At 41.1% G+C, this 288,358-nt stretch overlaps 3 protein-coding genes across 7 annotated transcripts; all 3 read right to left on the bottom strand.

Moving 5' to 3' along the window:
- Positions 1-32,604: 32,604 nt before the first annotated feature.
- Positions 32,605-54,863, bottom strand: traf3ip2a (TRAF3 interacting protein 2a). Of its 3 annotated transcripts, none has more exons than XM_073492647.1 (10): positions 54,803-54,863; positions 54,255-54,300; positions 53,639-54,142; positions 40,965-41,112; positions 40,693-40,877; positions 40,495-40,583; positions 40,344-40,412; positions 40,148-40,252; positions 39,044-39,118; positions 32,605-33,605 (listed from the first exon to the last, which is right to left on the bottom strand). In XM_073492647.1, exons 2-10 carry the CDS (start codon positions 54,268-54,270, stop codon positions 33,459-33,461), a joined length of 1,338 nt encoding a protein of 445 aa, XP_073348748.1. In that variant the 5' UTR covers positions 54,271-54,300; positions 54,803-54,863; the 3' UTR covers positions 32,605-33,458. The 3 variants fall into 3 exon arrangements, with proteins under 3 accessions (XP_073348748.1, XP_073348749.1, XP_073348751.1); XM_073492648.1 differs by lacking the exon at positions 54,803-54,863 and adding an exon at positions 54,723-54,782; XM_073492650.1 differs by lacking the exon at positions 54,803-54,863 and adding an exon at positions 54,532-54,607.
- A 1,695-nt stretch (positions 54,864-56,558) lies between these two features.
- Positions 56,559-60,553, bottom strand: LOC141018391 (probable G-protein coupled receptor 139). Its single transcript, XM_073493350.1, has 2 exons — positions 60,475-60,553; positions 56,559-57,583 (listed from the first exon to the last, which is right to left on the bottom strand). The coding sequence occupies exons 1-2, from the start codon at positions 60,551-60,553 to the stop codon at positions 56,559-56,561; spliced, it is 1,104 nt and encodes a 367-aa protein (XP_073349451.1).
- Positions 60,554-83,562: 23,009 nt separating this feature from the next.
- On the bottom strand, positions 83,563-244,644 carry fynb (FYN proto-oncogene, Src family tyrosine kinase b). Of its 3 annotated transcripts, none has more exons than XM_073492829.1 (13): positions 244,501-244,644; positions 213,606-213,673; positions 146,469-146,725; positions 126,535-126,631; positions 106,189-106,287; positions 103,664-103,767; positions 102,805-102,954; positions 97,230-97,385; positions 95,399-95,578; positions 93,429-93,505; positions 91,991-92,144; positions 91,666-91,797; positions 83,563-85,141 (listed from the first exon to the last, which is right to left on the bottom strand). In XM_073492829.1, exons 3-13 carry the CDS (start codon positions 146,713-146,715, stop codon positions 84,933-84,935), a joined length of 1,605 nt encoding a protein of 534 aa, XP_073348930.1. In that variant the 5' UTR covers positions 146,716-146,725; positions 213,606-213,673; positions 244,501-244,644; the 3' UTR covers positions 83,563-84,932. The 3 variants fall into 3 exon arrangements, with proteins under 3 accessions (XP_073348930.1, XP_073348932.1, XP_073348931.1); XM_073492831.1 differs by lacking the exon at positions 97,230-97,385 and adding an exon at positions 97,724-97,888 and having other exon boundaries at positions 244,501-244,584; XM_073492830.1 differs by lacking the exon at positions 97,230-97,385 and having other exon boundaries at positions 244,501-244,584.
- Between the last annotated feature and the right edge of the window lie 43,714 nt (positions 244,645-288,358).

The following is a 288,358-nucleotide window of genomic DNA, read 5'->3' as shown; positions in this document are numbered from 1 at the left end:
TTCAAAGTTAAAAAATATAAGTGTGCTGTGTGTTTAATGTTTGAATATTAGACCAATCCAATCCAATCCAACTTTATTTGTTAAGCACTTTAACACAACCAAAGTTGACCAAAGTGTTGTACAGAAGAATACAATATAAATACAAAAATAAATTAAAAGACAACAAAAACATGAGTAAAAAATAATAAAATAATAAAAGCCACGCAATACAAAGCAATAAAAACAAGGAGATAAAATCGACGTCTTACTGGGTGTCAAAGGCCAAGGAGAAGAGATGGGTTTTAAGAAGAGATTTAAAAACAGACAGGGAAGAGGCCTGTTTAATGTAGTGAGGCAGATCGTTCCATAGTTTAGGAGCCGACACAGCAAAGGCACGGTCCCCTCTGAGCTTCCGCTTGGTGTTAGGCACACTCAGGAGCAGCTGATCAGTTGACCTGAGAGAGCGGGCGGGGGTATAAGGGTGTAGAAGCTCAGAGAGGTAGGGCGGGGCAAGACCATTTAAAGATTTAAAAGCAAATAAAAGAATTTTAAAATGGATCCTAAATTGAATGGGCAGCCAGTGGAGTGAGGCTAAAATGGGGGAAATGTGCTTGTGTTTACTTGTGCCAGTTAAAAGACGTGCAGCTGCATTTTGTACCAACTGGAGACGGGCAATGGAGGACCCACCAACCCCCACATAAAGTGCATTGCAGTAATCCAGCTGAGTGGTAACAAAGGCATGGATTACTGTCTCAAAGTGCTGCCTTGTCAGAATTGGCTTTATTTTGGCCAGCTGCCTCAAATGGAAAAAGCTAGATTTTACAACAGCCTTAATCTGACTGTTGAGTTTAAGCTCAGGGTCCACTTTAACCCCTAGGTTTTTGATGCAAGGCTTAATGTACTGGGCCAATGAACCCAGGTCTACAGGGGGGGGGGGGGGTCCCAGTGGTGCCACCAAAAACCATCACTTCAGTCTTTTTATCGTTGAATTTTAAAAAGTTATTTGCCATCCAGGCCTTTATGTCGTCGAGACACTTAAGTAAGACCCTGACATCGAAATCATCTTTCTTTTTAAGAGGCACATAAATCTGGCTGTCATCCGCATAACAATGAAATGAAATGCCGTGCTTCCTAAGTATGGAACCAAGCGGGAGCAAATAGAGAGAGAAGAGGAGAGGGCCAAGAACTGAGCCCTGTGGGACTCCACACAAGAGAGGAGCAGAGGAGGATACAGAGTCACCAAGGCTGACACAGAAAGTTCGATCAGTCAAGTACGACCTGAACCACTCCAGTGCTATGCCCCTGATGCCCACCCACTGCTCCAATCGTGAGATCAATATGTCATGGTCCACTGTGTCAAATGCAGCAGTTAAATCTAAAAGCACAAGGATAACACAGTCACCAGAGTCAGTAGCTAAAAAGATATCATTAAAAACTCTTAAAAGAGCTGATTCAGTGCTGTGCAGGGTTTTAAAACCAGATTGGAAAACCTCTAGAATATTATGCTCTTCTAGGAAGGCCATTACTTGACTGTGCACGATCTTCTCCAGGGTTTTTGAAAGAAAAGGCAGTTTGGAGATAGGCCTGAAATTAGCAAGAACGGCAGAATCTAGACCAGGTTTTTTAATCAGAGGTTGTACTACTGCATGTTTAAAATTTTCAGGGACCACACCTGAGGACAGACTGCTATTAATGACTGAAATAACAGATGGCCCAACAGTGGGAAAAACCTCTTTAAATAGTCGAGGAGGGACAGCATCATTTGGGGAACCTGAGGGCTTCAAGTGACCAACAATCTCCTGTAAAAAGGACAGAGTCACAGGCTCAAACTGGTCGAAGACAGCAGAGCAGGGGACAGAGATTGAGGGGTCATAAGCCGTAGGTGAGACAATGGCTCTAATAGAGGTAACCTTATCAATAAAAAAGTTAAGGAAATTTTCACACACAGCAGGGGAGGCCTCTATACAGACAGTCTGCGGGGCATTAAGAACAGAATCAATAGTGTTAAACAAAACACGAGGCTTGTGACATTTTGACAGGATAATATCAGAAAAATGTTTTCTTTTGGCGTCTTTCACAGTTTCCTGATAATGACGCCAGCAGTCCCGTAATATTTGAAAAGACACCTGTAGTTTGTCCTTCTTCCACTTGCGCTCAGCTCTACGGCACTCACGTCTGACAGCATGAGTCGTGTCATTTAGCCAGGGCTCAGATTTAGTTTTAGGCTGCCTGTTTTTTAATGGAGCCACAGTGTCTAAAACAGTTTGGCAGGTGGAGTGAAACCAAGAGCTAAGCTCCTCCGTGTTGCACACAGACTCAGGAATGATGGAGTTCTGATTGAAAGCGGCCGAGAACTGAACAGCAGTGGAAGGGTTAATAATGCGACAGCTCCGAGCAGCAGCGCGAGGTTTAAATGTATCACAGGCAAGCACAGCCTCAAATAATACAGGCATATGGTCAGAAAACACTGCGTCACATATCTCTAGGTCAGTGGTTCTCAAACTTTTTTCGTCATTCCCCACTTTGAACAAGTGGGGATTTTCAAGCCCCACTTCCCCCCGTCGCCCCAACAAAGATCTTGACAAATTACTTCAAATTATTTCAAATTTATTGAAATTACTAGCACCAAGTATATCAGTCATATTTGATACTGAATCAAAATCAAAAACAACAAATAACACGTTCAAAAAGAGAAAATAAAATGCAGTTGTGCTATCATAACTTCATTTGCAATCTGTGCAAAAAACAAGAGAACTTTCCCTGCATTAGTGGCTGCAGTGTGCCTGTTTTACACTGCACAAAGTTCAAAAAGAGAAAATAAAAGTGCAGTTGTGCCATTATAACTTCATTTGCAATCTGTGCAAAAAACAAAAACATAAACAAGGTGCTCTGGCACAACTCAAGTGAACTTTCCCTGCATTAGTGGCTGCAGTGTGCCTGTTTTGCACTGCACATCCTTTCAAAACGGGGTTGCAGGCTGGAAACTGCCACTCTCAAGTCATGCTCAATGTTGAGCTGAGATCTGTACTTCGTTTTCAGAGAAGCAACAGCTGAAAAGCCTATCTCACAGAGATATGATGTGGCAAAGGGAAGAAGGATGTACAAAGCTCTCTGCCCGATGAGGGGATATTCCCTCTCCACTCCAATCCAGAAGTCACTAAGAGTGTGAGCTGTACATGCGCTCCTCCTCCAAAAAAAGCCGAATCTCCACTCTCAGCTCAAAGACGCGCGACAACACTTTGCCCCTGGAGAGCCACCTTGCTTCGCTGTGAAACAGCACAGATGTGTGATCAGCTCCCATCTCCTCACAAAGTGCAGCGAGCAGTCGCGCTTTCAGGGGTCGAGTTTTGATTAAGTTTACAATGCCCACAACCTCTGTTAAAACTTCGTTTAGTTCGGGGCTGAGCTGTCTTGACGCGAGCGCTTCCCTATGAATGACACAGTGCGTCCAGTGCGCATCTGGAGCAACCTTCTTGATAAGTGCCTGCAGCCCGTTTCTTTTCCCTGCCATGGTCTGTGCGCCATCAGAGCAAAAGCCCACACAATTTTCCCATTTAAGATCATGTTCTTTTAAGTAACTGTCCATGATCTTAAATAGTTCATCAGCCGTGGCTCTCTTTTTTATGTATTTGCAAAACAGCAAATCCTCACACATTGACTCGCTGTTCACAAAGCGGACATATGAAATAAACAAGCTGTCTTTATTGCTGTCGGTAGCCTCATCCACTTGCAATGCAAAACGTGTTTCTTTTATTTTTTGAATGAGTTGATCTTCAAGATCATTTGAAATGTCACATATGCGCCTCGCAATTGTGTCATTTGAAAGAGGGATAGTTTTCAATTTGGCTGCGCTTTTCTCATCCATCATAGCTGTCACCATGTCAAGAGCAGCGGGCAAAATCAGCTGCTCAGCAATTGTATGTGGCTTTTTGCATTGCGCGATTCTGTATGCAACTTTGTATGAGGCAATTTGTGCTTGACAGTTAACTGATGCAGCCTTTACCATGCGTTGCTCCTGCTGTCGATATTCTGCCAATTTTCTTTTAAAGAAATCCAGTGGCTTCGTAGCGTGACTGGGGTGTGTTGTCTCCAGGTGCCTCCGTAATTTGTTTGGTCTCATGCTGTCCGCTGCTAACGGCTTCAGACACAGAACACACATTGGTCTCTCCTCTGCACCGACCACTGAAACCGTAAATCCGAGACCAATATAGCTTTCGTCATATTTTCTTTTTGGTTGGATTTTTGGTTGACTTGGCCCCTCTGTCTGGTCTTGTGTGTGTGATGGTGGCGCTGGCTCTTTTGTGGTCCGTGTCACAAATTTATCCATGTTTCTCACAGTTACCGGCTACTTTGTTGTCCCGCTCATGGATGTATTATATTAACGGTCCCGCTGCAAATATTGGCCCGCTGCAATTAACATTCCGACGTCAATCATTGTTTTTGCACTTTAGTTCCAGGTTACATTTTTCTCCGGTCTCCTAATGTTTTTTAATAATTGTAGCTATTAATTATTAGGCTATTACTTTGTTTGTGTGTGTGTGTGTGTGTGTGTGTGTGTGTGTTTTGTTTAGAGTGAATTATCTTTATTGTCAATAGCATTTACAGTAAGATAGGCGTGAAATTGAAAATTTCCTCCCGTTTGTCACGCCCCACCTGTCATGTCTCCGTTCCCCACCAGTGGGGCGCGCCCCACACTTTGAGAAGCACTGCTCTAGGTTAAGAATGGGCAAACCATAAGATAAGACAAGATCAAGTGTGTGTCCCCGTTCTTGTGTGGGACCAGACACAGATTGGACAAGATTAAAAGAATCAATGAGGTTTAAAAAGTCCTTAGCCATTGTCTTATCAGGACAACACACATGAACATTAAAATCCCCAACAATAAGAACACGGTCATATTTGGGCATGATTTCAGCCAGGAAATCAGAAAAGTCATTTAAAAAGTCCTTATTGTACTTGGGAGGCCGATAAACCACAGCACACAACACTGTGTGAGAGCGACCCAGCTCAAATAAGCTCAGTTCAAAGCTGGTGAAAGAGGACGATAGCAATAGCTGCTTACATTTATAATGACTCTTATAAACAGTAGCTATTCCTCCTCCTCGGCCCGACGTCCGCGGGGAGTTGAAATAGCAGCAATCATGAGGTACAAGTTCGGCGAAAGCGCTGGACTCACCAACATTTAGCCATGTCTCAGTCACACAGAGGAAATCCAATCCTTGTGAAGTGAAGAAATCCTTCAAGACAAAAGTTTTGTTCGCTAGCGATCTAGCATTTACCAGGCCAATCCTGGCAGGAACCGGCGGGTCCGCGGCGTTGGCTGTCCGGGGGGCCCGACACAGAGACCGCAAGTTGCGGTGATTCATCCCACGACAGCGGGGACGGGGAAAGCAGGGTCCGCGGGGCTGGAACACCTCTTCAGGGCCGATGACAGGTACCAGCCAGGCGTCGACAGGTTCCAGCGAGCGTCGGGGAATAACGAGGCCAGGCACGGCTCCAACCTCGGACCAAAAAGGCGTAGAAAAGTACGCGAGACGGGCCTTCAGCTTCACCAGCCGGCCGCTGCGTTTTCCCCGGCGGCGGGGGCGCTTACGCCGAGGAGGTGGAGCCAGGACGCGGAAAAGGTGAGCCGGGACCCTCGCCAGGAGCGGAGGCAAGCTTTCATGTCCACCATCATCCAATTTTACTAGATCTTCGGCAGAAAGTCGAAGATCCAGGAGTGTTAGGCGATCATACACCAGTAGAGAGTCGACATCCAGAGCAAGAAGTAAAACGAACAGCATAAACACACACAGCATTGGCAGTGACAGACGGCAGGCCACACACACTGGCGCCATCTTTACACTATCTTTACCTGACATTCAGCCTCCAACTAATGTTATAAAAATAATAATTGTAGTTTGAGGCAATAAAGTGTAAAAAGAATATAATAGAACAATAATAACAAGCTAATAATTATAAACTAAATAGAATAAAATTTCTAATAGTACAATAAGTTGATGATGATAAAATAAGTGGATGATAAAACACCAATAAGAATATATACACATATGGATGAAGGAGATAGCAGTGAAGATGAAATTATAACTGATGGTTATTTTACTGCAAAAGGAGACAGGGAAACACAGGGTGTCAGAACAAATTTTTGGCTTGACTTATATTGATGAGGAGGGAATTAAACATTGACAAACTGAACAACAAATTAGCCAAAAGTTGTGGCATTTAACTAAAGTTGTCAATTTAGAGCAAACTGAAAAAGACTTTCCTGTAGTAGTGTGGAGAGAGGTGTTAAGGGGATTGTGGACTCCTCGAATATTATCATCAATATTGGAGCATCTGTGCAAAAATCCACTAACTAAAACGACTATTCATTTAAACATAATTTTAGGAATCCCAGAAGGCCTAACTATAGAAGGGGTAAATAGGGAAGCAGTAGATCCATGGTTGGATACCACTGTGGTCCCCAGGAAAGTAGAGTTAAAATATAATCCCACACAGCAAAAAGACTTAAAGTGTAACTCTTGCCAAAATGCAACCTAGGCTTTTTTTGTGAATGTACCCGAGTTTTCAATGGCGTGCTACAGGCAACTTTATGGTAGCATCAAAATTGCTATTTTTAAACACTAAGAAGACTTGATACAACATGAAACTTTGCTCGTAGTATCACCAGGTTCTCTACATATGAACACGAGCATTGAGAACATTGTTTGTGTACACAGTTTACTAAAAAGAAGGTTTTTGAACAACTCACGCTAGCAGTAGCTTGCTCCGCTCATCGCCGTCCTGCCAGTCGAGATGCGTCGATCCCCGAGTGCAGCATAACATGGAGGAGAAAGCTCCAACGTTAAACTACGGTAAATCTTAAAAGTGGCTTTTTCGTCGTAATTATGCTTTTACACTAAGGTTTGACTCAGGTACATTCACAAAAAAAGCCTAGGTTGCATTTTGGCGAGAGTTACACTTTAAAGCAGGTGTGACCATTAGTAAAATAATGGTGTTGATAAAAACAAAAGAAGAAAGATGCCCAGAGATTACTAGAGCAGAGGGAGAAGCAAATCAGGGATATATGGGGGCTAAAATGACAAAGATGAAAGTGGTGTTAACTCCATTGGCATTGGTAGTAAGAATGCAGCCAGACCATGAAAAGCAGATCAGACTCTGCATGAAAAAAAATGGCACAGATGCACGTCAGGAAGGTTACAGTGGCCTCTGGAAGGAACATTTGAAGCAGCTTGTTGTAAAGAGCTAGAAGCTAACATCAGACACTACAAAGCTAAAGACACAAGCAGCATAAGAGAGGGCAAATGAGCCAGCAAAAGGGAGGTGCTGAGATGGTTTAGACAGGCTGCACAAAGACGTGTTGAATATCAGACAAATGCCAGCACTACCCAAGACCCAAGAGGCTAACGAAAGCCCACAAGCCACACCTACTGCCCCACAGTGGCCAGCTCCACCCCCATATACACGAAACACAACTGGAAGGAGATCAAAACTGATACCGACGCCTAGGGACATGGTCGAAGAACGATTCAGAGGGAGAAGAAAGCGAAGAAGAAACCAACACCAAAGCAATGTACCAGAAGAAACACAGCACCCCAAAAGGCTATCAACCCCGAGAGATAGAAGAACGATTCCTTGCGCAGCTTCGAACAAAGGAGAAAGTGGAGAAGTGGTGCAGCAGATCACAGCTACTTGAAGAACAGTTTGAGCAGTTGGAAAAACTACATAATGAAGAGAGACAGCTTGAAGCTGGACTGGCAAAACTGCGAGAGGAAGCAGACAAAATAAAAGCATGTCTTCCAACAATGAAACTGAAGCTAACAGGAACAATGGAGCCAAAAAATGGTGAGGACAAGGCTATGTAGACAGCCCCTCCATTTTTAACAAAGTGCTGGCCATTGACTTGCAACACCTAAATGTAGCAAGTACAGTAATTCAGTACGTAGATGACCTCCTGATCTGTAGTCCCACCAAAGAGCAGTGTGAAAAAGACTCATCTGCAGCCTTGACTGCATTACCAAAGGGGGGACACAAAGTAAGTAAAACTAAACTACAGTTCTGCCAAACTGAGGTTGAATACTTAGGCAGACTCTTGAAGGGAAATAAAAGAAGCATAGCTCCCTCCCAGGTTGAAGCTATAATCAAAGCTCCTAAAGTACATACAGTTGGACAAATGTTGTCTTTCCTGGGGATGGCGGGGTACAGCCAGCTGTGGTTTGCGATTATGCTATCAAAGCAGCTCCTTTACGAGGTTGAATCCACGCAGCAGGTCAAACAAAATCCTCCACTGAATTACAGTGGACAGCAGAAGCAGAAGGTGCTTTTCAGGCTCTGAAATCAGATATGCAGTCAGCTCCTGCACTTGGTAACCCTGACTATGCTAAACCTTTTCATTTGTATGTTGCAGAGAGGGCTGGGTTTGCATGTGGAGTTTTGATGCAGGACACTCCAACTGGTAAGCAACCATTAGCATATTACAGCACCAAATTGGACAACATTGAGGCTGGTCTGCCTCCCTGTTATCAGGGACTTGCAGCCTCAACAGTAACTATGGGACACTCAACCATCCTGCACACGTCTCATCAAATACATGCCCTCCTCACTAGTCCCAGGTTTGTACTTACACGGGCTAGGAAAACAGGTTATGAAGTTGTGCTTTCAGCACCAGAACTAAGAGTTCAACGTTGCACTACAGTTAACCCTGCAACAAGGATGGTGATACCGCTAGATGGGTCACCACATGACTGCCTTCAAGCCACAGATGTGTTTCTGAAACCTTGTGAAGATATGCATAACCAACCAATAACAGCAGATATTACTTTGTTTGTAGACGGATCCTGCTTCAGAGACGCGACAGGTAACCATACAGGTTATGCCAACGTACAGTTAATGCCAGATGACACGTTCACCACAGTCCAAACAACCAAACTTGCTCAGCCGTGCTCAGCACAGCTTGCAGAAGTTAAAGCATTAACTGCAGCATGTAGATTAGCACAAAATAAATGCCTAAATGTGTACACAGACTCACAGTATGCATATGCAGTTTGTCACGTGCATGGTAATATTTGGAAACAAAGAGGTTTTCTTAGAGCAAATGGCACACCCGTAACACATGAGAAGGCCATCTCAGCAGTATTAGAAGCTTTTCATCTACCAAGTGCAGTAGCCATAATCAATTGTGCAGCACGCCAAAAAACAAATTCCCTAATAGCCAAAGGCAACAATCGGGCAGATGAAGCCGCTAAACAAGCTGCAACTAGCACATGTGTAGGACCACTGTTGGTAGCTGAAGACTGTGAACCACTCACCACCTCAGCATCTTTAATAACAGCTCCAGATTGCAGATCAGCAGCAAAATTCCTATGCAAAGAGGTGTTTCCGCGTTTTGGCTTCCAAGATTGTATAAGTTCTGATAACGGACCAGCATTTGTTGCAAATATGATGAAAGTAGCAATGAAAATGTTAGGGATCAAACAGAAGTTTGGGTGTGTGTATCATCCACAATCACAGGAACGCGCTAATGGAACATTGAAAGCAAAACTGGCCAAAATCATGGCAAACAGTGTGTACAAGGTTAATTGGGTGGATGCACTGCCACTGGCACTTATGTCTATGTGAACACAAGCTAACAGACTTACCCACCTAACACCGCATGAGATGATGACAGGGAGACCAATGCCAGTTCCCTACCTAAGAGGTCCTTATAATAGACCATCACTTGAACAATGTGAAAAAGAACTAACAAACTATCTGTGACATCTAATGCAAATACACAAAGTTATATTCCAACAGGTAAAAGGTGCAACTGAGAACAGAGACACAGCTATCCCAGACGCACAGCTGAGAATCGAACCAGGTGACTGGGTCTACGTAAAGGTGTTCCAACGAAAGTGGGACCAACGCAGACAACAAGGTCCTTTTAAGGTCACCCTAGCCACCCCAACCGCGCTCAAAGTCGAAGGTAAGAGCGTTTGTTTCCATTTAATGTCTGATCAACTTAGGTATAGAATCAGTGCCAAAAACAAAACAGGAAAAATGGACAGAATGTGCACTAGCAATAGGGGTGTTAGCTGCAGAACAGAAGAAAGTACCAACTGACAAAATAATAGAGTTCACGTATGTCAAATCAGCAACACATGACCAAGCATTAATCACAGACCTTACAACATTAAAGCTGTAGGCAAACCAATCCATGAACAGTGTGATATAGAGGGAATGACAGCAGTGGTAATGATGTGTACTACTCAACTATGCACTGACCTAAAACAAAACAAAATCATGACAAAAACAGAAAACTGATCAAAATCCAAACAACACCAAGCGAACGCACAAAACACCAAATCGAACAACATAAAGTAATAGGGTGGGAGAATAATGTGTTTTATCGGTGGATGATATTCTCAGTCAGACAAGTGAGTGAACAATCCTGTGTTGCATGCTTTAACCCAAAAAGATTACCTAAAATCTTACCAATCCCAGGGATAAAGCAGAGGCTTGCAAAAATGAGGCAACTTGCTTTGCATATTGTGTAATAGCAATGGCCAGCCAGGAAAAAGAGCCAAACAACACCAGCCTGCAACCACTAACAGTCTGCCCTAAACGATTAGACAATAGATTCGAGTCATGGGTACCACCACTGACCGAGAAAGCAGATGATCTGGTACATCCCTTCTGTATAGCAAGAGGAGCAAGAGTGGCTTGAGAAATGACAAAAGCTCTAAAAGCAGCTCTCGCAATACTTGACAATCGATATAAATTTAACAATCAGAATTCATCCATCAACCAAAACATATCTGACAAACAATAACTAACATTTTACAAGCAGGAACCAATTATGGGTTTTACGGCACCAAACGGAACTCAATATGAGTGGAACACCCTATCGACGACCCACCAGATATAATGCACTAGGGACAATGATAGCTAGAGGTACCAGAAGAAGTGGAGTACGAGCAGAATATAGGCTATTAGAGAATCCCCCATATAACCATCAGCTGTTGTCGTCCCGATCCCAAATCCAGCCTAAGATGTTATTCAGTACTACTGAGAAGGCTATAATGCAATGTAAAGTCTTGGAACATAAGGGAAATCCACTTAAAATATGGTGCAATAATTCACTTATCACACAACATGCTTTACCAAGATTGGCAAATGGCACACAACCACTGGCAGATGTATTCTGGCTGTGTAATGATAGTGTTCAGATAAAGGTAGCCTTACCAGTGAATTGGACAGGGATATGTGCCCCTGTCATGGTAACAGAACACATAACTGTGTTGAGTCCATCACCACCTAACAGCGCTAACAGAAACAGCACAAATAGAATAAAAAGAAGTCTAATGGGCAGACAATGGAGCAGGGGTTATGTAATCTACATAGCTTGGAATCAGGAACCTATAGGAGTGCCAGCTGGATCAAGTCTGGACAGGGAACAGGCTGGTTACCATGGGCAGGGGTGGTTATTAATGCACAACGTATTGCACGTAACAGCAAATGGGTGAATTACTTGTGGTACAACCAAATACGATTCATGGATTGGACAATAAAAGTAATGCACGGGATAAATGAGCAATTGTATGCAACCTCTCAAATGACATTACAAAACAGATTTGTAATAGACAGACTGATGGCTGAGGAACAGAAAAAACAAGAAGACACTGAATCAAGACAGTGGGCATAATATCAAAATAAAAGAAAACAAGAACAAGACACTGGAGCATGACAGTTTTAGGGTGTGTGTGTTTTTCTTTTTAGAAATATTATGTCTGTGTTGTGTAAACCTGGTAAGTATTGTATTACCTGTTTCACCCACATATTGCATTCCACACTGTTTACACTTCATCAGGTAAACACAGTTTTTTAAATGGACATTACCATATTTGTGTGTTAGGGTTAGGGGGTTAGGGTTAGTTGTAAATAAGAATGAGCTTACAGGAATGTGAATTTGTTTAACTTTTTCTACAAAATCATATGCATTTTTGATATAACTGGCATGCTTTGTCGAGAGAGGATTAAGATGAAAATCAATGAACTCAGCTGTATAGTAGGTTTCACTGCTGCAATCAGACACAATGGGCCTCCCTGGAGGGATTTCCCCTGGTTTGCTCCACTTAGAGGGGTCCTTGTGGATTTTAGGCAGCATATAAAAAACTCTGGGTCTCGGCTCAGTATCTCCCAGAATATATGTTTTTTGTTTGTTATTGTTGATGTGCAGGTGTTGTGGTGGTTCCTCTCACCCAGCCCGTGGGTGACAGGTCCTCATCCGTGAAGAGGTCGACTCCTGCTGAAAGCATGTGACACCGCCTTCAGATCAGGCAATGCTCAGGCCTATAGCTCATCCAGGGCTAACTTGAAGAAGGGCATCAAAAAGGCCAAGCACAGCCACAAACTAAGGATCGAGGAGCTCTTCAAGTACAACTCTGACCCCCGACGCATGTGGCAAGGCATCCAGGCCATCACAGGCTACAATCCCACCAACATCTCCACTCCATCCAGCGACACCTCCTTACCTGATGAGCTTAACCACTACTATGGCCGCTTTGAGGTGGCCATCAAGGCTGTACTCCCTGCAGACCACCAGCCCCTCACACTCTCTTCCACCGACATGTGTGCGGCACTGAGCAGGGTTAATGCACGGAAGGCTGCTGGTCCTCATGGTGTCCCCTGACGCGTCCTCGGGGCTGTGCTGTGCAGCTGACTGAGGTCTGGACTGACATATTCAACCTGTCACTAGCCCAAGCAGCTGTGCTTCAAAACCACCTCCATCATGCCAGTGCCAAAACACTCCACTGCAGCGAGCCTTAATGACTTCCACCCCCATCATCACAAAGTTCTTCAAGAGGCTGGTCCTGGCTCACCTCAAAACCAGTTTACCACCCACACTGGACCCCTTCAAATTTGCCTACCGCCAGAACAGGAGTACGGAAGATGCCATTGCCACGGCGCTTCACTCCGCTCTCTCCCACCTAGATAACTGTAACACCTATGTGAGAATGCTGTTCATCGTCTTCAGTTCAGCATTCAACACCATCGTCCCCTCCAAACTGATCACCAAACTCAGTGACCTGGGCATCAATACCTCCCTCTGCAACTTCTAACCAACAGACCATAGTCTGTTAGGTTAGATAACCACACCTCCTCAACCCTCACCCTGAGCACTGGCGTTCCACAAGGATATGTGCTGAGCCCCCTCCTTTACTCCCTCCACCTACGACTGCACACCTGCACATGGTTCAAACACCATTGTTAAGTTTGCAGACAACACAATGGTGATTGGTCTCATCAGCAACAAAGATGAGTCGGCCTACAGGGAGGAGGTCCAGCACCTAACAGTGTGGTGCACCAACAACAACTTGGCTCTCAACACCAAGAAGACCAAAGAGCTCATTGTGGACTACAGAAAGTCAAATGATGGCACACACACCCCCCCATCCATACCAACGGGAGGTTGGCTGTCACCAGCTTCAAGTTTCTGGGTGTCCACATCTCCGAGGACCTCTCTTGGACCCTCAACACCTCCACCCTGATCAAGAAGGCTCACCAGCATCTCTTCTGCCTGAGGAGACTAAAGAAGGTCCATCTGTCTCCTCAGATTCTGGTGAACTTCTACCGCTGCACCATCGAGAGCATCCTTACCAATTGTGTCTATGTGTATGGCAACTGCTCTGTCTCTGACCGGAAAGCACTGCATAGGGTGGTGAAAACTGCCCAACATATCACCGGTTCCTCACTCCCCTCAATCAAGGCTCTCCAGAGCAAGTGATGTCTGCGAAAGGCGCGCAGCATCATCAAGGACTGTTCCCACCCCAATCACAGACTGTTCACCCTCCTCCCCTCCGGGAGGCGCGACAGGTCTCTCCGCACCCGGACCAGTAGGTTCAGGGGAAGCTTTTTCCCTGCGTCTGTCACCTGTCACCGTACTGAACTCCACACCCCCAAGACGACCAACTGCACCCCAACCACCCCACACTCCTTCCCCCAGTGACTGATCCCTATACTGTACATAACACTTATATACTGTAATAACTATCTTACTTTAGTACTGCCAGTAATATTAATACACTGTACATACTGTGCCTGGTCCTACTATACTCTCTCTTATTTATATACTGTACATATTGTAATATCTGTCTTTGCTGCACTATTTATACTGTACATACTTTGCACTTTACTGCTTTTTGCACTTCTGGTTTAACGCTAACTACATTTTGTTGTCTCTGTACCTGTACTGTGCACAATGACAATAAAGTTGAATCTAATCTAATCTAATTCCTCCTCTGTTTCCTGCGCTGCTTCAGGATGCAGACTTGGGGGAGGAGGGGATTGGTGGGGAGGTAGGATGTTGGCCTCAGGGTCCGTGCAGTTCTCTTTTCCTTAGGTGGAGTCTATGGAGAGTAGCAGATGGGAAAAAGAGCAGGGTGGAGGGAGAAAGAGGAAAAAGGAGAAGGAGAGTGAAAGGGGGAGGAGAAAGAAGGGGGAGGAGGAGAGGAAAAAGGCAGGAGAAGTAGATGAGAGAAGAGGGAGGGTGGGGGACCAGTTCCCCTCTGCGCCCCGCTGTGGGTCCAGTGGCAGGTCCCCTCTCTGCTCCGTCATGGTGGCTGTGGAGGTTGTAGTCTGCGCAAATGGTGCTGCTGTGGTTGTCCTACGTTGGTCGGAGCCTCGGTGGAGCATGCACCTCTGCCGTCACGGTTAGTCGATGTCCCGCCAGTGGGCCCGTCTGTGATGCAGTGGGTTGCATTGTTGTCCGTGCTGCGGTGGGCTGGTTGACTGTCAGCCCTGTCGGTGGATCATCTGATGTCTGGCTGCTGGTGTGTCACAGTCACAGGCTGCCTGTTCGTCGGCGCGGGGGGCCCAGCTGTTGTTGGTTGGGTGGTGGTGTGTACCACTGACCGTGCTGGTGGTTACTGGACCCTATTGATGTCAATGGGCTGGTCTGAGGGTCTGTCTGTGGGGAGTCTCTGCGGTAGTATGCTATGTGTACTGTCAAGTGTCTCTTGTTTTAATCTGTGGCCAAAGTGTCGCCTGGCCCAAGCCGAAGCTATGTCAAACTTCTGATGCCATTCACTCACCAACAGCTGGATTAAAATCTGAATGTCATTCTACATACAATCCTCGTAATGGTCACGAAGCATAATTGTGGTGGTGTGTGCCCAATACCTGGCCGTCGATTAATGACAGCGTTGTGGGATTTGGAGCTGCTGGTTTGATAGCAGTAGCCAAATTATGAGTAACATTAGCTATTGTGACAGGGGTTCAGGTGCACTCATATTGTTAAGGTGATGTGCAGCCTTTATGATTCTGTAGACAATGCGGGTTTTCAGGCTGAAATCAGGGTCAGTGGAGGGTGGGACGCTGGCCACCGGGTCCTGTCGGGGTCCTCTGGGTGTCCCCACGTACCTGTTTTGTCCTCTGCTGTAGGCCCAGGCTTGGGTGGCTGCTGTCTGGGTGAGGCTGTGGTTCCCCGATCTGCGATGACGACTCCCACCGGCGTGGGGGGACCAGCAAACTTAAAATCAAACTTATAGTTACCAAAACGAGACGTGATGGTCCGTAACAAAAGAACAAGCTGTATTGTAAGCTGCAAACTGCAACATTATGGTCGTTTTTCTCTCTCCATACAATGGCGGCCGAGCACGTGAATATGCGGAAGCAGTTTGGCTTCCGGTTTTGCTACCCATAAGCCCCTAGATAATCCAGTCTGTGGTTTCAGGAAGTGCTATTATTGTGCTTGTGAGCATTTTAAATCACGATTTAAATCATTTTTCGATCATTTTTTAGGGTGAGGGTAGGGGAACTGAACCCGCGGCCCAAAAGGCACGGGAGGTGCACGGTCCTTCGCCCTGGAAGCCTCAATCACTCAGTCCCAAGAGGGTTAGGGGTTAGGGTTTAATTTGGGTTAAAACACAGCACTCTTAAAAACGCTCCGGGGGGCTCTGGCTCAAGGTATCCATAGTTGTTAAAAAACGTTTTGGGTGTCTTTATAAAAACCATCCGTGGTTGGTTAAAAATGGTCCCGTTAAAAATAACAGTAAAACAAAGGTAAAAGAATAAAAATAATTAATAAAACAAATTAAAACATGAAAGGAGTTAAAAATTAAAAGCCTATATATGTAGGAAATTAATGGATACAAGTTTTAAAAGAAAATAAAAAGATTAAAAAGAGTAAAATGACGAGAGAGGTTCAAGGACACAGGAAGGCAGCGGGAGTTCAATTTGTTTAAAAAGGCTCCCTGCTGACATGGACTCTCCCCCAACAGTTTAAGAGGGTAAAGGCATGCTGACATGACAGTCTCTTCCAAAACCTAAAAATCTAAAATAATAAAGTAGAATTATACTTTTAAAAAAAGGGGGAAGGAAATTTTTATATATATACAGAGAGAGAGAAAGGATTAATGAAATATTTTTAATGAGAGATTTCATTAAAAAGCATGTGGTGCAGCACTAATTTTTGTAGACCCAATCTTAATTAAAAGGTATTGAGTTAAAAATGATTGCAGACCTATAAAAACCTCTCTGTGTGGATTCTAACTCACTTAAAAAGTGATTTTGCGGTCAAAAAAAATTTGCGGTCCCATTATTTAGTTCATCCATGAGGCCTTGTAATTAATAAATAAATAAGCAAATAAATACATAAACACACAGGCAAAAGAGAAATATTTGTAGGGTAGATAAAAAGATGTTAATAAAAACGAATTATACCATATAAAATTAAGATAGATAAAAATCCACAGGAGAGGGGTATATAAGGTCTGTAGATAGAATAAAAGACAAGTAAAACCAGTCAACACATTTTAGAATAAATAAATAAATGAATAAATAAAATAATTAAATTAACAAGGTATGCCGTGCTGCAGGAGGATAAACACTGTGGGGGGAGACCATGAAGCAGAAGAGGTTGGTTTCAAAATGAGTATAAAAAAAGTGGAGAGGATTCCTTGCTAGTATTTTTCTTTAGTCCTGTGGGGTCTATTGTTTTCAACAAGTGGATCCACTTTCTCTCCGCCGCTTGTCACTGTGCCATCAGAAACAGCCTCAACCTTACTCAAACCGAACATATAAAAAAACTCCTATTCTTTACTAAACAGCAATATCATGAGTATGGAAATAAACCCAGCAGGCTTTTAGTTTACCAGCTTAAAAAAGAATGTGCTGACAGTACAATAAAATGCATACGCAATGCAAAGGGTCAGCTAAAATATGAAATGCAGTCAATACAATCTTCTTTTACAGATTTTTATAAGCAATTATTCTCATCTGAAAACCCCTCTATGATTGACATTAACATGTTTTTAGAAAATGTATCTCTCCCCTCCATCTCTGAAGAAGATAAACAATACCTGAACTCTCCATTCACCTCAAACGAAGTTCTACAGACAATTATGTCTCTGCTTTCTGGGAAAACTCCAGAATTAGATGGATACTGTGCAGAGTTCTATAAGACCTTTATGCCTATGGTTACAGATTGTTTTTCAAGTGGGACCCTTCCCGAATCAATGAAGACAACTGTCATATCACTGATACATAAAAAAGATAAAGAAATTGCAGAATGTACATCATTTCATCCAATTTCGTTACTACCAGTTGATTTTAAGATTATTTCTAAATTAATTGCACATAGACTAGAAGACCTTCTTCCTCAGCTAATTAACCCTGACCAGGCAGGTTTTGTAAAGGCAGGATATGCAACAGATAATATTTGAAGGCTGTTAGACATAGTGGACCACTCTACCCTTCACAACCAACCAGCTAAGATAATATCCCTTGATGCAGAAAAAGCGTTTGATAGGATCGAGTGGTCATACTTACTTCGGGTTTTGGAGAGGTTTAATTTTGGTGATAGATGTATCAGTTGGATCAAAGCAATGTACAGTAATTCACAAGCTCAAATATGTGTTAATGGCGCTCTCTCAGAAAGATTTAACTTAAACAGAGGTTGTCGACAGGGATGTCCCCTATCCCCGTTTTTATTTAATGTGTAGAAAGTGAAAACATTTCCGGTATTCAGATTGGGACAAAAGATAATAGAATATCATTGTACGCCGATGATATCATTCTGTACCTTACCAATCCAGAGAGATCAGTCCCAGTAGTATTAGATCTTATTGACAAGTTTGGGGGAGGGATATCTGGTTACAAAAATAATTTAACAAAATCCAATGCTTTCCTCTTAGGACGACAAATATCTGATGAACTCACTTAAACTCAAAGACTTATTTAATCAAAATTATGTCCCATTACTCCAAAAAGTTAAAGAAGAATTGAAATATTGGAATCTACTCCCTATTTTATTCCTCGGAAGAATTAATTTTATAAAAATGAATGTACTGCCACAGTTCAGTTATCTGTTTCAGTCACTCCCATGTTACCTACATGCATCCTTTTTTAAATCTATAAACAAACTCTCAAGTTCCTTTATTTGGAAAAACAACCCACCCAGAATATCCCTGAAAACTCTAACTAAATCCAAAGATAAAGGGTGGACTTGGACTTCCAGATTTTCAATTATATTACTGGGCAGCCCAGACAAAGGTTATGATAAGTTGGTTGCATAAACGTAGATCTGCCCTTTGGACAAACATCGAAGAAAAAATGAGCCAACCCATCTGTCTGACCTCCCTACCATTTGTTAGTAACATAAATTCCCTTCATTCAATACTCAAAACTCAGAGCATTTTCTATAGCCGTCTCCTCCCTCTGTCTGCACCAATCTGTCCACATTTACATCACTAATCAAAACTCACCTGTTTACAACTGCTTTTAATCTGTGATTGATGTTGTTCTTCATATATGTTTTAGTGTGTTGTTTTCCTTGTGTATAACTGCTTCTCGTTTCTCAAAATGGAAAAAAAAATGGACATTTGAAGCATTTCCTGCAGCAGTTTGCAAATAAACCAAAGAAAAGGATAATGCTTTTGTACCAGAGAACAAGAACAGGATATTTTGTGACCTTTTCTGTAAAAAGCAGAGTGAAATGATTATGAAAAGGCAGTATGGCTATTCACAACATGCTTCAATTCAAGTCTTAATGTGATATGAGTAATGAGTATAAAATCGAATTATTCCAACAATCAAAGAAAAAGTCAACGGAACCCATTGATGTCTTTCACACCAGAATAGGACAGCTATGTGTACAAGTCCAATATCAACTGACCAGAACACTGACAGACACAGACATGACTCTCAAAGACCTTTTGGATGTCACCTGAGGGTTTGAAACTTAAGATGTTCATTTCTCTGACATGGAGAACCATCATGAAATGCGACAGGCTGTGGTTATGTCCAGAACAAGACACACAAACCGCCACCGTGTCCATGAGGACAAACGCCCAGCAAGAGGAGTTCCATGTCGAGCATGTGGCAAATGCAATCATTTTCTCACTCAGTTCAACAGGAAAGGGAAATAAAGCCAAAACGACCAGAAAATGAAACTAACAGTTTAAAGATGAAGAAGCCCATCTGCAGCTGCCTCTGTCACGTGTTCTCTGCTGACACAAGCATCAGTAAGGAATGTCACTGTTATTAAAGACTCGGAGGACACAGAACAAGTCACAGCCAACATGGCAGCCAGTGAAAGCACTGATGTTCTCATTGATTGAGTAGCTTCAGCTGACCTCTTGGATGAGAAATGCTACAGCATTAGCATAATGAAATCTAAATTCAAACTTGAGCATTTCAGCAGAGGGACTTTTTCCTCATTGTGAAAAGACTCAGCAAAGTAATTACAACAGTCTCTGCTAATGGAAGAGCAACTCAGGCAACATTTCATGTTGCTGAAGGACACTTTGGTTCATTACTGGGCCACAAGACTGCATCTGCACTGTAGGGCTCAACATATAGGCAGTAATTGAGGCTGAGGATATGGAGACCAATATTTGACCAACAGTCTTATTTGTCTTAACAACAACAGACACCCATGGTAGATGATGGTCACCAACTTGAAATCACACCTAAATCCAGATAAATCTCAACACGGTGACACATGTTGGACTGCAACTGTATTCAGGCAACATGATCATAGTATTGACATTTTTCTCCCTTAATTTAGGCTATGTTGAGGCCTAAAGGCATCTCGGTCTTCAATTTATTGATCCACAAACCCTCCTGTCTTCTGCGCTGGCCCACCATCCATGTCGCACAGGTCTGGAGACCTGTGATAGAGAGGTGCTGAATGGAGTGGGTTTGGAAATGTTGTACCAGGGGGGTGGACAGTATGCCTTACCTAATATTATATAGGTGCTGTTTTAGCCTTGTTAGCAAAGTTTTGCTTGTTTCACCTACGTACAGGAGATTACAGGATTGGTATATTATGCAATAAACTATGTTTTTGCTTTCCAAGGTGAATGTGGTGTTTATTGGTGCCCCCATGCCCCCGAGTGGATTGAATAGAAACGTCCTCGATTTGAAGGCCCAATGATTAATTAGCTCCCTGCATGCCACCTGTCTGTTAAACGAGGCTGTAACAAGTGCATTTTGAGGGTTTTTGTTTTTCCTGAATGCTGAGATTACTCTGTATTCGCCCAGTCGGTGGTGGTTATTCAGGTGAGTTTCAAATCTGTTTTTTAACTCTCTTTGTAGGTATATATATTGTTTGGAGTAGGTGCTGACTAATGGGATACATAATTCTTTATTGGTGCTTCTGTCTACCTTGTGATCCTGCTGCTGGGCAACTTCAAAGGAGATGATTCTATGGAAACTGATAATTTAAAGATTTGATGATACCTTTGATGGCATGCTTGGGGTGATAACTGTCCTTGTGTAAGAGCGTGTGGGTGTCTGTGGGTTTAAAGTAAACGCGGGTGAGTAGTTTCTTGCTGTTTGTGTCCTGATTGGCTTTATCAAAGAAGACTGTGGTGTCTAGGAAGTCAACAGAGTGTGGGTCTAGGAGGTGTTTTATCTTAATGGATGGGTGATATTTATTTAATGTCAACAAATTCTATGAAATTTTCCTCACCATGTTCCCATCCTCCAATAATGTCATCTAGGAATCTATAATAGAAAGTGGGATTCAGCGGGCATTTCTCTAGGACCTCTCTCTCCCACTCACTCATATATAGGTTTGCATAGGACGGTGCGTACCTGTGGCCCATCGCCATGCACTGTACCTGTAATATTGATCGTCAAATACAAAATCATTATATTTCAAACAGATTTCTAAAGACCTCTAAGTCCGGTCTAGATTTGTCCGGATACCTGTTGAATATGTTTTTGACAGTTTGGAGGCCCTTGTCCATGTCTATGTTTGTATACAGGCTGTCTACCCCGAGGGCGAAGAGGCAGGTGTTAAGAGGCAGATTCAGCGAGCAGATTATTTCTAGGAAATGGTAAGTATCTTTGAGATAGCTGAGGTGTCTGCTGAAGAGGGGGCCTAAAAAGAAATCTTTATACAGAGAGACGTTATATGTGGCGCTGTTGCAGTCAGAAACAATGGGTCTGCCGGGAGGGACTGTGCCAGGGACCGTCCAAGTATTCGGATCTTTATGTATTTTAGGAAGCAGGTAAAATAATTGTCGTGGGGGTCATCTGGATCGAAGAGAAAATCGCGCTGTTCTGCATTAATGGCTTTTCTGAATAATGGATCTTATTTTAGTTTGAGTTTGTGATAAGATGTCATTTCCAATTGGTTTGTATTATTTATGATTGTTTAATTGCCTGTTGGCTTCCATGGCATATTGTTGTTTGTCCAGGATGACAATTTTAGAGGCCTTGTCTGCAGGTTTTATGATTATGATTGTTTTTTGTTCTATCGTCTTAACTGTATGTCGGTCTATTTGCAGAGTTTGGTTATTTGTCACCTGAGGGGGGATGAAGGAGTTGAGGCTATGCAAGTCGAAGAGAATGAGGCCTTTCACCCTGTCATCCACCTGATCCCAGGTGGGCTCCCAGCTGGATGGGAGGGTAAAAGGAATTATGTTGTGGTTGGAATTATTAAAGTAGTCTTAATTTAATTCTCCTGTGATACTGACCGCCTGCACTGTGGAGTAGGTCAGCCTAGCCCAGTTGGCTGCTATGGAGAAGGCCACATCATCATAAGGTGAGTTATTTTGGGAAAAGAATGATGTTTAAATAATAATCCTGGGGGATGTTTAAATTGTTGAGTTTGGATATGTGTTTGGCCATGTCTGTGGGTGGAGTGTGGGTAGAAATAGCTGCATCAATGATATTCTTGTGATGGACAGTCTGGAGGAGCTTGAAGTAGCTCTTAGCTAGATGTCTAGTGTGTTCATCGGGGGGGTGTTGGAGGAGGAAAGGTGTAAGCCCGGTCTGTATAAAAGCTGTATCTCTGTTTCTAAATTCCCTGTTTCTCCTATTTGTTGGTGGATTGTTGGATTCCCTAGGTCTAAGTCTATTCTGTGTTAAGGCTTCACCCCTTGCTGCAAGGCAGAAGTGGGCCACCTTGGACCTGTGAGAAAAAGACATGGTTAGTGAGTAAGGCCTACCTATAGCAAAAGCCTGGAGGTGCTGCAGGCCGCAATCCTAGGCTTCAGTTGGTGTTGCTGTGGCCTGCTGTCCGGATCCTGGACCTGGATGAGTGAAGCTGAAGTACTTCCAGTGTAAAAGGTTAGTGTCCTCGGGAAGGTGCAGTTCAGATAAAAAAAACACTAATCCATTTTTCTCTCTAAATGTTCTCCAGGCTCTGGTGGTGGTGGTGGCTAGCTGGCCTGAGGTGGTCGGTGCCTCACACTGACATACTACAATTAGAATTTATACTTTTTTAAAAAAAAGGTTGCAAGGTTGGGCCCAATTCAGCCAGTTGTCCCTTACGTTTCGCAGCAAGGCTGCTTCATCAGGGGGTAAGGGGTTAGGGCGCGTAAGGCTGTAATCTTAAGCTTATGAATCCGTTCCCAAAAAAATAGTTTCTGGCCTCCCCATTCATCTTTTCAAGTGCGACATTTTGCGAGTCCATCGCAATCCTTGGATTTAGGGACTAAATTTCCACGATCTTGCAGATATGGCCTGAGTTAGACACCAGGAATGGGTGAAGTTCACTAAGTGGCCACCGGGTGGTGCCATAGAGCCAAAAGGGAGTCCATAGATACAAGTTTCGAAGCTGGAATTACAAGGACAGTTATGTCCTTCTTGAGTAGCGGGTCTGAGTGAAGTGTACATGGAGTTACCCAGGAATGGAGCACTCTCTGTGGGATAAATGGCTCCACATCCACCGCCTCAATCCCTGGAACTTTACACAGGAATGGAGCACTCTCTGTGGGATAAATGGCTCCACATCCACCCCCTCAATCCCTGGAACTTCACACAGGAATGGAGCACTCTCTGTGGGATAAATGGCTCCACATTCACCCCCTCAATCCCTGGAACTTTACCCCAGGAATGGAGCACTCTCTGTGGGATAAATGGCTCCACATTTACCCCCTCAATCCCTGGAACTTTACCCCAGGAATGGTGCACTCTCTGTGGTATAAATGGCTCCACATCCATCCCCTCAATCCCTGGATCTTTACCCAGGAATGGAGCACTCTCTGTGGGATAAATGGCTCCACATCCACCGCCTCAATCCCTGGAACTTTACACAGGAATGGAGCACTCTCTGTGGGATAAATGGCTCCACATCCACCCCCTCAATCCCTGGAACTTTACACAGGAATGGTCTTACGTAATCATTTACTAATGCTGTGCTGTGTATGTCACCAGGTAGCCCTTACCTAACCTTAAGTAAGGTATTACTTAACATTAGTAACCTGACATAAACCTTAATAAATGTATAGGAGTGCCTCATAAGCATTACTTAACCATAGTTAACCATTAGTGAATGCTTTCTGGACCCTTATTGTAGAGTGCAACACATGTATCCCATAGGTAACACATTAATCAGAATCAGAATCAGAATTCCTTTATTTGTCCCGCAAATGGGGAAATTTCTTTGTCACAGCAGCCAAAGGACAGTAATTACAATAAACAATAATAAAAAGTGAAAAAATAAACAATAAAATAAGAAGATAAGAAATAGAATTGACTCGTATATACATAATATTTACAATATGAACACTGTAGTAATAGTCTATATAAATGCTGAACTGCATCATAAGCATTACTTAACCATAGTTAACCATTAGTGAATGCTTTTTGGACCCTTATTGTAAAGTGTAACACATGTATCCCTTAGGTAACACATAAGCATTACTTAACCACTATTAGTTGAAATGTAGTTGAAGCAATCACATATAAAGAATTTTACACATTACATAGACGCCTAAAGAGCCGCCATTTTTGAACAGGCCCAGCAGAGCCATCAGTGCATGTACAGGTATGGGTAAGAGGCACTAAGCAATTTCAAGAAAACAATTATTCGCTTAATCTTCGACCGATTTCCAATCGGTTTGATGTGTTAAAAACTTCACACATGTAGCTATGATACAGGAGGCTTGGATACATTAAAAATGCCGGTTTTACTACCCAAATACTTTATGTTAACAGCAGTTTCTGCATTCTGCTTGTTTGCATGTTCTGTTCAATCAAATGCAATATGTTATAATAATAATAATAATAATAATAATAATAATAATAATAATACTGATATAATACTGAATAATAACACTGACCAAAAAAGTTATCCCACAATGTTAGCTAAAGTTACCTACCATTCAAATCGGTCCACGGAGGCTATCTTTTTCTTCAGTTTCATTTTATGGTGACACCCCTGGTAATCCATTCAAACACTTTGAAAACACTTAGGAAAACTTTGGACGATGGACTACCAGGGGCACGAAACTTTGGTTGGTGCAACTATTGGTGTGTAGCCCAGGGAGGGGTGCTTAAGAGTGGGTTAGAGAGTGGAGAGGGAGAGTCAGTGGACCCAGAGCATAGCCCAGGACTGTGGAGGCTTGCTGGAGGCTGCTTGGGGGGCTGTGGTACAGAAGCCAAAGTCCCTAAATACAAGTTTCAAAGCCGTAATTATAAGGAAATATGTATATATATATCTCCTACAGAACCCGGACGTGAGCCAGGTATCCCTTTCCAGCATGTGGAGCCTGTTCAAAGCCGTAATTATAAGGAGATATGTATATATCTTCTACAGAACCCGGACGTGAGCCATAACTTGTAGGTATCCCTTTCCAGCAACCTTGCAATCATGTGCTGTGGCTCTTGACTCCCCCTGCTGGTCAAACCGTAGAATGCAGCTTTTTGGAAAAGCCGTAATTAAAACTAGTAAAGGCATGCCGAATCCTGACAGAGTCTAATTAGGGGAAGGAGGAGAGGAGGTAGAGAAAAATCAAAGTTGCTTACAAAACAGGCCTTGAAGAAGGTGGATGGATCATCGCCGAGAATGACAAGAAGCCCCCTGAGGACAAGGCATCTGACTTTTGTTACATCCGAAGCCTGGAGGATTGAGCGAGCAGAGAGGACATCACACACTTAAAATAGGGTCCATATGTTACCCTGAACACTATGTGCACACACATAATCAATAATACACAGCAGAGCCATTTACGTACTGGACACCACCTGTTAACTCACACAGTGTTCTCGACATTATGCATACAGGTAGTTATTTGCATACCTCATTTACAGATCAACTAGCAAAACCTGGCAAACTAATGTTATGGGTGGTAATTACTCTGAGGAGTTTTAGCCAATTCAACTCCATTACACATAGGCTACTCAAACTTAAGGAGAAGAAAGCGTCTACAAACAGGATAGCTCACATTACCAGTACATTTATTTACACCACGTGTGTTCTTTCAAGCTCAATCAAGTATCAGACTGTTTTTTAAGACGTAAATATAGAATTGAAAATCAACTAACCTTTGTTTGTTGCATCAGGTCAGCCAAGACCTGCCCTGTGACGCCCCTCTTTGCCTTGAAGATTTCCATGAGCCTGGGACTGTGATGGTCAAGGGCCTCGTAGAACTCCTGTCTCAGGCTCTTACCAACCACCCTGCTGAACTCCAGCCACATCTGAAACATGTAAAAACAAAACATGTTCATGTTCAAATGAGTTGACACCATGATGTGATCTTTTTATGCAACAACCCAGACTGCAATATTACTCTTTAATACAATTTTGATGAGTACTACGGAGCCCCTCTGGTGACAGCAGAGGGGCTCTGTAGAAAAATCCACAAGCCACAATGGTCTCGAGGGCTCCACAACGGGAGCCCACAGCGAAGAAGTAGAGTTGTTATGATGCATACAGGGGGTCCAACAGGGAGACGGGACTTACCGGCAAAGGCCCAAAGACTGGGCCTGCTGAGGTGGGTCAGCCTTCGGTAAGCAGGGTTGGTCACTTCCCGGATTGTAGTAGTGGTAGTGTAGGTGGAGACAGCGTGAGGTAGCGGTGGTGTTAGCTGTCTCCATTGGCTAGTTAGTTAGCTACCAGGCTAAAAACAAGCTGGTTACTCAGCTTCTCTCTGATGCTGATGCTGATCCCGATGTCCGATGGCTAAAATCCTTCATCCGGTTAAAATGTAAGGTTAAGAACCACCAAGATCTAAAAAGTGTGTCTCAAAAAAGTGGCTTAAAGTGGATAAAAGGTCAATTTTAAGGCAGCTTCTGGCGGACAGCCTGTGTCAGCAGCCTCGCTCCTGTGTCAGCAGCCTCGCAGCCTCGCTGTGTCAGCAGCCTCGCTCCATATAAGAGCAAGTTGGATAGAGTTGAGTGATGCTCTATATTTTGCTGGCATATTGGTAATTACCCAGTACACAGCACACATCTTATGCTTCTTCTTTGATGTTCCTAACGGATTGGCGACTTCAAAGTCATCGATGTACAGCCCAATGGCAATTGTGAATTCATCACTAGTAAGAAGGCCATTTTCTCTGAAGTATACACCATCTACATGAGTTTTGTATTTATTTGGAACATGTATTTCTTCAGACATTGCTTTATCTAACACATCTGTCCTGCTCAGCAACTTCTGCAGCATTTGCTGTATGGGAACATATACAACCAATTTCTTATCTTTGTCAACTAAATTCTCTACAGGCATTACCAGTGGAAAATCTTTAGACACATACGCTGCTCTCTTTTTTGTGGTTGCTAAGGAACCATCTTTGCCGCAAAATGTTGTCATTACGTTGGTCTCTGAAACAGCACTGCTCACCTGTTTCACAATGGACTCATCTATCTCGGAATCATACTCCTTAAGAATCATCTTCACCTTATGATGCAGAAGTGGCTCTGACAAATAATGTATATCACAAAGCTGTTTGATAACTTCCTGTACAGAGCACTCAGGTATGTAGAGGAAAGTCTGCATCTGCAAAAAGTGCAGCCAAGTTGTGCTCTAACTGCTTTTCCAAATCATGAAGATCTATCTCACAAGCTTCTTCACTGACATCATCTATCTCCCCCGTGTCTTCAGTTGGCATTTGCTCATCTGCAACATCACTGTCTTTGTTTTCATCACTTATGTCAACATTAACTATTTCTTTCTTGAACATCTTCCAGTTGTCTTCTCTATGTACTTTTGTACTTTTATGTGCATTGAAAGTTGAATACACACTGCTCTCAAATCTACAGCCTGCATATGGACACTGAACCTTTTGGTTAACTTTCAGGTGTCTGCTTCGGAGGTGGGTGAAAAAATTCAGTTTCAGAGCAGGGCTCAATGAATTCACACAACTGACAGCAGAATTTGACAGCTTCATTTTCTCTTGGTTGTTCCTCATGAGTTTTAGAGTGAACACGAGATATGTGTGCTTTAAGGCTGTTTAAGGACTTGAATGTGCACAAACAGTCCTGGTGCAAACAAGGAAATGGTACTGTCCTTGTGTAACTTCCATGTTTTAACCGGTAGTGTTTAAATAGCTGCTCCCTCTTCCCACTAATAAAACCACAATATTTACACTTCCACTCCATCTTCAGCTAGCTAAAGTTACATGAACTAAGGAAAAATTACAGTTAGCTAACAGTGTAAAGCTTCTGAAAAGAACTATTTGAAATTGGCTTTCCAAATGAACACAATAGTCAACAAGCTAACGTTAGCTAAATAACAAAACCTTGAAGAGGCATGACAGCTAAGAGTGGGACAAATAGCCAACTAACAAAAAATAAATCCAAATAAATCAAGAAATTAAAGCTAATTAGCTAACTAATAATGTGAGCTAGTGTGCACCAACTTACCAGGATGTTTGCAGGTCTGTGGCTAGCTGCTTCACCATCTCAGCTCAACTTTAGCTGTCTGGAAGCAACAGAGTAAAGAAGTTTCAGAGTCGAGTGGAAGTATCAGCTCGGTGTCACATTAAAAGCATGTAGACATGAAGACTTCCTGCCGAGCAGTCTATTGTGTGACACCGAGTATGCGTACGCGGAGTCCGTGGCGGACTCGAAGTGTACCCAAAGTGGACGGTCGCCGGACACGTCGGTGAAAAGCTCAATTTTTATGACCGGGCGGACTCTTGTTCTCGGTGTCACACAATAGAATCCGCTTTAGCAAGGCAGCTGGGATTTGCGCCAACTTACCGGGACGTTCGCTGGTCCGTGGTCCGTGGTTGAGCTCATGATAGGTAGCTGCTTCAGGTGTCTGGCTCAGCTAAACTTGCATTAGCTGTCTGGGAGCAACATACAATTTCTGCTACTGGCGCTAGCTAACGTTACCAGTGAACACATAGCTAACGCTAGCTAAGAGAGTGTGGGGCAGAGTTAGCTGGTTAGCTACCTTGCTAGCTTGTTAATAACTAGCAAAGTTTTTTTTTAATAACTACAGTATATCACGAAAGTGAGTACACCCCTCACATTTTTGCAAATATTTTACTAATCTTTTCAGAGGACAACACTATAGAAGTGAAACTTTGATATACAGATTTCATGAGATACTGTAGCTAAGTTACCTCAGCTAGCAGTCGGGACTGCAACTGCATGCAACCAGTGCAAGGTTCCAACTTACCGTTTTGTGGCTGGACTCAGGTCATTCACCGAAGGCTTCAAACGTGGGTCGAACAACTTGCTTGCTATGACGTCACTTGTCGAAAATTTAAATACAGCTGAATTATTTGTCTTTGTTCTGTTCCGTCTCTCTTCTGTCTCAAAAAGTTCAGAGCTCATCAATGCCACTCTGTCACTTTTGGCGGGTGCATGGGTGACGTCAATGCATTGCTATTAGTAACAGGCAACACTTGATGATATTGATATGATATTGTTGTTTGAGCTCAAACACCTAATTACAACAAGATAGGCCATTAAAAAGTAGTTTACAGTTTACTTAACAAGTAATGTCAATAAATTAGACACATTTAAGTAATATGAACTCCATCTCTTTGAGTTGAATCAAAATCTGGGTTTACAGTGTAGTTTCAAGCCCTGTAAGTTTCTATATCTCTCATATATAATCTCCTCAGTCACCATCATATTTTCTTAATATTTACACATTTCTCCCATCATTACCGGGGCCAGGGCAAAGTTAAACCTCCTACTGTATGAACTACACTAACATTGTTTGTTTATGCATTATTTACAAATTTTGGTGCTCTCTCAGAAACGAAGAGATGCGGTTATCTGCTGATAAAGTCTGCTGTTGCACTGAAGTGCGCTAAAACTTTTTATTTATTGTTTATTCATAAAAGTTTTCTTTTTATACAGTATAGTTTTTTGATTACTTGTGGACTTTTTTTAAATAAATAGAATGCAGACCTATTTAAGCAAACAGAGACAATGTGCATTTTTTATTTTCAAATATTTTTCTGTATTCAGTGAATAATATTGGTCGACCGCTATTGAAATAAAACAGAAAAAGACTGTACTTTTGTTTTTGTTTTGCTTTAACTTAAGATACTAAGTGGAGTAAATGTGCAAAGCAATTAATGTTACTAAAGATTTTAAGTTTAATCAACTTGGCATTCAGTGTATTGAACTTCAAGCATTTAAGTTAAATCCACTCAAGTTTTAATTACACATTACTTAAAGGGGACATATTATGCAAAACTCACTTTTTCCTTGCTTTAGTATGTATATTTGCGTATCTGGAGTGCCTCCCCACCCCTTAAGCATGATTTTTCGACAACTAAGTCAATATTTCGTAAACTACTGGAGTCAGGGATTGGGTCTCTAAACGAGCCGTTTGGATTTCGACTGGATTGTGACATCACAATCCGGTCTGTTGCATATTCCAGTCCTCGCGCTGGCTATCTCCTCCCACACTACGCCAGCTACCTGGATGAGGATCCGCCATTTTCTCGTTCTCGCTTAACTTGTACGCGACAGCCTGACCGCTACCATGTACAACCCGAAAGCCGAGCACTGCTGCTCTGTCGTCGGATGCACGGATCCTCCTGTTTCACTACATGGCCTCCCTACCAAAGAGGATATCAGAGCGAAGTGGCTACATTTTATTTATCAGGGAAACGTCCCAGCTTCAGTGAGTAAAAGCGTTACGTCTGTGCCAGTCACTTCACGCCGGACTGCTTCAGCAACCAGGTCAGGTCTGGAAGCTGGACTGGCAACAAGATTGTCCCTTAAAAGATGGATCCATACCCACTGTCAATGATGGAGCTGTAAGTATTTAAAAAACAGTGTAGTTTGTGTTACTTTGGCCGTTTAGCACATGAGCTAACACTAACCGTCGATGTAAATATGAGGCTGAACTAACGTGAAGTTATCAACGTTGGGCTTACTGGCCGTAGTATTCACGATAATGTTAATGTTACCAAACGTTAATTTGTCATATCAGCACTCTTTTAAAACATGACAGTGAATTGAGAAAATGAATTAGGATATTGAGATTTTATCGCTTCTAACCGGCCGGTGAATCACTGCTCGGCCGTGAACAAGCAGTGGAGAGGGGTGAAATGTCTCGGTTGTTAGCGGACGGTGAGCTGCTGTTCCTCCGTGAACACGCAGAGGAGATGGGGTGAAATGTCTCGGTTGTTAGCGGACGGTGAGCTACTGTTCCACCGTGAACACGCAGAGGAGACGGGGTGAAATGTCTTGGTTGTTCGCAGACGGTGAGCTACTGTTCCGCCGTGAACACGCAGAGGAGACGGGGTGAAATGTCTCGGTTGTTCACGGACGGTGAGCTACGTTAATTCATTAGCATGTTGTGCTAAAGGACAGTGACCTGCACGTTACCTGCAGTAAAGCAATCACTACTTTGTTTTGGAGCCGGAGACAGGGGTTACCTGCTACATGTCTGCTGTGCTACTATCGGTTATATGCAGGCATGGACACAGAAAAGTTGCTTCGCAAATGTGTATAGCTTGTTGCCATGGTCACGCGATGCCGTCCTCACATCTTCCGCCCGGCAGGAAGAGGTGGGCGGCGCACGCAGTAGCTCATTAGCATTAAAGGGAAAGGCACTCAAACCAGCCGCTTAAAACAGGGCTGTGAAACTGGCGTGTAAACACCCCTGCTTTGCTCAATCCTTCGGTTTTTTTGACCAAAGCATGTTACTATCATTCCATTTAGACATCAAGGAACCATGTCAACAAGCAGAAATGAGCATAATATGTCACCTTTAATAATTTTAAGGCAACCGGTTTCCTCAAATTTTTCAAGTAAACTCAACTTATCCGGGCTTACAGTGCCAGCCACTGGAGGAGATGAACGTGATCTCAGGCGGCATATCGGTGCAGGAATCCAGATCCCCCAGAGGAGGATCCTGATCGGAGTCGGACATCAGCTGTGAGGTTAGCAACAAGATGCAACAGGGGGTATTTTGTCTTCTACATAAAAACCATGTTTGCCATCATATTTATCTAATTTAACATATTTCGATATCAGCAGCATCATTCATAACCAGATCTCCTCTCACATACACTGATGTGAGCAAATCATTTTTGTCAGGTTTGTTTAAAAGGCTTACAGAGTTGACCTAGTCTGTGCACACTGATGAGGCACAAGTAATGATGTTCAGTTACACAGCACAGGCTTATCAAGGAGCTGGTGTTCAACATATGGACAGACTTCCTGTGCCCCATCTACAGATTCTTTATCAAAATGTTGCTCTCATGAAACCTGAACCACAGTCATAATGAAAATCATATAACCTCACCAGTTAGTCAAAACAATGGCATTTATTCCCAAGTAATGTCAAAACATAATATTAATAATATGAAACTGGTGCTGAATGAAAATTAAAGCCGCTTCCAAGAAGTAACCATGGCCGACGGTGTTATCATTATCTCAACATCTCCTTCTATTATTATTTATTATTAAGCGATCAAGGTCACTTTAGCAGGACTAATGCTGGTTGTCTTGGATATACTGTAGATGTAGGAACAGAGTCATAAAATGAGCCAATGTGGGAGTGCATTTTATAGGTGGTCAATGGATAAGGGATCTAGGTCCTGTAGGGGAATTATCTTGTGTGTTGTTGCTTTGGACTCGCCATTAAAAGCAGTCACACGTCCTGAACAATAGCACACACTGGATTTATTGCTTCTGGCAGCACTCATGTTTACAGACAGCAGCATTATTCATAACCAGAGCTCCTCTCACACACACTGATGTGAGCAAATCATTTTTTGTCAGGTTTGTTTAAAAGGCTTACAGAGTTGACCTCGTCTGTGCACACTGATAGGGCACAAATGATGATGTTCAGTTCCACACAGCACAGGCTTATCAAGTAGCTGGTGTTCAACATATGGACAGACTTCCTGTGCCCCATCTACAGATTCTTTATCAAAATGTTACTCTCATGAAACCACAGTCATAATGGAAATCAGATAACCTCACCAGTTAGTCAAAACAATGGCATTTATTCCCAAGTAATGTCAAAACATGATATCAATAATATGAAACTTGTGCCGAATGAGAATTAAAGCCATTTCCAAGGAGTAATTAATTGTTATGGACGCTTTTGTGGGCCTTAAATAAGGTATGAATTGAACTGAAATAGCTAGTTAGCAACCGAGACATCAGCACACTATTGTCTTATGCTTGTTATAAAGAAAAGGAACATAATATATTGAGGGCCCATGAGGGTCAATGCGGCTAAAGAAAAAGCATATAATACAGCTTAAATTGTAATAAAGTGTAAGAAATGTACTGCCTCAAATGCCCTAAATGCAGACCAACCTACAGAGCAGCAGCAGAGCCTTTGATTGGCCAGACTCTAAACAACTCCTGCCAATATATAACAGCTATCCCATCAACACTATCAGGGCAAAATAAAACAATCAATGTAAAATAGCTTTTTAAAATGTATCAACATATTAAAGTAGTCTAATTAAACACTGTAAAAGGCTATAAATATTTGAGTTGCAAACTCCAGGCTTTATAGTGTGCATGATGTCTTTTTAATGCCAATGTTCTGTGTTGGTTTTCATTTTAAATGCTATCATCAAGTAAGAGGACTGATCAGTATTTTAGAGTATGTCGTGAGATTAGAAACAGTGTTTACTAAATTAACTATAAATCAACAGAACAAACAGCAAATCTGTATCTGAAAAACAGGCAGCAGAGGAAAACACTTTACAACATTTATGCTGCATCAAGGCATATATGAATAGTGAAAATATGTGAGGTTTTGACAAAACAAAACATTTTCTTTAAACTGATAATTTCCAAGTGTCTGTCCTTTTCAGTTTTCCTCAGAGGGGACGGACAGTAAGGGTGAGGTCAGCCGCTCGCTGTGGGATGATGTAGCGCTCCTCCCTTAACAGACGCAGCAGCAGGTCCTGGGTGTCCTGGGGCCAGCGGTAGATCCTGGTGCTATGGAGCCAGGTTGGGACATGTCTCTATAGTACAGAGGGTCAGAGCAGTGGACAGTTAGACATTATGTAACGATATAGCTCCTCTGGATTGGAATTACTCTGGCCTCCAGCCCCACAGTAAGAAATCTGGGAGTTATCTTTGATCAGGTTTTTTTGCGTTACTCCCACAATTTCAAGGACTGCCTTCTTCCACCTTCAGAATATTAAAAAAATCAGGAATTTCCTGTCTCAAAAAGATGCAGGGAAATTAGTCCATGCTTTTGTTGCCTCAAGGCTGGATTATTGTAATTCCCTTTTATTAGGCCCCAATAAGTCTGTAGAGACTCTCCAGTGGATCCAGAATGCTGCTGCGCGTGTACTGACAAGAACTCGTATTAGAGAACATTTTTCTCCCATATTAGCCTCTCTGCACTGGCTTCCTGTACAGTCCAGATCCTCACATACAGATGTTTCTCCTTTCATATGATCTGTTTGCTGCCGCATTACCGTGGTGACGCTGTGGTGGTAAAAAGGTGAGTTGCACTTGTAGACGCTAGGTGGCAGCAAAGTGCTTGAATCCTGATGATGGCAGTAAAATCCTGATGACAGGATTTTACTTTATACCCCGTTTGACCACAATGTGATCAGAAATGGCAGAGTGGCGCTGTTCGTATTTCGGCTGGTTGACTCCACAGGAAGCAGATGTATCTAATGTTATGTTAATATGACTGCTTCGGCTGATATTTAACTTTAACAGCTCTTCTGTGAACTAAGTTAAATAAACTACCAATGTTTAACTTTAAGTACTGTTTGTTCTTGCATAAACTTATAAATGAAACATATAGTCTGAGGTATATGTTTACGCTTAGATCGAAGGCAGTGTGGATATCCCTGTTAATTAGCTGTGGCAGAGTGTGGTACACCTAGATTAACTTGTGATATAACCTTAACCAGTGGTGCAGCTATATGGCATATAACTACATATTTTTCAGTTGACATTGTGTGTACCCACTTCTAAATCCCCTCTGATGCGCGTCTTCGTTACATTGTTTGAGGGAACTATAGGTAACTGCATACTTGTGGACACAATAGTCACTAATGCTAATGTAGCTCCTCAGGGATTTAAGATGTTATTTTTCTAATTTTGACAATCTAACCCATGACAACACATTAGTTAAGGTTATAAGGATTATGGTTGTTGGTAGCTGTTGTTGATTTTGTTCAAATATGCCAAATTGTAATTTTATGCATTACTGTTCTATAGACGATGGGGCTAAACTAGCTAATATGTACTAACGGCAGTTGCTACTTGTTGCCATAGCAACGGTAAACCTCACGTAATGTGAATACTGTAGGGTGCAGATTCAGGCTACATTGTAAATACAGATAAGAACCCTTGTATTCAGCACAGTATGCAAGGCTCTTGCTCTCAGTGGGACAATGCACCTTGTGGGACCTGGAAAACCTGTTGGACGATGGCCCATTAACTGAACAAAAAGGTCCACTGTAATGCTAATTAGATATGCAGTCACAGTAGCCTTGCTGGCCCGGCCCTGCTGTTGCTGTCTGCTACACACATACAGAATGTGAAGAAATAAAACATGTAATTTTATTTGACCGTGTCCCTGTCCCAGGAAAGGATTGAGGGGAAAACCCAGAATTCACAGACATGCAATATCTATTGCATGTCTGTCCGTCCTGGGAGAGGGATCCCTCCTCCGTGGCTCTTCCCGAGGTTTCTTCTATCGTCTTTTTTTTCCCTGTTAAAAGGGTCTTTTTTTTCTCTATCAACATGGCAAGTTTTTCCTCACTCGAATCGAGGGTCTAAGGACAGAGGATGTCGTTCACTGTACAGACTGTAAAGCCCATTGAGGCAATGTGATTGTGATTTTGGGCTATATAAATAAAATTTGATTTGATTCTATTTTACATGTTGTTGAGCAATAAAGGACATTGAAAACTTGAAAGAGTTTACATTGTAAGAAATGCTCTATTTAACTGGAGCAGGAGGAGTGCTGTGGTGCGTCTCTGAGTGTGTAATGTTGTGCTTGGATCTCAGTCCTCTGATCGGACAGGACAGGTCAGGTCATAAGAACTATCATTCTGATTCTGAGGGTTGTGGGTGGGTGAAATAATTAGTCTTTGATGAGGAACGTATTAATGACACTACCTGCAATGAACTCCAGCAGCAGAAACATTGAGTGCGTGTCCCCCTTAAGAGACGATGTGCGCGTTTACGCATGAGACAGTTTAACTTCGTTGATTACTGAAATCTCCCGACTCTTGAGCTCCATCACTGCTGTTTCCACTGTACTGTTTATGACTACAGATTTGAGTTTTACTGCTTAAAGTGGCAATCTCGAAGATTTCTGGAAGTGGCAATTGCAGGTGTATTTTTGGACCTCAGTGCCTCCCAGAGATCCAGTGTCGCCTGTCAGTCAGTTGGCAGTTGGCAGCTTTGCCACACCTCAATAACAACACCACATAAGAGCGATTTGCACCTTTTTTTAAAAGTTTCATGGTCCGCTGTTATTGGTCTTTTCTTTGTTTGTTCAAATAAAACACTGCGACACTGACTTTAGATCAAGGGCCCACTAACATTTATTACTGCAAACGCTTTCTGCTACTCCTGGATGCGCCAGCAAAGCACCTGATCACACCTCATTTAAAATGAGGTCTTCAAGACCATTGGTCTAAAACTAGCAACTACACTTGCACTGTGCTGTGCGCCACTTCAGCCAGCAAAAAGATGGGCCCTGATGCTGGAGGATGCTGCAGGTTATGCTATTAATATGTTCCTCATGAAAGATGAATTATTTCAGAAACTCAGGGCCCTGATGTGTTCACTATAGTCTGGACTGCTCACATGTGCCACCTTATGATTGTTGGTGCACACTGCAGCTAATGCAAAATCAACTGGATAAAATAAAAGTCCCCCCTCCTTTTCTACTGTATCACGCCACCTTTAACGCAATGGCATCCTCTGAAACGAGAAATATCTGTACAAAGCCCTTAATGGCCAGGCACCGGCATATCTTAAAGGCCAAATAGTATCCTATTACCCCACTCAGAAGCTGCAGTCAAAGGAGGCAGGGTTACATGTGGTTCCTAGAGTCCTAAAAAGTAGAACTGGAGGTAAGAATATTTAGCCATCAAGCTCCTCTCCTGTGGAACCATCTTCCAATGTTGGTTCGGGAGGCAGAAACCCTCTGTATGTTTAAGAGTAGACTTAAAACTTTCCTTTTTGATAAAGCCTATAGTTAGAGCCTGCACAGGCTCTTAGCTATGCTGCCATAAGTTTAGACTGCCGGGGGATTTCCTATGATGCACTGAGCTCCTCTCTCTTTCACTATCTGTACACATTCATGTCTCATTAATACATGTTACTGACTTGGCTTCTTCCCCAGACTCTCTGTGCTCTCTTATCTTGCAGGTTCCCATGGATGCTCTTGTCCCTGCTGCTCTGGTCCTGCTTGATTTTTACTATAATCATTATTATTATTATTATTATTATTATTATTATTATTATTATTATCGTCATCAATATTTATATCTCAATTAGTCAGCCTCCCTCTCCCTCTCCCTACCTCTCCTTCCCTCTCTTCTCTCTCTCCCCCCTCTCTCACTCCCTTTCCTTCTTCATCTCACCCTCTCCCTCTCTCTCCTTCTGTATCTCCCTCTCCCTCTCTCTCTCTCTCAACCCAACCAGTCAAGCAGATGGCCGCCCACCATTGAGTCTGGTTCTGCTCGAGGTTTCTGCCTGTTAAAAGGCGGGGTTTTTTTCACCACTGTCGCCAAGTGCTTGCTCATGGGGAAAATGTTGGGTAAATGCTGGATAAATTAATCAGGGACTATGGTCTAGACCTGCTCAATTTGAAAAGTGTCATGAGATGACTTTTGTTGTGAATTGGCACTATGCAAATAGGACTAATCAACAGTTACTGGAAAAATTCAGTTGCAGTTATTGCTGTACAAGGGGGTCACACCAGATCCTAAAAGCAAAGGTTCACATACTTTTGCCACTCCCAGATATGTCTGGGAGTGGCAAAAGTAAGACTGCCATCAAATGGACCTGTCAGTCACTGTCGAGGACGTCACAGTATTGCCTTCATTGACTGCGAGGAACCTGGGCATAATCCTTGACGACAGACTATCCTGCACCCCCAACATCACTGCTGTGGCCTGATCCTGCAGATTAGCAGGATCCGGTCTTTCCTCACAAAGCAATGCAACTCCTGGTCCAAGCGCTGGTCATCTCCCGCCTGGACTACTGCAACTCACTCTTGGCTGGACTCCCAGCCTCTGTGACCAAACCATTGCAGCATATCCAGAATGCTGCAGCGCGCCTTGTTTTCAATCTACTCAAATTCTCCCATGTGACCCCCCTCCTCCATGACCTCCAATGGCTTCCTGTTGCAGCCCGCATCCAATTCAAGACGATGGAACTGGCCTTCAAGACAAGTCAACGGAACTGCACCCATCTACCTCCAAACACTGGTCAGTCCACACGCCCCAGCGCGAGCACTTCGCTCCACTACATCAGCTGGCCGGCTGGTACCGCCATCGCTGAGAGCAAACAAAGGACACTCTGCGAAGTCACGACTCTTCTCTTTTATGGTGCCTCAGTGGTGGAACGAACTCCTGACCAATGTCAGGATAGCAGAATCACTCACCATCTTCCACAAAAGACTCAAGACTCACTGTTCAGACTTCACCTTGACCCCACATAGCATTGGGTTCTCTTTATCTACTTTTAATATATGTATTTATATATATGTATATATATATATATATATATATATATATTGATATTACTTTTTATGACCCGTCCCGCCTGATCCACAGACTGAGATCCGAGCAGGGACTCACAACAGGGCTCCTCCTCCTCCGTTTAATATCAGTGTACAGTATTTGTTTCATATGTAGTCAAACAGAGTCGTTGATGGGACAGATGATTGACAAATGGCGGGGCAGAGGTTCCAGCAGCCGAGGACCACATACTGTACATGTCCCTCACTGAAGATGAGCGCTACTGTTGATATGTGCTAGGCCGTGGCTCACCTGGCTCTTTAAGGGAATGGGAGACAACACTTGGATTGGTTTAATTGATGTTCTGCCCAAAACAGACCCATGACTAATTCATAGTCTAAATACAACCCCTTTGCGCTGTGCGCCGCACTTTGCACCCAGATAAGCGACTGGTGTTTTCTAAAACAGAAAATTTGTCATACAATCTTGTGTTGTATAATGACAATAATATTAATCTGAATCTTGAATCTGCCTCACAAGGTAATCAGAAACCTCATGTGGTCATCATTCTGAAAAGCGAGCTTAAAGAAGACTATAAGGCGTCGATGAAAGCTTTGAGAGCTGGTAAGTGTACTTTTAAGCTCTGATTTTTGTTTTGTAAAATAGGCTGTTTCCAGAGTCAAAAATGAATTTCCATGAATGGACCCTTTACTGTGTTCATTGATTGTACTTACCTTGGTTGCGTTAGGAAACAGCACAGGTACCAGTCTGAAGTTCAGGCAGCCTTGTTGGATGAACTCATTTTGGATCTAGCAACAGGATAAGAGGTTAATTAAAAAAACATAAGCTTACACAAGTGCTTTACCTAATAATAGAGGCAAAAAAGCAATGTACTGTCTTCTATCTTTGGTCAAAATTATTACATTTGTTATGTGCCATTTTTTCTTTGAGTTCAATTCGAGCTACTGATACACTGAAGCCTATATTGCCCTTTAAAGCATTACAGTTTGAAAAGTCTAATGGATACTAGATAGACACAGGGGTGAAACAGACGTTATTTTCTCTTTGGATGACAACAAAATCACCAAGTAGCTTTTTGAGTTTCCCATTGGATGCCTCCTTTAACACCAAACAACAGCTTTAACAAAGAGAAGTGATTGCACTAAGCATCAGTGAGCTGTGACGGCCTTCAAGGCCGACAACTGAGTTGCTTCAGTACATGTGACACACTACCATTGTGGGACTGAGTGTGGGGATACTGAGTAGAGCTGGCAACCCAGATAGCAAAATTGTTGCTGCCCAGATCTGGCCCACACCAGATCTGCTCACCTGGCCGTGGAAAAATGGCACTTGGGCAGTCAGCTCCTGGCCATGCCATTGTCCGCCACAAGCAGGCCAAAGCATGGCCAGATGTCAGCCAAGAGCAAACCAATTAAACCAGAGCTGGCCCAAGTCTGGACCACAGTTTAGAGGATAGAATATCCTTGTGGGACTAGGATAGAATATCCCAGTGGGCTGGATCTGGTTTATTTGGTTCGCTCTTGGCTGACCTCTGGCCATGCTTTGGCCAGCTTGTGGGGGGCCATAGCATGGCCAGGAATGGACCGCCCAGGTGCCATCATTCCACGTGGTATATGGGCTAGATGAACATTTCTGGTAAATTTTGTTATCTGGGAAATGATTTGCAGTGTTTTCAAGTCCCAGGACCCATTTCGTCATTCTTCTGTTCCTATTGGCACATGGGAGGAGGGAGATTAATGACATAAGCATGCCACAAGAGGGTGGTATTTCACACAGACATACCTGCCTCAATTGCTGACAGTAATGTAAGTTCCCACCTGATTGTGAATGTACTTGGTGTGCAGGCCATGTTCATCATCTCCATCTCCCTCCACATCCTCCTTGTACTTTGGGCTGATGACCACGATGATGAGCACTGATTTCTGTAGAATGACATATCATTGTCAGCTGCTCCAGAAGACCAAAGATTGCAATTTAAATCAAATTCTGCTCGGATTCAATAGTCAGACTTACATCATTAAGATATCTGTCCATCCATTTGGTGATGTCCATTCTTCGGAGTGGGTTATCAAATATGTCAATCTGTAAGGAGAAAGACAGACCATGAGTGGTTGTCTGGAGAGTCACTGAGAATCAAAGGTGATGGAGACATGAAGGAACTCACTGCTGGTTCAAATCCCTGATCAGTCAGAAATTTGGCAAAAGGAAGCATTTCTTTGGCTATGTCCACAGAATATGTGATGAAAACATTTCCTGTCAAAAAAAAGTCAGTATAACATCTTTAACCAAATCTATTACATTCTATAAGAGTATGAAAAGATCATTACATACACATTTTCATGAGGGACACTATGAGACTTACGACACTCCTCAGGTAGACTGATAGTCTTCCTGATCTCCCTTGTTGCTGGTCCTGGATCAGCCTGGAAGGAGCAATCCACGCTGACCTCGTGTATCACATCACTAAGAGGGGCCACACACTGAGGGACAGATCCATGGGGGGCATTTTGACCATCCTTAATTTGCGACCTATTACGGGGAGGATTCCTGTGAAGGGAAATAATCAGTAACAATCTGAGGTTTACATATCATATGAATCACTGTCAATCAACAGGACAGGAATCGTTCTCATACCTTGACTGCTGATAGTGTCGAGGCTCCTGGTGTGGATCCATGGGGTTATCATTTCTATAATGACGATAATTATTATTGAGAAGGGGCAGATTTGCTGGAGGGCAGCATGCACACCGTCCAGGAAAACTCCCCTGCATGGGACTGGGGCCTGCAGAGAGATGTGTAGGAACAACATTAAAATTCCTAGTTTGGACAGTGTCCAATTAAGCAGTAATGACCTCATTCAGATTCATCAACACAATGAACAGCAGCCAAATGATACCTAACAGATTTGGAGAGGCATCTTTTAAAACTAAATTAATCACATTTGTTGCAATTACTGGTCTGTGAAAAATCAAATAACATGTTTCAATTATGGAGATTTAGGTTTCTGAAGGGCAGTACTAATGTTTATAGAGTGATGTTGCCTGCAGCCAACTATTATAAATATTGTTCATTATCTGTAAAATACATCAAAGCAATATCCCAAAACAATTAATTATAACCTACTACAAATGACACTATCTATTAGGCTACATAAGTGCCATGGGACACTAAAAGTCTCTATTGAGACCCACACAAATGAAATAATTTTACGGTGAACAGCTCATTAGATGTAACAAATGAAGACCCACCTATTCAACAGCAAGGAAAATTAGGGGCAGATTAGAATATAATTTATAAAACTAAAAGAGTCTTGCTAGAACAATCTTAGTTTAGTGAACATGTTAAGATTTACTAATTACCACTAAAGTCCAAGCAAGTTCTTACAGTTTCTTTTGTGTGGACAATGAATGAAAATGTCATGGCAGTCCATCCAAATTTAGTCTAATTATTTCATAATTAATAAAAGGCTCACTAAAGCAATTTGTAACTGTAATTTAACGGTGTTATTTGTAAGAATTGTCCAGAATTCAAAGGTATCTCCAAAACTATATCCAAACCTGCTGCTCATTATACTCTATGCTGTACTTATCTTTGGCCGTAGCAACTATAGATAACATGGGGAGTAACACGGGTCAACGGGGCTCAGTTCATCCTGCTTAGCCGCCTTTCATTGAACATGACTGGAAACCAGACTGGGACTGAACACAGACTACGAGACCAACAGAGGCCAGTTTGAAGCCAGGGGATGTAGTCCGGAGATGATTTACAGCGGCTCTGACTACGAAAAAGATGCCGGGGACAAGAAGACGGAGCAGGTAGGAACAAGAGAGGCATGAAGCAGTGGGAGCAAGAGAGGGTCAGGCATCAACAGTAGTGCAAGTGCAGACTAATGAAGTAATGAACGTAATGAAGTCAACTAAGTGACTCAGTAATACATCAATATCCTTGTTAGTATCTTAGTCTGACAACATTAGCTAACATTAGCCACCACAGGCTGGTCAGACCAGTCCAACCTAGGCTGTAGTAGATGTGTGCTGCATTGAGCGAGGGTGAGTTTATTGCTCATGAATTCACTCTTTAATTTTTTAAGAGGGAGAGTATTTTTCTTCTTTCAAAAGTTATATAGCAGACCAAACACAAGAATATATGATGAAATGTAATTCTGGCATTAATATTTTTGATGGTTAGACCCACTGACCTCTGACCTCAATTGGAAGGATGTCAAGAAAGACAAGGAACTGAACTAGGAAATCATGCCTTGTTCCACCTATCAAGCAACCTATCAAGAGTGTTAAATATACTGCATTCCTCACTAAGTTGGTTCCTCTCTATTTCGTCTCCTTCACCCTAAGTGTCTGAAATGGTCACAACTATCTACTTGAATGTGTAAATATATATATCTTGTGTTTCAGAACATGTAATCATTTTTATATTGTGAAACTCTAACTGCTTAAAATCTGCTAATTTACAGAATACCACTGTGCTAGCTGATGAGATTTAGTAATAACTTTTAACACAAATAATATAAGGAAATGCCAGTACCACATGAGTGTATTTGATGTTAACCAGTATGATTTACTTATGATTTAACTTCTATTGTAATTAAGTTTTTTAGATGTGCTTTACTTTTATACAATCCTAAACTACAGATGGGAACATGTTTATTGGTTGGTGGCTCCATTATGATATGTTGCATATATTGACGACAGAACGAGTAGGTTTCCAATTTGCCAGCACATATAATTCAAATATTATTTAGTCAAATTAAATTAGAGTCCAGTTCTCTTTTCACACAAAGAAATTGATTAGTAATCAGTAAAAGCGTGCCAAGGACCCGCTTTCTTCCAAAACATGCCCTTAGACTACAAAACTTTACAACACATGCTGGCTGTCTCTCTTACTGCCTCTTGTCCTGACTCTTTGCTTTTGCTCATCACTCTTAATCAATTGATTAACTAATCAATGGAGGCAGTGTTTCCCCTTCTAACAAGTGCTCAATAACATCACATATATGTCGGGAGAACACTACAGTTACATAATTTGGTTTTAAAGGCCAGTCGTCAAAAAAGACACATTTTCACACTTCCTCCCCTGATTTCTCACCATGTAGATACTTTTTTAAATACATTTCTCAGGTTTTGAGATATGTCTCTGATTTCTGACTCCATAGCAACACAATGGAAATGAATAAAATTAAATATGGCAGTGGCAGTGGCTCAGGGGTAGAGCCAGTGTCTTGCTATCGGAATGTCGCTGGTTCGATTCCCCTGTCGAAGCATCCTTGGGCAAGATACTGAACCCCAAAACTGCTCCTGATGTGCTGGTCGGCACCTTGCATGGCATCAGTGTATGAATGTATGTATGAATTACTGTAAGTCGCTTTGGACAAAATCATCTGCTAAATGCCGTAAATGCAAATATGTGGTCAATACAGCATTGAAAGATTAAGCAGTAGTGTCTGTCCAAAAAATGTGTCTGATTTATATACTATTTCTGTTGGAATTTGAACAGTGTTCACCAGAGCTACATCTAGAAAAATGGCAACAGACACTGCTGTTGAATTTTTAAATATTACAGTGCAAAGATGTAAACACCTCCAACAAAATTCCTATCACCTGTATTGCAGTGGAGCATAGATGGATACTACTAGAGTTGAGAGAGAAAATGTGTCTTAATGTTATTAGGAAGTACATCTTTGGATTACATATGAATTATTTGCACACGTAATCTATTTTTTGTACATTGATTATATTTGTAAATTAATTCCTGTATGCCTGAGTAATTTGTGTGGGTCTTAAGGGAGGGTGTTTTTGTCAATTGTGTAATAATTAGTATCATTATATATTATATTATGTATATGTCAAACATACAGTATATTTTTCTAATTTGGGGGAAGGGTTAGGGTTATTGTTTAAACATTATTATCATCTACAGATAAATAAACAAGTCTTATGGTCCAACAATTCATTTATCTGCTAATGTATCTCAGAATGACAATAAAAATCTATAAAAAATATGTAGTCTTCCAGTAACTGAAATGTAAGAACATATACTGTATATAGTACTCTAACAGCACCAGACACACACTCCGATATTGCTGTGCTGGTGTTGTTCTGGGAATATCATAATTAGGGCCCGAGCAGGAAACCTGCGAAGGCCCTATTGTATCTGTAAGGATTCTTTTGAGGGCCCGAGCACGGACCAGTGTGAGGCCCTATTGTATCTGTAAGGATTATTTTTTATTCTTCTTTTTCCTTCCATTTGACTGCATATTTGGAGGCTTTAACATATCCCAAAACTCACCAAAGTTGGAACATATGTCACATTGGTGTGCCGCCATCTGAATTCAAAATGATTGGGGGTGGGTGTGGGCAGGGGACTCCATAACTCCACCTAACGTTGTTTTTCCCCGCGACAATTTTCTCAGAATGTCATGAAATTCACAGGACTCGTGGGTCTCAAGGATTTAGCCAGGAATTTTTGTCGGAATTTTTTTCCGACGCTGTTTTCAGGACTTTAAGATGGTCGCAAACTCACCAAATTTGGCCCATAGCGTCTTACCCATGAGTATGTTATACCATACCACAACTGCCCTCATGCGTAGCACGACAGCTCAGTAGTGCCCCCTAAGGCCCCCCTTATGGCTTTTCCCATTAAATTTTTTTCATTTTTATGCCTTGTACTTTATCTAACTTGTCCTACAGATTTAACACCACAGACTTCACACTCACTAAATATCATCTTCAGACCTTGATGATGACACCTTGTTAAAAGGTTTTGCCCACGATATATCTGGTGGGTGTGGTGGTGCGGTCAATTTCGAGACCCCCTTATGGCTTTTCCCATTTTGTTGTTTTCATTTCTATGCCTCGTACATTATTTAATTCGGCCTACAGATTTAACGCCACAGACTTCCCAGTCACTTAGCCTCATCCTCATGCCTTGATGATGATATGTTGTGAAAAGCTTTCGCCTACGTTGTACCTGGTGGGCGTAGCAGTGCGGTCAATTTCGATCCTTTCGCCATAAGCAGGAAGTCCTTATAACTTCAACATACCATTTCCCATCTTCACCAAATTGGTCACACATGTAGAGGGGATGGCACGGAATACGTCTATGCATCAATACTGTGTTAAGTGAAAAGATGGCTCCATAGCGCCCCCTGGAATATTTCAAACTTGAAGCCCTGCCTCCTACATGCACATACATGAACGAAAATCTGTAAGCTTATGTATCATGACCAGCCGCACAAAAAACCCTCTTGGACCCATACCCTCAGTCCTACAGGAATTCGGTGATTTTAGTTCAAAGTACAAATTTCGCTCAAATTTTCACCCATTTCTATACCTCATACATTATTTAACTTGGCCTACAGATTTCACACCACAGACTTCCCAGTCACTAAGTACCATCCTCATGCCTTGATGATGAAAAGTTGTAAAAAGCTTTCGCCTACATGATTCCTGGTGGAATCAAAACCCTCAGTCCAACAGGAAGATGGCCATTTTGGTTCACAGCGGCCATTTTGTTAAACTTGAAGCCCCGCCTCCTACATGCACATACACTAACGAAATTCGGTATGCATAAGTATCATGACCAGCCGCACACTGGACCCATACACTCAGTCCAACGGGAAGTCTGCCATTTTGGGTCAAAGTTGAGATTTCACCGCCATTTTTACCCATTTAGACCACAGCGCTAGCACCGCAGCCGACTTCAAAGCAACATTTGCTGCTTTGGAATTGAGACTCGACAAAATGCAGACAACGATAACAGAACATGGTCAGCAAATGGACTCATTGGAATCCCACGCTGAGCTGCAAGCCCAACGAATTCAAGCACTGGAGGAGAGGTGTGTGGCATTAGCAGATAGCAACACTAAGCTAACAACGAAGACTATCAATCTTGAGAGCCGCAGCCGTAGAAACAATATCAGGATAATCGGCCTCCCAGAATCAATCGAAGAACCCAGGCCCACAAGCTTTTTCGCCGAACTCCTGGCTGACGTACTCGGCGACCAGATTCTTCAGTCTCCTCCTGAATTTGACCGAGCGCATAGAGCGCTCACCGCTAAACCACAACCCCGCTCACGGCCCAGACCGGTAATACTTCGCCTTCATTGCTATCATACCAAGGAGCTGATCATTCGGGAGGCTCGTAAGAGACATGGGAAACTTCAGTACCAAGGGTCACCAATCCAGATCTTTGAGGACTACACACCAGAAGTCGCCGGGGAATGAGCTAAATATCAGACAGTGATGGCCAATCTCTACAACCTCGCTCTTCGGCCAGCGCTTCTCTTCCCGGCCCGCTTGCAGGTTACTCTGGAGAGCAGAGCAAAGAGGAGATTTTCATCTCCCGAGGAAGCCACCACCTTCGCGGCCAAGTATCAACAGGCCCCGAAGCCCCATTAGCTTGGCGGCTATCTTACCCACGGCTAATGTGGACAATGCTAACCTAGCTTCCTTACAGGAGGAGCTGTTTTCGTATTGGTAAGTCTTAAGATTAAGACGGGAACCTGCTGAGCCTTAGCACTCATCATTTTTACGAGGACGATATGCTAAGTGAGTTATTGTGTTTATTTTAAAGGGACTTAAGGACTGGTTGGACGCTGTAGGGCCCCGGCTTGATGTTTACCATTTAACTGCTGTGCTGTGCTAGCCTTGGGGCTGGCTCAGCTGGTTCAGGAGCTGGGGTTGTGTGTTACACTCCACTCAATTCTAATTTGAAGTTAACGTTAATTAAAGAAAATAATAGCTTGTATTATTTTATTTTATTTTATTTCATATTATTTAAGTTAAAAGGTTGTCAAGCTAATACACGGTTGAAACTATTATTATGAGGAAAGGGGGACTAACTCTGCAGTTCACTCAATGTTTAATTCTAAGTGATTAATACCCTGTATTTTATTTTTACTCTGCATTTACTTTTTCTTATTTTTTCAACTTTTTATTTAATCACTTTGTTACTTCTGAATCACTTTTAGAATTCAAACTATCTTGATATCTACTCATACTACACAAGCGTTATGAAAAATATGTTCAAGGTTCATGTTCATTACTATAGGGGTCCCAACTGGCTTTTTAAAAGCTGCAGGAGCTGGGACAAGTAAAGGAAAAGAGAAAAGACAACGCAGAAAGGGAAGTATGACCACTTGGGTTTAGTTTTGATGAATGGGACTGGGGAGAGGGGACGGGGAAGGCTGTATTCACCTGATTTTGTTTATTTTGAGTTCTGTGCTATGTGTGTATTCATTTTGCATTGTGCTGTTTCTGTACAGAGGATTCCATTGCTTTTCGCTGCTTACTCCTTGAGACTGACCTGACAATCTTACTGTTTGACGCTGAACCATGGCTAGTGTAACCAAGGGGGGTGCCACGGGCAGACGGGCTGTGAGGATTGTTTCACTAAACACTGGTTGGCTAAACGCTGCAATCAAACGTACAAAAGTTATGAAACACATCAAAAATCTAAATGCGGACATAATGTTTCTTCAGGAGACGCATTTATGCAACTCTGACCATAGAAAATTAAATAGACCTTGGATTGACCAAACTTTCCACTCTCAATGCAATGTAAAAACAAGGGGCACGGCCATACTAATTCGGAAAAATGTTCATTTCACCTTAGATAAAGTAATGACAGACTCAAACGGTCGCTATGTTATTGTTACCGGTACGTTGTACGAAAAGCAGGTAATCCTGGTATCTGTCTATGCTCCCAATTGGGACGACCATAACTTTGTGAGCTCACTATTTACTACGATTCCAGATTTAGATTCTCATCTTATCTCATCTCATTTTCTTGACCGCTTTATCCGTGAGGGTCGCGGGGATGTTACCGCTTTATCCCCCCCTTTCAGGGGATTGCGGGGGTTACTGGTGCCAATCCCAGTTTTCATATGGGCGGAGGCCAGGGTATATCCCTGGACAAGTCGCCAGCTCATTGCAGGGCCGTTTCTGATTTAGATTCTCACCTTCTGATAATGGGAGGAGACATGAACTGTGTGATCGACTCAGCACTGGACAGGTCTAGCCTACGGTCAACTACGTCCATGAAAATGTCCCAGGCTCTTTCCACGTTTATGAGTCAATATGGATTGGTGGACCCATGGCGATTTTCACACCCTTCTGTAAGACAATACTCTTTTTTCTCCCATGCACATCGTTCATTCTCACGCATAGACTACTTCTTGATAGATAAAACAAGGTACCCTGCCACCCACTCTTATGCAAGCTTCCATCTCCCTAATTTATAAGAAGGGTAAAGACTTATAGGGGGAAGACACTCATACTCCAACATAAGAAGGCTTCTCGACGTCATCCTCTCTCCATCTTCCTCTAACGTCCCAGAGGTAATAATATCTCTTGACGCCGAGAAGGCCTTCGATAGGGTGGAATGGGCCTATCTCCTCTTCTCCCTGAGACAGTTTGGTTTTAATTCTAACTTAATATCATGGGTCAGATTACTCTACTCCTCTCCCTGTGCCTCAGTGTGCACAAACAACCAACGCTCTACTCCGTTCCCACTTTTTCTGAGAACACGACAGGGGTGTCCACTATCCCCATTATTATTTGCACTAGCGATTGAACCACTATCAGCTGCTCTAAAAATGGGGGAGGGATTTGGGGGCATTGAAAGATGGGGCATAAAACACCAGGTTTCGTTATATGCAGATGATCTGCTTCTCTATGTAAGTGATCCTGTGTCAAGCATCCCATGTATTCTGACATTATTAAACTCTTTCGGTGGTCTATCTGGATATAAGCTAAACATCTCTAAAAGCGAATACTTCCCAATCAACCAATTGGCTGTAGACATATCGCCATCAATTATACCCTTTAAAATAGCCAACACAGGATTTAAATACCTTGGCATTACAATTACACGATCCTTGCGAACAATGCGAGAGCGAAATCTTACTTCATTAACAACAATGGTCAAGACCGATTTACAAAGATGGAATTACCTGCCATTGTCCCTAGCCGGTAGGATACAAATTATAAAATGAATGTGCTACCAAGATACTTGTATGTTTGTCAATGTCTGCCTATCTTCCTTCCCAAATCCTTTTTCACAGCTATAAATGACATTATTTTATCATTCATCTGGGCTGGTAAACCAAGGGCAAGTCGTACACTGCTTTGTAGGGATAGATCGGCTGGGGGACTGGGTCTACCCAATCTAATCGGCTACTATTGGGCAGCCAACGTGCATAAGATAATATCTTGGTTTACTTCCCCTCAATCTAGTTGGTGCCAGAGTCAGTCAGCCTCCTGATCCTCGTCGCTGCTAGCTTTAACATGTAGTACCTTGCCCCTCTCCCCGTCAAGTTTTACCTCTAATCCGGTTGTTGTTGGAACACTAAAAATTTGGACACAAATAAGACGCCACTTCAGATGGCTCACCCTTCCCCTAGCAACTCCTATTTGCAATAATCACCTGTTCATTCCAGCAAAGATTGACCCACGATTCTCCGTCTTAGAAAACAAAGGGCTACGTAGTTTGGGAGACATTAATGGTATATTTGTGAGCTTCAACCAATTACTCTCTACCTTTAATCTACATAAATCAGACTTTTTCCAGTACTTCCAGCTGCGGGGCTTTGCAAAAACACACGCTACGTCATTCCCACAGACACCAACACCCAGTGGGATGGACCTGGCTCTCAAGGCTAAAACCCTGTCAAAGGGCCATATCTCCTATTTTTATAATTTACTGTCCTCAGCCAGTGAATCTATTTTACATAAGATCAAGATGAACTGGGAGTCAGAACTCCAATTGAATTTCTCTGAGATCTTCTGGGAGAGGGCTATGGGGGCTGTTAACTCATCATCCAGCTGTGCTAGACTGTCATTAATACAATTTAAAGTCTTCCACAGGTTACACTATAGTAAGGAAAAACTATCAAAGCTCTATCCAGACAAATTTGATGAGAAATGTAATAGATGCTCGCAGACTCCATGTAATCTTACCCACATGTTTTGGGCATGCCCCAAGCCGTCTGAATTCTGGCATTTATTCTTTAAAACAATTTCAGATATATTAAACATAACTCTAATTCCAACCCCACATATCGTTATTTTCAGCAAGCCCCCATACGGCTCCCGTACTACAGCCATTCAAAATAACGTTATTGCCTTCGCCTCTCTTATATATCAATCAAAGTCTGGCTACATGACATTTTAAGTCTTCTGAAACTGGAGAAGATCAAATTCTCACTTCTCTAACAGGTTCTATACTCATTGGAGACCACTACTTAACTATCTAGATGGGCTGCCAGCTCGGGAAGTCTCTTTGTTAAGTTCCACTGTGTGGGTATACATGTACTCTCCCCTCTGTTCCGGTCTGCCAGCAGCAGATAGCCGTCCCCCCATGATCTGTTCACCCTAAGACACTCTAACATAGCAAACTTGCTTTGATGACTGAGGAGTAAGCAGCCGTTGATACTTTCTTTGTACATTTAATGATCAGCACTAGCACCTTACATTTGTATTTTATTTTTTTTTGTATGTTGTTCATTCAAAAAAAAGAAAAGACATTGTATTCCTGTATGCACTTTATGTCCGTGTCTTGCACTTGATAAATAAAAGTTATAAAAAAAAAAAGAAAAAAAAAAAAGCTTTTGCCTACGTTGTTCCGATGACCCCCTTATGGCTTTTTCCATTCTGTTCAAACCCAATTTCTAAGCCTTGTACTTTTCTAACTTGTCCTACAGATTTAACGCCACAGACTTCACATTCACTCAGTAGCATTCTCATACCTTCAACAGCCTGTGTTGTGCCTGGTGGGCATGGTGGTGCGGTCAATTTCGATCCTTCGCCATCACGCAGGAAGTCCTGATAACTTCAACATACAACTTCCCATCTACACCAAAGTGGTCACACATGAGGAGGGTTTAACCCTCAATCCTTCTATGCATCAATACTGCGTCATATCCATAGCGCCACCCACTGGACACAGGAAGTCACTGAAGATGTCACTGTTGTGTTTTCAGTGACACGGATCCCATTTAGGTAGGAACCTTTCCACAGACAACGGGCGAGCACACATTTGGGCGCACAGCCTCCGACGGCCAGAGGTGCGGAGCAGTCTGACAGCTAAACAGATCCTTCACTAATCAAATCAGAGAGAAATGACCCGCAAAGCAACATTACAGGACCAAACAACATTAATGTGGTAACTGGTGTCTTTGGCAACTTAGGAAGGAAAAAAATACCGGAAAAGCCTCTGTCAACCTGTCTGTCCTACCGACTCTTTGTCACATTTCTGCACATCTGTCCCCAGCAAATTAACTCACCATGTGTTTGTCTCCTTCCACTATTGTCTTGTTGTAGTTACTGTCTTGAAAAAAATCACTGCGACGGTCAGCCCTCTCGACCAAGACTTCAGTGAACTTTCCCCCAGAAAACAGCATCCCTCCCCACGAGTGAGAGAGTCAGACAGCATCCTGTTTACTGATGGCAATCATGTAATAATGTAATTTAGAGCAAGAAACGTAACTTTGACACTTTCCAGGATGCATGGTGGGTCAGGATCTCAATCACAACACATTATAACTACATCCATATGATTATAAACAGTCAGCGGGTACATGTTTAGATTAACAGGTGGTCTATGTGAAAAGGGCTATTGACTCGCTGGATCATACCTCGACATCGCTGCCATATTGGATGTGGCAGGCTGTTGTGTTTAGTAATAATTACAAGGAAATCCCTTCACCTGTTTAACTGGTCAACATTTCTCAAGCACTTAGTCCTGATATGAAATTGATCAAACGAAATATGGACATTTGACTTGCATAATATATTGTACATATATATAATAGAAGCCTACTGCAAGTTATTTTATTTTAATTTTTTTTTACAACGAAATGTTATTGTATACTACAGAAGTAGTAGATGTAGTTAACAACGACATCAGGCTTGCTTAGATTGCGCCGCTGATATAGCTGAAGCCTTGCTAACCGTCTTTTTAGATTACGCACACTAATGTGTATATTATCTGTAATAGCAAGGCATAATGCTATTTCAGCCTGTGTCAGGCCTTGATTGAGAAGATATGTGACGCGGTGATCGATATGCTCCTGCTCCTCTGACATTGCTACACTGAATGATGTTTCTTGCAATGATGTAATATACTACACTATCGTTTTGTTTTCTCAATATCTCGAATTAATTATATCGTTATCTCGGGAAAACAAAGTTTCGTTATCTCGAGATAATAACTCGATATCTCGAGAAAACAAATGAAATTAACTCGTTATCACGGGAAAATGGAGGAAATAAAATGTATGAATGCATGGCCCTTTAGGGCTTCCACAGTATACAACAAAATAAGTGTATCATTTTCTGCCATGGACTATATCACTTCACTGCTAAAAGAAAAGAAAGCGGACTGTCTTATTTTAATTTATAGACTTTGTTCATTTTTTGTCTCAATGATTGTCCTTATTAGCACTTAAATGAATATAAATCATTGAATATAAAAATGATTAATCAAAACCAATTAAATGTAAACATTAGTGCTTTTTATTCAGAAAAAACACAGTTTTCGTGTCTATTTGTATTTGTTTACAGGGCAGACCTGCCACATCCAATAGGACGCGCTGATGATCGCGGCAACAGGCCAACAAAGTCAATGTGGCGTCTACGTATATAATTATGTCAATGTCCCCACCCATCACACACAGATCACTCCTTGGCCCTTGATCCTCGCTCCTCAGATCACAAATAAGAGCTTTGGGACAGCCTGCAAGAGCATGGACAGGACAAACTTCTGGTTAAAGCAAGGATCGAGAGGATCAATGAAAAGGATTTACAAGTCGGAATTCCAAGTCGGAAACTTGGCACAATCCGCTTAGCCTGAATTCGCCAACATATACACAGATGACATCACAGCAGTATGGCAGCGAGTGAACAATTACTATTTATCTCACTTTTAGATTGGAAGTTGTAAATACTGACTCGGAAATTCCGACTTCTGACTTGCAATGGAACACACCATATCTCTCAGACTTTGTGAAACCTCACTGTTGCAAATATTTCTGCACAAGTTTTAATTAAACTAACACAAAGTATTTCTTCAGCTACAAGATCTTTTTACATATGTGTAAATTATGTGCTCACAAAAAATGTTCACAGATGCACAAATTCAGATACATGCATGTACATTTTCTTTACATGCACAAAAAAGGTGATATATAACTGTAGGCTGCGTAATTATTATTCTTTTTTTTAAATCATTTTACATACAACACTGCCTCTAATGTTTTTTGTTTTGAATGCTAATGCAATACCAACACTGACCTGTCATACGTCCTGCAGGATATCTTGATGGGACATAGTGGGTGTAGTTACTGTCAGACACAAGTGGAAGAGGAGGTTCCAAGCTTTCTGCCTCCTCCAGAGAATGATGTTTGGGATACTTTGAAGGACTTGCAAAGTCTTTACCGTGGTTGGCCTTGAAGTCCCGTTCATATAGCAGCACCTGCTCACTTAGACCATTAGGACAAAAGCCTGCAGGGTGGGGGTGTCTCATCTGTCCTGAGTGTGTAGGGGGGATCAAGAAAGGTTGGGGAGCAGCATTAAAGGCTTCTTTGGGTTCATGGTGGTACTGGCTCTCTGGGATTCTCCACCGGCCAACATTGTGTGCTTCGCCCCTATCTTGCTCATCGCCATGTTCTTGCAGCCTTTTGCTGGTCTCTGTATGTCCACAACACTGTAGGCAAGGGGGAGGCCAGGCCAAGTCCAGGCTGGAGGATGTCATGCTCTCATCCATCTCAACAGGAACACTCTGATGACGGCAAGGTCCTGAGAACAGAAGTCAACATATGAACCAGTTTGCACAATACTTTGAAAGACATTTAGATATTAGAGGCTGGAAATTAATATCTGCAGCAAGTCTGACTAAGTTGTTTCATACCTTTAAAAGAATCCATTTTGTCATTGAGGTTAAGTGTCTGTCACCTCTGTTGAAGTGAGAATGAAAATAATGTGAAAGGAATTTAATGGAGTATGACAACTTGAAGAGGCACACAGTGTACTACATTACATAAGCACAACTGGCAAGAAAACTGGTTTCAACTAAGAGAGTCAAAGTTCACTTTTGACAACAAAGCCACTACCAACAAGTAAAAGCTACTCAAGAAAATGCTAATTTTACAACAAAAAAGCAGATATCAGTATGAGAATGAACTTACGTATACACTGTCATCAAGAGTAGAATTTACTCAACTCTTATTTCTCCTTCACTGGGTAGGTAGCAAACTGCATGTATCTTTAGAAGTGAGTTGACCGTAACATATCAACACGAATGCCTCAAACTAGTACAAAGGTCAAAATCACTGAAGGTATGTCAGGTATGCCCTCTAAAACAACAATTAAAACTTACTCTCAAAAGTTTTCAGTATGTTTTTTCCTCTAAATCCACATGGAGAATAAAGCAGAACTTCAGTGTAATCCCACACCTACCTTTTCTTAGGTGTGTTTATCCGTCACCCACAGCACAAACCTGTTCTGAGGCAAACAGGAAATATTCCCACTATGCAAAGCAGGGAAGACTCGTGACCCATTTATGCAAATAATGCGGGGCTTAAGACTGCAGCTGCCAGGTTATAGGTAGACACTCTGTGGCCAGTTGGGTTTAACTGTTTCTTTGATTTGAAAGTTGGCAGCTCTTATTTTCATCCAAAGAAGAAAAAAAGACATGTACATCCTCAAGCAGTACAGTAATATCAGTCACCAAGTAGACAATTGTCTTACATGAATATCATCCAAAGCACTGGTTATTCAAATTTTATTTTTTAGGGCGGATCCACTTTAGTATTGAATGCCATGTAGAGAATAACTTCTAATGGCATTTTAAGCATTTTCTTGATAACATCTATTGTAACAATAGTCCATATACAGGCTTGGGGAGTAACAGAAAACATGAAATTGGATTACATAATTGTGATACAAGAAAACGTAACTGTATTCTGTTAAAGTTATGAAAAAAAAATATATAATTAGATTACGCATACATTTAACATTTAAGAAGAAAGGGGATCACTAACAGGATTACATTGGTAAAATAAAGAGTGATGTACTAGTCTGTAACCATACACATGAACACATGACAACACTAAGATATGATATGAGATATACCAAAAAGTCCCGGAAAGTAATCAAGTTACAATTCTTTAATATTGTGATACTAAGTTACATTTTTTAACAGGTAATTAGTAACTGTATCAGAATACACTTTTAAAGTAACCTTCCCAACTTGGTCCATCCACATATACTTCATATATATTATCTGTATGTAGACTATAATCAACAAAACGAGTGGAGAACCAAGTTAGTAGCACTGGAAGGTTGTAGTAGTTTTTTAGTATCAGGCTAAATGCTAACATTATAATGCTAACATGGTTATAATGATAATGCTAACATGCTTATGTTTACCATATTCACCAACACTAAACACAACGCACAGCTGACACTGATGACGAATATGATTAGTTTTGCAGTCATTTGATCATGAACCTAAGTATTGGATTGATTAAATTTTCAACCTGATGGTGGCGCTAGAAGAAGAGGAAAGGGATCACTCAAGTTAATACATTTCATCCTCAGTGGAACATAAATGTCTGAACCATGTATCTTATCCATCCATCCCCTGATATTTCACTCAAAACCATGTGTCAACCTCATTGTGGCACTAGAGAATAAAGTCAGAGGATCGTTAAGGTACATCGTCTGGGAACCATGAATGTCAGCACCAAAACTTGTGCCAATCCATCTAGTTCATGTTAAGACATTTTGCTGGATAAGTGAAAATTTTGACATTGGACACCACATCATTCGCTGGACACCATCTGGAGCATCAAAGTCATTGGGATTCATCCTCTGGGGACCATGAATGCCTGTTCAAAATTTCATGGAAATACATCAGAAGTGTTTGAGATATTTCAGTCTGGACCAACATGATGCACCGACCAGAGTTGTGATTCCTAGAGCTATGAAGCTGGGTGGCTATAAACAAAAACACATACACACAAAAAAGAATTTTTGTTATTTAAAAAATTGCTTTTTTTTCTCAATATGGAGATGGCTATGTGTCAATAGCCCTTTAAAAAAGCTAGTTATTGGGACTCAAGTTAACATTACTTTGTCAAAATAAAAGTTCCAAGGCCAGGAAGGTTTCTTACGGTTAAAGTATAATTATATATAAAGTTGTGATCTTTATCTATTCTTCCAGATCCTTTCTACACTGTTTGAGATTGGTTAGGACTACTGTCACAGGGTCACTGGATGGTGAAGCTTTATGATCCACAACTGAGAATACCTTCATGGTGGTGTGGGTGAGGACAGAGCCTAGCTCACATGCCTTCACCTTACAAGTCACCACCTGGACAAGCTCCCGCCGGAAGCGCCGGCTGACCATGCAGTAGAGCAGGAAGTTGGTAGTGGAGTTGAGGTTTTGCAGCATGTTGGCCAAGTCTCCAGCCACATTGATGGGAATGCTGTAGTTGTTCCTGTCGAAGTTCTCCTTATTGTACTTGGTCCTCAGGATGCAGTATGTGACAAAGCGGGGCAGGCTGAGCACAACAAAAGCCACAGAGACGGTGCCCAGTAGCAGGATGGTCCTCCTCAACATGCCCCTGGTGCTCCTCCCATGCATGACGCGACGCTCCTCCTTGGTAAAGAGGTTGCTGGCGCGACACAGATAGTACCCAATGAGGTAGTTAAAGATGATGACCAACACAATGGGTATTCCCCCTGAAAGGAATGTGGTTATCCACACTGTAATAGTAGAGTAGGCTGCATTGCGGTAAAGACACCTGGGCAGCGTAACATTCTGCCCGTCCAGCGTAAAGTTGATCGATGTGACGATGTTAATCCAGCCCAGTGGCACAGAGACAAGATGTGACACTAGGACGATAGCCACACATGTCAGCTTAGTGACCCAGGCTTGGGATAAGTGCTGCTTAACCACCGTGCTACGGAGGACGAGGTAGCGCTCAATGGTGAACACTACCACTATCCAGGAAGAGCTGTAGAGCGATCCATACTGCAGGAAACCCAAGATGCCACACCAAGGGTGGGAGTGCCAGAAGGGCTGCTGTAGCCAGAAGGTGAGGGTCAGATCAATAAGGATCACCCACACCAGGTAGAATGTGTCCACAATGGCCAGACAGCTCAGGTACATGATGGCCGTTTTGGACATCCCGCATTTACGGAAGCAGATCATGTATAATGTAAAGATGTTGGCTGGAAGACAGGAACACAAAAGCCCAGATGGCTACATTAAATTTGACTGTCAGATCCTACTTTAAAGGTCCCATATTAAACTGTTTTTCATCAATTTCACACAGCTGTCAGAAGTCCAACAACACTGTATTCGAAATGTATTGCCCCAAACCCATCCGTGGTCTTGAATTTCAGCTGTCTAAAAGTCGCTCAAGTGAGCTCTACTGAGAACAGGCTGTTTCTGTGCTTGCACCTTTAAATGCTAATGTGCTCCGTCTGTCAACGCCTGCCTTGCCTGCTACACGCGCCTCTCAGGGAGAGGATGCCGCTTACGCTAGCGGTAGCATGCGCTAATGTTTACGGTGGATGTATCGTTATGGCTCGCCAAGATGCTGTCGTTCAACTGGTTGTATAAGCTTAATAAGCCAACACTCATGAATTTGTGTGTTGTCCACCATTACATGAGAGACTCCCCACTCCCTAACACAACCACACGGCTCCCATTCCCCACTGACCTGCAACAGGTAACATCTAAAAACAGCTAATGAAAGCTGTGTTTGTCTCCAACACAGTCTCCAAACTCTTGGACACTGTTCGCATAGTCTCTGTCTCCAGTCTGCACGTTTCCAGACTTTTTACTGTGACAGCCAAGCTCCCTCGTAATATTATTAACATTAAACTCGCTTCAAACGCCATTGCATAGCAGACCAAAGCGGAGCTAACTAGTTAGCCAATTTCAAGCTGACTTCACCATACTCATAGGCAACTGTAAATACTATCAAAACGTGGCGACACTTACCTGTGGCTCAGGTGCAGTTGCTGGGTCCCGTATGGTTGGGACTGATCCTTTTACGAGGGTCAGTGTCAAGGCAAAGCCAGCTTTGTACTGACCCTCGTAACTGAAGCAGTCTGATGTGAAGTGGTTAGCACACACAAACAAACTTACAGGAACCGTAGCCGGCACGTTGTCGCTAAAAATGAAACGCAACCACTGTCTCTTCTGTTCTTCTGTAGCTGGGACAGAATATAGGCACTTATATTGAGCAACAACATTGCGAAATACTGCTATCTTACCGCTGGACACATCGAACTTCACCTCGGGGATGAACACACCCCTCTCGGATATCTCCGGGGAGAGGGGGGAGTGTTTTTGTGCAGAGGAGCCCGGCCTATGCAAATCACTCCTGTTGTTAGGTAACAACAGGAGCTGAATCTGAACAGCCTGTAGGAGCCCCGTTTTACCAGTGGGTGGGCTGCAGAGACCATGCAGGACTCGTTTGCTTTCCTCATTCTGGAGTTGGTAGGCTCAGGGAGGACCAGTTTATATATGTAGAGACCAGAGAAAACGTGTTTTTCATAATATGGGACCTTTAAATGATTACCAATGACTTTATAAATACATGTGTTGGTTTTGTTTTGGCCACTTTGGGGCAGCAAGAGAAGAAGCCGAAAACACAACATTCAACATCACTTTACATTAACGTATAAGCAATCGTTTAATTAAACAATCACACAGACATAGAGCAACATTAGCACTCATTTTGTTTTTTGGCCACCTGAAAAAGTCCAATCTCCTGTTTTTGGTTTGGTCTGAAAGAAATTGCTTTCCAAGAAGTGATTTTTTTGTTTGTTTTGTTTGTTTGAATTTTCCAGCTTGTCACCAATGAAAAAAACATTTATAAGAGCAGTGATTATTGGCCTGAAAATCGAAACGAGTTAGAATATGCTTAAACGAAATGTAGAGCTGACGACATCTACAGTTCTAACTCTCTGTTCTCACTGTTATTGACCACTTTCAAATTACCATAGATATATACATTAGATTAATTGATAGCATATTGATTAGCGCAAATAAAGTATTATAATGTTTAATAAATCAGTTCTAATGTTTTGGTGTGTAAAAAGAAGGACATTTTAGGGTTAGGGTTAGGATAGAGAAGTTATCCTTTCAAACATATGGTTAACAATTGTTTGTTAACAACAATTTTTATGTTAACAAAGTTGTTAAAATTGTTTGTTAACAACTATTTTAATCTAAACCATCTTTCCTAAACCTAAATCTATTTTTGTTGCCTAAACATAACCAGTGACAGAACACTGACAAGAAAAACAAGGTTAAAAGAAAACTTGTTGTAACTGGTTTATTAAGTTTGCTGGTTGCTGACATGTGGCCATGCTATGGCCTGCTTGTGGCTCAGTTGTGGCAAACAGGAGCTGACCTCCCAAGTGCCTAATTCTATGCGCTATATGGGCCAGATGAACGTATCTGGTGTGGGCCAGATCTGGGCAACAATTTTGCTATCTGGGTTAACTCTGTCATCTTTGCAGCACCTAGATTAGTTCAAAGGCTGGAACAACACCAACATGAGCTGCAAAGCTATGACATCACAACAACGTGATTGATCAGTCTCAGTGATGGTTCTGGAACAATATTAATATGATGTTCTAGGAACAGCACCAGCAACATTAGGAACTATTTCAGATACACCCAGATAACAGATACATTTTCTAATTTTATTTGAATGTGGGTTTGACTGCCTGTATATCCAAAATTGCAGGACAATTCCTTTAACAGCAGACTAACTGTAGACTTGCAGTAATGTTAGTAATTCAATAATAAATGGTTATTGACCTGGATATCTGAGGGCAGCAGTGGGTCATAGTGTGCAGGGAAGATACAAGATGAGCTACAAGTGATTGATTAACAATAATAAAGTCATTAGTATAAACATTAGCCTGATCATGACTTGTTTTAACATGCTGAATTGTTTTGTGTCTGTGTACGACTACTCCACGTGCCTTAAATTGCCCCCTGGGGACATTGAATTGAATTGAATTGAATGGCTAGGTACCTGATAAAGCCTATTCAAGCATGGACACCCAAAGACCAAACAAGATGACAAGATACATACCTGGAATACCTATGATGCAAAGGAGCGGGTAGTAGATCTTCTGAACAGTGACAAGGATGGTGACGCTAGCTCCCCCCATGGTTCACTGATCACCTGGAAGTAGCTCACATGCTAATACCTGCAATAAAGCCATTAAGGAGGCGGAGGGAAAGAGGAGTACAAGAAACAGATACTGGGGCTACTTTGCACATTTTGTGCTATAATTTGGAAAATTAGTACAATTATCAACTAAATTACTGAAATGTACACATGAGGACAATTAATCATAAAGCTTATTTAATTGACTTTGAAATGATTTCAGAGAGGTCACTCTTTGGTCAATCTTTCTCAGAATAATTATTATTTTGATCAGCTTTGTTGACATTAGACAGCTCCGTATATGTTGTAGAAGACATATTAATCAGCTCCAATGTTAAACTGAGCCATACAGCTGATTACTCACAATCAGTGCAGGATGGAAGCTGGTCTGTCTTCTTGCTTTTGTTGGTTATTATCTTTTAAATGTAATTTTTAAATTGTCTTAATGTCTTATTTTTTATTTAATTGATTTTTATTGTATTTGAACACCCCTGTAAAGCAGCTTGTTTTGTCTTGTGTCTGAATGGTGCAATATAAACTTTTATCAGTCTCTAACTGCCTGGAAAACTGCTGCCCGATGTTATATAATAACAGTACATAAAGATCCACTATTATCTTGATCACACACATGTGATCCCCATAGCTTTCTGTCTAATGGTTGTTTTATTCAGACTTACTTTAACATATCATAAAAAACCTTTTCATAGAAAGCTTTTTTACATCTTTTCTTCATCATTTTGTTTAATCATTGATCTAATATCTGGACTGATCCAGGTTAAATATCTTTATCTGTGTTAAAATGTCAGCTGTGAATATCAAAATGGATCAGACGTACCTGGTGTCTATAGGACCTCTGTGCTGTGTTCTATAGCTATGAAGGTGTCAAACAGAGGAGGCTTCTTTGACAGCGTTGCTACCAGCTGTTTGTCTCTACAAGGACAAGAGCATCAATGATATGAGGACGGATAGGTGGGATGGCTCCAGCTGCTTCCTATGAAACTTCAGCAGGAGGGAGTCACATCACCTGACCAGCTGATGTGAAGGCTCAGTTGTTCCTGAATAATAGTGATGGGCAGATCGATCCAAATATCGATAATATCGATACCAACGTTGGTATATATGTATATATATATATATATATATATATATATATATATATATATATGTATATATATATATATATATATATATATATACCAGTGTAATGACATTGATACTTTAGTTTCAGTCTCTCTCCTGTATGCACTGCTGCAGTTTCATCAAAGAGGCGCCCTGGCTGTCTGTGTCTGTGTAAGTGCCGCTGCTTTCAAGTGCTGCTCCTGTCACAGCACGGAGCAGGCACACTCTGCTCCTCCTCCCCCCTCTTGTGATTTGACGTTGTACCATCACGTGACTCAGGCAAACAAGCACGCAAGCAGGCTCAGCAAACAGCACACACACACAAGCAGCACAGAGACAGAGCAGAAGAATGTCAGAGAGGAAGAGGAAGCGTCGTGTGGCTGTATTTTCAGGTCGAAATGAACGGCAGGCTGTATAATTTGTAAAAAGGCTGTAAGATACAGTGGTAACACAACAAATGTATACAAGCATATGAAAAATCATGCGAAAGAAAACAAAAAATAAAAGAATTTAAATTTAAATTTAAAACATATGTTGTGGAGTGATAATTGTGTACACTTTGTTTATTTAAGAAAAAAATCCAGAAAAGAAGTGCAATGAAGGGAGAAATTTTAATTTAATTATTGTGTTATAGTTTCTGAACACTATAAAATAATTTGTTTTAATTTGTTCTCGAGTGATAATTTTGTGCAGACATGACATGACAGTGTATGAGGAAACATTGTCTTGTTACTGTTCTATTGTTTCTGAACAAAAACTTTTATTATGATAATAAAGTATTTTCTATTTACCTATAAACTTTACCCAAATTCTGTCCTGGGTTATAACTAATTAATAATAACCATAAAAACACTTAAAAGTCATGAAAATTCATTCAGATTTAGCAATTTTTTGTTATATTGTGAAGACAGTCTAGACACGGGTCTCTTCAATTAAAAAAAGGTTTTGTTGGAGCCCAGACCCAGACAGAAGTCACACCACAAGCCTCAGTCGCTCTTCCTCTTACATTTAGCCTTTCCACAGTACAATAGTAATCTAACTAACACTAAAGTGTGATGTTTTACCCAAGAGGCCCAGTGTACAATTAGCCTTTTGCTTGTCGACAGTTGTGTATTGTGCCTATGCAAATCAACCCATACTTTAGATCAGGGTCTGCCAGACGCCCTCCCCACTGTTGCTGAGCGCAAACTTTTTTTTTTCTAAACTTTGCAGCCCTGTTGTGAACTTCTGTCTTCACTGATCAGTGAATAAAACTCACCTGAACCAGCCACAGAGTTAAACCTGAGTGATTATTTTTTGTTGTAAAAAGTTGCCGGCAACTCGCTAAGCCTGGGCTTTTGGACATCAGACGTCTGGGTGAAGTGATTTGGAATATAACTGCCTCTTTTCCCTTCTTCCCTGTCCTTATCTGAACAGGTCCTGTTTTTCACTGAATAGAGTCCAGTGGTTAGGGGATCAGCACGGAACTGGTGGTTTGAGTCCACTGCTTTGTTTTATGTTTTCCTTACTAGAGAGTATTAGCATCTGGCTGTATGTGTGTGTGTGTTGGAATTGGAAATAAGTACAGATATACATACAGGTATCTCTGCTATGACTACCAATTTGCAATACAATTTTTGTTTGTCAGTTTTGTTCTTTGGTTTGTTTGGAGTTTTTTTTTTTAACATTAGCTTGGTTAAAATTCGCAGTGACTGGTAGTTCAGGTTCCCAGTGAAAATTCATGTGTTCACACTTTGTACAGACCTATTGTTATACTGTAGGGGCTTATGTTACCCATTGTCCTTCTTTCTTTCTGATATGGCTGGATTTTGTTTCAATATCCATTGCTGGTAGTTGTTCAAGTTATATAGATGTTGTATCTCAAATTTTCTAGAAATTTCTGTTGTTTTTGTTTGACTTGATTTAATTTTGCCAAAGTGTGAAGCCACATGGTTGAGCATATGCTTCAGTGTTTCCCACACATTAATTTATTTGTGGCGGTCTGCCACAATATCAACATTGCCCGCCACATATTGATTTTCTATTTTTGGAGCCATGCATCCCGTTCTCACTAACTCACTCAAGACAGCACACCCAACATTGAATAGCATGATGTTATATACTCTGATACAGTGGATGGCGGTGTGGTTTTTAGTCCACTGGTAAAACCAACGAAAAAGAGGAGGAGGACTATTTAACGCAGTTGGCTTGAGCGTAACTTCCTCTGCAAAGAAGACGACTGGCCTCATCGTCGAGATCAAGCCCCTACAAAGAGCCCCAGACCTTGAAGACAGTTTTTGTCGTGGCCAAGCCTTGTAATTACATCGTCATGTGATGCACTGGGGACTTTTTCCCATAAGCTAACATTGTGAAAGACTTGTATGTAAAATGGTAATAAAAGCCGCACAACCCCTGCAAAATGACTCGTTTTACCATCAGAATTTGGGCAATTCAGTCCAATACAATTTGGAGAGTCTAGAGGAGCCGCCCAATTACATTTTATCCCCATCCAAGTTAGCTCGGCGCTAAACCAGAAGTAAGCTGACTTGGTCGGCGGAAGTCTCGAGTGCGCATGCTCTATGGCACCCCAGCTGGACAGCCACCACCACAATTAAAGTCTGATTCTGTTGGAAACACTGTGCTTATTTTGTTATCTTTAAATGTGTGAATCCTAATGCTTACAAAATTATCGATTCCTCCTCATCATAAAGCAAACTACCTCAAAGCCAAAATCGTGTGTTTGAGGTTTCTTGGAAACTTCTATTTGAATTCCTTTAAGTTTCAATTTTGACTTTATCCTTTTCATTTTTCATCCGTAATATTTTTTGTATTCTTCTTTTATTTCACATCTTTATTTTCTCACAATTTTATTGCTGTTTATTTTCATTTGTTTTTTTCTCAAAAAAAGGTTTAGGGTTTTTGTTCATTCTTTTTCTTGAGCTTTTGTTTGTTTTGTTCTTCTTAGTTGTTTATTTTTTATTTTAGTTTTCTTTTGTTTTTAGTAGTTGAGATGAGTTAAAACCAAAGCAGAAAGTGGGTTCCTGATAGAGGAACCCTGACCTGGTATATGTACGTGTTGTAATGTTGGAAGCAATTGTATTGGGGATGTACCAGAGTGTACCACATGGACAAAAAAGATGAATGTTTTCCATTAGAGGGTTCACTTGACAAGAGTGTGCAAGAGGGGTTAAAGAAGGTTTTACAAGAAAAATAAAAGACTGGAAAGTTGAAAAAGCAGATTAATGGGGTATAATATATGGCCTAGTTGGAGGAGTTTGGCTAACTTGCTGGCATTGTTTTGTCTTTCAGTCTAAAGGACACTGTTACATTCGGGCACTTTCTGTGGCAGATACTGGTGGTGTTGGTGTTTTCTGTTGTGCTCGCAGAGGTGCATGGAGAAGCTTGGCGGAGCCGGCCATTCCCCAGAGCAGCTGAGACCCACACACCTGCAGCAGGTTGGAGAATCAGCGCCTGCTTATAAGCCCTGCTCTTGGCGTTACCTGCTGCCAGATCATTTTATCTCCCGACGTGGTATATGGCTCCGACTAGATCTGTACACGTTAAATCGACTAGTGTGTTTATTTGTTCTCCTGTGGAAATTGAACTTGTCTTTTGTGTTTCTCTCTTGTTCAGTATTGACCGGCATCCCGGCCACCAGTGATCCTGCTCCAGCCACCCAGCTCTCTGTACCTCTCCAGCCAACTCCACTACCCTGTGTCTCTCGGAGGTCTCAGCCTCGCCACGCTTCACCAGCGCCACCATGGTCTCCCTCACCCTTGCCTACACAGTTCCCCGACGGGGATTCATCCCTGGACCCCTCATCATCTGCATCTGCTCTTATCTCGACAATAAAGCACCCTGTACTCTATTCCCTGCCCCCGTCTCCGCTTCTGGGTTCACTCACCTGAAACTCAGTGTAACAGACACAGTTGAAAAACAGCAACAAAGGGACAATAATACTTGAATGATTGCAAAGACTGATAAGAAAGTTGATAAAAAGAACTAAAAAGACCCACATGAGAACACATTTATCAACACCACACAGCAAGAGTGAAGTACAGTTGAAGGTTTATTACAAAGTTTTAGCAAGGGCTCAATTACTATCAATCATTATCAAGAATATGGACTGATAAGAGATCACAATTCAGTATATAATAGAGATGAATCTAAAAGAGCTGAGGCTGGTTAAAATACTTAGATGTAGTAGAGATTGAGAGGGTCAAGCCTTCCAGTAAGCCTTTCCCTTCTTGCTTTAAGTCCAATCCCTTGCGGCAATACACGACCCAGCCCAAGGTCCCCAGATTTCCTCAAAGTCCAAACTCCTTGCCAGCAGAGTGAACAAAAGAACTCCAATGTCCAAATAATAATCCACAGTTGTTTGGTAAAAATGGTTAATCCTCCTTGTGCTCTGTTATCCTTGGATCCAACTGCGAATCTCTTGAAGTCCATTCTGCAATGACGGGCTGCTCACATACATCGTCTTGTAGGTTAATCCAAGGTAGTGGAGTGCATTTTTACACTCTGTCAGCTGGCCATCTATTGCTTAAGAGGGAGATTTTGCTTACTTCCTTATAAGGCCATGCAGCCGCTTACGGTAGCAGGATGACTTAATGGTCAACTGTTTCGGTCAACTTTTTCTCGCAAACTCATTGTGATATCTCGACTTTTATCCCACTTCGGCTTGTATATTACTTTTGTCTGATTAATCCCCTCATTCAATTCTGTACCTGTTTGTCATTTTTATAACTTCATTATAACTTCATTGTAACTTCATTGTAATCATGACAACAATCATTACACATTTGATTATTAATACAATACGCTAATAGCAGAGCTCATATATTTCTTAATCACTTGTTATAACTAGGTATAATGTCCTTTTACTTGCCAATGGCATATGGCCAGTGTGTAGAGATCTCAACTCTTTTGACAACAGCCAAGTCAAGGACTATTGAAAAACATGTCCAGAATGCCAGTTGACAGCAGGAAAAGCCACTGCCCCTGTACCTGTAGTTCCACTTCCCATCATCAGCACTTTGTGTGAGCACATAGGAGTAGATATAGTAGGCTTAGTGGAGAGGAGCCAGGCAGGGAATAAGTTTATCCTGGTGATTAGTGACTATGCCACCAGACACCCTGAGGCTTTCTCTTTGAGCGACGTGACAGCTAAGCAGATAAGTTCAGCCTTGCTTAAGTTTTTCTCTCAGGTAGGAATCCCCAAGGAAGTGTTGACAGATCGGGGCCCCAACTTCATGATGGGGCCCCGATCTGGTTGCCATTTTTTTTGTTTGCATACCGAAAAGTTGCCCAGGCCTCAACAGGCTTTTACCTTTCGAGCTGTGTTATGCCCACCAGGTCAGAGGTCCCTTGGATGTGCTCCGTGAAACCTGGGAGGGGCCTGGAAAGTCTGCAGGAGCAGCTCATGAAGTCCTGCAACTGCCAGAGAGAACCTCCTCCAGGCACAGGCAAAGCAGAAGCAATGGTACCACCGGTCAGCCAGACAGCACAGTTTTGAACCTGGTGAGGAAGTCCTGTTGCTTTTTGCTCTGCAGCTCAGAGCAAAAATTGTTGGCAAAGTGGCAGGGCCCCTACCAAGTCAAACAGAAAATGGGTCTTATGACATACCAAATCTACATGCCTGACCAGAAACAGCCGTTGCAGACTTTCCATATAAACATGCTGAAAAAATGGCACCCTAATCCCACAATTCCACCACCAGCAATTCACTCTCTATTCATCAAGGCTGTGAGGGAGGAAGAGGAGCCAGTGGAGCAGTACCTACCAGGATCAGAGAGGGAGCCACAGTTGGATTTGGACCACTTGGAGGAGGAGAAGAGGAAGGAGCTATTTCAAATCTAGCCCCTGCACCTGGTCCGGGAAACTCCTGGCTGCACAGAGGTCAAACACCACCACATAAGGGTCCCGGAGCGCCTGCTGCCAGTGCTAAAGAGAAGGCTAGAGGTGATGAGGGAACATGGGGTTATTGAGCCATCTTTCAGTGTGTGGAGCAGCCCAATCATCTTGGTGCCCAAGAAATACTGAACCACTGATATAAGCTGATGGTTAGTTAATTGATTGGCTAATTGTCATCTCCTGCAGTAGGAGGAGTTTCTGCCTATATAAGCAGGAGGTTGGAGTGGCTTGCGAGAGTCAATGAATGCAGGTGAACAGGCTGCAGAGGCTAAAAGCTGCAAGGGCCCCAACTTAAAGGGGGCATAGCCTGGTAAAGTGTTTTTCCTCAGTTTACCTTAAGTTTTCCTTTTTTTCCATTGGAAAGTTTCCAAATTACTGTTTCTTTAGTTTTTGTTTTTTTGGTTTCATTGGTTTGGGCCAAGCTGATCAACATTGTAAATATGCTGCACACTTCTCCTGCTGAAAAGGAAAATAAAAGAAACTGCTGAACAGTTAAAGAGCCTCATTGTTGCCTCCAACCTTAAACTGACAAATTCATTCAAAAACTTAAACAAATTGTGATTTGTTGAAGTCATCTGCTCTCTGCTGTACTAGATAATCAGTGCCCCCTCATCAAGACCAAGATTAACTGGCCACAGACTCTCCAACTGACCAAACTGAGGCTGATGCTGTATTTGATTGTCTGTATGAAACACTACGTGAGTTTGCCCCTTTGATAGCCAACTGGGAAAAAAATGAATTAGTGTAAACAAAATGAGAATGAACTGCCTCAAGAATACCAGTTAAGGTTGACTAATGAGTTCAAGAGACACTCAAGTTTGAAACCAGATCAGTGGAGTACACTTTTTGTAAGTTACTATGTGTATGGAATGTTGCAGAGCATATCTGAGTCTTTGAAACAGTTGTGTGTCTCATGGCAAATAAAAGATACATTTTTAGATGAAAGAGAAAGAAACCAAAACAGCCCAAAAGTTGTTAGATGTTCAGACCAAAGTATATGAAAAAATGCGAGAAAAAACAAAAAACAATCTAGATAGACCGATGCACAATAGAAGAGATAGACAGGAAGATAGACAGGACAAACAACCATTTAAATGGTATTTAAATCCTGGCGAAAACAGACCATGCCAAGGGTGTGGACAATGTGGACATTGGATTAGAAGCTGTCCTAATCGACAACAGACTACTCCACCTCCTGAGGTTGCCCCCTGGACAGTTGCTAGGCCTTTTCTTAACGACTCTGAAACTCGGAGCTCACACGTGTCCTTAACGACTCTGTAAGGACACTCCTACGCAGAGTTTAAAAGCCTGCAGACTCCCCTCCAGTTAGTTAGAACTGAAGAAGTCTCTTGGATGAGAGGTGAAACATCTTCAAGAAACTGAAACACGTCCAGTTGCCCATGATGCAGCACTTAGAAGCTTTATTATACTTTATATGCAAGCTTAATTTATGCTTTTGCGTGTGTAGATGCATGTCCTATGCCAATAATAATAATAATTGAGAACTTAAAAGATGCAATATGTAAGAATTGGCCACCTGTCAAATTCATACTCAAAGCAAATAGTGGGCAGCATATCACTAGTGTAATTGTTAACTGCTATTAATTGTGGCTGCCGTTAGCTTGTTAGCTCCGCTGACCATGCAGCTAGTAGTCTGGACTCGGAGTCTGGAGCACCATGGAAGTATCAGTGTTTACACAGGAGCTTTACGGGAGCTTTGGTACGGGACAAGCCTGGGTTAGCTGGTTAGCATGCTAACTTCAGTGGATATCTCAGCAACACAATATATAGATATCATAAACTCAAAACTGTTATTTTGTCACATTCTGTTGATAACTTTAGTTCACTTAACAGTAAAATCTAACATATTTGCACCTTCAATGAAGACATACGTGTGTGAAAAATGAAACATGAGTTTTTGGGCTAATATACTGTACGTGCAAACTGATGAGTCTGGTCCTAATGGTTATTATTTTCATCATTATAAACAAAAATGACATTTATGACACTGGTGAACAGAGTATATTCTCACAAATATGCCTACATAGGAAGTGTGGGACCCCATGATTTTAGAGCTTGCCTTATATTAGAGACTAAGAGGGAATTCAGAACTGGTATTATAATCCACCCTGAGTGACCCAGTCATAAGTGGATACACTCAAAAAAAAAGATATGTTGGATTTACTTAAAAATGTTATGTGAAGTGGTTCCACATAACTTTGTTAAGTAGATGTTAATAAACCAGTTTTCATACAATTTACTCAATAGATTGAAGTATATTGTACTTAAGTGACTTAAACTTAATTGTATTACTCTCTTTTTATGTATGAAGCCTACATTAAACTTATGTGATATGGTTAAGTTCAGCGAATGAACTGGATATACATTAAAGCAATACAGGGTTATTGAGTAAGAGTAACTTGATGTGGTAAAGTTAGTCTTAATTGAGTTTAGTTTGTCCAATTAAAATGATGTTAAAAACAGAAAAAAACTGTAAACAGATGGGGAAAAAATCACAACTTTTCTCAAAACAGCACTTTTATTAAGTGTCAATAACCATTCAAAACAGCCTGTTATACAAAAACACTGGAAAGCATAAAAATGCTTCACATGTATGAACATTACATGTTTAATTAACATTAGTTTGTGTATTGTCATTAGCTTCCCATGAAATTGCTTTGTTCTTCAAATTAACTCAAAAAGTACAAGAGAAAAATCTAAATGCTTGTACTGTAGTGCCACTGAGATTTAAAGAGCACCCTTAAGTACATTTTAACATAACATTATAAAGTAAAGTGCCACAAGATATTTTTTATTTTCAATAAACACATGCCAATAAATTCAAACATTTTTTTGAGCTCTTAGCTCCAGCCATGGCAAGGGCTATGCCTCTTGGGCAGGGGTCACAAGCTTTAACACCATGAGGTTGCCAGAATCTTTTACCCAGTAGGGCTGACAGTGGCTACAATGAGAGGCAGCTTATAGCAACTGAAACTGCTGTACACACAATTTGACACCTAATGAGAAAAAACATGACAAGAAGAAAACTCAAACAATTTTATGTCTGTGGGCCAAATTAACAAAATCTTAACAGAGAACTTTACAAAAGCGTCAACAGGCCGCATTTGGTCCCAGGTCAGTAGTTTGATACCACTGCTTTAAAGTTCAATTTGAAACTTCTACCTTTCAGGTAAAACTAACAGTAAGAAATTACAAAAAAGGTTAATGGACAGTCAAAACTACAGCTCAAGTAAACAGGTAAACAAAAACATTTCAGCACACTAAATAGCCTTCAGGTCACAACACTGTAACGGCTTCATGCATTCATTCCAGCAGTTTGTTTTTGAGTACCTGGATTTTGGTCAAAAGCCTGTGTCTATCAAGTTCCATCAGGATCTTTTGAATGAATTCAAAAGTGTACCTGAGGTCAGTTGGATAGCTCAGGTTCAGGTCGTAGATGATCCCAAACAGTAAGGCACAAGCAGTGGCGACATCTGAGTCCACGAAGCACCTGCACACCTTCAACTATGATGCCAACATCTTCTGGAAGCTGATCAGCACCTGCACCTTGATGTTTAATCACATAGATGCCGATGACCATCTGATCCAAATCTGCCTGGGTTTCATCAGGGTTCTCACTCTAAAAACAGACAAAAGGGGACAAGATAATTTAATAAAAACTCTCCCACTGAAAACACATAACTCACATGAAACTTGCACCATTGTGATATTCATCTTGATAACTGACTCCACTAGTAAGTGAAGTCAGTTAAATAAAAATAAATAAAAAAAAAAAAAAACTTTTTGGGAGAAAATGTAAAGACCCTATCAAGGGATGGTATTGGACTGGTATTGGATAGGTTCGTCAAAGTGTACAAATTATATATTCTGCGATATTTGTAGGCACAATGAAAGTGAATGTGGAGGTAAAACTCAACACCTCTCCTTCACAGACGCATTGAATCTTGGTGAGTCAATTTCAAAATTTGACACATTGATGAGAGCATATTTAGCTCTATTCAATGCTGAATGAAAATATCACTTTAAAACAACTGATGACACTTACTCTGTACTCCTTCACTAGCTTTTCAGGGTCTTCACTGAGATACAAAGCTAGTGCTTGGAGGCTGCAAGCTCTCCTTGTTGTGATGGAGTCGTTCTGCAAAACACAACAGGAAATATACTGTATAAACAAGTCATTGACATTTAGAAGATGGAAGAATACCAGAAAGTGATCCCTGACACAGATATTAGTTGGCCAGCCAGCCTTCATGCAGAGGTCACTCACACATTCATAAAATCACAGTTAGCTACAGCTGCACTTGCCAATTAGCAACAAGGGCAGTGCAAATAAGTGTGAAAGGCAACAGTTGGCTACTGAGTGTTATGTGAATTGTGTTACTGTAAGGGTGGGGGTGGGGCAGATTTATTATGCAAAGTATCCACAGCAACTGAGGTATCTATCAGTATGCAAGTAATTATACACAAACCTGGTCAATGACAGCCATAATGTTTTTGATTTTGTGTCCTGCTGCCCCTCCTTTCTTACGGAACACTCTAGCCAACTTGTCAGAGTAGTGGTCCAGCTGCGACATAAACTTCAGGATGAGCGGGATGGTGGTAATGCGCGTGAACTCTGCCCTTACCTAGGTACATGTTTCAACAAGACAAAAACACCAAGTACAGAAGAAGGTTAACACACAGCTTAAAATTTATAATACGTAATTTCTTACTTAAGAGCAAATTATTTTTGCCTGACGACAAACACTTAGTAGTTAGTACTAGTTGATTTCAGTAAATAATGATGTGGATAATATGAAATTAATATTTTCAATGGTTTAGGAGGAAAAGTGAATTGGATAAATATCAAATATTGCAGTTTGTTCCAAAATAGTGATGTCAGTTTTAAGCTATACCGCATAGGCCTATTCAGTACATGAAGCAAAGACAATTTACTTATGACCTGCAAATTCAAGACTTGCCTCATGTTCCATAAAAAGAGCCGGCCATCTACTTTTGAATTCTGCGATGAAGGGCATGTCTAACTAAATCAACCAAGGGCCAAAAACTTTCACTAAACAATCTGATCAGGTAGATCTTTTTCAACCAGTTAAGCCCTTGATTGAATCAGGTGTGCAGGAGTAGAGCTGGAAGAAAACCTTGCATGACAAAGGTACTTAGACTGCCTTGAAAACCACTGAATGGGGAAGAGATGATTCTTGATACCATTTTTCTCCTCTGTATGTCCACTGGTTCGGTTGGTATTGGTTAGTATGTTGCATAGCTTAGTGTTAAGACTTGAAGTCTGTGGTTGGAAGTAGCCTACTTCTGTCAAAGTCAAAATAAAGCTTGCAGCAAGTCAGACTATAGTTCCTACAAGCCATCTAACTTCTAAAACGATTGTCCTTGTATTTTCTAAATTAAAATGTATTTCAAATACACACAATACACTGTAAATAAGAACTTTTAAACTGTGAGATTTATTTTTTCACTTTGACAGAGGTATGCTACTGCCACCCACAGATTTAATGCCTTTATGCCAAGCTACACGAAATGCTAACCAGTACCAAACGAACCAGTTGATGTACAGAGGAGAAAATGGTATCTAAACATCTTGTGTAAGTTTGGGTTAGTCAGAAAAACTGCATTTTGCCCAAAACACCCAAGGATTCCTTTAATATTACCTGAAGAATGTATGTATCTTTTCAAAGTAACCATCCGTCGAGTGCCAACTTTATAATCACAGAGGGGGTAACGATCCACAAGTTGACTCAGTTCAATCACAGAAACATCCCTTGGAGAAGGATCCAACTCAAAGGATCTGTAGTGTTCTCTGTACCATGAGCCTAATTTTTTCACTATGAAGGTAAGTCCATCTTTCAAAACGCACATCTGCACAATTTCGGCAAAGTCTGGCAGTCCAACAACAAATCCATGCACTATTATCATGCCACTTCTGAAGTTGATGCCATCAGCAGATACATTCTGTGCTAGATTAACAACAGTAAGATCAGGGTACTTTTGAAGGAGGCTAACTGCTACCTCCTCTTTAAGGACATCAAGAGGGACTATTGAGACTCGTGCAACCTCGAGAGAGTTTTTTTCACAGCTCGATGAAAACATACTATGGCCAATCATGAGCTGATATTTAGTGGCCAAAGAAAGTGTTATGTTTTTAAAACAGTTTGTATGCCTCACAACTTGTTTAAAATAACTGTGCTTGGATACAAACCTCAGAGTCCAGAAAGACACAATTGGACCAAAGAGGAGGATCAGTGCTGGATAATGTTCCAGGTAGTGGTGCTTTGGTCGCAGTTTTCTTTCTGGGAACAGTGTGCAATACCTGTATCTGTGCTCTGATATTTTAGTCTCCAAGTATGCAATTGACTCATTGGTATGTACAGGGCTAACAACCAGATCAACAATATCCTTCAAATCTAATATTAGCTGCCAAGCTGGTTCGTCCTCTGGAATTAGTTTTCCAACAATCAGTGGTATTAGTCTTAACAAACACCAATTCTCATGTGAGTTACCACCAATATTTTTTTTACTTTGGAAAGCACGTGGCAATAAATGAGGGCGATTTGTTTTATCCCCCCACTTGTGTGGGAAAGCCTGAATTAGTTCATTTAAAGGTGACATATTATGCTCATTTCTGCTTGTTGACATGGTTCCTTGATGTCTAAATGGAATGATAGTAACATGCTTTGGTCGAAAAAACCGAAGGATTGAGCACAGCAGGGGTGTTTACACACCAGTTTCACAGCCCTGTTTTAAGCGGCTGGTTTGAGTGCCTTTCCCTTTTATGCTAATGAGCTACTGCGTGCGCCGCCCACCTCTTCCTGCCGGGCGGAAGACGTGAGGACGGCATTGCGTGACCATGGCAACGAGCTATACACATTTGCGAAGCAACTTTTCTGTGTCCATGCCTGCATATAACTGATAGTAGCACAACAGACATGTAGCAGGTAACCCCTGTCTCCGGCTCCAAAACAAAGTAGTGATTGCTTTACTGCAGGTAACGTGCAGGTCACTGTCCTTTAGCACAACATGCTAATGAATTAACGTAGCTCACCATCCGCGAACAACTGAGACATTTCACCCCGTCTCCTCTGCGTGTTCACGGAGGAACAGTACCTCACCGTCCACTAACAACCGAGACATTTCACCCCGTCTCCTCTGCTTGTTCACGGAGGAACAGTACCTCACCGTCCGCTAACAACCGAGACATTTCACCCCGTCTCCTCTGCTTGTTCACGGAGGAACAGCAGCCCACCGTCCGCTAACAACCGAGACGATTTCATACAATCTCCTCTGCTTGTTTACGGCCGAGCAATGGTTCACCGGCCGGTTAGAAGCGATAAAATCTCAATATCCTAATTCATTTTCTCAATTCACTGTCATGTTTTAAAAGAGTGCTGATATGACAAATCGTGAATCCTAGTAAGCCCAACGTTGATAACTTCACGTTAGCCTCATATTTACATCGATGGTTAGCGTTAGCGTTAGCATTTGCGTTAGCTCATGTGCTAAACGGCCAAAGTAACACAAACTACACTGTTTTTTAAATACTTACAGCTCCATCATTGACAGTGGGTATGGATCCATCTTTTAAGGGACAATCTTGTTGCCAGTCCAGCGTCCAGTCCTGACCCTGGTTGCTGAAGCAGTCCGACGTGAAGTGACTGGCACAGACGTAACGCTTTGCTCACTGAAGCTGGGACGTTTCCCTGATAAATAAAATGTAGCCGCTTCGCTCTGATATCCTCTTTGATAGGGAGGCCATGTAGCGAAACAGGAGGATCCGTGCATCCGACGACAGAGCAGCAGTGCTCGGCTTTCGGGTTGTACATGGCAGCAGTCAGGCTGTCGCGTAGAAGTTAAGCGAGAACGAGAAAAATGGCGGATCCTCGCCCAGGTAGCTGGCCAAGTGTGGGAGGAGATAGCCAGCGCCAGGACTGGAGTATGCAAAAGACCGGATTGTGACGTCACAATCCGGTCGAAATCCAAACGGCTCGTTTAGAGACCCAATCCCTGACTCCAGTAGTTTACGAAATATTGACTTAGTTGTCGAAAAATCATGCTTAAGGGGTGGGGAGGCACTCCGGATACGCAAATATACATACTAAAGCAAGGAAAAAGTGAGTTTTGCATAATATGTCCCCTTTAAACCATCAAAAGTGAAGTACTTCTTGGCTAACAGCAATCCAAAGCATTCAGCAAGTTCAATGGGTACTATCCCCTCAAAAAGGTCATGAGCAAGATCTGGGGGGAAACCTGCCGTGACCTCAAAGAATGAAAGGCTTTCAGCAATAGCACAATTAGTTTTGACTCCACAACAGGGTTTACCTTGTTCACATGCACCTGCTACATGTGCATGATGTAGCTCTTTAGTTCTGAGACTGAAGCCACCCTCTTTGACCTCCTATGACTGAATTTCACTGCGTGTAGTAGTACAAAACCGACAGACAAAATCTCCAGAGAAACTCTCCACGAACCCAGCTAATCCATGAGCTCCAAGGTTATCGGCCACTACACACTGAACAGTACCTCTGATGAATGTTCCTAGATGATCAATGAAAACCCCCTGTTGCTCTAATGTGATAAGATCACGCAGAAAAGGCTCAAATATTTTTTTATAGCCAAATGTTTTCACATCTTCACTTTTACAAAGCAATGCAAGATAAATTGAGTTCAGTGATGACTGACAAACTGGCGGCAAGTTGATATGGGCTGTGACGGTTTCAGGGGTAACGGTTTTATTTTGTTTTTTTATTTTATTATCTGGGGTGCCAGTCAGGGCACAGCCTGACAATTTTTAAAACCAGATCCCTCTCAAGAAAACCACACAAAGGGTGCATAAATTCAAAACAAAATTCATGCAACCTTAAAACAAAGGTGAACAAACCAAAAAACACCACTTTTTTTTCTTTTAAACAATGTATTTCACACAACAAGAAAAACAACAAACAATGTCCGCTTCTTCAGCTCAGTTCAGTTCACTTTAGTTCAATTACCAACAGAAAAAAACCCAACACAAAAAAACTGGCTTTTCTTTCAGTTTATACCCAGCGAAAAAAATAGTTCTTCTTTCAACCAAAAAAAAACCTTTTTTATTCCATGGGCTAGGCCAACCCAAAAAGAAAATAAAACATATATATTCCAAAGATTAGGTCTCACTAGCCTGTAACCTGGGACTCCTCCTCTGATGTGGGGGAAACGACAGCGTCCTTAATCCCGTGCTCCAGACATGGTGGTTTTAGACCCCTACGGCAGGCGATCACGGTCGAAAATCAAGGAAATAAACTACCTGATACTTTGCCCTGCTCTGCCGCAGTTTGCGGGCTAAAAACGCTGAACTGTATTTGTATTTGTTATGTCCTGTACTGTTCTCTGTGCCGATCCGTCCATACGAGAATGCCGGTAGCGCGCCGCCATGTTGGTGTTTTACGTCACATTTAATGGACGGTCGCGTACCTGTCTCCAGGCAACTGGTGACGTCAGATGAGGGAGGCGGTTTTTCAAAAAGCTCATCTCACTCAGCTCGTTACAGGGCAAAGACGCAGATCCTATCAAATAATGCAATTCAGCAAGCAGTTCATCTATTGCTGTGCGTGGAACATGGAAATAGTTTTCAAGTTTTAGTAAAAGAGATCCTAATTTCCGTTCTATAGTCTTAGATAAATCCTGTTCTTTTGTTTCAGTTTCTATATCACTATCAGAATCAACATTACACTCACGACTATAAGCAGAATTATCAATGTCGCCATCTGCTGAATTTTCTGCTTTACTAGTGTTTACGATACCTATTTTAAAATCTTGAAGAGAATATGGAGTGTGTTTTCTATTTCTGTGGGACTTGAAAGTACCATAAACATTTGTCTGGAAAGAGCAGCCCTGAAACATACAATTTACTGTTTCATGGCTCTTGAGATGGTTATTGATGTGACAAAAATACTCTTGAGCTGATGCTATGTAGGTGCCTGTACACAATTGACAGTTAAATGTAGCTGAAGTAACACATTTTTCAACACTTTGATTAGTATGTGACTGGCTTAAATGACTATGAAGAGCATTCCAAGTTTTGAATACACACGGACAATAGAGGTGGGGAAAATTTCCGATTCTTAGATTAATCGCGATTCGGCCGTGGGAGAATCGAGAACGATTCAGAAACATCCAAATTCCGATTATTTAAATATGCCAAGTAAAGCGGAACTAAAATACAGTAAGCGCGGTCTTCGAGACGCTATGGGGAACGGACCGAGAACACACATCCACAGCACACTCCTCCAGAAAAAAAACAAAACAACAACAAGCATGGCTGAGCTAACCAACCCACCTGAGATCCGACCTGCTCCTAAACATTTAAAAGCAGACGTGTGGAATCATTTTGGATTCTACAACGTTGATGGAGGAAATGAATTGGACAAAAGCTACGTTGTATGCAAGGTTTGTCGCGCTAAAATAAAATACTTTGGCAACACAACGAACATGAGAAGTCACACAGCACGATTCCACCCGACGGAGGAGGTGGGAAAGCCGGCTGCTGTTGCAGCCAGAGAACAATCGAGGACGCTCTGGGTAAGCTGCCACCCACATCGCAAAAGGCCAAGCGAATTACGAAAGGCATCGCGGAATTCATTGCCATGGGTTTGCAACCTTACTCGGTTGTAGAAAATCGGGGATTTCGGAGAATGATGGAAGCAACGGAGCCGAGGTACGTCATCCAATCCCGACGCTATTTCACCGACACAGCCGTCCCGGCACTCTACAAGCAGACTAAAGCAGAAATCACGTCATCGCTGTTGAATGCAGACCGAGTCGCCGTTACATGTGATGCGTGGACGTCTGTAGCCACCGAATCATTTGTTACTGTAACTGCGCATTTCATAACTGATGAGTGGGAGCTGAAAGCACACGTGCTCCAAACAAGAGCAATGCATGAAAGCCACACGGGTGCTAATATGGCTGAGCTGCTAAGCAGTGCTGTAAATGAATGGGACATCGCAAAGAAAGAAGTTGTTGTAGTTACAGACAACGCAGCTAATATGGTTGTCGCTGCCCAGCTGGGTAACTTCAGCCATCTGAAATGCTACGCCCACACGCTGAACCTTGCGGCTCAACGTGCCCTGAAGGTGCCTAGTGTGGCCAGACTGCTAGGGAGAGTGAGACGCATCAGCACTTTTTTCCACCGCAGCACCGTCGGTGCACATCAGCTTGAAGAGAACCAGAAGCTGCTTAACATCCCCAAGCACAAACTGAAGGTGGACTGCTGTACAAGATGGAACAGTGCCTTTGAGATGGTGAACAGGTTTTTGGAGCAACAGCCTGCCATCACCGCCACACTCCTCTCCCCTCAGGTGAGAAGATCAGAGAAAGACCTATGCACACTCAGTGAGGCTGATGTCACAAATGCTGAGGATGTCATGGCAGCCCTCAAGCCCCTGAAGGATGCAACAACCGTCATGTCAGCAGAGAGAAGCCCCACCATTTCTCTAATTGCTCCTCTGCAAGCTAAACTCCTCAATGAGACAAAGGACAGTCCTGGGGTGTCTCCACTGGTCAGGGAGATAAAGAGAGCCATACACGAGGACCTCAGCAAGAGACACAGCAGCGAGCAGGAGAAGCAAACTCTTCAGAGAGCTGCTGCTCTCGACCCTCGCTTTAAAAGCCTGCCCTTCCTGTCGGAGGAGGACAGAGAGGAGACCTATGACAGACTGACTGTTGAGGCTGCTGCACAACTACAGGTAATTCTGCAATATTTATTATATATTATTATATAATATTCCCTGTAAAGTGTTACTCTGTGCATAATATAACATTTATTTATTTTGTACATAATTCAATTTGTAATCCAATATTTCAAATTCAATCATTTGTATCAAATGTCAAGTAACGATGAAGTTGTGATAAACATTTGAGCCTTTTTGTTTACCCGTTTTCCTCATTATGTGTTTACCTACAGCAAGATGAGCGAGAGGATGAGCAAGAGGACGAGGAACAAACACCTGCTGCAGGGGAAGAGGACCCACCAAACATAGAGATGGAAGAGGAACACAGAGCTTTGTCATCTTCCCTGTTGGAGGATCTGCTGGGGAAGCACTTCACTCAAGCCGAAAGGCAGCCACAGCCCCGGTCTGCCTACGCCAGGGCTCAGGAAGAAGTTAACAAGTACTGTAGTACTCCAGTTCTCCGTCTCTCTGAGGACCCTCTTGACTGGTGGGGTAGGAATGCGGTACATTTTCCTCTTATTTCCAGGCTTGCCAAGAGGTACCTATGTATTCCAGGGACCAGTGTTGCTGCAGAACGAGTTTTTTCGACTGCAGGAGACATAGTCACCGCACAGCGCAGCACACTCTCATCTGAGCATGTGGATCAACTCCTGTTCTTATACAAGAACATGGAATTTTCTCACTAGCTAAGCACACTTGACCTGTCCTGCATATTGTTGAGATTCGGATGCAAAAGGACTTGAGTTTTTTTTATTTGTACCTCAGGGAAACCCGTTCATGTTTACATGTTCATGTTTACACAACTTAAAAGGCAGAAAAGGCCGTTTGTACTGAAGTAGTAGTACACATTGTCTTTCATTTAAACCTGAGCGCACTTTTGAGGGGTTAAAAACAATAATATTTTTCTACAAAATGCTACCATTTGTTTTATTGAAGATTGAATGTACTGTTAAGCTGCTGATACAAAATGAGAGACTTGAGTATTTTATTTACTGTTTTGAGCTGTTGGTACTGAAGTAGTAGTTCATTTAAGCCTGAGAGCACTTTTGTTTTATTTGTAACTAACATATGAAACACTAAAAGCAGCAAAAAGCACCTTGAGCTGTACACTAAAGTTCAAATGTTCATGCATTTCCATTCCAATGGATATTTCCATAAAGGTTAATAAAATATAATGGAAATGAATTCAACTCTTTGTTTCTTATTGCAAATGCACTGTTTTTTGAACTGCAAATGATGAATACTCATTCAGTGAGACAAAAAGAAATGTGGAAAAAGTGCATCAATATACATAAATTAAAAATGCATCAATAATCGTTTTATAATCGAATCGTAGCCTCTGAATCGTAATCGTAATCGAATCGTGAGGTGCCCCAAGATTCCCACCCCTAACGGGCAATCAGAATAAGTGCATGGGTATGGGTTTCTGTGGCCAAAATTGCCATGAGCTAACCTGTAGTGTTTCAGTAGATTAACTCTTGTTGATACAGTTGTCCCACAGTCTTTACAAGATCACATTCATATCTGTTGAAAAAAGAAAGTGAGATTAGAGTCAAAACATTAAAGATGATCCTATGCAACAGATCCTTCAACTGCCTTGCCAGGCCTCCCCTACTTTGGCAACCCACTGCCCCTTCAGTAAAAATATAATTTGTAATTCATTTATTCATTGATTTTGTTCAATTACACATTAACCTCTTAACAACATATCATATTTTCTTTGTCTTTTGTGTATTTTATATATAAAAAAAACTATTTTAAATTAAAATACAGACACACAAAAGTCAGGTAACAGCAGTATTGCATTTTTTCATTCAAGTTATTGTACATATTTAAATTTGAAAACGGTCAAAACGACCATCTTGGCCGCTATAGTGACGCAGCTGAGGATGGGGGGGGGCGGCTTCGCGAGACTTTGTATTACAGCTCCGTTTAAAAACATCAGCTTTCAGCTTTCTTGAAGTGAACAAAGCCCTCGGTGTATGTTTGAATAACCATCTGACATTGTCTATGAACAAAAAAATGCGGTTTTGTGGGATGTAAATAGCCTGAACAGCCTAAGATCCGTCCGCTCCCCTTACACGCTGCTGTGGCGATGCGGGACAGACAGAACTACTGCTCTTCAGATTCATTCTTTTAGACCTAAAATATTAGGAAACTATAGCCCCTGATTGAATTTGCCTGGAACTGTCTTTACTTTATGAATTAATGGCAATAAAAAGATATTTACCTCTATTTCGAGGATGGCTGCGGATTTCTCCATATGCAACGAAAAGGATAATGGCGGACGTAACGTAATCTCGCGCGATTGTGAACGAGATTAGAGGGGATGTACGGTGTCCTCAAAGGGACAAACTACTCTATCAATGAAGTGCTTTCCGTTTTACATTACAGAGTTGAGTTGGGGAAACTAACACAGCCAAATAAACCTGACATTGCATATTTTTACTTTCAAACACCACAACTAACTCAAGTTGATATAAAAAACTCATGGTTTTTGAGTAATTAAAATATAATACTATGTTTTATAGCCAACAGTAGTGACATTTCATTTTTTTGAGTGTATTATTATGCCTCTCAATATGCATCTTAAGTGACCACCACAGATGTCACTTCCCAGTTAATAAACACTTACATAACTGGAACAAATTGACACAATGTTTTTTACACAAAGAAGTAAATATTTTCATGTAAAAGTGTTGTCACATTTACAAGAAGGTCTAAATAGTTAAGAATTTTTCAGTGTTGTCACAAATTATATACATTTTCTTCCAACTCAACATCTCACTATTGTCACAGTGTGTGCTGTGGCAGCTTGTTTTGTCTCTACCCATTTCCCCCCCTCCTTTTCCCTCACCTGCTCCTTCCCCGTGTGTGTGTCTGTGTTCATGGGCGTGGCGACTGGTTCCTGCTACAGCAGAGAGACACACATGCTTTTCATCAGCTCATCACCTCTGGTTACACTACCCTGGTCACTTCACCACTCCAGTGCCAGATTGTTCCATAAAGTTTGGTGAATATACCTGCCCTCACTTCAGTTTCAGTAAATGGACTGCACTTATATAGCGCTATTCTAGTCTTAGCGACAACACAAGTGAGCATTCATCCATTCACACACACATTCATACACTGGTGACAGAAGCTACCATGCGAGGTGCCACCTGCTCATCAGGAGCGATACCCATTCATACACATGCATACACTGATGGGAGAGCCACTGGGAGCAATTTGGGGTTTAGTATCTTGCCCAAGGATACTTCGACATGTAGACTGCAGGGGCCACGAATCGAAACACAGACCTTCCAAGTGGTGGGCGACTGTTCTACCTCCTAAGCCACAGCCAGCTCAGTATTTTTCTCAATGTTATTCTAGTGACTACCAGCTACGTTTTTGCTCTAGGGATTTGCTAGCGTTTTTCATACCTGGACTTTTTCACCTGCACCTTTGGAACCTCACCTTGCTGCCACCAAGCCACTCCATCCTCCCTGCCTCTGAGTTTTTTGGTGGTATATAAACTCTTTTGGATTGCTCATCTTTCGCTGTTCTCTGCATTTGGGTCCGACAAAAACTCAACCAGACAACTAAAGCGATTTTTAAGGGAGTTTGGGGACTTTCTCCACAGGCAACAAAGAAGAAGCCTATTTGGGGTACTGTATTTGTAAATTTTGACATCCAGTTTACTGTCAACAAAATGTTTTCTTTCGTAAATTTTAGTGTACATTATAAAATCAGTTGAAACAGTGTGTTCAAATAGCTGCTAAATGTTGGCAGTTTAGATGCACTTAAAAACACAGAAGATGACAGGCTGGTACAGTGATGCTGCTACAAACTGACACTGAAAACGAAAGAAACAACTATCAAATTTGCGCAAATTATTAAGGATATTGCTGTTACTAGTCTAAAAACAGTGTGTTTACAAGCATCTGCTGCATTGGCAGGCTAAGAAAGCACAAACATGTTATGACAGTGACGGTGTGTAATCCATTCTGCCTGTTTCTGTGGCTTCTTGTTTCGCTGAGGACATCAGTTGAGTGGGCGGTCCTTCAGTGTGTCACAGAAATGCATCCTTCGGGGCATTCACATCTGTACTTGGAGCTGTCCAACCTGGGATCGGATTACCCAGGATGGGTGGGGATTCCAGGCCTGAACAGGGCCTTAATACAAAATCACTTTATAATGCTGGATTTTACTACAAACGTAGAAACACTGCATGCATACACCCAAAAGCATGTTTAAGCAAAGTTGAAGCATACAAACACTGTCATATGGAAAGGAAGTGTCTTGGAAAGAGTGTAAAATGTTTATTGTTCTTTTCTGAATTGAATGCCAAATCACCAAGATAACAAACAAGTTATGTTAAAAAATGAAAATGAAACCATATAAAGGAGGAAAGTTAGCGACACTTAAAACCTTTAGCTGTACAACTGAAAAAAGAGGACTCCATTGGCCATGAAACCATCTGCATTAGGACGAGTGGTGATTTCAAAGCTTCAGATCTCTATTTCTATCCTGAATTGCAACATGAATTGGCTCTGAGCCTCCCCTGAACATACAGTACAACTGACTCTTAAAAAGGCTAAATAAAAACATACTCTGTAAAAAGCAAATACTCAAATACTGATAGAATATAACCTTGTCAGTAAAACATAGAAGATGAAATAACTCAGGAGTTGAGGTGGTCCAGGTTCAGATGCAGGCTCAAGTGGAGGATGGGCAGGAGACAAGGAAAACGCCATTGTCCACTTCCCCAAAAACAACCGAGGAGCGGCCTCGGAATCTGCTCAAATTAGACATACATACTCTCATCTTAAATTTACTCAATATTTCTTTTTGCAGGCTAAACAAAACACTCATGGTAGAAAGACACATATCCACCCACATTTTCTCAAAATTAGAAGCATGGAAGGATATAATCTTTACCCCGATATATCATTTGTAAAGGAACCTTGTTCCATACAACAGTAGGCTAACAACTAGTGCTCTGACGAAGCTTTAGGGGGTGCAGTAAAAGAAAAGGAAGCTGATGGAAGACTGCGTCCTGCTCATCTCCAGAAGCCTCTGCAATACTACCAACTAAAAAGTAATCAAGCAATAATCTGGGGGTCTATCTTTTTACATGTTATGGAAACCAGAAAAAAATATATATTGAGGCTTTGAGTTCAATCTCTAGAAAAGAACAGAGGAGCTACAGTATAATACACTTCCATATTAACTGTGCTGACATGGTTCTCTTCCTTTGCCTTTAGCAGTTATTATTATTATTATAATGATTTTGTTCAGGAGAAAATAAAATCTGAAACAGAAGCAAACAAGTCAACCAAAACAAGCATTTCTTATTTACATTGAATACAGGTATTTAATTTCCTTATCACAACCCCAGTTAGGTCTGTCCATCCTCCATCCCACCTCCTCAACTTCCCTAATTATCGCATTTACAGAGTTCAGACACTAGGGGCGTGTCATAGACTGAGGTTTGTGGTTTAGGGGTTGGTGGTGGAACTGAAAAGCTCGGTTTGAGCTAAGGAAGCTGTAGACATCCCTAAAATGAAGTCCTGGCAGGGAGAGCTCCAGAGTTTTGTAACAGCACTGTTTTTCCCCAGCTCTGGGTCGACCCCAAGCGTGCAGGAGAGTGGTTTAGAGGTTGTCCCCAGGCTGGTACTGAGGCTCAGTGGCTGTAAAGTAGTCCTCCAAAAAGGCCTGCAGGTACTCGAAGGTGGGCCGCTCCTCCGCGTCTTTCTTCCAGCACTGCAACATCAGCTCGTGCAGTGAGATGGGGCAGTCCTGGGGGCACGGCATCCTGTAGCCACGCTCCACCTGCTCCAGCACCTCGCGGTTGTTCATGCCTGAAAAACACATGCTGAAGATGAGTAAGTACACCAAGGGCTCCTTACTGCTTTGATTCAGCCTTGGTGACCTTCAACACAAACAGACAGTCATCTCATAACTCCAATGGTGCCAAATTTTTTCTTAAAGGAACAGTTTAACCAAAACTGGAAATACAGTCATTAGCGACTCACCTCCATGTTGACATAAAGTCGGGTGAAGTTTTGCTGTCCACAAAACATTTCTGGAGCTTCACAGCAAAACAGTGTTGCACCATTCTCCTAAACAACTGAAGTAGCTGGGGACCACCCCAACAAACCTAAAAGGTCTCCATACAGCTCGTACAGTGAATCCAAATCCAACCTACGAGATCCAAATTAATTTGAAAAGACATTATTTACACCCTTGACAAGCGGTCGGGCTTGTACACCCACTTCAGACAAGGTGCGTAGTTATGCTTTTAGCTTAGCAGCTACAGTTAAGATTTTGGCTTAATAAGTGTGAGAATAAAAACTTTGTGGACTGTTAAACTGTTCCTTTAACAAGTTGAATCTGAGTTTCAGTGTCTCTCTAGTCTGGAGCCAAAGCTCTACACTGAAAACCAGAGGTAGGTACAAATTATTTACATTTACTCCATTCGTACTTGTTGGAGTAGTAGTACATTGCCTATAAAGAGTATACACCCCCTTCGATACTGTACCCTTTTATTGTTTTTATAAATGGAATCATGATCAATATAATTTGGCTTTTTGACTAGAATTTACAAAAAATAAATGTCAAAAATGTTTAATGTGAAAGTGAAAACAGATTTCTGCAAGCTAATGTCAATTAATTAAAAATATATAATGTAAAATAAGTGATTGCATATTGTATTCACCCCCTTCAAGTCAGTATTTAGTAGATGCACCTTTGGCCGCAATCACAGCACTGAGTCTGTGTGGATAGGTCTCAATCAGGATTGCACATCTGGACACTGCAATTTTACTCCATTCTTCTTTGCAAAACTGCTCAAGCTCTGTCAGGTTGCACAGGGATCGGGCATGAACAGCCCTTTTCAAGTCCAGCCACAAATTCTCTATTGGATTGAAGTCTGGGCTTTGACTCGGCCACTCCAGAACATTTTCCTCATTGTCTGCCTCGTTGGCATTGTTTGTGTGCTGAGCTGTTGACCTGCACTGAGAAGGCAGGCTGTCTGTGACACACTCGCTCTTGCGAAAGATATTGCAGTATGCCACAGCCTTTATAGCACTTCTCCTGACCCTTCGGTGCTTGGTGAGTCACCAATATAACAAACTGGTGCAGGAGAGGAAATAACCAATTATGTCTATTATCACATAGAGATGTTCCGATACCATTTTTTCCTTCCCGATACAGATTTTGATACCTGGGCTCTGGGTATCGGCTGATACAGAATACCGATCCGATAAAGAGTACCGATCCGATACCAGTGCGGGTTTAAAAAAAAGTTTTTTTTTCTTTTAACAGCTGTAAATACTACTAACCCTGTATGGATCTGATATGATTGCTATCACGGCTCACTATCACTTACTAGTCGTTTTTATATTGGACAGCAACCCGCCAATTTGGCTGTCCTTTTTGCGGCTAGGTCCGCGAATTTAGACAGGCCGCGGCATATTGGGGGTCTGTTTTGGTCCGCCAATATGACGCGTCAGAGGGTACACTTTTTGCCACCTCCATTGCTATGTAAATCCAAGGCGTTGATGTGCTGGCAATTGCGTGACATGGGCGGAGGTTTCGATGACATGCATTGTTGTGCGACCCACAGCCGGGAGTTTTAAAAGCAGGAAACAGCTCATCACAGCAGTCAGTTCATCACTTCATCCACGGACGTCAAGATGAGCAACTGGAAAGCCGCTGAGATCCGGGAGATGCTAACCATCACAGCCGAGAGAATCGTCAATAACCAGATAACTCGTCACTGTTCACGCCCAACTTCGTGCTTCACGTCACGTGACATGTTTATGGCTACCCCAGTGGCGGGTTTTTGCAAAGGAGGAATATTACACCTCCGTTTCACATTGACAAAGCAGCAGATTGCATTCTTTACCTGGCTGCAAATGTGGCGCATTTTCTAACTAAAAGGGACTACTGACGGAACTCGTTTGCTTGCAGCAGACTCAGCAAAGACGTGGGGCACACGTAAGAGGTCCAAATGTCAGTAGTAAAGCTGATTGCACGTCTTTCAGCCTACATGGAATGTGTTCCCTCGCTGTCTCCACGTTTGGGCAGAGCAGTTTCATGCGTCTTCAAATGTTTTATAAGGATGCTGTTGTTGAAATTGCCAAGACTCGTGCAACCCTTTGAAATTACAGCTGTGGCTACTGAACATGTTGCCGTTTTACTGGTAGGGTTATCCAGAGGAAAATATTGCCAACTAGCTGATATGTTGCTTGCACTGTCTGACTCACGTGAAATCAACTTCCTCTTCACTGCTCTAAAAACAGTAGTTGCCAGGGGCAGCACAGCTTAACTTCCTGTGTTGGCTTTTAGAGCAGTTAAGAAGAATTGATTTTCGGTGTGTAACGTTAAGCAGAGTGCGTTAAGCAAAATCGGTGCAAAGACTCACATAATCGCCAATACCGACACCTGCATTTTTGGCAGTATCGGCGGTTTTTTCGATACTGCCAAGACTCGTGCAACCCTTTGAAATTACAGCTGTGGCTACTGAACATGTTGCCGTTTTACTGGTAGGGTTATCCAGAGGAAAATATTGCCAACTAGCTGATATGTTGCTTGCACTGTCTGACTCACGTGAAATCAACTTCCTCTTCACTGCTCTAAAAACAGTAGTTGCCAGGGGCAGCACAGCTTAACTTCCTGTGTTGGCTTTTAGAGCAGTTAAGAAGAATTGATTTTCGGTGTGTAACGTTAAGCAGAGTGCGTTAAGCAAAATCGGTGCAAAGACTCACATAATCGCCAATACCGACACCTGCATTTTTGGCAGTATCGGCGGTTTTTTCGATACTGGTATTGGAATCAGAACAACCCTATAATCACTGTACTAAGATTATGTACACTAAATTTGTACCTCTTATAATTATTGTTAAGTCAATGTTGTAAGACTCTCTCTTAGTGATCTCACCAGTCTAACTGAGAAACCGTGTTTGTTAACTGATGAACTAATACAGTGTATCTTGGTCTGTTCTTGTTCCTAGAACATCATAATGTTGTTCCATATTGTTCTTCTGGAATTTATTAAAGTTATTATTATTCCTGCTTCCGTACGTTTTTCAGCGCTTTTCAACTCCTACAAATTATGAGCTACTTGTATTTTTGGCATTTCTATCTTTTTATTCTTTTGGTAATTTCCAGCTTTTTCTGGAAAATTTTTCCCATTCATCCTTATGGGGATTTTTTCAAATTTCATTCTGCTACTACTTCAGCATACGTTCAGCTATAGAAACCAATCAACTATCAAAATGTTCAGCATTTTAAGCTCTTTCAGTCTTGTACTTTTCAGCCTTTTAGCCTTTCAACTTTTTCAAATATTCAGCTTTTTCAAAAAAAAATTAATATGGAAGCAAATGGGAAAATCTTCAAATCCTCTTCAAAACTCATCCACTTTCAACCTCTTCTTGCCCCTCATACTTAGAGCTAGAGACACCATTCCAACTTTAAAATAGTCACAAGAACTTGAACTGTTGGGCATGTATTTCAGTTTTTGAAAATCTTTTACGGTTTTGAAATCATCACAGTTTTAGTTTTAAGGATTTTTAGCTCGTCTTCTGGTTTTATAATAGGTGTGTATTGCGTGAGCTAGAGTGTGTGACATCATCACTAGAGTGGAGAGCAGCTGCAAAAACTTTAGAAAAAATTCTATTCAGCTTGATTTGGGTCCCACATCTTTTACTTCACATAGACAATAAATACATAGTAGGAAATCTTGTTGGCTTTCAGATGATGGTCTTATTTCAGATGTAGGACTTAAACTTTTGGCTGTAGAAGCCCTTGAGCGACAAGCACTCCAGCAACTCCCCCATAAGCCGCAGTGTTAACTTTGAGCATAAATTTCTGGAGTGGAGCAGACGGTACCGGTTTTGTCTTTCGCTCTGGCTCCCTCATTTTTCACTCTACAGAAATAAAAAATACATTACATGGTTCAGCAATGTCTCCTGTTATTCACTGTATACATATTTTGGCCATAATCATTACACCTTTTTCTAGACCTGCAGGTGTTTGGGAGGTGTTTTCCCATTCATCCTTATGGGGAAATTTTTCAAATTTCATTCTGCTACTACTTCAGCATACGTTCAGCTATAGAAACCGTTCAACTATCAAAATGTTCAGCTTTTTAAGCTCTTTCAGCCTATTACTTTTCAGCTTTTCAACCTTTTCAAATATTCAGCTTTCTGCCTTTTCAGCTTTTTCAAATATTCAGCATTATGTTCAGCTAGCTTTATGTTCAGCTTGAGAAACTATTCAACCTTCAAAATATTCAGCTTTATATTCAGCTAGAGAAACTATTCAACCTTCAAAATATTCATCTTTATGTTCAGGTAGAGAAACTATTCAACCTTCAAAATATTCATCTTTATGTTCAGGTAGAGAAACTGTTCAACTATCAAAATATTCAGCTTTATGTTCAGCTTGAGAAACTATTCAACCTTCAAAATATTCAGCTTTATGTTCAGCTTGAGAAACTATTCAACCTTCAAAATATTCATCTTCATGTTCAGCTAGAGAAACTATTCAACCTTCAAAATATTCATCTTTATGTTCAACTAGAGAAACTATTCAACCTTCAAAATATTCATCTTTATGTTCAGCTAGAGAAACTATTCAACCTTCAAAATATTCATCTTTATGTTCAGCTAGAGAAACTATTCAACCTTCAAAATATTCATCTTTATGTTCAGCTAGAGAAACTATTCAACCTTCAAAATATTCAGCTTTATGTTCAGCTAGAGAAACTATTCAACCTTCAAAATATTCAGCTTTATGTTCAGCTAGAGAAACTATTCAACCTTAAAAATATTCATCTTTATGTTCAGGTAGAGAAACTGTTCAACTATCAAAATATTCAGCTTTATGTTCAGGAAGAGAAACTGTTCAACTATCAAAATATTCAGCTTTATGTTCAGCTAGAGAAACTGTTCAACCTTCAAAATATTCAGCTGTATGTGCAGCTAAAGAAACTGTTCAACCTTCAAAATATTCAGCTTTATGTTCAGCTAGAGAAACTGTTCAACTATCAAAATATTCAGCTTTATGTTCAGCTAGAGAAACTGTTCAAACATCAAAATATTCAGCTTTTACAGCCTATTCAGCCTTATACATTTTAGCCTTTTCTGTCTTTTCAGTTTTTGAAAAATTCAGCTTTTTCTGCAAATTCTTGACCATTCATTCTTATAGTTTTATGCATTTCCAACAGTACATTCAGCAGATTTCTGAAATCACTTCAGCCATCAGCATTCACACTGTATTTTCGCAGGAAATGCAATTTTTCTAGTTACACCTGACAAGTTACATTTTACTATCATTTTACTATTATCTTTGTGTTTTGTGATAGCATTTATGAAATAAAGACTGAGTGTCTTGAATGTTCTTTGACAAATTTAATTAATTATCTAACCAGAAGATGATGATTATGTGATATTACATCTAATGAACATCATCTGTCATGTCCACATCAGATGAAAGAAGTGGCAAAAGCAGTGTACAGGTCTCTGTGGATGTAGTTCATCCTCTTGATGTAGGCCATGCCTGCTGCCACCTGGAGCACAGCACATTGAGAGCAGCTGCAGCTCACTGAAACATCATCTTTAATATTATTTCTGCTGGATACTGCAACTGTGATATGCTTGAGGATACATGTGGATAGAGCTTTTCCTACATAGTTATGGTACCGTGTATGTATTTTTCAGTGCATCAAAATGTGAATAGTTATTGCCTAACACTGTAAGTTAGAATACCATTATTCTTTACTCAGTGAGTAGTTTTTACAGTATATACTTTTTTACTTGGTCTAAAGTAAGTAAAGTAATGTTACTATAATTCAGTACACTATTTGGCCACTACCAAGCTGTGTTAAGGTCCCACAGACTGCAGTTCTTGCTAAGCTGCTAACACATCTGTTAGCATGATGCTGCCCCTTCAGCTCATTGCGTGTTAACCTTACTCACCTGCTCCCTGAAGCACAAACAGCCCACCAACCCCATCTGGACAAACATGTGTTCCTCCTTGCTTGGAGCTGCACTCTCATTCCACTCTGACTCCCCCTTACTTTCTCTTTTAGTTTCTGTCTCAAATTCAACTACCACAGATGAACAGTGGTAATTAAGGGTTATGTCACACTCTCGCATTCCATGGAAGGTTAGCCAAGCATTAAAGAACCTTTTACTCCCATAAACAGCAGGAGGGGCTGCCAGTTGTCTTAGACAGAGCTGTGTGTGCTTTTGTAACAACACTGTATTTCATACAGGAGAGCTTTCTTCTTATCAGGCTCTTTATCGACGTCTCCCAAGTAGCTCAAGGTGAAGGCTACATCACACAGAGCCTCTGCTGTCTGTTTCACTCTCCTCACCTGGGTATGGCACCCGACCCTTGGTGACCAGCTCTGTCAGTAAAATGCCAAATGACCACACATCTGATTTGATGGTGAACTTTCCGTACAGCGCAGCCTCTGGGGCGGTCCACTTGATAGGGAACTTTGCACCTGGAGGAGGGCAGATGACATGCGCATGAATGAACCTGCTTATCTGCAGGTGAAGTTACATTTTACAATTCAAGATCAGTTGACTTTGTCACATGGAGAACAGCTTAGCCTGTGATGCATCTTATATGTGGGAGTACTAGGTATGTGCATTTAACATCATGTGTGTTAGTGGGGGAGGAGTCGGAAGACCCACCTTGCCGAGCGGTGTATTCATTGTCTTCAATGAGCCTGGCCAGGCCAAAGTCAGCGATTTTGCACACCAGGTTGTCTCCCACCAGGATGTTGGCGGAGCGCAGGTCTCTGTGGATGTAGTTCATCCTCTCGATGTAGGCCATGCCTGCTGCCACCTGGAGCACAGCACATTGAGAGCAGCTGCAGCTCACTGAAACATCATCTTAGTATTATTTCTGCTGGATACTGCAACTGTGATATGCTTGAGGATACATGTGGGTAGAGCTTTTCCTACATAGTTATGGTACCATGTATGTATTTTTCAGTGCATCAAAATGTGAATAGTTATTGCCTAACACTGTAAGTTAGAGCTTATATTTAGATTTTATTTTTTATTAAACATGCAGTCCTAACAAATACCGCTGATCTGCAGAAAACAGAAAATCAGGTTAAGGGAAGTTTCATTCAAAAGGTTTATTAATTGTAATTTTTTACAGACATTACCTGCTGAAAGTTTGGGCTGAAATAGGAAGCAGGACTGAATATATTAGTAAAATTATAGTTTTATAGTTTATAGACATTATAGAAATATGTGAACTATTACTGACACACAGTAAATGATCAGATAAATGCTGGTATTAAGATTATATCCACATCTGGAATTATCTGTACTATAATGGCAACCATGATCAATTCAGCATTATGTACTTTTCTACGGTACATTATTTTATTTATTTTATTATTTATTATACTATTTTAATCCCACCAGGGGAATTTTTTTTTATCACACACACACACACACACACACACAGTGTATAGAGGAGAATGAGTGAAACATGCAACGGCGCCCAACGAGCAGTGTTAGGGGTCAGTGCCTTGCTCAAGGGGCACCTCGGCAATGCCCAGGATGTGAACTAGTATTCTCCATTACTAGTCCACATCATACTTTTTTGGTCTTGAACCGGCCACCTTTGAGTCCCCAAGCCAAGTCCCTATGGACTGAGCTATTGCCGCCCCAAGTTGTGTTGTACTCACCACTTTGCTGCTCACAGTTCTGTCTTTTTAACAGAAATACCTATTTTCATTCACTTATTTTTATGAAAGAGGATTGGAGCCACTGTAAAAAAAATATTTGAATTCAAAGAATTCTGGTCGGAATTCTGAGTTTAAACTGACTTTGCACAACTTCTTGCAAATTACCCTGCAGTACGGAAGTCCAAAATGGCCGATACAGATATACCAGCAAATAAATAAAAAAAATATTCATAAATTATAAAACTCTTACTTTGTAGTCAAAAACCATAAGTGTGAAAGTCTTTGGAGATACATGAGAAATCCTTTAGCCTGCAAGCTTCCAGTTGGGCCAGTGTATGTGCTTTATGAGGGGTGTCACAGTCATACTTCTTCTGTACAGTCCAGTGTCAGCAGATAAAACATGAATTTTGTTGATCCAGGTGTACCTGTGCTGCCATGTCCACCAGGTTAGGCAGCTTCAACCCTCGTCCCTCTCCATCCTTCAAGAAGTCCAGCAGGCTTCCTACAGCAGACAGAAACACATATCCGATGTCAGTCCAATTTCACATACGGACACTGAAGACACAAGCTGATACATCAGCCAGTCAGTGGTGCCCGTTTCCCCTTGCCCTTTACAGGAACTGTCTATAATTCAGTAATTACCAACCACAAGCATCAATGTGACAGCTGAATGTTTTAGAGACATGAGCTTTGATGATCACCACAGAGGCTTAAGACATTCCTAAAATTTCACACTTGATCTGCTGTTTGAAAACACTTTTTCCTCTCCAACTCAATGGGCTGACCTAGCCGTGGCAGCGGATGCATGCAGCAGACAGATTGATGCAAATCAGTGTTTCCATTCATGTGTTCTCTGGTGTTTAGTGTGCATCCACAGCACGCTCTTGCTGGGTTCTAAATTCCAGTTTTATGGAAGATTGTTTTGAAGGCCTTAATCATGTCTCATTACTTAATCAGTCTCTTTGAAAGAAAGGCTTTCCATTATGTTACTATAACTCTGACTAGAATGGAAAAAAACACTTAAATTAAATACATTCTGCAAAGTCTACATGTATGCCTGTGCACAGCGCAAGATGCTTCAATACACACTAGCACATCAACAGTAGCCTTACCATTTTCTACATTTTACTGTGCATCAGATTTTGCTATTGTAGCAGCTCAGGTCAAACAGGTCAAGTATTAAACACTGTGGCCCAAAATACATAAAAATATAAAGCACATTTACTGTGGCCATTCATAGTCTCCAGTGGATCATTCCAAGTAGGTTGTCTTCTTGTACCAAAATCAGGCGCAAATTTCCATTGGCTCAAACATTAACATCTAATGTGCGGATTGCGGTTTTATAATAAATTTGCTTAGCAGATTCCTGTTTCATCAGTTTTACCGTTGTTTTACTTCCCAGGGAGATCTGCATGTTGTAAACCTAGTCCAACACTGTCAGACTGCATTCAGACCAAATTGGTTGTTGTGGGAAAAATTCCAGTCCTCCTATTCATTTCAGTGTGGGTAGGGTGACCAAAAATGTGTAAAAAAAATGTAACGTGATGTTTTTTGTGTAGTCAATCAGATTGACCTTTCACACCAGTTTAAAACACAGCGTGTATTTATTTAAATTAGCAGCAGCAGATCAGAAGTAGAATATAACGGATCAGTCATGGGCATAGTAGCATGGCTAAATGCTACTGGGGGAATACAATTGATATTCCTATACCATTATAATATACCTTACATCCTGGGTGGTTATTTAAGTGGACAAACAAACAATCACTCCTCTGTTGCTTAATAGTGGTTGGCAAACTCCTTTGAGGTGCATCGTCGCCACTTTCTGGATTGGGGTACTTAAAGTTTACATTATGTCACACAAATAGGCCATGGAATGACATTCCCACACCAACGCATGATTTGGTCTGAATAAGATCTAAGAGTAGCTTCCCAATTCAAACCCAATGGGTACCTACAAATACTGTGATGGGATTGCGCCATTTTGTTGTCAGATTACTATTTTGTCACTTTAAAATGTCATTTGGATAGAAATGCCTTTCTTTCTCTTTGACTGCCATTTTTCTGTGTCCATGTGTGTCCTGTGTTGCAAACAGATTCACAATGGGCTAAAGAGTTAGTTTAGCCAGCAAGCCAACGTTGACAATGGATGACATGAACCCACACCTAGCCAGACCAAAGCCAGCTGCGTCAATGCTGAAAAAAGCTCTTGTCTTGTTTAGTACATTGATTTGATGTTACAGTTTTGTTAAAATAGAAGAACATTTTTACAGAATTTATGAAACAGCATAAAACATTGGCAAAAACTCATTCAGACCAAATGCTTTTACAAAGAAATGTGTGAATGTCTGTTAGTGAGAAGTGTGGACATATGCATGTGTTTGTGCTCATATACCTTTGCCCATGTACTCTGTGACGATGTAAATGGGCTCCTCAGAAACCACAGCATAAAGCTGCACCAGCTTGTCATGGCGGAGTTTCTTCATGATCTGAGCCTCCTCCAGGAAGGACTCAGGGGACATGGTGCCAGGCTTCAGAGTCTTCACTGCCACTTTAGTGGTGCCATTCCATGTTCCTGGCATATGCACACACATGCTGCCATCAGTACAGCAGGAACATCAATTCATATTCCAATTGACACTGACTTGACAAGCCTGCTGTCTAACCTGAAGAGATGATTTACAGCTGAGAGTCAACTGAAGTCAAAAACGGGGAGGAGGTAAACAAGGTACCAATGAGGTAAACAAGCAACACAGAATGAGATCAGGATGCACTATCAGGACTAGATCACCTGTAATTCTCATGTTGTGCTAAAGGATAATTAAATGGATATAAGATTCAGGGTGAACCTTGATTTGAAATAGCTTTCACAAACCAGGAGAGCAATCCAGCAAGGCTTTGAGAGCCACAATACACCAACATTGGAGCCGACAATCCTTTGTAGGATGATTAACAAAAGAAAGTCAGTAAGCTCCCCAGTGGTTGGATGCCAGTTACTGTAACACAGCATGGCTATGCCACCAATGTGTACTGCCTCCAGCCACTATGTCAGAGCATCACCTAAATAAAGTAGTAGTCCATTTATCTCAATCTGTGAAGATAATGGATGCAGGAATATTAGTAGTGAACCAAAGGGAGAACAGAGCCATCAGCTAACATTTGGTCAGCATGTGTTTGCTGGGTTTGGGGGTTTAATTTGAGACTAAGCACATAAATCAGAGTAGGCTTCTTTGGCAATGTAGCTGTCCACATTTTGGGAGTCGGTACTGAGCGAGTGATGATCACCTGCTGAGTTGTGAGGTAACAGGATATCAGAGGCTGGGTTTCATCTGTGAGAAGCCCTATTCTCAGTATTTCAAGCTGGAATATAATAAGAATGCACAACCTCATTCTGCAGAACGAAGTCCAAAACGACCAACACTTAACATAAGTAAATGTATTATCATATGAATGAAGAGCGTAAAACATATGTAAATGAGCAAATACATTCTAAATAATTTAATAAATTATTAAAAAAGGTGTCATTTGTAAGAAATTGACAACATTTGAAGGTAGCTTTAAAATTATAGGGGGCAGGGTAACCGCTTACTACATACTCTTTGATGTATCTATTTTTGGCTGTCACAACTAGCTGCTGTTAGCAAGTAGCTCAGTTAGCCGTGGAGCTAAGTGGTCCTGTTAGCTGATAGGACTCTGCCTCGGATTATGGAGTATTTCCCATTCTACTCGGTGAGTAAAGAATTAAGAAGAGAATTTATTAGGACCAAATCAGATTAAGTTTTATTTCGTCTATGTGGACTTTGAATGAAGTGAGCTAATGAGGCAATTGAGCTCATCTTTGTTCAGTAAAAGAGAAACTTGAAATCGGTAGGTGGGGGGTTGTATATTTTTCTCTGCAACACAATACATAGATATATCTGACTAAGACCAACACTATTGTTTCTTTGTGCTCTGGTATTAATGTTCATTTTTGTAATGTCTTAACCTAGAATTCTGGCCATATCTTACAAATTGCACCTTCAAAACTACATTTTTGTAGTAAAAAAAAAATCTTTACTGTAATAGTCCTTGACGATACTTGAGAAATATCCTTTAGCCTGCAAGCCTCTAACTGGACCAGTATTTTTGAACTATTACAGAGCAGCTAGATACAATGTCAGCAAACTTGCGCTGGTATCTTTAGCTTGCAAGCTAATGACAGTGTTTTATTTGCAGTAGGTCCTTACCGTAAAACACATCAGCAAAACATCCTGTCCCAAGCTTTACTTCCAACTCAAGTTCTTCTCTGCTGATCTCCCAGGCATCATGACTCAAGCCCACAGTGTCAGGGATGTAGTTCACACACACGCCCGTTAAATTAAAGCACAAACCATCCGCACTCTCTACAGGGGGAGGGAAGGCAAGGCACACAGGGTTAACTACCGGGGAGAGGAACATGCAGTGAGGAACACAGAAGGGAGCCATCTTTAGACTGTCAGAGCAGGGTTAGGGTTAGGGTAGTCTTCTGAGGCATTGGATGTTTTTCCAGATGAAATTGGGAAGGAGGGCTCAGAAAACACAAGTATTTACCTGGCAAAAACCCCTACTGAGAATTATTAAAATTTTCTTTCCCATCTCATTTGATCCCTTCCCCTCCCAGGCCAGATTATCTGATGTCTCTGCTGACTCAGTGTGGTCCCTTCCATGTGGCCTCTTTTTCTGGAGGCAACTGGACCCGTACCCATCCAAACCTCCCCAAACTGCCCGTTCCCAAGACGCTTGATGAGTTGCAGTGACTCCCGCGGGATCTCCCACACATCTTTGGTTTTGACAGACAGGTCAGCGAGGCGGGGCATTCCTTTGTGGCAGGGAACCACCAAGCGACAGCAGAGCCCGGCGGCTCGGTCTACAGATGCCACACAGCAATGCACAAATAAGAACAGGAAAGAGAGGGATGTACAAAGAATTAGCAGAGCATTCTGCAAGAGAGGGAAAGGATTAAAGCAACTCAACTACTAGAAACAAGGACGACAAAGAGCAGAGTAAACAAGAAAGCTGAAAATCATGTCCTTTCCTTCTACCTCCTTGATTGCACACAAACTACTTCCACATCAGGGGATCCTGAACAGGTGTCTGTTTACTTCTTTACCCTGATGAAGACCCCCCATAGTTAAAATAATTCAAGTCAGATGCACAATAAATAAGCCTTGGGGAAAAGAGCGACGTGTGCCAATGTTTTTCTTCTTTTTTACTTTTTAAAGTTACTCACAACTCAAGTAACTTTTTAGTTAATGCTTTTGTACTCAAGTTGTTATTTTGATGACTATTTTTACTCTACTCAAGTAACTGTGAATGAAAAGTAATAGTACTTTTACTTAAGAACAGTTTTTGACTAGTCTACCCACCTCTGGCTGCCGTATCGCTACTATAGAGCAGCTCCTTTCCTCAGGCTGGGAGACTCTTGAAAAGCTTAAGTACCAAAGTAGCAAGTATAGGTCATAGGAAAAGTATAGGCTCTATATTATGGCTCACTTTGGCTAATGGCATTTACAACTCACGTACACTTTATACTAATGACAGTAAATTATGGAAAGAGATAGCTTTGGGTGTCAGTGACTTATCTGGGAAACGTACATCTACAGTTGTGGTTAAACATAAAGATGAAGCACAGGGACTTTATGCACCATAAGATGCATTAACAACCATGCTTGTTTAGGTGACAGAGTGGTGCCCCAGCTGCTTCCATTTTGACTATTGGCTTTTTTTATTGTCTGGCTGTCACTTTAGCTGATGATATCGTAATCAGCGTTATGAAATCAAACATCTCTTGCTTTTATTCTGGAGGAAGCTCTCATGTTTACCTTTATTGATTAAGCCACTGGATTAGGGCAGAGTTTCCATTGGTACTTTAGACTGATATCTAGTGAGACCCCCACACCCAATAATGTGGGGACAAAGTGACTCTCCTTCCTCACCACTAACAGTGATAAGGCCCCAGGTTGTTTGCACAGGGCAGTAAAGACGAGATAAAGGCCTGCATCTCACCCGTGGGAGGGTTCAACCTGCAATTTGGCCACCCAATCCCATCTGGGCCTCCTGCCTGCTGCCTCAGATACTCCACTCACATATCAATACAGCACTATGTTCACTCTACTGGCTGTCATAAAACCTGTCAATATGTGGACTGTATCCTTGTACCATGCATCAAAACAGGCAGTGTTTTCTAAAAAGCTGTGGCTGCTTCAGAATATGAATTTTGTGCTTGATCAGATTTAAGTTCAATTCATGACTCACAGATGAAAGCTTGTTATATTTTAAAGGAAGAATAAGCCAGTACTCAATTTCTGTGTTGCTGCAGTCAGAGCAATACATTCAACTTGCTAAATTGTGCAATTAATTAAGCAATAACCTGAACAGTGCTCATTTCTAACTTTGGTGCCACTAACAAAAACAACAACCTGGGAACAATGGATGAATGGGCTGGAAGCAACACATTGACTCCAGTAGTTTTCGCCAAGATTGTCTCATCATCCTGCAAAAAAGCTATTGCTATAATCATCATTTGAAAGGTGCTATGATCACAATACATTCAGTACTTCAGGGCTTTAAAGCTCCACTATTTAACTCTTGCTGAACAGTGGCCACAAGTAGAAATTACAGGATTTAACCAATTCAAAATTAGTATTTTGTGCGATTTAGCGCCCCTCACAGTTTCTGAGCTCAACACCACTGATGTAAATACAAATCCCCGGTTGACAGACATAATGTAAGTTGTGACTACAAAAAAATAACATTGTTATGATGAGTTTTGTCTTGAAAACTTAAAGCAGACATGTATGTAACACTGTGATCCTACCTTCTCACTGAAGTGACAGTGCAGAAACAAATGGTTATGCACTTAATTTGCATTTACCATCTGAAATTTGACTTAAAATCTCATAATTCTGACTTAAGATATTGACTAAGATATGAGATACTGATTTCAAAATCATAAGATGGTAAGTTTGACTAACTCAGTATCTTAATCTTTTTTTATTATTTATTTGTTATACTTGCAGAAATGGGGTTTCAAGCACATTCAATGAAGAGTCATAAAGTCAGCAAGCTCTCAAGTTTGCTCACATTAACTTTAGCCACATTAGCCACCACTATCTGCTGGCAATACCAGACCAAGTGGCTGTAGCAATGAAGTGTGTTGTGATTTTAACAAGAATGTTTTATTACATTCAGATTTGCAGCCTAGTATAGCAGATTCTCAAGGTGCTGTGTCTTGTTCCATTCTCATCCTTTTACTTTCATCTGAGGAATAGTTACATTATACGATGCCAGATATGCTTTTTAGCTCTTTAAAGACATGAAAAATGGAGGAAAGCAGAAAGCAATAAAAGCACCAGCCTCGGAAAGAGTCAAGGTTATTTAAGGCTTGTTGTCAGCTCCATGCGTCATCCAGTACGGTGATAAAATCTAGAGTGATGGTTAATGTACCATGACACAAATACATACAGAAAATCCATAGTGTTGATTTAAGGGCTTAAACATCAATATGTCAATGTGCTAATTAGAGCATGACAGGGAAAATATCCTTTTCTCAGTGGGAGGATACGGGATGAGAGCGATAAAACAGAACAAATGTAAGAATGAGATCACAGACTCAGATATACGTCATCATCACTCCTGGAAACAGAGTAATAGAAACAAATGAGAAGAAACTTAATGAAAAGGTCATGTTTCTTGTTCACTGTTCAACAGATCTATATTAAGAATGAATGTGAATCTAAATACATAAAAGGTGCCTGTAACTAATTTGACTTCATAGTAGTTTTACATTTCTTCATGGTATGTGTAACCTTTTAGTCTTGTATTTAAAAATGTGCTGGCAGACCATATTCAATGATAGTGTAACATTGTCTGCTTAGTGTATCTAGATCATTTTAAGGAAATGGACACCAGACAGAGAAGAAGACTGTAACACGGCTATGGGCTCATGTAAATGGGGCCACAGCATCAGTGCTCTGCCTCAATCATAACAAATCCCTCAGTGGCAGCATCTGTCTATTTCCCTTTTAAATAGAGAGTGGGCAGTGCAATTGTTCATATATTTTTTACCTGGTCCATAGTGCAGCCTTGGTGGTTTTCAGGCTGATTGACAAACCATATTCTTTCAGTGCTCTAGGTCTACAGTCATAGTCAAAAGTTTACATACACTTGTAAAGAAAAAGTATATCGTGGCAGTTTTCAGTGCCAATGATTTCTACAGCTCTCATTTCATATAATGGAATGAAACATTCATGAATTTTGGTTCAGTAATGAATTTATTATAGGTCTTCTGAGAATATGACCAAATTAAAAAAAGAATACATACAGTAATTCCAATATTTGGTTTAATGTTCCTTGGCCATTTTCACCTCAATTAGGTGCTTTTGATAGCCATCCACAAGCTTCTGGCTGACCTCTAGCTGAATATTTAACCACTCCACTTGACAGAATTGGCGAAGTTCAACCAAATTTGTTGGCTTCCTGGCATGGACTTTCTTCTGACTTGAACCCCATCATGAACGGTGGACTGTACTGGACTTGGGAAGGCCATTCCAAAACCTCAATTCTAGCTTGATTTAGCCATTCCTTAAATACCTGACATGTGTTTGGGATTATTGCCCTGTTAGAACACCCGACTGTACCCAAGACCCAATCTTCTGGCTGATGATTTTAGGTCTTTCTGAAGTATTTGGAGATAATCCTCCTTCTTCATTATTCCATTTTGTTCCTTTAGAGCACCAGATCCACTGGCAGCAAAACAGCCCCACAGCATAATACTACAACCACCATGCTTGGTAGAAGATATGGTGTTCTTTGAGTTAAAGGCCTCAACCCTCACCTTCAAACATATTGCTGGTCATTGTGGCCAAACAACTAATTTTTTGTTTCATCTGACCTCAGAGTTTTCCTCCAGAAGGCTTTTTCTTTGTCCATGATCAGATACAAACATCCATCTATGAGCTCAAGGGATTCTTTCTTGCATGGCAGCCTCTCTGCCCATGGCGATGCAAATCCCGCTTGTGGACACTGTCACCCGTCTTCCAGCAGCTTCTAATTCATTGCAGACTTCCTTTTTGGTGGTTTTTGGTTGACTCTTGACCATCCTGACTAATTTTCTCTCAGCAGCAGGTGATGGTTTGCATTTTCTGCCTGATTGTGGCAGTGACAAAACTGTGCCATGCATATTTTACTAACAAACAGATGTTTGTACAGTTGATCTTGGGACCTGTAACTGCTTTAAAATGGCTCCAGGTGACTTTCCTGACTTGTTCAAATCAGTAATGCACTCTTTCAGATCAATGCTGAACTCTTTAGACTTTCCCATTGTAGTGTTTGTGGCTGAGTCTAGTGGGTGTATCAAACAAGCCCTATTAAAATGGGCCCAGAAAAGTCACCAGCTGTTATCAATCACTCAGAAGAAGAAAAGGAAGAAACTTTCTACATCACCAAACTTCAAACTTCGTCATTCAATTTGTTGTATGTATATTTTTGACCTTGCAAATTTGGTCACAGTTTCAGAAGAACCATAAGAAATTCAGATTTGCAAACATTTAACTGGCATGTTGCCTAATTTTGGGGTAATTAAGTTCTTCAGACGTTCAAGGCTTCTAATGTGTACATTTTCCAAATGCAGCTTTCAGTTACAAACAAATGGTAGTATGTAGTATAGTTAGTGAGAAGCTCTAAAATAAACCAAAACATTTGCTATAAATAACCAGAAAACCTCATATAATTCACATCTAAATACTGAAGCATTATAAATGTCATTAAAAAGCGTAGTTGTACCCGAGTAGTGCTGAACCAGCTGCTGCAGCGTGTCAAACTGAGCCCTGGTGGTGATGTAGTAGCCACCGCTGTCCAGCTTGCGTATCTTATAATGCTTGACATGGTCACCTTTCACATCATCCCAGTCTCGTATGGACAAGGAGAAGGCCCCTGGGGGGGACACAGATCAGGAGTTGAGTCTCTGAACATCAAGAACTTGTGTCAATAAAACTAACAGTATGGTGATTTAAATCAGAAAAAACATCCATTCAAAAAAAACTGTAAAAATCTGACCAAGCATTCAGCACTCACTTTGAGTACTTGACATCTTACAACTTGCTGCTACATAAACAATTCAGTAGCTCACACACAGCTGGAGTTTATGCAGGAAATAACAGGTTCTACTTCTATCAGACTGCTGTAGTCAGGTTGATAAACAGGAGTGAAGGTAAATCAACATTTTAAGCTAAAAAGTACTCTCTGAGCTGAGATCAGTAAAGAGCTCTGGATCAGAGCAGAATCTGATGTGACTGCGGGTCTTTATCACTCCAGAAGGTCTGGCTCTCAGCTGAGAAGCGTCTCCACCCCTCCCACTCTGCCCAGCCATCCCCACATATGCCACGCATGCACATTTTTCGCTACAGGTTGAGTATTTTTAATTCATGCTAACACGCAAATGTACTAAATTCACATCAATTAACATCAACTGTGTCACTTGCCCCACCCAGCTTGAATAGATGCAAATTTACTTTAATTTGCATATATGCATTGACTTTGTATGTAGTCTTGACTGGTGGAAAATGTGCTTGCTTTCTATTTGAACACACCTTTGCAGTCAGAGTCACACAGGTTGATAGCGTGAGTGTGTCTGTGGTTTTACCCTTGGTGGTTTCACTCTCCCGGATGAGATAGGTTCCTCGAGGGTTGCCAGTAGACAGCAGCTGCCTCTCTGCATCCTTACGGCCCAGTTTACCAAAGTACCAGCTGCAGTTACAGGAGGAAACAGGTTAACTCAAACAGCAGATTTACAAGACCTTGAATCACTGCAGTAAGTCCCAATTTGCTTACTCTTGTGCTCCACTCCCAATTTTGTTCTAATCATGTATAAATTCATTATACTTCTATTGTCTGTCAGAGTGATTCTGAAGGTCATTCTGAGAAAAACACACAGCCAGAAAATCCTGCACAGTACCAATCACCAGTAATCATTGTGGTGAATATAGTTTTCACAATACACACCTGTCAGTAAGACCTATGTGCAAGAACTTTGTTGATGTCGCTACCTGAAAGTAGTCACCTGTAAAAAACACGTTTTTTTGTCATTCTGGAGCCTCATTTATTCATTTCTTTAGTGGTGCCATCAGGTCAAGTGTAAATTTCTAGCTCAATGATGGCTAAGGCTCTATGACTCACAAAATTGTCAGCAGCTGTTCATTCTTTCCAACACTTTCATGACGTGGGATGTAGGAAGCATTGTAGCCTCTAGGGACTGCTAGTGGGGCTTTATACTTTTAGTTCTGTTGTAAATAGGTCATGTCTATTAATATGGATGTTAGCAGTTTGACTCTGACCCAGCAGCTAGTCTGTCATATGGACTGTGACTAGTTCATGCCCTGCTGTCAGATCTGTGCATAAGTGATTGTTAACTCACAGTCTCTAGACCTGGAAGAATTATCCTATCTTTATTCAAGAGCGTAGATTTTCAGTTTGAGAGCATGATTTCATTCCTTTTCAGTGACACAGCTCCTTCTCGTGCTCAGATTTATTCTCCTCATGCTCACATTTTGTGCTCGCACTGAGATGTCTGCTGTTTTCTTTCAAAATGTGTGATTGAACTCCAAAAAATGTTTGTGTGCAAGAAGAAGAAATGTGAGCACAAGCATGTGATTTTTGAGTTCAAGCACACATTTTGAAAGAAAGCAGCAGACATCTCAGTGCGAGCACAAAATGTGAGCATGAGGAGAATAAATCTGAGCACGAGAAGGAGCTGTGTCACTGAAAAGGAATGAAATCATGCTCTCAAACTGAAAATCTACGCTCTTGAATAAAGATAGGATAATTCTTCCATAGTGGGGGGGTTAGGAGGGAGTCATGCTATGTGGGGTCGAGGTGAAGTCTGAACAAGTGAGTCTTGAGTCATTTGTGGAAGATAGAGGTAGAAGGGTGCAGTTCCATTGATGGCCTTGAAGGCCAGCGCCATGGTCTTGAATCTGATGCGGGCCGCAACAGGAAGCCAGTGGAGGTCACGGAGGTGGGGGGGTCACATGGGAGAATTTGGGAAGATTGAAGACAAGGCGCGCTGCAGCGTTTTGGATATGTTGCAAGGGTTTAGTCACAGAGGTTGGGAGTCCAGCCAAGAGAGAGTTGCAGTAGTCCAGGCGGAAAATGACCAGCGATTGAACCAGGAGTTGATTTGCGTCCTTTGTGAGGAAAGACCGGATCCTGCGGATGTTGTAGAGGGCAAATCTGCAGGATCGGGCCACCGCAGCGATGTTGGGGGTGCAGGATAGTCCGTCGTCGAGGATCCCTCCCAGGTTCCTTGCAGTCGATGAAGGCGATACCGTGACGTTCTCGACAGTGACTGACAGGTCCATGTGAGGGCAGTCTTTCCCCGGGATGAAGAGGAGTTCAGTTTTACTAAGGTTGAGCTTAAGATGATGTGCAGTTGTCCAAGCAGAGATGTCTGCCAGACATTCCGAGGTGCGCATGGCAACGTGAGACTGTTGGCTCATAATGAGATTCTACCTCACAGTGATCTGAATGGATCTTTATTTAGAATCCTTTTTCCGACTATGTTAGGTCTGTAGCAGCATGTTGCTACATGCACAAACAAAACAACACACAGAATGAGGAAGATTAAAATATTTGTGTTTCCTCATTCTTTTTCATTCATCATATGTCAGAGTGAAACCTAATGGTTTAGGGGTGGGTACATGTTCATGCCACAATGTGTACACTCAATGAACTGACACAAACTTGACCTCTCACCTAGAGTTTGGCTGATATTTGAAATTCTAAATCCATATCTTTTATCTCTTCACATAAATGTCATTATATCAGGCCAGTTGAAATGTTCACCCTTCAGGGAAAGTAGAAACTGTGGGATAATGATGATTTCATTCCTCTAAAGATCAAGTCAGCACATGTGCGGTTGTCAGTCCACTATTCTTGAGTTACTTCAGAGCACATTCTTGATGAAAGTCACCAGTCCTGGCCCAGAGTACTGTAGGTCTATGATAAACACGCACACATGCACTCAGTCACACTCACACTCACACACGCACGCACGCACACGCACACGCACACGCACGCACACACACACACGCACACACACACACGCACGCACACACACACACACACACACACACACACACACACACACACACACACACACAGAATACTTACTCCTCAGCCTGGATGGAGTCCACTGGAGCCACGTAATTACTGGGAATGTAGCCGCTGCCACCGGTGGTGAGCGAACGAGCATCCCACCAGTCCCCTTCACTGAAAGAGAGAGGGAGGATTGGGAGAGAGGGAAAAGACAAAAAAGCAGACGAAGCACATTAATACATTTTATTTCATTTAAGCGGACATGCTCTATGCCACTGAACACAGCTTTACTTTGACTTGCTTCAAATACTGTCCATGTGGAGGATGTAGTGAGTAGAGCAGAGGGCAACATGTGGCTCTAGAAAGGAGGTCTATTTAGCCCTGCAGCCAGCCAAACTTAAAATGTATAAACACATGTTTATACTGTACGAGTTAAGGAACCAATGAAGAGGAATTTAACTTGTTAAAAGAACAGTTTGATCATTTAGGAATTGTTGATTCATTGTTTATTTTAGGTCACATCAGTGTGTACTGTATGTATTAGAGCCCAACTGATACCCGACTATATCAGCCAACTGATATCGGCCAGGCAGTATATAAACACATCATAATATTTATGTATATAATTATCGAAATGTAGCAGGGAGAAGAAGAAATCCTGTACTACCCATTTCCTTCTAGGGTAAATAGATGACACAGACAAATAGTCTAAACTGCCTTTAGCTACAAAATATGGACAAAAAAAACACAGCCATCTACCAAAAGTCAATTAAACATACATAAATCTCACTTAGTTCACGGTATCCAATTATTTGAACTTAAAATAAGAGGATTGATTTCAACCTCATGTGTTTGTGGTAAATGCAGAGCTGCAGTCAGGATGTGGTTTAACCTAGCATGTAAACTGCTAGCCTTAAGGTACAAAGTGGTAATAGGAGACAGGACGGGTCGGGACTAGCTGGTTAGCATGCTAACTTCAGTAGACATCTCTGCAACATAGTACATTGATGTCTTTGACATAAAGTCAACATTGTTGTTTCTTCACACTTGATAATGTTAGTTCATATTTCCCCTTTAAACTGTCCAGAAAGTCATCCGAGAAGGACAAGTTGTGTTTGTAGAGGCAGAGGTACATGCTGTAACAGTTTCTAAGCAAACAACAGCTTTGTGCAGTGTCTTAGTATAACAAGAAACATGTTAGTTCCAACATGTAGCTCTTTCTAAAAGTGCATGTTCTTGTGCTTAGCAGACTTCTGTTGGGTGTTGTTAGTATTGGCAAACCATCTATGTCTTTGTAATCCTTGTTTAACTTTGGCCATAGGCTAGCTGTCTACCCTTCTATAAAGACTGCTTCTAGTCTTTGTAGTATGCTAAGCTAAGCTAACCATATCTTGACACCAGTATTAAAAGTACAAACAAAGCATATACAGGTATCTATTCTTTGAAGATTAATAGCTTCCTTCATTCTTCACTGTTGTTTCACTGCACTGAGTTGCTGATGTGTGACATTAGTGACACATTAATTAAAGTTTAGCCCCTTTTTAAAAACAGTGCCTACTAGATGTCTAGAAATTGAAAAAAGGGCAGAGGAATAGAAGGGAGGAGAGACTTCTTAAAGACCTCTCAGCCTGGACACCCACACAGCTATTAGTGTGACCAGCTCTCTTTATGCCCATTCAATCCTCACTGTACCTCAAACTCTTAAATCTGTCCACTCAGCTAATCATCTTCCTTCCTCACACTTCTCATATTCAATCTCTTCTTCCTTCTGTTCATATTACCACTTCCCATCACAACTCCTTCTCCTCACATCTTTCCATTTTAAAAGCCAAGATTCAGTTTATTTGATCACATCACTATGAGGCCCTTGGACTGTTGGAGTTGCATCACAAACATTAGCATGAGAAACTAAACTTTCTCAACATTAAAATGCATGGAAATTCATTCATAGTCTGCCATTATATTTATATTAGACAGATTATAAAATGGGTTTATAAATTTAGTGGCTACTGTTTGTGAAGTCCTATCCCGTATAGACATTGACCACTAAAATGACAATGTCTGAGTAGAAATCAATCATGAAAAACTTTCCGCCTGATATGTTTGGTGTTTATTTTGCTTCTGTCAATTACTTCTCTGAATTTAAAAGTATATGACGCTACCTAGAGATATTTCCAGCACAGTCACAGTGGACAGATTGGTGACAAACCAAAGTCAAATCCAGCATCATGTGTATTCACTTGTAGATGAGAACAGCTTCAATGCTCCTTGGCAGTGATTCTCTAAGTCTCTGGAGCGCTACTGCAGAAATTAATAGTATTTATCTGATTCTTCTTGTATGTAAAGTAGCTTCATTTGTTGTTTTTCCACTAATTTATTTAGGTTTATCCTTGAATTTCATCCAGCTGTGGCTTGAGCCAGTTTGCTTTTGGTCTACCCCTATTTTTTAATGTGCAAATTGAAATTGAACTGGACATGATGGAAACACACTTACTGTCCTGCTGCTGGATATAATCAAATTTGTATTTATCCTCCAATGAGAAGAGTCCTCAACAAGTGCACTATTTACTCCTTATTGTTACAGTGACCAGCTGTAAAAGGAAATCACTTAGCATTTTAAAAAAAATAAGTAGAAAACAATTATGAAAAATAAATATATTTGTGACCAATTTTAAAAAGGTGTACTTCATAAATTATGGCCAGAATTGAAAGGCAGCTCCAAAAACAAAGAGGCAGCACATCACCAGACACACGAACAGTAGCTAGCTAGCTACGAGCATTAGCTAATTTGCTCATGGCTCAGTTAGCCATTGAGCCAGTGGTCCCAGTGTTTGTCTGGTTCATGCTCAACTGGGTTTAGCAGCCTGAGATTGAACACAGCCTCAGAGACCAATGGAGGTCAGACTGAAGACAGGGGATACAGTACATAGGGGATTTACAGCAGCTCTGATCAGGATTATGACTCCGTAGCCAAGAACACAAAGCAGGTGGGGACAGGAGAGGCATGAAGCAACAGAGCAGAGAGAGAGGGTTGGGCATCAGCAGCAGGCGAATAAGAAATGTAAACCAGAGTATTTTCATATCTTACTCTGTGAATTGAAGATTTACTTAAACCAGAGCAGAGGTGATTGTGGAAAGACAAACAGTAACATAGACTGTTGTCATCTTCTTAGTTTGGTTAAAGAGAAACATTTTAATTCAGAAGGTGTATGGTTGTATTTTTCTGTTTGGTAAGGAAAATACATGAAAGGGTATTTCATTTCTTGATATTTTGTGAGTTTATTATGCAAGTTTATGACACTAAAAGCTAAGAGAGCTTGTAAAACATAGCAAAATCTCCACTTGCATTTCTCCCATCTGAAACGATAAGCCTATTAGACTATCACCTCTTGAGGTACAAAGTGGGATTAGGAGACAGGGTTAGCATGCTAAATTGACATCACTGCAATACAATATATAGAAGTCTTCGACATAACATCAACACTGATGACAAGTACACCAATACAGTATAACATCAAATTCTTAACTTAGGTAGAAGTGGATAAGGCAGTAGACAAGCTGAGGCTGTAGTTCCCTGTGGTGATCCAATTATAAACATCCAATTATGTTTTACCACTCTCCTACAGACACAATCTCTGTCTCAACAATCTGTCTTCTGAGAGAGAAAAGTATGCAGGAGCAAGAGGATGTGCTTGTGCAGTGCAAGATTTGTCAGCATGTGTGTTTGTGTGGAGTCGGAGAGACATAAACAGACGAGGCAGGGTGGGCCCCAGTCTGTCCTGCTGCCTCCGTGTCCAGAAACACCCCCCCCAAAACCAACTCTGCTCTGCCACAAAAAGACAGAAAACAACAAGAGTAAACAAAGAACCTCCCTCCTGTCTCCAAATGGACTCAAAACCACTCTCCCCATGGTGACTGCTGATGAGAAAATAATTAGACACAGGACTGTGTTGACTGAGAGGAGTCATACAGTACGGGCAACCATTCACAACACCACAGTGGGTCTGGTATTGTTCTGGATCCACTGCAGGCTATGAATAATTTAATATTACTAACAGTGTAGACTTGTAGCATTCTGTACAAACAGGAGCTATTTCCTGATTATGTCTGATGGAGCTTCACAATAACATACTTGTGGTGGGTTATACAAAGCCTGAACTGAATACAGCACCTCATAACCATTCAGGGATGGACGTTTCTTAGAGGATACCATCACAAAATTAAAAGGGACAACAGTGCATTCTGTCAGCTGTGGCGGTGGAGTTAGGATCGCTGGTGGTGCTGCTTCACATGAGCCCCGTCTGCTCAGGCATCTGTTAGTTACTTCCTGCCAGCTCAGACAAGCTGGAGCAGCAAAGATTTTAGGCTTTTACTGCCTTCATCCAGCAGGGGTCAGTGTGGCCTGCTGGAAGAAGCCCAGTCCATATTTGAGGCTGGTTGAGGCTTGGGCAGATGGAGGGAGGTAGAGAGGAGAGGACAGAGGGAGGAGGGATAGAAAGGGTGAAGATGCAACTCTGCCTGGCCCCTGCTGAGGAGGAGGACAAAGAGGGGAGGAAGAGGTGGGACCATATGCTTTAATGACAGTGTCTTCCTGCTCTGGCTAAGGCCAAGGTGTGTCGTGGAATGTAGAAGACGCCGGCTGGGACAGGATGCTCACTGGGTGTGGTGAGGAGGAAGACTGACCTTGCTGAGGTGATAAGGCAGCCATGTATGGTAGAGAGTTTTCATTATTCATCAGGAGCTGGCTTATGGCAGAAGCATTAATATTTAAGGTACTGCACGTTTGTGTAAAAGCACAGGAAACATCAATAAAGCCAACATCTCTCACAGACCCCAAAACAACATGATCGTACCGGACCTTTATTCAGCAGTGATACAGGTAATTAACCTAATGGAGTCACAGTCAAACTGCCTTTCCCCTGCAGTACTGTACAGCACATGCACCGAGCAACCTAATAACTATGAAATGTAAAGGAGAATAGGGTCGACCCAGCATTCTCCTTGCCTCCTCAAATGCCTCTGCACCACTGCAGAAACCCAGACAGAGAGGGTCACTGCAGCATATTGAGACACTGCCTCATGTAGACAGAAGGAAAATGAAAACCATCTGTAGCTGAAGCCAGGATGGTTGAAGAGCTGGGACATGCTGAGGGCTGTCATATTCTCTCACTCACTCACTAGTGTCGGAGAGTATCACTCTCTCACTCACTCACTCACTAGTATCAGAGAGTATCACTCACTCACTCACTAGTGTTGGAGAGTATCATTAACTCACACACTCACTCACTCACTCACTAGTATCAGAGAGAATAAATCACTCACTCACTAGTGTCGGAGAGTATCACTCTCTCACTCACTCACTCACTCACTAGTATCAGAGAGTATCACTCACTCACTCACTAGTGTTGGAGAGTATCACTCACTCACACACTCACTCACTCACTCACTCACTCACTCACTCACTAGTATCAGAGAGAATCACTCACTCACTCACTCACTCACTAGTATCAGAGAGAATCAATCACTCACTCACTAGTGTCGGAGAGTATCACTCTCTCACTCACTCACTCACTCACTCACTAGTATCAGAGAGTATCACTCACTCACTCACTAGTGTTGGAGAGTATCACTCACTCACACACTCACTCACTCACTCACTCACTAGTATCAGAGAGAATCACTCACTCACTCACTCACTCACTAGTATCAGAGAGTATCACTCACTCACTCACTAGTGTTGGAGAGTATCACTCACTCACACACTCACTCACTCACTCACTAGTATCAGAGAGAATCAATCACTCACTCACTAGTGTCGGAGAGTATCACTCTCTCACTCACTCACTCACTCACTAGTATCAGAGAGTATCACTCACTCACTCACTAGTGTTGGAGAGTATCACTCACTCACACACTCACTCACTCACTCACTCACTCACTAGTATCAGAGAGAATCACTCACTCACTCACTCACTCACTAGTATCAGAGAGAATCAATCACTCACTCACTAGTGTCGGAGAGTATCACTCTCTCACTCACTCACTCACTCACTCACTAGTATCAGAGAGTATCACTCACTCACTCACTAGTGTTGGAGAGTATCACTCACTCACACACTCACTCACTCACTCACTCACTAGTATCAGAGAGAATCACTCACTCACTCACTCACTCACTAGTATCAGAGAGAATCACTCTCACTCACTCACTCACTAGTATCAGAGAGTATCACTCACTCACTCACTCACTAGTATCAGAGAGTATCACTCACTCACTCACTCACTCACTCACACACTCACTCACTCAGTAGTATCTGAGAGTATCACTCTCTCACTCACTCACTCACTAGTATCAGAGCGCATCACTCACTCACTCACTAGTATTGGAGAGTATCACTCTATCACTCACTCACTCACTCGTATCAGAGTATCACTCTCTCACTCACTCACTAGTATCGGAAAGTATCACTCTCACTCACTCTCTCACTCACTAGTATAAGATAGTATCACTCTCTCACTCACTCACTCACTCACTCACTAGTATCAGAGAGCATCACTCACTCACTCGTGTCAGAGAGTATCACTCTCTCACTCACTCTCTCACTCACTAGTATAAGATAGTATCACTCTCTCACTCACTCACTCACTAGTATCAGAGAGCATCACTCACTCACTCACTCGTGTCAGAGAGTATCACTCTCTCACTCACTAGTATAAGACAGTATCACTCACTCACTCACTAGTATCAGAGAGCATCACTCACTCACTCACTAGTATCTGAGAGTATCACTCTCTCACTCACTCACTCACTCACTAGTATCAGAGCACATCACTTACTCACTCACTCACTAGTATTGGAGAGTCTCACTCACTCACTCACTCGTATCAGAGAGTATCACTCTCTCACTCACTCTCTCACTCACTAGTATAAGATAGTATCACTCTCTCACTCACTCACTCACTCACTAGTATCAGAGAGCATCACTCACTCACTCGTGTCAGAGAGTATCACTCTCTCACTCACTAGTATAAGACAGTATCACTCACTCACTCACTCACTAGTATCAGAGAGCATCACTCACTCACTCACTAGTATCTGAGAGTATCACTCTCTCACTCTCTCAGTCACTAGTATCAGAGAGCATCACTCACTCAAATTCAAATTCAAATTCAAAGGAGCTTTATTGGCATGAAAGTTTCAACAATTTTGCTAAAGCAACAAAACACAATATACAATGTTGACAAAGTAAACAATTACAGAATACATAATAGATATATGATTAATAATAATAATAATAATGATAATAATAATAATAATAATAGTAATAGTAATAATAATAAAACAAATAAATTAATAAAGAAAAGAAAAGAAAAGAAGAAAAAAAAATAAAGTGTGTGTGCGTGTGTGTGTGTGTGTGTGTATGTGCGTATCAGTGTGCAGGTAAGTGGAGGACATCATGTCAGGTGTTGGCAGCTTCTCTTCTTCTGTGGCAGGCACTAACATATTTTGCTGCATCTGCAGCAGTGGCACTTTTCTCTTCCAGTAGATGATGTATTTTTTCTATGTCTGGGAGTTTGTCGAAATTTGGGGTTGTGTGTGTGATTTTGTTGTAGAGTTGTGTTCTGATATCTGTGTATGTGTCACAGTGCAGCAGGAAGTGCTGCTCTGTCTCCACCTGTCTGTGTGGACAGAGCCGACACAGCCGCTCCTCTCTGGGCAGCCACGTCTGTCTGTGTCGGCCGCTCTCTAAGGCCAGGCTGTGGCTGCTGAGTCTGTACATAGTCAACGTTTTCCTCAGTCTCGAGTCGGTTACAGAGCTCAGATAATCTGCCATGGAGTATTGTCTGTTTAGGGCCAAATAGCATTGGAGTTTGCTTTGGGTTTTGGTTGTAGATGCCCAATAGTTGATGTAATTGTCTTTTTCATTTGCTATAATTTGGTGGGGCCGGATTGTGTGAGGGCTGTCTTGGTGCCCGGTGCTGTTGGAGCAGAGCCTCTGGACCAGCTGGCTGAGGGGACTCCTGTCTTTGCTCTCCTCTTGGCATTGTAGGGCTTTGTAGTGGTAGGAGCTGGGCTCGCTGGCTTTGAGGTGTTGATAGAATTTTATAGCTCTTTTTTGGATCCGAATTAACAGGGGAAATTGGCCTAATTCAGCTCTGCATCCGTTGTTGGGGGTGTTCCTGTGGACTTTGAGGATGCTTTTGCAGATCTGTGTGTGCAGGCTTTCGATTGGGTGTTTGTCCCATTTCCAAGTCTTGGTTTATGAGAGGACCCCACACTTCACTACCATACAATAAGATTGGTTCAATTATGGATTTAAATATTCTGATCCAGATTTTGACAGGTATGTCTATGTTTGAGGATTTTTTTATAGTCCAGAAAGCTCTTCTGCCCTTGAAATTTCCCGTTGATGTGATGTTTAGTCCTAAATATGTGTAGCTGTGTGTGTGTTCTGTGTCCGTAGAGTCCAGGTGGAACCGGTATTGGTTTGTCTGACTCTTAGGTCGTTTCTGGAAGACCATGACTTTTGTCTTCTCCAGGTTAACGGTCAGGGCCCAGGTCTGACAGAACTTCTGCAGGTGATCTAGTTGCTTTTGCAGAGCCTCCTTTGATGGAGCGAGCAGTATTAGGTCATCTGCAAATAGTAAGCATTTGGCTTCTATGTCAGAGAGGGTGAGACCAGGGATATCTGACTCTTCCAGGGATTTGGCCAATTCATCTATGTAAATGTTAAACAGGGTTAAGGTAGTATCACTCACTCACTCACTCACTCACTCACTAGTATCAGAGAGCATCACTCACTCGTATCAGAGAGTATCACTCTCTCAATCACTAGTATAAGATAGTATCACTCATTCACTCACTCACTCACTAGTATCAGAGAGCATCACTCACTCACTAGTAGGCCTGGGCGATCAACCGAAAATTTACCGATACCGAAATTTACGACGATAACCGACGTCATTTTGCCCCTGTCGGTATATTCGGTGTTTAAAAAAAAAAAAAGAAAAGTCGTTTTTGTCTTGTTTGGCTGTGTGTGTAGGTAGGCTACCGGTATGTTCATGTCCCTTTAAGACGCTCAGCTGTACTACATATACAGCGTGTGTAGTCACGTGACTCCACGCCATCCAGTCTGTTACAAGAAGGGAAAGAGACGGTGAGACGGAGAAAATGGAGCACGCCGGTTCAAAAGATGAAGCGGCTGCTGCTGCGGCTGCGGTAGTCGAATCTCTTTATAAGAGACTGTATTTTTAATACTTTATGTTTGAAGGAAATTTAAGTTATTTTATACTTTTAACATGAATTAAATTTCTCCGTCGCTACGACGGATTTCCGTCATTCAAACTTAACAGAGGCGACTTGTGAGATCACTGTAGATCAGAGGAGAACTGTTGGCTGATTTTTATTGACAGATTGTCACACTCTACAGCCAATGGTATCGTTAACAGCATGTGCGCGCCTGACCAATGACAGTGTAGTGACCCACACAGGGCGGGATCTCAACACGGAGCGGTGCTAAAGTTTAGCTGCTTAGCTAGCAAGGACTCGTCGCGCTGCTACGTTATCAATTGAGTTTAGTCAGCACGTGAGAACTCGTCTGACACGGAGAGTCTCCTGTTGTGTGCTACATGTGTGAAATAACAACTAATCTGGACTTTGTCTGCAGTGTATCTGTGTAAACGGTTTCATTCAGCGTCTCTCCCTCCCCTCTGGCACCGTGAGTTACCATGGTTACAGGAACGCCCTGAAACTTTATAATGATGATCAATAAGAAGCTTTTGGTTAGTTTGACTGTACAAAATCATGAATGTTGCCTGATTGTAGCTCAATGCTGAAATCTTGTATCTCGTTACTTATCGTTCATTTATCGTTATCGAGGTGAGTTGCTCAATATATCGTGATATTGATTTGAGGCCATATCGCCCAGCCCTACTCACTAGTATCAGAGTATCACTCACTCACTCACTCACTTACTAGTATCAGAGTATCACTCACTCACTAGTATCAGAGTGTATCACTCACTCACTCACTCACTAGTATCAGAGAGTATCACTCACTCACTAGTATCAGAGTATCACTCACTCACTCACTCACTAGTATCAGAGTGTATCACTCACTCACTAGTATCAGAGTGTATCACTCACTCACTAGTATCGGAGAGTATCACTCTCTCACTCACTCACTCACTAGTAACGGACAGTATCACTCTCACTCACTGACTCACTTACTCACTCACTTGTATCAGAGTATCACTCTCTCACTCACTAGTATAAGATAGTATCACTCACTCACTCACTCACTCACTAGTATCAGAGAGCATCACTCACTAGTATCAGAGTATCACTCACTCACTAGTATCAGAGTGTATCACTCACTCACTCACTCACTAGTATCAGAGTATCACTCACTCACTAGTATCAGAGAGTATCACTCTCTCACTCACTAGTATAAGATAGTATCACTCACTCACTCACTCACTCACTAGTATCAGAGAGCATCACTCACTAGTATCAGAGTATCACTCACTCACTAGTATCAGAGTGTATCACTCACTCACTCACTCACTAGTATCAGAGTATCACTCACTCACTAGTATCAGTGTATCACTCACTCACTCACTAGTATCAGAGAGTATCACTCACTCACTCACTATTATCAGAGTGTATCACTCACTCACTCACTCACTCACTAGTATCAGAGTATCACTCACTCACTCACTAGTATCAGAGCTCATCACTCACTCACTCACTCACTCGTATCAGAGATTATCACTCTCTCACTCACTCTCTCAATCACTAGTATAAGATAGTATCACTCACTCACTCACTCACTCACTAGTATCAGAGATTATCACTCTCTCACTCACTAGTATCAGAGCGCATCACTCACTCACTCACTCACTCACTAGTATCAGAGTATCACTCACTCACTCACTAGTATCAGAGCGCATCACTCACTCACTCACTCACTCGTATCAGAGATTATCACTCTCTCACTCACTCTCTCAATCACTAGTATAAGATAGTATCACTCACTCACTCACTCACTAGTATCAGAGAGCATCACTCACTCACTAGTATCAGAGTATCACTCACTCACTAGTATCAGAGTGTATCATTAACTCACTCACTCACTAATATCAGAGTATCACTCACTCACTCACTCACTAGTATCAGAGTATCACTCACTAGTATCAGAGTATCACTCACTCACTCACTAGAATGAGAGATTATCACTCGCTCACTCACTCACTTACTCACTAGTATCAGAGAGTATCACTCACTCACTCACTCACTCACTCACTAGTATCAGAGTATCACTCACTCACTAGTATCAGTGTATCACTCACTCACTCACTAGTATCAGAGAGTATCACTCACTCACTCACTCACTCACTAGTATCAGAGTATCACTCACTCACTCACTCGAATGAGAGATTATCACTCTCTCACTCACTCACTCACTAGTATCAGAGTGTATCACTCACTCACTCACTCACTAGTATCAGAGTATCACTCACTCACTCACTAGTATCAGAGCGCATCACTCACTCACTCACTCGTATCAGAGATTATCACTCTCTCACTCACTCTCTTAATCACTAGTATAAGATAGTATCACTCTCTCACTCACTCACTCACTCACTCACTCACTCACTAACTAGTATCAGAGAGCATCACTCACTCACTCACTAGTATCAGAGTATCACTCACTCACTAGTATCAGAGTGTATCATTAACTCACTCACTCACTAATATCAGAGTATCACTCACTCACTCACTCACTAGTATCAGAGAGTATCACTCACTCACTAGTATCAGAGTATCACTCACTCACTAGAATGAGAGATTATCACTCGCTCACTCACTCACTTACTCACTAGTATCAGAAGTATCACTCACTCACTCATTAGTAACAGAGATTATCACTCACTCACTCACTCACTCACTCACTCACTCACTCACTCACTCACTCACTCACTCCTAGTATCAGAGAGCATCACTTACTCACTCACTCAATTTCAATTTCAATTTAAATAGCTTTATTGGCATGACAAGGCAGTGCTTATATTGCCAAAGCATATAACAATAAAATAATATTAATAAAAAAAAACAAAACAAAAAAACAGATGAATAAGTGACAGTCAATGGCAGAACATAAACAATAACAATAAAATATAAACAACTTAACAATTGAGACATCAGTCTGTGGCAGGAGGACACATACTCAGCTGCTATTCTGCAGCACTTTGGTTTCTCACCTAAAACATATTTTAATTTGTCTACATCTGGAAGTGTCTCAAATTCTTCATAGTGGTTTTTAAATCTGGGGAAGAACATTTGTCTAATTTGTTTATATTTGTCACAGAGGAGTAGAAAATGTTGCTCAGTCTCTACTTCTCCCTGTGAGCAGAGCAAGCAGAGTCTGTCCTCCCTGAGAGTCCAGGTCTGTCTGTGTCAGCCGGTTTCCAGAGCCAGACTGTGTCCGCTCAGTCTGTATCTGCTCAGAGTCTTTCTGAGTCTGTGGTCAGGTACGGTGGTCAGGTATTCTGCCACTGTGTACGGCTTGTTTAAGGCTGAATAACAATCCATTTTGCTTTGGTTCTTTGTGGTGTCTTTCCAGTAGGTAATGTATTTCTCTTTCTGTCTGCTTATGATTTGGTTGGGCCGGATGGTTTGGGGTCTGTCCTGAGGGTCTGGTGTTGAGGTCAGGGAGCTGAGAGTCAGGGCGAGCTGACTGAGGGGGCTTTTCTCCAAGTTTATCTCTTGGGATTTTAGTGCTTTGTAGTGGAAACTCTGGGGGTCACTTGATTTTAGGTGGTTGTAGAATTTGATGGCTCTTTTTTCGATTATAATTTGTAGGGGATACTGACCCAGTTCTGCTTGGCAGGCGTTATTTGGGATGTGTCTCTGCAGGTGTAATATGTTTCTACAAAATTCTACATGGAATTTCTCGATTGGGTGATTGTCCCAGTCAATAAATTTTAAATGTCTACTGAGCGGGCCCCATATTTCACTGCCATATAGAGCGATGGGTTCTATTACCGATTTAAAGATTTTTAACCATGTTTTAATTGGAGTATCTGTTTTGATGTTTCTTTTAATTGCATAAAATGCCCTTCTCGCTTTGTCTCTCAGCTCATTCACCGCCGTTTGAAAATTACCTGATGAACTAATATTGAGACCTAAATATGTGTAATTTTTTGCATGCTCTAATTTGACTTTGTCTAGATAGAATTGATGTTTAAGGCTGTGATTCCCAGACCTCTTCTGGAAAATCAGTATTTTAGTTTTGTTCAGGTTGACAGTCAGAGCCCAGGTGTGACAGAAACTGTGCAGGAGATCCAGGTGTTGTTGCAGGCCTTCTTTGGCAGGGGACAGCAAAACTAGATCATCAGCATATAACAAACACTTGATTTCAGTGTTTTCTACGGTGATACCAGGGGACGTAGAGTATTCCAGGTTTTTAGCCAATTCATTTAGATAAATGTTGAATAGAGTAGGAGACAGACTACATCCCTGTTTGACACCACGTTTTTGAGGGAAGAAAGTTGTTTGTTGGTTGCCAATTTTCACTGAACATTTGTTGTTTGTATACATTGATTTTATGACATCATATGTTTTTCCTCCAATACCCATTTCAATTAATTTGTACAAAAGGCCGTCGTGCCAAATTGAATCAAATGCTTTTTTAAAATCTACAAAGCATGAGAAGATTTTGCCTTTGTTCTGATGTATTTGTTTGTCAATGAGGGTGTGGAAAGTAAAGATGTGGTCTGATGTTCGATATTTTGGGAGAAATCCAATTTGACTTTTGCTCAGAATATTGTGTTCAGTGATGAAGTGTAAGATTCTGCTGTTAATAATGCTGCAGAATAGTTTTGCCAGGTTGCTGGACACACAGATCCCTCTGTAGTTATTTGGGTCAAACTTGTCTCGGTTTTTATATATTGGGGTTATCAGTCCTTGGTTCCAAATAGCTGGGAAAGTACCTGCATTTAGGATGATATTGAAAGCTTTTAGAATAGCCAATTGGAATTTGTTATCTGTATATCTGATCATTTCATTCAAAATGGCATCTGCACCACAGGCTTTTTGGGGTTTAAGCTTTTTCATTTTGTCTGTTAGTTCTGTTTGTGTAATCGGGGTGTAGATGGGGTTCTGGTAGTCTTTAATTGTTGGTTCAAGGGTTTTTAATTTCCCTTGTATTTCTTGTTGGCCTGGGTTACTTGTTATTTTGCTGTAGAGGTTAGTAAAATGAGTGGTCCAGGTGTCACCATTCTGGATTGCTAACTCATCATTGGATATTAAGTTTATGCCAATGTTCCCAGAATTGATTTGACTGTATTGATTCGTCGATTAGGATCAGCTGATTTCTGTTGTGCTGTTCCTTTTTTGTTCTCAGGATGTGTTTGTATTGTCTCAATGTTTCTCCATAAAGAAGGCGTATACTTTGGTTATTTGGATCCCTGTGTTTCTGATTGGATAAATTTCTTAGTTTTTTCCTTAGATTTTTACAATCATTATCAAACCACTTTTCAAAATTTATTCTTTTTGGTTTGCTTTTTTTCTTTAAATTTGCTAGTTTTGCTGCTTTCTCAAAAATGACATTTATGTCATCAATGGCCAAATTCACACCTTCATCATTGTAAGGGAAGGATATACTTAGAAATTTATCCAAGAGTGATTGGATTTGCCGTCTATCAATTGCCCTCTGGTAGCTGTCAGCGCTGCTTGCAGTCCATTTGTAGGACTGGGCAGAGGGGTGCAGATTATTGGGTTGTAATGCTTTGTGGTTGGAATTTGTTCTGCTCAGATAGATTGTTATTTTACTATAGTCAGACAGAGGAGTAAGGGGACTGACTGTGAACGCCCTGATACATGTAAGATCAAGGTCATAAATAAAATAGTCAACAGTACTACTGCTGAGGAATGAACTGAAGGTGTATCTCCCAAAAGAGTCTCCTCTTACTCTGCCATTAACAATGTAAAGGCCTAGCGTACGACAAAGCTGTAGGACTTGTCTCCCGTTTGTGTTGGTCACTTTGTCATAGCTGTTTCTGGTCGGATATGTGGGGTGGATAAGGTTGTTGCTACCCAGTATGTGTAGATCTCCATGACTGTCCACAGTGTCCAGCCCTTCTGCTGTTCTAGCATTCAGGTCACCACAGATTAAGATATTTCCTTGGCTTTGGAAATGGATTATCTCTCCTTCTAGGATGGAGAAGCTCTCCTCATTGAAATAGGGTGACTCGGACGGGGGAATGTATGTGGGGCAGAGGAATATGTCTTTATCGGTTGAAATTATTTCTTTTGTAATTCTTATCCAGATATAAAATTCACCTCTTTTGATTAATTCTATTGAGTGGGTATATTCAGATTTGTACCAGATTATCATTCCTCCAGATTCTCTCCCCTGAGTGACTCCTTTTAATTTGGTGGATGGGACAATTATTTCTCTGTAACCTATTGGGCAACCACTGGAAGTGTCACCTTTACACCACGTTTCCTGGAGGACAGCAATGTCAGTATCTTCAGGAAATCTGCATTTGTACTTTTCAGTCCAAAAGTTGAGGACCGGAGGCCCTGAACATTCCAACAAGCTATAGAAAAAGATTTCATCTGTACTTAATGTCCTAAAAAATAAGAAAAAAAAACTCCCACATAAATAAATAAATAAATAAAGCAATAAAGATAAGAGTGAGGTCTAATGTCTCATTTCCAAAATGTTGACTATATATGCAAATATGTTTGTGTATTCTGTAAGTGTGTGTGTGTGTGTGTGTGTGTGTGTGTGTGTGTGTGTGTGTTTTACTCATTGTGCTAAGTTTCCATCAGGTGTGAACAGAGCAGGCTGAGCATGTGCTGGATGTCGTTCAGCTGGCCGGTGGATGGGTGGCTGGCTGCTCCTCTTACTGCCTGGGTGTAGCTCTGCCTGCCGGGTCGGGGCTCGTTAGGGGTGGGTGTCGCTTCAGGGCGGAGAAGAGGGGGCGGCCCAGTGCTGAGGTGGTGAGGCCAGTGGTGCTGGGGCTGGGCGTACAGAGGTCCGGGCCGGAGGGTCCCGGCCGCTGGTCTGGTCGGGTGTCTTGGCAGCCTCGTGAAGGAAAGTGTTCTTTGTTGTTTTATAAGGGGAGAGGCCGGGCCGCGGTTCAGGGCGGCGTCCTTCAGAGTCTTGGCGAAGATGGGAACAGCCTGCTTGTATAGGTGGACGTGGTCGTACAGGTGGTCTAGGTCGAGGCTGGGGTGGTGGGCCAGGTGCACGTTGGGCCTCAGGGCACAATCCTGGGAGAGGCCGGCGTTGATTCGCTGGATGGTTGCAGGGTGGAAGTCTTTCCGCTGTAGGAGGGTGGACACCACGATGCAGGAGTTGGAGAAGTTTCTGCTGGCTTTCTCGATCACTCTCCTTAGTGATAAGGTCACTCGCTCTTGTTGGTTCCGTAGATCGTTGGTGCCGGTGTGAATGATGATGTGGCTGGGGGAGCTGAGTTTGTCTTCACTCAGTAGCTCCATGGCTCTCGCTGTTGTTGGGCACCATATCTTCTGTACGCAGTGGTTTGGGAACAGATTTTTCTCTTCAATGAATTTTCCGTTGGAGTCCATTAAGAGCACAATCTCCGGTCTGAAGGGAGGAGTGAGAGTTGTGCTGTGTCGGCGCTGGGGCGGATGAGGCAGGCTGGGCGTGGTCGAGTGAGGGCTGTGTGTTTGGGACTGGTGAGGGTGGAGGTGAGGTACGTTGAGGAGGAGATGCTGTGGCTTCTTCAGGTGGTTGGGTGCAGTGTGTGAGGTGGAGGCGTAGCTGCTCCTGGAGGTTGTCCACTTCTCCCTCTCTTCTCTGCAGTCTCTCTGTCAGCGAGCTCAGCTCTGCCTTGTTGCTCTCTCTCTCTCTCTGGAGTTCTCTCACTTTCTTCCTCCTTTTTTCATTCCCTGAGGGATAACTCCGCTTCATCGTGGCGTGCTAAACGCTGTCTTGCTAGGCTGATGCGCTGGGAATCTGGGACACGTGCGCGATGGACGGTCACGTTTTTTTTTTTTTCACGGGGCCTCTATTAGTTTGCGGGGCCCTACGCAATGTGCGTAGTGTGCGTATTGGGTGAACCGGTACTGCACTCACTCACTAGTATCAGAGAGTATCACTCACTCACTCACTCACTCACTCACTCACTAGTATCAGAGAGTATCACTCACTCACTCACTCACTAGTATCAGAGAGTATCACTCACTAAGACCATGATTTTTATGCAGGACAATGCTCCATCGCATGCATCAAAGTACTCCTCTGCGTGGCTAGCTAGTAAAGGCCTTAAAGATGAAAGAATAATGACATGGCCCCCTTCCTCACCTGACCTAAACCCTATTGAGAACTTGTGGTCCCTTCTTAAACAGTAGATTTATGGTGAAGGAAAACAGTACACCTCTCTGAACAGGGTCTGGGAGGCTGTGGTTGCTGTTGCACAAAAAGTTGATCGTAAACAGATCAAGAAACTGACAGACTCCATGAACGGAAGGCTTATGACTGTTATTGAAAAGAAGGGTGGCTATGTTGGTCACTGATTTTTTTTTTTGAAATGTCAGAAATGTTTATTTGTAAATTTTGAGTTGTTTGTTTATTATTCTCACTTTAACAGATGAAAATAAACAAGTGAGATGGGAAACTTTTCGTTTTTCATTTAGTTGCATAATATTTCTGCACACTAATAGTTGCCCAATAATTCTGCACACATAGATATTCTCCTAAGAAAGCCAAAACCTCACTTTTTCTTTCTTAAATATTCAGGTTTGAGGTTTATTAACATTTTGGATTGGTCAAGAGCACTGTAGTTGTTCAATAATAAAATTAATCCTCAAAAATACAACTTGCCTAATAATTGTGCACACAGTGTAGTATCAGAGAGTATCACTCTCTCACTCACTCACTTGTATCAGAGTGTATCACTCACCAGTATCACTCAAATTCAAATTCAAATTCAAATGAGCTTTATTGGCATGAAAGTTTAAGCAATTTTGCCAAAGCAACAAAACACAATATACAATGTTGACACAGTAAATAATTACAGAATAAATAATAGATATATGATTAATAATAATAATAATGATAATAATAAAACAAATAAATTAATAAAGAAAAGAAAAGAAGAAGAAAAGAAAAGAAAAGAAAAGAGAAAAAATAAATAAATAAAAATAAAAAAGGAAAGTGTGTGTGTGTGTGTGTGTGTGTGTGTGTGTATGTGTGTATCAGTGTGCAGGTAAGTGGAGGAGATCATGTCCGGTGTTTGCAGCTTCTCTTTTTCTGTGGCAGGCACTAACATATTTTGCTGCATCTGCAGCAGTGGCACTTTTCTCTCCCAGTAGATATTGTATTTTTTCTGTGTCTGGGAGTTTGTCAAAATTTGGGGTTGTGTGTGAGATTTTGTAGTAAAGTTTTTTTCTGATATCTGTGTATTTGTCACAGTGCAGCAGGAAGTGCTGCTCTGTCTCCACCTGTCTGTGTGGACAGAGCCGACACAGCCGCTCCTCTCTGGGCAGCCACGTCTGTCTGTGTCGGCCGCTCTCTAAGGCCAGGCTGTGGCTGCTGAGTCTGTACATAGTCAACGTTTTCCTCAGTCTCGGGTCGGTTACAGAGCTCAGATAATCTGCCATGGAGTATTGTCTGTTTAGGGCCAAATAGCATTGGAGTTTGCTTTGGGTTTTGGTTGTAGATGTCCAATAGTTGATGTAATTGTCTTTTTCTTTTGCTATAATTTGGTGGGGCCGGATTGTGTGAGGGCTGTCTTGGTGCCCGGTGCTGTTGGAGCTGAGCCTCTGGACCAGCTGGCTGAGGGGACTCCTGTCTTTGCTCTCCTCTTGGCATTGTAGGGCTTTGTAGTGGTAGGAGCTGGGCTCGCTGGCTTTGAGGTGTTGGTAGAATTTTATAGCTCTTTTTTGGATCTGAATTAACAGGGGAAATTGGCCTAATTCAGCTCTGCATCCGTTGTTGGGGGTGTTCCTGTGGACTTTGAGGATGCTTTTGCAGATCTCTGTGTGCAGGCTTTCGATTGGGTGTTTGTCCCATTTTTCAAAGTCTTGGTTCATGAGATGGCCCCACACTTCACTGCCGTACAATATAATTGGTTCAATTATGGATTTAAATATTCTGATCCAGATTTTGACAGGTATGTCTATGTTTGAGGATTTTTTTATCGTCCAGAAAGCTCTTCTGCCCTTGTCTCGGAGATCTTTAATGGCCAGATTGAAATTTCCCGTCGATGTGATGTTTAGTCCTAAATATGTGTAGCTGTGTGTGTGTTCTATGTCCGTAGAGTCCAGGTGGAACCGGTGTTGGTTTTTCTGACTCTTAGGTCGTGTATCACTCACTCACTCACTCATTCACTAGTATTAGAGTATCACTCACTCACTCACTCACTCACTCACTCACTCACTCCTAGTATCAGAGAGCATCACTCACTCACTCACTCACTCCTAGTATCAGAGAGCATCACTCACTCACTCACTCCTAGTATCAGAGAGCATCACTCACTCACTCCTAGTATCAGAGAGTATCACTCACTCACTCCCTCCTAGTATCAGAGAGCATCACTCACGCACTCCTAGTATCAGTGTACCACTCACTCACTCATTCACTAGTATTAGAGTATCACTCACTCACTCACTCACTCACTCCTAGTATCACTCACTCACTCACTCACTCCTAGTATCAGAGAGCATCACTCACTCACTCACTCACTCACTCACTCCTAGTATCAGAGAGTATCACTCACTCACTCCTAGTATCAGAGTGTACCACTCACTCACTCACTCACTCACTCACTCCTAGTATCAGAGAGTATCACTCACTGACTCACTCACTCACTCACTCACTCACTCACTCACTCACTCACTCACTCACTCATTCACTAGTATCAGAGTGTATCTATCACTCACTCATTCACTATTATCAGACTGTACCTATCACTCACCCACTAGAATCAAAGGTCATCACTCACACACACACTCACCCTGTGTGGACCTTAAATAAACTGTGCTTACTGCTCATTGTCAAATTGCATGTTCAAGTCACCACTTACCTCATGAGAACATCAAAATGCTTTGCTCCTCTTAAATATTGTTTCCAATAAAAAGTTGCTGCCACTTGTGTCTTTTTTGTACATGTAAAATAATTCTGCAGAATGTTGGGCCTGCCAGGTTATTTACATTTTTATACTTCTGCAAAATGGAGCTGGCTGGAGGCCAAAATAAGTCTGTTTAACATCAAATTATGAAACCTAACCACGTTTTTTCCCCCATGTACAAGCTACCACTTTTACCTCAGCTGAAATTTGACACCCTGTCTGCTCCCCTTGCAGCAGCACCGTCAGTGATGAAATAGGAAACTTGCATTTTTTTCAAGTGCAGGCTGTATGATAAGCAACTGTAGCGACTTACGTGCTGTTGATAATCTGGAACCTTTCTCCTTTCCTGAAGCTGAGGTCATCTTCTGTCCGTGCCTCGTAGTCATAAAGTGCCACAAAGAGGGTGACTCCTGCAGGAGGGATGAAAACAATGTCACCACTCTGCAGACTGATGCACTAGTAGCTGCAGTACACTGAGAAGATAAGGACCAGTCTAAAGGTCATGTTGAATTTAATGGGAACTTACTTTTTTAAGTAATGATTGATGCTCAAATTGAATGGAAACAGGCCACCAGGGAAGCAAATAATATTCATATAAGGTGTTTCCCAATCATGACATTTTTATGTCAATTTTAACTGGTCATGTCTCTGCATTGGACACTTGTTCTGTTGGAGTTTGCCATTATCATCAGTATCTTTATTAATATATAGCAATACCAGTGTTTCTCATACATAAGCTTTACTTGGGCGACCTGCCCAGGTAAATTAAGACACGCCCGGGTAGATAAAATCCGAATTCAAATGAACTGTAGTTGATGGTGAGCCATTCCTGGACTGAGGAGCTCAGAGCCAAGGACTGCCGACCTTACTCTCCCTCCTGCCATCGTGGTATGATAAACATCAAAAACTGTACAAGGCCAGCAACTTATAGGCCAAAAATAGTTATTCATAAGCATTTTTTGACTAGTTTATTCATATCACACACAACACTGTCAAACGCTGCGGCATTCACCACCACCACAAGTAAATTCTCAGCTTGTGGAAAACACTGGATACCAGTTTGTTCAAGAGTGATATATCTTGACAAATATTGGATGTATTGCAATTTTATTTTGTTCAAACATCCTTGTTCCCCAAAGGATAAATCATAATAACTTTGGTGAACTCCTGACTTTTTTTTATCTGATGCCATCAGCATGTCAAATTTTTCAATTATCCAGTGCAATATCTCAACATCTACATGATTGATTGGCAAATAATTCAGTACAAATATCCCCTGGTCCCAGGGGATGAATCAACTTGTTGATCCTCTGATTTTTCTTCAAGATCCACCACTAAGTTGACATTTTTGGTTGGGACTGAAACGTCTCAACAACTATTGGATGGATTGTTGTGAACTGTGATAATTTATCACATTCCCATCAGGAACCTGTTATATACATTTACTGCCACTAGACAACTCTGCTTAACATGCCCTCTGCTCTGATCACCAACACCTGCCTGCTCCAAGCGCAACTGCCGTCTCTCTCTCTCTCGCTCGCTCTCGCTCACCCCCACACAAACTAAATACTGCCCTATTCTGTAAAAGGAGCCACGCCACTCTTTTATTACCATGTACACTTGAGCCAATGGCTCGCATTTTGGGAACAATTGCATTGCTTCTATGGCTTCTCAAACTCAGTGTCCAAGCTTGGAGGATGACATATGACTTGCAGATTCTACTATAGTCACATGTCATTGTTGGATTTTTCAGTTTACAGCTTACATTTTTTATATTTGAGCACAAAATTATTTCTCAGAAAAATATTAATTATAAAAACAGGGCAAAAATACACTGAAGTGAGGCTTTAAATGAAGTGCTTGTTGAGTTATTTAACAGCATCTGAAAGCCACTCTTCCTACAGCGATAGTGGTCAGGTTTGAGGGGGGCTGCCTTTGAGAATTTCTTTGGCTTTTCGAAATGGACAATAAAAAAATTGCGCTCACTTCAGAACATGTTTATTGAGAAGTTATATCAAGCTGAATTTTTAACTCTTTCACGAGTTCCCATTTTTTCCATTGTGCACTGAACTACTTTATAGAGATGGTCCGATATCATTTTATCTGGACTTACTATACTGATCTAATACCAGTATATACACAGTATGCATCATAATTATTTTCAACATCAATATACTACTAACCCCTAAATTCCACCAGATCAGTGTTCAGTCTGTCTCCACTCTGCCTCAGCAGCGGAGCCAATAGGTTTCACTCTAGTCTATGTGTGTACTTCCACTGGCTGCGCTGCGTATCTACTCTGTTACAGCTCTGGCAGTCCAGACACTTCCGTAGCAGATACCAGGGGCGTAGCAAGCTTTTCAAAAGTGTGGGGGATGGATGTGGTCTTTCCAGTTAAGAGAACTTGTTCTAGATGCCTTAACATTTGCATTCCCTCCTGCTCAAATCTTTCTCTAAACTGCATGTCAACAACATCTAGAACTTTGTAGAATTCAGTCCTGTAGTAGTCAGAAGGGGACGCATGTACATGTGCAGGAGCACTACCTGTGAAGCACTGAGGTGGGATACGGACTCGAGGAGAGGCAATAGGAGTGAGATGGAGTGTCTCACACATCCTTGTTGCCTCTCATTTACCCATTAACACACGTACAAATATATCTGGGAAACAGACAGGTACCAAAAACAAGGTATGTCACGTTCTCTGATGATTATAAACATTAACTACTTATATGTTTAGCAAACAGGTAGGCACCAAACCCATGTATGTATTTTTCTAATGTTTTGTGTGTTTACAGCCATAGACATATATACATATGTTCTTCAATGTGCTTCCTTGTATATACAGCTGTTATATATATATATATATATATATATATATATATATATATATATATATATATATATATATATATATAGAACATATATATATATATATATATATATATATATATATATATATATATATATATATATATATATATATATATATATATATATATATGTTCTTCAGTGACCTGCTCTATGTAAAAGCCAGCCAGCTGATTGCAGTGTCTTATTTTTTTATTTTTGATTTGCAGACTGTTATTTTTTTGTCTCCATGATTGTCATTTTAAGTAGTTAAAATCACTGGATATAAAAACGATTCATCAAAATCAGTTAAATGTAAAATGTAATGTAAACATCAGTGCTTTTTATTCCCACAGATATCACATTTACATGTCAGGATCTGGTTATTATAGACACAGATTCAATATTTATCATCACAGTAACAGAGTTACATACATTGGCAGCTGTAAACACTCATAAAAACATTAGAAAAATACATACGTAGGTTTGGTGCCTACCTGTTTACTAAACATATAAGGAGTAGTTAACGTTTATAATCATCAGAGAACGTTACAGACGTTGTTTTTGGTACCTGTCTGTTTCCCAGATATATTCGTACGTGTGTGAATGTGTAAATGAGAGGCATTAACTTACAGCACTTTGTAGAAGGAGCTTTATAAAGTTCACTCCACTGACTTCTAGTGTTGTGACGTTCACGAACAAACCGATTCTTTTGAACGGCTCGTTAACATGAACGATGGGAACCGAGTCGCAGCTGGGAACCGTTCTTTTATATATATATATATATATATATATATATATATATATATATATATATATATATATATATATATATATATATACATATATACATATATATATTAGTGTGTGTTTCACGCAGATGCACACAAAAGCTCCTCCTTTGCCCCTCTCCTGAGTGGGACAGAGAACAGGAGGGGAAAAAAAGTTACATGGGGAGGAGCACAGCTTAGCTGCACGGTGCTTATTAGATATGCAAATGTAGCATGACGCCACCTGAGTTGTGCACGCTACCTTTACGTAAAAAAAACCCAAAAAAAACAGAAACACGTGACTGCCCCTGCCTCGGAGAGCAGAGCAGCTGCAGTGGACGGTCTCAATTAGGAGGAGGACAGTCAGTCTGATCATGTGTTGTGACGTCGTTTGGACAAAATGAGCCAGAGGAAACGGAGCAGCATTTGGATGCACTTTTCTCTTGTGGAACTTGACAGTAAGGCAAAATGCAATATTTGTCAGAAATTATTTCTTTTAAGTCCGGTTCGACAAATAATTTGCATAGACACTTGAAAACACAACACCCAACAGTGAAAGTGGCAGAGGTGAGAAGAGAGCCAACTGACCCAGGCAATAGTGACAATGAAGTCTCCATTGAACTGAAAATGCTAGTGCTTCCCCTGCCTCCACATCAAGTAGTGCTAGACGTCATACCAGTGCTACCATTACTCTAGCCACAGCTACAGCAGCCTCTGACACCACTGGGCCCACATCTTTGCCTGACCAGGCACCTGGAAAAAGCATTCCTGCTGCTACCACAAAAACAAAGCAGACATCGCTCAGTCAGTATTATACAGCTCCTGCCTTGACCCCATTGAGACAGGGGAAGATAGATGAAGAGCTGGCAAAGATGATAGCCACTGATTTTCAGCCATTTAAAATTGTGGAAGACAGGGGATTTAAAAACTTCTGCTATGCTCTCAACCCCTCCTACATTCCTCCATGTAGGAGGGTACTAACCCAGAGAGTGTCTGAAATGTATGAGAGAGAAGCAGCATCACTTAGGAGTAGAGCCTGGCCGACATATCGGCTGGCCGATATTATCGGCCGATATTAGGCATTTTCCAAACTATCGGTATCGGCATTTATAATGGCCGATAAATGAATATTTAAAAAATAAAATAAAAATGGACGAAACACCCTTCAACCATGTTATGAGTGTTGGCGTTGCATAGTTTGTCCACCAGAGGACACTCTACAACGTCCCTGTTGGCAACACTCGTGTTTAGAACGCCACAAACCCGACAACCAGCTGATCCAGCCAGAGTCGGGCAGAGCTAACCAGTTATCCACAACTGAGATCATCGGTGAAGTGTGTTCTTGGTAAGTTGGCAACTGTCACGAGAAATACATTGCTTGATTAACAATTAAAAGAACATCCCCATCAGTTCTCTTAACTCAAATAAGCATGACAAAATTTGTGACTACCATGTCCAGTTTTGCTGCTGTTACGTGTAAGCCGAGAGTGAAACGGAATTAGCTAGTAATTTTGATGTTCCTCTGTTCTGTTGTGACAATAAAACAAACAAGTTTATTTATCATTATCATATTATTTCAGTGAGGACTCATAAATAACTATAAATAATTTTTTATATATATATATATATATCGGCCGATATATCGGAATATCGGATTTTTAAATCACCAAATATTTGTATCGGTATCAGCCTTAAAAATCCTTTATCGGTCGGGCTCTACTTAGGAGAAGGGTGTCCAAAGTGTCAGCAGTATGCCTAACAACGGATTGTTGGACATCAAGGGTTACTACCTCATTCATGTCTGTAACATGCCACTTTATTGAAGATTTTCACATGTCCTCCTGCCTACTGGACTGGACTTTTGAATTCAATGAACGGCACACAGCAGACAACCTGGCAGAAAAGCTTCGTAGTGTTGCAGCAGAGTGGGGGATTGATAAGGAAGTGGTGTGCTGCTTAAGTGACAATGCTGCAAACATTACAAAGGCCATTCAAATAACAGGATGGACCCACCTTCCATGCCTGGGACATACCATTAATCTTGTGGTCAGAGATGCCCTCAAAGGTCCACAATCTATCATCGATAAAGTTAAAGAGGCAGTGGAATACTTTCACAGAAGCACAGTGGCTGCGCAAAAACTGAAGGAAACACAGCTCCAAATGAAGATGGGTGAACTACGACCCAAACAAGACTGTGTCACAAGATGGAACTCAACATATTACATGTTGCAGAGTTTTCTGACCAACAAAAATCCCATCGTGTCCACCCTGGCCGTCACCAATGCACCAGTCCGCCTTTTATCCCAAGAAGAATGGACTACAGTGCAGGAAATGTGAACCATCTTGAAGCTATTTGAGGAGGTTACTGTTGAACTCAGTGCAGAAAGGTATGTTGTTCAGCTGGTCAGCAGTAGATTTCTATAGCATGCATGCAAATTACCTGATACTAAATTATAAGATTTGGTACCATAATAGATATGTGTAGTACATTGTAGTATTTATCATTGTTTATCAACTTTATAATTGTATCATTAAAGTAATATTTATTTTTTTCTCACTAGCTACGTGACGGCTTCCAAAGTCATACTGCTGGCCAGGGGACTGCAAAGAGCCACAAACGATTTCCGGAGGAGGGCAACAACACAGGCAGCAAAAGACATGGTCAACTGTCTTTGTGCAAGCATGTCGGCTAGATTCCATCGAATCGAATCAAACCACATGCTTGCAGATGCTGCTGCTCTTGACCCTCGATTTAAGAGGATGGCTTTCGCTGATGCCAAAACTGCAGATGAGACCTTCCAGAGGATATCAACTGCAGCAGGAAGACTCAGTCCTAGCAGCAGCGAACCCATCCAGCAACCAGTCGAAGTGGAAGGAGCAGGCAGTGCGGCCGCTGCTGAATCAATTGTTTGGAGCTATTTCCATGAGGATGTAAGTGTGGCAAAATTGATCACAATTTTTTCTCGAAATCTAGGATGACATCAGTCTAATATCACAATCTCATAAATTGTTGTATCTCCCATTGTTATATCTCCCACCCCTATGAGCAGGTAGAGGGAACAGTATCAGCCAGGAATCCCACGGCAGATGCTGTCATGGAGGTGCGAGCCTACCTACAGGAGCCTCTTGTTGCAAAAAATGAGGATCCCCTCAAGTGGTGGGAAAATTGGGTCCCTGTGTACCCCAGGCTTAGCAAGCTGATGGCCAAGAAGCTGTGTGTTGTGGTGACATCAGTTCCCTCTGAGAGAATATTCTCGAAAACCGGGCAAATTATCTCAGAGAAGTCGCCTCAAGCCTGCAAAGGTCAGATCACTTGTCTTCCTTAACGCTAATTTGCCCAAGGACAAGAGGGACAGGTAGAAGAAACCATAAAGTATGGAACTGCTTTGTATTTGTTTACACTGCATTTTGTTATTGTTCAATTAAGACTTGAAGGGGCTCATCTCCTGTTTTTCTAAAAGGAGCTCATTTGCACACACTTGTAGGACAGTCCACCAGTCCATTGCAGAGTTAATATTAGTAGTAATAGTGGGCTTTATGTTCATATTTTCCTCTTATTTATTCTAGTTTTATCTATTTTTTTAATACTTGAAATATTTTTTGTAATTGAAGTACCGTGTTGCAAGTTGTTTTCTAAGTTTTTCGAACAAAAATAATAACTGTATAGAATTTGCACTGATGCTCAGGTATAGGCTGCTATTCACCCAAGGACAGTTCAGGAGTCCTCCTCAGGGTTTAACTTCTTTTTACAAAGCAGCAAAATGCACCCCAGGACAGTCCACCAGTATATGCAGATTTTATATTAGTAGTAATAGTGGGCTGTATGTTAATATTTTCCTCTTATTTGTTGTAGTTTTATCTATTTTTTGTAAAATGTGTTTTGTTTTTCTATCAAAATATTCTTGTGAAATGTTTAATCTTATAATAAGCCTTTATTACAGTAGTGTAAAATTGTGTGGAAATTTTTACACTAAAAGCTCTTTTGCACGGAAATTCATTGTAGCCTGCTTTGTTTTTTAATGTTTATTTGTAAGTGTTAAGGTCACAGTGTTGCATGAATAACAAGTCATGGTAGCTTTACACACATACAAACAATTTGTACAAAGGGTAAATCCAAAATAGTGATGTCACTGTCAAAGCAGAGTGATATGGTGCAACCTTGTGGAATATTTACAATGAATCCAGATCAGACTTTAAAATCTAGTCCACACATGTCAAATGAGGTTATAATCAATATTTCAGAATAATTCAAACTCAGATATTGGTGGGATATCTAATTTTGTATTATTTTGTTCCATATCTCACCCCATCATACCTCCCAGTGATTACTTCCAAGATAAAATGAGTTACCACCAGGCTGGCTTCTTAAAACTTAATAAATATAAAAATCAGTCAAATGAGCCAGCTTTTTGAACGGCTCTTTGAAAGGAATGGCTCACCAAGATCCGGCTCCCCTCAAAGAGCCATAAATCCCATCTCTACTGACTTCGACGTATGATTCAGCGCTCAGTGAAGCGTCTATGTATATATATGTATATCTATGGCTAGTTCCCGCCTCCTCAGCACGAGCTGAACCATAAATCTAACACAGCAAGAGAGGCGGGACTTAAGGCAGAACAGCCAATCATCAGCCGGTCACACTGAAAGCCGGTGTCATGTTTGAAGCAACAACAGGAGAGGGAGGGGGAGAGGAGGCATCCGCAGCGCAGACAGAGACCGGCCAGAGAAACTGAGCGACTGTAGTAAGGCGTTTGTGCAAAACTGCGGAAAAAGTGTGGGTGTTGGAACACCCACAGCCCCCACGGGTGCGACGCCCCTGGCAGATACACAAGGCTTCCATTTCTGCCGGGGGGGGGGGGGGGGGGGGTATTCCAGAAAGGAGGTTCAACAAACTCTGAGCCTAACCCTGAACTCTGAGTTGACTTACCTGTGAAGTGAAACTCTGAGTTTTCCGTTCCAGAACAGCTGATCTGAGTTAGGTCAGTCGACTCTGAGTATGTTAACTCTGAGTTGAGCTCGTGCCTGACGACTAGTAAAAAGCCATCATCAATGGAGCTCCGATAGTGTGGTTCACCATGGCAACAGGGGAGAAAACAGGAAGCAGACATTTTCTGGGGAAAAAAAAAAGTAACACGGCTGCGGCCGTAATAAAAATCACTGACAGAGTTTTAGATGCGGTCGTCTTTTCATTTTGAATTTAACATCACTTTCTTTTATATTAGCCTTTGAGGAAGTGGTTGAATGTTGTTCAATGTTTTATTTTATTTTATTTGAGGCTATTTTATTTAATTTAAATCGGCTGAAAATGAAATATAAAAACAGTCTCACGATGGCTCCTCACTTTGGATTTATTTCACATATTAAACAAAGTAAAAGTTTATTCAGTGGATATTTTAACTTGTAGTAGCTTTTACCACCAACAGATGCTGTTTAACACACATCTGTGACCTAACATCCTGCTGAGTAGATGAACATGAAGTGGTGCTCACCTCCACCATGTCCGCCAGAGGCAGAGGAGCTGGTCCTGAGTCAGGTCGCTGGGTGACCAGAGGCTGAGGGCGTCACTCACCCCCAGGACCCAACATTAGAGGCAGACACACACTTACTGTCTACAGATTGAACTAGAAGTCATTTAATCTTATACTCAAGGCGGCGGCAAACTAGAAACACGGACTTTGAAATTACGTTGTTGGAAAAAATACAATAGGCTATACTGATGGTTACTTTTGTAGCTATCTGTGGGAAATAAAGAAAGCCAAATGAAATGTGAGTTATTTCTCTTTTTCTGGCTGCTGGAAGGTGATTGATTAACCTGCGAAGTGATTAAAAAAAACAAAAAACGAAGAGGATTGTTCAGATCTGAGAGCACGTCAGCGATGACGTGTAGCCTGATATTCGCTGTGCGGCCGGAGAGTATAAATGACGGACTGATGAGAAGCGGTCTACTGTTCGGTTCAGTCCTCGTCAGGGAGTGAGAGCTCATCTAAATGAATCTAAATTCTCCTCCTGGTGTAAAACTATGTGAATTATTTCTGCTTCAACATGATCGGACTGAGAAGGAAAGGACAGCCGCTGTCAGACAGCTCCGTCAGACTCAGGGTTTCTTCAGGTAAACCTGCCAATGAGCAGGTTAGGTTCACAGAGTAAGTTACTGCAGCAACAGACCTAGAGTTTAAGTTACCTCTCTTTCTGGAACTGAAAACTCAGAGTTTCTCTCATCTCAGGGTTAACAAACTCAGAGTTTTCACAAAACCCGCTTTCTGGAATACCCCCCGGATGCCAGAGCACGGCGCATCGATTCAGCTGAATTCAGCACAGAGCAGACAGGAAGTCACACATCGAAACAACAACATAACATACGGTTAATTTTCATAATAAAACACTCTGTGTTGACGCCAGCACATAAATCTCAAAAAAGAGACAAATCCAAGCACTTCTTCTAATCCTAATCCTAATCCAAGACCAAACAACAGTAATGTGGTATGGCCAAAATAATCAAGTCAATCAAAACACTGTATAATAGCATCCATATGATTATAAACACACTGGAAAGTTTTGTTCAGTGCTTTTTATGCCAAAAATCTTCAATGTAATTTCAGATTTCTGCACAATTTCTATGAAGACGATATCCACAACCTCCCTAATGCGTTTGGCTTCTGTAGTGACAAAACAAGTTTCACACTCACACACCAATAGAGCTGTTGTGGAAAATTGTAAAAACTTACCAAAGTGTGAAACTACAGTACTCTGGTTATGTAATTCATTTTAATGCACTAAATACTAAGACTTCGACCTCACCAAGTTGCTGTTCCGGAGCTTGTTGCGTTGAATAATGGCCAGAACATTTATTGCAAAATATTATTTCACACTGAAATTGACCTTTGATCTTTTGGATAAAAAAAATGCCATAACTTTATCATTTTTTCCTAAAATAATTTTAATCTGTCCAAGTGAACATTTGTGTCAAATTTTAAGAAATTCCCTCAAGGCGATCTTGAGATATTGCATTCACAAGAATGAGACTGGGGGATGGATGGATGGATGGATGGGTGGACAACCCCTGTAAAACATAATGCCTCTGGGCAGGGCACTTGCCAGTGCAGAGGCATAAAAATGATCATCGTGTTTGTGTTTTTCTGTTTTGTTGTTCATTGTTCTTGTTTGGGATATCATGGGTAATGTTACACAGGTGTACACAGTTTGAGAGAGTTTATGCATCATCAGGAATATAAGATAGTCATGCTAAATGTCAATGGGCTGCATAATCCGATTAAAAGGAGTAAAATTATAGCTAAAATGAAACGAGAAATGCTGCAGGTAGTTTTTTGACAAGAGACTAATCTGTCTTCTTTAGAACATGAAAAATTAAAAAAAACTTGGATTTCAAAATACCTATTACTCTTCTCATAAATCAGGCCATAGGAGGGAAGTGGCTATACTGATCCCTAATGCAGTAAATTTTGAATTTATTTCAGAAGTGAAAGATAAGGAAGGGAGATTTGTTTTAGTAAAGGGCAAATTAGACAATGAAAAAGTAACTTTATTTAATGTGTATGGCCCCCAGGGAGCAAAAAAATGTTTTTCAAGAAATTATTTGAATTGATAGTCTTGGAAACACAGGGAATTCTAATTTTTGGTGGTGATCCTAATGTCCAGCTTCAAACTAAATTAGATACATCTAATCAGCGTCAAAAGAAAAGTCCAAATGACATTTTAGTCCAGCGGATGCTTGCAGAGCTGGGTCTGATTGATGTATGGAGAGAGTCCCATCCAAGAGAAAAACAGTTCACCTATTATTCCCCATGTCACTCTGTATATTCACGAATTGATTATTTATTTATATATAAATTAGACTGGCACAGAGTCAGGGACTGTAAAATAGGGATTAGGGACGTATCTGATCACTCAGGGGTGTACCTAACCCTGCATCTAACTAATCAACGGAAAAATACACTTTGGAGACTTAATACGAGCATTTTAAATGACAAAACAGTACAGAAACAGATTCAACAGGAATTTGAAACATATTTACGAAATAATGATAATGGAGAGGTGTCTCCAAATACTTTATGGGACGCAGCAAAGGCAGTCGTTCGAGGTAAAATTATTGCCCTCACGGCTTTTCGGAAAAAGGAAAAACAGAGAAGACTTGTTGAATTACAAGAGGAAATGAAGTCATTAGAAATCAAGACACACTGAACAAAAAGATCCTCAGATATTAACTAGAATAAATAAAATTAAACAAGATATAAATGGTATATATGATGAAGAAATTGAAAAACAACTTAAATTTACCAAACAAAGGTACTATGAGACGGGGCCTAGGGCGATGAAACTACTTTCCTGGAGGATACGAAAACAACGGGGAAAGAATACGATTTATAAGATCAGGAACCCCAAGACACAAAAGGCTTGCAGTGAATCAGAGGATATTCAACGTGCTTTTGAACTATATTATAAAGACCTATATACCCAACCGGCCATGGCAGATATTACAACAATAGAGTCTTTTCTAAGTTCACTAGACCTACCATCAATAGAAGAACAACAAAATAAAGAAATTATGGCTGAGATAACAGCAGAAGAACTGAATAAAGCCATTTCAAGATTGAAAGCTAATAAGGCTCCGGGTTCAGATGGATATCCGCCCGAGTGGTATAAAACATTTAAACTTCAAATAACACCTGTTCTGCTTAACTGTTCTAATCATACACTGAGAACAGGGGAAGCCCCCCAATCATGGAAGGAAGCAGTTATCTCTATCATCCCGAAAGAAGGAAAAGATAAAAAGGAACGCAGCTCATACAGACCAATATCAGTCTTGAATGTTGACTATAAATTATTTGCTTCAATCCTATCTAAGAGACTGGAATTCATTGTCCCGGAGCTGGTAGACTTAGATCAAACAGGCTTTGTATTAAATAGACAGACACAGGATAATTTAAGGAGAACACTACAAGTGGTGAGTCATATTCCATCGGAAAATATCAGTGCAATGTTGGTCAGCCTAGACACCGAAAAGGCATTTGACTCGGTGGGTTGGGAATATCTATACAGGGTACTTGCAAGATTCGGCTTCAAAGACGGTTTTATTAAATGTATTAGAGCGTTATACTTCTCTCCAACAGCCAGGATCAGGGTCAATGGACACCTGTCGCAAACTATTTATTTGGAAAGAGGGACACACCAGGGCTGTCCCCTGAGTCCGACCCTATTCGCGTTATTTATTGAGCCTTTGGCTCAAGCAATTAGAGAGGACTCTGAGATAAAGGGGATTATGATTAGAGGAGAAGAACATAAGACTTATATGTTTGCAGATGATGTTCTGCTTTTTATTACAAGCCCAGACTCAAGCATCCCTAAATTGATGTCCCTGCTAAATAAATATAATTCATATTGGATATAAGCTAAATAGTCAAAAAACACAAACCCTCACATTTAATTATACTCCACACTCAGATACAAAAGGGAAATATAATTTCAAATGGGACTCGCCCAAAATAAAATATTTAGGAATAAACCTTACTAAAGATATGTCAAAACTTTTTGAAAACAACTACGGCCTCATTAATAAAGAGATCAAATCTGACATCTCTAGATGGACCCTCCTCCCATTAGATATGAGTAATAGAATAGAAATAATTAAAATGAATGTGTTGCCACGGCTTCTTTATCTCTTCCAGTCTTTGCCTCTAGAGGTTCCCCAAAAACAATTTGATGAGTGGAATGCCTGGATCTCAAGGTTCGTTTGGAACAGTAGAAGACCTAGGGTTCAGTTCAAGACACTGCAGCTGAAAAAAGAGAAGGGAGGAAGAGCTTTACCATGCTTACAGGATTATTATTATGCTGCGCAATTGAAACCCTTGGTATACTGGTGCGCTCCAAATTATGAATCCAAGTGGAAAAGCTTTGAAATTACACGGATACAAATTCCAATATAATCTATAATAGGAAATAAAAGCCAAGCTGAAAGACATTATAACAGCTTGAATCGATGGACTTTATTCACTCTTAAGCTATGGTTTAAGGTTTTGAGGAAGTTACAAATAGAGAAACAGGCTGGGGTCTTGAATTAGGTAGCATACCGGCAAGTCAGAGACTATTATAATAAAAAATTACAGGTCAAAGAGGAGAAGGAATACAATTTGATTTCTATATTTCATGATGCATACCAAAAAAAAGACAATAAAAAGTTGGTCTCAAGAATATACGGAAGTATACAAGCCTCTAAAAATCATTCTACGTTATCCATTAAACAAAAATGGGAGAGGGAGTCAGAAACACAAATATCAGAAGAGATCTGGATGGAAATATGTGAGACACAAGCGACCACTGCAAACTCAAGATCACTGAGAGAGTTCGGCTGGAAGAATGTAGTGAGATTTTTTATAACTCCTAAAATAACAGCACTGCAAACAGGCACACAGAGCCGAGGCTTGGAGACAATGTGGAACCTCTATAGCTAATCACTTTCATGTTTTTTGGGCCTGTCCGAAAATCCAGTCATTCTGGAGAGAGGTGGCTACTGAGATAAATAAAATAATTGGGGTGGATTTAGATTTCTCTTTTGTTACTTTATATCTCAGTAAAATACCGGAAACAGTCCTACAGAAGGATAAATACTTATTGAAGATATGCTTGGCAAGTAGTAGGAAAGCTATAACTAGGAAATGGTTGCAACTAGACCCTCCAACATTGGACCAGTGGCGTGGGATCATTCAAGAAATTTACTGTATGGAGAGACTTACTTTTGTTTTAAGACTTCAGTTGGAGAAATGTACTGAACGCTGGGAAAAATGGATTGTGTATGCACCTTGAATAGTATAACATTATACGATGATGTATGTGTAAAATAACACTTTGATTTTAACTGTAACACCCATGATGATCTCATGTTCTTTGTGCATGTAAATGAATAAATAAAAAAAAGTAAAAAAAAAAAAAAAAAAAGATCATCGTATGACTGCTTGTATTTCTTGCATCATTACACTTCATTTTAACAATGTTGCTGCGCTGCCAAAATCAACTGTCCAACGTTATTATTCCCAATAGGAATGATGGCCAAAACAATGTAATAAATGATTCTATTAAAGACTTGGATCGCTGTCTATCTCAGTAACTTATGAGATTAGACAAATCAAACTAACCTAAGTGTGAGATATCACAAAAGCAGCACAAAGCAGCAAAAGTGTTTTGCTCAGGCCTGAGGTGGCTGCAGCTGTTAAGCTGTTTCATGCCTCTGAAGCTGTTAAGCTGTTTCATGCCTCTGAGTGTTTGACAAATGGAACTTGAATGTGCACTTCTTCAAAGTACACTTAAACTCTATTGATCGCATTTATTCAAGTTAATTTCACTTCAGCTCTCACCTGGCTGAAGCATTCTGGCAAACAGTGCTGATATGAAGAGGCTATGTGAGGCTCTTGCTGATGAGACTGTAGATAGAGAGAACCTGCGGCTATTCATGTGATAACTAACACAAAAAAGGGAGATTAGACTGTTATAAAGACAGTATCTGCTTGAAACACTTTTCTAACCTTCACAACATAACGCCCATAATGCATCACAGCTGGGGTTTGCACTGTTACGATGTTCCATTAGGTCAGCAGAGGTGGGTGCTACGTATATTGATTCATTTTAGAGTTATCTACTGAGTTTCACTCAATTAGTTACACAAAGTCAAAGGACTGGCTGTGAAATTCCACTTGGCGACGTCAACTGAAAATGAATAAGATGTCTGATGCCTTGCGGTTTGGTTTCCTCTATAGTGCTACTGTGTGGAGTGATTGTGACTATTAGGCAAACAAGCTGGGCAGCAGTGTTATAGCAGAAGTTGAGAGGAAGGGGCAGTTTCTGTCCACATTTCCCCAACAGCAGAAAATTAAAAAGCTAGACTCTTCTCAGCTCCTTTTTGATTTGGATTATACAGCGCAGAAAATATCATGATGGACAGAGCCCCCAAACCCGTAGTGGTCAGCCGTCCGGACCCCGCCCCCTTTGCAGAACAACTCAACATCTTCTTCGCCCGGTTCAACAGCAATAGCACTCCATCCAACTTCGACTGCTCAACCTCTATTTCCTCCCACCCAGCCATCACCATCACTGAGCAGCAGGTAACTTCCATCCTTCACCGAGACAAACCACATAAGGCCTCTGGCCCTGACAAGCTCAGAGGCAGGGTACTTAAGGACTGCTCTGCTCAGCTACGTGGAGTGTTCACTAGACTGTTTCAGTGCCTTTTGGACTCGGGAAACGTCCCCAATAATTGGAACGAATCCACCATAATTCCCATCCACAAAAAGATACCAGCTAAGGAGCTGAAAGACTACAGACCAGTGGCCCTGACGTCCATGCTGTGCAAATGCATGGAGAGAGTCCTGTGTGACCTCCTGGCCAAATTGCTGTCACACAAAATGGATCCTCTTCAGTTTGCCTACAGGGCAAAAGGGGTGTCGAGGACGCAAGTCTCACACTGTTGAATACCGTCACTAAACACCTGGACTCTCCACATCCTCACACCAGGATCTTATTTATGGACTTCTCCTCGTCTTTTTACACTGTGCACATAGACACCCTGCTCTATGCTCTTTTAGACCTCCAAGTTCATCCCACACTGATTTTATGGATCACAGGCCACAACAGGTGCTTTATAATGGTTTTAAATCAAACAAGCTGATTTTAAACACAGGTGTACCCCAGGGTTGTGTTTTATCTCCCATTCTCTTCTCTGTGTACACGAACAACTTCACCTGTGACAGTGAGGGAATCAGCCTTTTTAATTATGCAGACGACATGGCCCTGGTGGCTCACCTGACTGACAAAACTGCTCTGGACCGGTATCAGCAGGCTGTTGAAAACCTGGCCCAGATTTTTAACCAGCTGTGTCTTGAGTTAAATGTCCAAAAAACAAAGAGCTGTGTTGTGGGGGCAGAAGAGAGTCAGCAACCACTCTTTTCAAACCACTCGGCATCCAGGGTCAGCTTGTGGAGCCGGTTGAGTCTTTTAAATACCTTGGAACTGACCTGGACAACTGCCTCTCCTTCTCTCAGCATGCAGACACCATTTTCAAAAAATCACAACAGCGCCTCTACCTGCTGAGGAAATTAAAGACTTTCAAGGTCAGCACACATGTATTAACTTTAGTTTACCAGTCTCTCATTGAATCCATACTCACCTTCAACATCTCTTCCTAGTACAGCTTCCTCTCATTCAAACACAAACTCAAACTCTCCCGCACAGTTAACCAGGCCAGCAAAGTCATCAGAGCACTACAAACCCCCCTCTCAGAACTGTACAGCCGGTCTGTGATCAGGAAGGCCACCCTGATCACAGAAGACCTCTCTCACCCCCTCCACCACTGCTTCCAGCTGCTGCCATCAGGCAAACGTTATAAGGTTCCACTGGCCCGTAAAACATCTATAAAAAATTCTTCATCCCCTCTGCAATAACCACCCTGAATAACCAAAAATGAACACATCTATCTATCATCCATCTATCCATCTATCCATCTATCTATCTATCTATCTATCTATCTATCCACACTTTGAGGGCAAGAACTCCTGCTAAGTTGAGTGGAAATTAGTTCCTACGCAGAGCAGCCTGGGCACAGCCAAACATAAAGGATATCCTGAGTAGGAGTATTCTCCACCTGAACAATGAGCACAGCACACAAAGGCCTGTGCTAATGCCGGCCGGACGTTCTTGACCGGGCCAGGCTGAGGTCGGCAGTGGAGCTGTAGCGGAGTCTGTGAGGTAAGGATTTTGGGATGCCATAGGAAGTCTTTGACTGCACAAAGAATCCTGAAGAGTGAGGGTTTTTGCATACAGAGGTGTATGTGTGTGGGCGGCTGTGAGCTTCCACTGGGTGCATAGAATGCTGTAATGTGTAATTGCGTGGGAATAAAGTGAAAAGAAACAACCTTCACACTTCAGTATGTGTTGCAGATACTTTACCCGACAGAGACATACCCTTCAGATTTTTTATTTCCTTCACCAATTTCTTCTGCTAGCTCTTAGTGTCTCTCAGAGCACTTGATATTAAATTACCAATATTCATTGATGGCTTTGATTGCTTTTAAGTTTTGATGCAGGAACTTACAAATGTCCTACTTTGCTTTTCAGGGCCATGACAAACCATGACCTGAGCGCTGTCCTGCACCATTGCCCCTTGTCTCCCTGTCTCAGGGGCATTTCGGCTGACTGAACACATTGAATGTGATGAGAGAAATCATTATGATTGGCTGTTCAACTAAGTGAATAACTGCCTGAGAAGAGAAAAAAAGGAAAGCCCTGTGACCATGTCACTGTAGTATCCATGATTTCATACATTTAGTGCAGTTTCTCCTTATTTTTTACCTTTGCCTCTTCACCAGTGCCAATGACAACTTTTTATCAGAGATATTTTCCATTAAAGGAACTTGGGGCAGGATCTGTGAAATTATAAACATGCATTTTAAGATTTTTAATGCTAATGGGTGATGAAGCGTTCAAAACCAAAAAGAATGAGCCCACCCACGTATCTCTCCATTGCCTTGAACAGGCTGTGTGCTGCATAATGTACTGCAATTCGGGCTTGAATTTCCCACGCAGTCCTGCGGACGTGACGTCAGATGACACTGAATGCGCGTCCTCGACCGGCTTTCGACTTGGATACGGGAAGTAAACAAACGCGGCGGACCCAAACTAGTGTTTGGGTAGTAATGGATTCTGCTACAGCCAGCAAACGACCCGCCATCACACAAAGTCCACTAAAAAGTCATACTAAGAAGAAAACAAAGGTTTTATCAGCGGCATGTCTGAGTCGAAACAAAATTACGAGCAAAGCAGGCTGGCACCTGAATACACATCGGATACGTGTTGGACTCATGGAGGCAGCTTCAACTTGAATTGGGACTGAAAACAGATGCTGACATGGCTCATTTCCTAGTAACCAGGTAAGAAAACATTACAGGTCATGTTTAGAGCTTGATTTGATAGAGATCACGGAGGACTCGGAGTGACCTAACGTGCAAAGTAGCGTTAGCTGCAAACACGTAACTTAGTCCACCGCTGTGTAACACTGAATAGTTACAGACTGCGCATTTTCCACGGTCCTGTAGTCTGAAACCGAATAGTTAGAAATATGTCCCTTTATATATGGGACCGAAAGCCCAACCTGTTATCCGGGAGGTGACGTTAGCAGCTGGATGTAGCCACAGGCTAACGGTTTGTTTGTGTATGTGTAGCAACATTAGCCGCTAACACACAGCAATCCCGTATCAGAGACGATCTCTCTGTCCCCCGATATGCCGTCTTTGCTTTCGCCCGTGCCTTTCAGACTGCATCGATCGTAACGGTAAATCGCTGCGCTTGTGTGTCGCTACACACAGCGAGCAGCTTCCCGGCTGCTTCATGTGTAGCGGATAAGACCAACGCAAAGGGGAAGCCTCCTGCGTCAGGTATCGACGCGAGGGGCACTTGATCATGACTTGATTATTGAACAACTTTCAGTTACCGTCATAACATTGACTTGGAAAATACAAAACAAGTCTGGCATCTCACATTAAGGCACTTGACCAAGCGTCAAGCGTCTGACGAATAGGGATGAGACGGCATCAGCTGCAATGTTGTGAAGAGCTCATGAGCGGTCCCACGCCGGCTCGGCTGATGGCTGCAGTTACCCTAACGGCCGCAACAGCCGGCGAGTCACTATTGAGTCTTATTTCTTGATCCTGCCCCAAGTCCCTTTAACAGTGGCAACATTAGCGAGAGTGGTGTGAAAATGATTGGCAAACGCTCATAACAACAGTTGTGTTGTATATTCACAGTTCTGAGTGTTTCCATTTTTCCATTTTTGATTGACAAATACAAACTACCACTACCAGTTGGTAAAGAGAGTATTTGTCTGCATATCACCAAAAGTAAACCACAACTGCAGCTCTTTGCTAGCTATCCCTGGCTGCAGCTACCAACTGTTAGCTCATTTTTTTCAAAAGCTAATTAGCTCATGGTAATGGAACCAGTGGCCCTAGAGTTTGTTTGGACAGTGCCTTTGGATCATGTGGGGAGTCCCCACAGGAAATGGGGCTCAGCTCAGGTGTGTTTAGCAGCCTGAGAGGGAACACGGTGGGACACCAGACTGGGACTGAACACAGCCTGACAGCCAGACCGACAGATATCACTTTGAAGACAGGTGATACAGTACAGAGGTGATTTACAGCAGCTCTGACCAGGATTCTGACTCTGGGGACGTGAATACACGTCAGCTGGGGACAGCAGAGGCATGAAGTAACAGAGAGAGAGACCAAAAGAGAGCGAGAGGACACTCTGTGGCTAGCTGGTTAGCATGCTAACTTCAATAGACATCTCTGCAACACAGTACATTGATGTCTTTGATAGAACATGAACACTATTGTGCCTTCTCACTCTGATGTTCATTTTTTGAATGTTTGAAAGTAATTCTGGCCATATCTTACAACATGTTTATTGTTTTTACTCCAAAGACTGGATTTCAGTTGCCCCTTTAAACATTTAAGGGAGCATTTTGATATTTTATATTTGACTAGAAAGTGCAAACAAGACCAAAATTGAAGCTGTCAGTGGTTTTCACACTTCTGATCATGATTGTTCCTAACTAACATCACATGTCCCTTACCTGTCCCACCACGAGTCCTAAGGGTTCCGGTATGAGAGGAAGTGCTGACCCCCCCGAAGACAGTCAGCCCCTGTCCGACAGGGGCATGGAAGTTGTTGTAATTGGGGATGGCGGTGACCCCGAAGCTAGGGTAATGCTGAGGTGTGGGGTCGGCCCCATAGCGGTAGCCTGCTCCCTGGGAGATGCTGGTGTCTCGGTCGTCTGTGAGTTTGGTTGCTTCCTTATCCTTGCATTGCACACAGCCCATTATCTATAATCTGTCAACGACAGGAGAAAGAAAAGACATCAGGGTGGTTCAGATGAAACTGGTTGACTTGAGTGAACAAGCATAGAAAAATTGCATAGAAACAGAATGACTGCTCAGTGAACATAAAAGACAGCAGATTGTGGGTGTGTAAAGACCCATTTAAGTCATAGCTCTTAAGTGAATGTGACAGTGGAAGATTACATCAACAATAAATAAAATGTGATAATGGGCAAGAGAAATAAAGACGAAAGGCTAAAAGAGCATTCGAGGCAGTGAATTCAATTTATATACTATACTAAGCTCGACTGATGGATTGATAAGATGAAACATGGTGTCTGGAAGAACAACGGGACGATTGAAAGGCGCTCAGCTGGATATCAAACCAAACTGAAAGGAATTAATCACTCTGTTCAAGGACTTGTCACTACCTTCTCTACAAGTGACATCCTTCCACTGATGAGTACTTTATTCATTGCCAGATACAGAAGCTCGGATGACTCACACAAACAATGTGTCTCTTTCTTGGTCAGAAGGAGGCAGGGAGGCTAGCTGCAGAGAAGGGGAGACGTTGAGGTGCTGCACTGTGCTGTCCTGCATTGTCAACATCACCCTGTTGATCTTAATAGAGACTGGTGGGTCAGCAACTAGACCCTGGTTTTACATGAAGCCAAACAATCAATGTCTACTGGAGCCAGAAGTAAGAATTCCTTACCTGGTTCCCACATGTCGGACGCTATCAAAGAATTCAACTGTTTCATGTGGAGTTTACCTATAAATCATCTCCTGTAAACCTCTTTCAACTCTACTCTACTCTACTGCATTCCAGAAAGCTGCAGAAGGCTCCAAGTACCAACGTTTTACTTTACAAGGTGGAATTCTAATGTTCCAGTAGTAAGAAATCCTCAACTATGCTAATAAAGAATAAGTTGACCTAAAAATGAAAATTCAGTCAATATCTACAGTCCTCACCCTCATGCTGATGGAAAGTTATGGGGAGTTTTGTAGTCCACAAAACATTTCTGGAGCTTCACAGCAAAAGAGTGTTGCAGCATTCTCCTGAACAACTGAAGTAGATGGAGATATGTATTAAAATGTAAAAAACAAATTTAAAAAATTGCCTACACATAGCTCATCCAGCACAAGTACTCCGAAGACCTGAGATACGAAACTGATTTGAAAAGATGTTATTTACACATTTTTTTAAACTGAAACCTTCACTGTAGCTGCTAAGCTTAAAGTGTCTGTTTGCCATCTGAAACGGCTCGACCACACTTTGAGGATGAAAATATCGTCTTTTCAAATTCAATTGGGATCTCGGGGCTTCCGGAGACTCCCCATCTACTTCTGTTGTTTATGAGAAATTGCAAACACTGTTTTGCTGTGAAGCTCCATGCTGGCAACAAGAGCATGCATGGAGAAAAGAACTTCCTACACCTTTGTGTCCTGACTCAACAAAGTCAGAAATGAAGAAACTGAAGATAGCTCCAACACCTTCCAAAGGGTGAGACTGAGTGAGTGAGTGAGAGAGAGAGAGTGAGAAGAGAGAGTGAGAGAGTTAGAGATATGCAGGACCCCACGCCAACAAAGACTTCATCCTCAAACTTAGATTTCCTGGGTTCTTTCCGGTTACTCTCATCTTTGAACGATGCAAGCACAGTCTGTTTTAAGTTTCCTCCATTCACGTGCTATTGCATTGCTGAACATGGTCTAGTTTGTATTTTGCTGTTGATATGTCTTAGATTAGTGAATAAATGTTTGACTATTGAGGCCTTGTTGTGGTTTCTGTACATTTTACAGTTCGGTCACTGAACACATTCCGGTTTGCTAATGCTTTACTTAAATTACAATTAATCATTTCCCCTGAATTAATATGTGTGTTAAGAGACACACCTTTGCCTGATCAGCAAGAGGTTCCACTGTGTTATTGTGCTGACTATGAGGTCATATCGCTGGTCAAGAGATTAACAATTGTCTGTATAATGACTTTTATTATCGCCATACTAATATTAATATTCAGAACTAAATTTAGAATTAACACTGCCCAGAACATCATTGGTACCTGTTTATCAAGCATCAGTGATATCCATGAGGAGATGTGTCTGCACAGAGCCCAAAGAACACTAAAAGACAACACCCACCCTGTTCACCCATCTGGCAAAAGATACTTAAGTATCCACTGCCATACCACCAGACTACAGAGCAGTTTCTTTCCTCAGACTGTGAGATTCCTGAAATCATCAACACTACACCATGAATAGTTTATTTTTATAACTTGAATATTCTTTCTTCATTAGTCTGTATAGTTTTTTGTGTGTAGCTTAGGGAACTACAACAGAATTTTTGTTTGTGCAATTGTGTATTAACATAATCTTAAATCTTGTGCCTTGAGTGTGCCTTGTCAAAGTCACGATATCTCAGCCTCTACTTTTTTGAGCAGAACCATTTTTTTAAGAATTTGTCTTTTACATAAAATAAAATCTTGAAATGCTTTCTCAATAGTTAATTTCTGACTAAGCTAGGGTGGTTCTTCCCCTAGCAAAATTAAAAGTTGAGTTTTGAAAAATGCACACCATAGCAGGGCAAAAGATTGTCCTGGGACAATTTTGTCGACTACTAGAGGAACTAACGGCATCTAATTGTTTCTCTGCACAACAAGGGTGAATATAACAGTGTCCGCATGGGTTGTCAGCGCAGACACAAGGGGCGATAAATCCAGGCTCTCCGTGGAAGACAAAGTGCTGGTCTGGCCTTCAGCTCCACTCTGTCCTCAGTCTTTGTGTCACTTGAGAATCTACTTCATCTGCCTCCTCTTTTTTTTCTCTCCCCTTATATCCTTGTGTTTCATGGCTCTGTCAACTCATCTGACTGCAGTGAGAAGCAGGAAATGTGTTCACTGGTGACACACTGTGAGGACAGTGAGTGGAAAAATGAAGGACAAGTGTGGGCTTTCCCTTGTTAGCAGCAGCAATAAACAAGTGAAGGATCATAGGAAGAAAGTTCACTCTTCTACCAACTGACGGCATCACTGACGAAAATAAACACTCAGAATTGATATAATCACACACCAATTTAATGACAAGCTGCTAGAGCTAGGAGGTGAAAAGATAAGACAGAAAGTAACCATTGACACAATATCGGTCTACTAAATGAACATCCCAGTGGAATCTGCTGTGGATATTCATGTTCCCCAGAAGAAGATCATTGATGATTTCCACAACCACCATGACCTTTTGTCTACTGCCACCATCAAGACAAAATTACAAACTGTACACAGAATATAATAAAATGAACAAACTGACATGAGATTGACTAAATACTGTACATTCATGCTACACAGAAGATAAACTTTTTACAGTTTAGACACAAAAGCTGCAACGATTAATCGATTAGTGGATTGAAAGAAAGTTAATTGACAACTAATTTAATAATCCATTAATCACTGAAGTAATTTTTCAAACAAAAATGTCAAACAGTCAAACTAGTTCCAGCTTCTTAAATGTGATGATGTGTTGCTTTTCTTTATCATCTATGATGGTGAATGAAGAGTTTTGGGGTTTTGGATGTTAAAAAAATTTAACATCTTATAGACTAAATCAGCGTCTTCAACATTTCTCAAGCCAAGGACCCCTTAGCTGATAGAGATGAGGAGCAGGGACCCCCTACTACATATATTGTAAAAACATATGTTGAATATTAAACTTGGCCTAATAATGTGGAGCAAACAGGCCAACATGTTTTAATAATACAAAGTTAGTCAAACAATCTCATCTCAGGTAATGGACATGACAAAATTCAGTATTTGACTGACCTGCCTGAGTAAGCCAACTAGTTTGTTGAGCAGGTGCTAACGGTGGGTTAGCTAGCTCACATGATTGCATTAGGAATCATTGATGGCCTAAAAACAATGTCGGGTAAATTGAGTGATTTTTTAAAGTTATATTTTTGCTAATAATACCCTGGATTCATGTTAATGTGAATTTTCAGACACATTTAAATAATAAAAAAAAATATATATATATTTATAAGCCACAACATTAAAACCACTGACAGGTGACGTGAATAACATTGCCCTCATCAATGTGCCCTCATCATAATGATGTGCCCTCATCACAATGCGATGTTCTGTTGGGAAACCTTGGGTGCTGACATTCATGTGAATGCCACTTGACACGTACCACCAATCCAAACACTGTTGTGGACCAAGTACACCCCCTCATCACAACAACACTACCCGATGGCAGTGGCCCCCCAGCAGGACAATGTACCCTGACACACCACAAACACTGCTCAGGAACAGCTCGAGGAACACAATAAAGGGCCCAAGGTGTTGACCGGGCCTCCAAATTCCCCAGATCCCAATCTGATCGAGCATCTGTAAGACGTGCTGGAGCAGGTCTGATCCATGGAGGCCCCACCCCACAACATACAGGACCCAGAGGATCCACTATAAAACGACCTGGTGTCAGGACACCCTCAGAGGTCTTAAGTCCATGTCTTGACAGGATATATACACACACATGTATATATATATATATATATATATATATATATATATATATATATATATATATATATATACATATATGCTGAGAACACCCTAGACCCCCTGCAGAAGACCAGGGAAAAAAATCTGAAAATAATCAGAAGATTAATTAATAATGTAAATAAATGTTCATTGCTGCTATATAAGACACTATAAGTCATGACTTTTTCTTTAGTGCCTCCCTCTAGACAAACTTAACATGAGGTATGTTCACATGCACAACAGAAACAGAGTTTCTACTATTTAGACTTGGCTAATCATTTTGCTGTATACATGTATTAAAGCTATGGTCTACGATTTGAAAGATTGATCATTATTATAAACATTATTTAGATGGTGGTTATGGCCCAATAGTACGACCTACACAATGTGAAGAGTAAAAGGAACCAAACAAATCCATTCTCCTTAGCGCCTGCAAAACTGAAAAGAAATTGACCAATAGGAGCCATGCGGCCCGCATGGCTCCTATTGGTCAATTTTCCCATCCATTCCCCTCGCTCACTCTCCTGCTCCTGGTCACGCCTTGTCCCGACCCACTTCCGCATTTGAAACTACAAGCGGACAAGAGGTTCGTTTTGCCCTGAGCAGTTCAGGTATTGAGGGAAAGCAGAGCGACAGCAAGCAGCCTCTGCTAGCCCCACCGGAAAAGGCTGAAAGAAAGCAAAAGTCTGTCACTGAAAAGACAGACACAAAGCGGAGATGTGAAACAAAGAGGTCTCAAACCCGAGTAAACATCGGGTCATCATTTGAACGGTGGCGAAAGGTCTGTGAAGATATGGACCCGATGCTGATACAGCGGAGTTTTCGTTGAACAGGTGCTTGGGGCCCCCTGGCCACCAGGGGGCCCCCAATCAAGAAAAAAAATTAGATTTTTTTTTATTTATTTTTTGCTTGTGTAGCCAGGTGAACAAGAGACCAAGACTGTTTTCAGACTGTTAAGACAGTGTTTTATTATTCTGTAGGGAATTATTACTGTGTTAGCAGTTTTTTTTGTTTAGGTGACACTGTCACTTTAAGAGCGACGCAGCGGTAGGTTGCGCGAGATCGCGGGAGATCATGGGGGATCACGGTGTTCCCGTGCAGAGTTAGTTACACGGAAGTAGCAGTAGCAGGAGTGAAAGACGGACTGCTGAGGTGTGTATTTTGATGTCGTGTGTGAAAAATATCCCCATAGATAAAGCACAAGAATAACTGTTTGCATAAACTGTGTCCATTTTTATGTGTTTGATGAATTTAGAGGGGAGATAGAGCACATTGAGGTGAAGGTGTGTGACTTGGCGCACGAGCTGCACACAGGAGTGCCAGTGAATTTAAGACTATTCACAAAATGTGTTTTAAGCTCATGCAAGAATGTTTACTTGAAAATGTATTTTGTTCATTAGTGTAATTTACAGTATGTTTTCTGTGAACTAAAGAATACGCTGTAATGTGACTATGAGTTATGTGGCTGGGAAAATGTATGTATTTGTTTTTCTGTTTTTTAGTTTATTTATTCAGAAAGAGCCACTACTGTTGTCTAGTCAAGTCTAGAGTCACTTTTAACTGGAGCGAATATCTAGGACACAGAGATAAGCTTTTGAAGTTCATAAGCTAAATGAGGTTTACCGTCAGTGTGACGTACAGTGAGGAAAAATATTTTGTTTGTATAATACTGATTACCTCAAATCCTCAAAATTGCAGTGTTAATGCTGTTTCTTTTATACCTTGCAGTCGGAGAATAAAAGACCCACAATAATTATTCTACTGTGTCCGGTCTCCTCATTTATGACCTGGCCACACTTATTTACAACAAATGCAATCTCTGCTGTTGTATTTTGTTATTTTTCAATTCAAGTTCAGTAAATCACACTTAGTGCTTCACTTTGAATATTAAAGTTTAAAATACATTTGTGATTTTAGTACCCTCTAAAGTTAAAAGGTGACTGATTTGATGTAAATAACAACTATATTAATACAGGGATCTACCAAGCCCAGGGGGCCAGAGGTCTAGAGGGGCCAGGAGCCCCAAAACATTTGTGGCATGTGAGCAAGGATGGATTACTGAATGAGCCTACCGGGCCCAAGAGGTCAAGGGGCCCTGAAGCCCAAGTCGTTGCGTGAAGTCACTACCTCAATAAGTCAAAAAGCAAAAGGCCATGAATCTGAACGAATTTAGGTATTACCCTTCTCCAGCTGGCCATCCCAAAAATGCACCAGAATACAGGAAATCACATCTACCAAAATCAGAATTTTCTGGGGGAGGGCCCCCAGACCCCCCTTCCCCATTTGCACCCACTTTCATACAAATAAGGTAGGGGGGGTCGTTATGCATCTGTGCCCAGGAGGACAGTAGTTCATAATCCATCACTGTATTAATACAATTTATAATGTAACATTATAGTATGACATTTGTGTCAATAATTGTCAAGCACAGGTGACTCCGCAGTGGTGGGAGGGGGGCCCCAAATCAAATTCTGCTTAGGGCCCCCAAAAGGCTTGGGCCGGCACTGCTTTCGTCTTTATTGTGGATGTGGTGACACAGATAACTTTCATGCCGATGCTGGCTTATGACTGTGAACGCTAACGTTAGTTTTTTTCTGTGTTATTAGACGGCGTCGAGACAATTTCTGTCTCTGCAGTATTGTCAACACTTTGTTTATTTGTTCAGCGGAGACGTTAGCCTCTATGTTAGCATTGTAAGCTAACAACAAGCTAACATTGCTATCATGTTTATACCAAATCAGCCTATGTATTTGCTTGTGGCAGCTAAATGAAGCAGCAAGTAATGCAGGCTAAAGCTATTCTAATACAGCGGAGTTTCTGTTGAGCAGGTGATCTTTCGTCGTCTTTATTGTGGATGCTGTAACAAAGATAACTTTCATGCCGATGCTGGCTTATGACTGTGAAAGCTGCCGTTTTTGTCTGTGTTATTAGGCGGTGTCGAAACAATTTAAAGAAGTTAGCCTCTATGTTAGCCTTGTAAGCTAACATTGCTATCATGTTTACAACAAATCAGCCTATTTATTTGCTCGTGGCAGCTAAATGAAGCAGCAATGCAAGTAAGATGAATGAAACCCTCCGCTTCACGTCGGGGTTTCAATCATCCTGTCCGGATTTATTTCTCCATAACAACCTCTTGCCCGGTCACTACTCAACTGTTTTGCTAATCCTCCTCCCGGTCTTGTCCATTTGTTTTCAACGAAGCCTTTGCTAAATCAATATGATGGATTATCATATACGCGTTACGATGTGTGTATGTATGTATGTGTCTTATCTGTCATAAACAAGAGATTACGGTTTACGGGGCACGTTTGTGTCGCGGTCTGGTGCTACTCAGACAACAGCTGGGACACAGCTGGTCTGAGGCTCATGTAGGTTTATTTTTCAGCCACAATGTGGAAGCGATCGTTATGATTAAAGCTAACGGCAGCATCTGTTAGTCTCTTGGCCCTCAATAACTTTTAGAAGTGGCTAACTTAGCTGTTGATAAATAGTAAGTTATTACCAGGCCCGCACGGAATCTGCGGCCGCGGTGCTCCGACGAAAACTCCGCGGTAATTCTGCGGAGTTTTGAACACAGCAGTGTAGCAGTTTAATTGAACGCCTCTCGGCCCTCCCCCTTTGTCTGAAAATTTACATTTCCCGCCCCTCGCCCCCGCCCCCCGCCGCTGTCAATATTGTGTCAGGTGGAACAACAAAAGAAAACAACGTAGTTTTAATCTACCGGTAAATGATGTCGAAAACCAGATTTACAGCAGAAGAGCTGAGGCGTCGTCATTTTGCGACACGGACCACCGCGGCAGACAGGGCATATGAATTTGCCAATAATTTTTATGCGGACGGGGGCGTGTTGTTCTGTAAAGTGTGGATTACCTGAGGAACAGACCATCCTGGAGCATCTGAAGTCCCAAAGGCACAACAACAGGAAGAGGAGTGGATTGGGTAAGTACTTACTAGCTGATAAACATGTTACATTAATTTAAATGTGTTGCCACGGTGTTTAGACGACCTCCGGTTGTCACAACAGAGGGCTACTTCGAAGCGAGTTTTTTGCTTTAGCGAGCTATGTTGAGCCTAAAGCCGGGTTTAACTGTAATACGAAGGTGGCTCTCTTTTAACCCGGCTAGATCACCAGAGGTTCATCCTAAAATCGGCTATGAAAGCGCCGCTGTTTCACTATTTAACTCATTTACAGCTGGTGTCACCTTTACTTTGAAAGTCCAGCGGAGCTGGATCAGAGCCAGCGTTTGTATGGAGGGAGAGAGCGCTGATCCGCTGCTGTTTACTTTCTCTCTGAGCGTCTCCGCCTACAGATATTCAGCTGAGGGAACACGCTCCTCACCTGTTGAGCATATTTATATTTTACTTTTAAATAGTCTATGGAGACACTGAAAAAAGTTGTGCGCTAGCAGCAGGACAGATAATCAGATGGATAATCGATAGAGTTAATAATTTCACTTTGATGTGGCCATGAATAAACTATCAGTGTTTCGCCTGTTATAGTACTGCCCAAAAGGTCTTTGTTGTCTTTGTACAGAGAGAATAGCCTATGAGATTTGTACTAATCAACCCCACTGTAGCATATTTTTTATACGCACATCCTTGTTTTCTAGGAAAACACACTCAACGCACAATTGCGTTCAATAAAATATATGAACACAATATAAAACGTGATTTAAAGATGTCAGTTGCTGTTGCTCTGTTTTATTTAGTTTAAATGGATAAAGCTTCATATTTAAAAGTAATGCAATGTAGAGCTGTCAGAAATTAAAAGCAGCCTTCTCTCTTATTTGCAGCAACAGTGTTGCTTCAAGCTGTGATCTCTTCTTTTTTGTATGGCTCATACTTTCTCCATTAAAACAAGCTGCTTTTATTTGTTGTTGTTTTTTTTTTTTGTTTTTTTTTTTACTATGGACTAAAATTGGCATCTTTACTAAATTCAGTATACATTCCATCAGATATACTGCTCCTTAATATGCATGGTCCCATCTAAATAAACAAAGAAATGTACAAGCTTATATTTACTTTATCTTACATCTAAATCTAAATTATTCCTTTTCTTTGTCTTCTAGTACGATCTAGGACTCAAACCCTGGCTGCCTGCCTCTCCAAGACCCCATCAACAGCTGAGAGGAAGGAGTTTGTGCTAGATTTTACCAAGGCTCTTGTTGAAGCCGATATTCCACTTGAGAAGGCCCCCAAGCTGGCTGCTTTTCTGCAGAAATACTGCAAGCAGGGCAGATCCCTTCCAGCTCCATCCCACCTCCGCTCCGACTACCTACCAGAGCTGTTCCCTCAGTATGTGGAGGACATTAAGTGTGCGGTGGAAGGAAAGCCCATCTACGTTTTATTAGATGAGACGACAGACGCCTGTGGCCGGTGTGTATACCAGTGTGTATCTATCGCGAGTCTCGTTCATCTTGTCCGGCGCGGCTTCCATAGTGCAATCGGCTGTGAGGGAGACTTTGCGTGAACGCGGAGCGTGCCTCCAGGCAGATATAGCACAGTGACTGTTTAGGCTAGAAAAATGTACTAAATGACGTTGTTTCGAGTAAACTCTGGATGTCGCCACTTCAGGACACTTGGATTGCAGCGGACGAGCAGTATGGAGGAATAGTACAAAGTTTTTGTGTAGTTTTATGGACCTTTTCCTCTCGGGCACAATTGATGCTCCTTATATGGATTATTGATGCCAGAGGGTACCCCCGCGGGTCTCCAGCTGCACTTTGAGGAATAAGAAACTACACCGGAGATCTCATCAGTATGTGGGTGAGTTGATAATGACTGAATTTCGTTCTAGAGTGAACTATTCCTTTAACCTTACAGTGCTGTTGACATTCAATGCAAATGTTTGTGTCCATATTATGACATTCACAAAATAATCAAGGGTGTTTATGGTTGGGCCTTTGTTGATGCCAGTGCAGCTACTCAGAGAAACCTTCTCTACAAATTAGAACAACAGCCTCCCCAGGAAGTGGGGAGAGAAATCTTACCATATTATTTGGTTTAAATCAAATAAGATAATGATATGTTGTCTGTGCCAAGGACATGCCATTTGGGCTGGAAGATGTAGCATATGTTTTTGTGTGATGTTCATTCTGTCACCTTTTTAATGTCATCATGTTCCAAATGTTTGTTCTAAATTGCCTGATATGGCTAACTACTAGGGGTGTCACAATTCTCCAAATCCTCTATTCGATTAGATGTCCGATTTTAAAAAGTTACCCATTCGAATCTCAATCTTTTTTTTTTTTTTAGTACATATGGCATTTTTAGACTGGTCTAGTGTAGTCTAGGATCATTGGTTTTATGCCATGATAACTCATTTATGTTTTTTAATTCTTATTACAAAAGATGGTCTACATGATGTAGTGAGTGATATAATCTATATCATTTGTTTGCAATGGACTAAGGACTTATTGTCAAATTTAAATAATTTATTAATAATATAAATGTAACAAAAACTTGTTTCACCAGTCAACTAGAAAATAGCTGTAAACAAAAAAATAGAAGACATAGAGGGTACCTGCCATCTCGTGACCCTTTTTTGTAACTGAAGTGTGCACTCTTCATGGCAGATGTGAAAAGTGTACATTTAATCTAGTGTGTTGTGACGGTCATGTAGCTCTGTGTTGCTCTGGAAGTCCAGCAATCTGTCTTTAAGGCCACTAAATCTGCACTGCTCAGACCTCCAATAACTTTATCCTTCACATTATCATACATGGAGGGCAACACCTTTGTGGTAAGATGCGACCTGCTTGGCATTTCATAGAGTGGGTCCAGTACAATAATTAAATGCTTAAAGCCAGGGTTTTTCCACCACCGAATAAGGTAGTATGTCTGATGCTACAAATACCCCTATAGCTCTAGTTATTGCTTTAGGGCGAGTAGAATTTTGTGGAAATTTAGCTCTAGATGTGGACAACAGAGTTGGCTGTGTTAAGTGTTCTTTTCTCAGTTCAGTCTACTTCTTTATGATGCCTGTGGAGATGTCCTGCCATATTTGTTGTGTTGCCTGTGGATGTGTATGCTACACGCACATATCATAGCTTACAAACTGTTTTCTTGTCGACCAACGCAAAAGTTGATGACATAACTCACCGGACACACAAAATATTTTCACACCGGTGATTTCAGAGAAGCAGGAGGGGGTTCGAGTTCAGTTGATGTGTCTACTATATCAGCAGTTGCCATGGTGTCTTTTAATTGACTGCAGCTTCAGATTAGAGGAGGTAATGTTTACTTGCTGTGCTACGACATGCTGTGTGTGTGTTTATTTCCCCCTCTTGGCATGCCTGCCGGACATGACACTAGTGGCGTGGCGAAATCCTCGATTCCACTTTTGATTTCGAAGGTCGAAATCATGATTAGCGACCAAGCGACACACAAACACAAGAGGGATCTGCCTGCACTAGTGATTTGAAACTTTGAAACTCAGCATCACAGCTGGATGTAAATACCGGTGTGTATCTATTGCGAGTTCTTGTTGATCTTGTCTGGCGCGGCTTCCATAGTGCAGATGGCTGTGAGGGAGACTCGCGTGCATGTGGGAGTCTGCCTCCAGGCAAATATAGTATAGTGACTGTTTAGACCGGAGTCGATAATGACTGAATTTCGTTCTAGAGTGAACTATTCCTTTAAGTAGATGAAAAAGGGATCAGGATGAGCGCAATATCACCTCCATGATCCTTGTAATCGCCTCTGTATGACCCATGTCAATGACCTGGCATCAAACCAAGCAGGTGGAGCAAAATGGCTGGTTCACTCCAGCAGTGCAACAGCACACGCCATATCGACTCTGCTAACCGGTGTTGTAATCCCGTTTGACAGGACACGGGGCAGGCAGGGGGCCAGGCAAAAACAGCAGCAATGCTCTACTCGGTGCAAGACTGTAGAGCATCTCTCATCTCCGCTTACAGCAGATTGCAGCACCACCTGAGACCACTAAACCCTCTGCATTCTGACTCTTTACATAACCCATGACTGGCAGAGGGAGACTGAATCAAGCTTTTGGAAGTGAAACAAATTTATTGATCCCTCTGAGCCTGATGGAAAGCTGTTCCTGTGCAGTTGGTAAATGAAAATCTTGGGGGGTAATGATGGATCAATCTGTTCTCAGGGAGAGATATGGTTAAGCATTACAGCTGGTCAGCTGGATCTGGATGAAGGTGATTTTGGTGGTTTTTTTTGATTAAGGGCAGATCAGAAGTGATGACAGCAGCAACAACAGCGTGTACACACACACAGTATCTCTCACCACTGCAATATGTAAAGCAGAGTGGAGGCACTGCTGTCACTCAAGGTGACGTCAGACATCAGTCAGTAATGAATAGGGCTGTCACGATTTTGATACTAAATTGAAAACTGATCAAAATTAGCTTACAATTTTGATCATCAAATTCAAAGACAGTATTGGCGACACTACCCTCCATGTGTGCTGGCTTGCACACATCTAGTGTGCATCCAGAGGAAAAAAGCAAAACAAAAACACTTGAAAGACCACACAGCTAGCTTAGCGTTAGCCTGCAACTGCACTGCCAGACACTTCCTAAGCACACAAAGGGGATCAACTGACTGGTACCGGAGGTAACTCCGACAGTGTTGAAGATGTGGGTTTATTTTCTTTTTCAGTGGTCCTTTGTTGATTTGTTTAAGAGGAAGGTTCACCCGTGGGGGAAGAACTGAAGTGAACAAAACTGATAACATTGCCAGTACTGGGGAAGAGGGTTTGAGATAGGTTTAAGAAACAGTACCTTATGACAAACCGAAATTCTGTCTTTTGTTGTCTATTGTTGAATCATTGAGGGTGGTATTTTTTGTTAGACTTTTGTTTTGGTGAATATTGTTTGAACTTGCCTGACTCTAACCCTAAAGAAATATTTGAAAATGTAAATGACAGCGATCAACTAATGTGTTTTTTTCAAGGCCAATATGGATACTGATTAGTAGTAATCAAGGAGACTAATGACCAATATATGGAACTGATATGCATTTGCAGTAAAAAATAAATAAATCTTGGTGTCAAAATTACCAGTGATGGAATGTAACTAAGTACAATTTTGAGGTTTTCCTGTTCTGCTACATTATACTTCCATTCAACCACATTTATTTATTTACTTTAGTTTATAGTTACTTTATGATTCAGTGCTGATAGACCATTACTTGTATTGTGTAACAAATCAGTGCGTTGTTGGCAGGACATTGAGTGAGACCAGAGAAAGTATGCTGCAGCAGAGCCAACAAAGTACATTTTTATATTAACTTATTTTATCGGTAATCAGACACAAAAACACTGATACCAATAATTGGAAAAATTATGAATATCTGCCCTGGTAATTGGCCAGGCCAATAATCGGTCTATTCCTACTGACAATAGCATGAAAAAATAATTTAAATCAAAAACTGAATCGTATTCAATCTTTCAATCTGAATTGAAATTAAAAGTCAACTCGATTCTTGCATTTGGGTAATCGTGACACCACTAATTATGACTGTATCTGCTGGACACGTGTACTGTTATCCTAGTCTGCACATTTCTGTTGGTTCCAAAAAGCAATTCAATATCGAGCCATCAAACATCTGATGACAAATGAAAGTGTAAACCAACTGTTACGGACTAGTCAGGTCTAGGGTGAGGGTTCAGTAATCATCTAACATCAATACTAGTCTTAACCTGTAGTGCGTAGAAAAGAGTGAAAACAAGGAAAGAAATTCAATTAGCGGAAACTGGTTGCCAAGATTGGAGAAACAACTGAGTGGTTAGCTCACCTGCGAGGGGCGGCTAGCATGTTAACAGTCCATCATCAAAAGCCTAAACAGTGCTGTTCTTTATTCCCGTGAGCGGCGTGCCTCATCGTTCTCTACTGCGGTCAAGCCCGCCTCCCCTCCAAAAACCCTCAGTCAAACTAACCCCCACGTTATTTTGTGGTGCCTGTATATAGTAGATATTACGGTAATGTAGTGCAAGAACAGAATTCAAATTAAAAGCACCGACCTATGAATGCAATTTGCAATTTCACATGTATTCAGTCAGTCAGTCTGTTAATTCATTGATGAATTAATTGATCGATTAGTAATTTAATTCATTGAGCATTTAAGGAATTAATTCACTGATTATTTACTTAATTCATTTTACCATTATAATTCTGATCACATTGAAGCCTTACAAGATGGGCTTTAATTTTGAAATTCCACATCAGAACTTCCTGGTATTATCTGAGTGACTCTCTGAGGTGGAGTACTATCAATCTGAACTGAAATTAGTCTGTGGAAACAGATAGTTCCCTCCTAATATCAATCTGGATATAAAGGGAAATATTAGAAAAGATTTGACATTTTAGAGGGCTTTAATTTTGAAATTCCACATCAGAACTTCCTGGTATTATCTGAGTGATAGTGGTGTGCGATACTGCAAGGTTTGGTATTGATCTGATACCAAGTAAATACAGGGCCAGTATCGCGATACTGATACTTTTTAATAATCAAGGTGGATGCATCATCAAATTGCTAAATCTGAGTGAATTTTCATGACCTTTAAGTGTTTTTATGATTTTTCCTTTGGATTATTAATTAGTTAAAACCCAGGACAGAATTTGGGTAAAGTTTATAGGTAAATAGAAAATACTTTATTATCATAATAAAAGTTTTTGTTCAGAAACAATAGAACAGTAACAAAACATTTTTTCCTCATACACTGTCATGTCTGGATTTGTTTCTTAAATAAAGTGCACAAAATTATCACTTGAGAACAAATTAAAGCAAATTATTTTATAGTGTTCAGAAACTACAACACAATAATTAAATAAAATTTCTCCCTTCATTGCACTTCTTTTCTGGATTTTTTTCTGTACACAATTATCACTCCACAACATGTGTTATAAAATATTTAAATTCTTTTATTTTTTGTTTTCTTTCGCATGATTTTTCATATGCTTGTATACATTTGTTGTGTTACCACTGTATCTTACAGCCTTTTTACAAATTATACAGCCTGCCGTTCATTTCGACCTGAAAATACAGCCACACGACGCTTCCTCTTCCTCTCTGACATTCTTCTGCTCCGTCTCTGTGCTGCTTGTGTGTGTGTGCTGCTGGCTGAGCCTGCTTGCGTGCTTGTTTGCCTGAGTCACGTGACGGTACAACGTCAAATCACAAGAGGGGGGAGGAGGAGCAGAGTGTGCCTGCTCCGTGCTGTGACAGGAGCAGCACTTGAAAGCAGCGGCACTTACACAGACACAGACAGCCAGGGTGTCTCTTTGATGAAACTGCAGCAGTGCATACAGGAGAGAGACTGAAACTAAAGTATCGATCTCATTACACTGGTATAGATATATATATATATATATATATATATATATATATATATATATATATATATATATATGTATATGTATATATACCATCGTTGGTATCGATATTATCGATATTTGGATCGATCCACCCACCACTACTGAGTGACACTGAAATGGAGCACTATCAGTCTGAAGTGAAATTAGTCTGTGGAAACAGAGCTTAAAAGAGTAGCTTTCTTTCAACGTAAATTTGAATTCATATGGAAATATTGAAAACATTTGACTACTAAGTGGGCTTTAATTTTGAAATTCCTCATCAGAAGCTCCTGATATTGTGTTTATTTTTACGTTGGACTAATTATTCACACACTTGAAATGCCATGGCCTCCATCTTCTAAGTGGGGGCGGGCTTAACCACAGTAACAGCCCAACCCAGGGGCGCACAGGTGGGCGCAAGTACATCCGCTCTTTACACAACGTGGGTGTTGGGTGTGAAAATGACGAACTGCGTCTGTCTGCAACTAGCAATGACACCTGCACTACGCAGTGCACCACTTTGCGCCAGGCGTGAGATCGAGCCCTTTATGTTGGTGTTAGGAATGATACGGGGTTGTAATTTCTCTTTTTCTTTCTTCATTTTCCTAAAGACTTTGAACTGGTTTTCATTGAGAAGCGATGGGGGTGGTTAAGCTGTATTGATAAGACATCATTGTGATGTCCTGAGGCCTCAAATGCACCGTTTGTGAGGTGGGCGCGCAGCAGTTTCTAAAACTCCCTTATCTATGTAACGAGGCTCATCTGTGAAAAAGGCGGAGGCTGAGCGAGTCAACGAGGACAGTTGAGTTAACAGGCGGAGGCGCCAGTCTGTGTCAAGATGGTGCTACTGGACACTATCAGCGATACCCATCTTCTGCACATGAACTTTTGTGGAAAACCAGCTTTGTTTATTTTTGGGGATCCAACAACCAAACCTAACCTGAACTATGAGAGAATGACTGCTGTCAAACCAGCCGTCATTCGCGATTGCGTGGTCAAATGAGCCGCACCTATATTTTGAATGCGCGATTCAAGTGAAATTTTTCGGTAATTACAACGCAGCATCCTGTGAGAAGACTCTTTAGAGTACAGTCTCACAGGTATTAGACAGATGTCACAGAAATCGAATTACCACTCCTTATACTACTTGACATACTATGAAGTACTTTTACTGCATAGTTTTTTAAATAATCCAGGGTCAAAGTTCATCAGAACAGGCATTTTCCTCTAACTTTGAGGTGAGATAAAAACATTCCATAAGTACTTCATGAAAACAATAATTCTGGACTCAGAACTTGTTAAACTACACATTTCTTTTTAACATGTTTTGAACATTTATAATAACAATAAAGTCATATATTTAGGACACACATTTGTTAGATAAAATATTTTACAAACACTCTATTAATATAACCATGAACTGTAACTTTTGTAAAAAAAAGAAAATTGTAAACTACACAGTAAAAGTACTTCATACTACTTGTGCAAGTAGTGTAAGAAGTAGTACTGAGTCCAGAAATACTGGATTCATGAAGTACTTATGGAAGAAAATATTTTTATCTCACCTCAAAGGTACAGGAAAATGCCTATTTGATTCCTGTGGAATGACCTTTGACCCTGGATTACTTTAAAACTACACAGTTAAAGTACTTCATAGTCGCTGTACAGGTAGTGTAAGAAGTACTGATTCCAGAAATATGAGTTTCAAGAAGTACTTGAGTTTTTAAGAAGTAAGATGCCTGTTCTGATGAACTTTGACCCTGGATTATTTAAAAACTATACAGTAAAAGTTCTTCATAGTATGTCAAGTAGTATAAGGAGTGGTAATTCATTAGCCTTAGTGTCTGGAAAGCATTTCTGTGACATCCGTCTAATACCTGTAAGACTGTACTCTGAAGAGTCTTCTCACTGGACGCTGCATTGCATTACCGTTTATGTTACATGAATTGCACATTCGAAATATAGGTGCGCATCATTTGACTATGCAATCGCGAATGACAGCTGGCTTGATCGTGAATTTGGAATGCGTGTGTGAGCTTTTGTTGTGTAGAAGAATACAGAGCATAAATTGACTTATAATACTAACTGACCCAGTCTGCTAGTTAGGATTTTTAAACAATTAAGGAAAGTTATCAGCTGTTCCTCCTGTGCAAATGCGTATGTTAAGGTAGAGATACACATATCATTTCTGCTGCTGGAGGATAATGTCATTAATATTTTCCTCATTTAAGACATGTTTCACCCACCTACATTCCACACGCTAATGATCAGAATGATCAATTTTATGACCCATCCAGCTTGATCCACGGACTGAGATCCACGCACATGCAGAGAAACGCGCAGCACAATCCTCTTCAGTTAAATATCGGTGTATTGTCTGTTATGCAGTCAAATGGAGTTGTTGATGAATGTGTGTGCTTAAAAGCTTCAGGTCCTGGCTCCCCTGGCTCTTTAAGGGAATGGGAGATGGCACCCTGATTGCTTTATTTTACGCCCAAAGCAAACCCATGACTAATTAAGGGTCTAAAGACAACACCTTTGTGCTGTGCACCTTACTTTGTGCCCAGATTATTTGCCATTTAACTAGCAAAATCGACCTGGACAGGCCAAAACGCATTCGTGCCATGCACTTTAGAACAAGCGCTATATATATATCATATAAAATAGGACCCAATATGTCTAAGTCAGGGGCTATTCTACCACTAGCTTCTTTAACAACTTAATTTAATTTGTCAAGCAATTAAACCATGTTCATACAGTGCTTTTTCTGACCAACTCTAATCAATCAGAACAATCATTTTAGCAATCAGATCACTGGATTCATGTTGAATGCAATCTGCTTCAATCCAAAGACAGCTGTGAAAGTTCTAAGCTCTGTTTGTCTGACTCCTTTCTCTGCAGCCTTCTGCAGGCCCAGTAAGGGCCAAGCTCATCAATGACTGCTCTCTTTGAACTGTCGGCTCCTTCATCTTTTTATTTCCCCCTTCCTTCCCTCTCTTTCAAGCAGCCCTCTCTTCTGATTAATTATTCCTCCTTCGCAGAAAAAGCTGGCACCGGCTTTTTTGCTGTTTATTCTCCCAGTCTCCCACTCATCATCCCAGAGGGCTGCAGGAAAACAGAAAAAAGCCACAACGATAACTGAGGTGGGTCATAGCTTGATTAACAGTTGTAAAGAGTCTCTAAAATGCATACATTGTTCATAGAAGAAAACATGAATCATTCTCCCTTTGCAAAAAACTTTCAATGTGCTCTCATGATTCATAACATACCAAGTACCTCCTCCCAGCCAGTTTCAGCCAGAACATAAAATCAATGAACTCTCAGGGAAAATCCAATTACAGAGCAGGACGTGACCAGTAGTGGAGTGAAATCTATAATTAGTTAACACAATGGACAAAATTTATTTGGTTCTTTTAATTGGATCCAAAGACCTAAAGCATCTGAATGTGTAAAGAGCGTGATTAAAAGAGAAAATGGGATAAAAACTGATTAAACCACATGAAATAAGGTGCCATCCACCTGTGCTCCATGTCAAAGAGAAGACGGGGGGATGAGGAAGGGGCCTGCCAGAGGCACACCCACGTCCATGTGCTACTGTGGGTGAATATTCATGGGGTGGTTGCGCAGAGCTAAAGGTATGTCGTGGTGTGGCAGCCGTCGAGTGAGATGCTGTATTTACAGTCGGGGTCAAAAGTTTACATACACTTGTAAAGAAAATGTATATCATGGCAGATACAGTTCCAAAGATTTATACGGCTCTCATTTTTCTGTGATGAATGAGTGGAACACACACTACTTTGTCACAAAAAACATTCATGAAATGCCTCAAATCTGAATTTATTATGAGTTTTCTTAAAATGTGACCAAATCTGCTGGCTCAAAAATATACATACACTAACTTGAACGATCAATTTAGGTGATTATAGAAAGTTGTTTGTATCATGTAGCATGGCATGGCCTCTTCACTATTTCTCAGTGAGTATGATTGATAACAGCTGGTGACTTTTCTGGGCCCATTTTAATAGGCCTTGTTTGATACACGCACTAGACTAGCAGCTGAGAGGCTGCTGTGCAAGAAAGAAGCCCTTGCTGCAGACACAGCACCTTAAAGCTTGACTTAAGTTTGCTGCTGATCAGATGGACAAAAACCTTCTGAAAGTTCTGTGGTCAGATGATCTGGAGCTCTAAAGAAAGTAAATGGAATAATAAAGAAGGAACAAAAACTAAAATTATCAGCCAGAAGACTAGGTGCAGTTGGGTATTCCAGTGGGACAGTGATTCCAAACACACATCAAAAGTGGTGAAGTGCTAAATTAGACTAGAATTGAGGTTTTGGAATGGACTTCCTGACTTGAACCCCATCGAGAACATGTGGACTGTGCCGAAGAAACAAGTCTGTGCCAAGAAGCTAATAAATTTAATTGAACTTCCGATTCTGTCAAGATGAGTAGTTAAAAATTCAGCCAGGACTACCAGAAGCTTGTGGATGGCTGTCAAAAGCACCTAATTGAGGCGAAAATGACAAAGGTACATTTAACCAAATATTGGAATTACTGTATGTATATTTTTAACCCAGCAAATTTGGCCTTATTTTCAGAAGATCTATAATAAATTAATTACTGAACCAAACGTAATGTTTTTTGTGACAAAATAGTATTTGTTCTACTCATCTCATCACAAAAAAATTACGGTTATAGAAATCATTGGAACTGAAAACTGCCATGATATACATGTTCTTTACAATTATATGTAAACTTTTGACCTCGACTGTATATTTGATGGGGAGGTGATGGGGCGGGGCTCATTAGAAGCAGGAGAGGAGGGAGGTGGCTGTGGGTGGTTGGTAAGGGAGGAGGAGGTGGAGGGTAATACTGTCATATTAACCCCTCAGGGAAGGCTCTTTCCATCCCTTTGGTCATTGGAGGGCTGAAGTCAATCCCGGTGGGAGGGTGTCTGTCTGAATGAAAACACCTCAGGCTCCAGGAGAGTGGAAACAGGGTGGGTGGACTAATTTGTTTCACACGATTGAGACATACATGTGGGAGCATACAGTATATCCTTGACAAGGACACATTTAATACACAACATCTCCTTACCATTTAAGACTGTGCTGCTGGAGACAGATTTACTTAAGTGAAGTAAATGCACAGATCATTCCTGATGGTGAGGAAGATGTAGTGAGGTATCAACAATCGCACACAGTGATTTCTACTTTACATCAATAGGCAAGAGTGTTAAAATGGACAGCATTACTAGGAGCATCTTACAAAGCAGCTAGGATGCTAGTCACTACAATGGACTCAGAATGTCAAAAATATAATTATATATATAGTACTGTGCAAAAGTTTTAGGAAGGTGTGAAAAAATGCTGTAAACTAAGAATGCTTTCAAAAATATAAATAATAATTGTTTATTTGTATCAATTTACAAAATGCAAAGTGAGCGAACAAAAGAAAAATCTAAATCAAATCAATATTTGGTGTTACTACCCTTTGCCTTCGAACCAGCATCAATTCTTATAGGTACACTTGCACAAAGTCAGGGATTTGGAGGATTATAGTCAGGTGTTTGATCAACCAGTTATACCAAACAGGTGCTAATGATCATCAATTTCACATGTAGGCTGAAACAGTCATTAACTGAAACAGAAACAGCTGTGTAGGAGGCTTAAAACTGGGTGAGAAACAGCCAAACTCTGCTACCAAGGTGAGGTTCTGGAAGACAGTTTCATCTCACAGGTCATACACCATGGCAAGACTGAGCACAGCAACAAGACACAAGGTAGTTATACTGCATCAGCAAGGTCTCTCCCAGACTAAGATTTCAAAGCAGACTGGGGTTTCAAGATGTGCTGTTCAAGCTCTTTTGAAGAAGCACAAATATACGGGCAACGTTGAGGATTGTAGATGCAGTGGTCGGCCAAGGAAACTTAGTGCAGCAGATGAAAAACACATCAAGCTTAGTTCCCTTCAAAATCGGAAGATGTCAGCTCAGAACTGGCAGAAACCAGTGGGACCCAGGTACACCCATCTACTGTCCAGGGAAGTCTGGCCAGAAATGGTCTTCATGGAAGAGTTGCAGACAAAAAGCCATACCTCTGACATGGAAACAAGGCCAAGCGACTCAACTATGCATGAAAACATAGGAACTGGGGTGCAGAAAAATGGCAGCAGGTGCTCTGGACTGATGAGTCAAAATTTGAAATATTTGGCTGTAGCAGAAGAGGAGAGCGGTACAATAATGAGTGTCTGCAGGCAACAGTGAAAAGTCAAAAGCTGCACTCTATGTTTCGAAACTAAGCATTTTATTGAAGGTTAGAACAAAAATACACTGAGGTAGCCTGCATGTAGCGTTGATTTGTTTGCTAAAATAGTTATACTGACATGTGATGTGTAATGTTAATCTTTGTCTGAAAGATTTATGTGTAATGATTTGTATATGGATTTTCCTTATTTACAGTTTTAGAGTAAAGAGAAAAGATTGAGTAAACACCCTTCAACTCTACTCTGTGTCTGAATTTATTTCAAGCCAATAAGCTTTCTGTAAATGTACGTAAATGCTACATGTACTAAAGGCAGGATAGTTCTGATTTTTTGATTGAAAATTAAAAATAAAGAATTCTTTCCGTAGAAGAACATGTTGCAAATGCCAATTGTTGAATATGCAGAAATGTGAAATCAATTGCCTGAAATACAGTATCATAAAACTAAAATGCATTTCACCATACTGCTGAAAAGCCTTTATGTCAAATTGCATTATATTAACTTAAGAAGGTAAAAGATGAACAAGCATTGCTTGAAAAGCTGGGAGGTAACTAATACTGTATAAGCTGGAAGTTCATATGAGAATTCTGTAATGAAGATAAGAAGAATAAACTGAAAAAACCTTAATATCTTTTATAAGATATTTTTAATAAAAATAAAAATAATATAAACGATATTAAGATTTCTTAGAACTTGGAACTTCAACTTGGGAGTCAATTAAATTGATGGGGATTTTTTTTGCCATTTAAGTATTTATTTATTTTTCAACAAATAATAAAATACATACAAAAGACAACAGCAAACAGATAGAGAGACAAAAAATGTATATATAAAAAAGCAAAAAAAAGAAAAGAATAAAAAAAATAAATAAATTAAAAAAAAGGATCAAAAAACAAACAGGCAGTCAAAACAAAACTACACGGACAACACCCCTCTGTACCTTTATATGTTTGTGATTATATCAATTGTGAGGTGATTCAACATATGCTTATTGTGACAAGTCCTTGATGTATCGAAAGAAATAGTCCCATACTACATGGAACTTCCCTTTAACATTGTTCTTCCTGGCAATCAGATATTCGAAAGATGCCGTCTCTGTCATCAGTTGAGTCCAATTTGCAAGCCCCGGTGTACACGTACTCTTCCAATTCCTCAGTATCAGCCTTGCTGCAGTAATGAGGCCTGCTGTTATTAGCGCATGCTGTCCTTTGTTGACTCCTCGTGGCAAAAGTGTACTATCTCCCAGGAGACAAAACAGTGGTGATTCCGGTAGGTTTTGTCCCAACCACTCTCCCAATTTCTTTAATACTTCTTTCCAGAAAGGTACTACCACTGGACATTCCCAAAAGGCATGCAAAAATGTACCATCTTCTCCTTTACACTTCCAACATCTTTTGTCTTCCACTAAACCCATTCTAAAGAGCTTCATAGGAGTATAGTAATATCTATGTATAATTTTGTAATGGGTAAATTTGCTTCTAATATCCCTAGTGGCCCACCCAACCTTGGAAACTATATTATGCCATTTCTCCCTACTTATTTCACATTCTAAATCTCTTTGCCATATTAATCTAAGATTCTCAGTGTTCACACTTTGTAGTTCCATTATGTTTTTGTAAAATATTGAGGCACTATGCATTGTACTTGGCAAGTCAAAAAGTTTTTGTAACATGTTAGGTTCTTCTATATTTCTGTTGAGTGGGAACACACTCCGCACACTGCTCCTTAGTTGTAAATATTTCCAAAATTCACCCCTTCCCTCCAGGAGAAATTGATCCACTAGTTCCTGATATGACTTAAAAACTGCATCCTTATACAGATCATCAATCACACATATACCGTTCCTCTGCCAAGGATCCCAGCAAAATGATCGTTTACCTATCATGATGCGTGGATTATCCCATATGGACGAATAACCTTGTTTATATTGTGATTTCCCCATCAACCTATGCACCTCAGACCACACCCAGTGAGAGTGCTTCAGAATAGGACTTTTTCCCCCCTCTACCACTTTGATCTGAGAAAGAGCCTGTATTGGTCTTGAGGGAGCCACCATGGCCATTTCTATCTCTACCCAATCTGGTTGAGAATCATAGTTAGCCCAATGCCTCACCAGTTTAGCCAGTTCAAAAGCCAAATTATATATCTCTACATTTGGAAGGGCCAGGCCCCCATTTTCCCTAGTAGTACATAACTTTTTAATATTAATCCTAGGCTTTTTTCCATTCCACAAATATTCTTTAACCATTTGATTATATTGTTTGTATATGCCACTAGGAATAATTAATGGAAGCATCATTGATATATAATTAAATTGTGGTGCTATCACCATCTTAATAGTATTAATTTTGCCCCACAGAGTGAGATTAATTATCTTCCATCTTTCCAACTTATTTTTCATCTTTTGAAGTAATGGCATTAGATTCATTTCTATTATATCAGATAAATCAGCTGTCAACTTTAATCCTAGGTATTTCATTCCTACCGGGATCCATCTAAACTGAAAATTAGAGATCTCCGATTGAGAGAAAAACCCAGATATAGGCATCACCTCGGATTTCTGCCAGTTAATTTTATATCCGGATATTCGAGAAAATGATTCAATCTTATTAAGGATTATGGAAATAGAACTAGCTGGGTCTGAGATAAGTAGCAAAATATCGTCTGCGTACAAAAACAGCTTATGTTCTGTCCCACCACCCCACACCCCTTTAATACCTGTATCTGCTCTTAGAGCTATAGCTAATGGTTCTAGAAATATGGTAAAAAGCAGTGGACTTAACGGATCCCCCTGTTTCTGGCCCCTCGTGAGACCAAAAAAGGGAGATTTCAGACCATTAGTTAAAACAGATGCCTTAGGGGACAGGTAAATAATCTTTATCCATTTAATGAAACCCTCTCCAAATCCAAACACTCTCAAAGTATAAAAAAGGTAAGCCAGTTCCACCCTGTCATACGCTTTTTCTGCGTCCAATGAAAATGCTGCGGTGGGTGTGTCTGCATCACGGCTTGACCACATAAGATGCAATAACCGCCTAACATTATCTGATGAGGAGCGCCCTTTAACAAACCCCACTTGGTCTGCATGCACTATATGTGGCATGGATCTTTCTATTCTTGTGGCAAGCACTTTAGTAAGAATTTTGCCATCGACATCTATTAAACTGATGGGTCTATAGCTCCCCGGGTCTGTAGGTTCTCTGTCTTTCTTTAGTATCAAGGTAATTAGCGCCTCATTAAATGTATCTGGTAATCGCCCCCTATCGAATGACTCTTCATATACTTTTGTTAATATAGGTGCCAATATGTCAATATATCTCTTATAATATTCAACTGGCAACCCATCTAACCCCGGTGACTTTCCTATTTTTAGTGATGATATTGCATCTCTAACTTCTCCTTCAGTAATAACTCCCTCCATCTGTGCAACTTGTCCTTCTGACAGTTTTGGGATATTTATATTAGTGAAGAAGGCTTCAAATTGTTCTTCTGATGAATCTACTTCTGATTTATAAAGCTTCACATAAAAGTCTTTGAACACTTCATTAATGTCCTTTGCACCTGTTACCAGTTCCCCGTTTGCGTTTTTAATTGCAGGTATTATAAAGCTAGCATCTTGTTTTTTTAATTGTCTAGCCAATAATTTACTGGCCTTTTCCCCACTTTCATAGAAGTTGCTTTTCATTCTAAACATAGCATATTCTACCTTTTTACTGTATAACTCATTTAACTGGAATTTTAATTCACACACTTTTCTCAGACGGTCCTCTGTATGATTATCCGCCAATTCCTTTTCTGCATCCTTCAACTGGGATTCTAATCCCAACATTTGTTTTATACCGTCTTTTTTCTTCTTACTCGAGTGAGCTATTATTTTACCTCTTACATACGCCTTAGAGGCCTCCCACACTGAACCTAATCTCTCAGTTGAACCTATATTAATGTCAAAAAACATTCTAAGATCTTCCCCTAATGTATTGGCAAAGGTTTCATCCTGAAGCAATGATACATTCATCCTCCATCTATTAGACTTACTAACGTCTGACCCCAATTTGACCCCCCATTGCACAGTAGCATGGTCCGTTAGTGCAATAGGCCCAATTGTACAGTCTACTGTTCCTTCTACCAGGTCTTTGGATACCAGAAAATAATCTAAGCGACTGTGACTTTTATGTACATTTGAATAAAATGTGTATTCTCTATCTCTGGGGTGTACTAACCTCCAAATATCAACCAGGCCCAGGTCTTTCATCATTAAATGTATAGCTCTTCTGTCTCTCGGCACACTATTTGTGAAGGCCGTTTTATCCAAAACCCCATCTTGTACCTGGTTGTAATCACCAGAAATTATAGTGTGACCGTCTTCTATTTCCCCCATCATTTTATTAACATTATGAAAAAAGGCCGGCTCTTCCTTATTTGGGGCATATATATTGCATATATTAACCTTGACATCATTTATTTTTGCCTCAACACATATTATTCTCCCTTCATTGTCCTTATGTTGTTTCAACATGACAAAATTTAGTTTTTTATGTATAAGTATTGCAACCCCACATTTCTTACTATTATAAGAGCTGTGATATACCTGTCCTACCCACCCTGTCCTAAATTTATTTATCTCTGTGTCCACCAGATGTGTCTCCTGTAGCAGGGCCACATCCACTTGTTGAGACCTAAGATAAGACAGGCATTTTTTCCTTTTAGCAGGGTTATGTGATCCATTTATATTCCAGCTAATAAACCTTACCAAATTAACCATATCTTAAGATCCTTTGTATTCCAGCACATTGAGTTATCCAAAACCTACACATTACACATTCAATCACATCATTTAATACTGACCATTTAGGGTGTTGTCCAACTGCCATCCTTACCAAACAAAAAAAGAACAAAGACATGTGTTGTGCCCTATATTTGACACTCATGGCACTCTGCCACAGAACCAAACAAACCAAACAAACCAAAAAGACATCCATGGGTGGGAAAAACAACATCCACCTAAAACCCATAGATGCAAACACCTTAACTCCTACCCCCTTGCTCTCCCAAAGAGAAATAGAAAATTAAAAATAAAAAAAAGATCTACCCCAACTGGTCCGTGAGTCGTGTGTAATGACCAGCCCAAAGAACCTCCACCAACCCTTCGCCCCGTTATTCAAAACTACTATCCTTATTATCAGTGCTTTCCATGCTTTCCAACATGTGGCATCGGACTGCCACTGCCAGCCCCGCTTGATAAAACAGGGTGCCGTCCTCATTTATCATAAACAAGTTTAACCCTCCCAAGTAGAACATGTACATTTCCTATTTTCTGTTTCTCATATGTCATTAAGAACCTATTGACTTAAAATAAAATAAAATAAAATAAGAAAAACTTAAATCGGAGATTCTTCTCATATATCAATAATCAAAACAAAAATCCAGGTGTATAGGTAAAGCATCACTCTACCAGAAACCACATGTCTGGTTCTACTTACCCCTGGTACCATCAGGGAGAGAAAATATATGTTTTTCAGGCCATATATAGGATATAAATGAATAAATAAAAGAAAGAGGGGAGAAACTTGCCTCCAATGACCAGTGCAGCGCTTATGAAACAAAAACTTTTCCTCCTTCATTGATACTGGTCTTTCATACTATAATACGCCCTTTTTTAAATGTCTCAGGCAAAAAACAAAACCAGGTATCCTATGTCCATCATCAGGCAGCCTGCAGGCAGTCCGTCATTCTCTTGGCATTTATTCTAGGTCTTCTCCATCGTGCGCGTCTGCGTCACCGGTGTTGGAGGCTCCAGCAGCTTCTTTATTCAGAAATGCAAGTGCTTTGCGGTGATCATCAAATCTCATCCTCTTTCCCTTCCAGGTGAAGCGCATTTGTGCCGGTGGTGCCACAGTAAACCTCACATCCAGAGAGTGCAACTTTTCCCTCACCTCCGAAAACTTTTTCCTCTTCTCTGCCCACTCCCGTGGCAGGTCCTGGAAAAAAGAGAGCTTACATCCTTTCCACACAACTCCCTGACCCTCCCTATATTTTCGTTTCGCGGCAGCGAACACTTTCTCCTTCTCCAAGAAGCACAGGAAGCGGATGACAATAGGACGCGGTGATCGATTCTCATCCACCACCGGTCCGCCGGGGACCCGATGCACTCTCTGTAGCTGCGCTTGATCCACGGTTATGCCCAGAGCCTCGACAATGATGTTCCTCACACATATCTCCGGTTTGCCCTCTTCCAACTTCTCTTTCAAACCAACCAGGACCAGGTTCTGGCGCCTGTCCCGATAGTTGGCATCCTGTTGGGCCGCCTCAAGCCCTGCGCACTTCTTGACATTTCCTTCCACTATGTGCCGGAGGCCAACGTTTTCGTCTTCTAAATCAGATATCCTACTTTCAGCTTCCTCCAGACGCTGTAGGACGCCATCAACATCCGTGCGGAGCCCCGCATTGTCTTTTTTAACTGTGTCAATATCAGCTTGCAACACCATTATTAACTTACTAACATGCCCAAGCTCATCCATAGCTTTTCCGAGTGATTTTTGCATAGCCGACAGGACGTTCGTATCCACGTGTCGTTTGTCGCCACCTGGATCACCCACTTCTTCTTGTTTGTCGTCATCCTGTATGTCCGCCATGATGCTAGCGTTACTCCGCAGCGTTCTCGGGGGCCGTTGACTTTGCCCTGTTGCCATTTAACACTTAGATTTGTTGCACCGTGCCCAAAGGAAAGTTCTCACTCACACTTTTATCACTTTAGAGTAAACTCTATCTATCGCATTTCGAGGTTTCGGGTTGTTCAATTGGGAGCTCCGTTTTAGGCGGCCATGTTCCTCAGCGTGCTCACGTGACTCCCCAGTGTCCCATACAATACGGAGCACCCGAGCACATTGATGGGGATTTAAAGATGTACAGAGAAGAGGAGAAAGAAGAAGTGAAGTAATGGGGAAAAAGAGGAAGAGGAGGACAGAAGGGGAATGGGGGAGGAAGAAGGAATAGAAGAAAGTCAAGGAGGAGACAGACAAGATTAAGTTGATTGAAAGTGTGTGTGTGTGTGTGTGTGTGTGTGTGAGAGAGAGAGAGAGAGAGAGAGAGAGGGAGAGGGAGAGAAAAAGACTGACGTAAACGAAACGATTTGAAATGTAAATCAAGGTTCGACTTCATTAACAGTTAAACTCACCAGAAGGAACGTAACACGAGTCCACCAATCAGAACAGAGGACAAGCCTGATTGGAGGATCAATGTAAGGCTTGAAATTGCTGTGTTATTGAGAGAGGCATAGGAAGAGAGCTGAAAAAACTCCACTTAAAGAAGACAGAAAAAGAAAAAAATGTAGATCATACAGGGGAAATAATCCTCAGGTTTGCTGAAGACATAGATGTGTAATTTGTGTGAATAAAGTTAAAAATGACATCAGTCACAGTTATAAAAGCCAAGACATTTCTGTTTGTCCAAAGATTGTGAGAGGTGAAATAACATGGTAGTCAATTGGAGAGCAGCAGGGCTTTCTTCATGTTTGAGGGCTTAAAAATTAAAAACTGTCAGCCCTTTTGCTGAAATAAACACACTGGCTGAAAGCAGCATTTTCCTACATTTCTATGTATACATTTAAATTGTGTGTGAGAAATTAAAGACGTGTTATCTAAATCAAGACTAAGATAATTCTTTTAGGACTTTTTCCAGCTGCTCTTTACTCTAGCGGTCATGTCACTCTGCACCTTATTGACTACATGAGAAACAGTTATATGGAATCGGTAGTTTTTAGTCTTGATGCAGAGAAGGCTTTTGACTTGGTTTGTTGGGAATATTTCTATTTATCTCTTAATCGCTTTGGCTTTGACGACCAGGTAGTTGGATGTAAGAATAAATAACTGGTTGAATATATGAAAGACACAATCCACCAACTTAAGCTCAGGTCTCTGGAGGAAATACACCAAGAAAAATATTTTAAGTTTTTTTTTTTTTTTTAACAACCCCCAGAATAAAAAAAGTCATGAACAATCATGAACATTGCAATGTAACCCAGCCTCTTTTCACTTCCAGTTTTTGTTTGCAAAGTATTTCGTCTTGTCACTGACGACCCTCTCTGTTGTCCCTATGTCTGTCTGTTGTATTTTTTGTAATACAAAGAATACAAATTTTTGTTATAAAAATCTCATTGTGTAAACATTTACCAATAAGTACCAATTGTCATCCCTACAGTAGTGATAGAGGTATTTGGTCGAAAATATTGTGATATTTGATTTCTTCACCAAGTCCTAGCATTTATTGTATAATGATACAAGCTTAAAACATTGCAAAATCATTTTAAGGCCATATCACCCAGCCCTGCTTTAAAGTTTCACATAGCTGTCACTTGTGGCCACTGCTCATATAAAAATATTTAGTGCACCTTTATAAAACCGAGTGCTGAATCCCTTTGTTAGTGAAATTTGTGTTCCATTAAACAGTATATGTGTAAAGGCTTAAACATTATTGATGTTGACATATTCAGTTTCACTGCAAAGTTGATTTTGTAAGTCTTTTTCCATTAAGTGTTCACATTCATTTTGCCTGTAGCCCACTGCTATGGTGCTAGAGTTATGGCTCAGTCACACCGCATTTATAACAGCAACATTTTAACAAACTCAGTTCATTTCAATACAAGTGAATTTGTTAATTTATGCCAGTGAGGAATTGTTAACTCTCTTCACAGCGCTGACCTTTTGGATAGCAGAGCTTATTACAGCTACAACACGGAGGAGTCATCAGAATTTCACAACGCCAAGCTCCTGGAATTTTTCCCTATCCCTCTCTGTACTACTCTTACTTCTACAATGACCTTCTTTTCAATGCTAAGCCCGCATGACAACTGATGCAACCAAATTTGCTGTTTCTCAACCTGTTGTAGTACAGACAACACATCATGAAATAATTATTCCTGGAGTAATAATGAGATAGAAAATAATTACAGGAGCAAGAGAGGGCACTGGTACAGAGAAGAGTAAGAGAGGACAGAACTGAAGTCAAGGAGAGAGAGGACGAGAAGGTGGCAGGTGATGACATGGACAGACAGGAGGACAGGCAGGGGAGGATTCAGTTCTGAGACACTGATGGGCTCCGGTGTCACATGCTGTGCACCCCTTTCTGCCACGGGAAAGCCTTGTCTCTGCACTCCCAGCGTGCCGTCCTGCCACTGTCATGCAGCATCATGCAGAGGGAGAAGGCCTGTGCCAGTCAAGGTTAGCCACTCATACAACAAACACAGACAGATGGAGGGATGTAGCTGTGCAATCATCAATTGCGCCACACAAATACATTCTCTCTCCATCGCTTCCACTTTTATTCCTTCATATGCACATAGTGTAGCTGATATCAGCATGTTGGTGTTGTTCCTAGAACATCATAATTAATGGTGTTCCAGGACCATCACTGCAACGATCCAATCACGCTGTTGCTATGTCATAGCTTCGCAACTTGTGTTGGAGTTATCCCTGTAACATCATAGTTAATGTTGTTCCATGACCATCATTTTTTTCTACTCAACTTAAGGGAAACAGTAATGGAAACCACATCTCAAGCAAACCATCATGGTTTAGTGGTTTACGTATGAGGCAGTCTCTCAGGAGACCAGGGATTGAATTCTGCTAAAAAGATATTATTATACTGTTTCCTTTTTATTTTCCATGTCTTTACAGTTTTCTGTGGCTGTTTGGTTCGGTTTAGGGAACTAAAATACTTTGCTAAGTTTAGAACAGACCCTGTAAATAGATCCTTTCACAACATTACACATGTTTGAAAGGTTAACTTCTCCCATGTGTAAATTTTTTCGGTCTTTATCCCTGAGTCACTTAGCTATGACATAACAAATACATTCAATGTTGGCCCTGGAGCAGCATTAATTATGATGTTCCAGGAACAACACCAACATGGCAACATCAGATCACTACACTTGACTCATCAGTTCACAGAATATATGTTCAGCCCCAGCATTGAATCACTTGGTTTAACTGTGTCCACTATTGCCTCACCTATCATCACAACTGGGGCCTGCTGTGAAGGTAGATCATTAATCACTGTTCATAAATTTAAAGCAGAAGTCAGTGTGGAGGAGCAAGACGGGGAGCATGAGAGGTGGGACACACTGAAGGAAAAGATAGATTCAAATCTAAAGGTCCCATATTATGAAAAACTCGCTTTTTCTGGGATTTGGGGTGTTATTTTTGGTCTATGGTGCTGCCACACACATAAAAACTTTGAAAAAAGACCATCCGTGCTTTTTTGAGTGAGAAACAGATTTCTGACGGTTCCTTGCCTGCAGTTTCCAGATGAGCGAGTCAAATTCAGCATCGGTCACCGACGTCATTGACCGATCATTTGAATATTCCCACCCACAGTGTCTCCACCCACCAGGTACAGCATTACCGTCTCGGAGATCCTCCATTACGCTATCGAAAGCACCATGTCGAAGCGCAACGAGAAGTGTTCTGTTGTTGGTTGTAAAAATCAACATAAGTGCCTATATTCTGTCCCAGCTACAGCTACTGTTTGTGTGTACTAGCCACTTCACATTGGACTGCTTCAGTAACGAGGGTCAGTACAAAGCTGGCTTAGCCTCGACACTGACCCTCGTAAAAGGATCAGTCCCAACCATACGGGACCCAGCAACTGCACCCGAGCCACAGGTAAGTGTCGCCACGTTTTGATAGTATTTACAGTTGCCTATGAGTATGGTGAAGTCAGCTTGAAATTGGCTAACTAGTTAGCTCCGCTTCGGTCCGCTATGCAATGCATTTTGCAATACATTTTGAATACAGTGTTGCTGGACCTCTGACAGCTGTGTGAAATTGATGAAAAACAGTATAATATGGGACCTTTAAGGCTAGCATGCCTTGTTAACTGGTTAACTTAAGTAACCAGTTATTATTTCCAAGGCCAAGATTAGCATATTATCAGTTAGCTACAATCAGGCATGTGACTCAAGTGGTTTTGGTCCACATCTCAAGCAAGTCCGAAGTCATCCATCCCAAGTTGCTCTCATAACTGGTAATGTTACACAGACAATTGTAATGTTGACACTGACAACATTGCACTGACATTCAAGTCATGTCTCAAATCAAGTCAAGTCAGGAATCTTTAACTACCATATCAAGCCTCAAATCAATTATTTTCTGTTAAGTCAAGTTGGAAGTCATCAAAACAGTGACCTGAGTGGACTCAAATCCAAGTCACAATTACTTGAGTTCACATCACTGGCTACAGTAATACGTGATGTAATAGGTCATGTTAAAAAAGGCTTAACACCACTAACAACCATTTTGACTGCTACTTATAATTGCAACATCAGAGTTTACACTAGCTAATGCTAGCAGTCTGTCTCACCATGTGCTAGATTTGGAGAGTTATCGCAAGGATTCAACAAACTCATGGAGGGAATAGTACTTAGCTAGCTACAGCTGATATGATCTACCAGCAGCGTATATCATTTCAGCATTTCAACTGGCAGGATTTTTATTACATACCTTTTGAAAAGAAAGTTATTTCAAAATTAGAGACAATAAAAATCTTGTGTTACCTACAATGGTGTACATCAGAAGCCAATCTCAAACTTTGAAACTATGAAAGACAGCAAGTTTACATGTTATACCAATTATTCAATTGACAGTTTTTATGACCTTAACTGTATAAACTGTATAAACAATTATTTTATTGTTGACTGTTGCAGGACAAAAATGCCCTAAGACCCACTTGCAAAAATTTTGCAATTTTAGTCAAAACATGCATCCATCAAAATTAGTATGCCACTTAGGTCACAATTTAGGTGAAACATACTGTACATGTAAAAGGAGATTGCATACAAATAAAAAATATTCAGATATGAGTCAGATATGTTGTAAATATTGTACACTTATTGCATTGACACTTCACAGTTTGACTGCTCTGTTATGGACACTGCATATTACACTGTAAAACTTAATTTAATGATGAGGTACAATACTCTTAGAACAACCCTCTAACGGCAACCCCAAATTCAAGCAGGTCTGGCTTCATGCTGTGGGTCAGTCAGGTCACCTGGCACATCACAGAGGAAATGCTGCTGACACAAAACTGCTGCAGCAGCTGTGATCTTTGCCTCACCAAAACACTCCTGCTGCCTCTGGGTCAGCCTTCACCAGGCCAGCCTCTAACAGGCCAGCCTAACCACAGTGTAACAAAGTGGTCTCACTTTTCCAGGGAACCATGATTTGGCACTAACAATCGGCCAGCTGAGACTGAAAAGGAAAAACTTGGGCATCGCTATTTTTAGTTGGCCTATAAACAGCTCTGTTACAACTGAAGGAAAAGATTTTAAACCTGGGGTTGTCAGTAAAGAAGAGTGGTAAAATCCTCTTCAGCCTGCAAAGAGCCATAAAGCACAAAGAAGATGGGAGAGTTTAATAGGTTTAATAAACACTGCTGTTTATGGTTAATTTCAGTCAGCAGCATCTCCTCTCCAGTTGGGAATTTGAGCAGCAAGCTATTATAACTGGAACAAACCTTCCTCCTGGCTCGTCTGTGGCTCCACCAAGGGAAGCAGAGAGGCCACATGATTGTCTACATCTCTTCCTGCTGACTGAGCCAGGATCACACAACATAGAACTCAACCGTCTCTACTCCCATTTACCTCTCTCCCCTCTCACTCAGCTCTCTCCATACTGCGTAGAAGGGTGCTTGCCTCAACCTTGCCACTCCCATCAGTCAAACTCAAGCTGGGCGGGGCTGGTGGTGACACCATTGTGTCAAGCCAGCTCAGTTTCAGCAACAGCAACAACAACAGCAGCAAAACTGGTAGGACAGTAGGAGGATGACAGTGGAGACCTTATGATCCAGCAAGTGGTGATAGAGAAGGCAGACAGCGTATAAGCAATATAACTGCTCAGTCATTAGCCTCTATCAGTTATGGTGCATTCCATTTACCTTGTCAGAAGAGCTGGGAATGACGTCATATCCGAGTTGAACGTGGTCAAGCACAAGTTGGAATAACAGTTCTAGCCAGGTTAGCCATTGTTAGCACAACAAGTTGATGACAACACATAACTAGGTATTTTGAACATAAAAACATGCATGTCAACAGATAGAAGTTGGACAGTACTGTGTGTAAGACTGATTTAATGACAAACAAATAAAACAGTGAAACTAGTAAACAGTATATTCTACAACTTTCACAGCTGTCGATGCGTGGAGGTTGAGATTGGGTTGGTGATTTGCGTGAGTGATTTGCGAGTTTTTTGAGTCAGAAATCCATCTGCAGGGAGCATTCCACTCAAGTGAAAATAAAGTGATGTTAATTTTGCTCACTGGTTAACCATATGTATGGTTCTTGAGCCCAGACTATCCGCAAGGGCAGTGAATATGGTCATTATATAGACCATATTCACATGGTGGCCATTTTCTTCTGATGTCACATGCACATCACATGGGGATCTCAAATGATGTACCGCTGTGTTCCAGGTTGTCATATAAACATGGTGAATCTGACAAATTGTTATCATTGCACAGCTTTCTGATTGCTCAGCAACTGAAAAGACAATGGACAGTGAACATCTGGGAGACAATGGGTCATATCTCAACTTAAAACAACATATTTGATAACCCACCCATGTTAGACAGAAGCTAACATTTTAATTAAAATAATTAATTAAAACATTACTGTTTCATCGCGGAACATGATATAGTAGGAGAGGCATGAATTAATTCTAATTAATTCTAATCAATTCACATCTTGGACACATTTATTTTAGCCTGGAAATGAAACACAATGGTTGTAATCAAACGGTAATGTAATGTGCTAGGAAGTGGTTTAATCCTAACATTAAGCAGAAGAAGACAAATCTGTATTTCTCACAAACAATCATACATTGTACAACATACTTAAACTGGTTTTCTGCATTTAACCAATTTAGTAGGAGCAGTAGGCAGCCAATGTACAGCAGCCAGGGACAAATTCCAGGTCTAAACTTTGGTCGAGGGCAGTGACCAGAGAAAAGACCTAATATACATGTTTTGATGGTAAGGGAAACCGGAGGGAACATGCAAACTCCAGACAAAAATTAACTGCACCAGCCAAGATTCAAACCCAGGACCTTCTTGCTGTGAGGCAACAATGCTCACCACTGCATCACTGTGCTGAGTAGCTAATGGGTTATCCAATATATTGTTTTACTTTGAAGTATGGCCCAATGTCCCTCCAGATTTTCACCATCCATTGCCTTCCATGCAGTGAAATGATAACAATTTGTCAGGTTCCCTGTGTTTATATTTGGCTACTAGACTTGCAACCTGGAACATTGCGGTACAACATCAGTACAGACAGTCTACAGCATATATAGACATGCCAAAAAAGAAATCAGAGGATTGGATTAAGTGCAGGGAACCTTGAGATTACCAAATCGCGTCAGACCAAACACCACCACAAGTAATGCGATCTCCCCAGGAAGAGATGGAAGAGACCTGAGAGAGCCAGCTAAACTACCCCACCTTGGACCTAAGACTTTGCCAGAGAGATGCATATTTGGCCCACCTCCTCCACCCTAACTAAATGCCTGCTCTGTGTATGTCATCTGCTTTTCTTTTCCTTGAAAAATAAAGTTAATTATTTCAAATTAGTGCCATAAACCGACTGCATATTATAATGCAGGGAACAATAATCAGGCTTCCTGGATGAGTCAGTGGGGTGTTGGATTAGATTTTTCTGGAATGTTATGTTTTCATTTTCATTTTTTTTTGTTTTTGTTTTTGTTTTTTTTGCAGTGATAGCAAAAATTTTGGCAGGAATGTCAGCACGCCACATGGACATTGATCAGCTTATTTTTGTTGCAGCCCTTCAGGACAGTTTATGTCTGCTCTCATGCAAAATATCTTCATTAAATGGCCTACGTTACAAACATGTCAGCTAGAGGCGCAAAATTGAGTGAGCTTCTTGATCTGGGGCCTGCGGACGTGTGCTGACAGCTGACCTTTTGTGAATAATGCAGCCGTGTCCAGGACTTGACCTGGCAGCCCCCACACTCTTCCCTTTCCTTGGGCTCTGAATTAATCAACACAAACACAAGCTGCTACCTCTGCTCTTCTCATCGAAATATTCATCTGCTCCTCGGTGGAAACTATCAATTATCTCTCTATTTCATGCAAGTGCTTTTCTTCCACAGTACAACGCAGGAAACCTTACATTTTAAATTTAGTTTCAAATTTAGTAACACATCATTTAATTATATTTAATAATTATTATCATTAATCATAATTATCATAATTAAATCATTTACAATAAATGCTATGGCAACACAAATGACAAGCAGTTCTTGACAGCTGGATATTAACATGTATATCTGTCTGTTTTAGTACATTGGTGAAATAAGTAAACCATGTATTTACTGTGTGGGCGTCATTTATTGAGCTGCTGTATGTTTTCAGGCTGTGATCAACTGTGTTGAACAGAAGGCTGGCTGTGTCGCTGGGCTTTGTCTCATGAGCAAAGTAGCACATGAGCACAGAACAGAGGAGACACCTCCAGAGTCACTCTATAAGCGCCCTTGCAGGCATAGCTTGACATTTTACAGGTGCTTATTTGTCTTCACCAGACCTTTTTCACACTGTGGGGGGACAGGATGTTTCACATTTGTCCTTTGGATTTGCTAATAATAGTAAGCAGAGCCTATTCCTCTCTTTTATTTGAGCAGAACTGACAATTTGACAATTCTGTCAATCCTGTGATGAGTCATTTTAAGGTGTATATAGTTCATGGCTCCAAATTATGTCACCCATGCAATATGCTAATGCTCACATACTGTATCTTGCCTGCATTTTTGTACAGTGGGAGGAGGTGGAGACGAGTTCTCTTGGAAATACGTCTCAGAACTGCATAGCATAGCTCTTATCGATCCGAACTCCATTCAGGGAACAAGCATTTTAAAAGTTGTTTGCTTGTCGTCTGGCCAACATACAAAGCGTGAATTCACGCTTTTTAAAAAGGCATACTGATGTGGTTCACGGTTATTTTTATTCACGTTACTCACGTGAGTAGACGTGATAAAAAATGTATAGCCAAAACTTGCGAGCAACGCAACGCAACACAAATATTGTCTTCGTGTTTGGTTTGAACAAGGCATTAAGGTCAGAGCTTATCGGGTCTGTGTGTGTCCCTTTGCACTCCAACACAGGCACAGAGAGACTTTCTATTAAACCATCAAAATGTTTATAAAAGAATTAGTTTCTTTTTATAGTCCTGTGCTCTGTCCGCTACAAGCGATATCACGAAATTCCCTACATCCCTAGTAGCTATCTGTGGCTGTAGCGACTAGCTGCCATAATGAAGTAGCTTAGTTAGCCAAGGTGCTAACTATTAGCTGACTGTAGTCTGCCTGGATAGCACACTCGGATCACAGGGGAGTCATCGAGGGGCTTATCTGAACCAGCCTCCCAGTGAACTTGGCTGGACACCAGACTGGGACTGAACACAGCCTCTGAGGCTGACTGGGTCAGTTTGAATATAGAGGATATAGTACAAAGGTGATTTACAGGGGCTCTTACCAGGACTTGTGGTGAGTTTTATTTAGTTTATGTCGAGTTTGAAGGAAGTGTGTTTTACGATGAATAAATCAGGCAATCAAGCTCGTCTGAATTCGGTAAAAGAAGGAGTCGCGCAATATGGCAATTGTGATGGCTGACATGTGTGAGCTCTGCAACACAAGTTGAGTAGTGTATGCTATTTATAAGGGAAGATGTTCTAAAACCTGCTGAACAACCAGAATTTGCTAGACACACCTACAAGCTAGGGTCTACTGCCAAAATAAGAACTCTGACGGGTGAAAATACCAAGCTAATAACCAACACACTGACCGAGGACCAAAATGACAAAGAGAGAGTCAAAGAAGGGCACAAAAGGAGGATTGGTGAGGAGTTGGGGCAGTTGTGTGCCACGTCGCATTATTATTCAATTCAATGTGTACCATTTAAGATTTGGAAAAACTCACTTAACACTGAAGTCATGAAGAAGATGAACCTCACTATAGCCAAGGACTTGCCGCGCTCCAAGAGAGACTGCTGAAACAAACTGTGGCCCCTGATCAAGCAGGCACGCAAGGAGGAAAAGAAAACCAGGTGGCAAGGTCTGATCGCCTTTAACAACGATGTGAAATTTGTGGCTTGCATGGCAAGCACCAAATATTAACGTTTCTTAATAAATAAAGCAAGTGCAGCTGACAAATGGACAATTAAGTAGTCTGATGTTAATCATATTATGGCCTTAGAACATTTCAACAGTCATTTGGTACTCTAAGGCTGGGTTGCAGAAGGATTAATTTGATATAAGATTTGCTCTCCTCAGAGTTGAGTAAAACTAGGTTTAAATATAGTAAATCCAGATTTGAAGTTAGAGTTTAATCAACGTGGAGATGCTCCCCAAAATAAAATAAATGAAATAAATGTGCGTGCTATCGGGACCTAATAGGTATGAAAGGGGGGGGAAACCATTAACTTTCAGCTGCTCTGTATTTCTTAATAAAATGTTATGTTGTTTGCTAGTTAGCTAAAAAAAAAAACAGCTTAACTGTTAGTTACATCTTGTTTGCTTTCAGCTGTTTCTGGAATCTTGTTAAGTTACTGCTTGTGAAAAACATTTCCAGATTGTGCTGCTTCATAATAAAAGCTAAATGAATAAAATTCATAACAGGTGGGATGAGAGAGTGAAATACGTCCTTAATGAGGAAAATATCAATGACATTACCTGCAACGATCCTCCAGCAGCAGAAACCATATGTGTACTTACTGTCTGAATAATGCACTCTTTAAATAGCAGGAAACAGACTGCGCCTTTGACTTTATACCAGTTTTTTGTTGGTCTATGGCACTGTCTCTTTCTGCTGCCTCAAGATAGCAATGCGCCATCAGTGCGCCTGACCACACCTCACTTTAAGACCCACACGCCCAGGTGGGTGCAGGTGCATTTGCTATTTACACAACATTGGTGGGGTGTGAAAATGACAGCTACATAGGTCTGAAACTAGAAATGACACTTGTGCTGCACTGTGCGCTGCTTTGCGCCGAGCATAAGATTGAGCCCCTTCTCTTGATAGATAACTGGAGACCAATAACACTACTAAACATAGGCTATAAAATACTCACACACAGATCTTACAGATTTTTGCTAGACATTTAAAAAAGGCTTGAGTCAAATCATAAATGAGACTCAGACCGACTTCATGGTCAATCAGCATATAAACTGTGACATTAGGCTTGTCCTTGATCTGTTACATTATGCAGAATATGAAGAATCAGGCGCTTTAATTTTATTTTTGGGGAAACATTCATCTTCAAAGTTAGAATGCTCTATAAGACATCACTAGCTGTGTTATACTATCTCCAAATACTACTAAAATGTCTTCAGTTTGCAGATCAGTCCGCCAAGGTTGCCCCAGCTCTCGGTGTCTCTTTCTTATAGTTGCTGAATTGCTCTCTTTACATATTGTACATATTTATCATTTTCAAGGCTTAAGGATTTTTGAGAGAGAGAGATCAGAATAACTCAGTTGGCTGATGACAGTTCTTTAAAAAAACAAAACAAAAACAAAAACAAATTGAGAGAGCAATCAAGGAGATACAACCCTTCTCTTTGGCATCCGGCTTTGCCATCATGCAAAATGTGAAATCTTAAGTCTTTATAACACTGAGGAAAGTGTAATGTGTAATATATCAGTTTAAAAAAATGTTAAATACCTTGGAATCCAAATTTCCAAAAATCTCCATGAGCAACAAGAAAACAACTTTAAACCCAAAATACAAAAAACTAAAAATATATTAAATATTTATAGGACTATAATATTTCTTGCAGACTTGCAAAACAATGAAGCTAAACTTCTTAGCTATGAAGAATTTTTCATACCTAAATGTTTTCGTTTCCCCTATAAGGAATATCAAATTGTAACGAATGTGACTCCTAAAGAAATACTTCAGTTGATGAGATATCACTCCCAGAGAATTACAGGTATTGGAGTCCAACTTCTTTGTCCTTCAATGGAATAAATATTACAAATTCCAAATCTACCAACAACTATATAAGAAGCTACTTCTACTGTAGCAAAAGAAAATTACTCTGTGGGCGCAATTTCTGTGGAATTCCCAATTTTATTCAAAAACATAGCTTCTACCATATCCATTTATTATCCCAAACAAATTAAAAGAAGTTCACTTCAAAGTTGTGCATAACATTTATCCCACTAATAACTGTTTTATAAATGTCAGTACACATCTGGAAGAAAGTAGAAGATTATCTTGATACCCAAACCAACTATACAGTTAAATTGGAAGCAAAAGCTATAATATTATACTACGTAAACAAAACCACAAGTCTCACCCATTGTTCAAAATGTGCCGATACTGTACAGTCAGTATGTTACAAGAAATCTTCAGAGAAATCTGATTACAGTGCGTGTTATCTTTGTTAAGTTATTATTTTATATTACTGTTGTTTTTTTGTTGTTGGTTTTTTTTAACCTTTAAATATTTTACTTATAATACATTACCTTATATCATGGTGCCTTGTTAAATATCATGTCTTATTAGAAAAAAAGCTATGCATTATTTGTACATTATGCTGTCATGATGCCTATGTCCTTTGTTTGTGTATTGTAACTTTGTCATTGGTAAATGATAAATAAATAAAAAAGTAGGTGTAAAAATATTTCCTTTCTTGACATTTTGTCGAGATTCTTTTTTACACTAAAAGCTTATTTCGTACATCTCCCTGATGAAACTAAAGGAGCTATCAGACTGTCACCAGCTTGGGCTAGCTGCTTAGCATGCTAACGTCAGTAGTCATCTCTGAACACAGTACATAGACATCAAAACTACTGTTTTCTTCAGGGATGAACCTATTGATAATTTTTTCATCAATTAATCTAATGATTAACTTTTCAATTATTCTGATTATCATCCTGAAAAAATACACATAAAGCACATTGTAATAATGATAATAGTGGAATATTTTAAAATAATTTAAAATAACAATTTCCTTGTCACTGTTGTGTTTTGATTTTAACAATAACAAAATGCCTGATCAAAGAATCAAAGATTTCAAAGAATCAAAGAAATCCTCAATGAAAAGAAGAGGGCTTTCAGAGTTGGCAACAGGGAGGAGGTGAGAACAATACAGGGACGCCTGAAGGTGAAGATCAGGGAGGCTAAAGAAAACTACAGGAGGAAGCTGGAGTGGAAACTTCAGCAGAACATCGCGAGAGAGGTCTGGAGAGGAATGAGGACCATCACTGGATTCAGGTCAGCTGGCAATAGAGGAGTTGAAAGCAGCGTGGACCGGGCCAACAAATTCAATTTGTTTTTGAACAGATTTGATACCGAGACCCCTACACCCCCTGATAACACCACCATCAATCCCACTGCTGTCCACCAACTACCACCTTCTCCACCCCCTCCTCCTCCTTACAGCGTTTCATCCTCCTGTGAGATCCCTCCCCACTCCTCCTCCCCTGGTCTCCAAACTCACTAGACTCTACAACCAATTGACTCTACACCTCCCCTTCCCCTACCTGTCACCTCTACAGTGAACATCACAGCTGACCACATCAGGAGACAGCTGGTGAGACTCCACTCGGGCAAGGCTGCGGGTCCTGATGGTGTCAGCCCCAAGGTGCTCAAAGCCTGTGCCCCCCAGCTATGTGGTGTACTTCACCATGTCTTCAGCATGAGCCTGAGTCTACAGAGGGTCCCTGTGATGTGGAAGATGTCCTGCCTTGTCCCTGTGCCGAAGACGACGCGTCCCGGTGACCTGCAGCTCCGGCCCTTGGTCAAACCACTCTTGGACCCCCTACAGTTCGCCTATCAGCCCAAACTTGGAGTTGAGGATGCCATCATATACCTGCTTAACCGTGTCTACGCCCACCTGGACAAGCCAGCGAGCACTGTGAGAGTCATTATTTTGACTTCTCCAGTGCATTCAACACCATCTGTCCAGCTCTACTGGGTGAGAAGCTGACAGCAATGCAGGTGGATTCCCCCCTTGTGACCTGGATTATTGACTACCTGAGAGTGGTCAGCAACACCAGGGCCCCACAGGGGACTGTCCTCTCTCCCTTCCTCTTCACTTCATTACACCACGGACTTCAACTACTGCACAGAGACCTGTCATCTCCAGAAGTTCTCAGATGACTCAGCAATAGTTGGATGTATCAGTGAAGGTGCTGAGGATGAGTACAGGACTACTGTGGACAACTTTGTCACATGGTGTGAGCGGAACCATCTACAGCTCAATGTGACAAAGACCAAAGAACTGGTTGTGGACCTGAGGAGGACCAAGGTGCCGTTGACCCCTGTTTCCATCCAGGGGGTCAGTGTGGACATTGTGGAGGATTATAAGTATCTGGGAGTCCACATTGATGGCTGGCCTGGGAACGCCATGGGATCCTCCCAGAGGAGCTGGAGGAAGTGTCCAGGGAGAGGGAAGTCTGGGTGTCCCTGCTCAGGCAGCTGCCCCCGCGACCCAGCCCCGGATAAGCGGTAGAAAATGGATGGATGGATGGATGGGAGTCCACATTGATAATAAACTGGACTGGGTTAAGAACACAAATGCCCTCTACAGGAAGGGACAGAGTCGTCTCTATTTTCTGAGGCGATTGAGGTCATTCAACATCTGCCGGACTATGCTTAGGATGTTTTATGAGTCTGTGGTGGCCAGTGCTGTACTCTATGCTGTTGTGTGCTGGGGCAGTAGGCTGAGGGTAGCGGACGCAAAAAGGTTGAACAGACTGATCTGCAAGGCCAGTGATGTTGTGGGAGTGGAGCTGGACTCTCTGACGGTGGTGTCAGAGAGGAGGATGCTGTCCAAGTTACATGTCATCTTGGACAATGACTCTCATCCACTCCATGACGTGGTGTTCAGCCACAGGAGTACATTCAGCACTAGACTGATCCCACCAAGATGCACCACAGAGCGCCACAGGAAATCATTCCTGCCTGTGGCTATCAAACTGTTTAATTCCTCGCTCTGAGTGTGGCATGATTGCTCTGTATATATGTACATTTCTTGTATTTTTGTTGATATTGATATTATTATTATTATTATTATTATTATTATTATTATTATAACTATTATTATTATTTCTGCATATTCTGAACTTTGAATGAGAGCAGCTGTAACACAAACAATTTCCCCTCGGGATAATAAAGTATTTCTGATTCGGATTCGGATTCTGATCAGAAAAATACTGGACCTCAAATTCAAAAGAATTGCTGTGACACATACAGTAGATGAATTTAGTCACTGTGTGTCATAGCAACCTTTTCCATGAACTGGAGAATTTGGATTTTTCCTTAAGTACTCGATTTACAACTTAAATGATCATGATATGGATTTATTTTATCACTGGAGTAATTCGTATTTATTATCTATGGTAAAAGTATTTCTGCATCAGAGTAGATGGGCTGAGTGTCCGCAGGCAGCATTTGCCAGCGGGCTGCTCGAGGAGGGGTGGCTAGCCCTTTGGACATCCAGCCTGTCCACTCTCTTTCTCGCTGAGACACACTCCAGCAGCACAGAGTGGTATAACCCTAACCCAGGATATGCAGCAGCCAGCCGGTCAGGAGGGACTGCAACAGCGTAAGAGAGCGCTGTGTTTACTGGAAGGTACACATCAGGCTATGGCATAGGACATGCATCTACACACGCAAAAGCATAAATTAAGCTTGCATATAAAGTATATTAAAGCTTCTAAGTGCTGTATCGTAGGCAACTGGACGTGTCTCAGTTTCTTGAAGACGTTTCACCTCTCATCCAAGAGGCTTCTTCAGTTCAAAATAGCTGGGGGGAGTTGCAGGCTTTTAAACTCTGTGTGGGAGTGTCCTTACAGAGTCGTTAAGGACACGTGTGAGCTCTGAGTTTCAGAGTCATTAGGGCCACTTGTGGGTCGTTGACCCAACCAGCCTTCATGTGTGTTGCTAGGGCTAGGTGAGCCCAAGTGTGAATGGTTGTTAAGCTGTCTGGGGAGGGAACTCAGTACTGCATTGTAGGTGGGTTATTAGTAACGTCCTAGTAATGACGGTCGTTCCAGTTTGACATAGATGGAGTCTTTTACTCCTCTTTCAAACCATCTGTCTTCTCTGGCCAAGATGTTTACATTGTTGTCCTCAAAGGAATGATTTTTCAGATGTAAGTGGACATTTTGCCATTCGCCGACACACTTTATGCAAAATGACATATTTACGTAATCAATTACTTTAATGACATTGATCATGCCGATGCATTGCACCAGCTGTAGTTTTCTTCACATTCTGTTGATAATATTAGTTGAACCAAAATTTGCTCTATGTCAGGTACAGAGTAATGGATTTCCATGTAATTTAAAAAAAAAAAGACAGTGGCCTCTAGTGAGCCAGAGAAAGACGAAAGTGTCGCTTCAGCTTATCCTTATGAATGACATTTGCAGGAAAGCCCTTGTGTCAAGGAATCCTCAGATCACTGAGCATCTCCTCAAATGGCTGTGAAACTGATTGCATGCTACACATTAAACAAGAGCACATAAACCATTGCATTGCATCATTATTAGTAAAGAGGCTTTGCAGACAATGATGAGCACATCCAGAAAGATGTTTTCACTGAAACTGGTAAAACATGTTTATCAGCAACAGGTTTACAATACACTGCTAGCGGGGCAAAATGCCAAAAGGAAACTCCAGTGTGAGGCAAAAACAAACTTATGGTCAAAACTGACAAACAACAAAAGCTGTACCAACTGTGCATTTCAGCTTGTGGCTGCTGCGCCTGCAAATGTGCTGATGTAAAGAAGGTGTAACACACGCCAAACCTTCCTGGCAGAGAGCTGACATACTCTGAGAGTGTTCTCGGCATTGTCTTTATATGACTGTCTGCAGGATGTGGTTGAAAGCCTCAAATACACTTGATGGGTGTGAAGTTTCCATTCACCTCACTCAGAATTATGCTGTGGGCGACTGTGTCATAATTTTGCTCAGCCCCAAAAACCCCCAGCCGATTCTTCCATGTGGAGGAAGGCAGTTCTGCTGATGAAGTATTTTATGCCAATCGACCAGTCATTCTATAAATAGGCCAGGGAGGCCTTGTGTCCTGCTCCAACTCTCTCCATTTCATCTTCACAGTTTCACTTCAGCCAACGGACTGACCTGGAGTCAAACAAGGCTAATCTGGCTCATGTATTTTGTATTTATTTAACCTAAAAAAAAAACAGGTGTCGAGATACAAAACAGTTAAACAACAAGACACAATTAAAAATATAGGTAAGTATGCTCAGAAGTAAAAACAGGGTAAAAACAATGTGGTATAAAGCAGATTAAAATAAATGAATACAAGAGTAAAAACAGATACATTTACAGTCAAATAAAACAAGATCAGAAATGAGGGCTCTGAACTTCCTTAGTGGCAGTAAAGAGTTTAAGTTTAAGGCCCTTTGCAGAATATTCCATGTATAAGGTGTTCTGTAAAAAAATAAAATTTTACCTAATTCAGTTCTGCTAATGGAGTGTGGAGCAACACCCTATTCTGTGAGTGAGTACCACCATTATGTGAGTTCAAAGTTAAAAGGGATGTAATATACGGTGGAGTCAACTGTATAAAAGATTTATAGATTAATAGAAACCAATGCTGGTCCCGTCTAACCGCCAAAGATGGCTAGCCAACTTTTTGGTTATCTTATATATTATAACATATACAACAGCCCCATAATCCAGAACAGAAAAAAATATTGACTCAACAATTCTTTTTTTGTGGTGAACAGGAAAGTAATGTTTGCTTCTATGCAGAAAACTATGTATTGGTCTCAGTTTGGCAATCAGGGTGTTAATGTGATGCTTGAAATTTAGGTTATTGTCCAGCCAGATACCGAGATATTTATATTGAAACACTCTCTCTATGCATGTACCATTTGCAGAACAAATGGTACGAGATTCATCGTGAGAGGTACATTTAGTTAAAAGCATCCATTTTGTTTCCTCTGAATTTAATACTAATTTATGGTTGTGCAGTTGGAGTTGTAATGAATCAAATGATGACTGCAGACATTCAATAGCTGATTGAGCAGATGCTGCAATACTACATAAAATTGTGTCATCCGCATAAAATTGAAATTTACAGGATTCGGATGCTGTAATAATAATATAATTTATATAAATAGTAAACGTAATTGAACCTAACACAGAGCCTCGAGGAACACCTTATATAATATTTAAAATGTCAGAGTGAACATCAACCATTTTTTCACACTGTAATCTATCAGTGAGGTAATTTTCAAACCACTGGTAGCTGACAGGATCAAAACGAATGAGGGAACATTTTTTTTAAAGTAACAAATGGTCAACAGTATCGAACGCTTTTGAAAAGTCTATAAACAGTGCAGGGCAAGACATTTTGCTATCCAGGGCTAATGCAATCCCATTTAAAACCAGTGATGTAGCAGAAATGGTATTGTGCTTTGGCCTAAAGCCAGATTAATAGGGGGTGAGTGAGGAAAACAAAGAGAGATAAGATCTGAGCTGATTATTTACTAAGCATTCTAAATCTTTAGCCAGGCAACATAATTTAGAAATAGGCTGATAGGTATTTATATCACTTTTATTGCCTCCTTTATGCAAGGGAAGGATGTACACTGTCTTCCAGACTGAGGGAATTATTCCAGTGGAGACAGTCAGATTAAAAATATGAGAAATGGATTCCACAATCGGATGTACTGAGCGTTGGGAAACCAAAAGAGATCCAAAGAGCATCCAAATTGTCAGCACCAGTTGATTTCTTGGTATCAATTGTAAGAAGAGCATCATTATTATCATCAAATATTACCCTGTAGTTCAGCCTGTGGTTTGAGATTTGATCCACTCATGGCATTATCAAAAAGATGTCCAGAGGTAGCAAAATGACTATTAAAAGCAGTGCAAATGTCAATTATTGTCCGTTATTAGACAATGTCCATTGCTAATGTGAGTAGGAAACAATACTGACTCAATAACGCTCCAGAATTTACTGGAATCTTGAGAAGAGCTGGTAAAAGACTGTATGTAGTAGTCAGACTTAGCTTTTCTTAGTGCAGCAGTGCAACGATTCCTGAGTTGTCTGAACACAATCCAGTTGGAGGGGTTTTCAGACTGTCTAGCTTGGGCCCAAGCTCTTTTTCTAGAATTAAAAAGCTCAGCTAAGTCAGCTGTGAACCATGGACTTGACCTAGCTTTCATTCCGTATTTCTTATAAGGAGCATGTTTGTCAGCAATAGAATTTAAAACATTAGTGAACTGATTTAAAGCAAGTTCTGCACCAGGGGTTTTGAGAACATCAGAAATGGAACTGTGATACAAGTCATGAAGAAAGGCTTGTTCATTGAGGTTCTTAAGATTCCTTCTAATTTTCACATGGGGGTCATTTTTGTTATCCTCATATATGATACTGCCTATGAGATAATGACCGCTTATCCCTGGATCAAATACCCCAGTAAAGTTGTATTTATCTGGTTTATTACAGAGAATGATGTCAATCAGGCTGGATTTTTAGATATCATGAAGGTTTGGTGACAACAGCTCAGACAACTTGTCCAATGCTTCAGTTGGAGCTGAAGGCCGCCCACAGACAGTGACAAGTATTACAGTTCTTAATATATTCACCAATTTTGGCTTTCAGAGCTATAAAATCAAACATTTTTTTGCAATACTCAGCATCGATATACTCAAAATTAATCAACAACTGAGAATCTAGATTTAATATAGACAGCCACTCCACCTCTTCTACCCACCCTATCAATTCTATGCCCAAGTTATAATTGGTAATAGCAACCTCTGTATCACTAGCACTTTTCTTTAGCCAGGATTCAGTAAGGGCAAGGATATCTGGCTCAGTTTGTGATATCAAAATGCAAATGCGGTCCATTTTTTTTCTGTAATAAGTTTCTTATATTTAAATGCATCCAGACCAGGCCTTTCTTAGATTAAAACAAAATTAGGTCTACTGGGTATGAGGCAGAGATGGAGGTATTTGATGCAGACGAAAATTGCACTGGTGCGGACACCAGTGTTATTGGGATTAAATTAATGAGGTGTAGATTAGAAGTGTTTCTGTAATTATGCAGAGTATGCTTTTTAAGTGCAGTGGAAGGTGTAGATCTGTAAGTGCTTTTCACATGAATGGTCATAGGTGTGGGAGTGGGAGGCTTAATACAGGGGAGAAGTGTTACACAGCTACTGTCGCATGAGTCAGGCTTGAACAACAGGTGAGCTCCATGAATATCGGGGGAGCTCATGGGATAGGTGGTTATTGAGGGAGTTGCTGAAGAAGAACGGTAAGAAACTGAAGAGAGACCTGTAGAGGGTGCTCTCATGGAGAGCGGCCAGATGGGGTTGTGCTGTAGAGGAAAAGGGGTATGATCAGGGTATGTGGCTGTGCACCTCTGTGCAAGACTTTAACAGTCAGTCACGTGTGTGTCTGCAGCGCAAGTTGCAAATTAGCAAACAGCATTTGGCTACCCCGTTTGTTGGGATGGATCCCATCACTGCTAAAAAGAGCGCGACATTCCCAAAACAAGTTAAAATCGTCTAGGAATCCTATGTCGTGTAGCCCACTGGTGGACTGGAGCCAAGTGTGAAGGCCAAGCAGTCTGCTAAAATGACCCACTCCGTGACATACTTGCCAGTGTTCTTCAAGATGTCAATGAGGATTGTTCACTCTCCTGGTAGCTTGTATCATTAGTTGCGCAATGGACTACGATACATGTGATGGAGGATGGGAATGAGGACAGCATATCCAAAAGTTTATCCAGGATGTTGGAGACCTTGGCCCCGGGGAGGCAGAGGGTGATGGCGTTAACAAACCAAATATTCCTGGTTATGGAGTCGCCAATAACTAATGTAGTGAGTGGAAAAAGCAGACGAGGAGAAGGTGCAAGTGGATTGCTGGGATGGGGCAGTGGACGTTCAGTCTAATTCTCAGGAGAACAGTGGAGCTATAGACCGGGCCCGTGGGTTTGGGCCCGGTGTCAATGTGCAAGGGAGAAAACATGCAACAAATGCCCACAGGCAGAAGAACCTGGATGTTGTTGAGGTTAGATTGTATGCATCATAACCACCACACAACCTGTTTTTTTTTTTATTCAAGTATGTTTTTTTTAAAGACCTAAACAAATTAGATGACGACAAAAACAAACGGATTGGGAAATTGTGTGTCTGGTGTCTGTTTTTTAATCTGCTTCATGTACATGCTGCTACATGAAGGGCAGCTGATAAACTTTGGAGGGTGACATAACACATGCCAGTCAGAAGCAGGATTTACCTATACGCAGATAAGGCACAGTCACCCATTGGAGACCCAACACAGTGATCTGTCTCTCCAGCTCCATTAATAGATTACCACATTCCTGAACACACTATGAAGTGTATGGGTATTATGGGTCGGTGCTCTGCTGGCAGAGTTGGAGGAGCACAATTGATGCAGCAGCAATGGCTATTAAAGACCCTATGAATGATGGAGAACAAACTAGGGGTGAGGGGACTTGTTTTAGGAGGCAACATTGCTTCATATATGTCTTTGGTAAAAAAAAACTTAAGATCTCTGTTTCTGTGTGCGTGTCTGGAGATGTGAGAATATGTTGTGCCTCTGAAAAGACAGTGTGTCACAGCTGTGACTCTTTGTGCCAGTGTGTGCAGCCGCCTGCCTTGGTACAGCAGTAGCAGTGGCTAGACAGCAGTCAGGCTTAGAGATGCCCCCACTGCTCAGCACTTCCAAAGAGGATTGTGTTCCGGCTGGGCATAATCTTTAAGGCTCGTCATTCTTTGTTTTTACAGGGTTTACATGCATGGGGAAGAACACACAAGAACACAACCATACACAAGCGATGCAAAATGAACAGCACAGTGAAGTCGAAAGACAAAAAAGTGAAATTACTTTTAATGTTTTTATCACTGAAATGAACAAAGAATATCTCTCTCTCACACACACACACACACACACACACACACACACACAGGTACAAACAGTAAGCCTGGATGATATTCTATTCTCTATGATTGTTTATTGATCTCATATGCAATAGCAACACATGACTGGACATAGTATGGGATCGTTTTTAAAAAATTGCATTACCTTAATATTAATAAACATCAAACAAATTGTTATTAAAAACTTTTTTGATTTTTTGTTGTACATGTGGGAAGTTTTGGGTGATGTAATACATGACAGAGGAACACATTTATTGTTTCTTTGAGAGCAGACACAGAAACACTTGGAAACAACCAACTAGAATTATTAGTATCTATTACCAGTGATGTGCGGTGAGGTTCATGGCTGGTGAGGCACTGACTCCATCAGAATCAGATTTACAAATATATGAATCCAACAGAGTAGATTATTCACCATTTGACAGCAAGGGCTGGCTCATTTCGGAGCAGTGGCAGCTAGTAGTGGCACTTCCTGCCTTTCACTCCAGTTGCCGGTGTCTGAGGCAGCTGAGGACGTTAGTCTGAAGCAAACCTTTCAGCTCCGGTGTTGGTCTTCCTTTATTTATTACCTCCTGTTTCGATTGAAAATCCAGTTTAGAAAATTGTTTAAGCTTGGATATAAAATCCTCCATTGTAAATCCAGGCGGGGCGAGAGGGGGAAAAAAATATCCCTGCACTTGACTCGCTCGTAACCATGGACTCTAAGATTGTTGCTAGCTCGCTGTCACTTACTCTGCAGCTGCGGAGTAGCATTTAGAAGTTCTGGGCTCACGAGTGCCCCCTACCTTGAGGCAAGAGAACTGCCTGCCTCACCCAGTGCCTCTTCACTGCCGCTGTAAGATCGCTGAGCACACGAAACAGGTTATACACATATATTATATACATCAGCTAAACTATGGGAAGTCAGGGGGAGCATATATTAAAAGTGTTTGAAACATTTGATTGGTGACATACAGAGAGACAGTGACACGCTCTCATTGCATGGCAGAGCACAGTTTGTGAGGGATTGCGCAATCCAAGGTGAGGCTCAACAAAATGTTCAGTATATTGATAAACCTCAGTAAATCAAACCTTGGCGTTTAACTAAATGTTAGTATTTTGTTTGTGTTTCGCGTATTTTGTCTTTAGTCTTTATGCCAAAAAGCTTTTATGATGTTAGCCATCTAACTTGATATCTATGCTCACACACATCTCAAACTAATTCAAGACTATTGCTTTTTATGAAAAGGTGGCAGATGGTTGTTATATTCCTTTTGTCATTAAATGTTGCCCTAAATATTTATGTGAAGATGCTTCTCAGTAAAAAGGTGTGTTTAACAAAGCCACCAAGACAACTTGCTAACAACTAGGGATGGGCATTTCAAGCAGAACTACTATTCGATAATCACAGGGAACTAATCGATTTTTTTTTTTTGTTTTTTTGAAATAGTTCCACACGGAACTTTTTGACTGCTGCAGCACTCTCTCCATGGCTCCTGCTTGTTTCTTCTTCTACGGTGGCATCTAACGTCAGCCCATCAAACAGCGTATCAAATGCTATACTGCCCCCGTGCGGAAGGCGCCAGTAAAACAAAGGAATATTTTTTTCAGACATGATTTACTAATTGATTATTTATGAATTAACGACTATTCGAATAATCGAAAATCATTGCCCATCCCTACTAACAACATAATCTAGCTTTAAGAGACAGGCTTCAGGTCCTGGTAATTCTTCACAGTAGTACAAATAATTGAAGATTAAGTAGTGTAATGTAGTTTATTAGAGAATGCTTAGGAGCTCTTTGGCTACAGTTGTTCTCTCCACTCTACTCATTGATTTGATAACATTAAAGAAATAATTTCAACAGAAATTGCAATAGAAAGAATAAAGACATCCTCATTTAAAGAAAAAAAGAGTTCTGATGATTAAAGATGGCTCTGAATTAGTCATCAAATCAATCCCATTACTTTTAGTTGTTTCATATCTTCAAATATGCGATCAAGGGCTATAAACTTCCTCCGGTTAAAATTACAAAATTCTCTCGAGGATTTAGATATGTTTTATTTGATATTGGATTAGGCATGATTGAATTAAAAGGGGAATGTTGAGCCTTGGCAGAGGTATGCTCTCTACTGAGTGCCATTCTAGTCTTTTGATTATATGGTATGTGTCTTAGTAACTGCATCGCGACCATGCCCAAAAAAAAAAAAGATCAATGAAACATTTCATGGCAACACAGATATACATTTTGGATATCTTGTCATAAACAAATTTGGTAGTCAAAGGAAAGTGAAGGCCTGAAGGGTGCTCAGGGGTCAACATTCAAGTCAGCAAGAATCCACTGAGGACCATTAATTTTCACATCAACTTTCATGTCAACCTGGCCAGTAGTTGAACCAAAGTGTTGGACAGATGTATTAAATATCAATGCACCTTCTCTGGTGGAAGCATTTGTGTTTAGAAACCATGGTCCATATTTTGCCACTCTCAGACTTGACTATGAACTAAGTAGACTTTTGTTCACCACAGCAATATCATGTGTGAGTGGTTGTCTTTTCATGGTTTGTAGGCTACAGCACAAGACAGCAGGTGGGCTCCATTAAGATCAATTAGCAGATAATGTTTGAAGAGGGCTGCGATGCTGATGTAGCAGGAACGGCATGATGGGAGCCCTCAGAGCATATAGTGACTGTCACACAGTCAGTCATCAATTAAAATTGACACAATAAAAGAATGGAAACATCAGGTGTTACATGAAATGTGAAGTGAAGTGTATGAAAAATTACTGTGTCAGACTGACATTCTCATTTACTCTACCCCACATCCTGCTTCCTGTGTTTGCTCCACCATATAATGTTTGTTGTTTGTACATTCAGAACTGTTTTCATGTTGCAGCCAGGTTACTTATGAAAGTCTAGAAATTTTAGAGATTTTGAAATCCGAAAGAGATTAGAAACTTCAACAACTACAATATATTTAATGCACCTATGCAGCTGACTGTGGTGTGATGGTGTCTACAGGACAATGTAGCACCTGAGCACTATAGGAGTGCTTAGTATACACACTTTATGTGTTCATGTAGATCAACAGCTGCAGCGTTAGTGGCATTATTTACACTTAAGCATGTGTACTTTGTTTACCTGATTGATTAAAAAGTATATATTTGGCCTGCAACTAACAATTATCTTTATCATGGATTCATTTTCAGATTATTCACAATTTATCGGTTAATCATTTGGTCTTTAAAATGTAAAGAAAAATATAATCATCACAACACTCCAGAGCCCAACGTGACCTCTTCCAATTGCTTCTTTTGTCCAACCAACAGACCATAAGTCTGTAACACTGTAACACACACTCTTCATTTAATATCATACGATTATCTTGGCAGCTAATGTAAATATGTATCTTGGCAGCTCTTGTATATCCCCAATGATCCCTGACCGAAAAATCGTGCTCTTTACTTCTAATTTTCAATATAAAAACATAAACATAAATAAACATGATAGAGCCTCAATACTTTATTGGTACTGACAAAACAGTAAAATTGACATTGACATTTTGGGATCAAAATAGTTATCTGGTCAGACCAGACTTACGTACTTTGAATCTCAATGAGGTTGTTGTTTATGTTACTTGTAGAAATCTGTAACATTGACCTTCAACTTCCAAGTATTGAGAGAGACTTATTTACCTTTCAGTATTGTCTGGGGATTTTTCAGGTTTCCTGATTGTTTGACATCCTGTCTGATAACATGTCTAAAATGACCTAAAATGACCCATAAAATGGCTTGAGATTGCTTATTTTCCTGAATTACATTGGCTGACTGTCAGTTTTGGGACAAATGCTCCAAAGCATAACAATCAACTGGATGTCATATTTTTCTGTAATATTATAATATATAGTTGGCAACATTCATAAAACAATGCCTGTGGCAGAGATTTTAAGTTTTATTTGATTTTTAACGCTTTTTGTAGCTTCATTACATTTTGTGACTGTAATGTCTAATCTAATGTCTAATATTTCTCAATACCCTCAAAACATTTTCATATGATTTGACAGACAGAGATGAAAAGATTCAATAACTGTTTTTTTTTTATGAACATTTTTCTTGTTTTTACTTAATAAAGGGCTTTGAACATGATAAATGCATGTCACGTCATGTGCCATAGTCAGAATTGTAATCGAGTTTACTTTTTCTTTTATTAGATAGTTTCTGAATTCAATCAGATTTTTTTGAAGGCAGAGTTCTTGTACAACTGCCGTTTGCTTAACTTATTAGATTAAAAAAGGGGAGTAAGATATCAAAAAAAGTCGACTTCTGTTATCAGAAGTGTAATCGGAGCACTCAGGAAGAAACAACTGTGTTAAATCTCTATCCTGAAGCAGTTGAGAAAGAACTCAGAATGAATTGACAAAGGAGAACCTCATCCTGTCTGTGAGCACACACAGACAGGATGATGTTCTTTCCTTCTCAGCTGCTCCTCCTTTCCAGCCATCAGCAGCTGTAAATCAGTTGAGCAACAGGCTTCTCTCAGAAGTCACAACACTGAGGTTAAAGTAGCACTAATTCCTGCAGGGCTGCTCATCAAGCCACTGGCTTAGTCTCTGGGGACCCAGGGCCGGCATATGGCCGCAGTCCAACACCCACCCTCATCCCACCCTTATCCCTCCACCCATTATAATTAAACCCACGTCACAGCTTAACCTCTAACATGTGGATCGCTGATGGAAACTGTGGCCCATTATTGACCAACCTCATCAATGAGGTTTAGACCTGAGTCTGACTCCCCACAACTGCTTTTTTACACCAGCCAATATGAATCTGTGTTCATTCTCTTCACCCTGGCCATATGGTGGCCTAGACACTGAGTCTGCATGCATGTAGATGGGGAGCTCACCTAGTCTCTTATTTTTCTGCTGTTAGAAACACACAGCAGAAACTGAGAAGATGAGAGGGTGCAGTTGCATAAAGAGAGGCGAGGTCACGGCCTTACCAATGGACCACCATCGGACCTTGCTTCAGAAAAAATATGTATGGTAGTGAATGGGAAGAGACAAATATTTTTTTGATCTTGTTTGAATTGTGCCATTAATAACTCATATGATGTTTGTCAATTTGAATGATAATTTCACAACTTGAGAAAGTTGCAGTTTGTCATAAAACCGTTGAAATATGAAACTATGTAATTAGAAAGACTACACACCCAACAGTTCCTTGGTGACGTTGTCTCGTTACTCACCAAAACCCAGAACTAAACCTTGTAGAGTTGTTCCTGTATATTAGTTAGCTCACAAAACTGACTAACTCTACTTTTGTATGATTGCAGCTGTCAATATGGCCAGACTTGTGTTGATTTTCACCTTTTATAATATTTCTTCTGTGCTGAGGTGACGGCCATGTTGGTGTTGGTGACATATATTGAGCTATATATTTGAGTTATAATATGAGTATATATTGAGACGATGTCATTCACTGAGCGGTTTTACACAAAACTAAATGGTATTTTTTACGATCTTTACAACAAACTGTGACATTCTTGACTTGCAAAATTACTATGACAAACCTGTTATGTTTAATTCATGGCACAATTCAAACAGGATCAAAAATGCGTTTGTCCCTTGCCATTGACTACTGTACAATTTTTTTCTGAAATAAGTCCCAGGGGGCACACCGGAAGGGGCAGGGCTTACTTAAATTCACATCGTCTACCTCACAACAAAGATCCAGACTTACTTTTTTTCTCTAGTAGCCCTGGTGCTCCTTACTGAATATTTTATAGGAGTGCCAGTACTAAATTTAGGAGCACCACATAAATCGCCAAATTACTGACCTAGTCCTTTGGTAGGTATTGGTATTGGTATTTGTCCATTTTCCATGATTCCTTGTGATATAGACTTTAAAACATTATGGTATTTTAAATAAAGTTTTTCAAGTGTCCCACTTAATCGAAGTAACAGACAATCAGGGTCAGACAGACTCCTGGTGAGAGTTCATAAGGTCACTGCTATTACTGCTGTGTACGGTGACAATGAGATGGGCAACTAGTAATAGCTCTTGATTATGAAATAGATGTAACAACTAGAAATTGCTCTGAGATATTGAGACAGGGCAGAGTATTCACTTGACTGTGTAAAGTAAGTTGGCTAAAGGAAAAGAGGAGACATAAACAGATCCAAAGATTCCACAATAGCGCTGCAACGAAAGGCTCACATATACACCGCCTTTGTTTTTTCACACTGAACAAAGCAGCGCTGGCATAATGCCACTCCAGTGTGTCATTATATATAGCATGCTGTCTTTGCGAAACCAAAACAGTCTTTACAGGCGCAGGGATTTTTTAAGCATGTTTCCACCCGGGTTCCACCTGGTTTCCACCTGGTTTCCACCTGTAAATCTAAAAATTGTGGTTGTGGTTGTTATCCTGACCCACCATGCATTATGAAATGTGACAAAGAAATAATGTCACATAATCACCGTCAGTAAACAACCGGAGCTGCCTGGCTCTTGCTGCCAGGGACAGACGCTTTTTTCCAGGCAGAAGTGTGACGAAGAGTTGGGAGAACAGACAGGGTGACAGTGACATTTACATGTACAAATTCAGCATTTCTTTCCTCATATAAGACACTACCTATTCAACAAAAACCTATTCAAACAACATCAATTGAATGTCTTTGATGATGTTGACAAGATGTCTAGTGAAGAGCCAGAATGAAAGTTTAGTGATGTCTTTTTTAGATGCCTTTTCAACATTTACCATTGATGTCCAAGTGACATCATTACAGAGAGAGAGAGTTCAAAATAAAGGTTTACAGTGTCATTTTAGACATTGTTTCAACTTCAACTTTCAACTTCAAGATGTCTGAGGAACTACAGATGTTTCTCCTTTCAGAGGACACCATGGCAGAAAAGGAGGGGGGACTTTATTTTATCCAGCTGATTTTGCATTAACTGCGGTGCGTACCAACAACCACTGGACGACACTTGTGCGCAGTCCAGACTACAGTGAACACATCAGGGCCCAGAGTTTGGAACCAGACACACTGTTTTATTTCCTTATTGACCCAGTACGTATCTACGGAGCCCCTCTAGGGTCACCTGGTAGAAAAAAAACAACCTGGATTTGTAAACCCTGTGCACGGTTTTGTAAATCCGTGCTCTCAGATTCACAATCCGTGCGCATGGATTTTGCCCTCTTTTCATTGATCAGCTGGAGGCACCATGTATACAAGCAACCAAGCACAGCTACTGACGTCCTATCTCTCCACATGGAGTTTGCCTTTGACAGTGATCAATAATAAACAAAGATGATGACAACAACTCTGTTTGACTGTGTATGAGCAAAATGCTCTATTTAACTGGAGGAGGAGGAGGAGGAGGAGAGCTGCAGTGTGTCTCTGTGACCCTAATGTGGTGCGCGGATCTCATTCCTCAGATCAGACAGGACAGGACATACAGACTATCATTGTGATTAATAGGGGATGGGGTGTGGGTGGATGAAATAATTCACCTTTAATGAGGGACATACTAATAACATAACCTGCAGCATCAGGGCCCATCTTGTTGCCAGCTGAAGTGGCGCACAGCGCAGTGCAAGTGTCATTGCTAGATTTAGACCGACGGTTTCAAAATGTGGTGTGATCAAGTGCTTTGCTGGCACATCTTCGGAGCAGCAGAAAGCGTTTGCAGTAATACATGTCAATGGGCCCTTTATCTAAAGTCAGTGTTGCAGTGTTTTACCAGCTATATAGAGGGCTCAGTATTCATGTAGTAAGATGCACCTCATAGGCAGGTTCACAACGCATGTACACTGTGCTTTAATGATTAGACAGGCTGCTTTCAGTCATTTAAAGGTTTCCTTTCCATGCAATATCTGTTGTAAAATCAGAACTAAATAAGGAACTCAGTGACCAGGTGGATATCAAACAAACTTATTATGAAAATGGACCTCGAGCGAAAAAAATATTGGCTTGGAGACTTAGAAAACAGCAGTCTGAAAGATCCATTTATAAATTAAAAAACAAAGCAACTGGGGGAGACGGACTACCCGCAGAGTGGTATAAAACTTTTAGGGACTCCTTTACCCCACTGTTATTAAAATGTTTTAATTTTGTGCTTAAGGGGGGCGAGACTCCACCATCTTGGAAACAAGCTAAAATATCTGTAATACCGAAACCAGGAAAAGATAAGACAGAGTGCAGCTCATATAGACCTATTTCTGTTTTGAACACCGACTCTTACATATTCACCTCACTCATAGTTAGTAGACTAGAAAATATTATCCCTGACCTGATTGACACGGACCAGACGGGATTTATTAAAAATAGACGCACACAAGACAACGTCAGGTGAGCAATACACTTGATAGATACTATGAGCAGAAGTAACACGAAGTCCTTAGCAATTAGCTTTGATGCAGAAAAAGCTTTCGACTCCGTACGGTGGGAATTTTTATATTTGGTTTTACAACGCTGTGGCTTTAATGATACAGTTATAAGATGTTTTAAATCCATATATAATTCTCCAGTGGCCCGGATTAAAATAGGTGGTAGTCTTTCAGGCACAATCTCTTTGGAACAGGGATGCCGGCAGGGCTGTCCACTGAGCCCCATCCTGTTTGCTCTATTTATAGAGCCACTTGCTCAGAAAATCAGGGAAGACCCGGAAATTATGGGAATTTCATTTAAGGGAAGAGAATATAAGACATGTTTATACGCGAACGATATTCTGGTGACTTTGTCTGACCCCGATACCAGTCTCCCTAAGCTAATGTCCTGCCTTGACCAATACGGTTTCTATTCAGGATACAAACTGAACATAGAGAAAACTCAAATTCTCTCTCTTAATTACTTACCTCAGAAAAACATACGTAAAACCTTTCAATTTAAATGGAAAACTAGAACTATGAAATATCTAGGTGTTAATATCCCCAACACTTTTGAAGACATATATGACGTAAATTATGGTATCATCACAAACAAAATTAAAAACGACTTGGACAGATGGACTCCTCTCACACTTGATTTGTACAACCGAATAGAAACTATAAAGATGATTATTTTACCTCAACTGTTATTCCTTTTTCAATCGCTGCCTGTGGAAGTACCAACTAAACAGTTCAACGATTGGAATCGGACTATCTCTAGGTTCATATGGCAGAACAAGAAACCAAGGATACGCTATAAAACATTATACCTGCCAAAAGATAAAGGAGGGATGTCACTCCCATGTTTGGAGGACTACTACAAAGCAGCACAACTGCAGTATGTAGTCTACTGGTGTAAAGAGGATTACGATGCAAGATGGAAGGAACTAGAGTTGAACCAACTTGATATCCCACTTCAACCTCTGCTGGGTGATAAAACCCTCAAGACCATATACTCAAGTAAACTAAGTGACCTTACAAAAATTCCCCTTAATATCTGGTTCAAAGAGGTTTGTAGTTCACACTTGGAGAGGAAAGCACGGTTATTAAGGTGGGATAGGGATTTCAGACCAGCACAGCTTGATATGAGATTTAAGGAACTGACACAATAAGGCATTACTTCGTATTGTGTAATTTCATCTGATACTGGCCTGGACAGTTTCTAACAATTACAGGAAAACCATGATTTAGACAAAAAAGATTTCTACAGACATTTGCAGCTTAGGCACCATTTCGATAGAAATATTAAAATCCTAAAGGAAGGTGACTTGGACCTCATTGACATTCTCATTGATGCATATAAAGGTAAAATCCATAAGAAAGTGGTCTCTGGAATATACTTATGCCTGCAACTTTACAAAAAAATTTCAACATCATATGTCAAATGTAACTGGGAGAGGGAAGCAAATATAACTTTGACAGAGGACGATTGGCTAAACATATGTGAAATAAACTCCTCCGCCACCAGTTCAGGGCAATGGAGGGAATTCGCATGGAAGAATATTATCAGGTTTTTTATCACCCCAAGAAGAAAATATCTACAGAGTGGCAGAATAGAATCTGGGCATTGCTGGAGACAATGTAATAATGTGATGGCTGACCACTATCACATCTTTTGGTGTTGTCCAGTAATTCAGCCGTACTGGCTAGTTGTAATTAAAGAAATAAATTCAATTCTTGGTTTTGACATTGAGTATAATTTTCAGACTGTATATTTGTGTAATCTACCAGTTGATCTCAATTCCCAGGATAAGTATCTTCTTAAGATATTACTGACAGCCAGCAAGAAATCGATAACAAGGAAATGGCTTAACAGGGAGCTTAACAACCATTGCCTGCAACTCCTCACCAGTTAGCTAGAACTGAAGAAGCCTCTTGGATGAGAGGTGAAACGTCTTCAAGAAACTGAAACACGTCCAGTTGCAGAAAATGAATTCTTTCACCCACCCACACCCCATCCCCTTTCCCCCCTATTAATCAGAATGATAGTTCTTATGACCTCTCCAGTCCGAGCAGAGGACTGAGATCCACGCACCACATTACGCACATAGAGACGCACCGCAGCACTCCTCCTGCTCCAGTTAAATAGAGCATTTCTTACAATGTAAACTCTTTCAATTCAATTTCCCTGAGGGAGTCATCCCAACGGGATCAATAAAGTGAAGTCTAAGTCTAAGTCTAAGTCTTCAAGATTTCAGTATCTTTTATTGCTCAACAACATGTAAAAATAGAATAAAAATCTAAGACATAATACACAACTGTGGCACTCTGCCACAGCTAATTAACAGTGATTTCCACACTGCCTTCGAGCTGGGCATAAACATATACCTCAGACAGTATGTTTCACTAGTAGGCTTATGCAAGTACAAACTTAACGTTACACATCTTTATTTTATTTAACTTAGTTCACGGAAGAGCTGTTAAAGTTAAATATCAGCCGAAGCAGTCATATTAACATAGCATTACACTACATACATCCGCTTCCTGTGGAGTCAACAAGCCGAAATACGGACAGCGCCACTCTGCCATTGCTGAGCACACTGTGGTCAAACAGGGTATAAAGTAAAACCCTGTCATCATGATTTTACCGTCATCATCAGGATTCTAGCACTCTGCTGCCACCTAGCGTTTGCAGTTATCAAGTGCAGCCCCCCTTTTTACTGCCGCGGTAACGCAGCGGCAAACAGGTCATATGAAAGGAGAAACATCTGTACTTGTGGTTCAAAATTGAAGTTTCTATGACGGCCAAATTTTACTACATGCAGCAATAGGGTGGAACTCAACCCCGAGCCTAAACCTCATTTCTCCTTTATTTTAAATGAGATCCAGTGAAGGATCTGTTTAGTTGTCAGAGTGTGAATGCCATCAGAAGTCACACAATTGTCCCGTTGGTTCACATCTGTTGCAGTTCCGTTACTACCTCCGCTGGCAGATCAGAGATGAAATGAAACTTCCCATTCCGCCACTTTAACTTTCAGACAGTGAGGCAGAATAACATTCCCGCCTTGAAAAAACAGTGTGAAAGGGGCTAATATTAGGATGCCACATACTTAACGCCAGCACTATTTATGATGGTAGTTCATTTTTAGAATATTATAAAATAAAATTTTGCCTATATCTTACAAATTACTCCTTTAAAGGGTGAACATTGCAACAAGCTTTAACTCAAACCTAAAAAAAAACATAATTATAGCCATGCAAGGTGGACCAGACTACTAAGGAAAAATCCACACTAAAAAAGCCAACGCCATTGGCAAATAGGCCTGTTTTCTGGGGGAAAGTTCACTGAAGTCTCGGTTGGGAGGGCTGACCGTCACGGTGACTTTTTTCACCGTGACAAACACTTGGTGAGTTAAAGTTTTTTGCTGAGGACAGACGCTGTTTTTCTGGCAGAAATGTGACGACGAGTCGGTCGGACAGACAGGATGACACTTCTCCACGTTTAACTGCGGAATTTTTTTTCTCATATAAGTTGCCAAAGACACTACCAGTTACTACGTTACTGTTTTTTGGTCATGTAACGTTGCTTTGTGGGACATTTATCTTTATTTTGTTGAGTGAAGGGTCTGTTTAGTTACCAGACTGTCAGATCGACACACCCCCGCTCCGCGCCGCCGGCTTATCCATTCACACTGGTTCGGTACGCCAATACTATGCCTCTGATACTACCTCCGGAGGCGCATCAGAGGCGCAGCGAAATTTCACCCCTCGCCGCATCTGAGACTTTCACACAGAGGCGGAGGTGGAGAATTGGCGCAGGATCCCTACATGCAAACGGCAGTGTGAATGGGGCTAATGTAGTGATGGTGAGGATGAGGTGCTCTGACATGAGTGGATCTGATGTTCAAGATAGAGTCTCTCTTTACTGCAGGATACTTAACAGCCATTAAATGGCTGAAGTAAGATTGGGGGGATGACCTGCACTCAGAGCCTGCTGCTGAAGGCTGGTGTTGTGTCACTCTGAGGTTTTAGGAGGCCACTTTTCGTTTCAAGAGGCCAATTTAGTCTTGTTCAGACTACTAGTCCAAATCCATATTTGGCATATCTAGATTGTATCTAACTATAAAGCAAGGTATCTCTGTCTGTCTGACTGTTATTTGCATTTCTCCAAAACCATTAATCCAATCTACTTCACACTTGGGCAGGTTTGTTGCCGTGGACCCAAGGAAGTGCAGTGTTGAATTTGGCGCAATTTGGACATATTAATACATTTTGAATAAACAGCTAACACCAATCTTTGAAGCAGCGGGGGCGTGGCTTCAGTGCTCTGGCTTCATGGCTCTGCAGACTGCAGCTGGGCTCACATGAGCTCATGGGAAAGCAGATGTTCACAAAATGGAGATAAGTGGGGCAACAACTTGCTGTAGAAACTTCCTAATGAGTCTGTGAGCAACCAGGAGACTTAAGACTGGATCTGTAAATGTACTACATTATCAGATCAGCTGGGCTGAACAGCATGTTTTGAGCGGGCACTTGTCAAGATAGATTTTAGGAAGTCTGGATGGCAAAAAAAAAATCACATAAAATGCAATTATAGCAAAGCTGAAGGCTGTTTGAAATGCGATTCAGATTGGGTTTCTACAAACCTTCTCAGTCGAGACATTCTTGATGCTCATAATGGATTTAAATGTGACACATAACGATGAATCAAGAGTCTCAGAAATGAAAGATCTAATTTGAAAAACACATCTGATTTGCCTGTAGTCTGAACATAGCCTTTAAGACTCAGTAACAAGCACAGTGAGCCAACATACACTGCAATACTTCCTGGGAGAGCTGTCGTGGGTACTCTTCAGAGCACTTAATTAGGCAGAGGAAGAAAAGCATGAAAAATGACACCATTTGTGTCAATATAATGGCATGAGCTTAACTAGGTTAATTAGGACACCACGTCTACCCACTGACTGCATATCTTTACCATCAGGCAAACTGAAAACCACAATGGAGCCACAGTTTGAGGGGAACGCTGACATTTCAGCAAAAAGCTTCACAGCCCACACTAACAGTCATTACTGTGGAGGTAACAAGCTGGGAGGAGGAGAGGGCCAACAGTCAGCCTTGGAGCTGCCAGGAGGCAAAAAAAGAACTCAAGTATGTGTTTGTCTCATGCCTGCAAATGATTCCAGCAGTGAATATCAGCGTTGAGGATATGTGGGTATAATTGCCACTGTGCTGTTTAGCTCTTCCTTCTGCACAAGGCAGAAACTCTCAGAGAGACAAAGAGAAGTGGAAGCATGAAAACATGATTGTAATCGGTGACTCACTTTCTGTTTCTCACCAGCCTACGCCACCCACCCAGCAACAGTGCTGAGGCACATACACTCTCACACGCAAACACACATACATATATCTGCTCCGCGTTCCCACAGTGCTCTTGATGTGCTCGCTCTGCAGAGCTTTCTTTGACGCTCGCTGTCTACTGTGGCATGTCAACAATGTCACCGCCACTCCACACGCTAAGAACATCTTCCAAAAAAAAGCAAAAAACCTGAGTCACATGCAAAACTGTGATTCCACTCCGCAACGAGCCCACTCTGCAGGCTCCATCTCCAAGCAGCAGGACACGCAGAAGCACCACAGGAAACCAGAGCACACATAATAGAGGAGCTACTAGCACAGCGATGACTGAGCCTGTATAATGAATACACTTGCTATGAATGTCGGATACTCAGCTGACTCTAGTTTCCTGGAAGAATCCCTTGTTCAGCTTCTTTCCACTAACGCATTGATAAATAACCATCCTCTCCAGCTGGGGTTTTTACAATTTGTCTCCTCTGTCAGCAGGGGATATTGGAAGCTTCGACCAGGGAGAAGAAGCTACAGACTGAAACTCCTTTGACTGCCAGACATGAATATCTCTTTGGCTTCAAAATAGGTCGCAAAACAAGTCAAGCAAACACATGGCTGACAGAATAAAACAGAAGGTTCTTGACTTGGGCTGTACTAAACAGAAATTGTCCAGAAGACTAAACTATGATGAGGCCTGTCTGCCAGCTGTTTGGCAGAAAACAGTTTTTTGTGTTTCAATTCCAGCTTTACCATATAGATAGCACCGGCTAATATGATGCTTCAAAATCTCTTTTAGGTGGTCACTTGGGTTGACATTATTTTCATTGTCATGCCATGCATCTGAATTTATTATGTTGAATTATTTTCTTTCATTTTTACTCATCAGGTTGTACTGAATAGACTGTAACACATGATGTATGCTCACCTTTCACTGCTTTATTTCAATCCCAAACTCCTGTGGTGACAGAGTGCATCTCTCTTGATGTTACATTGTTCATATTTTACAAAATGTACAAATGTACAAGTTGTTCTTGGACTCGGGTACACTGTGACTTGGGAAGCAGAGGACACTCCCGCGTGCCGTTGTGTTCCACACTAATCAAGCAGAGACCCGGCACACTCGTATTATGAAATAAACGAAACATCTCTCATCTGCTGCAATTTGATCCGAAAATATGTGAAACATGGGATACATAAGATCACATAGTGGCATTTTAGCTGGTTGCATTTGCTGCCCTGTGGGTCAACCTGAACCAACAACAACATTCTGCTCAAAGAGATAACAGGTACACAAGGTGGCAGGTAGCTGTACATGCAATCCACAGTATTGCACCTCAGGTATCAGCAGGCTAGCCTCTGACAGACAGCCTCAGCTAATGGCGGCTAGCTGCTTGTGATCCTCCACAAAAAGCATGTTTTGCAGCCCATTCATATGCTGTCAGTAACTACAACAAGTTATTCTCACATGCCAGTAAACACACATGGATTTATCTCTAAGTCTGTTTTTGTGAGGTTTTAATGAGCTTGACTCACAGATTCCACCAGGGACGTCTAAGCCATGTTAGGGCCGCAATACGGTCGACAGAGCTGTATGTGGCAGTTCTAGACAACGCTCGTGTTTCCACCACAGCACATTTCAGGAGTGTCCTAGAAGTGGCTCTCTGCTCTGTTTTGCAGAGATTACCAACAAAGTCCATTTTCGACGGAAGTGGGACCAGCATCAATCTACACAGAGAAGATCGAGCCCAACAGGAAGTCAGACACTTGAACAACATAGTACATCCACAGAATAAAAAAATTTAAAAACACTGTGAAGACTCGGGATCTACAGCACAAGAAAGTTGGAAATATTAACAATAAACACACTTAAAACAGACAAATAATGACACGATTTAATTACGTAGCCTGCTCAACTATAGTAGAAGCACAAAAATCAAGAAAAGATAACGAAATAAATGCAACTCGACAATAAAAAGTAGGCATGATGATCCTTCTGAAACGCTCAAGTGGGAGTGAGCCCACGTGGAGGACGGAACAAAACAGTGTTGCACACACCAGGTAATAGTGACTTGCCCAGTGGAATCAAGGGCACACATATGAGTGCAGTGGTGTGTGAAGCTTCGTACCTCTAGTTCTCAGTGTAGCAGGATTTTATTTCCTCCACATTGCTTTGTGCGCCGCCAAAACAGAGGCCCTGAGGGGACAAAAGAGATGCTCAATTTTTCATTATTCCATTCAATAAAGTATGAAAATCAACTGCATTGTGTCAGCCACCGTCATTCACACGTCTTCGCGAAAATGGATCCTGCAAATCTTTCCTGGAATCGGTGTATGAATTCTTGAGCTATGGACAAAAAGATGTTTTGTGAGGTTACAGTAACCTTTGACCCTTGAACACCAGTATCTTCCATCCGTTCATCCTTGAGTCCCAAGTGGACACTTGTGCCAAAGAATGGAACGGATGAAGGTATGGACGTACACACAGACAATCCTTAAACATAGTGCCTCTGCCCACAGCTATGCCTGGTGTGGAGGCATAAAAATACAGGAACATTTCACCATTGTGACTGTAATATTTCAACTATGTGATGGCCCCATTTCAGTGCCTCTCCAGTAGGTGGATTTTACAAACACATTGATTCAGGTGTGAATGAGTAGATGTTACTACATGGAGGGCTTCACAAACAGGCGCGAAAAAATAACTACTCAACGCCAACTGGTTTACAAATAAACTTAATTTAATGCATGGAATCACTGTTACAAGCAGGATGCAAAATTAATCTTTTGGTCCACTGGCCAAATGTTCAAATTTCATTAGCCACTCAAAAGATTTTTTGGCTGGTGAGTGAGGCAATTCTACCAGAGCTGAAATCTTCACTGTCGCTGCTAAGATAAAAGCATTAGTGCCCCGTCTGAAGTGGGTGCACTAGCTGGACCGCACGTCAAGGGTGCTAATATGTCTTTTCAAATCAAATTGGGATCGCGGGCCTCCGGGGACATGGATTACACCGGACGAGCCTTATGGAGCCTTTGATTTTTTTTATGTTTTTAAAACAAGATTCCAGTGACTTCAGTTGTTTAGGAGAATGCTGCAACACTATTTTGCTGACTTTCATTCAGCATGGGGGTGAGTAGATAATGACAGAGTTTTTCATTTTTGGGTGAACTTTTCCATTGAGTAATTTACTTTTTTGTACCCAAACCATGATGATTTCCTAAACCTAACCAAATAGTTTTGTTGCTATAACTGAACAATGCCGGTCTGATAACTGCAACAGTGTATTTGGGAGTCAGTTAGTAGGCCTGCACGATATGAGGAAAATCTGCGATGTGCGATAACACTGTTCAATATTGCGATGACGATATAACTTACGATAAATAAACAAATATTGAAGTTTGCATATTATTAACTATACAGTTAACAATAGTGTTTCCGCATTAATAGGTACACTGCTAACATAGACCCCAAACATTGAATAGCCAATGCCCACTGAATAAAGAATGAAATAAATTATTTCGAACATGCTTTTATTGAACAAACTGCACATGAATACCCGACCAATTAAGCAGAACATTAATTTAAATAAGACATTATAACTATATGAAATAAAAGTTTAATTTCCCCTGCTCCCTTTAAACTATTTTCTTGTAAACTCAACCAAAACATCTCTTACCATGCAGAGTTGAAATGAATAAAAAATCCAGGCGGAAACAACTTAAATAATTAAATAAATATAAATTAAACATGGCACTTTAAATTAACCGTAATATCTCTCATCACAATCATCAAGGCCCTAGACTCTGCCTAACAAGGTGCAGAGATCTGTAGTATGAGGGACAAAACTGAAATAGAGTAGGGCCAGCCCACTAAATCAAGAGAAAATAAAATCAGGAAAAAATATCTACCCGTTAGGGCAAGTTACAACCTTAGTTATTCCCTTAACACAAGTTCTTGGCCAAGAAAACCAGCATGTTAACTTTGTTAGGTTTCAGACGTGTACGGTGACATGTTACCACATTCCCAGATGTGCTGATGTGCTCACACAGTACCTGTCTTTGTAACACGTTGTAACAGTCAGTTATTTAATGTAGCGGCACTAGGTGGCGCCTCCTTTTGTTTAGTGGGTAATGTAACCTGTACGATGAAGAAGAGCAGGTGTACTTCCGCTCCTCATGAGAAAGGATACCGCTAACAGAGCGACAACTTCCCTTTTTATTTTGTGAAGTGTTGGTAGAAGAACCTCGGCCTGTGTTCATTTGCATGTATGCCTGTAACATTAGTGCCGTAGAGACCTGGCATGGTATGGTCAGTGTTATGAATAAAAGTGCCGTGCGGAAACCCCCACATGTTGCCTGCCGTCTCTTGAGTAACCGGAGCAACCGCACTAAAGTGGACCATCACCATCACCTTCCCCTTCACCAGCCCACGTTACAACGTCGTCTCTCCTGAATCCAAAATAAGTTCATATAGCAGAAGTGCCGTTTCTTTTCACCACAAGGTCTTTGTCGACCACATTTTCATCACTTTTTTCTCCTCCCTCAGCCATCATAACCTGGCAATCACCACCAAACTGATGCCGATTAATTTTGTCAGGGTAGCTAACGGCTAGTTGGGGCTTCATCTGATTGGCCCTTGTATCCAGGGCTCTGTCTGATAGGCTAAATGTTGGCATGCATGTCCGGTTATGGCGACCACCTGAGAGGACGTGCTTCACACCGCTCTGCTGTAACTTCTCTAATTTCTGCAAAAAATTACTCTTATTATCTACAAAACGTCACAACACGGTGGTTGAGTGGACACGGAGATGCGGAGGAATAACAGGGCGAACAAAGGAAAGATTAATTCGCCTAAACAATTGAAGCTACCAGTCTACCAAGCTAGCGGGACAACTCCGAAAGCTAACCGCGACGAACACATGGCGGAGAAAACAGCCAGCTGAGACGAGGAACAAGGGAGCCAGAAGACGGATGCAATACTGGCCGCTATAGGCTCCATGAAAACAGAATTCTCATCGAGATTTGACGGTGTTATGACGGCAATAGAGAACATGAGAAAGGAGATAAATGACTGCAATGAACGAGTGTCGCAAACGGAACAGCGGATATCCAGCGCCGAAGACGAGGTGACTAACTTAAAAACTAAAGTGCAGAAACTGGAGTCGCAAAATAAAAGTCTGGAAGACAAACTTTTGGATCTGGAAGTCAGATCTCGATTGAACAACGTGAGACTAATAAATCTTCCGGAGGGGGCAGAAGGAAAAGACCCAGCAGCTTATCTAGAAAAGTGGATCCCTGAAGCACTGGGCGCAACACTACAGTCCTCAGTGGTTTTGGAGCGGGCGCACCGGATCGGACCGATGAGAGACGCCAGGGCACCACCGAGAACACTAATAATGAGGTTTCATAACTACAAGGACAAGGTGGAAATTATGGCAGCTGCTCGGGCAAAAAAGGAGATCCTGTACAAAGACCAACAAGTACGGGTCTATCCAGACCTGGCTGCAGGACTGCATCAGCTGAGAAAACAATTCAACCCGGCTCGTCAGGAACTTCGCAATATAGGAATCCGGCACGGACTGATTCACCCGGCCAGGCTATTGGTGACTCATAAAGACCGAACCTACACCTTCAAAACTCCGACCGAAGCAGAAGAGTTCATCAAAAAGATCCAGAAGGATGCTGGAGAAAACTAAACCAAACCACAGGTGTTATGACAGAAACGACAGTGTATGAGACAGAGTGTAAAACATCATTTACTCAATATGGTGCTGGCTTTATATAACTGTTTAAATACTGAGCTACAGAAGAGTTATAAAAAATAATTTCACTATACAGCAGTAGATAAGACGGATTGAGAGACTTTTAAGTTTAAGAAGAAGATAAAAGGTGGACTGACTGATCCTCACTTAGTGTGGAACAGTTATCACTAGCCATATCAGGAAGTTAATATGGTTTCGGGGGAATGTCTCTTTAAGCGAGACCAGGGGAAATGTTCAAGTTCAGTGTGTTTTTTGTTGTGTTGGATGGTGGTTCAAACATCCAGGTCTTACATGCTTCTCTGTAAACCTACTTTTGTACTACGGGTTAATCTGATTTTAATTTGTAAGGGATGTCTCAGGGAGTAAAGTTAAACTTTATCTCTTGGAATTGCAGAGGCCTGCAACAACTTAAAAAAATTAAACAAGTCATGAACAAAATTAAAGATATTGACTCCAAGATAGTGTTTTTACAAGAAACACATCTTTTAGATGAGGATAACAGAAAAATTAAAAGAAGATGGCAAGGAAGTGTATATACAGCTTCATTCTCATCCCGAGCCAGAGGTGTGATGACACTTATACATAAATCTGTCCCATTTCAAGTCAAAAACATAATAAAGGATAGATTGGGAAGATACTTAATAATCCAAGGTACATTATTAACAGAAAATCTTAATTTAGTGAATGTGTATGGACCCAATATAGATGATGCAAATTTTTATGTCGATCTGTTCCTTACTCTGTCAGCGTCAGGAGGATCTTATATAATAGGAGGAGATTTTAATTGTACATTAAACCCTGATATGGACAGATCCACAGGAATAGACCAGTCACATAATGGATGCAGAACAACTATTCACCGCTTTATAAAAGATCTGGGGTTGGTAGATATATGGAGAGAATGTAACCCACAAGCTAAAACCTACTCATGTTACTCCAGCACATTTCAAACATACTCAAGAATCTCCTCAGAACTACGGTCCAAAATTCACAACAGTTTCTATGATAGTATTGTGATCTCAGACCACGCACCATGCTGCTTGGTATATAAAGATGACAGACTGACAAAAGACCCACCTAGATGGTGTTTTCAACATAAGTGGTTACAAGATGAAGAATTTGTAAAGTACATAGGAAAACAAATAGAGGAGTTCTTCAAAATTAACACTACACAGACAACAGCATGTATAAGGTGGGAAGCGTTTAAAGCCTTTCTCAGAGGACATATAATAAGCTATACAGGTTCAAAATCAAAAAAGGCACGAGAAGAGAGATTAAATTTGGGGAAAAAAATGAAGACTCTTCAAGAAAAAGTTTATGAAAAAAACAACCCTCAACTGGAAAAAGAATTACTAATTTTGAGGTCTGAATATGACAAACAGTCTGCTTTTAGAGCTGCATCTAGTCTTCTAAGACTAAAACAGTCATTCTATGAACAAGGTGATAAATCTGGAAAACTATTAGCATGGCAAATAAAACAATTAGAGACCAGAACAGCCATTACAACCATAACATCAAATGGGAATGTTGTGGTGAACCCTATAGAAATAAATGATGCTTTCAGAGATTATTATAAAAAATTATATGGTACAACTAACACTATTAATGTACAAAATATGAATAGATTTTTAGAAGGATTACCTATTCCTTGCACCCCAGATGAATATAAAGAAGATTTAGATACAGATATTACCAAAGAAGAAATCGGTAACGCCATAGATAATTTGAAATCGGGAAAAAGAGCAGGACCAGATGGTCTCCCGATTGACTTGTACAAAAAATTTAAAAACATACTACTAGCACCACTTTTAGAAATTTTTCTCGAGGCATTTCAGAGTGGCAATCTTCCATCTTCGATGAATAAAGCTCTAATTACTTTACTGCCAAAACCAGGCAAAACTCCTAATAAGTGCGAAAATTTGAGACCAATAAGCCTCCTAAACTCGGACCTTAAAATAATATGTAAGCTTCTAGCAATTAGATTACAGAGAATTCTGCCAAAAATTGTAAATAAGGACCAAAATGGATTCATATCAGGAAGACAAGGTTTCCATAATGTCAGAAGAATACTGAATATTATTCACTATAATGAAGATAAACCAGATACAGCCCTATTATCATTAGATGCCGAGAAGGCCTTTGATAGGGTCGAATGGCCTTTTCTTTTCAATGTTTTAGAAAGATTTGGTTGTGGAAATATCTTTATTAAATGGGTGCAGGTCATATACAATAACTCTACAGCGGAAATTCTAACGAACAGAAATATTTCAAAACCAATAAATATTAACAAAGGATGCCGACAGGGCTGCCCTCTCTCGCCCTTGTTATTCACATTAGCAATAGAACCGTTTGCTATAGCAATATGTTCTCATCCACAGTTTTGCGGAATTACAGTAGGACCAGTAGAGCACAGAATTGCCCTTTACGCGGACGATGTAATTTTACTTATGTCCAGCTTAAGTAAATCAATCCGTGTATCATTCGTTCATTCGTTTTTCAAAATAAAACCAAAAATAAGAAAACGAAAAAACAATTCCTTTTCTCAGTATTCGTTTCCTAAACTAAAATGAAAAAACGGATAACGACTCGTTTTTTTCAGTTTTCGATTTTATGCTCAAATGAATAATGGAAAAAACGGATAACGAGCGTTTCCCGTTTCATGTTTTATCCCATTTTGATCTGAAAAAAGTTCAATGAGCCGGAAGCGGAAGTGACCGTCTCTGTCTCTGTACTGCGAGGACTGGCTCTGCTAACGTTAGCTTTGCTCCAGGCCACTTCCGGGTGACGGTAATTTCCGGTGTAGGTACCAAATGCTTGCAACATGAAACGGGAAACGCTCGTTATCCGTTTTTTCCATTATTCATTTGAGCATAAAATCGAAAACTGAAAAAAACGAGTCGTTATCCGTTTTTTCATTTTAGTTTAGGAAACGAATACTGAGAAAAGGAATTGTTTTTTCGTTTTCTTATTTTTGGTTTTATTTTGAAAAACGAATGAACGAATGATACACGGATTTAAATCAATCCCAGCTCTGATACAACTGATAAGATCATTTGGCGATATCTCAGGGTATAAAGTGAATCATACCAAATCCTCTATATTACTACTTAATTCAAATGAAAGGAAAAATCCAATAGCTGAAGCAATTCAGTTCAATGTTGTGGATCAATTCAAATATTTGGGAATACGCATTGTACCCAGGTTAGAACAGGTAGCATGTGCCAACTATGAACCTTTAATGGCAGAAATTAATGAGTCAATCGACAGGTGGATGTCGTTACCAGTATCCATAATGGGCAGAGTTAATATTTTAAAATGAATATTTTGCCAAAGTTGCTTTATTTATTCCAGAACATCCCGTTACCGCCACCTACAGATCTATTCTCAAAAGTCAAAAAATTATTTGTTGGTTTTCTATGGAACAACCGTAGGGCAAGACTACGCTTGTCTTTATTGTACTTACCATTTGACCGGGGGGGCCTAAAATGTCCGAACTTGATGTGGTATTACTGGGCTGCACAACTGAGGTCTATTATGTTTTATTTTTCAATGGATAATGCCCCTCACTGGGCCAAAATGGAATCTTATGGCTTAAATCTATCTCTCCCTTCATATGATTATTCAGACACTGTACAAAAGCTTTGTAAACAAACTAAAAATCCAATTGTAAAACATATGATAAAGATTTGGTATGAAGTGAAGAAATACTTAAACGAACCACAATCACTATCGCAATTTACCCCAATTTGGGGTAATCAGTTCTTTATACCAGGCAGGGCAGATGCAACATTCAAATTATGGTTAACTAAGGGACTTAAAACAATTCAAGATCTGTACACAACAAACTCAGATAATATGATGTCCTTTGAAGAACTAAGAGCTAAATATCATCTTAATAGAAAACATTTCTTTAAGTACCTTCAGCTTAGAAATTATGTTAAAATAAATTAAAGCAATGTACTTTCTAAACCCTGTAGCACAGAACTAGAAAAAATTGTAACAAAGAATTGTCTAAGAAAGGGTGCAATATCAGAACTCTACAACTTGTTGATATAATCTTCAAGTGAGAACTCAACATATAAGCTAAGGGACTGGAAGGAAAACATACAAACAGATATTTCCAAGGAAGAGTGGGAAGCTGCATGTGCCAACGCTCATTCTGCATCCATAAATGCACGCCTTAGAATAATACAATATAAATGGTTAATGCGGATGTATGTGACACCGATAGAATTGAATAGATATGACCCGAATATACCAGAATAATGCACAAAATGTACAGAAGATAGAGGAACACTATTTCACTGCTTTTGGCAGTGTAGAATAATTATTAAATTCTGGGAAGAGATAAGAGTAATAATCGAAAAGATTGTTTCCAAATCAATATCATTGGATCCTAAGCTTTTCTTGCTGGGCCTTTATCCAGAGAAACATAACTTCAGTAAGTATGAAAAAGCATTTATAGTTCTAAGCTTGTTAAATGCCAAAAAATGTATTGCACTACTATGGAAAAGAACCCATCAACCAAGTACCAGTCAATGGTTAAAACAAATGTTATCAAGCCTACCGTTGGAAAGAATTACTTATATTCTGAAAGCCAAACAGCATGTATTTGAAGGTATATGGAAGCCCTTTATTGAATATGTCAAGAACTCAGACTTAACAGAAAACCAAACTGATGACTAACTGTGGGTATGGCAATCACCAAAATTGTGAATGTTAATGTCTTTTTTGCTATTACAGTTATCATTATTATTATTATTATTATATATATATATTTTTTCTGTTACTTTTAAAAGCCTGTAGCTTATCATTATCATTACCATTATTTCACAATCCATTACATTGTGTTTATAATCTGTCTAATAACAAGAGAAGCATATTGTTCGTTTTGTGTTTCTATTGTGATTGTTTTGTTTTAAGCTGTGTTTTTGCTATATTTGGCAGCTAATCTATGAGAAATGACATACGGCCATGGCTAGGCTATACATGTCACGATTGTTTGTACTGTGATTATCTTGTGCTGCTATAAAACTCAAATAAAGATACTGTGGAAAAAAAAAATGTTGGCATGCTCACGGTGCATGCATGGCGCATGTAAACAAAATGATTTTTCTTATTCATCGCGTGTCAGGCAGTGTTTTGCGATGTGTTTATCACACATGTTCATATCGCGATGACGTTGAAAATTCGATTTATCGGGCAGCCCTATCAGTTAGCTATATATTTTCCCATGCAACATTTCCTAATTTCCTCATTTATTATGTGCATCCATTGAAAGACCACTCTCTGCCCTCATCAGTTTTCTTTATTGATGTATTCAGTTATATTATTGTCTTGTCTGATAAACTGTCAGTATTGAGGTTCACTAAGAGCGCCTTCAATAACTCCTCCATTAGAAGTAGTGCATTGCAAATCTAACAACTGTGAAGAAAAATGTGTGACACGCTAAATGGCAAGTTTTTTTAAAAAGATAAATCTCAGCCAGGCGTGCATAAACTTAACAATGGCTGCCAGCTCTTTGACTGACAGCAGAACTGCACAATGGAATCATTGTGTGGCAGGAGGGTCGTGGTTAACTGCATGGCATGCCGCCTAACTGCCCTTTATTTATAAAAGATACGCTGTCACCACTGCCAAATATGTTAGAACCCTTTAGCTGCTGATTTGACTTTAAAGCTCAGCCCTGCTAATCTAATTTAATCTGTCTCTGTGGCTTCTCTGATTGCTGGAGCAGAGCGGTAATGACGCTGCAAGTGCATGCCAGCTTGGGTGCAGTGATACAACTGTTTGTTCTGCAACAGCAGGCTCCCATGTGGTAAGCTGCTGCTCCTGCTTCTGTTGCTACTGGTGGTTTATGTACAAAGGGGTCTATTGCATGATCATTTCCTGTTACTGGCTGAATTAGGTCGCAACCAACTGAACATTTCATTTGATCACAGTGGGATGATTTATTTCTGCACAAGATCAATATAGGTGAAGTAGGTCTACCTATTATTTTTTAAAAACACTTTATAATTAATACTCTGAGCGTACAGTAACAGCTGAATGGCAGAGATGTGGGTGGAGACAGTGAGGTGGGAGGTGACTGTTTTGGCTTCACAGACAACAATGGACAAAAAGAGGTAGAAGAAGCGATAGACAGATAAATAGAAAGAGAAAAACAGCAAAGATAATGAGGGCAACAGGAAGAGAAGAGAACTGACACACTTCCTTTCCAGTAAAGTCTGCTGTGTTATGTTCTCATATTTATGAATGACATTAACACCTTTGTCATAAAGTACCATTAAAAACAACTATCACTGTCGTGGGATGTAAGTAAAGTACCAGTAGTAACAAAACTGCTTTTCCAGTCGCAGGTGACAGCGGGTTTATTCTGGGGATGTGGGGGTGTCCCATAATACCTATCTGACCTCAGTGTGTGAGAAACGTGATTTAACATAACATGTCTGCATCCCACATCTTTGGCCTCCTTCCTCTACTCATCTCCGCGCCCCTCCAATGAAACATAATGGCGCTAAGGGTGTGGGGGAAAGTCACTGACCTACACAAAGCTGTCACTGGCCAAGGCACAACGGGTTCAGTCATTCTGCTGCTGACACTCAACTACAGGGACACATGAGTGGGCTACTGAACTGGCCTGACACACTGATCCATAGAGCTCTCAATGTGTGGAGCTACAGAGAGACAGTGGACAGGGAGGCATGCACTGCATGTACTGAACTGCACAGCCTAAGTTCAACCAGAACAAACAGGCTGAGCTCACTTTTATTTCATTTTCTCAGACTAGAGTCATTGCCAGTTCCATAAATGTGTTGATCAGACCTCCTGTCATTGTAAACCTCCTTCTAATGGCCTGGACAAACTACATTATACCACCTGTCTACACACAGAGCACATTCATCCTTTCAATCCTTCTGTCCTTCCCTACTCTTTACTTGACCCAAAGCCCTTGACCCCTTATTTCATGCACTCATTCACTCACCTTTTCCAGTCTGTAACTCAGGTCTTGTTCAAATATACAAGGGTATTTCTTAAAAACAATGCTTTTTTCTTTGCGTTTTGGTCTTGTTTACACAAGGTTGCAATCTCCTTCCAGAGTGAAGATATCCAGAAACTCTGTTTTCAGTGTTTACATTTGGGCCCCATCAGTTTATATTGCAACATTGGCAAATATGAACTTTGTTTGTGTTTAATGAGACACAAACACAATACATGTTTTGTTTTGTTTTGTACAAAAAAGCATTATCAAGGAGGATTCTGTGAAGAGCAGTCACGTTTCCCTGCCTTATTATCACTACCGCTAAGGTTATGTTTTCACCGTGTCCGTTTCTTTGGTTTGTTGGTTGGTCTGCCAGCAGGATGAAACGAAAACTACAGAATGAATTTTGAAACTTGGATGGAGGATGGGTCTCAGCCCAGAATAGACCCCATTAACATTTGGTGCAGATCCACAATTTTTTTCCTCACTTTATTAACAAACATGTAATTTATGTTTACCTGAGGGTAAATGATTTAATATACCAAAGCTCTAACCATCTAACTGACATCATTGTTACTCACAAAAACAAAGAACAGTTCTGACTCTTCAAATATCCGTAACACATTGAAAAACATCAAACATACTTTGGCTTTTATAGAGCATTTTGCTCTTTTTAAATAAATGCTTTTTCATAATTTGTCAAATGAGAATGGCAATTGTATTAAATACTCAATACAAAAATAGAGGCTTTTATAGAACAATAAGCTTATGGCTGCTTAGTATGCAGATAAAACAATAATAAATGGAAAAGGGTTAGGGAACAGGTTATCTTTTGAAACAGCAGTACTACAATACTGCAGTTTTCAAATGCCTGTTGAAAAGTCACTAGTGTAGGCGGTGTAGCACTCGTTTCTTTTTGGTATGGCAAAGCAAGGTGCTGCTGCTTCGTATTCCTTTAATACACTTTTACGGAGGTGTGAAACTTTAAAAAACGTCCATATGGGCAGGACATATTTGAACTGCTAGCATGTTATGCTTGTTGTCATTCTGGGACAGGGGAGAGATACTCTGTTGTGTGCTCTGATGTGATTATTTGTTACGTAAGCCTATGAGTAGAGACTGAATAAGGTGTAACTTATGTGTAGTTTTGCCTATTGTGGCGGTACTAATACAGGGGATCTATATTTTCACCCATAAACACACTGCATTTGGGTGTCACTCCTCCTTCTGAGTGTCTCTGGGCTAGAGAGAAGAGACAGGCTATGTGTTCAAGCCCAGTGGCAAAACCCACCTTGCCAAAATCAAGTAGCATTTCCTGCATCTAAGATCGGTGCTTGTGAAGGGGAAGTCCACCATGTGTACACCTGGCTTTTCTGCTCTGCCCAGCCCAGACACACAGCTGCGAGCTCTCTAAGCTCGCCGAAGAGGCCAGTGCATTTTCTGGGAAAAGTAAGGCTGGCAGTTCGCTGTATCACCACCACCGCTGGCAGTTTGTAATACAAACAAGCCACCACAATAACACAGACACAACCAGAGAATACTTGATTTGCGTGAGTGATGTCAGATACGGTTGGAATCCTCAATGATGAAATCTCTGTCAGAAAGTCTTTATCGTTACTATAAGATAAGTTAGGGCTGGGCGATATAGCCAAAACTGTTATCATGATATGTTTTTTTATATTGATCGATGTCGGTAATTATCATGATATACAGTATATTTAACAATAATAATGTTGAATTGACAGTTTTAAGAGTATTTTCCTTAGGACAGAACCCAAAACCAACCAGAAGGTTAATAATGGTTTATAAAATACAATTATTTATTGTCAGAATGAATAGGTGACAAACATTCAACAGAACCAACCAACCAAATGGCTTTATGTTAAACACTGAATAAATAAAATGATGAATATGTACAACAAATTGCTTGTTTCAAACGTGTCTCAAACATTTTAGAGGTAGTATACTGAACTGAACATTGATTAAAGAAAATAAAATGAAAAGGTAAATGTTGAGTATGATTATGCTACTGTATTCTTTGACTATTGCACATTATTGAGCTTGCAGGTAGTTGTTCAGTTCAGCTTTAATGCCTCCTGTTCTGTAAGACCTGATGTGGTTCAGACATGCGACCAGACCACACCATGCTTATAGGCATCATATCTTTAGCGATACAGTACGTAATTGCGCTGGTTCTGTCTTTGTGTCGCCTTATTTTCTTCTCATTTGGGGTAATGGCTGAAAAAGCAGCGGCACCTGTTGGTTGAACTGAAGTTTGACTAGTAGAAGCAGTAGTGCTGGTCTGTTGGCTACTTGAGGGGAGGCTGACTCTAGCATGATAGTGCTAACTCATGCTTTCGGAGTACTATTTGGGACGGTACCTTTGAGATGATGGAAGAGGTTGGTGGTGTTTCTAGTTCTGCTGAGGACTGGTCACCGACACATTTTGCACCTAATGCTGGTCTGTCCTTTGTCAGACTTCAGGTAGCAGAACTATTTCCAAATAACCGAAGTGATATGACCTTTCTTCGGTACAATTTCTTCGTCTTTGTCAGTTTCCTCTTTGCTAGTCGGACTGCTCATTTTCTTGTGTCGGCTACACACACAGGTGGTCACCGTCATTCTGAGTTGTTGTGAGTGGGAGGGGCTGGAAACATGTATCAACCACATGCATCTGTTTCTCTGCTGTGTGATTGGCTGTTGATTTAGTGTTTTCTATGTCAAGGAAAACGGACTCAAAAAAAAAAACTGTATCGAAAAAAAAAGTCATAAATTTATCATCGTTATCGTGGAAAATTTTATCATGAAAATGATCGAGATCATTTTATCGCCCAGCTCTAAGATAAGTTGTTTCACTGTGAGCTACTGATGCAGTAACAACCAGTCGCAGTAGAGCGCACGGCCAAGTGTCTCTCCCTTGTCCCTCAGGCCCATCCATTCTACTATCAACCTGCATCCTTAATTAAAGCTATGGTCTACGATCTGAGAAAGATTTGAAAAAAGAATCAGAATAGCTTTAGCCTGCATTACTTGCTGCTTCATTTAGCTGCCACGAGCAAATACATAGGCTGATTTGTTGTAAACATGATAGCAATGTTAGCTTGTTGTTAGCATACAATGCTAACATAGAGGCTAACGTCTCCGTCGAACAAGTAAACAAGTGTTGACAATACTGCAGAGACAGAAATTGTCTCGACGCCGTCTAATAACACAGAAAAAAACTAACGGCAGCTTTCACAGTCATAAGCCAGCATCGGCATGAAAGTTATCTGTGTCACCACATCCACAATAAAGACGAAAGATTACCTGTTCAACAGAAACTCCGCTGTATCAGCATCGGGTCCATATCTTCACGGACCTTTCGCCACCGTTCAAATGCGCCTGCATTCTTAGTCGCATTAATATGGATGGATAACCCTGCTGACATGGAGTTATTTTCTCACACTTGACAGAGGCCCTTATGAGTCACACAAGAACATTATACAACCGTAATTGAGCAGTGCTCCTAATGACAAGTACACTGATCAGTGCTTAAAACATATTGTCGTCATCATCATCTCTGCTTATTTTCTCAAAAATCTCTGCTTGTCCAATAAATTACTGTAAATACTGTCTTCAGTGGAGCTTTGGAGTTTGAATGCTTTTTTGGGCATGAAAAGATACAACATTTTGTATTCTTCATGCATTTTTCACTATTTCCACAATTTCGAGACTAAATAATGAATCTCTGAATTAAAAAAAAAAAAAAATCTTATTTCAAGGTGGATTTTGTAAGATCTGGGCACAATTTAATTTTAAAACATTCTCAAAATGAACTAGCCCTATCAACAGTGTGTAGAAGTAACAGTTCTGGCATTATGTCAAAGATGCCTATGCATCTGCCATTGCAGAGATATCCACTGCCAAGCAGCCAGGACGGGGCCACCCTTTCTTGTAAAACCACCATTTGGCCTGAGAGGCGATAGTGAGTCACTAGCCGTTTTTATACTGGACAGCAACCAGCCAATTTGGCCGTCCTTATTGCAGCTAGGTCTGCGAATTTAGACAGGCCGCGGCATATTGGGGGTCTGTTTTGGTCCGCCAATATGACGCGTCAGAGGGTACACTTTTTGCCGCCTCCATTGCTATGTAAATCCAAGGCGTCGATGTGCCGGCAGTTGCGTGACATGGGCTGAGGTGTCGATGACATGCACTGTTGTGTGACCCACAGCCGGGAGTTTTAAAAGCGTGAAACAACTCATCACAGTCAGTTCATCACTTCATCCGCGGACGTCAAGATGAGCAACTGGAAAGCCGCTGAGATCCGGGAGATGCTAACCATCACAGCCGAGAGAATCGTCAATAACCAGATCACTCATCACTGTTCACGCCCAACTTCGTGCTTCACGTCACGTCACATGTTTACGGCAGATTGCAGCCTTTACCTGGCTGCAAATGTGGCGCATTTTCTAACTAAAAGGGGCTTGTAACAGTTAGCATTATGTGACTGTTTTCTTGTTACTGTGGCATTGCTAAAACTGAGCTAAGTAAGCTATAATGTAAACTATACACAAATACCACATTATACGATAGTAGTCTTACTGTATTTCGACCGGCGGTCAAAGGTTCAGCAGTTTGGTCATGCAGAAAAGGCCTGGACTCTCTCCCTCTCTCTCCTGAGATGCCCAACCAATCAGTGATGAGAATCAGCAGATCTGTCCACTTATTCATCACCTGCACTCAGGCAGAGACAGAGGAGCACCACAACAGCCGTTAACAGACTTTTACGTCCAGTTTGTTCCTGTTTTGGACTTCTTGAAGTTGTGTGTGTAACCCAAAATGTAAGTTATGACTGTTCTATAGCTCTTGTGAATATATCTGCCTTGCTATTACATATTCCGACGTTCATGAGTAGCTTGCTGTGTTCAGAAAGTTCTGGTGCGTGTTAACAATGTGATAATGAGGGAGAGAGACTAGTTATCTATCTCTGTGTAAATATTGTGGATTCTAAGTGCTGTATTGTAGGCAACAGAGTGGACAACAGAGTCTTGACCTGAGGAGTTAGCCCTCCTGTGTTGTGCCATTCATTTATGGAGAGGTTGTTTTGTCTCCCCAATGTACAAATTGTAAGCATTGAACAGCATAAACCAACACTCTGCTTAGGCCTGGGTGTTTTGTCCTTAGGATGGACAAGTTTCTGCCTCAGCGTGTTGGTAGGTTTGAAGTGAACTGGGATATAATGTTTATTGAAAATCCACCTGAGTTTCTCAGATATTCCCGCGACATAAGGATTGACGATGTTGGTACGTTTTCCTGTCTCCTCCTCTCTGTCTGCTCTGGATCTTAGGAGGGGTGCACGATAATTATCGGGCCGATAACAGGAAATTATTACTAATTTTGTCAGCACGGCAGTGCCCCGCTCCCACTATGAGACCTGAATGGCCTACAGCGAATGCTGCATTCAAGTGATGTTGGCATAATCAGAAAAACTCTTTCTGACTGGGAAAATTCAAGAATACCCCCTCATGTCGGAAAAAAACTTGTTAACTCGGTCATAATTTTGGTAGTTGCTGACTTGAATTGATATCCACAGTATTTTTCCACGTTACACATAAACAATAGAAACATGAACTTAAAAAGGCCAAAAGAACGACTAGCAAATGTGGGAACAGGGAATTTCCATCACAACGTGAATGCAGCACAGCGTGCTTACGTTTAAAAACAGACAACATGGCGTCGATTGTGTGGGACTTTTTCAAAGTTTCTGAAGAAGACAGGTCGCTTGTTATTTGTAACAAATGTTCCAAGCAAGTTCCACGAGGAGGTAAAAGTAGCACAAGCTTCAATACGTCAAACCTGATAAATCACCTGAAACATAGCCATTGCTTCGACGGAGTTTTGAAAGCATATGAGGACGCCCGGGCTGCTAAAGACGCTAGCAACTTAAAGCCAGCCGCAAAGAAACCAACGGGACTTACACACATTGGCGAGGCTTTCGAAAAACCCAAGAAATTTGCCAGAAATGACCGACAGGCTAAGGCTATTGAAGACTTAACCCTCTATGGTACCGTGTTGCCCTCAGGCAACGAACCCATTTTTGGAAGCCATCTTGAAACCCCTTTTCCCAGACTTTCAAAGAAAACAGCTTTGTCATTTTGCTCCTTAAAAAGTGGCTGAAAACATAATTTTCTGGCCCTTTTCCGTCGTGAAAAAAATATATGCACACTCATAGATGAGTAAACGTGAATTTTTTATGGTTAAATGCAATTTAATTGCTCATTAAATAGTGGAAACTTGTTAAAATGCAACTGTTGCCTTGAGGCAACAACGTACCATTATGGAAAATTGCCTATGTTGCCTCGAGGCAACAGTGAACCATTATGGAATCACCATGGCAGCATGAAATGTTGGTAGTGTGTGTTTAGGTATATATAATATTCAAAAGCATACCATTCATCATAATCTTCATGGAAATGATGGCACTTGACGACCAGCCACTTCACCCTCGTTGAGGACAGAAGCTTTTCTCGCCTGATTAATCACTTGGAGTCATGGTTTACATTGCCGAGCCGCCGCTACTTTTCTGATGTGTGCCTTCCAGCGAAGTATGATGCGATCGCCAAATGTATTCACACTTTGATAACAACGTGAAAGACATAAGCTTCACAATGGATATATGGACTTGTGATGTCAGCCCTGTAAGCATGATGAGTCTGACCGCGCAGTGGTTAAATACAGACTTTCAACTATATATTTACTTTTTTGAACTTCTGGAATGCACTTTTTCAGTTTGTAATCCCGATGCATGTATTTGCATCAGTTCAAGGGGCCTTTATTTTTTTTTGAGAGGCTTGCCAATAGTTTTTCATTCGAAAAAATAAATATCTCCATTTAAAGAGTCAAAAGTGTTTTTGGGTTTGTTCATAGTACTAATGTCATGCTCTTAGGTCATGATCATATATATATGTATATGTGTGTGTGTTATTGGTATCGGCCTTTAGGAGCTGAAAGTTATCGTTATCGGTTTTAAAAAAAAAGTTATCGTGCATCCCTAGATCTTAGGGTTCTGATGACCCCCAGCTTGTGCTCCAGTGGGTGATGAGAGTCGAACAGCAAGTATTGATCTGTGTGTGTAGATTTTCTGTATACTTCAGTGTTGAGGCTTCTGTCTTCTTCAGTGTGTACTGCGCTGTCCAAGAAGGGCAGACTGTCTCCTCTGACATCTTCCCACATGAACTTGATGTTACTGTCACAGTATTTATATGTTCTGTGAAGATTTCCACTTCCCTTGTTGTGATTTTGATCAAGGTGTCGTTCACACACCTGAAACAGTGGCAAGCAGTTCCTGTGAAGGTAATCAAGACTCTGAACTGCTCTCAACTTCTTCCATGTAGAGGTTGGCCACTATTGGGGACACCGGTGAGCCCATGGCACAGCCGTGGCTTCTGTCTGTAGAAACCTTCACTGTACTGGAAGTAGGTGGTAGTCAGACAGAGGTCAAGTAAGGCACAAATGTGGTCTGGGGTGAAGTTGGTTCTGCTGGACAGAGTGCTGTATTGTAGCAGGTTTTTCTTCACTGTATTCACCACTTCTTGAGTGGCAATGCATGTAAAAAGTGATGTGACATCATAAGAAAGTATGTTGGCAAAATAATGAGTGAGTTTTTGATGTGGTGTTGAGTGTTACCAAAGTGGTTAGGATACTGGCTTAGTGCTTTGATATGTTTTAGGTAACTGAGTTGATGCTGCTGATGATGGGTCCGAGTGGTGCTCCTTCCTTGTGTATCTTGGGGAGTCCATAGATGCATGGGATGGCTTCCCTGGGGTACAGTCGGTAAAATAATGGCCTGTCAATGGCTTATCCAAATATTGTGTGTCTTTCGTTTTCTGTCGATTGCTGATGAGTGTGTTGTTAGTTTAGATAGTATGTTGTGCATGAAGTTAGTTGTGTAGCCATGTTTTCATGCATCTTCATGTTAAAGCCTTAATAACTAGCGGCCATGCATTAGCACTATATGAGACAGACAGGCGGCCACATGTAAAAGAGCAGAGGAGCACATCACTCTTGCAATAACGTGGATAGTTGAGCTGGGATTATTGTAGCCAACTCTTATTTCTCTGTATCACATGGTAGTTAATGTCATTACCCTTATCATTTACGTCTATGCTGATTGTTACAATGTGTAAGCCACAGTGTCGGCATTGACAGTCAAATGCCTATCTTATGTACTGTATGTGTATACAGAGTGAATGCAAATGCTATGTATATAGACATACTGTGGCCTGTGTACTTATTTATGCTGACATGTATTAATGTACATTCTTCATTATTTTCTCATATTTCAGAACCACACATAAAGCTTCAATAAAGTTGCCTGGACTGTAAAGACATCAGGTTAAATTCTTATCAGACACCATGCAGCAGGCACTGTATAATAAACACAGTCCTAACATGTTCTAATAAAAACAATGTGTCTGAACTAAATTAATTGCCCCACCTTTGTCTTTTTAGGACCAGAATTCCAGTCCAGCCACTCCAGTGATGAATTACCACCCTGCCCTTTATTCTTGCAGCTGGTCTCATCAACAAGCCCCCCAGTGGACATTTGTCTCTAAACATTACATTAGCTGACCCTGATCTTTGACAATCATCCCATGACAAATATTGTCTTTGTGAGACTAAAACAAACGTACTTGCTGTAGTTTTTGTTGTAGTATTTCCATTTATGTTTTTTTTGCAATGTTTATGTTCTATATTTATGGTCTTATTGGTTGCAGAAATAGCCTTGACTTTTTATGCACCAAACACCAAGGCAAATTCCTACCTCTAAAAAAGGAATGGCATTTTTGTGTCCACTGATATTTGTGTACATTTTGTAAACTTTGTAATTAATGGCAAAACACAAAAGGCTTTTTGTGTTGACAATAACTGAAATGAAACATTCCAATCTGCTGGAAAGACTTTTGTGCCAGCTTAACTCAAATGTGGGCTACAAGGACTGTTTAGTATGCCTGCTTACACAGACTTGTGTTTGTAACACCAATAGCATGAGCTTTTCTCAGAATGTACCTCCAAAAGTTTTATTTAGCACTTATTGTCAAATTAGTTGTTTGTGTACATACATACAAAAAGTCGATTCTGATTCTAATTATTGTGTACCAAAGGAATGCAACAAACCAACTGATGAATGGTGAATATATGGGTAAATATACATTGTAGTAAGTATTTCAGTCTTTAAAATTTTAACAACTTGCAACTATTAATTTGCATAGAAACAAATGAAATATTTAAAATTAATAACGAAAGGGGTTTGAACTAAAAACTGAGAAGGGGTGAAATACTGACCCCTATTCATTGAAGCAGGTAGATGGGAATTATAAATAGGCCCATTAAATGAAAACTGAAAAGTATTTCTGAGTATTCTTCTAACGCTGAATAGTCATATTTTTCAACTTAATTTGGTCAAACCGCTGTCCCCTCCTGTTGATCACTTTCCTCCTGTCTTTTCCTGGTTTCTAGTTGGAGAGGAAAAAAGCAGGAAACCACACTGCAGATCTGCATAAGTCACTATCTCAGCGCCAGAGACACGCTCCCTCACCGACTTCTTACCTCATAATCTGTGTGGGCCCGGGCCAGGCTGGCAATGCCCCTGCTGGGAAAATAAACCCAGGTCTCTGGTGGTGGGCGACTGCTCTCCCTCTGCGCCACTCTGACACACCATGCCTTAAACAGTTTAACATATAACTTGCCGTCTGCTACCCACTTGTGGTTCATTTCAAGGCTAGTCTCTGAAGGGTAAGTGGGGCACTTTGTCACTTCAATAATAGCTGCATTAATAAAGCTTAGAGCTGCAGGCTACAGCCTTTACATGGATTTAAAGCAACCTTGCATACTGTGGGTAAGTTGAGTAGTGATAATATATCCAGCTGCGTGTTTTTCTGAAACATCTTTATGGAGTTCATGGTAAAGATATGACATGCTAGACCTCTAATACAGTCATGGAAAAAATTATTAGACCACCCTTGTTTTCTTCAATTTCTTGTTCATTTTAATACCTGGTACCACTAAAGGTATAATACAATGAACACGACAAAAAATGCCGCTGATCACATAATACTTTATGTCCTATTTGACATTCTTAAGCTTAATTGTATTCCCAGGGTATATAAGAGGCCATTTCATGTCATAAGCAGCACTGCACATGCAAAGGCTTAGAGTGGTTTCCTGCTTACATTCAAGCCATAGCACAACTCAGAAGTTGTCAGCTCTCACATAATGCCTAAAACAAAAGAATTATGTGAAGCCACAAAGGCAGCCATCTTGGCACTGCTGGAAATTGGCATGAGTGAGAGACAGGTAGCAAAAAAACTAAAGATCTCCAAGACAGCTGTTCATTACAACAAGAAAAAACAAGCCGAACACGGCACTACCAAATTGCTACCTGGCCGCGGCAGGAAACATCTCTCTACCCCACGAGATGACCATGCACTCGTCCGTTCCTGTGTCAGGAATCGTCGTCAGAGCTCCAGGGACCTTAAAAATGAGTGGGCACTGTCGAGAAATGTGACTTGTTCGGCAAGGACAGTTCGAAACCGACTTGTTGAAGCTGGTCTGAAGTCACACAGAGCACGGAAGAAGCCCTTCATCAACGAAAGGCACAGGAAGGCCCGGTTACTCTTTGCTAGGGATCACAAGGATTGGACTGTTGATGATTGGGCTAAGGTTCTCTTCAGTGATGAATCCAATTTTGAGTTGATGCCCACTCCAGCTAACTTACTGGTTAGGAGGAGGCCTGGAGAAGCCTACAAACCAGACTGTCTTGCCCCTACAGTAAAACATGGGGGTGGATCAGTGATGATCTGGGGTTGTTTCAGTATGAGTGGAACAGGGCAAATGCAATTGTGTGAAGGGCGAATGAACCAGGTCATGTACAGGGCTACTCTTGAAAACAGTCTTCTTCCATCAGCTGGAAAACTCTTTCCTGCCTCGAATGACTGGATTTTCCAACAAGACAATGCCCCTTGCCACACAGCAAGGTCAGTTAAAGCCTGGATGGAGAACCACAACATTCGCACCATGCCTTGGCCTGCTCAATCACCAGATCTGAATCCAGTTGAAAACCTATGGAAAATCATCAAACTCAAAATGGAGAACCACAAGCCCAAAAACAAAGCAAATTTGTTTGAATTTGTGCAACAGGAATGGGCTGCTGTGACAGCAGAACAATGTCAGAAGCTGGTGGAGAGCATGCCAAGACGCATGGCTTCAGTCATCAAAAACAATGGTTACGCAATCAAGTACTAACTCCTGTGTGTATCATGTGTTTAAAGCAAACAGAAAAGAAAACATGGAATGCTTAAAAGCAGTGTTTTTGGCAGTACAGTGCCATAGCTATTGATGTAAGAACTTAAGTGATTTTGGTTACTATCAAGAAAACCATGGAAAATGGCTAGATATCAGCTCTTAAATTGAACTCTTACGAGCTATTTTTGTTGTTATCATTATATTTGTCCAAACAAATGTACCTTTAGTTGAACCAGGCATTAAAATGAACAAGAAATTGAAGAAAACAAGGGTGGTCTAATAATTTTTTCCATGACTGTAAATCCAAAATATTACATCTCCATTCCCATTAGCCCTGACAGATGTGATTTGACTGACAGGTCAGGACTGCCAATAGGCTGTAAGCCCTCACTGAAAGGCTGACTGACAGACACTGCTGAGGAGTGGATTAAAATGTTCTCCATCTACACCGGCTTTCTGCATCTACACTGCATGAGAGAGGGATTTCCCAGGTGATTAAAGTATTTTTTGAGAAAGCAAAAATTAGGATGTTTTCTCAGACCGAGTGAACACCTCAGAAACACTGAAAAGCTTTTGTGTGGTCATAGGAAGACAACCTGAATAACCTGAATAACACTAGGAAAACTCCTGAATGACTGACAGGAAGAGGGTAATGTGTTAGACTGTCTGTGTATTAGTATTGATATGTTATCATATGGCCCCTTTACTGGAACACAGCTTATATAGCACAAAGCAAGGTATGTTTTCTTCACTCATCAAGACTCTTTGCTTCTTCATGATAAAACATAGATATTTGTCTTTCATCTGAGAAGAGAACATCACTTTTTTGGTTAAACTGGCAACTATGCAACCTGTGACAAGCCAAGGTTGAACAAGTAGACATAGCTTCCATTAAAAGATTATATCAGCAACTGCTTTGATGCGCTAGGTTTCTAGCCTTGGGCTCGTGGCTCGTGCGGTGTCTGCCGAGGCCCTTGCCACAGACTCTCGCATGCAACGGGGAATGACATGACAACCTCCTAATTGCAAAACCTAAACCTAACCTAACCTCCCTAATGGGACGGATCCAAGAATTCTTCTCATTTTCTTTAAGTCATTGCAAGATAGGATGTTTTTCCACATTTTCATTCATTTCTCAGGGTATAATGCATGGATATTGATTAAAAATATCAGCCGTATTTGGATGGTTGATGAGTACAATATGATGCAGATCTAAATAAAAATGTGGATCCAGTGGCTTTAAATATGTTTGATTTGATATTGGACTAGGCTTGCTTGAATTAGAGAGGACTGTTTGGCCTTGGCGGAGGTATGCACTCTACTGAGTGCCATTCTAGTTTCTAATGCGTTACATTTTCACAGGGGAATCTATGTAATGATGAAGATGGCATTAGATTCTAGAAGTTTATGTCCTATGCACTGTCCAACCCTGATCATAATGTAAAATTGCCACAGCAGGAATGATTTTTCTGACTTTGGGGGATATTTAACAATTGACAGGGCACACTTAAGATCGAGCCCTTTGAAAGTGAAGGCCCACGTCTGGCGTGTCAGCATAATGCCACTGCCAGGATGAGCAGCTGCCTCAGCAATGTGCACGAAGCAAAATCAGAAACAGCACACTGAAATTCATAGAGACCATAAAACATAATAGCTCATTTGCAATGCAATTTTCTTACAGCATCATCCACACACAACATGTGGAGGCTTTGTTGGGACATAACATCTTCTTTGTAACTCAAACATGACATTAGACACAGCAGGGAAATTCACAACAAGTTAATTATGCATGAAAACTGTCCAGGTCATTAACACACATACAAAAAGGAATTTTGTTTTCACATCAAAATACAAACAATTGTCTGTGACACCATGGTAAACAAATCATTAATAAAAAATATAATGAGATGTATTGTCCATCTTGTTTATCGTTTGAATAGAGAGGACATGATTGCTACTTATCTAACCTTCAGATCCTCCAATGTTCACTGGAGAGGCACCATGCTTTTAAAGGTACGACTATACACCAACACCAAGACATCAAATGTCCCAAAGGGTGGTATTTTTTGTCGAACTCTGGAATCTTTATTTTTGGTGATTATTATTTTAACTTGCCTAATCCTAACATGCAAAAAAAAAAACACCAGGATAAAGTCAAGCTTATGTTCTAAACGCTTCTATCTTTTTAAAGAATTTAACTTTAAACTTAACCTTTAACCTTAACCTCAAAACTGAAAGTCAAATCTACAGGTGGATTTGGAAGATTGTGACACCCCTAATCAATACTTTCATCAACAATTTCAAATGATCAAATGTTTAAGTAATTTATCAAGAAGAAAGCACCCTGTTTTCAGCTCTCAAATCTAAGGTGCAGTCTCACTTGACAGAAACAATATTTCCAGACAAGACAGAGTCTTAGATAGCATAATGCATGGAGTCAGTGATCAAACACCTGGAAAAAACCTGTTACAGGAACCTCTCATTGCTATTCCACTGCTTCAGCAGCATTATAAACTTTCGGCTTGGGTGGTGGCTGGCAGAATGAAAGGATTTCTGCTCGATTTACTCAGTGGTAAGGTTTTAAATATAGACAGAGGCACTCCAGTGCACTATTGAACCTTAGAATAAAAGCTAAATGGACTTGAGAGCTAAATGGAATTGGAGAGATTAAGAAGAAAACCGAGGAAGATTAAAATAGAAAATGTTGAGCAGGATATGAGAGAGCCACGCTTTGCTGGTGCTCTCATGTCTTGCCTGCGCTCCAGATGCAAATGAGCAAATCGGATTCTTTTCAGAGGAAAGAACACCACACTGGAAGACCTGTAACTGACTCTGCACATAACGAGCCAACGCACATGTATTCAAACACAAAGACGAGCTGTGGCAGGTGGAAGTGGTGGCTGGTAAAGGGTCTGTGTGATGCTATCAGCTCCTTGAAGCAAGACAAACAACTCCTGCTACTTGAATTCCTTTGAAGAAACACCCCTAAGATGGACCTCGCCATGGGCCTTGTTTTGACAAGATTTATGCAGAGTGTATCGGCTTCCCACACTATTTCCTCCCTTGATATTGCTACATCGATGACTCATCGGCACGCGCCGGCTCGCAAACAATCCTGTTTTTTAAATGACGCTGATGTATCAATTAAAAAGACAGTGACAGACAGTGAAACCAGGGTTTAGGTTGAGTTTAGGGCATATGATGGCTTTTTGCCAGTATCATGTGTAATTGTCTGGAGGATGAAAATATCAACTGTCAAAATGTCCGGTGGGTAATATGCAAAATAATTTAACGCATATTAAATAAACTAATATTGTGTGACCTGTACAAGACAAAAAAAATAATTAAAGGCCTATTATCCAAAGTTTGGTTTTACCACAGCTGTTAAGACACTGAGAGATTCACTGAGTGAAATCACGTGCTCATGTGCAGAGTATTTTACTGCCTCAAAAAATATGTATGGAAATGAGATTCTGCACGTCACGTTTTTGTAGCAGTTCGGAAAGACATTTCTCTGCGCTAATCAATTCTGCTCCTCCTCTACTTGCTTTTTTAATCACACAGATTGACACACTGATCTTTCAAATAACTTAATAACATATAGCTTTTATGCCTTACTGGATAAGCAAGACGTTGCTTCTTCTGCAACAATGAAGTTAGAAGGATAATAGACTTGTGTGATGATCTGCAGGGAGGGGTTTCTCTGCTGCCTGCACAGGCCTATGTGTTTGTCTGGTCAGCTCTGAGGAATAAATACGTAAAAACACAAGCAGTGGCACTATTTGTAATAACCAGTGTGTTTTTGCCACGCCAAAATTTGCTCTTGGCAAAGTAAATAGAACATATGACAAAATGATTACTACAGATTGTGAGCCATCCACGGAGCACTTCACCAAGGTAGGTGAGAGGCTGGCAACATGTTAATGCACTTGCACCTACCGGTCAGTAAAGGCCTACTTAAAGCACTGACCACAGGTGCACACAGACAAAATGTCCTGCACCGGCGGGTCATAGTTTTTTGTCTGTTTTGTGTTTGAATGCAATTAAACTGTACAATATGTATGGCTATTTTAAACATATGACCCTTATTTGTTTTTTAAGGCTGGACTTCTGAAACATTAAAGACCAAATTAGCCATACATTTTTTTTTCAAAAAGTGTAGCGTAAACTCTGAGTGAAACTCTGAGTGCAAAAGAAAAGTTGTGATATGGAGATGCTGGAGGGACTGCAGGCATTTCAGAGGTGATCATATGATCTGTAGTCCTGCTCTCACATGTGAGTGTACGTCCCCACCAGCTCTTTCATAGCCTGCATTCATCTGTAGTTCAACATTTACTCATGTGTAACAATAAATCCAATCCAGCCTGCGAGTACCTCACAACTCAGATCCTGCAGATTTGTCCTCTACAACATACGCAGGATCCGGTCTTTCCTCACAAAGGACGCAACGCAACTCCTGGTCCAAGCGCCTGTCATCTCCTGCCTGGACTACTCTTGGCTGGACTCCCAGGCTCTGCGACTAAACCGTTGCAGTGTATCCAGACAAGGCAGTTTTCAATCTACCCAAATTGTCCCATGTGACCCCCCTCTTCCGTGACCTCCACTGGCTTCCTGTTGCAGCCCGCATCCGATTCAAGATGATGGTACTGGCCTTCAAGGCTGTCAATGGAACTGCACTCATCTACCTCCAAACACTGGTCAGACCACACGCCCCAGCGCGAGCACTTCGCTCCACTACATCAGCTGGCCGGCTGGTACCGCCATCGCTGAGAGCAAACAAAGGTCGCTCAGCGAAGTCACAACTCTTCTCTGTTCTGGCACCTCAATGGTGGAACAAACTCCCGACCAATGTCAGGACAGCAGAGTCATTCACCATCTTCCGCAAAAAACTCAAGACTCACTTGTTCAGACCTCACCTCGACCCCGCATAGCATGACACATGCTGAAAAAATTCTCTAGTTTCAACAGCCCTGCAGCTGCCAGATGAGCGTGGGGGCTGGGAGACCTGTTCAGATGGCCATTTAATAAGAACAAAGAGATGCACTGTAATGCTAATGATGTGTTTGGCCTCTTTCACTTCCCAAAATACGCAGAGGATGTTTGTGAACACACTTTTATAAACTGATTGCATCTCTTTTATCATCCGCCACTGCGTAAGGAATTTCTAATAAAAATATCAGAAAAATTATACAGCGCAATGACAATCATTTCTGCTGAAAATGTTTCACCTGAGCATAATAGTTCATACGTCTTGTAACCACCCACACCCAGTGAAATATTCAAACCAAATACTTCAAATACAAATATGATCATAGACAGAGCATATTTAAAGATTATCTACCATATCATGAGGTCATCAATATTATGCTTCAGCTTTTTGTTTTTCAACAGTACTGCATTGAAGTGAAAGTAATATGGCTGGGGAATAAATTATTTAACAACAACGGGACAAACTATTATAGTTTATATATAGATTTATATAGATTTTTTTTTTTCTTGTTCGTTTTTGTAGTTATATAAATGTAATTTCTCATGCTGTTAGATTACTGTAAGACCATACCAGACCAAATGTTTTACTGCCACAGTAAAAATATTGTTTTTGTGGTTAAACACATATTGAAGCAGAATATTTCATTAGGTAAAAATGTATTGTGGATTTTAGAAATGATTACATCGATATTTTTCCAGACATTTCAGCTTTTGGAATTTTTAACCCTATGAAGTTACTACACATGAAGTCTGCAGATATCTAGTAGCCTAACTAAATCTGTCTGTGGAAAATATTATTCTTCAGCAGGTATTTCAGTTATAACAACCTCGAGATAGCTAAGCATGTCTGTGTTTATATGTGCAGTAATTATTCAGTTTGGGAAATCCCACGATCTTGCAGAAATGCAGAAAAAATGAGCAAATGTTTTTGTCTTTGTTTTGTTTTGTGTAGGATCGCTTCTGACTCGAGTAATTCGAACATTTCTAAAAATTTCAGAGCACTTGAAAACTTGAAAAAAGATTGATGTAATAATTTCCAAAATCCACAACATATTTTTACCAGGGCTGTCAAAGTTAAAACGATAACGTGTTCACGCAAATTCCTCTTAACGGCGTTAAATTTTTTAATGCGACATTAACGCACGCACTTTATGACCCTCGGCTTGCCCCATAGTTTGGGAAATCAGGCGGCGTTGCAGCAGTAATGTTGTGAATGGCGAATGGATAAAGAAAAGGGTATTTTAAATGGCAAGTTCAGCTTCAAAGCCCTGCCAGCTGTTATTTGCATTTACTGTCACTGTGGACTGAGTTACCACTGGAGTACGTTGAGTCTCAAATACCACTTGCTGGCCAAGCACACAGCTGATGCAGAGAGCCCTCCTCCCCCACGACAAAGGCGGACCACGCTGTATGGTTTGCAACGGAGATGCCTGGACAGCTCTACATGAGACAAACTTTCAACAGTGATAGCTAAATAGGTGGCTACAGCTTGCAGGCCAATTAACATTGTTTAGTTATATACTTTCAGCATATTTTTTGAGCATGCCATTTCTTTGAGGTTATTCTGAAGAATATTCTGGACATTATTTGTCATTGTTTTGGATTGTTGCAATAATAATAAACATACATTTGTATAAAGCAAGCATATTTGTCCACTCCCATGTTGATAAGAGGATTATAAACTGTGGACAATCATTTGATTAATTGCATTTCAATATTTTAATCAATTGACAGCCCTAGTTTTTACCTAACGAAATATTCTGCTTCAATCCATGTTGTTGGCGTTTAGCTTTTCAAAAATAACATTTTCACCTAATAATCATTAAATATGCTCTGTGTGGGAATTAAGATCTCTCACACACATCAAATACTGTATGCCTCAGCTGATTTCATGCTGAAATCAGAGCTCTGGGGGCCACTGAAAGCTCCAACCATGCTACTGTATGATTCAACTGATTTGTGGCTCCTTAAAGCCCCCCTCCAGTCAGTGTTTCTTTCTGTCAGACGGTAAACATTCTTTCTTAAACAGAGAATGGGGGTATGGTTAATAGTCATAAGTAGTTATTATCAACACAACCAGACTGCTGTTCTAGCAAGATCAACATCACTAGCATGGATTAGTGATAGCATCGCTATTAGCATGGACAGGCAACAGCATGAATATTAGCAGGGATAGTGATAGTGGGGGGTAATGGAAATTTGTTTGACTGTATTATATACCTATATTATGATATTAGACTAGAATATTAGCTGTTAGCTCTCAGCTGATATGTTCATACTAGTTTTGTGCTTACTTGTTGACAGGGTTTCTGTGAGAAAAAAAAATGCTGGGTTAGGGTCCATGTGTCACTGAAGACTTCCCGCCCAAATGAGAGAAATTCCTGTCAAATATTATCTGTATTTATAGAGCTTAAAAAACTAGTTAAGGAGACCACAGAGTCTGTATATGTTGACCTATGTTCGTTTTGTTTACTCAAATGACTATATATAACACTTAGTGTCTGCCAACCCGAGGAAGACAGCTTTTTCTGGAAATAGGAATAATAGTACTTCTGCAGCAAAAGACAGCAAGGGAAATTACAACTCCACATTACATTGTATCACTTCAGTTTCAGCAGTTTTCCCTTTAGAGTCACACTAATTACAAGTGATATGTCTTGGTGTCTGCCACATGTTGTAAATAGAGGCTGCTTCATTGGGGAGGGGAGAAATGCTGATGTAAGAGAGAAACTGTTAAATAGCAGCAGCAGACGGCAAAATCAATTACACTAATTTTGCATTGTGGAATAAATGGCTGAGGTTAAGACCTGGCCAGGTTTAGTGGGCCATCTGAATGGATGGAGGGATGCTTGTCATTGTTTTTAAAGGTGACAGAGGTGACAAGAGCAATTAACTGAGATTAGGAAAAGGAAGAGATGGAGAAACTTTGTTTACATTAGGAGGACAAGAGCCAGCATTACAGGTGTGACAGAGTGCAACATGTCTGACTTATTGAGAAGAATATTAAGTGTAGATACATGTGTTCATCACAGGGCTCCAGGGTGCTACCAAACCTTTTCCATTGCACCAGTGTGCCTGTGACTTAGCAGTTTATTTTTTAAACAATTGAGATTATCATAATTTCTTGATGCATATGCTGTAATTTAAAGGAAGAAAAACATGTATTTTCACTTTTATTCCTGGTTAAAATTATTTACACAATGTCAAGAAATTAAATTACAACGTATTTTTTGGTGCACCTAAATGAAAAAATTAGGCACACCAGTGCAACTAGTATGAAAAGTTAGTCCGGAGGCCAGGTCGTACACTATGATATCCTCCACAAAACACAACCAAACATCAGCAGAGATACAAAAGCATGGGTAAATAAAATTAAAGTGATGCCAACACACTTCACCTGCATCACACAGCATCTTATGTGGAGGAATGCAACCTGGTCCTCAAAGTTAACTGGGCACTGTTGCATGGAGAGGACCTTAAATGCATCCCAGATGACAGAGCCTCTGTCAGTCATGTGAGGTTGTGTCCTTCATCTGACCCCACGAAGCAGTGATACTAAGAGATGCCACTGCTGCTGTTGTTGATGATGATGATGATGATGATGGGGTGGGGGTCAAAAAACCAATGCGTCAAGATGCTAACAGCCTCCTCTGTGATATCAAACAGCGTATTGCTCCTGTGCTCCAATTTTGCGCTGACCGTGGATAATATATTTGCCATATTAGCTTCGGGTGCCGTTTCTTCATTCCAGTGAAACAGGCCAGATGTATACTGGTGTGTATATTTCACATTCACAAAAGGGTATCGCATTAAACCCAGCCGACGCCTCACCCACAGCCTTTCTATATAATGGAGCTGGAGAGAGGTGTAGCTAGCTAACAGGCTAACCACCGTTCCGTTCAGGAGATGTCAATAATAGTAATACCTGGGAAAATCAAAGTAGTTCATTCGGCTTTAAAGATAAAAGCGAGCTGAATGATGTGTCAAATGTAAATCAGTGTTTCTTACCAGTTCAAACGCGTCTAGTAATCTGCTGGACTATATTCCATTGCCGTCATAGTGAAATGATTATACAGTAAAAAAAAAAAAAAAAGACGGTGCTGCTTTGGTGGCCCTGATGTCGCCCTGCTGCTCGTCGTAGCCGCTGCTTGTGATAGCGTTAGCTCTGCAGGGCCACAATGACTCTACTGTTGCGTTCATGAACTGTCGGACATATCGAAGTGTAATAGATATATTCAAACACCAATTATCAACAACGAGATGTCGAATTGTGTAGCAAGTACAACCAGGAAAGTATTGTGTTTTCGGAACAATCAAGCGGAGAAGTGATGGTTTAAGGGCAGAGGACAAGAAAATAAAGCAAAAGTATTCATCAGAATTGTGGGGTAATTTTGGTCATTTTGCAATCACTTTTAATGTTGCTGTTCCCTATATACTAATTGACTGTTAATGATACTTACATCTTTTTGACATTTCCTTAGGAAAGAATAAGACTCCTGCCGCTATTAAAAATAAAAAATCTTTTGTTTTGTTGATTACTTTGTTGCTTTTACTTTAATCAGGAAAAAAAGACTTGTGATTTCAGAGCTTTTAAGGGGCAAGTGAAGAGAGCCTAACGGGCCGGTCCATTGACTGACACGAGCGTCGTCCTATCAGAGGATAGGTGGGACAGGGATGGTTAAGTGTGTATGTATATAAACAGATTTCTTCGATTAAGATGTCAAGTAAACCTATGACAAGTTCAGGGGGATATTTTAAGAGATATTAAGGCAAAACCATCAGGAAGTAGACCTTTACTAGCCTTCAGAAGCATTAGGAGATAAAAGGAAAAAAAGTATGACAGGGTGTCAGTATGAATAGCGGCTACAGTAATGCCATAGAAGGTATCAGTTCAGTTCTGGTATTAGAAATGGTCTAAATGTAATGTTTTCATAGGTGGACGATGACTTTCTGTTAAGTATTTTAATTCTAATAAAGTGATAAACAGCTGTATGAATGGCAGTGCATGTTTTGTTTTTTACCATACGCTGGGGCGCCATCTTCTGCTAGCATGCAGAATAGCACTTCAATCTCAATTTCACAATAAGCACACAGTGAAAACGTCTCAACAAACAGAAGACAAAGCTTTTTTAGATATGAAATATTGTTTTTCCATTTCCACTTCAGTTCCTATTGCTGCTGAAATTACAACATGGTTTCTGAAGTTGAATGAGTTACAGGATTAGATTATTATAGGAGGCCTATCTATTTGTTGACCGGAATATTCGTATTGAGAGGTTCTTCATGTTTTCAGTTACTTAAAAACACAAATCTAGTCATGCCTATTGTGCTAATCCATTCTTTATTTAGCATAAATGTACAATATCTTACAATTCCTCCATACAACTAAATGATAGGATAGGTTATCCTGGCAGAAAAAGTGACATAAGTTTCTGTACTTGTTTAGTTTGGGATTCAGTGGTATGTTTTATGCTCATACTGGAGTTCACATGCTATTTCAGAGGTTTTGCCTTTGCCTTTATAATGTAATTTAATTGTAATTATCCAACAAATGTATTAACTAATTAATGAATAATAATCAAGTCAGAAAAATAAACTGTTCATGGGAGAGTGTTGAGAATGAGTTCAGGAGTATCACAGCCTGAGGAACGAAGTAGTCTGTTGGTACAGCAGATACTTCTGTACCTTTTTCCAGATGGCAGCAGGGTGAACTGTGGCTGGGATGGGTATGGGTTTTTTAGCGTCCTTTGGGCTCTGTGCAGACATCTCACCTTACCAATATCACTGATGCTTAGTAGATGGATACCAATGATGTTCTGGGTGGTTTTAATCCCCCACTGTAGAATCTTCCTATCCTGGGCCATGTACGAACCATGCCAGTTTGTGATGTTTCCAGTCAGGATGCTTTCTAATGCTCCTCTGTAAAAGTTGACAAGACCTTGGTGCAGAAACTTAATGATGATGATGGTGTTGTCGTCCTCGTACTTAACAATAGAGTTCTCTAGATGTCATGTGCAGTCATGGGTGTACAGTGTGAAAAGGTGGGGGCTGAGTACGCAATCCTGGGGGGCTCAAGCACAACAACACTACTACTACTACAACTAGTGAAAAGTGGCTCAAAATATCAGCCATTAGCAACCTTGTTACAAAGCCAATATCAGCATGAGCCTTGGACAAACCATATCAATCAAACTCTGGTTTTTAATCCTGCCTGATATAGCAGGTTCATGCCAAGCTGCAGTGACACAGCATGACTGTGGAGAGAGAGCAGTGGTGCTTATGGGACCCTCTGCTAATTGAAGTGCCAGTTGCTGTTTGATGTCTACAGGCCGGTGTGTCACCCCTGCCAGCTACCCCAACTCATAACCTACAGCTGTTCCTATCAGGGCCGCCCCTGGCCAAATTGGGGCCCTAAGCAGAATTTTATTTTGAGCCCCCCCCCCCCCCCATTACAAAATGACTGTATCATGAAAGGCCATTTAGGTTTACAACCTTTATTAGTAGGAACAAATCAAATGAACAGCCTCTTTCAACAATGGAACAAGCCTTTTACAGATGCAGGCTGCTTCAGTAGACATGGTGCTTGATGGCCCTTGTGACGTACTGGGCGCTGGCTCCGTGTCACCCTTAGTAACAAACTTAAGCATTGACCCCGTAATGACAAGAAATCCATCATACAAGCAGATTATTAAGATTTGTTTTGGTCTTAATGGTAAATTACACAATGAAATTAATGTAAACACTAGCCTCACAAAGATTAAAATTAATGCAAATAATAATTATATTCATTATGATTTGATTTTATTATACTATTTTAATCCCACAAGGCGGCGCCCAATGAGCATTGTTAGGGGTCGGTGCCTTGCTCAAGGGTACCTCGGCAATGCCCAGGATGTGAACTAGTATTCTCCATTACTAGTTCACATCATACTTTTTTTTTTTTTTTTGTCCGAGCGGGACTTGAACCGGCCACATCTGAGCCCCCAAGCCAAGTCCCTACGGACTGAGCTATTGCCGCTATTTGATACCTCTATATTTAAATATACCGCTGATTGGTCAGATGCTGCGTGCTGTCAATCATTGCGCCAACGTGTGCGGTGTCAGATTACTCTTTTTTTTTTTTTCTCTCCTGCCTCGGGCTGACTTGGTGCTCTACGCGCGCCTCACGGCAGCGATGCGCATCCTTTGCGCATTTGCAGAGAATGTGTCCCCTTGCGCAAAATGGGGCCCCCCATGGATCGTGGGGCCCTACGCACAGCGCGTGTTCTGCGTGTAGGGAGGGGCGGCGCTGGTTCCTATCTAGCAAGACAGGGTTACACACTGACCATTACTTGTATGCTAACATCATCCATTAATGATACTCAGCAACATCATCGCATTACAGCTACACTTGATATGGCATTATGGAATTGGAATAGGGTTGTAAATAACTATTGCTGCGTGTTTTGACTAAAATTATAAGGTTTGAAGTTGAATGAAGTTGAATATTCTGAAGTCATAATTAAGTCATCCATATACTATATCAAGGACACGTGGGTATTATATTATAATTGTGTGATTTCTTTTTTGGTGGATTTAAAGGAACAGCTACACAGCAAAACAGCGTTGCAGCATTCTCCTAAACAACTGACGTAGCTGGGGACCTGCATTAAAACATACAAAAAAAACAACTGAAAAAAACCCCATCATAAAATGGCTCCATACAGCTCTGGCATAATCCCTTCTGATGTTTGTAATAGTTTTTGTGAGATAACACATCAAATCTCTGATTCTCAAACTTTGATACTGAGACCCTACAATACCTTAGTGCAATATTGCCTTCCATAATATAGAAAGAGTTGTATAAACCCAGTCTCATGGAGTCAAAAAGTTGCGATGTTTAATTTTTTAGCTGTTTGACAAGTCAAAAAGTTGTGATTTTATTAACTGCACCTGCTTGATACTTCAAAAACCTGTGATGTTATCAGTTAAACCTGTGTCTGACAAGTCAAAAAGTATTATATTATATATATATAGTAAGGTCATATTTGACATATTTTAATTTTAATTTTTTTGCCCCAAGGTCTTGTGCCCAAGTTTGGAGAACACTGCAATGGACCAACAAGCAATCATTTGTCTCACAAGTAATTGTGAAGCAATTTCAGTCTTTGTAAAGTAACAACAATACGTTGCTATTTTTATTTGCAGCCAGATTACTGTCATCTACATTTAATCATTCATGAATTATATGTCTCGAAGGAATATACATATCTATGTGTGTCATCCAGGAAAACTCAACCTTATATTGTAGCCTTATCAAATAAAATTCAAAATAAACACATAAGCGACCTTATGCTACTAATTTCTCAGAATTTGAACCTCTTTCCACAACCCAGTGCTTGTGTAATCTAACACAAGAGCACCACATAACTTCAAATAAAGTCATTAAAGACACATCTCACAACAACTTGAGTCACAAAAGTTGGTCCTGTGAAATCTCTACATAAATGTAAAAGTTTATATGAATCAATAGTCATTTCATACACAACAATAACATCTAAAAGACCAAATGTAAGGTGTAATACTCCTGCACCTGTTGCTTATTACTGTAATATTACTGAGAAGCGTGTCTGTATAAGAGCTAGCTTTGTGTTTACGAGTATTGTCATGTTTAATCAGAAAGGGACAGACATAAACGCTTGACTGAAAGTCGGAGGAACACTATTGTCTAAATTTCAATGTGCAGTATGGCATAAAGATTATTTTTCTTCGCAACTAAGAAGTACAAAAAACTATGTGGACAGGGGTATCCAGCTTTTAGAGTGATTGAGGTTGGGAACATTAAAGCTGCAGTAAAAAACATTTTAATAGTAACAGTCTATAATATAAATATGTGTAAATATGTATGTGTGAAAAGAGTCGCTTGTAGAGATGTAGCCACTGAAAATTTTCCCTTAGAAATCTGCATTTTCCCTAAACTCTATGCAGCCTTTTACCATCTTTTAGTTTATTATTCAGGTTGTCGTCCACAGTTTCACTCTCAGCAGTCTTATTTCAATCTACAATGACCAGCGCCTGCTGGTGTTGAATGTTGGCAGTGCAGGATGTGGAACTCAGTTTGCACTTGTAGAAGAGGCACCACCTCCACTGATCAACTAATGGATTGATAAATTAATTTGGAGGAAAATGAATCATATTAAATGAATCAGTCATATACTGTATCTAAAAGTTGCAATTTCTGATTACATTGACCTTCATCTCTGTCATCAAGGAAAACACAAAATCAACGACTTAATTCAAGTTATTTATTGAACTAAGGGACATCGATGATGAATAAGGACCCCTAAACATACAGTATATATATATGTACATATATATACTGTAATTAGAGTTGATGAATGCTGGCATGAATGAATTGTAAATTTAGTTAATGCCGACAGAATGAAAACCATCCAAAAGTGCAATAAGAGGAAAACTTCACTAAGATCAATAAAAGCAAAAATCACACAAACATCATGTTTGCAATATTGCAATACCTCATATGTGGTTTACAGACTCAAATGTCCATGTGGTTGTTTTTATATTGGAAGAACAAAGCGTAAACTTAAAGTAAGACTGGCTGAACATAAACATGCTTGAAGAACTGGTAACCCCCCAATACCCCATGGCTTTACATTACAAAGAGGCTAACCACGGCAGTTGCAGTATGCTAAAGATGTCAGGCATAGAATGTATAGAAAACTCAGTAAGGGGAGGAGACAGATTAAAAAGGCTCTTACAAAGAGTATTGTTCTGTATATACACTGAAAACTACCCAATACCCAGGTTTGAACAGGGAACTAGATTTTTCTCCTTTTTTATAACTTTTCTTTTGTACCCAGGCATCTGACGCCTTAAAAATCGGAAAACGTTACTTTAGGCATTTGAGAAATGAGTAATTGATGCTTTTCTCTGTGTGTGTATTGCAATATTTAGAAGTTTGAAGATTTTGTGTATGTATATTTTTCTATTATCTTGCTTACTGTTTGTGATATTTTTCTGCTAAACATGCTTAGTCTTTTGATTGTAAATGCCTAATTATGTGACTGCCAACCTGCTCATTCTGATCATGTGAAAATTCACCTACCTACATAGTCTGTCATGTGGTTATCTAGACCAATCATGTGACTGCTCACCTGTCTTCATTGATCATGTGACTAACTGTCTAGACCAGAGGTAGCCAACACGGTACACGGGGCACCTGGTTGCCCGTGGGGACCACGTAAGTCGCCCGCAGGGAATGTTCTAAAAATAGCACTAGTCACCATGGAGCTCTGTCTAAAAATTGTATTTGTGGTGCTGTTCTTTTTGAATCAATAACACTTGCATTGATGTAGATTTGAAAATTACAATAAAAAATAAAAAAAAAATTTAAAAATAACATTTTAAAAACAAAAATGTTTTATGTACTGTATATCTGAACTCTGACCTTGTCTGGGGTCAAAGTTCAAATTGTGTGCAAAACAAACCTCCATCTCACTCTTTGCTGAGACAAGCAAGCGGGCACAGCTACAATGGGAAACTAGATGCGTTTTTTAACCCCAAAAACTGAAGAAAAACATGGCAGAAAAGCGAAACAATACTTATAATTCTCACAATGATTGGGAGGAAGAGTTATTTTTTACGACAGTGCAAAAAGTGTGTGTCTCATTTGCGGGACTACTGTGGCGATGGCAAAGCGGCACAATGTGGAGAGACACTTCAGTACATGTCACAAAAGCATCCATGCTAACTACCCACCTGGCAGCAAACTACGGGCAGAAAAAGCTTGTGAGTTAAAGGCAGCTTTGGGCAAACAGCAGTCTTTTTTCCACGAGGCCGGTGAAAAAATTCACAAAAAGCAACTGAAGCTTCAGGTGCTATTGGAGGAGCTGTCAGCTGAATATGGTGACCTCTTACTACACACAGAAATCCGATGGCTCATCAGGGCACGAGTTTTGCAGTGTTTTTTGTCACTTTTGCGTGAAATCAAAGAGTTCATGCAATCCAAAGGGGAAGACGCCTCAACGCTTGAGGACACAGAGTGGATACTTGACCTTGCATTTTTAACGGACATAACTAAAAAACTGAACCATTTGAACTGTGAGCTGCAAGGCAAAGGTAAGACTGTCGCTGACATGATAAGCCCTGTAAACGCATTTTAAGCAAAGATGAACATTTTCTCTGTGCATTTACAGAGAACAAAAGTGTTGCACTTTCCCTCCGTGCAGTCAGTGCTGAATGACAATGATTTTGCATCTGGGGCTTTTGACAAAGCTGCAGAAAAGTACTCTCAAGTCATAAAAAGACTTGGGCAAGAGTTTGAGAACAGGTTTTGTGACTTTGATCAACTTGAGCCATGTGTGTCATTCATTTCAAATCCTTTCATGCAAGTGGACATGACATGCATTGCTGAGCAACTAAGTGCAATGTTCACCTTGGATGCTGGACAGGTGGAGATTGAAATCCAAACATTGCAAAATGACAGGGCGCACCAAACTTTTGGTTTTTGGACACAGAAAAGTACAAAGGTGTATGCACAGCAGCTATGAAAGTTGCCTGCCTTTTTGGTTCAACTTATTTCTGTGAATCAGTCTTTTCTGACATGAACTTCATCAAGAACAAACACAGAACATGCCTTACTGATGCACATAGACAAGACTCACTCAGAGTTGCGTTGTCAAATTATACCCCAGATCAGACGCGGATTAATGCACAGGCTTCCCTAGGCTGCAGCCTAGGGGCCCCACGTGTGGAGGGGCCCTGGCGTCACAGCCGTGGGGGACTTTTAAAACAAGGTGATTTCATCCCCCCGACTTTCTCCTAAGGTATTAAACCGCTTGCCCGCACTCGCGGTGTACCAGCGTACTAAAATGGAGCGCACCTCAGTCCCCGATACATGAAAACCCATTGGCCAAGTTAGATTGATTGACAGCCATCAAGCCAATCACAGCCATTTGACCAAACCCACTAGTCCCGGCCCCCCGGGAAAGTAAACACGTACATGCTAACACGGAGCTGCCTCACTCGCTGCCGCAGACAGCGAACAGAGCAGAGGTATGAAACGGTTATTTAACTCGTTAATAATGTAGGATTGTGTCTGTAAATAACTAAACTGTGTCTTGCTTTGTGGCATGTCCGCTAATATTAAGCAAGCCAGGTGGCAAAAAAAAGTTAATGCAAGCCAGGTAAAGTTAATGGTAACTGACAGATAGTTTTCTAGAGACAGCCACTGATTTTGATATTATTCAACATTATCATTATTCTTTTTGTTAGGAATGCCAAACAGGAAGAGGCAGCAGAAGATTGACTTCTTTTTCAAGTCAAGTTGTCATTTAATTGGAGTTATGTGACAGGAGGGAAACAGAAAGCTAGCTTTCAATCCATAAATGCACTAGTTCAATTTTATGGTAGTACATTCATATTCTTGCATTGATGCCATGTAGGTGTTCATTTACGTAACTTAAAGCTATTTGTTGGAGCTTAAAACCTTCTTTTCAATGAAGAAAATCTCCTACATCAACTCATCCCTGTTACTGCTCTCAGAAACTAGAAAAGAATAGAAATGAAGACAATGAAAAACTATTAAAATCTTAAATAATAAGAGGAATAAAATAATATAGAGTACAATAAAGGCTAGGATGAAAGATTAGTTAAAACAGATTAGAACAACAAAATATATGTAAAATAATTAATAAAAAAACAGATAAAAGAACAACAAAAGAATTGAATGTTTCCTAATCAAAATCAAGGCTGTTTGTTCTAAGTTTACATAAAATATTTCAACACTTCCATGTTCAGGAATATTAACACTGAGTTCTTTATGTAGGATGTTTCTGAGGAAGGGAAGTTCAGGAGTCAGGACAAAGGAGAGCATGGAGAAGATGAGGGAGAGAACAGGAGAGAAGTTGGAGAGAAGACAAGAGGGGGAGAACACAGGAGAAGAGAGGGAGAACACAAAAGAAGGAGAAGGGGAGAACATGAGAGGAGGAGAGGGAGATAACATAAGAGAAGACGGAGGAACACAGTGTTCTTGCCAATTTCACTCACTCACACTTGTTCTTTAATAAGACATATACATTAATTTCTTAATACCATGGTATGTGATTGCTTGTGAATATATAATATCTTAGGTTAAAGAGCGTTGTGCTATAATGTACATTTTGAATGCAATATTATTGGCATATCCTAGTGAAGAAAATCTAGAAATGCATTGCATTAGTTTTGGAGACTGAAACAGGGGCCAAAGGTGGTTGCGGTGCTCATGTGCTACCCCAGAACCCCCCCACATTTAAAATTGCTGCTCCACCCCTGTGGAGGGTCCTTGAATTGGTCAGATTATTTTTTAGAAATTTAAATACACTTGTATAATTATGGTACTTGTACAATAATGGAAAAATTCATTGACCTCTATTGGTCCATGGGGTAATAAACAAACAAAACAGCACTGATTGGGCAGACATGGGTCACCTCATCCAATCAAGCTCATCGATTCGATTTGACCTACCTGTGTGCTAACTGGAGTGTGTGTGGATCATGTTTGCCAAATATTCTCCTGCACTGTTACACATGGTGCAAAATTACATTTTTTCTGGGAGAGCATGATGCATAAGGGGGGGCCCACATAAAAAATAGCCTAGGGGCCCATGACTACCTTAATCCTCCTCTGCCCCAGATTACAGTACACTGGTGAACAGCATGCAATGCCAGGCTTCCGACCAACAGACATTTACAGACAAAGAAAGAGATAACAGGTGTTTTCAGTGAAACACCTCTTCTCTGACAGTAAAAATGTGCAGCCTACACACAGAAGTGTATCTGTTCTATCAAGTTGTGATTAATTGAATGATCCTGAGTAAATATCATTGTGTTTTATGCTCAAGCCAGAGGGTTGATTGCTGATTGTGACTGAGGATAAAAAAAAGAAGGATTAACTCACACTGAAATGGACTAAAATAAAATTTTAACTGTCCTGTTTTTTTTTTTTTACCTTTACTGTTTTTAAATCTAGCCTGCTGCTATGTGTCTTATTTATTATCAAATTATGCTACTTTTTATTTCGTTCATTTTCACAAACATAGGGAGGACTTAAGTAGGTATGCATATTTAATTCTGTATTGCTACTCTATTTCTATTTATTGTAGGTTAGTTCTATTTCATAAATGCACCAAAACATGGCATCATTGAAATGGAAATGCAAAGTTCAAGTACCTGTTCAAGTACCTTATACTGTAAGCAAAAGTAGCCCACTTGAGAGGTGCCACATGATCATTTAGGCCTATTAATAATCTTGATAGCCTAATTTAGACTTTCTAGGCTGCGTTACCTTCATGATGAGACGCGTTTGCATATGTTTTGCAGCTGCAGACAGATTTTTTTGGTGAGGAACAGGGGCAAAAATGGCTCTTTTGATAGTAGAGGTTGCTCACCCCTTGTCTAGACCAATCATGTTACTACTTACTTGGCTATACTTATCATGTGACTGTCTGCTAACCTGTAAATGTAAGAGCCCAAGGTGGCCATTTTGTACTGCCCTGATGAGGGCCTTAATGCCTGAAATGCATAGGCATGTTTTTACTATTGATTCAACAGCCATGATTAATTAAAGGCTTTTTAAGTTGTTACCCTCTTGAGTGCCTCAGACCTTTTCTACGAGTTTGAAAGAACAAGATCCTTAAACTGATGAGCACACCATTTTCCACAACTGAGCAGCTCTCATGCAATCTGTTTTTTGACAAAAGCAGAAATCATTCAGGAATTAGCTCTGCATCAACTCTCAGACAGAACACATGAAAATGGTTGTTTCCTTTCCGTGGAGGTGGATGCGCTGATGATGAGGTGAACTTCCCAGAAAGTGTTGAGTATGACAAGCAGATTCGGTGATCATCAGGAGCCACGGTGACAGCCAGATGATAACTGCTGTACAGTAGGTTAAGTGAAGTAGCTAGTCTTGCTTCTTCAGGAGGCAAGGCAATAGACAAGGCCTATTTGAGGCCACAGAGGAGACACACAGTGTGTGTTTTCTGGTTGCGTTCAGTGAAGTCAAAGACTCTTCAAAAGTCAAAAAGTTAACTATATAAAAAATAATGATTATTCATATAGCAAATGGCAGGCTTTGGTTGTGGCTTTTAAGAATCTTTGTAGTCTTTCCTCTCAGTTCAGAGTTCATTCTAGAGCTTTGTTCAGCTCTCAGTAAAAAGTGAACAACAAAAGCCTGTACCTGTAAATGCTTGCAAATTGGAAATTGGTTAAGTCTGCTCTCAATGTACAGGGAATAGTATAATAAACATTAAATCTAAAATAAAAATAAATAATTGAAAAATTTAGACTAATAGCTTGAACAGTTTGTGTCCGGGGTGTGCAGGGTCTGCAGAGATGTTACCTGCTGGTTTCCTGACCCTGGACCAGTACAAGTCCCGTATGTAGGGCAGGTCGGCTCCAATATTTTTTTCTGCAGACCTGTCCGCTGCAGTCTGTTCCTGTCCTGTTTGGTTGCAGATCTGAACCAGACAGTGATGGAAGTACAGAGAACAGACTGTATGATCCCGGTGTCGAACTGGATCAGCAGCTCCTGAGGCAAGTTGAACTTCCTGAGCCGTCGCAGGAAGTTCAACCTCTGCTGGGCCTTTTTCCGGACAGTGTCTATGTGGGGGGACCACTTCAGGTCCCAGGAGATTGTGGGTGTAGGGGGGTTTCTCCTAAAGTCTTGTAAGTGGGTGAGGGGTGTGAAAGAGTTCCTTTCAAACCTGGTGTAAAAGGTGTTCAGGTTGTCTGCCAGTCGGGGGTTTTCCAGAGGGTGGGTGAATGGTCTCCTGTAGTTGTTAATGTGCAGGCCTCTATAGACTGACACAGGGACTGCAAAGCTGTTTCTTAGCTTCTCAGTATAGATTCTCTTAGCTACCCTGATCTCCTTATGCCGTTTTTCCACTAGCACTTTTGGCCGCGCCGAGTCAGACCAAGCTGCACTGATTTGCTATTCCATTACCAGTTTTACTGCGCCGAGTTGAGCCGAGCCAGCGATGGACCTGCTCTGGAGTAATAATAATAATAATAATAATAATAACTTTATTTATATAGCACTTTTCAAAAACAAGTTACAAAGTGCTTTACAATAAAACAGATAAAATATTTAGTTAAAATCCAAACAAAGATATAATATTTAAAACAATTTAAATAGTTACAACAATTACCATCAATTAAGAAAAAGCCATAAGATAAAAGTGAGTTTTAAGAAGAGATTTAAAAGAGGATACTGATGCCTGGACTACACGAATACGATATATTCCTAAACGCACATTTTTTTGTCCAATTAGGCCTCTCAACCACACGAACACGGCGATTTCACCCACATAAACGGAGATATTTTTAAACGGATAAAAAAGTGGAGAAATAAAAAAATATCCGATTGAGTGGATCCGTGTAGCGATGTTAAACGGAGCTGGTGTTGGTGTGGTGATGACGTCAAGCGCCTAGCAACAAGCCGTTCGCACATGCGCATTGAAGCAAAACGGTTGCCAACAACAATGACCAACATGTACCGGGCTATCTATGGGTGCTTTGCACTTTTAGGTCTCATCTCAGCTCTACACATGAACGTAACGTTGTTGCATCAACTGCACTCCAGCGGTACGCCCCAAGCGTCCACGGTTTAAAATCCGCCAGAAACGCCGGTTTTGGGCCGGGTCGGACCAGCAAATGGTGGGACAATTTCGTGGCAGGGGGCGTGGTTGATGAGGAGTGGAAATTAAACTTTCGCATGTCCAGGGCATCACTTGTTTCTTCGCCATAACTTCTCACCCTAACTGCTGCCGTTTGACTGCGCATGCTCATAACGTTCTTCTTCTGTGGTATTTTACATTTTGCTAATCGCCACCTATCGGCCAGGCATGGCACTGCAGGCTTCAGAGGCGATCGTTTTCAGTTTTGCCTCTTCGTATGGACAGAGATATTTCTGTGGTGTGGACAGAGTTTTTTTTTTAAACGAGGACGAAAATATCCGCTTAAAAAAATATCCATATACGTGTAGTCCAGGCCTGAGTTTGCCTGCCTGAGATCTCCAGGCAGGGAGTTCCATAGCCGAGGGGCCCGAACAGCAAAGGCCCGGTCACCTTTAGTGACAAGTCGAGATTTTGGAACCATTAGGAGGGCCCTGCTGGAGGATCTCAGGCGGCGATCAGGCTCATAAGGAGTCAGCAGATCATAAATATAGGCAGGACCCTGACCATTCAAGGCTTTAAAAACAAGCAGTAAAATCTTAAAATCAATTCTAAAACTCACAGGTAACCAGTGAAGGGCAGCAAGGATTGGTGTAATGTGGTCACATCTCTTAGTACGTGTTAAAAACCTAGCAGCAGCATTTTGTATCAGCTGCAGTCGTTGGATGTTTCGCCTGCTGATACCAGAATAAAGTGCGTTGCAGTAGTCCAGTCTGGAGGAGATAAAAGCATGGATAACCTTTTCTAAGTCTGCAGAGGACAAGAATGACCTGATCTTCGTTAGCTGTCTCAGTTGGGCAAACCAGGACTGCACCACTTTAGTCACCTGAGTATCAAAAGATAACTCTGAGTCAAAGATGACACTGAGATTGCGGGCCTCTTTTCGAACATTGTTATATAAGGCGCCCAGACTAGAGGAGAGATTGGTAATGCTACTAGTGTTGGGGCCAGAGGGGCTCATTATAACAATGTCTGATTTGGAGTCATTCAACTGCAGAAAATTTGCCGACATCCAATTTTTTATCTCAGCAAGGCAGGACAAAATACAAGAAACATCAGTTTTACCAGGCTGTAGTGGGACATACAACTGCGTATCATCTGCATAGCAATGAAAATCAATATTATGTCTACGCATGATTTGCCCCAGGGGTAACATGTAAACAGTGAAAAGGAGGGACCCCACAGAAGAGAGGAGCACAAGAAGAGGAGGCTTCTCCACACATTACAGAGAATGACCTGTTGGACAGATAGGAGATGAACCAATCCAGAGCCACATCACTGATACCAACATAATTCTTCAGACGGCTGATTAAGACATTATGGTCCACTGTGTCAAAAGCTGAGCTCAGGTCAAGGAGAATTAATATTGAATACAGGCCTGTGTCGGCTGCAAGCAGTAAGTCATTGGCGACCTTGACCAGTGCAGTCTCAGTGCTGTGAAGGGAGCGGAAACCAGATTGAAATTTTTCAAAAATATGATGTTCATGAAAGAAATCAGTTGAGTGGAGATGATTTTTTCTAAAATCTTGGATAAATAAGGCAGCTTTGAGATTGGTCTAAAATTACTTAAAAGAGAGGGATCTAGAGAGGGTTTCTTTAAAAGAGGGTAAACAGTGGCATGTTTAAAATAGGAGGGGAAAGTACCAGTAGACAATGAGCTGTTAATAATGGCCAAGATGTCTGGACCAACCGTCTGAAATACAGCTTTTAAAAACCAAGTGGGAATGCAGTCTGAAAGGCAGGTGGATGATTTTGAAAGTGCAATAGTACGTTCCAGGGTAGACAGAGAGATTTCACTGAAGTGGGTTAACGTTGAGAGTGGGCAGGAGTCAACTACCAACTCTCTGAAATCAGTGTTAAAATGCTGCCGGATCTCCACTATTTTGTTAAAAAAGTGATTAAGAAATTCTTCACTTTTGTCTGGGGAGGATTCAACTGGCTGGCTGGGAGGGGGACCAACCACAGAATTAATAGTTTTAAAAATAATTCTGGGATTATGACCCTGTTTGGAAATCAACTCAGAAAAATAGTTGTTTCTTGCTTCTCTGGTTGAACACTGATAATTGAACATTAGCTCTTTTAGAGAAGCAAGGGAGACACTGAGTTGATCCTTTTTCCATTTTCTCTCTGCCATCCTGCATCGTCTCTTTAAAATCTTTAGTTCTTCGTTCAGCCATGGCAGAGAATGAGGTTTCAGCTTTTTAAGTCTGACTGGAGCTATAGAGTCTAAAATGTTAGTGCAAGAGCTGTTAAAACCACTGACAAGTTCATCTACGGTGAGGCCATGTTGTTCACCTGTATTAAGAACCGTGCTTGAGGACATAAAAGCTTGGCTGAAACGAGGAACAGACAGTGAATTTAGGGGGCGGGAGTGAATCAGTGTGGGGGGTTTGGGGTCAGGAGAGAGGAGCGGAACCTGGAAAAGCACTGCCTTGTGATCGGAGACGGCAAAATCAACCAAGTTCACTTCATCCACACAGAAACCATGGGCGAGCACAAGGTCAAGTGTGTGCCCTTTGTCATGGCTGGGCTGCTTCACATATTGGGTCAAACTAAAAGAATCTAAAAGTTTCATAAAATCAGAGGTAAACGAGGAGGAAGAAGGGCAACAGACATGGATATTAAAGTCACCAAGAATGAGAACTCTGTCATATTGTAACATGATGACTGATAAAAGGTCTGAAAATTCCTGAATAAAACCAGAAATGAGCTTAGGGGGTCGGTAAATTAAAACACATAAAATAGGCAATTAAATAGGCAGTTAAAATCATTTCTGTGAATTACAGCAAGGCCCCCCCCTCGGCCTGTCATTCTTGGCTGGTGGAAAAATAAATAATCTGGGGGGGAAGACTCAATGAGAGGGGCACATTCATCAGGATTAATCCAGGACTCTGTGATGATAAAAAAGTCAATATTGTTTGTCATGATAAAATCCTGGCAGATAAAAGACTTATTTGCAAGGGACCTTACATTGAGTAAGCAGAAATTAGCTGATTTAAAAGCAGGGGTTAAAGAAGTGGTTTTAACTGTGATGAGGTTGTTTCTGTGTGGACTTTGAGTGGATGTTGGTAGTGCACACTGCCTTTCAGTGATCCTAACAGGAATCCTAACAGGAATAAGTGACTTGATAAAACAATCACCACCATCACCACCAGCCCCAGCACCAGGGCTGACAGAGGATTTAACATGGGTGAGAGAGTCAATGGAGGAGACAGATCCAGCACCAGCTTGACCCACACTGTCAGGGACAGGGTTATGGGATGCCAGGTTAGGACACTGGGCGGGGTCTAGCTGGGGAAAGTGTCAATTTAGACTGAACGCAGTGAAGTTGATGAGATTGTGAATCTATCCTATCTAAGCCCATCCTATTTAAATGTAACCCATCACTTTTAAACAGGTCCTGTTCAGTCCAGAAATAGTCAGAGTTGCTAATGAAGCCTAGTCCAGTGGCAGTTGTGAAGTTCTGCATCCATGTATGCAGGCTAAAAAGGCGACTAAAACGCTCTGAGCTTTTGGTCATAGCAGGAATTGGGCCAGACAAAATACAACATTTTCTGAGGCTCTCAACAATATTTACCAAAGACTCAAGTTCATAGTAGAGTTTTGTGGATTGTCTAGACATGACATCATTAGTTCCTGTATGCAGAAATACATAGTGAACGGAAGGGTGGAGCTCAAGGAGGACAGGTGTCAGCTCTGTGAAATCTGCTGTTTTACCACCGGAAAGACAGTAAGTAATGGCGCCTGGGAGTTCAACATTTCTAATGATAGAGTCACCACTTACGAGAATTTCAGGAGGTCTATCAATACAGCCTTTGTTATGGATTGTTATTTTGGGTGAGAGGGAAGACAGGATAGTGGCAGATGTATCATCGTTTGCTACCTTCGAGTCACCTGTGCTGATGACGTCATCGCCGGCCTCTGGAGTGACTGGTCCCTCTGATTGGAGAGACGATCGCAGCGGGTCCAGCTGCGCAATTAGATGAGTACGTTCAGAGCTGGAGATCGTAGGAGGAGGAGAAGAGCGTCTGGGACGTTTACTTTGCGAAGTCAACGGACTCGTCGGTGGGGTGCGACGTTTCCTGTTGAGGGAGCAGACCGGGACTTGATGCCCCGGGGGGAGCTGTGAGCATGTGGCCGCAAGCTCAGTTAGCCTCTCAAGAAGGGTGAAGAAGTTGTGCAGCGGGACAGGGTCGAGGTCATCATCCTCAGGAGTAAACAGAGGGAGAGAGACCCGTTTCCCCTTCCTAACAACGGACGCCCAGGAGGGAGAGTGAGGTTCAAATGGCCCAGGAACATCCTCAGCCGGTAGACATTCAGAGCTGCAGGGAGCACCCTGCTGCAGCACGTCCACCCGGGAAAGGAGAAGGGCCTGCCGCTGGAGGACATCATCCAGGAGGCTCTCGAATGAGTGTAGTTCGGATCTCAGGATGGACAGCTCAGCCTCCGCTGGGGTAAGTGGAGGCATGCCGCACGGGCCCAAAGTTGGGCCTGGTGAGGTAACTGGGTATTCGGTAAGCTAGGTGGATGTTAGCTGACAGCGATTTTCCCTAGCTGTCAAACGCGGAAATGCGGAAGATCGTGCTGTTGGCAAGTATTTTGCCAAAATATGGTCTTCTTGCAAGTGATATGAAACATTCACAGTTGTCTGGTGTCAGCTTGTGGCAGCAACTTTGCAGGCTTTTTCCACTTCCAGAAATGGGATTGAGGCGCTCCGTCCTCTTTCCTCCGAAAATGTTCAATCCAAGTAGTCTGCAGGCTCTTGAATCATCAAATCATCACCCCGCACCTCCTCCCCTGAGTGCCTGGAGATTGCAGCCAAGGGCCAAGCAGGCTGCGGTGGCATCTCATGACTGCAGCCAACCCATAACAAGCATCCATCTCCCTCTAAAATCAACACTCAACTCATGTCTTTGCAGGATATCTGAGAGAAAGACATTTTAAAAAGTCAGTGTGTTTAGCTCTCAGTACTTTTGTAACTCCTAACATAATCTCTTTAGTTTCTCTCTGTTTGTACTTTCAGACATCTGCTGTGTTTTACTGTTTCATCGTGTTCACTTTCAGCTGTTTCAGGAGTCATGTATAGTTGCTGCTGGTGAAAACACAACTGTAATGCTGCTTCATAACAAAAGCTTTCGAATGACTAAATAAATGGGGCTTTTATTGTGAAGAAGTTATAGTAAATGAAATGTGTTCAAATGTGAATTAGTGGAGCCACTTTGTTAGTGGTGATTCTTTGATAGTACTGTACGATAGTAGGTGGTAACCCGGGGGTTACACAGTCCATGTATCCTCTCAACAGGGAAGTTGTTCAAACAGTCCATGTGTGTTCTTAAAACATGGGGCAGGTTGAATAATTCTTGAGGAAAAAAAAGGGTTGTCCATACAGTTCAACAGTTCATGGTCAAAGGCTTTTGTGTCTGGGCCCTAGAACAGTCACACTGAGGCACGTCTGGGCAGATAATTTCTAACTACGTCTAGTTACAAACGTCATACAGCCATTATCAACCATTAACCTTTGTTCATTCCTTCGCTGCTTTTAAACCACCCCAAAAAAACCCATCAAAATGAAATGGAAAGAATCAAAGAGAGAAGGAAAGGAGGGTGGTTAGAGAAAAGGTTAGTAGGCTTCTCCTCACCCCCGAGAGGACTAGAGCTATCTAGTGATATGGTTGTGGACTGGTGTGCGGAACGTGCACAAGGTTGTATTGTGAGGTGCACATGTGCTGCCTTAAAAGAAACAAAACAAAAGCCAAACCAACACTTAACAGACTTGTAAGTCTGTGTACCTTCTACCTGTCTATAGTAGATGAGTTAATTCTGAAGATTTCAGAATTTGTAAAATGCGCTGCCAAGACCAGATGTCAGATGTATCTGAAGATTGCAAAATAGTGGTAGTAGCAGATCTAAGGGTTGCGCAAAGGGGACCAAATTGAATCCTATTGTTCAGGCTGTAAACCTAGAAGCTAGTATTCCCTAAGGGGTCCTACAGAAGATCTCTAAAGCTACTTGCACTTAAGCTACTTCTTCTCAAACTGCTGACAGGATCTCTAAGGCATGCAAAAATGGTCTATCATGCTAGGGAGGAGAAATGGTGTTAGTACATGCCGGTGTGGTGAGTTGTCATGCATCATCATGTTGTTACTGGTAGTTGCCAATGAGGAGGCCAGCTTGTGCTGACAAGCTGGGGTGACCATTGTGATCCAGAAAACTGTACATTACATCCACAGAGTGGTCAAAAGAGTTCTGGCTGCCAGCTGGTGGAGGCTGTGTGCTCACAGGCAGCACAGAAAGGTCAGAGCTGGAATCAGACTCTGAAAGAGACAAGGACCTTGGTGGGAGCCCTCTGGACTCCTGGGCAAGGTGACTGGTTTGTCTGGGACTAGCAGACTGACATCAAGAATTAGGGTGCTAACACACCCCCCTACCACTACTGAGGTGTGTGTGGCAGGTGCTGACTTCAAGAAAGACAGCGGTCAAGAGGGTTAGAAGAAGACTGTATGTGACTAGGAGGGGAGGTGTCCCCTTCTTGGACGAGAACAGTTCCCCCTTGAAGCCCCCCTGTCATCGGGGCTTACTTAGGGTCTTATCGGAGAACCCACAGTTGGAAGTCAACATATTTTCTTTTTATCTTCTACAACTAAAGGTTCTTTCTGCAGCTGTCGTTCTATCCAGCTCTAATGTTTGTATAATCGTTGTTTATGTATGTTCAGGGAGTGTATGGATTGCACCAGGTTCTGCTATTTTAAAAACACCCAGACAATCAGAATATGGCTAGTGGCAAGATAAAAATAATTTCTTATAATGTAAATGGTCTGTTGAACCCAATAAAACTTAATAAGATAATAACTAAAATGAGGCAAGAACAAGCACAAATAGTATACCTACAGGAAACCCACCTGGATTTTAAGGAACATGAGAAATTGAAAAGAATAGGTTTTACAAGCGTGTTTTCCTCTTTTCATAAATCTGGATGAAGGAGAGGAGTCGCTATCCTTCTATCAGGTAAATTACACTTTGAAAAAGTATTTGAGATAAGTGATAGCAGGGACGTTTTACATTAGTAAGAGGAAACATTGAGGGGGACCCAATTACGTTGCTAAATGTATACGCGCCACCTGGAAGTGACATCCACTTCTTCAAGAAAGTTGATGATATGATGATATCAGAGACAGTAGGCCTTCTAATCTGTGGGGGAGATTTAAATATACACTTACAGCCAAAACTAGATACTTCTAATGGGAAAGCACAGAATACGAAGTCACTGGTTAAGAAAATGAATACGTTATTTGAGGAGGTTGGCTTAATTGACATATGGAGAGACTTGAATCCCAATCAAAGGGATTATACCCATTACTCCTCACCCCACTCATTATACACAAGAATAGATTATTTCTAACATTTGGGAAAGACAAAGATAAAATAAACACGTGAAATTGGGACAATAGACTTAAGCGACCTGCCTGTAGATCTAAACCTACAGCCAAAAATTAATAACTGGAAACTAAATTCAAGCCTGCTAAATGATCCTCATTTTAAAGAACAGATTAAAAGAGAGATCCACTTCTACTTAGAAATTAATGATAAAGGGGATGTATCCCCTCCCATTCTGTGGGATGCCCTAAAGGCTGTCCTGAGAGGGAAAATTATAGCAATATCCTCCTACAAAAAAAAGATGAGAAATAAAAAATTGGGAGAATTACGAGATAAATTAAAAGAATTAGAGAAAAAACATAAAGAGAAAACAGCACGGGATCTTTTGGAGGAAATCATGAAAACAAGAAATGAAATTAATAATTTAACAACGTATGAAATTAAGAAAAATCTAATGTTTCTTAAACAAAGATATTATGAAGGCGGATCCAAATCAATGAAAATTCTGGCCTGGAAACTTAAAAAGAAAATAGCACAGAACACAATTCATAAAATTAAAGATCCAGTGACCAAAACAACAAAAAATAAACTAAATGAAGTTCTGGGAGCCTTTGAAACATTTTATAAGACTCTTTACACTAAAAAGGCAGGAGGCAGCACAGCTGAAATAGATATTTTTTTGGATTCTCTGGAATTACCAGTGTTAAATGAAGAACAAAATAAAATAATGATTGAGGACATAACAGAAAAAGAACTAAAAATAGCAATAAGTAAACTCAAATCAAATAAATCACCAGGATCAGATGGCTATACGGCAGAATGGTATAAGGAGTTGAAAGAAGAGCTAATACCAGTGATGCTTCCTACATTGAATTGGGTTTTAAAGAAGGCACAAACACCACCCAGTCGGAAGGAAGCAATAATATCTGCCATTCCAAAAGAAATAAGGATAAATTAGAATGTGGATCATATAGACCTATATCGGTTCTTAATATAGATTATAGGCTGTTTACTTCAATCATGGCTAGACGATTAGAAAGGTTTTTACATAATTTAATACATAATGACCAGACAGGTTTTAATCGAGAGCGTCAAACGCAAGATAATATACGACAAACGTTACAAATTATTAACCACATCCAAAAGAATAAAATAGCAGCTATGGTAATTAGTATCGATGCGGAAAAGGCCTTCGACTCAGTGGACTGGAGTTTTCTATATCGAGTTTTACATAGATTTGGCCTACACGAAACAATAATTAAAACAGTACAATCATTATATAATAAACCCACTGCTAGAATTAAAGTAAATGGCTGCTTATCAGATAGTTTTACTTTGGAAAGAGGCACAAGGCAAGGTTGTGCATGTTCACCACTATTATTTGCATCATATTTAGAACCATTTACTCAATATGTAAAACAAAACAAAGAAATAATAGGCGTTAATATCCAGGGGAAAGTGCATAAATTAGCCTGCTATGTGGATGATATTTTGATCTTTCTGGGTCAACCAACAAACTCTCTACCCAAACTAATGCAATCATTTGAATACTTTGGCCGATTATCAGGATACAAAATTAACATAAGTAAAACACAACTGCTTAAATACAACTACAGCCCACCAGATGAAATTAAGAGTAAGTACAACCTAACATGGGAAACAGAATATTTCAAATATTTGGGGGTTACAATACCGAAGGACCTCACAGAACTATTGCAACATAACTATTCACCGATACAAAAAAAATTAAAGAGGATATAGCAAGATGGAATCTAATCCCATACTTAAGTTTCAGTTCAAGAATAGACTTGATTAAAATGAATATTCTACCCAAATTATTATATTTATTTCAAACCCTACCAATAGAAAAAGGCCAAAAACAATTTAATGAATGGGACAAAATGTTGTCCAGATACATATGGCAAGGTAAAAGGCTTCGAATCTGATTTAAAACCCTACAATTGACAAAAGCAAAAGGGGGATGGGGCCTTCCTTCCCTCAGAGATTACTACTGGGCAGCACAACTAAGACCTATGATATGCTGGTGTAACCCTTCATATGATGCTCAGTGGAAAAACATTGAAGAGGGTCTGACTTCCATCCCCATACAAGCACTTATAGCTGATAGTAGCCTGCAAGACATTATAAAAAATACAGAAAACCCATGGATCAAGATGACTCTTAAAATATGGAAAACAGTAATAACAGAATACAAATTAGAAGAGGATATCGTGATCCTCAAATGGTGTGCATATGACACACAGTTTGCTCCAAATAAATTAGACAATGGACAAATAAAGGATTAACGGCTTTATGTAAGATAATTAAGGAAAATACACTATTTAGTTTTGAAAGAATTAAAGAGAAATATGCTCTAGAGGCACAGGATCTCTATTGTTACTTGCAGCTGAGACATTCCGTCAGTGACAAGTTAAAATATATATCAGAATCAAGCAAACAGCTGTTAGATCTGTTTAAAAGGGCTTATGGTTCAAACAAAGATTTTATCTCAGGTCTATATAAAGGGCTTATAAACAAGAAAGCACATTCATCCCTATATATTAAAACAAAATGGGAAATGGAAGGAGGAATAGATCTGACGGAGGAAGAGTGGGTAACAATCTGGGAATATCAATGGAAATGTAGCAGCTCACAGAGTTGGAAGGAATTTGGCTGGAAAAGCCTGATTAGATATTTTATTACACCTTACCAAAAATCCCACTATAAAGGTAACTCCCCAGCTTGTTGGAGAAATTGTGGAAATACAAATGCAAATCATTATCATGTTTTTTGGGACTGTCGGGTTATTAAAACCTATTGGAAGGGAATACATAATGCAATACAAGACATTTTTGGGAGTCACTTGCCTCTGGAAAGTAAAGTCTTATTTTTTGGACTCATGCCTGAAGAATGGCCAAAGAGAAACAAATATTTGTTGAGTATTCTGTTAGTGGCAGGTAAAAAGGCCCTCACGAGAAAATGGATTTCACAGGAGAGCCCAACATTGACCATGTGGAGAATGGAGAAATTAACTGTGGATGTGGATTACAAGAAGGGTTTGTTTGTTTCACGTTGGAAGAAATGGATGGACTTTATAACACCACGCAGGCCAGACTTTGACTTGTTTAACATTAGATAATATGCTGTGTGTGTAGCAATAACCATACCTCACTCCCTACGTGTTTATATTTTTGTTGTGTTTTTATTTATTTATTTTTTCTGTTCTTTTATTACTAGAAAAAGGACATTCATGCTGACACTCTATGGCTAATAATTGAAATGGATGTACATGTCAAATTTTAGCTCCACAGAGTGGAGAGGCTCAAATCAGCTTGTGATAAGCAAAAGAAAAACAAGCAACAAACAATGTTTTACAGTTGCCGCTCAAAGTTAATCAATCTTGAACTCCCTGTGAAGTGAATTTGCTTCACCACCTTAGGGAAGTGGTTCATTTGCCCCCTCGCTTGCATAGAATGGAACTGAACTTTTGCGTTCATGTGACTGTGCCTTCATGGTGTATCCCCACAGACGTTGGCGTTGTTTTGGGGGCATCAAGATTGCATACAAAATCAATGTTAAGACACAAAGCAAATGGAAGCAAATTTGCGTCTATTCGTGTCAGGGGACGCGAATGACGTGGTGTATTCACTTAATAAAAAATCTGCGTGTCACAGGACTTTACTGAGTGCTCTGTTTGAAGGTCCAGACAGAGCATTAGGGATAGAGCCACTGCTCAACTACTCAGAGCCAGCTGTTGTGGAATTTCGGCTCATTTGACCATTCAGGAGAGATGAAGAAAACTCAGAGACACCAATGACTTACGTTGAAGTAGTTTATACAAACTTGCAAAGAGGAACAAAAAAAACAGAACAGCTGTATGCACGTTGCAAGTTATATCCTCTAAGCTCAGGAAGCACCCCTCCCATACATGGTTATCTGTTTAACAACAAATAAGTGGAAAGTTACTGCAGAGCTTCTCACCTCTGACTTAGTGAGGAATAGAAAGAAAATGTATAGAAGATAGGGTTGGGCGATATGTTAAAAATTTCCAACCGGCCACCGTCAGCCCATCAACCGGCAGTTGTGTGTGTGGGGGAGAAAAAAATGAGGGGGGATGTTGCATTCATGTGATGTCGGAAAAAATCTAAAAATGACTTTCAGAATGGGATAATTCACATGAACGCCACCTCATGTCAGAAAAACAACTCGGCAACTCGGATCTTCCGACACCACATCAATGCAGCAAAAAAGTTTTGTGTGCTTTGCGGGCACAGGGGGCGAGGCTGCAGAAGGATGCATTCGCTCACAGCCTCTAAATGAGCAAACAGGTGGGAGATCAGGATAACATACCTGTCCTATTATAACGATCGGGGTGCACAACTGCATTCTTTTTTTGATGTAGTTCTCAAATATGGTTTATGAATTAACGTTACTTTCAGCTCTGCCATTTTGTGAAAGACTCATCGGAAATCATGTGTGAAGCTGCCAGTTCCAATGCGTGCACACTTTGAATTATACTCTACATAGTAATTATGAACTATAGGTACCGTGTTGAATTCTGTGGAGGCAGACCATTAATTAAGCAAAATAAAATGTCAAAAATCTAAAAAAAAAATCGCCAAAAATGAAACCAACCATAATGGATATATTCGTCCAATCGCCCAAGCCTAATAGAGGACAGTAAGTCTGCTACCGCAGATAGATCGAAGGCCATCCTATGAGTTTACATTAACAGCCTTGGTTTGTCAGAGTTTTGTATACATAACGTATATATATAATGATGAAATAAAACCACTGACTATTGCAGTTAGTGAAAAGTGTGAAAAATAAGCTAAAATCATAAACAATGAAGGACAAATATGACATCTTTGAATTTTTTTAATATATGCAATGAGTATCAACACGTTCACATACTAAAGTTTCAAGGATATTAGAATAAGCCATGGGAAAATCTACAGTCAAAATAACTCAAAAAGTGGGGTTTTCAGGTCTGAAGCTATATTAAACAAAGTCTGTGGCACTCAGTTTCTATGCAGGACCAAATAACTTGTAGATGTGATAGAACTACATTAATACGACACAGAACCAACATTTGGTTGAAACCAATGGAGATATGAATTTTTGAAAATGACATTCTTCATTCTGGGAAAAAAAACTGCTGTTATTAATTTGAGTACTATAACCATTCAGCAGCAGCTTTTTAAATGAATGGATGTTGCCAAGTTTGCCTCTTTAATTTGTGTGTCCATTAACTTTCAATTTTCTTTACTCTATATACGTATATAATTTTAAATTTTTATGTATTTTTATAATGGCTCCTTGAGGACTCATATATTTAACCTCCACATGGATACAACATTTTTGAGAGGGGTCTGGCTGCAGACCTCCAGTGTGGGGTCGCTTCCGGTGCAGCCTCCAGTCTCAGGACCGGAAAAAACAAACTTTTTTAGCGTCTCCCCAAGGACTCGGGTATTTTCGGCTTTTTATTACCGTCGAGACAACAGTAAGTGACTGATTTTATTTATCCAAAAAAAGTTCTGAATGCACGGGTCTTGCATATGTTTGCTGTTTTAATATACATCCTTATCAATATGTGCAAATCTAAAGCACGCAAATTACTGAATGTTACAAATGTGGATGGGCTGTTTGTTATTTTAAAGTTAGTTACATCAACGGTGGCTAGCGTTAGCTCCTAAAGTTTTATGGTAGCATTGGCTTTTTTTCTGCGGATAACGTAAGCTAACTGTTTATATATAACTGTGTGTTCAGCTTTGTTCAACTTTTTTAGTTAAGAGTTTAGCACAGGCATAGGTCTTAAGATGTTGTTGATGTCGTCCAAATGAAGATAAAATTAAGATTTAAACTTTTGCTATCGTTCAGGCCGCTCGGTTTACTGAAATAAGAAGTTTTCACCCAGCGTGTAAAGGCCGTATAAGATAATGCTAATCTTATTTCAAATTAAATGTATGTACTATGAGCTTAATATCAGTTTTTCTGTGATATGTAGATGCATCACTCAATTATTCAGGCAGATGGAAGGCATATCGTGGAACGCTACACAACTTGTTGTAAGTTGTTCCACCGCCCCCTTTGCCCTAAATATAAGCCCAGCCTGCCTGCCAAGCACCAGCGGCACCTTGATGCACACATCAAAAACGCCATCACATTGAAAGGTATGTATCTTTGTGTGTCTGTGTGTGTTCTTGTGTCTTGTTAGTCATTGGCTTATTTAAACAGACATGAAACAGAAGGACAGACATGGAGGGACACCTGAAGGCTTGCCAAGGTGCCACAAAATCCTCAGCTACTGCTCAATGCGAGCCAGACCCTAGTCCATCAGACACATCTGCTACACCGTCTCCCCTGCTTCCACCATCCACCATTCCACACATCTCCTCCTCTGCAGGATTGACTGTTCATCCTCCCCAACAAGATACAAATGCACTTGCTGTTCCCTCAGGACAGCTAAACCTTCTGCCATCCCCTCCTCAGCAGATACACGTCCATTTTAAACCTGATTCGGCTACAACTGTAGCCTCCTCACCACTGGTGTCAAGTTCAGCTGACATGTCTTCTGTCCCTACTACCCAGGAGACTAAAACTCCAACAATAACCCGGAAAAAGGTGCAATGCCCTCATTGCAAACTTAACTGCCATAAAAAGAACTTGGCCAAACACATCCAGAGAAAACACAATAAAAAAAGTACACCACGATGACTGACAAATTAAAGAGTGTCTGTGTGGATGCAATGAATGGGATATCGGCAGTCCAAAAAGCAAGTCACGCCTTCTCTGTTCCTATACATGTTAAAAAAGAAAAACCTGGGGCTATGTACATAAGGTGCAGTGTGAGCTTGAGGAAGGCAGGCAGTATCGTTTGATGGCAATTCGAAGTGGTTTGACATTTAGCCAGTGTGAACACATCCGCTCACTGGAGTATATAGGAAATAGCTACAGAAGAATGGCTTAAAGAAGAAGTCCTATCTGAAATGGTGGACTTAAAATTCTTTGGTGAGGCTAAAAAGGCAACCTGTTTGAAAAGGCAACAAACACCCAGAAGGCTCATGTCCCTCTCTATGTGGAAGTGTCATTTCAAGAAACCCCCAAGCAATTTTGTTTTTCAGTCTACGAGCCGACTTTACACCACTATAGTCGCCTTGGGAGGGTGATGGTTAGATATAATAATAACACCTGGCATTGTCCTTGTGCCAAACCAAGAATGTCATGTGTCCACGAAAACACAAGTAAATGGCATCTATTTCAAACCAACCCAGATGTGTTCAGAACAGAGATTGCCAGCACAAGTCCATCTCAACAGCACCAAGACAGTGTCTATCCACCATCGGCTGAAAACTTGAAGCAACTTGTTCAGTACATCTATAGACATAAAAAGCTTCCAGCCAACCTACCAGATGACATTGTGAAACCAAAGGCACTGACAAATTATCACAGAGTTGCATCCAACAGAGACCATTTGCACCATCTGTCCAGGGTCGATACATCTTGAGAAGTCAACAATAATCTCCAGAAATGCCAGGATAATCACCAGCAGTGTGTGATTGAATGTTAGTTATTAATGTCTCACCTCATATTATGAAAGTTTGCTATTTCTGAATGTGACAGTGTTCATTATTAAAAATCAATGTTATTGTCACATCGCAGGTTTACACCAAGTATAAAACAGTAGGTGACATTTTTTTTTGTGCAAGCTTTCTATGATTTAAAATGTTTAAATTTTTATTTTTCACTAGATGTATCAACCTATTTCTGGCGATGTCCACAGTGCCATATGATGTACCGATACCAGGAATGGCAGGACAGTCTTCACAACTTTGATGACCATGTTATATTAAACCTTAACTATGTTTATATCTGAGACTCAACTTACAGGTTAGTACAATGGAATTGTCATGGTAAGGAAAAAAAAATATTTGTGTGTTTCTTGGAACTTGTTTATTCCTCTAAAATGTACATAACTGTATTTTTCATTTGCCCCCTCTTTAAGAACAATGTTTCAGTGTCCAAGGTACTAGACTCACTGGAAAACCTGAAGAAAGTAAAATTTCCTGCCAAAAACACTATCCTGCATGCCTACCTCCACTTTGAGGCATTGACGAGCCATGATTACTCCTATTCCTGTGTTTGCTGTGGCTACTATCCTCCAGTAGTTGTGATGGGCCTGCACAAAAAAGGAGTATTCAACTTGCCTGGTTAGTCACAATGTCGTGTGTGTGTGTGTGTGTGTGTGTGTGTGTGTGTGTGTAAGAGAGAGAGAGAGAGTAAATTGCTATTTTTTTCTTTCAGTGAGTGACATTTCCCGTGGCTTTTCCCCAAGTACTTATGTTACGGGTCCCGAATGTGGGACACAAATCAATCACAAATTAATACAGCATTACCCTGTAATCTGACTGTACGAAAAGGCACATTGCATGCCGTCCAAGTTGCGTCTGGCGAGTGGGCGGAAGTCCACCCCTGAGACCACCTGAATGGCAACAGTCCCGGCCTCAAAGGTTCCACTTACTAATGTTCCCTTTTTCTCCACAATGTACATAAAAAATAAAATGTCTGTATAACAGATATTACCGGAGAATCACCTTCAATCCGTAAAAATTAACAGAAGGATTAATTTCCTTTAAATTCAAATTAATGTGGTGACACATTCTTGGGTTCACTACACTTACATGCTCTCAAATTTCTCCATATTAGTAATTACCTTTTATTTAATGTTGCAGTGTACCTAACCATGCTAATAATCACTTGTTTGGTGTATTTTTACTAGGCCGTGCAAAGAACAGCTTTGCTGTACATCCTAGTTTTGAGCACTGGGGCCCATGGATTAGGAGGAATACACGAAAATCGGAGACTTTGTTAAACACAGAATTTGAAAAAGTTGCCTCTTCAAAGTCTTCCACTGAAGCTGAACTGAGCATGGTTTCAGAGGACCGTCTTGTGGATGAGCTCATGAAGCAAAAGGTACAGTTATTGTTTGTTTGTATATTTGAGTTGTATTGTGCATTGATGTTTTACTTAATGTCTTATTTTCTGTTTTTCAAAAGGTTTCAACAGTGCGCAAGCTGTGCAAGGCCTGCAATTTGGATTAAAAGAGATCACGGATGGATCTTATTACGAGACTAAAAGACAAGATGAAGACCAGACATACATATGACAAGATATTCCAGAAAATCTGGGAAGCATCTGGTAAATTCACACACAGCTCAAAAAAAAACAATTTTAGATTTGGTACTTCACTCTAAAAATGAAAACTTAAAGTTGTTGGCCTAACCATATCTTTCAGCTAACTAAACAAAAAAGGTTGAGTTGTGTTGTAAACTAATCAACATATGTATTCCAACTATCTTTTTCAAGTTTCTTGGCTAAAGTTGGTCTCACTTAATAACTTGAGTTAGCAAACCTCAAAACTGTGCATTTGAGGTCAGGACAAGTTCTAGAAAACTAGAGAACAAAAAAAAGATCTGAAACTGAAAAAAAGATCTGAAACTGAAAAAAAGATCTGAAACTGAAAAAAACTAAGATCTGAATCTGAAAAGATAAAACATACAACTGAAAGAAATAGGATCCCAAATATCAAAACATATGAAAGTGAAAAATGAAAATAAATGATTTATTCAAAAGAATTACCAGAGTTGATCATAATTATTTTTAACCTGAAAAAACTTTTTGTACATTTATTTTTATTTTGAATACGTTGATGTATTTTTCAAAATTCAAGATCAAAACTTGAAATTTCAGTTTCAAATTTTACTTTTTCAAGTACAAAACATTTGACCCTGATTTAGCTCCATATTCAAGCACTATCGTCTGAGGCACGAAGGAGGAGCTAACTGGCCCTGTATTTACAGCGACTGTGTGTGCACTTTCAGGACCCACGGGGCACTGAAAACACATCTTACAAGATCACATTGCAGGACAAGGAGAAGGGAGGAGACGTGCACTTTTTTTTGTGAGTCTTGTGAATTCAGAGAAAATTGCACTCAACGCACATTTTTCATCCATCTTGCACATCATTTAAGAAATAGACAGACTATGCATTGCCCTTTTTTGCAGTGTGAGTTTAAAACTAACAATTTAAAAACATTCACTTCTCACAGAAGCAGAAATCAAACTGTACTCGATTAACAGTGTTATGGTAGCAATGTCCCTTATAAATCTATAAATGCTGAAATAAAGTAGTACTCTAAGTGAATGAAGATCACAGTCTGTTGATGAATAAAGGGCTAGCCCAGTCGCTTCTCCTCTGTGTTGCTAACCCTCCTCTCCTCCATGTGCATTTGTTTTCAACAAAGCCGGCAAGAAAGCAATCCATGGAGCGGTGGATAACGTTATATATCATTGATGTGTTACGATGTGTGTATTGGTGTAGTCCTATCCATCACAAGATATTAGGGGTTACTCGTTTGTGTTGTGGTGCCGCTGAGATGAGAGCAAGATGAGGCTCTGATCTTACAAGGTTGGTTTTCAGCCAAGAGACGCTAGGTGGAAGGCAGAGAGCCTCCCTGGAACAAGTTACAAGTCATTGATTTAACCAGCACTATCACTCCAAAGCCGTTTAATTAAAGGTTGAATATGGAGTTTTACCAGAATACCACAATCTATTGATCAAGGTAGGCAACAGCAACAACAGAAAAAGAATTCCTGCAGTCAGTTGCCAGACCATTGCTAAGTGTAACAGACCGTTGCTAGGGACGCTGCTCTGATCAGAGTAGCACAGAGAAGAACTATGCAGGATATTTACCTTCTGTTTTATTTTTACCGTCAATAAACAGCTTTGGACAAATTGTGATGTTAGATAAATGACTTGTAGCTTGTTACAGAGAGAGTGGAGGCTCTCTGCCTTACACACCGCTGCTGAAAACCAAACCTGCGATCAGAGCCTCGGATCCGGTGTCACAGCTCTCGTCTCGGTGAAAAAAAAAAAGCTCTCGTCTCGGTGGCGGTGGATTCCGCGACATAAACATGCCCCGTAAACCGTAACCTCTTGTTTATGACAGATAAGACTACACAAATACACGCATCATAACATGCATTTGATAATCCATCGATCCACCGATTGATTATAAAAAGGCTTCGTTGAAAACAAAAGTAAATGACCGAGAGGAGGCTTAGGAAAACAGCGGAGAAATGAGCCCCTCTAAACGCACCGTGGGTGTATTATTTTTGAAAAAATATAGCTTTTAATAAACATTCTCCATATTCAACATTTAAGGTAAAAATGAAACAAAGTTTAGGCAAAAATCATAGTTCCTCTTTAACACTTGTAGTCTCACAACTACAGCACATCTACAAAGGAATAGCAATCAGGCAAAAAACTGTATAGTACAGTAACTGTAAACTACAGGTTTCCTCAGGCTGAGACACAAGACTGTCTTCTACTGTAGGCTATGGCTAAAGTTGCTCCAGGGGTTGATTTACATCACTTCCAGCAGGGACAGACTTGTATGCATACATACAGAATAATATCCTTTTACACATACACAAATTTAAAATTACACCCTGACATGTGTGTTTAATTAAAGTGTTATTTTAACAGTGTTTATATTAAATTTGGCCGAATTTCTTCTTTTAACAGGACACCGATCCAGAAGACAGACAAACAAAAGGGGTCCAAATGGGAGTGCTCACCGTGTTCGTGGATGATGGTGCACCGGCCTCGCTTCAAACTGTTAACAGCATTGCTGTGGTGTTGGAGGAGACTATTGTGCTCGAAGACATTCCAGACCTTCCCACTGCCTTTGCTTACCTGTTTGGCCTACTTTATGCATTGAACATAGAGTTCCCAAGACATCTCAGATATACGTTTGAAACAGTGCAGCACTTCTTTATGGAGCTTACACCCTCTTGTTCACAGCGTGTGCGGAGCCTGAAAACAAAGCTCTTGCTGTAAGAAGCCTGACAACAACAAGGCCTCACTCTTAGTCACAAGCCCATCTTTTTATTTACATTACATTTGATTTTTTGTTATTTTTTAGTTATGTTGGCTGGCTTTTGGGCCTGTTTTGCAAGCAAAGGACTCATCCCTGTCAGGGTTATTTTCCTACAGTTCTACAAAGATGGGCTTTTTTTTAATTTTTTTTTAAGAAAATAACTTTTTTTTCACTGATTAAAAATGTTAACATTAGGGGAAAAAAAGCAATCATCTGAAGCTAAAACTGCCATGTATAAGTAATGTCTAGCGTCTAGTGTTGCTAAGCTCAGGATTGTTATTGCACTGCTTTTGAACTGTGTTGTAGTTTAGACTGTTTTAACATGTTTCTTCAAACCAGGATGTTTTTAGGATCAGTCTGCATCTTATTGTTTGTGTGCAGTGTACTTGCACCTGTATTGGTAAATAGAGATTTCATTCTCCTGCATATTTGCACTATTGATAATGGTGTTACTAAGCTCAGGATTGTTATTACAGTGCTTTTGAACTGTGTTATAGTTTGGACTGTTTTAACATGTTTCTTCAAACCAGGATGTTTTTAGGATCCGTCTGCATCTTTTTGTTTGTACACCTGTATTGGTAAATAGAGATTTCATTCTCCTGCATATTTGCACTATTTATAATGGTGTTACTAAGCTCAGGATTGTTATTACAGTGCTTTTGAACTGTGTTGTGGTTTGGACTCTTTTAACATGTCCACACCAGTCTGCATCTTTTTGTTTGTGTGCAGTCTACAGTACTTGCACTATTGGTAGATAGTAGTGCATATTTGCTGGAATGTTGTATTTAATGTTTAAATAAACATGTTTTACTGAACTAGTATTATTTGTATTTGTATCATATATAGGCATAATAGAAAAGTTTTAGTTGCCATAGCTTCTCATGTTTGAGAGTATTTATAAGTACAACTCAAAATGTTGAGTTTTGATGCATTTGAAAGGTAACTTATCTGAAACAAAAATAATTAGTAGAGACTGCTGAATTTTAAGTGTTTAAAAAATCTAAATTTGAAGTTATCTCAAAGTTAATTTATAAGTTATCTCAACAAAAGATAATTTGTTGTCTTAAATTTATGTAGTTTTCTTCAAAACTTGAGAGATTTAGTTGGGACTCAAAACGCAAAAATCTATTGCAGCCAGTTACCTAGAATTTTTGAGTTTTCATAGCCCTTTATTTTTTACGGTGTTGTGTAACGGTTACCACAGGTAAGTATATTGATGATAATTTACTATTAAACCAGTATCAGTAAGATCTAGGAACGACTGCAGAGCCTGAAAGCCTGTGTCAGCAGAGATACCACACACACACACAACTGGATGGTTTGAATTCAAATGTATTGTACACAAAATAATAAACATGAAATGACAGACCCTGCCTACCTAAGCCGGCTTCCTAGTGTGCACAAGTGCACAATAAATGGGCCCAAAATAAATAAAATAAAATAAATAAACTTGAAATAAAATGTCCTCTTTGGAGGTTCCTCAAAGAATAAAGAGTTCAATGTCCAATGCGCACTGCTCCTTTACGGAAAGAAGCAAAGGTCTCTTGTGTATGAGTGTATGTGTTCTTGTAATATCTGTGTTCGAACTACCCGGGTAGATTTTTTGTGGAGTGTCAATCATATCTGTCTGTGAATAAAGAGGGAATCGATGATGCTGTGTTCTGCAGAGGGATCCGGCGGCTGGCCACACCGCGTTGCTGGTTCCTCCACATCAAACCTTCACTTTAACTGGCTCGCCACTGAACACCAAGTTCAGGTCCCGATCGACTCAATCTGGGCAAAAAACCAATCGGAGCTAAGGCCTGCTAACCGAGGCATTCCATTCCAGCTGAATCCTCACACAATGTTTCACCCGGGAGTTCTCAGTCGGTGAGCTGGGTGCTCTTAGGCAATATCTTCTGCCGGAAAGAGAGTGAACACAGGCTTTACCTGAGCTTTACTCATAGCGGACGCGCCACCCTCTGGTCGGCCAGGGAACTGCACTATTTCAAACAGCAAGCTCAGAAACCCAGGTGGGTTACACTCTCCCCTCCAAACTCATGCACGTCCCTGTGCATGGCAATGTTCAGATGGTTATCACTTGAGGGGACAGAACGGGGGGATGAGCTGGTGCTTCACTCTCACTTATGATGTCGTTCCAGACAGTAGTCAGCCCTTGGAAGAGTGACTTCACCACGGTGACTAAGGGGTTTCCCAGTTCGGCATAGTCAAGCCGCCTAGGTGGCTGACGATTCCTCTCCGGCCTCCTCATCACGTTGTCAGTGTCTGCTTTTTCCTCCGTCTCCTTAATCTCCTCTTCTCCTTCATTTTCAAGGACATTTGTCTCGTCACATTCTGGCATGTCGGAGAGGACTGTAAGTTGTTCAGGGTAGTCCTCATCTGACAAGTCTTTCACAAAGTCGTCGTTGTCAGGTAAGTTTGTCTCTCTTTCCACAGGTTCAGTTCCAGGTAAGTTTGTTTTTTCCACAGGTTCGTTTTCAGGTAGGTCTTTCATTCCCACAGGTTCCTTTTCAGGTAGGTCTTTCTCTTCCACAGGTTCACCTTCAGGTAGGTATTTTATTCCCACAGGTTCATTCTCGGGTAGGTTCAGGTTCAGTGTCACTTGGTTGACTGGAGTAACATCAGGTAGGCTATTTGCGCTAGCTGGAACATCATCAGTCACCTTGTTGAGGTTTGTAGTCAGATTCTCTTTAGAATGGCTTGGACCAAGGTGTCTTGGAACATCTCGCGAGACAATACTTCTGGTTACCTCTGGAACTGATTCTTTTTGGGACCAGGTAACAGGAAAGGTATCATCCTCATCTGAGGACTGATCAACTTCTCTTGTGTCACTGCGAGTGTTCCGGCGTGTCTGGCGGCGCTCGAGTGGTTTGGGTTGTGCACACTCTTCTGTTGTTACAGGGAGGAACCCACATGGGAGCAAGAGGTCTCGATGCAGTGTGCGCCAGGGGCCTTCTCCGGTCTCTTGTTTGACTGTATAGACGGGGAGGTCTCCAGCTTTCCTCACTACCACATGGACAGTGGACTCCCATTTATCAGCGAGCTTGTGCTTTCCACGAATGCGTACGTTCCTGACAAGTACTCTGTCTCCAATGTCCAGAGCAGAAGGAGTCACACGCTTGTCGAACCTTGTCTTGTTCTTTTCAGCTACCTTGGCAGCACTCCTTGTAGCGATTTTGTAGCTCTCCTCGAGGTGGGATTTGAGGTGCTTTACGTACTGGGAGTGTGACTTCTGTTGCTCTTCCTTGACAGGTAAGCCGAATGCAAGGTCGACCGGCAGGCGTGGCTGGCGTCCAAACATTAGCTCATATGGTGTGAACCCAGTCACTTCACTTCTGGTACAATTGTACGCGTGGACCAAAGGCTTCACAAAGTCCTTCCAGTGTGACTTATCCTGGTTTTCCAGAGTGCCAAGCATGTCTAACAGAGTGCGGTTAAAGCGTTCCACCGGGTTGCCCCTTGGGTGGTACGGGGTTGTTCGAATTTTCTTTATGCCTGCAACTTCACACAGTTCTTTGATTAACCGCGACTCAAAATCAGGACCTTGGTCGCTGTGCAGTCTCTCTGGAATACCATAGTGGACGATGAAATTGTCCCATAAGCACTTTGCAACCGTTCGAGCCTTTTGGTTTGATGTTGGGATAGCCACTGCGTATTTTGTGAAGTGATCTGTGATCACGAGAATGTCCTTTGTGTTACTTCTGTCCGGCTCAATGGACAAGAAGTCCATGCAGACCAGTTCAAGCGGTCGTGTTGTCATGATGTTCACTAAAGGCGCGGCCCTCTCAGGTAAGGTTTTCCTGCGCACACACCTGTGACATGTCTTGACTTTCTTCTCAATGTCAGAGGCCATCCTCGGCCAGTAGAATCTGGCTCTGACCAAGTCCAGCGTGCGGTCTCTTCCCATATGACCCATGTTGTCATGCAGGCTCGTTAAGACCGTCTCACGAAGTTCTTCAGGTAAGACTAGCTGGTACTGTGTGTTGCCTTCTTCTTGGCGTGTTCTGTAGAGGATGCCGTTCCGCAGTTCAAGCCTGTTCAATTCTCTCAACAGCAGAGGTAGGTCTGGGAGCTCAGTTCTCACAGTGGGCGGTGGTTTCTCGCCACGCTCGATCTGTGAGACGACATGTTTAATGCACTGGTCAGCTCGCTGTTTTTCTCTGAGATCCGACTCTGATAGGTGCGGGACGATGGGTAGCCCTCCAAACTCATCTTCCTGCTCAAAGCTGTCAGGTACAGCATCTCCAGAGATGGCAAGACTTTCAACGAGGGAGATACTTCCATCACTGCCCATTCCATCGTTGGCGCAATAGACAAGTTGTCTCTCACAGATGGCACGAACGACCCCCTGGTCCACAGCCTCAATGTTATCTGGGTCCGATAGATGGTGTTGTGTGAACTGGCGGATCCTGTCCCACTCCTTTTGAGATGCAGGGTCGTCACGCAGGTTGCCATGGGGACGTCGCGATAGTGCGTCCGCATCTCCATTCTGCTTCCCGGGGCGGTACTGGAGCTTAAAGGAGAAGGTAGAGAGGGCCGCTAACCACCTGTAGCTGGTTGCGTCGAGTTTGGCTGAGGTAAGTATGTAGGTAAGAGGGTTGCTGTCTGTGACTACTGTGAACTGGTTGCCATAGAGGTAGTCGCTAAACTTCTCTGTTACAGACCATTTCAGCGCTAAAACTCGAGCTTGTGAGCTGGATAGCGGGACTCACTACGGGATAACCCTCTGCTTGCGTAGGCGATGACACGCAGCTGGCCCTCCTGCTCCTGATATAAGGCCGCTCCGAGGCCGGTGGAACTTGCATCCGTGTGAAGGATGTAAGGCAGTGCGGGATTTGCGAAAGCCAGAACTGGAGACGTTGTCAACTTGTCTATGATCATCTCAAACGCCTGTTGGCAGGTGGGGGTCCAACGGTTCAGAAAAGGTTCTTTGGGGTGGTAGTACTGGCCACTCTTTTCCTTCGGCTTGGAGTGCTTCCCAGGAGGTGGGTAGCCCGATGTTAAGTCGTTCAGGGGCTTCATTATACTTGAATAGCCTTTAATGAATTTCCTGTAATATCCACAGAATCCGAGGAAGGCTTTCAACTCTTTTAGATGCTGAGGAACTGGCCAGGTCTTTAGCGCTGCAATCTTTTCCGGATCAGTCTCCACTCCCTGCTCCGAGACCACATGCCCCAAGTACCAGACTGAGGACTGAAAGAATCTGCATTTTTCCGGAGACAGCTTGAGCCCATACTCCTTCAGGCGGTTGAGAACCTTGGTGAGTCTGGCTTCATGATCTTCTAGTGTCTTCGAGAAGACTATCAAGTCGTCCAGGAAAACAACAACTTCCTTCAAGTTCATGTCTCCCATGCACTTTTCCATCAGTCTCTGGAAGGTACTGGGGGCGTTCGTCACTCCCTGAGGCATGCGATTAAACTCCCAGAAACCAAGTGGACATACGAAGGCGGTCTTGGGCTTGTCAACCTCGTCAACTTCGATCTGATAGTAGCCAGACTTTAGATCGAGGACGCTGAACCACTTGGAACCGGAGAGTGCTGTGAAGGTGTCATCCATCCTCGGGAGGGCATAAGCGTCTTTCACCGTCTGCAGGTTCAATTTCCTGTAGTCAATACAGAGGCGTACCTGGCCATTCTTCTTCCTGACTACGACGATTGGGGAGGAGAATGGAGACTCACTTTCACGGATCACCCCAGCGTCGAGAAGCTCTTGAAGATGTTGACGAACCGCTTCTACGTCGTGTGGGTGTATCGGCCGTGCTCTGAGTTTGAATGGTGTTTCATCGGACAGTTTGATGTTATGCTTGACTTTGTCTGTCCTTCCAAAGTCAGTGTCGTTCTGGGCGAAGACCTCAGGCATGCTGTTCAGCTTTTGAGTAATTCTGTCTTTCCATTCTGGAGGGACCGGGGACTCACCAAAGTCAAAGGCTAGGTCAGCCATCTTGGAGTGTTCCGATTCAGATGGCTTGGTCACGCTCTGTTTTTGGGACAGAATGGTCTGAATTGCACTGAGCTCTGCGATCACAGTCTTGGCTGGGATGGTAATGTCGTGTTCTGACTCGTTGGAGACCACAACTGGTAGTTTGCCTGGCTGTCTGCATGGTAGGTCAATGAGACAGGGCTTCACTAGCAACCCTCCTGGGAGAGAAGATGATGAAGGGTACTCCATGATGACAGACCTCTCAGTGTGGAACTCTTTGACTGACACCATTCCTTCCAGGACAACCGTTGCTCCAGCTGGAATGACTTTTCTGTCTCTGCCTTGCATCCTCACCAGTCCGATGTTACTGTCATGGCTTTGTTCCTGTCGCAGTTGAAGCACTTTCAGCACCGTCTTGTAGCCGTTCAGGACAGGATGGCAGCTTGCTGGGCTTTTCTCTCTGCACATACCATACACTACATCGAGTGTGTTTGTACCAATCAGCACCTGGTACCCTGAGGTGCCGCTGTCTGGAACTACCAGGGCCAACGTTGGGACTTCATATTCAGCTCCGAGGAACTGCTTTGGGAAGGAGATTGCAACTTCAACATAACCGATGTAGGGCACAGGTTGACCATTGGCCCCTTCAACTTCCAGAAGGTTGTAGAGTGGTTCGATCTGTTGGTCAGGTAAGTATTGGTCGTAAAAGGACTTGGTGACGGTGGTTACTTGCGAACCGGTGTCAAGGAGACAGTTGAACTGTTTGCCGTGAACTGTGACTTGACCTGTGCTTTTCATGCCAATCAGCTTTTGCGGGACTCTGAAGGGGTGTTTTCTGACGTTGGATTGGTTCAAGGCAGCACTGAACCTGGGCTTGGCATCACTTTTATTTTTAGCAGGGCGTTGGTGAACTGCTCCAGCCTCAGTTTGCCCTGCAACTGAGACTCCATCTAAAAATCCTTATGTTCTGGAGAGTGTTCTTTAGCTTCCCAGAGGCGCTGCTTTTCTCTCAACTGATCCCTCTTTTCATTGATGAGAGTGGGGTTTGGACTGTTACTGCAAGCTGAGGAGATGTGACCGTCCTCGCCGCACTTGAAACAATACCAAGGTCTTGGGTGGGTGCTGGTCTTTGAGTTGGTAGGTTTCCAGCTTGGTGCTCTAGGGTCAAGTTTAGATGATGCTGGTCCGCTTGGCTGATGCTCAGAACTCACCTTGGGTTTCGGGGACTTTTTGGCCTTCTTGGACATCAGCGTGGTGAGTTGGCTCTGCAGCGACGCCACCTGCTGTTTAAGCTCTTTCAATGGGTCGGACTCAGGCTGGAACACTGCATGATGGCTGCAGGCGCATGCACTTTGAGAATTTGCCATAGCCCGCTGCCGGTGTGAGCCAAGGTGCTTCTTCATACGTGTGGCTTTAGCTGCTTGTCTATCCTCTTCAGTGCGGATTAACAACAGGAGCTCTGAAAATGCTGGGGGGCGACTTTTCTTTTCTTCCAGGTTGAGGTCAGAGAGTAAAGTGTTGTCCCAACATCCGCGGCAAAACTGCTTGAGAATGTGTCTGTCTGCTTCTCCAGCAGCAGCTCCTCCTCTTCTAACAGCAAGGTTCAGGGCAGCTTGAAGACGACAGAGGTAAGTAGAGGCCTTTTCACCAGGATCCTGAAGAGTATTCATGAACTGGGCGAAAAGCTCTTCGCCGTCCTCCACGGTTCCAAAGGCTGCGTCCAGCAGTTGAAGGTAGGTTTCAGGAGTAGCTTCAGGGCTCAGTCTTTTGACAATATCTGCTGCAGGGGAGAGCAGACTTTCAAAGATTTTCCGAGACTTCTGAAGATTAGACATGGTGGGGTCTTTCCTGAGAAGTTCAACATGTGAACGCCATGTGTCGTAATCTGTCTCACTGTTGGGTCTGGGGATCTTACCTGAGAATGAACGAAGCTTGATGGGAAAGTGTGAATGTGTGTTTAATTCATCTCTCCTTACAATGTGCTCAACAATGACCTTTTGAATTTCAGGTGGATTCAGGTCACTCTCCACACTGGACAGACTCCGCTTCACATCAGCTGATGGACATGGCTCAGCACCACTCTGAATGAACCTTACCTGAGAAGAACCTGGGAGCAGCTGGGGGTGTGGGGGTTCAGATGCGTCAGGGGACGTGTTGAGCTGTTTGGCTCCAGACTCATTATCACCACTGCCATCGGTCTCGATTGTCTCACTGATGTCTGACATCATGTCTTTCAGCACTTCTTCGAAGCCTCTTCCACTTAGTTTGGCTAGCTTCTTTATTTCATCAAGGTAGGTTTTGGTAACACTACAGCCAACTTTAGATGTGTACACACTTGCCAGAGCTTGAACGTAGTATTTGACATCTGGATTGTCCTTAAGTTCATGTGTGTAGGGAAGAAGAGGGGATAAGGCTTCAATAGCAGCACCATCTTGATACTCAATAATCAGGTTTCTATAAAACTCTGACTTAACGTCAGTGACTGGGACAAGTCTCATGGAGCCATACTTCTTAAGGAAGTCTATGATCTCCTCATCTTCTGGTGATTCATGTAAACCACTGATAATTACTGCATTGGGGACTTTGATACCTGAGCTCATAATGAACTCCATTTTTAGCAATCAGAAATTTATGCACAGACAAAGAACTTACACACTTGAAAATTTTTCACACACTCAAAATGGTTTCAGACACTCAAAATTGTAATGTGGTTCACTGCTAACACATAACCAGGCTCCTGGCTGGCTCGCCACTTGTAACGGTTACCACAGGTAAGTATATTGATGATAATTTACTATTAAACCAAGTAAGATCTAGGAACGACTGCAGAGCCTGAAAGCCTGTGTCAGCAGAGATACCACACACACACACAACTGGATGGTTTGAATTCAAATGTATTGTACACAAAATAATAAACATGAAATGACAGACCCTGCCTACCTAAGCCGGCTTCCTAGTGTGCACAAGTGCACAATAAATGGGCCCAAAATAAATAAAATAAAATAAATAAACTTGAAATAAAATGTCCTCTTTGGAGGTTCCTCAAAGAATAAAGAGTTCAATGTCCAATGCGCACTGCTCCTTTACGGAAAGAAGCAAAGGTCTCTTGTGTATGAGTGTGTGTGTTCTTGTAATATCTGTGTTCGAACTACCCGGGTAGATTTTTTTTGGAGTGTCAATCATATCTGTCTGTGAATAAAGAGGGAATCGATGATGCTGTGTTCTGCAGAGGGATCCGGCGGCTGGCCACACCGCGTTGCTGGTTCCTCCACATCAAACCTTCACTTTAACTGGCTCGCCACTGAACACCAAGTTCAGGTCCCGATCGACTCAATCTGGGCAAAAAACCAATCGGAGCTAAGGCCTGCTAACCGAGGCATTCCATTCCAGTTGAATCCTCACACAATGTTTCACCCGGGAGTTCTCAGTCGGTGAGCTGGGTGCTCTTAGGCAATATCTTCTGCCGGAAAGAGAGTGAACACAGGCTTTACCTGAGCTTTACTCATAGCGGACGCGCCACCCTCTGGTCGGCCAGGGAACTGCACTATTTCAAACAGCAAGCTCAGAAACCCAGGTGGGTTACAGTTGCATTTACTATATAACTTTTAAACTTTCCTTTAAAGGTGGCTGGTCAGTGATCCTGTGCCCTCATGGTGTTGTCGACAGTATAAAGTTTAACCTGAGGTCAGAGTCTTCAAGGGATTTTGCTGATCTTCTTCTGTCCTGGAAAAACCTGCCAAATGTTTCCGTTTACGATTTCGCTCTGGGTTTGGCAACTCATGTTAACCTCTGTGTCCCAACCACACTGCCTTTCAAGCCACATGAAGGGAGACTGGCTGCACCAACCGAAGACCACGTCAAAGCAGCTCAGCAGAAAAAACTCAGCACTCCTCTTCCATGGCTGACTGAAAAATTACAAAATCCTGACAAAGATAGGCATCCATGTACTGATTCTTCAGACCATTATGTCTTGTACGATAAATTCCATGAGGCCAACACCAAAGATCCAAAGGAGGTGTTAAGGAGGATCAACCTTGTCCCAGAACTTCAGGGTTCTTTGAATAGCCAGGTGGCTGAGCAGCTGTTTTCAACTCTGCAAAAAAAACAACTACTTCCTCAATAATATGGCACCATCAATAATATGGCACCATCAACACACATTTTTATGATGAGAAACCTGGTACATCATCGAAACAGCAACACAAATGAAAAACTTATTAAAAAGCAGCTACAGATAGGGCATGAGTCACATTCTCTGCACAACATTGCTCTAAATGAGGTTGGACAAGCAGTATTTGGTAAATATGAAGTCAAGGAAATTTATTTTGTTTTACAGTTGTAATCTGAAATATAATGCTTGTACTGAATAATATATATATATGTGTATATTTAAAGCCTCAGGACTCCAACCACCTGAAAAATTTGTTCAGCATCAGCCCTCACCAGTTGGAGCCCCTCTGCATCAACAAGGGCTTCACAGTAACACAGACAAAGGTAGGTAGCAGGTTTTCAAATCAACATGAAATTATTTTGTCTATGTAATTTTTTTTAGCTAACTTAAATTCTCCTTGATAGACGGTGACTCTTGTGGACCTCATTGTGAAAACATCACAAGATGTGATAAAGTACGACCATGCCGAGCATCATGGACACTACAACCACATCCCTCCCAACAGCAGCTGGTATGTAGTATGTCTTTTAAAAGCAAAAGGTAGTTATATTACATTTTAGAGAGAGGTTCCTGCTTCTCATCTTGAAACCCAGCCATCCATGAAATTCCTGGTCTAAATATAACGCTTGTTATGAATGGTATAATACATGTGAAATAACATTTTATTTTTTATTTTACTATGAATAGCTCGACTATGTCCTGGATACCGAAAGGCCAGAAGCAGAACTGATTGTGAAAACACAAAAGAGTTGCCTGGGGGAGTGTTCAGGCTAGAGAAACTTGGACTCTGAGAACATAGGAATGACCCAAGTTGGGTGTGCTTTTCCTTTGAGAATACTATTACCACAATGTTTCATTTTTCTTATTTGATCCACCACTCGGTCCTTGAAATTATTATTATCATTATTATTGTTATTATTATTATTATTATTATTATTATTATTATTTTAATTTAGGTTTACTTTGGCAATGTTTACTGAACGCATTCTTCATCAGTATCTAGATCTATCAAGGTGGATTAGTTTCTTGGTGGCATCATAGCTTGTATTTGAATATTAAAAATTGATGTTGAATTTTTTTCTTTTTCTGTCTTTTTAGGAAGAGGAGCAACTACAGCCTGTTGCACAGCCTCAGCAAGCCAGTGTGTCCGCTGCGCAGCCTCAGCAAGCCAGTGTCTCCATTGCAAAAGAGGCTGAGACAACAGTGGAAGCCGTAGGCGCGTTTTCCTGTTCTACACTGGGATTAACATGATGACAAGCTACTTATGAAGTGTCATTTTGCTACATTCTATGCTCTGTGCTTAAGTATACTATATATGGTATATGTAGATCCGAAATGAAGGAACGCAATATGTTATCTTTATGTGAATCATTGAGGTGATGATACTGTTTGTGTAGCAGTTATGCTATAGGAAGACAACCTTTTTTCTCTCTGTCATTTCCATAGGACAAACTTGAGATCTGTCACACCGCGGTGAGGTTTGTCCTGTCTTGGGGTTTTGTCTCGTTACTTCCTGTTTTATTTTGAAATCTAACTCTCCTCTCGTTTCAGGTCACTTGCCCTTCCTCATGTGTCACCGGTCTGATTGTCTCACCTGATCCCTGATCGTTTCCACCTGTTACCCATTTCCCTCATGTGTATTTAGTCGGCGTCTTCCCTTTGTCTTGTGCCAAAGTGTTTCGTCTTGTCCGTTCACCTAAGCCCTCATTGTCACAGTCCGTTTTGCCGAAAGAAAGAAATTGTTTTGC

The sequence above is a fragment of the Pagrus major genome, chromosome 22 (assembly GCF_040436345.1).
Source record: "Pagrus major chromosome 22, Pma_NU_1.0".
NCBI lineage: Eukaryota > Metazoa > Chordata > Actinopteri > Spariformes > Sparidae > Pagrus > Pagrus major.
The sequence above is the reverse complement of the archived record's forward strand: the minus strand, read 5'-3'. Positions and strand labels throughout refer to the sequence as shown.

Bases quoted from the DNA above. Each gene is read 5' to 3' on its own strand.
- traf3ip2a (XM_073492647.1), bottom strand. The intron at 40,253-40,343 runs GTAAGTCTGACT...GTCATTCTACAG, and splicing joins TGGACAGATATCTTAATGAT to AAATCAGTGCTCATCATCGT. The intron at 39,119-40,147 runs GTGGGAACTTAC...TCCTGTTGCTAG, and splicing joins CCAAGTACATTCACAATCAG to ATCCAAAATGAGTTCATCCA.
- LOC141018391 (XM_073493350.1), bottom strand. From the start codon at position 60,553: ATGGGGGGAGCTAGCGTCACCATCCTTGTCACTGTTCAGAAGATCTAC. The intron at 57,584-60,474 runs GTATGTATCTTG...CCTGTCTTCCAG, and splicing joins TTGCATCATAGGTATTCCAG to CCAACATCTTTACATTATAC.
- fynb (XM_073492831.1), bottom strand. From the start codon at position 146,715: ATGGGCTGTGTGCAATGCAAGGATAAGGAAGCAACCAAACTCACAGAC. The intron at 93,506-95,398 runs GTATATGAGCAC...TGTCTGCTGTAG, and splicing joins CACAGAGTACATGGGCAAAG to GAAGCCTGCTGGACTTCTTG. The intron at 92,145-93,428 runs GTACACCTGGAT...GCTGTGCTCCAG, and splicing joins TGGTGGACATGGCAGCACAG to GTGGCAGCAGGCATGGCCTA.